The sequence below is a fragment of the Neofelis nebulosa genome, chromosome 11, assembly GCF_028018385.1.
Source record: "Neofelis nebulosa isolate mNeoNeb1 chromosome 11, mNeoNeb1.pri, whole genome shotgun sequence".
NCBI lineage: Eukaryota > Metazoa > Chordata > Mammalia > Carnivora > Felidae > Neofelis > Neofelis nebulosa.
Genome location: NC_080792.1, coordinates 87,049,328 through 87,263,266, shown reverse-complemented (window position 1 = coordinate 87,263,266; position 213,939 = coordinate 87,049,328). Strand labels below are relative to the sequence as shown.

At 42.5% G+C, this 213,939-nt stretch overlaps 8 protein-coding genes across 27 annotated transcripts; 3 read left to right on the top strand and 5 right to left on the bottom strand.

Annotated features, from left to right (window-relative positions):
- Positions 1-3,847: 3,847 nt before the first annotated feature.
- ARPC3 (actin related protein 2/3 complex subunit 3) lies at positions 3,848-13,527 on the bottom strand. Its single transcript, XM_058691275.1, has 7 exons — positions 13,372-13,527; positions 11,119-11,218; positions 7,944-8,020; positions 6,058-6,126; positions 5,085-5,211; positions 4,641-4,735; positions 3,848-4,164 (listed from the first exon to the last, which is right to left on the bottom strand). Exons 1-7 carry the CDS (start codon positions 13,375-13,377, stop codon positions 4,102-4,104), a joined length of 537 nt encoding a protein of 178 aa, XP_058547258.1. The 5' UTR covers positions 13,378-13,527; the 3' UTR covers positions 3,848-4,101.
- Positions 13,528-17,688: 4,161 nt separating this feature from the next.
- Positions 17,689-30,808, bottom strand: GPN3 (GPN-loop GTPase 3). Of its 4 annotated transcripts, none has more exons than XM_058691268.1 (9): positions 30,600-30,796; positions 27,265-27,373; positions 24,235-24,306; positions 22,372-22,539; positions 21,010-21,134; positions 20,193-20,308; positions 19,977-20,073; positions 18,879-19,007; positions 17,689-18,317 (listed from the first exon to the last, which is right to left on the bottom strand). In XM_058691268.1, exons 1-9 carry the CDS (start codon positions 30,645-30,647, stop codon positions 18,255-18,257), a joined length of 927 nt encoding a protein of 308 aa, XP_058547251.1. In that variant the 5' UTR covers positions 30,648-30,796; the 3' UTR covers positions 17,689-18,254. The 4 variants fall into 4 exon arrangements, with proteins under 4 accessions (XP_058547251.1, XP_058547254.1, XP_058547252.1 ...); XM_058691271.1 differs by lacking the exon at positions 30,600-30,796 and adding an exon at positions 30,124-30,487; XM_058691269.1 differs by lacking the exon at positions 24,235-24,306 and having other exon boundaries at positions 30,600-30,782.
- A 100-nt stretch (positions 30,809-30,908) lies between these two features.
- On the top strand, positions 30,909-42,272 carry FAM216A (family with sequence similarity 216 member A). Of its 3 annotated transcripts, none has more exons than XM_058691273.1 (7): positions 30,909-31,504; positions 33,088-33,128; positions 36,877-36,992; positions 38,452-38,578; positions 38,658-38,841; positions 39,401-39,483; positions 41,897-42,272. In XM_058691273.1, the coding sequence occupies exons 1-7, from the start codon at positions 31,413-31,415 to the stop codon at positions 42,010-42,012; spliced, it is 759 nt and encodes a 252-aa protein (XP_058547256.1). In that variant the 5' UTR covers positions 30,909-31,412; the 3' UTR covers positions 42,013-42,272. The 3 variants fall into 3 exon arrangements, with proteins under 3 accessions (XP_058547256.1, XP_058547257.1, XP_058547255.1); XM_058691274.1 differs by having other exon boundaries at positions 30,912-31,504; positions 33,088-33,122; positions 38,449-38,578; XM_058691272.1 differs by having other exon boundaries at positions 30,917-31,504; positions 38,449-38,578.
- Positions 42,273-43,835: 1,563 nt separating this feature from the next.
- On the bottom strand, positions 43,836-52,517 carry VPS29 (VPS29 retromer complex component). The gene is made up of 4 exons (XM_058691267.1): positions 52,403-52,517; positions 47,640-47,831; positions 44,557-44,792; positions 43,836-44,322 (listed from the first exon to the last, which is right to left on the bottom strand). Exons 1-4 carry the CDS (start codon positions 52,403-52,405, stop codon positions 44,205-44,207), a joined length of 549 nt encoding a protein of 182 aa, XP_058547250.1. The 5' UTR covers positions 52,406-52,517; the 3' UTR covers positions 43,836-44,204.
- A 101-nt stretch (positions 52,518-52,618) lies between these two features.
- Positions 52,619-83,707, top strand: RAD9B (RAD9 checkpoint clamp component B). 2 transcript variants are annotated; one of them, XM_058691254.1, is made up of 11 exons: positions 52,619-52,731; positions 54,581-54,651; positions 55,447-55,599; positions 55,806-55,920; positions 64,463-64,562; positions 66,245-66,351; positions 72,389-72,495; positions 72,579-72,643; positions 73,200-73,322; positions 74,926-75,166; positions 83,031-83,707. In XM_058691254.1, exons 1-11 carry the CDS (start codon positions 52,695-52,697, stop codon positions 83,157-83,159), a joined length of 1,248 nt encoding a protein of 415 aa, XP_058547237.1. In that variant the 5' UTR covers positions 52,619-52,694; the 3' UTR covers positions 83,160-83,707. The 2 variants fall into 2 exon arrangements, with proteins under 2 accessions (XP_058547237.1, XP_058547238.1); XM_058691255.1 differs by lacking the exon at positions 83,031-83,707 and adding an exon at positions 78,568-78,615 and having other exon boundaries at positions 52,620-52,731.
- A 1,302-nt stretch (positions 83,708-85,009) lies between these two features.
- Positions 85,010-122,827, bottom strand: PPTC7 (protein phosphatase targeting COQ7). Of its 2 annotated transcripts, none has more exons than XM_058691257.1 (6): positions 122,342-122,827; positions 101,433-101,612; positions 95,634-95,832; positions 91,841-91,964; positions 90,037-90,166; positions 85,010-88,918 (listed from the first exon to the last, which is right to left on the bottom strand). In XM_058691257.1, exons 1-6 carry the CDS (start codon positions 122,562-122,564, stop codon positions 88,860-88,862), a joined length of 915 nt encoding a protein of 304 aa, XP_058547240.1. In that variant the 5' UTR covers positions 122,565-122,827; the 3' UTR covers positions 85,010-88,859. The 2 variants fall into 2 exon arrangements, 1 of the variants encoding a protein (XP_058547240.1); XR_009250495.1 differs by lacking the exon at positions 85,010-88,918 and adding an exon at positions 90,628-90,716 and having other exon boundaries at positions 90,061-90,166.
- A 23,023-nt stretch (positions 122,828-145,850) lies between these two features.
- Positions 145,851-174,778, top strand: TCTN1 (tectonic family member 1). 5 transcript variants are annotated; one of them, XM_058691250.1, is made up of 15 exons: positions 145,851-146,151; positions 149,182-149,302; positions 156,278-156,408; positions 157,768-157,919; positions 159,623-159,710; positions 161,249-161,358; positions 163,128-163,154; positions 167,696-167,830; positions 168,368-168,493; positions 168,883-168,970; positions 169,512-169,650; positions 170,802-170,964; positions 172,958-173,083; positions 173,669-173,813; positions 174,690-174,778. In XM_058691250.1, exons 1-14 carry the CDS (start codon positions 145,932-145,934, stop codon positions 173,810-173,812), a joined length of 1,770 nt encoding a protein of 589 aa, XP_058547233.1. In that variant the 5' UTR covers positions 145,851-145,931; the 3' UTR covers position 173,813; positions 174,690-174,778. The 5 variants fall into 5 exon arrangements, with proteins under 5 accessions (XP_058547233.1, XP_058547234.1, XP_058547232.1 ...); XM_058691251.1 differs by lacking the exon at positions 173,669-173,813; XM_058691249.1 differs by having other exon boundaries at positions 173,669-174,778.
- HVCN1 (hydrogen voltage gated channel 1) lies at positions 174,746-211,167 on the bottom strand. Of its 9 annotated transcripts, XM_058691258.1 has the most exons (9): positions 211,011-211,167; positions 209,796-209,861; positions 204,567-204,606; positions 185,752-185,800; positions 185,142-185,423; positions 180,525-180,623; positions 177,896-178,127; positions 175,514-175,626; positions 174,746-175,161 (listed from the first exon to the last, which is right to left on the bottom strand). In XM_058691258.1, exons 4-9 carry the CDS (start codon positions 185,779-185,781, stop codon positions 175,096-175,098), a joined length of 822 nt encoding a protein of 273 aa, XP_058547241.1. In that variant the 5' UTR covers positions 185,782-185,800; positions 204,567-204,606; positions 209,796-209,861; positions 211,011-211,167; the 3' UTR covers positions 174,746-175,095. The 9 variants fall into 9 exon arrangements, with proteins under 9 accessions (XP_058547241.1, XP_058547242.1, XP_058547243.1 ...); XM_058691259.1 differs by lacking the exon at positions 185,752-185,800 and having other exon boundaries at positions 211,011-211,165; XM_058691260.1 differs by lacking the exons at positions 185,752-185,800; positions 211,011-211,167 and adding an exon at positions 210,415-210,488.
- Positions 211,168-213,939: the final 2,772 nt, after the last annotated feature.

Here is a 213,939-nt window from a genome sequence, read left to right as displayed (position 1 = left end):
ACCTTCTTTTAATGTTGGCATTACATTTTGATGAAAGCTGTATCTTAAAATCTACTGTGCTACACTTCATGTATAATTTATTTTGGATTCTTTGGAAACTGTTCTCTTAGATACATTAAAAAAAACAAAACCAAACTCCTATAATATAGCACCAATGGAAAGGTTTTAGAAGCCAAGTTTTAGTTCTTCTTGTCTCTGATCCCCCTGCTGACACTTACAGAACAGGCACCATAGTGATTTGTTGCTCGTACAAAGGTTCCATAATTTAAAAAACAAATCAAAAAACCCTCATCTGTTATAAACAACCCTTTAATCTTGATATGGATCACTGTGGCATTTTTTTTTCTCTTTCTTTCTTCCCCTTACCTCCCTCCCTCTCTCTTTCTGACATGTCTCTGAGTTCCTTATAGAAATTCCAACCCAAACACCCAGAATTTGATTTTAGAAACCCTCTTTTGGCTTTTGTAACTCATACATTACAATTATATATAACCCATAACAATGTGGGAGTTAGGGGCACTGACCTTCCCCCGCCCAAGTTGAAAATCTATATGTTAACTTTTGACTCCTGAAAAACTTAACTATTAATAGCCTACTGTTGACTGGAAGCCTCATCGATACCATAAACAGTCAATTGACATGTATTCTGCATAAATATTTTATACTGTATTCTTATATAAAGCTAAAGAAAACCATAAGGAAAATAACATTTACAGTACATTCTTGTAAAAAAAATCTGCATATAAGTGGACCCAAGCAGTTTAAACTCATGTTTGGGGTCAACTCTTCTCTAGTTGATCAAGTAACACCATAAAGCTCCAGTTTTAATACAATTTTAAACTGAGTTCTGCTTCTATGTAGCTTTCCCTCTGTCCTTAATAGCACAACACAAATAACCAGGGTAGCAACACCCTCAGCTAAAATTTTCCTCTTTCCAGACTCCCTTGTAGCTACGCATGAAGGAGATATAGTACAAGTCTCCAGGCAGGATTTCTGGGAAGGATATTCAAGGTGGCACTCAGCTGGTATGCTCTCATGCTGTCCCCACTTCTTCTTAAGCCCAGAGATGCAGGAGCACCTAGAGGTGCTCTACATGTGGCACGTAAAGAAACGTAGAGCAAGAAAACTGGAGGAGCCTGGATCTCCAATGACCTCTTTAAATGGCTGCCCCATTCAGGGACTACTTCTAGATTCAAAAGAAAAAACAAGACCCCCACCACCACCCAAGGCACTGTAAATTGGGTTTTCTGGGCTCGTGGCCAAATACAATCCCAACGTAGATACAGAAACAACTGCCTCTTAAAATAAAAGCCAAACACATATGGGCTCGATAGAGCTGGCAGTGCAATAACTTTATGTCCAAAGGACTCAAGGCCTTTTCTGAATCATCTAACTTATAACTTTAACATACCAGGAAATACATGGTCCCATAAGTATTTGTAATAACTCATGATGGCTACTTTTATCAGCCAAATAATGAAAACCTCTTAAATGCTAAAAAATTGGCCAAATAGAAAAGTGAATGTCACATGAGGATAGACAATAGAATCCAGAAATAAACCCATACATTTATGGTCATTTTTGACAAGAGAGCCAATTCAAAAGGAAAGGGATAGCCTTTTCCACAAATGTACTGTAACAAATAGCCATGTCCCAAAGAATAAAGCTGGGCCTCTACCTTACATCATATATAAAAGGAAACTCAAAAAGGATCAGAAACCCAAATGTAAGAGCTAAAAGTATAAAACACTTAGGAAATCATTACTTAGGTGAAAAATGATGTTTTGGAATATACAATAATTTTTTAATAAAAAACATTTTTTTAATGTTTATTTTTGAGAGAGAGAGAGAGAGATAGAGAGAGCACGATCTAGGGAGGGGAAGGAGGAGAGAGGGGGAGGGAGAGGGAGAGAGAGAGAGAGAGAGAGAGAGAGAGAATCTAAAGCAGGCTCCAGGCTCTGAGCTGTCAGCACAGAGCCCGACCGGGGGCTTGAACCCACAAACCACAAGATCATGACCTGAGCCGGACGCTTAACCAACTGAGCCACCCAGGCGCCCCTACAATAGTTTTTTAGATATGACACCAAAAGCACAAGCCACCAAAGGGAAAAAAAAAAAAAAAAGACTATAGACATAGGAGCAAGTTTCCACAAATCATATATCTGATAAGGGTCTAGAATTCAGAATATAAACAACTCCTGCAACTCAACAACTAAAAGATTAAAAAAAAAAAAAAGTAAAAACTGGGCAAAGAATTTGAATAAGCATTTCTCCAAAGAAGATATACAAATGGCCAATATCTACATGAAAAGATGCTCAACATCATTAGTTATTAGAGAAATACATACCGAAACCACAATGAGATAAAACAGTGCAGTTTTATGAGATACTGCTTCATGCCTATCCGGATAGTTATAAATAAGGCACAAGTGTTGGAGAGGACATAGAGAAATTAGAACTCTTACTCCTTGCTATTGGAAATGTAAACTGGTGCAGCCACTGTGGAAAAAGTCTCCCAGTTCTTCAGAAAGCTAAACATAGTGTGATTCAGTAATCCCACTGGTAGGTATATAACCAAGAGAAATGGAAACATATATCCACACAAAAATTTGTACAGGAATGTCCCTGGCAACATTGTTCCTAACAGCCCATAAGTGGAAACAACCCAGATGTCCATAAACTGATGCATGGAAAAACAAAATGGGATATACACACGCGCGCGCGCACACACACACACACACACACACACGCGCGCGCGCGATGGACATACAGTGGAGTATTATTCAGCCATAAAAAGGAATGAAGTATTGATATAGGTTAAAATATAGATGAATCTTGAAGACATTATGCTAAGTAAAAGAAGCCAGATACAAAAGGACAAATATTGTTTGATCCCTCTTATATGAGATGCCAGGATAGGCAAATTCAGAGATGGAGAGTAGATTAGAGATTATCAGGAGCTGGATATTACAGTCACTGGTGGTTTTAAGTGTTGCTGTTTGGAGTACCGAGAAAGTTTTGGAAATAAACAGTGGTGACGATTGCAAGTATTGTGAATGTAATCAGTACCAGTGAGCTACACACTTAAAAATGGTTGAAATGGGGCGCCTGGGTGGCTCAGTCAGTTAAGTGTCTAACTCTTGATTTCAGCTCAGGTCATGATCTCACGATTCATGGGATCAAGCCCCATGCCAGCCTCTGCGCTGGGAGCATGGCACCTGCTTGGGATTCTCTCTTCTCTCCCTCTCCTCCCCTGCTTGTACTTGCTCTCTTTCAAAATAAAGAACTAAACTTAAAGAAAATGGTTGACATGGTAACGTTATACGTTTTACCACAATAAAGAAAAAGAAAAAAGGAATGGAGTACTGTTACTGTAACATGGATGAACCTAGAAAATGTCAATTCTAAGAAGCCAGGACACAAAAGGCCACATGTTGTATGATCCCTTGTTGTGAAATATCCAGAAAAGGCAAATCCATAGACAGAAAGTACATCACTGGTTGCCAGGGAATGATGGGGTGGGGAGAGGAAAAGAATGGTTGGAGGGGTGACCACCACTGAATTGTACACTTTATTATTATTTTTTAATTATTATTTTTTAATGTTTATTTATTTTTGAGAGAGAAAGAGAGCATGAGCAGGGGAGGGGCAGAGAGAGAGCTGTCAGCACAGAGATGGACGCGGGGCTTGAACCCACAAACCATGAGATCATGACCTGAGTGGAAGTTGGACGTTTAACCGACTGAGCCACCCAGGCATGCCATGAATTGTACACTTTAAAAGAGTGAATATTAGCTCAAAAAAATTTTAAGTGAATGTCAAAGATAAGCAATAAAGTGTTTTGACATGGAATGTTAGAAATTTCTTTATTATTACCTATTCTTATTAAGCACCAGCTTAATAACACAGAAAATTTCAAATCACCCTTCGACAACCCATTCTTCTCCCCACCACCCTAATTCTTGATAAAGAGCTCTTCAAGTGAAGACATGCTCTCTTCTCTCTTCCGTATAAAACTTTATCAAATAAAGGCAAAGAACTGTGTACATCTTGCTGTAAAATGCTGCCCATGGCTGTGGGAAGTGTCTGCCCAGGCTCCTTTTACTGTCCAGGTCCTGAAAGACTCTTGTTCATGAACTGTCTCTTCACAAAGCAAGTCCACCACTAACAAGAGGGGATAAAACAGAATGGATAGTGGGTGTCAAATCACCATGCAAGTTTAAGATATGGTCAGAATATTAATTTATGTAATAACAAAATGTAATCTTGGCCTGACATCTCTTACGTTATAAACTTCTTGAAAACACATGTAAAAAAGGTTTTTTTGACTCACAAATCAGTCAAAATTATGATGACAAAAAAATGTAATACATTCAAGATATCTCACACAGAAAATCTGCCCTGTGGGTTTACAATGCCCTAATATAAGAACATACAACCAAAAATGTTTATTGTATGCAATTCATTATTCACTGTGACTCACTGAACCCCTACTATGTACTAGGCACATACTCAAAGTTAAGCAGCACTGCAATACACAGACTAAAATATTCTTGCAAGGGAAGACCTTAGTTTATTTAATAGTAGCTGCATGATAAAAGGTTATTTATCAACTAAGTAGGTAAAGAAGAGGGTCTTACCTTGCTAGGTTTATCATTCTGAGGGTCAAAAACTTTCTCACAAAGTCTCAGTCCAGTCTCTTGTCTCAGCTGCTGTAAGTAGGCCCTCATCACCTCTAAAATAAGGAGCCAGGAGAAAAATAAGAAAAATCCTGTCTGAGAATGCATCCCCAGTGTGTGCTGGTTGCTGGACAGTGACCTTGGTAATACATTTCTACACATTCAGACAAGATATGAAATAGAAATGACAGTCCAGTGGTTTTATAACTATTCTGGTTCAAAGGATTCTCTACATGTTATATTTGTTGCCAAGAATCTTTTGTGACAGTTACTGGTAAGATAGTATCTGTGCTAATGATTCTACTCTCAACCTGTACACCAATCAAGACAAAGAAAGGAGGGGGTAAATAATCAAATGGAGAAAATCTTGTGCCATAGAGAGGGAGGTGGAAACCCTGTTCTTACCATCTTCCTGTTTGTTTGCAGGTTTGGCATAAATTGCATTAAGTGGAAAACCAGGCTCTCCAGGAATGGGAAAATTAGTGATTCCCAGGGTATACATTTCTTTCTCACCTTGGCTTTTGGAATTGCACTAAAAAAAAAAAAAAAAAGAAAAAGAAAAAAAATTATACACACACACATATTTTACAGAGAAAAGGATAATAACATCCAATTTGTAATTTTTTAGTCTAAGTAGATGTGGCTGGGATTACTAATGTTTTTGGGTGCCTTCTGCATTCTGGGAAGCCTCTAGGCCCCTCCCCAGAATAATGTTTTAAATGACTAAAACATACAAAATTACAAAAGAAATCATTTATAGTCAAACACAATAATTACAATATTAAAAAGCCAAATTTATGACATACTCCTACAGGCACTTCTTTATTAATGCACTGCATGACAAGATCCAGGCAGGGGCCTAATAACTAAAATATGAAGTAGTAATGAGTGAAAATAAAATTTCAAAACATCTTCAACTCTGAATGTAATAGGAAAATGTTGTGATTTCTACTGAAGAAAAAGTCACAGGTACAGCTTATGCTACTGTGGGTTGTTGCCTACATTAATAATTACAGTAAATGCTAAATTTCAGTTACAAGTTAGTGAAAAGAAAGATGTAATCTTTTCCCCTCTCAAGCTCATGAACCTTTGAATTATATCCTTGGACCCCAGGTTGACAACCTCTGAGCCAAGAGTTTAAAAGAAAGATTTCTGTCTCGGGAAGATACACGCAATGCCTTAAAACACCACACCCTTATCTTCTCATTAGTCAACTAAATTATAGGTTTAGAATCCACATTCAGATTTTCCTCTTGGGTCCGGGCTGTAAGAGAAAGTACTACTTGTCCTGAAAGTCTCAACAAGTCCAGATGGCTAAGCAGGTGAACATGTGTTAGTACTGTGTTTTCCAGATAGACAATCATCCAAGCTTAATTACCTTTTGGAGTTTCTTCAGACACTCAGAAATATAGAGAGTTATATATATCAAGGTTCTATCAGCTTCATTCTGCAGGGGTGGGGCAGGGGTGGGAACACAGAAGTTAAAAACAGTCCTGATTAAAACATAACAATCACGTGCAATAAAAATTCAAGCTTTGTCTTTTGAGCATCAACTGAAAGCTGCAAGTATAGTTCCTACAGCACCAAAAGTTGCCATTCTCCAAATGCAGTCTTCTCGGGCCACTGGTGTGTCCGCTCCTAGGGAGGGAGCCGCCTGTTGCCATCCTGAGCTGTGTGGCTGTTTTTGTTCACCTTGGCTGCCCTCATCCCTGCATTCCCCTTGCCTCTCAGTCCCCGGGAAGCTGTGCCAACAGCACCTCCCTCCGTGTAGGAAGGAGAGTTACTAGAGCTGCCTGGAAAACCTGAGGTGCACCATATGGTCAGCTAATTTTTAAAGCTCTTTCACTTCAGAGTCTCTGCCGAGAACAAAAGCCTTTATGACTTTAAAGGAGGAACAGCTATTTCATGTGTGTCTTGTTTTTGTTTTTTTTTTATGTTTGTTTATTTTTGAGCAAGTGAGAGAGACAGAGCACAAGCAGGGGAGGGGCAGGGAGAGAAGGAGACACAGAATCTGAAGCAGACTCTAGGCTCCAGGCTGTCAGCAGAGAGCCCGACAGGGGACTTGAACTCCGGAACTGTGAGATCATGACCTGAGCTGAAGTTGGACGCTTAACCAACTGAGTCACCCAGGCACCCCTTCATGTGTCTTGTTCTTAAAGAGCTTCATGAGCCCACCTCTTGATCTAATTAAAAGGAAAATGTGAGGATTGGATGTTGAGCAAATGTGGCACATACTTCAGGTTAAATCTGGCACAGATCTACAGTCTAAAAAAAACCAAATTACACATGTCCTTTTTTTTTAAGATTATATGACTCAGAAGAACGAAATGTGGCAGAATTACATTTATTTACACCTATTACAAACATAACACTTAGACCGTATATTAAATACAGAATACGTTGAGAGTATCACAGGACAGTTAGATTACAATTTCTAGACCAAGAGTCTACAAACAAAGATTTTCACACCCTGATTCCAAAAGGTCAAAGTTTGGCAAGGAGAGGCTGAAGTTCCATATTCTAGAATGTTATCAATAAAAGTTGTTGACATTCCTGTAACTTGCTCATAGAAGGAACTCAGAAAAGTTCTTTTTTATTTTGTTTCCATCTCCCCCTCTCCTTTTCTGCCACCTTCCTTCTACCTTCCTCTTGACCCCGTTCCTCACAAGAACTAAGAGCAGAAAGGAGAAAAGGGTAGTCAAGGGAAGGACCAGGATCAGTGAAGTTTCTTTATTGCTCCATTTCAGGTCCAGGACACAGAAGTATATAAAAATACCGTATCATGTAGGATTTTTTAGTTTTGGACTGGCACACAGTAGGAGCTTTACTAATGCTGATAATAAATAAAAATGTCTAGATGATGGGTTGGCAGACTTCCTCTGTAAAGGACCAGATATTAAATATTTTAGGTTTTGCAGGCCAGGCTTTGTCACAACTGTGCAACCCAGCTGCTGTGGAGTGAATGCAGCCATAGACAATATCTTAAAAAATGTACGTGGCTGTGTTCTAATAAAACTTTATTTGTAAAAAGAGGCAGGGGGCCAGATTTGGCCCTCAGGCTGTAGTTTGCTGACACATGGTACAGACTTTGGAGGAAAAATGAGAAACTAATGTTGATATAGGGTCTAATATTAGGCATTATTCTGGGTTTTTAAAGTCATACAATCTCATTCAATTTTATTTACTCCTCAGAACCCTGACTGCCAGGTAGATTATTATCCCTACCAGAAAACCAAATTAAATATTAAAAGCTCTGTACTTTACCTTAATCTCATAGTTTTTGAAGAAAACATTGGCCTTGAAGTAATAGATGGCTTCATCCACAATATCTGTATCTTTTGCTAAGGAGGACACAAGGGGAAGAAGGCAGAGAACATTAGCCAAATGCGAAAATAACACTTAGAAAAAAACCCCCAGTTCAATGGCCAAAAGTCTTGGTGTCGAGGGGCGCCTGAGTAGCTCTGTCGGTTAAGCATGTGACATTGACTCAGGTCATGATTTCATGTTTCATGGAACATTTGGCTTGGTGCTGACAGCACGGAACCTGCTTGGGATATTCTCTCTCTCCCTTTCTCTCAAAACAAATAAACAAACTTAAAAATGGAGTTGAATAAAATGAGGCTGAGACATGAGGTCTTTAGAAACAATTTCTAGAAAAATCAGTATGTACATGGTTTATTATTTTTTTTAAAAAGCTTGCTATTTTTTTTTTAATTTTTTTTTCAACGTTTTTAATTTATTTTTGGGACAGAGAGAGACAGAGCATGAACGGGGGAGGGGCAGAGAGAGAGGGAGACACAGAATCGGAAACAGGCTCCAGGCTCCGAGCCATCAGCCCAGAGCCTGACGCGGGGCTCGAACTCACGGACCGCGAGATCGTGACCTGGCTGAAGTCGGACGCTTAACCGACTGCGCCACCCAGGTGCCCCAAAAAGCTTGCTATTTTTTAAAGGTTTATTTAAAACAGAGAGAGAGGGAGGGAGAGGGAGGGAGGGAGGGGCAGAGAGAGAGGGAGAGAGAGAGAATCTCAAGCAGCCTCTGCTGTCAGCACAGAGCCTGACCTAGGGCTTGATCTCAAGACCTGGACGCTTAACCGACTGAGCTGCCCAGGCACCCCCATGGTTTATTCTTATAGTTTTATTGTTTTTATAAAAAATATACTCATTAGAAACAAATTAATCAACACAGAAAAATATTTTACTGTCACCCTAAATCTCACTCCCTGGAAATAACTACTATTAACATTTGGTGAACATCATTCCAGACGTTTTTCTCAATGGGTTTATAAAAATAGACTGAGACACAGACTAACTTTGATAAAATGCTATTTAAAACTAAAAACTATTCAATGTAATTTCATTTGAATTTACATACTGCAGTTTCAGGGGAAAAAATCTCAATTGTCATTTAGGAACACACTGGGCTCATGTATATATCTTTCTATGAAAACGATGACTTAATATATACTTGTACAAGCTGTTTTAGGTGGTTAGAGACTGAGAAAAGCCAGAAACACTGTTGTGACAAAGACAGATCTCTTTATACAATTTCTTTGGCAGTTTTTTATTTTCCTTTTCTTATTTTAAGAAGGTCAAAATCCCAGGGTCTTGATATCCGGCAGCTGGTTGCAGAAATGCACAGACTGTTGTGTTTTTTTTTTTTCCCAGAGACAGTTATTTATATTTCTTGTCCATGACTGCTATCCCTCTCACACAGTAGAAATGCAAGGTAATCCTGAAGGTTGAATCCTGTGTGATTCAGCTGACTTTAATGCTGCTGTTCCCCTGCTAAAAAATTTCAACATAATTCTAACTCTAGACTCTGTGTTCTCTCAATCTATTTTCTTACCTAGAGAAAAGGAAACTTCCTCAAAAGATTCAATATTGTTTATAAAACCAGTTAGTTCTTCTAAATGTAAAACTGTGGGGGGTGGGGAACGGGTTACAAGATTTAGAAGCATGTCTGGCACAAAAAAGTGTTCAAAAGCTATCTGTTGAATGTCAAAAAAATTTTTTTGGTTCTGAAAGAGGGGTTGGGGGAGGCCATGCACAAGCGGAGGGGAGGAGCAGAGGTAGAGAAAGAGGATCTTAAATTTAAGTAGGCTCTACCCTTGGTGAAGAGCGTGACATGGGGCTCAATCCCATGACCTGGGATCACGACCTGAGCTGAAATCAAGAGTTGGTCGCTCAACCATCTGAGCCAGCCAGGTGCCCCATAAATAAATTAATTTGATTAATGCTACCTATTATTTAGCTCACAGCACAGGCTTGTACTCCTTCCTAATTCTCGTTCAGGTCTAATCCTGTCTCCTGAGGAAGAGTATCCCTGTCTACAGAAGTCACAAAGATCTGGTTTCTAGGGGCCCCCTTCTCCCTTAAGGGCCCAGGAAATGTTGCAAAGGTGGTAACTAGATACACTCCATCCCTGGTCAATTACATTTTCTAATCTGCTACATGTATTTTGTAACCATCTGAAAAGGCTGCTTCTCAAGGAATCTGGGCCAACATTGATTCTTATTCTTTCTTTGCACTGTAATTCTTTTCTTTTATGCTATTTTTCTTCTTTTTGGTCTTTTATTTTTTCCCATCTGTTCCTTTTTCTTCATCTCAGAATCAAGTAAAAACTATGGCAACTCACCAAATTTATTGAGTTTACTGAGTTTTCCACTGGTGTTGAAAACAAAATTAAGAAGAGGTCAAGTCAAATAGTCTGGCAGAGGAATGGAGACCAGGTCAGTACAAAATTGACAGTGAAAACTATGGTGTTAGAAACCCAAAATGGAAATCACTGCAGATGCTTTCTGGGTACAGGGAAACCCTGTCTAATACAATACAAATCACACTGTTGGCAGAACATCTCAGAATGTGTCAGAAGAGTCTAAAAGAATGGGGCTTTCTAAACAGTAAGAAATGGTTTAAAAAAAGAGAAAGTGAGTACCAAGAAAGAAAGCAAAGATCTAAAATTCAGAAAAACAAGAGAAAGAATGTGCAATGTTATAGAGGGCACGTAAGATTTAAGATCGAAGTACTACTGAAAATGAAGATACTGAAGAATGAATAAAGGAAGTAGGATTGAATGGGAGAAGGGGTTAAAACGGTTTTTTTTTTTGTTTTTTTTTTTTCCTCCCAGCCTTAAGACAGAGAAAGGATGGGGACATGTCATTCTACAGAAATAGCAGCATTAAATCACTTTGTAAGAACTGACAGTGGGATGACTGTCATCCTCTTCCCTCTCAACAAAATATCCTGGAGAACTCAGCAGCAATAATACACTTGATCTTGAAAGGCCTAGAATGCAACATCCACCAAGCATAGAGGAAATACAAGAGCAATCTGAGACCGAGGACCGAACTAAGACTTTGCCTGACTTGAAAACGTCCGAGGATTGCTAGTTGTTTCCTACTAAAATCTGAAAATAATGGAAAGAAGTTTCGACTTACTCTCTCTAGGGGCGGGTCCTTTGAACTGACTTCTGATAGGCAACAGTGCCATGTTTCCAATGAGTTTGGTATCGGGGTCCATGAGAGAAGAGTGGTAAGCCTGTTGTGGCAAGCCAGGTAAGAATACGGAAACAGAAAGAGAGCAAATGTCAGCGGGGCAGACAAGCAACATTTCTCCAGAGGAAACAAGAATAACCCACCCAAGACTAACTAGGGGAGGGGGAAAAAGGGATGGCAGCAGCAATGGTCTGGAGCTGGCTCTTACTGGCTCATGAAAACGGGATGTTATACATTTTGAGGAATTTTGACAAATTTGGAAGTAAGCTGGTTGTTAAACACAGCCGTTACTAAAAATTAAATTATATAAATTTGCAACTAAGTTATATTAAAAACAAAGGTAATAAGTACTCAAAATTCATTACTTTCTATTTTTAAAAATTATTTCACTATGGTCTATGGTCTTAAGGTTATTTATAACTTTTCTATCTTTGCAGTATAAATACTATGTAATGGTGTGCTATTGGGCATCTTCCAAGTTCATGTTCAGTGACATCACATTTGTAACCGGTGGAAGTCTTTATGCTACAAAGATAGGCAAACACGAAAAAATCAGGGGTACGCCCCCCCTTCCCCAAGCTATTGTTAAACCAGAACCCAAGCACTGGCTTTTCAGTTCTGCCACTTCCTGGCTGTGTGTTTGACCAAGACATCACTTTTCTTCTCTTAGCGTATTTCCAAATTTATAAAATGAAGAGTTATCTACTGCCTTCAGCGGGTAGGTGTAGGTTAAAGGAGCAGGGGAAACCACACTTATGAACGCAATTTGTATGCTGATTCCGAGTTCTGCTTTTTACAAGATGTCTGTCTTTCGGTAACTCAAGAAGGGCCCCATTCATATATTCACTCATTCACCGAATGATAACCAAACACCTTCTATGTGCAAGGCATGGTGATAAAATGGTAAGAAAGACCAGTGTGATCTCTGTCCTTGAAGAACTTTCAACCTAATGGGGGACAGGGAAGTCCAGGAACGAGCACAGGACTTTAAAGTCCTAGCTTAAAATCCAGCTTTACCATCAGTACACAACCTTGGGTAAGTTACTTAACTTCTCTGAGCCTCAATTTCCTCCTCTGCAAAATGGGAACAATGGGTTACTGTGAGGATTAAACGGGATAATTTACGTGCGGTGTGTAGCTCAGGGCCTGCCTGGCACACATCAGGAATCAAATGGTAGCTACAAGATTCATTAAATATGTAACTGTGGCTGGCTCTTTTTTGTCACAGGTATGCTTCATCTAAAGCAACCTCCACCCTCACCTCCACCAGCTGTCTTGTTACCCATCGATTTCCTTCCTCGCATTTGTCACTAAAACCGTCTTCTCTTTTTACATTTACATGTTTATCTGTCTCCCCGTTAGACTGTGACCTCGAGTGTAGGGGTTTGTTGGCCTTATTTACAGCTGTTAACAGTGCTTGGCAAGCAGCAGATGCTCAGTAATTTTTGTGTGTGAGTAATCACGTTATTGAACCTCCTTTTCCTCACCCGCAAAATGGAGACCATGATGGCGATAAATTTGCCCCACAAGACGGGCTGTCAGCAATGAAGGACAACCAGCCTACTATCAATTTTACTCCTACCCCGAGGCACACGAAAATAGAAACATCTGGTAACCAGGCGCCGACCCAGCGTCTGCTCTGGCGGCCCTACACCCAGCAGCCAAGTGTGGCCACCACAGCCGGAGCGACAGAGGGGGAGTCCGGGAAGTGGGGTATGACAGTGACAAGCAGCGGGAGTGATCCGCCCCCGGGGGCTGAAGAGGAAGTGGGCCTGTGGGGGGTAGAAAAAGAGAAACCAGACCCTAGACTTGGAGAATTGGGGGAGAAAAAAAGAAAAAAAAAAAAAAAAAAAGCACAGCCCTTGGCTTCTCGGCTCTAGTGAAGCTTTGGGGATCCTGCCGGAGTCCGGGGACACAGGAAGAACGAGAGAAGGGGTCGGCACTGGAACGAAAGGGGCGAAAGGGGCCGGGGCAGCCTCCTCTACACGCTCGGGGTCTCTGGCCCACTCTGCCGCGGCCCCGTCCCCGCTGACCGACCCAATCCTACAGCGACAGGCCCCCTCTCCTCGCCTCTCCCCTTCTCAGGGCCCGCTTCCTCTCTGCCCTCCTCGGCCCGCTTCTCTCAGCTCACGCACGACTTCTCGCCGCTCTCCCCAGTTCTCGCCATCTCTCCACACCGCGACTTCGCCCCCTTACCGGCATCTTGGCGGCACCCGGTTTCAAGCTAGACCAGGAGGTTGGGGTTAGAGCGCTACGCTTCCGGTCCGGCGGCCCGGGCGGGGTAGGCGGAAGTGAGCCGGAAGGGGAGGGTGAGGGGAGGACGCGGCACTTCCGGTCTTGCTATCCCTCTGCTGAGGCGGCCGAGGCTCCGCAGGGAGGAAGGGACACCAGAGGGCACCCGAGCACTAGGCAGGGGCTCTGAATGCCGCGCATGTGCGTAAAGTGTGCGCGAAATGGAGCTGGGTCTTGGGTTACAGAATCCTAAGGATCAATCCCCTAAAAACTTTGCTTTTCCTCAAAGGTCGTTTCAGTGAAGCGTTCCCTAGATCACACTATTTTAATTTTTTTAATGTTTATTTTTGAGAGAGAGCGCAAGTGGCGTAGGGGCGGGGGGGGGGGGGTGGTACAGAGGATCTGTATTGACTGTGCTGACAGCAGCGAACCCCATGGGGGGCTTGAACTCAGGAACCCCACGAGATCATGACCTGAGAGATCATGACCTGAGCCCAAGTCGGATGCTCAAGGGACCGAGCCCAAGGGTCACACTATTTTAAGTTCGACCCCAATCCACTCCGCTGTGTCATCCCTATTTCTTTTAGCCACAGTTATGATTCTTTGGTTATTTAGTTTACTTTTGGTATTTATTTCCCCATCCATGTGGACGTCAAAAAGGCAGGGATTTTGTCCATTTCGTACACCATTGTATCCTCTGTGCCTATGATAGAGATGTACATGGCAGGCATCAAGAAATATTTGTTGAGTGAATGAACCCAACTGGTCCTAACAGTGGAGAAAGGAGAGCACTCAGAGATGGGATTTATGCACTACCCTACTCCAATTTGTGTGTAAAAACTGCGAAAATGGACTCTGGGTTTGAATCCTAGCTCCAGCATTTACTAGCGGTGTAATTTTGGGCAAGTTAATTAACCTCTCTGTGCCTCAGTTTCCTCCCCCAAACTGGAGATAATATACTTACCTCATTGTTTTGTGAGGATGAAATGAATTACATGTAAAGTGTGTAGAACTTAAATGCCTGGAACATGCTAAAAGCTCAGGAGTTTTGTGTTTTTTTTTTTGTTTTTTTTTTACCTATTACTAGAAAGCACCTCATGTGTTAGTTTGCAAACTGGCCCTTGTATACAGGAGGCAAGAAGACTGAAAAGGAAGGCCAATCCAGATATGTAGGTGGTGGTTCTAATAAGCGAGGAAACTTACTTGTAAGGGTTATCTTTGGTGAGGCAAGAGTAGATGTCCCCACCTACATGCCAGACTAAGTTCATGTAGAGGTCATAATTGGGTTCAGTCACATCCAGATGGGCTCAACACCTTATTCTCAAGACCATGTCCTTGGAACATCTCCCACAGCGAGGGGTGGGAGGGATGAGGAACCTTGGACTGCCTGAGTCCAGTTTAAGGGTCAACCAGTGGTCACATCCTCTTGATTATCTTCTCCAACATCACCTCAAGTGCCACCTTATTGCTGCCTCAGGCTGTTTCTCCTGCCAGCCCTTCAGACTGGAACACTCTGCCCCATGTTCCCACAAATGATTTCTTACTCAGGTTTCTGGCCAAATAGCACCATTTAGGAGCATTCATTGACAATGAGCCCAAAGTAGCCCCTTACTCACTCTCCACTTCATTACTGCTTTCATTTCTTCCCATTCCTTATCAAGGTTTCCTTGTTTGTGGTCTCAAGGGCCCAGCATGTCAACTCCATGAGACTAAGGCCTTGTCTGCTCTGAGTGCTCCCATTTTATCCCCAGTGCCTGGCACCCACCAGTAAATTTTTCCACAGAATCATGTCAGGATCTTCAGCAAGATAATGAAATCCTTGAGGACTGGAATGGACATAGTCATCTTTAAAACCCATGTCTCGAGGGGAAGGAAATTCAATTTGGCCCTTCACTTCTTGCCTAGAGGCACATACCAGACTCCAGAAGCTAAACCAGGGCAAAATAGTTCAAGGAGCAATGAGGGCAAATGAAATTGCCTTTCCTTTCTTCCATGGCAATAAAATTTCTAAGAATTTGCAACATGGGGAGACCAGAGTGTTTTTACCCTTTCATACTCAGGGCCACAGGGAGAGTCCCCAAGCAGGACAGCACATTCCCATGATGCCCATTCATGTTCTCGCCTTATTGCCCTCCCATGACAATAGCTCATACCAATGCACCATGATGCAAATACCTGACTTGTACTCATAGCCTAAGCCCCCAGACACAAGTTACCACTGAAAGCTACAGCTTCTCAGTTTGCAAGTCTTTAGTTAAAATGGATCAAATGTGACACTACAGGTGTCTCTCCTGCTATCAAGGCCTAAGAGTGATTAAAATTTAACTGGAGTTGCGGGTTAAAGGGCTTAATTTGTATTGCTAGAAGATCCAGGACCAAATGACCAATGAAGCCTGGGCCCGTTATGAGGATATGAAAGTGAAAGAAACTATAAAATGTTTCTTTTTTACCTTTTTATTTTATTTAAAAAAAAATTTTTTTTTTACGTTTATTTATTTTTGAGACAGAGAGAGAGCATGAACGGGGGAGGGTCAGAGAGCGAGGGAGACACAGAATCCGAAACAGGCTCCAGGCTCTGAGCTGTCAGCACAGAGCCCGATGCAGGGCTCGAACTCACAGACTGTGAGATCATGACCTAAGCCGAAGTCGGTCACCCAACCGACTGAGCCACCCAGGCGCCCCCTTTTTTACCTTTTTAAAAAAGACTTGAGAGAGAGCGCACACATGCAAGAGAGAGCAGGGTAAGGGCAGAGGGAGAGAGGGAGAGACAGACTCCCAAGCAGGCTTTGTGCTGTCAGTGCAGAGCCTGACACGGGCTCCAACTCATGAACTATGACATTGTGACCTGAGCCAAGATCAAGAGTTGGACACTTAATTAACTGGGCCACCCAGGCACCCCAAGACTATGTAAGATATTTCTTAGCACAATGCCTGGCAGAACTCGGTGGGCTTTAGCAGGGCCTGGCCAATGGTAGATACTAGAAAAATATCTGTTGACTGACTAGCCAGCCATTCTCCATGCTTTCATACCCAACCCCACTGAACTTAAAAACACTGAAAAGAAACAATTCGACCAATGTGCACATTAGTTAAAAGAAAAAACTTTACGTCTTTTGCATTTTTGTGTGCATGTTACTCCAGGAAAGTATACATTTTTAAATGCTCAGAGACTAAAAACTGCATTTTTGGGGTGCCTGGGTGGCTCAGTTGGTTAAGTGTCTGACTCTTGATTTCAGCTCAGGTCATGATTTTACGGCTGAGTCTGAGCCCCGCATCAGGCTCTGCACTGACAGTGCGGAGCCTGCTTGAGATTCTTTCTCTCCCCTCTCTGCTCCTACCCTGCTTGCTCTCTCTCTCTTATAAAATGAAATATGAAATGAAATGAAATGAAATGAAATGAAAAAGTAAAAACTGCATTTAAAAAAAAATTTTTTTTTAATGTTTATTTATTTTTGAGACAGAGAGAGACAGAGCATGAACGGGGGAGGGTCAGAGAGAGGGAGACACAGAATCCGAAACAGGCTCCAGGCTCCGAGCTGTCAGCACAGAGCCCGACGCGGGGCTCGAACTCACGGACCGCGAGATCGTGACCTGAGCCGGTCGGCCGCTTAACCGACTGAGCCACCCAGGCGCCCCAAAACTGCATTTTTTTTTTTTAATTTTTTTTTTTCAACATTTTTTATTTATTTTTGGGACAGAGAGAGACAGAGCATGAACGGGGGAGGGGCAGAGAGAGAGGGAGACACAGAATCGGAAACAGGCTCCAGGCTCCGAGCCATCGGCCCAGAGCCTGACGCGGGGCTCGAACTCACGGACCGCGAGATCGTGACCTGGCTGAAGCCGGACGCTTAACTGACTGCGCCACCCAGGCGCCCCCCAAAACTGCATTTTTAAAGAAATCACTGACTATGTTTTGATGACTGGGCAAATTTATTCATTTAAAAATTTGCCCTGGCTGAGTATTTCATTTTTTTTTATTTTAGAGAGAGAGAGAGAGAGAGAGAGAGAGAGAGAGAAAGAGAGAGAGAGAGAGAGAGAATGAGAGAGAGCGCACATGTGAGTTGGGGAGGGGTAGAGGGAGAGAGAGAATCTCAAGCAGGTTCCACGCTCAGCATGGAGCCTGATGCCTGACGTGGGGCTCAATCCCATGACCCTGGGTTCCTGACTTTTGTTTTGATCCTGATATCAGAAGTTGGACGCTCAACTGACTGAGGCACCCAGGTGCCCCTGGCTGAGTATTTCAAATTCTGACTGGAAAACAAGAGTGTAATGAAAGGTTAGTGCTATTTTCTATTTATTTTATTTATATACATACATATATATTTTAAAAGTTACTTTTCATTTTTTAATTACACAAATAATACATTTTCAAAGTAGGAAAACTCAGAGATATAGGTAAGCAATGGGTCTTAACTATATCCTTCTAGATTTTTTTTCCTTTGGACACACATACATATGTTTTATTAAAATAATCCCTGCCTTTCCAAAAAAAAAAAACCTTTCAAAAATAACAAAAACCCAACAGTAGAAATAAAGGTAGACTGGGTCCTAAATGTACCACAAGTGCTCATTCATTCATACTATATACAAGTCTAGTGCATTCATTTCAACTTCAACATTTAAAATCTAAATTGATGCTGTTAAAATGATACTAAAAGATTCCACCTGAAACACCAGCCATTGAAGAATAACTAGAACTTGATTCAGGCATGCTGCTGCTAAAGAGCCAAGTATTATTTTTTTCATTAAAATAAGTAGCTTTCTAGTACTGCATCCTTTGAAGGGAACAATGTCTTGCTGGTTCAGCCACAGTGCTTCACGTATATGGTTACTATTTTAAAAATTCTTCATTCATTCTGGTGTCCTTGAAAATATTCATCAAACATAGAAGATGACTCATCTTCATGTTCCTGACACAAAGAACAAAATAGAAAATATTCATTTCCCCTAAGGTAGACCTAGTATGTGCTTATGTATTTTTCAGGTAATGCCCTACCAGGAGATAATGCCCAACTGCATTTTAGGTGTATTTTACAGTGACAAAAGGCATGAGTGATAGAATTTTTCCAGCTAAGTGGTAAATCAAAGTGCCTGTATCTCATTGGAAGCACTTCTCACTTGAGTTTACACCTGCCGATTCTCAGCTACTTTGCTGAGATAGTGGCCTACGATGACTACCACCAGGCTTCCCAGTGACATGTGAGGGGAGCCCAAGTTCAATTGGATTTCATCTCCTCTCTGCACATGCCCCCACGCCCTGAGAACAAAGAAACTTAATAATACTGTAGCCTCAATAACAGGGAGTAGAACTGATACTGCTTGTTGAGCAAAGATGTCAATTTCAGAGATCTCCCAGAAGAGCCCAGATTACCACTGCTGCTAAGACAAAATTTAAGGAGTTGCTGGGAATATGTTAAGAGGCCACTGAGTGCTGGCAAACATCGATACCAAAAGCCAATAATCAAAATTACCTTTGGTTCTTTGAATTCTAAGTCTTCTCCATACTGAATGGCAAAATCAATATGCTGTAACACAATGTTCATGCTTTCTTCATCTGACTGATCATAAGGTAAAAATCGAACCATGCTGTAGTCATCAATCTATAAGTTGGGAATTTCAGAAAGGGTCATTCTGAAGCTGTACAAGACTTAACTTTCAACTTACATTTTCGTTTATAACCATTTATACTTTCGATTTAAAACATCTGCATGTGGAAGGGGGGGAGGAGGGACAGACACAGAACAACAGCAAATCATCATTGATTTTTCTGGCCTCTGACCTCCCGGATACTCATTAACTTACTATTTAACTAGACACTTACTGTTTCATACGCATTTATCTGAATTCAACAACCACCAGGAATTTCAAAAGGGCACAGACAGTTCTGACCTCCCCAGAAAGCTTAGAATAGTAGACACATCAGTTAACTTATCAGCAAGTGCCAATAACTACTTCTAAATTAAACTCCTGAGGGGTGCCTGGGTGGCTCAGCTGGTTAAGTGTCTGACTCTTGATTTCGGCTCAGGTCACGATCCCTGTATCAGGCTATGTGCTGGGTGTGGGACCTGCTTAAGATTCTCTCTCTCCCTCTGCCCCTCCCCATGTGTGCATACACGTGTGCTCTCATAAATAAATAAGTAAGTAAGTAAGAAAGAAAGTAAATAATTTAAGCTACAGACTGGCCACAGCCTGCCCCTACCTTCCTCCCTTTTGCAAGGAATAGGGTTGGACTCTGCTTCCTGTAATAGTGGCCACTGACTAGCTATGGGTAAACAGCTAACCAGGTTATGGTCAGGTTATGGTCGGGTTTTTAAAAAAAAAAAAAAAACAAACTTGATGAGAGCCTGGGTGGCTCAGTGGGCTAAGCATCTGACTCTCGATTTAGGCTCAGGTCATAATGTCATTGGTTTGTGAGTTCAAGCCCCGCATCGGGATCTCTGCTGTGAGCACAGAGCCAGCTTCGGATCCTCTGTATCCCCCTCTCTCTGTCCCTCCCCACTGGTTCCCTCTCTCCTCTCTCTCAAAATAAATAAACTTAAAATAAAAGAAAACAAAACTTGAAAGCTTACCAGTCCACATATAGCTTTAGTCAATTTTTTGAATTTTTTGCTTCTTAAGTCACTTGCAGAATCGTCTAATAAAGAATACATGTCTGGATCTAGAAACCTTCGAAGGAGAGAAAAATGATGAATAAAACAGAGAATAAATCAGGAACGTTTTGTAGACTGACAGAATGTCACATCTCTGCAATTAAAATCTGATGATAATGGAAGAAGTGAACTCACTTTTCAATTTCCTTTTTAGCTTTCTTGCTCAGCAGATCCATTTTTGTCATGATGTTAACTTGTGGAATTTCTAGAGAGATCATGGCACTCAGGGCTGCCAAGATGCCAGAGATGAACTGAAGGAGGAAACAGAAAAGGGAAGATAAATTAATTGTTGCCAATAAAATTTGCTGGTCTCTGCATAAAAGAGAGGCTTTTACTCCTCAATGGAACAAAACTGGCCTAAGTAAAAGAAATGCTAATCCTAAAGAAAAGACAGTCCATTCATCAGATGGTTGACCCTTGGTTTCCAAAGGTGAGAATAAAGAAGAAAGAGGCAGATTTAATTTACAGTGATCGTAAATTACAATTGTAAATTACCAAGTCCGGCTGGCTTGGTCATCTGAGCACACAACTCTTGATCTTGGGGCTGTAAGTTCAAGCCCCACATGGGTGTAGGAATTACTTAAATATAAAATCTTAAAAAAAAATTTACAGTGATCACAAACCTCAATCTGGATGTTTAACTTCTTTTTCATCGAATATTCCTTAAGAGCGATTAATGGGAAATACAGTTCATAAGCTAGACCAAAGGCCCTCAGAGAATCAAAAATAGACTTATAAACTATGCACTTGCTTTATTTTTCTTGGTAAGTAGTTCCCCCAAATCTATATGATATCATATTTTGACTTAAAAATACATCATTATAATAACTGAATAAGGGGTACTAAATAATTCTGGAATACCGTTTTGGAATGTCCAGAATCACACAGTGATTAAAGAAGACTGTCACCTGCGTATACCCATGACTAAAAAATCGGTATGATTGATCTAAACCTTGAATGACTCCACCATGAACTGAGAGTCAACGAGAAAAACTCCACAGACTCGGAACTCCCACTGTTCCAGCTGCTGGACCAGTTGTTTCATCACAGGCAGGTGCGTATACAGCTCAATCTGACCTACATGAAGAATAATAACAAGACTATTATAAACAGGAAATATGTGAACTCATTAACTTACGTGAAAAAAAATTTTCTAAAAATGGTTAATAAAGGGAATCAAAAGCAAGTGCTCCAAAGGTGTGTGTTGTTTGGGAATATTCATCAAGCTGTATGCTTGGGATATATGCACTTTTCTGTAGGTTCAATTAAAAGCAAGGGAAAATAACGTGAGGGCACAAATGATCACATCTAGGTTAGACTCAAGTCTAAAATTCACAATTTTGGGGCAGCTTGGTGGCTCAGTCAAACACCTGACTCTTGATTTTTGGCTTGGGTCATGATCTAATGGTTCGTGAGATTTAGCCCCATGTCGGGAGCCTGCTTGGGATTCTCTCTCTGCCTCTCTCCTGCACGTGCTTGCTCGCTCTCTCTCTCTCAAAATAAATAAATAAATATTAAAAAAAATAGGGGCGCCTGGATGGCTCAGTTGGTTAAGCATCCAACTTTGGCTCAGGTCGTGATCTCACAGTTTGTGGGTTTGAGCCCCACATTGGGCTCTCTGCTGTCAGCACAGAGCCCGCTTTGGATCCTCTGTCCCCCCCACCTCCTGCCCCTCCCCAGCTCGTTCTCTCTTTCTCTCTCTTTCAAAATAAATAAGCATTAAAAGTAAAATAAAATAAAATTCACAATTTGGCTTAAGAAGTTGTGTGTGATTATGTGTCCCCCATCAGCCTCACCTCATGACATTTCCCTGGGTTTTCAGTACTCCAGCCACACCGGCCTTCTCAGTGCCCCAAACCCAACTCACTTTTTCCTGTCTCAAGGCTTTTGGCATGCTGTGCCCTCTGCCTGGACCATGGTTTCCCTCACCTTCACCTCACAGCCCAGCTTACGGGCCACTTGATCAGAAGATTCCTAATCTTGCTATGTGGGGGTCTGTACTACTCCTGTGGAGAACCTACCAAAAATGAATATTAAATAATAATTTGGGTGATTTTGTTCATTCTGTTTAGCACTTCCACTTGACTGAGGGCTCCGTGAGAGCAAAGGCCATGGCTTCCTGGCTCTGTATGGTATTCCCAGCATACAAAGTAAACCCTCAGTAAACTCATGAATGAGTTAGAGTCAATGAATAAGAGCTTTGTACTTCACTGCAATATGGTTTAGAGCTACAAAGGCTCAGTCCACTTTTTCTCACTGAGGATAGAGCCAGCACAACTTCAAGGAAAAGGTCATGTTCAAATTGTAGACTTACCTGGACAGTCAAAAAGGATATAGTCATCCTCTACGTGGCCAAGACAGTTCTCTAGCCAATCAAAATTATTGGCAAAGTATTCCATGCAAAATACCAATCCTCCATTGGGACCAAACCGCAGACAGTCATCCTCCATGACATCATCCACCTCGATCAGCTCTCGAATGTCTGCAAAAGATAGACAGGGCCCAGAATATAAGAACATCCATTCAAAAATTGTTATCCTCACTAGTGAGAGTTAATAATTATATAAAAAAATCACATATATGAAACTATTCCTGTACATGATTATTCACTTCTGATCAAGTAGCAGTATTTGTGGGAACTAATTAAATAAATTCCTATATAGCCAGATAATGGAATCCTATGTAGCCATAAAAAGGAGAAGTTCTTTTAAGTATGCATGTGATACAGTCTTCCAGGTCTACTTTTTTATTTTTATTTTTTAACGTTTATTTTAGAGAGAGAGAGAGAGAGAGCGAGGATGGACACAGAGACAGAGAGACAGATCGAGAGGGAGACACAGAATCTGAAGCAGGCCCTAGGCTCCCAGCTGTCAGCACAGAGCCCGATGTGGGGCTCCAACCTGCAGACCACGAGATCATGACCTAAGCTGAAGTTGGACGTTTAACCGTGAGCCACCTAGGCGGCCCTCCCAGGTATACCTTCAAGTGAAAAGTTTAAGGTACAGAACTCTGTGTAAAAATGCCATCATATGTGTCAACAACAACAACAAAAAGACAAAGATTCACTATATACATAATAATACACATATTTGATTTTATATGCGCAGACTCTATATGGAAAACCATCCTAGAAACTGGCAACACTGGATGCCTCCAGGTAGGGGAGCTGATTAATGAGACACAGAGCTGGGAGGGAGACGTTTTCCTGTATACTTACTCTTTGTACCTTTTGCATTTTGAACCATGTGAATATATACTACTTCCTCTAAAACAAGTACAACAAAACCAAACCAAGAAAACCAACTGCTATTTCTTAACATCATGACCTCAGGGAAGCTATGTAACCTCTCTGCATCTCACTTTCTTTATTTATAAAATGGCGGACAAATCATATATGCTGGGGTAGAAGGATGAAGACTCCATGGGATAATGTAGCTAAATCACCTATAGCGGGAGCTTAAAAATTCTGGTATATGTATAGTTCTTCTCTACTGCTAATTTTGGAAATTTATTCCTTATAACTTTCTACCACAGGTTTTTTATGTTTGTGCTCAAACCTACAATCTCTGGGGGCACCTGGGTGGCTAAGTCGGTTAGGCGTCCATCTTCGGACTAGGTCATGATCCTGAGTTCGAGCCCTGTGTCAGGCTCTGTGCTGACAGCTCAGAGCCTGGAGCCTGTTTTGGATTCTGTGTCTCTCTCTCTGCCCCTCCCCTGCTCACGTCCTGTCTCTCTCTCCCCAAAATAAATAAACATTAAAAAACAAAACCAAACAAAACTATAATCTCTGTTCACAGAGAAATGCCTCACTCATAGCCATGTTTATATGGATAATATCTTCCTATGCACTTCCTCTCCCTATCAAGGGGATAAACATCTGACCCAAGTTGAGACAATGAAATAGGTCTTCTAAAAGGATGACTCAAGGGGTCCCTGGGTGGCTCAGTCAGTTAAGCATTCGACTTTGGCTCAGGTCATGATCTCGCAGTTCATGGGTTGCTCTCTGTGCTGACAGCTCAGAGCTTACAGCCTGCTTCAGATTCTGTGTCTCTCTCTCTCTCTCTCTGCCCCTCCTCCATTCGTGTTCTATCTCTCAAAAATAAATAAATTAAAAAAAATTTTTTAATTAAAAAAATAAATAAATAAATAAAAGGACACAAGTCAGTCATTAAGACACCTGGACCAGAAAGGGATGTGAACCTGAAGTTGGAGGCACTTTGCTGGGCCACCTGAAGCGGAGAAAGCTGGTCTGTAAGAGAGAGAAAAAGGCAGAGAAAGACAGAAAGCCGGCTGTAGTTTCTGTTAGTTTTTGTGTTTTGGGTTCTAGTCTCTCATAAAGCCTTCCTCTTGGGTTTTGTAAGAGATTCCCTTATTCATTCTAAATAATCCTTTTATATAAGCTGGCTTGAGTGCTTTTTGTTGGGTGCAACGAAACAATCCCAAAGCAATGCAATGATGTTTTTTCAAGGAAGATGACTATTCAACCTGCCTCCTCCACCCCACTCGCACCCACTTCCAGCCACTCTAACGTCCTGATGGCACAAATATCATTAACAGAAATCAGAAGCCAACCAAAGAGAATTTCCCATATTCCCACCACCACTATTACATGGTGCCTTCCACCCTGCCTTCCCTCTGCTTACAAGGAAGAAGCACCCCACTCCAGGGACACCTGGTGGTTCAGTCAGTGGAGCATGCAATTCTTGATCGCGGTGTTATTAAGTTTGAGCCCCATGTTGATTCTATTTCTTAAAAATAGAAGAGATAATTTCTTTAAAAAAAAAAAGCCCCCCACTCCTAGTGAAGGCAAAACCCTCCACCTGTTTGGGATTTCCCCTCCCTTTCTCACTTGTGAAGTTATTCCCACCATCTGGCATTTTCAGTTTCTTTTTCTACTGGATCGTTCTCTTCAGCAATCAAGTCCGACCCAGTGTTCCAGTTAGCATCTCCAAGGTTAAAAGGAAACCTCCCTTGATCCTCCTATCCCCTCCAGTTCTCATCCCACTTCTCTGCTCCTTTCACAGTGAAACTTTGTCTCCTGTCTGCGTCACTGCATCACCTCCGGGCCACTCTTCAAACCGCTCTGCTGAAACTTCTAGGCACAGTTACCACCAACCACTTCCATGTCCCCACGTCTAACACCCACTTCTGTCCTCATCTTACATGAACTCCTAACCATCAAGAACATCACCAAGCACAAGCTCTTTCTTGAAACTGTCTCTCCTCCTGGCTTCTGTGATACAACATTTTTCTGGCTTTCCTATCTCACTGACTCCACTGCCTCCACCAGACTTCTGAAGATGAGACAACTTCAAGGCTTGGCCTTGGGTTCTCTTCTCTCACCATACTTCCTCCTGAGATGATCTCATCCAGGCCTGGAGGTTTATGTTCTGTCTATATGCTGCTGATTTGCCAACTTATATCTCTAGGCCAGACCTTGTCCCAGAGTCCCAGACTATTATATCCAATTGGTTCCCTGACGCTGCCTCTTAGATATGTCAGACATCTCCAGCTTAGTAAGTGCAAAGAGAACTGCCCTAACCTAAACAGACTTGTCCTCCTTCCTGGTAAATGGTACCACATGCTCTCTTCAGCAATTCAGGACACTCAAGTCAGAGATCTGAGAGTCACCCTTGATGATTCCTCCCTTTCTTACACCCTTCTGGTTCACTCTCCCACAGAATGCTAATTCCATTTGCAAAGTAGATACCAAATCCATCTACTTCTTTCCATCTGTACCATAACCACACTAGTCCAAGCCACCTAGACATTTTCAAGAGCCATACTGCTAGTCCCTGCTACTCCTGACCCCTAGAATCTCTGTTTTTCATCTGGGAGTCATTATCTTTAAAAATGTATATTGGGGCACCTGGGTGGCTCGGTGAGTTAAGCATCCAACTCTTGATTTTGGCTCAGGTCATGACCTCACAGTTCATGAGTTCGAGCCCCTTGTTGGGGCTGACTGTGCAGAGCCTGCTTGGGATTCTCTCTCTGCCCCCCTCCCCACTTGTGCTTGCTCTCTCTCTCAAAATTAATAAATAAACTTAAAAAAAAAAAAAAGATGACTGTATTTCTTTAAAAAAAAAAAAAAGTATATCGGATGTCAATCCCCTCCTCTGCTTTAAACCCTCCAATGGTATTCTACTGCTGACAGGTACTATAGATTGAATGTTTGTGTCCCTTGAAATTCCTATGTTGAATACCTAATGCCCAAGGTGATAATATTAGGAGCTGGAGCCTTTGGGAGGCACCTGGGTCATGAGGATGGTGTCTCATGAATGGGATTAGTGCTCTAATAAAAGAGGCCCCAGAGAGGTCCCTTGTCCCCTTCCATAATATGAGGACATGGGAGTCAGCAGTCTGCCACCTAGAAGATGTCTTTGACCAGAACCTGACTCTGCTGGCATCCTGATCTTGGACTTCCAGCCTCCAGAACCATGAGAAACACATTTCTGTTGTTTATAAGCTGCCCTGCCTGTGGGGTTTTGTTAAGGCAGCTCAAACGGACTAAGAACACAGGATAAAACCCAAACTTCTCATGTCCTACTGGCACTTCTTTGCTTCACTCATTATGTTCCAGCTCATTGACATACTTGCTTTTTCTGGAACACACCAAACCCCTTCCTGTCTCTAGGCTGTTTATTGCCCTGACATTCCCTCATCTTGGAAGGCATCTTCCCTGCTTGGTGAGCACATTACTATCATCATCAGGTCTGGGTCCAAATCTCCCTTCCTGAGACTTTTCCCCGACTACCCTTCCTAAATCAACTTCCCCACTTATTCCCTCTCATCAGCCTATTTGCAATCCTTAGGACAATCTGCAATGTTTATAAAGCATGTGCTCAACTGAATGAATAAATTAAAAGAATTTTAAAAAACAAAACAGGCTGCTTACTTATACTATGATCAGCAGTAAACCTGATTCACCACAGCAGGACTAAGCATGAAAGGGACAGAAGGGAAGTGTGACAAGGAAGGAGTCTACTCACTTAATTCTTAAACCAAAGACCAGGAAAGGATACTGTCACCTATGTCCACATGAGTGGATGTCACAAATGACATTCAGCCTCATGGTGTTCACTATAAAACAGGGAAGCAAACTGTAGTAATTAAAAATTTCAGCTTTTGTGCCAAGCAGCCTGCACTTATGGTTTCTCCACCCCCTTATTTTTCCTGAAGGAGGGGGAAGGCCCTGCTGAGGACTCACCAGCCATCACGGAGTAGTTGAAGTGTTCTGCTGCAGGATCTAGGTTCACAACTTGGACAGATCGATTGAGGGCTTCACAGTGCTGGACCATGGTGGCACAGTAGGTGCTCTGTAATGTCACAAGGCATGAGGGGTCAAAGCAATAGGCAGAGTAGTACAGCCCCCCTACACCCCCAGGAGGACTCTCCATATCCCTTGGTTAGTATCCACTAAGGGTAAAACTATGCCTTTATTGACCAAAAATCTGACTGAAAACAGGAAAGGTACTGGGCTGGGAGTCAGGGACACCAGACTGGGCTGCGGATCCAGACCTGGCTGGGACTCATGCATAACTTCAGGGAAATTGCTTCTCTACTTTGCTCATTTGTTTCCTTCCTTCCTTCCTTCCTTCCTTCCTTCCTCCCTCCCTCCCTCCCTCCCTCCCTCCCTTCCCTTCTTCTTCTTTTTTTTTTAAGGTTTTATGTTTGCTTATTTAATTTAAAAACTTTTTTTTAACCTTTATTCATTTTTGAGAGACAGAAACAGAGCATGAGTGGGGGAGGAGCAGAGAGAGAGAGGGAGACACAGAATCTGAAGCAGGCTCCAGGCTCCAAGCTGTCAGCAGAGAGCCCAACATGGGGCACAAATCCACGAACCATGAGAGCATGACCTGAGCCAAGGTCAGACACTTAACCGACTGAGCCACCCAAGTGCCCCTATTTATTTTTTGAGGGGGGCGGGGGCAGAGAGGAGAAACAGAATCCCAAGCAGACTCCACACCATTAGCACAGAGCCATATGCAGGGCTTGAATTCATGAACTGCGAGATCATAACCCGAGCGAAGAACAAGAGTTGGACGCTTAACCGACTAAGCCACCCAGGCGCCCCTTAAGATTTTAAGTTAATCTCTACACCCAACATGGGGCTTGAATTTATAACCCTGAGATCAAGAGATGCATGCTGTGCGGAATGAACCAGCCAGGTGCCCCCCTGCTCAGTTTTCTAATCTTTTAACTGGGATAGCCTCTACGATCACTAAGGCTCCCTGCTGCTCTAACATGCAAAAAGTGGAATTTAAAAAGAAGATTTCTGATCATACCACGCAGCACACACAATGTCTATGTAACACACAATATCCTTACCAGGATGATTACAGTCCAAACAAAGATTTAGGTAGGGTGGTCAGGGATGATGTCCCTGAGGGGGGGAATGTTTGAGCCAAGGGATGTGAATGTGCCTGCCAGCCAGGGGAAGAATATTTCAAGATGAGAGCACACTGAGGTCAATAAATAGCCTAGAGATAGGCTATCAGTTTGCAACTTTTGGTTTAGAGAATTCTTTATCCCTCATGTAATCCTTAACACACTATGTTAAAATCTCTAGGCTACTTGTCTGTCTTTCCAACTCTCTATTTAAGGGCAGGGATGTGTTGGGGCGCCTGGGTGACTCGGTCGAGTATATGACTCTCGATTTCGGCTCAGGTGGTGATCCCAGGGTTGTGGGATTGAGCCCTGTGTCAGGCTCCATGCCCAGTGTGGACCCTGCTTGAGATTTTTTTTTCCTCTCTCTCTCTCTCTCTCTGAGATTTTTTTCCCCTCTCTCTCTGTCCCTCTCTCCCACTTGTGTGCTCTCTAAAATTGAAAAAAAGAAGAAGAAAAAAGAAAAGAAAGAAAGAAAAAAAAAAAAAGGGCAAGGATGCATCTTATTCAGTTTTACAAGCCCAGAAACTAGCATGGCACCTGATACATAATAAATGCTTGATTACTGTTTCTAATTGGCTGACTTACTATGTTCAGATATAAACTCTACAAGGGCAGAAATGTGTGTATGTTTGTGTGTGTGTGTTTTATTCACGATACAACCCCTGGGGCCCAGAACAGTGCCTGGCAAAAAGAACATGCTCAGTGAGTACTTTGGATAGCAGGCATCAAAAATTTAGAGAAAGGTACTTGTCTAACACAGTCAGAAAATTCATCTGGGGCACCTGGGTGGCTCAGTCAGTTAAGCGTCCGACTTCAGCTCAGGTCATGGTCTCACAGTTTGTGAGTTCGAGCCCCGCATCAGGCTCTGTGCTGACAGCTCGGAGTCTGGAGCCTATTTCGGATTCTGTGTCTCCCTTGCTCTCTGCCCCTCCCGTGCTCATGCTCTGTCTCGCTTTGTCTCTCTCAAAAATGAATACACGTTAAAAAAGTTAAAAAAAAAAAAAAAGAAAAAGAAAAGAAAATTGATCTGGAATATAGAAGATAACTTCTATTAACCTTTCTCCTCAGTGACTTTTCACATACCATTCTCTCTAACAGGAGGCCCTCTCCATGCATCACACTATATTTTAATTAACAAGACACCTATCAGTCTTCCCAAATAGACTACAGGCACTGGGTAGGCAAGGGCTATATTACAGTCACATGTAGATCTCCTGCACCCAGAAGAGGTCAAGCCTTAGAACGGTGTCTTCAAGATTGAAGCCAGACAAGACTTCCAGACTCCAGAGCTTTTCACACTCCTGTTATTTGACCAGTATCTTCACCATTTCTGCAATATCTGAATGACCCTCATATCACTCTGCTAATACTTGCTTACAAGAAAAAAAATCATCTCTATTGTAAACAGGAAGCCAGGTATATTTATCATAACATGAAGGTAACCGTAAAATTAAATTAACCGTAAAATTAAAGGTACCTTAAAAGGTACCTTTAAAGGTCTATTTGTTCTAGCTAAATACAAATGTCTGTCAAAAGCTCTAAGATCCGACCGCGGAAGAGACCTGGGGATTAAAGAAGTGTTAGATATACAAGCACCAAACTGCCAATTTCACCTCAATGCAAACTGAAAGAGAATTGAAAAGGGAGTAACTTTCTCAATACATGATTCAATATTCACTAATGTTAGGTCCATGTACCTCCTAAAAGCGCCTCAAATACCAGAAGTCCACGTCTCAACCTCTAAGAAACAGTGATTAATGAGACCACACTTGAACCTTCTATGAGCGCGAGAGGGCGGGATTGTGGAGTTACACAAAACGATTCAAATTCCAGCCGTCACTTACTTACTAGCTGTGTGATCCTGGGCAAAGAACTTAACCTTTCTGTGTCTCGTTTTCTGTAAAATGAGAATAGGACTTCTCGCACAGTGTTTAAACGCAGTATCTGGGGTACAGGCACATTATAAACATTAGCAACCATCGTTAGTTACTCCACCTTCAAAACCACAACAAAAAGAGCACTGAAGCACAGACTGCAGAGGCGAGCTGCCCAGGGTCCCCAGTAAACGCATGCGCCGGTCCCGCCGTCAGGACCAGAACCTCCCTGCCTCCCACGAGCTCGGACTTTTCTCTTCTTCTCCCGCCAAATGCTCACCTTCCCGCTGCCTGCCGGGCCCATGACCAGCTGCGCATACCGAGGCATACCGGCACTCCAAGTCCCGGGTGCTGCTGGCGGCTCGACACAAGGTCCCACCGCCCCGCTCCCTTCAGCCTTCGCGCGGCGCTGACTGAATTCCGGGAACACGACTTGCGAACCAATCGCAATCCAAAGTCCTTCGGTACCTTCCGCTCTGCTACATCCCTGACTACGGAGCATCCCGCAGGTCACATCTCGTGTGAAACGCGTTCTCAGGAAACTTCGGGGAGGGCGGGAGGGCGGTTCGCGTGTGCGCAGAAGTAGTTGACGGAAATAGGCGGTTGGTAGGCTCGAGACGCTTGGTTGCCTTGGTGATAACGGTTAACGGACCACACTCAGCATCGCTGAGTTTGGGGCTTTGGTCCTTGGTTTGTGTACCGAGGTTTGACCTATATGGTGACTCTCAAGATTTTCAAATTTGTAAAGAAAGGGTCTGGAATACTAAGGTGCAAGGCACCTCCTGTTTTAGGGGACAGGTATATTTCCTTCTCGTGACTGATCCCTTCCACAAAAAAGATGCAAACGTGCAAGCGCGCAATCAACTAAAGAATCCTGCCCCTCCCCCAATTTAACTCCTGCGTCGCGCATCTGCCCTCCCCGCTCTCCCGAAGCTATTCGGGCAGTGTCCGGAGCGCATCGGAGGGGGCTAGAATACCGCGTCCTCCTCTTCACCCGCGATATCGCCCGGCCTGACGCACGCGTGCTGACGGGGGAGGGGAGAGGGGAAAGCCGCTTCCGCACGCCGCTCGAGGTCCGGGCACCCGGGAGGAGATGCCGGGCCAGGGTCCGGTGTCCGACTGGACAGAATGCAGCTCTTCTGCAGAGCCTCCCGCAGTGGCCAGAACCGAGGGTGGCGGCGGCGGGTGAGGCTGAGGGGCCCTGACGGGTTAGGGAGGACGGCGACCGACCCTGGGTCGTGATCCCTAGTGGAGGAGGGGGTGGGAGTTGACTGCTCCAATAGACTGGTCCCCAGTGCACTGAAGCGAGAGGAGGGAGAACCTTTGTTGTGGCCGGGGTGGAACAAATGGAAGCCGACTCACAGTTTAGGGGAAGGGCTTGTGAGATAAGGTTGAGTGTTGGTGCAATGACTAAACGCGGTGATTGCGACAATTGCCTGGGTGCATTTTTCTGCCCCGAGGGGGCGCTGCGAAACCTGCTGGAAAATATGCCGTCTGGTCACAGGATCTCTACAAAAAGAGGGGGTGGGGGATAGAGCAGAAAGGGAGGTTCAACGGAGGACTTTCAAGTCAATAAATCAGTGCCGTATGTGCGACATTAGCCACCTTCGTGTCCGAGGGATTCATAATGCCAATGAGACAGATAATTAGGGATATTAGAGGCACCTTGATCTTGATATTTTCTTCCCACATAAGTTTTTCTTCATAAATCCATTTTATTTTAAGCAGGGTGGGTTTTTTTGTTTGTTTTTTGTTTTTTCATTTTTTTGTTTTGTTTTTACTATTATTTACTGGATGCTGAAGACAATTAGTCTTCGGTACCTCCTCATCCCTTCCATCAGTTATTACCTAAAAGTGAGAGCTGCCAGGTGTTTCTCTCCAATTCAGCACACAGTCATGGCTCCTGCCATATAAAACAAAATGACCATAACGTACTGAAGACTTTTAAAGATGTGGTCTTGTCTTTCTTTTCCGTTCATTACAGTGCTTGACAAAGTGTGGGATCCTAAATGTATCAAGAGATAAATGAACACTTGGTCACTGAATAAACTGAAGGAAGAGACAAGGAAGGGAGTTTTGTCTTAATGTGAAAAAAGAAAAAAGAACTTGTACAAACATAGAAATATTCCAGACCAATTTATCAGTTCTAGTACACCTTAATTACATACAGTAAAGAACAAGATAGTCTTCTCCATAGCAAGTTACTTGATTAAAAATAAAGAGAGCAAGAAAATGCCACGGGTAACACAGAAGCCTAAACTACTTTATTGAGCTCAAAGTAGGAATTAGATTAAAAAGGCTATAAAAGTAAGACCAAATCTGGCTTAAAGTAAATCCTTTCTAGTATGGTAAAAACCTCAGATAACTCACTTTGAAAAAGCCTGGAGCCATTAGGATATAACCAGGATTAGAGGAGAACATTTACAAGATGTTCTGTCTGATGGAAACATGAAAAGTAAAAAGCATACTCGATACTGCCCTTTTTTCATTTAAAATACTTTTTAGAAATACGTTTATTTATTTATTTTTGAGGCAAAGTGTGCCTGTGCGCGAGTAGGGGAGGGGCAGACACGGAGACTGGAGACAGAAGATTCCAAACAGGCTGGGAGCTCAAACCCACCAACGAGGAGACCATCAGCTGAGCCTGAATTAAGAATGAGTTTCTCAACAGACTCAGCCACCCAGGCGTCCCTAAAATATGTGCTTTCTTTAATGTTTATAAAGCTGTCAGTTATTGCATATTATTTAAATCTTTTTTTCCCCAACAGATCACCTGGACTTTCTTATTATCAGAATTCCAAAGGTATTGGTGAGTAGAGCATATACAATAGATAATACCTATAAATAACACGGTTTAGAGATTTTGCTATAACTACAAACACAATGGAGTTTTAAAAATAGACTTTATTGGCATCCTGAACTTAAAATTTTGGGGGGTGCCTGGGTGGCTCAGTCAGTTGGGCATCGACTTCGGCTTAGGTCATGATCTCACGGTTCGTGGGCTCGAGCCCCCCGTCGGGCTCTGTGCTGACAGCTCGGAGCCTGGAGCCTCCTTCGGAGTCTGTGTCTCCCTCTCCCTCTGTCCCTCATGCTCTGTATCTCTCTCCTTCAGATATAAATAAACATTAAAAAGAACAATCCAGGTTTTTTCTCTTGTTAAGATATCTAATATCAAGTATTTATTTTTTTAAAAATTGTTTTTAAGGGTTTTTAAAAATTGTTTCTTTTGACAGGAGTGCGCATGCACATGGGGGAGGGGCAGAGAGAGGGGTACAGAGGATCTGAAGCGGGTTTTGTGCTCACAGCAGAGAGCCTGATGCAGGGCTCAAACTCAAGAACCTTGAGGTCAATGACTGGAGCTGAAGCGGATGCTTAGGATGCTTAACCGACTGAGCCACCCAGGCGCCCCCCACATCAAGCATTTTAAAAAGAGTACTTCAGGGGCGCCTGGGTGGCGCAGTCGGTTGAGCGTCCGACTTCAGCCAGGTCACGATCTCGCGGTCTGTGAGTTCGAGCCCCGCGTCGGGCTCTGGGCTGACGGCTCGGAGCCTGGAGCCTGTTTCCGATTCTGTGTCTCCCTCTCTCTCTGCCCCTCCCCCGTTCATGCTCTGTCTCTCTCTGTCCCAAAAATAAATAAAAAAACGTTGAAAAAAAAAAAATTTAAAAAGAGTACTTCAAAATAGCAATGAATCTGAAAAGAATTGTGTTTGTAACTGATGTTTGAAATGTCCCAGGTATGGCCTGGGGTTTATACACAAATTGAAGGGAAAAGTTCTGACTAGAATAACTTCAAAGGATGTAAAATATTTCTCATTGCTGCTGTTTTCCCTCTCACTTGAAATAAAGGATAAAACTGCTGGAATTAAGAGAGTAACACAGAACCCCAAAGGCCTCTCACTAATTTCTGGTTACGGTGAGGGGAGCAATTTCAATTCTATGATGTATAAACTTAGATTCACTTTATTTTTCCTTGGAAATTTTATAGTCCTTACAGTTACCTCAGAAAAACACAGACATATATCAATGTGTATATACATAAAAATGCATATGTACGTATAAATAAAGTAGTTGCTTTGAAATGAAATTGCTGGATCATATGGCAATTTTATATTTAATTTTTTGAGGAACCACCACACTGTTTCCACAGCCGCTGCACCATTTTACATTCTCACCAGCAATGCACAGGGTTCCAATTTCTCCACATGCTAGCTAACACTTGTTTTCGTTTAAAAAAATTTTTTTAATGTTTATTTTTAAGAGAGAAAGAGGGACGGAGCTCAAGCGGACAAGGGCAGAGAGGGAGGCACAGAATCGGAATCAGGCCCCAGGCTCCGAGCTGTCAGCTCAGAGCCCAACTTGGGCTCAAACTCACGAATTGTGAGATCATGACCTGAGCCGCTTAACTGACTCACCCAGGCGCTCCTGTTTTCATTTTTTCAAGTTTGTTTTTATTTATTTTGAGAGAAAGAGACAGAGAGCAAGCAGAGGAGGGGTAGAGAGAAAGGGAGACAGAATCCCAGGTGGGCTCTGTGCTGTTAGCAGAGAGCCCGATGCAGGGCTCAAACTCACGAACCATGAGATCATGACCTGAGCTGAAGTCAAGAGTTAGACACTTAACCAACTGAGCCACCCAGACACCTTCATTTTTTTTTTTTTTTTGTGATAATTACCCTTATGGGTATGAAATGATACTTCATTGTTACTTTGTGTTTCCCTAATAGTGAGCATCTTTTCTTGTGCTTATTGGCCTTTTGTGTGTCTTATTTGGAGACATCCAGTCTATTCAAGTCCTATGCTCATTTTTCAATTGGGTGTTTGTCACTGAGTTTAACTGTTATCTTTAAATGTTTAATTTTCTGTGAAGAAATGCTACCAAGCTTTTGACAAGTTAAATGTTAGTCCAGGCTATAATACGCATCTCAGAAATAATGAATAGCAGGGACACAAAAGATATAGTCTTAGATAATTAGCCCACATTTACCACTCGAAAAAGGATTTAAAAAAAAATAAGCTTTTATTACTATAGATTCCAAATTATATTTTAAGGGTCATAATGACATAATTTCCAGATAATTGTTTCTTTGTTGGCAAACTAGTTAGTCCTTTAGTATGCAAATATAACACTTACTTATCTGCATTAACTCTCCAATTTGTCAAAATCTTTTTCTTTTTTTAAATTTTTTACATGTTTATTTATTTTTGAGAGAGGGAGACAGAGTGCAAGCAGGGGAGGGGCAGAGTGAGAGGGAGACGCAGAATCCAAAGCCCGCTCTGGGCTCCAGGCTCTTGGCTATCAGCACAGAGCCCGACACCGGGCTTGAATCCATGAACTCTGAGATCATGACCTGAGCTGAAGTCGGATGCTTGACCAACTGAGTCACCCAGGCATCCCTGTCAAAATCCTGAAGAAATAAATAACTAAAATTTAATATGTAAAATTGTAATGGACTTTGTTGTCAATATTGAAACAAAAGTGTGGTTATTTAATTCAACTTACTGAATATAAACTTTTAACTTAAAAATCTGTTCTGCCAGCTTTATTTGTAATAGCCTAAAACTGGAAACAACCCAAATGTCACCGACAGGTAGATAGATATATATCAAGAATAAAAAGGAATGAACTATTGTTACACATCACACAGATGGATTTCAGTATAATTATGCTGAGTGAAAGAAGCCAGACACAAACAGAATATATGCTGTATGTTTACATTTATATCAAACTCACGAAAATGCAAACTACTCTATAGTGATACTAACTGTAGTGATAGAAAGCACATCACTGGTTGCCTGGAGCGGGAGAGTGTGTGGGGACTTGGGGAGTGTTTCAAAGTGTTATTTCCTGGTTAAATTTCACCAGATACTGTTTTCCCCCAAACTGTTAATGAAGTTTTTACCCTAGATTAAGTTACTGATCTCAATATGTCTGAAACTGAAAACTAGCTTCATTCTCCTAGATATGTCTCAAATTGCATTTTGTATTAAAAGACTATTAGTCTACCCACATCGGTATTAAAAACATGAAATAACAGAAATCATGTAAAAATAAGTTTTAGTAAATTTCTGCAAAGCCCTTTGTGTTTTAACACTGCCTCATTAAAGGTATAAAATTTGTGTTATTCTATCTTCTATCTTGAGTTTAATACTAACATACTAAAATCAAATGAATGATAAAATATTGTTGCAAATCTTTAAAGTGCAAGTCTTGCATGGATATTCTTGTCTAGTATAGTTTGACATACGATAAACTAAACAACATAGTTTGCATCTCACCTGAGTTCAAAATAATGTAGTCTATATATAATTATATATATGTATATATATATAGAGAGAGAGAGAGAGAGAGAGAGAGAGAGAGAAAATATTTGTAAATATCTTAGACTTTTGTATGCTCTAAAACCAAATGGCATATCATACAGCCTCTTGAACTTTAACAGAGTGACTCATATTCCTACTGCAGGGTAGTCAGGGACATGTGTAAATATATAGATATTAATAATTAATTTATTGAGTACATCTTTGCTCATGAAATTCACCTAATAATGTCCTGCCCACAGACAGAATCAAAGATGGACCCAACACACACATAGCCAAGCTGCAAGAGTTATGGAAAACTCCTCAAATTCAAGCAATTAGCATCCCTAAGTCAATGACAGATGCGTCTTTTCTAAAGGTATGCTAACTAAATACCAATGCTTTATTTAAATGCCAAATTCTTTGTATTCAGAGCTGAACTTTTTATTGGAGATCTGCTGCTTAGAGGGTAAGGCACTTGAGAAGACAAGGTACACCCAGCATATTGTCTAGGACTCCATAAATATCTGTGGAGTAAACTCAGGAATGTATGCAAGGATTTTATCATTATAGATTTCTCATCATAAGAGTTCATTTAGGGCTTCATGATACTTGACATCTAATGTACCTTCACTCAGAAAGCTTAATGGCCCTGAGGAAAGTTACATTCCAGAGATGGAAACCCAAACTCCTAGATTTCACTGAAGGACTGCAAAATTAGAGGCAAGCTAATAAAGAAAATGGCAATAAGCATTTTATAACTGTTGAACCTCTGTTACCTATTAAAGGTCATATCTGCCAGATGTGTTCCTGTTAGAGGAAAGCAAATTAAGGTTACAAAAGATCTGTGCAAATTGGTCAGATTTTTTTGACCAGCATTTTGAGTTTTCACTGAATTTATTACCTGTTCAGTTCAGTAAATCCCGTGTGTGTATACACACATACAGACACAGTGTAGCCTTGCATTTTAAGTGAGTGTTACCTTCTGAAATCAGCAAGTGAAAATCTTAAGTCAAAATTACTTTCATCAAAGACCGAGAGACTATTCCCCAGTTTGTTCAACACAGTTATTCTTCTGGTGCTAGAAAAGACTATTTCTTTAGTTAAGACTAAGTAGAGTAGTTGAGTAGGTGAGATAACCACATGATACCTCAAAAATATTTGGAAGGTAAGATGCCCACATTCACTGAGAGGCACACAGGAACTAAGTCTCACTGACAGAACAGCAAATCTCTACTCTCCTTTTTTTTTTTTTTTCCTTTTTAAACGTTTATTCATGTTTTGATAGAGACAGAGCATGAGTGGGGGAGGGGCAGAGAGGGAGGGAGACACAGAATCAAGAGGGAAGCTCCAGGCTCTGAACTGACAGCGGGGCTCGAGCTCACAGACTGTGAGATCAACCGGAGCCGAAGTCAGACACTTAACCAACTGAGCCACCCAGGTGCCCCAACTCTCCTTATTCTTCTAGATCACTGGTTCTCAAACTTCATTGGGCATTTGAATCACTTGAGTGCAAACAGGAGGCAGGGTCACTTGTACTGTTTAAATAGCCATTTCTTTCCTTTTCTTTTCTTTTCTTTTTTCTTTTCTTTTCTTTTTTCTTCTCTTCTCTTCTCTTTTCTCTTCTCTTCTCTTTTCTTTTCTTCCTTCCTCTCTTTCTCTCTCTCTCTCTCTTTCTTTCTTTTCTTTCTTTCTCTTTTTGGACAAATTAGGATAGTTGAATTGGAATAAATAAAAATACAGATGGTTCAGCTGTCCTGAACATTCAGCCTTTCAGATAAAGAATCTTGGCAACCTCTGTTCTACAATGCCTATAAACCTTGTTTGTATTTTAGCAGCCAGACCTCACCTTAGGCCAGAAGCGTTATCTGTGCAGCATTGCTAAGATCTATAATGCAAACTACCTGCAGATATTAATGAAGAAGCAGTATATGCATGTGATCCAGCGCAACTCACAAAAGCCAGGCAGGTGCACCTCATTCGTTTCTCACTAGTTCTGGCAAGAAACAAGAGGGCCTTCTAACAGAGCTGGTCTGTATGACAGGTATCTTCACTCATCACAGAAGCCGCCTCAGTTCTCGTTACTCACAAAAGCAGCATTACCCCTGCACCACATGGCGACACCAGTTGGAGAGAGTGGACTTGGGGCCTTCTAACATCGCAGCTGCACCTGCACCTGACATGATCCTGCAGCATTCACTCTGGCGACCAGTGAGAAACAAAGAAGGGTCTGTTTCTTACTGTTTAAAAGGAGGAAAATATATCCCAATTTTATCTGAAGGGTAGCTAAATGAGATAAAAGCTTGTTTCCTAATATGTTTATTTTGCTACATTCAGAGTAGGTTAGACAAAAAGCACAAAAGGATGTTATCTTATGGTCTCTTTACTGATCTGACTGGAATATGCCACTCCTTTTAGAACATCTTTTGTGGAATTGTAAAAATTTCTTGATCAGCTAGAAATATGGAAGACTGCCCTTTTTAGTAATTCCCACTCAAATTTAAAATAATACAAACACTTCCAAAAGGAGCATATGGTTGCTTCTGCACAGGGGACTACTATAAACAAAAAAGGAAAGAAAAAAGAAAATAAGCCTGATTATTCAACCTGTACTACAATAGTGAGCTTTGCATTTCAGGGTTAATAAGTCACAGGAGAATTCAGAGATTGAAAGAGTCTGTTTGGTGATACTGGCAGCTTAATAAAAAGAATTTGTATGGTCTTCTACATGCATTAGACAGTTGTTCATTTCACTGGCTCCAATTAAGATACTTCTCTTTCTTACAGTTTAAAAACTGGATATGCATCCAAAACAAGATGTAAGTCACTGAAGATTTTTAGAAAACCAGGCAGACTGTTCATGCAATCAGGTAAATGTGGATTTTTTTTTTTAATGTTTATTTTTGAGAGAGAAAGAGAGCATGAGTGGAGAAGGAGCAGAGAGAGGGAGACAGAACTCGGAGCAGGCTCCAGGCTCTGAGCTGTCAGCACAGAGCCTGACACAGGGCTCAAACTCACAGACCGCGAGATCATGACCTGAGCCAAAGTCAGACGCTTAATTGACTGAGCCACCCAGGTGCCCCCCGTGCCCCCCCTTTTTTATTTTTATTTTTTTATTTTTATTTTTTTATTTTTATTTTTTTATTTTTATTTTTAAAAAAATTTTTTTTAACGTTTATTTATTTTTGAGACAGAGAGAGACAGAGCATGAACGGGGGAGGGTCAGAGAGAGGGAGACACAGAATCCGAAACAGGCTCCAGGCTCCGAGCTGTCAGCACAGAGCCCGACGCGGGGCTCGAACTCACGGACAGCAAGATCCTGACCTGAGCCAAAGTCGGACGCTCAACCGACTGAGCCACCCAGGCGCCCCAACCCCCCCTTTTTTAAACACGGAATTAAAAAAAAATTTTTTTTTTTAACGTTTATTTATTTTTGAGACAGGGAGAGACAGCATGAATGGGGGAGGGTCTGAGAGAGAGGGAGACACAGAATCTGAAACAGGCTCCAGGCTCTGAGCAGTCAGCACAGAGCCCGACGTGGGGCTCGAACTCACATACCGTGAGATCGTGACCTGAGCTGAAGTCGGACGCTTAACCGACTGAGCCACCCAGGCGCCCCAAACACAGAATTTTATTTTATTTTTTTTTAAATTTTTTTTCAACGTTTTTTATTTATTTTTGGGACAGAGAGAGACAGAGCATGAACGGGGGAGGGGCAGAGAGAGAGGGAGACACAGAATCGGAAACAGGCTCCAGGCTCCGAGCCATCAGCCCAGAGCCTGACGCGGGGCTCGAACTCACGGACCGCGAGATCGTGACCTGGTTGAAGTCGGACGCTTAACCGACTGCGCCACCCAGGCGCCCCAAACACAGAATTTTAAAATAGCATTTTTAAAGATCTTATGTTAAAAAATACATTTTTTAAATGTTTATAAACTTTTGAGAGGGAGAGTGTGAGCAAGAGAGGGGCAGAGACAGACAGGGACAGAGGATCTGAAGCAGACTGCACCAACAGCAGAGAGCCAGATGCAGGACTTTAACTCATGAACCAGAGATCATGACCTGAGCCAAAATCAGATGCTCAACAGACTTAGCCACCCAGGTGCCCCATGCTTAAAAAATATTAACCCAATATAGTTTCATTTCTATTACAGAAGACAATTAAAAATATAGAATATTATTTGCTTTTAATTCTCCAAATAAAATAAATATGAAATATAGTTTCTGCGTTTATCTAAATGGACATGCTGCTGAGGGGAGTAAAATTCAAGGCACTTCTAATTCTAAACAAAGGTATTCATAATATCACGGTCGGAGACTTAACAGAGAATGAATTTCTGAGAACTCACAGCCACAAACATGAGTTTTTTAAGCCATAGCATTTTTATGAGATAGTGTCATTTTTGGATGGACAACATATTTTATATAGCATCATAGTTTACAAAGGGCTGTATCACCTATATCATTTTGTTTAATATTCAACAACCCAGTGGAAGCAAGCCAACCAAGTGACATTATCACAATTTTATGGGGCAACTCAGAAAAATCTAGACTTGGTAAGAATCAGCATAAAGGATCCTTCTATCACAAGTACAGAATACCACAAAATGAAAAAGGCAAAAGAGGAAGAAAGACGGAATGCTCAGAAGTATTCCTCAGAATTGATAACGTGGAGAGGACTAAGTGGAAGTTAAACAATTTCCTAGTTGCTACACAATGAGTAGAGAAGTGGGTAGGAAGGAAGTGGGGAAGTTAGGCCTTCTGAACTCCTGGCTCCTTGCTGTATGACAGTGCTGCTCAGCTCTGCTTAAATACCATAGTATACCTGTCCGAGAAATGAGGGAAATGGCAGGGGAAAAAGTAAGTCTGGGTCCAGAAAGAATAGCTGGATGAACTGCAGTGCAGATAGGGGGAAAGTGTCTGTGGTCACCAATGGAAGGGAGATGGGCAAGGACTTCAGGCTTACTGAGATGAGACTGCTGAAGCCGTAACTTTCGCATAACCAAGAGATTTTGAAAGCAAAGAGAAAACAAGACTCAGTAACAGAGAATTTGCTATAAGTTGGCCTGAATACAGTACTTACTACGACTCTTATTTTACAAAGTTAAGAGATTTGGGGGAAGGGAGAAGTGATTAAGTTTTGAAAATTGCAGGCCATTTATTTCTGCCAAAGGTTATTACTAAGGCCATTTTGAAGGTTGTTCTTATGTACAGATCTCAATATTCAGGATGAAATACAACTTTATTTCCAAAACAGATATTATAAACTTATTTTCCTTTCAGTTTCTACAAATGATTCTGAATCATACATGAATGAAGAAAAAAAGGAAGAAGATTTACTAAATAAGTATATGCAATCAATGTCAATTGAAGAACAAGAACATGTGATGTTAACTTGACAATCTTGTTTTGTGAGTCAATGAGGTGCCAAAGGTGGGGGTTGGGGTTGTGAATTGTGTCCTCTGTCTACATTTAGGTTAGTATTGTTATTCACCAGTAAGTCATTAAGTAATTTTAGTTTGTTCAGAAACTTTTACAACAGTGTAATTGGTTTGATGTAGTTCCATGTGCTAATTGATACTTGTGTAATAAAATTTATGTGTAATATTTGCTTGTATTTCTAGCTAGATACAATTAAAAATTTTCTTGTGGCTTAAAATTGAATTATTTTTCTTTAACCCTGAGAGGTAAATTGTATAATTATTTTTCTGCTTACAGTAAGTCCTAAAACAGCAACATTGGAATTCCCTACAAATTATTTTCTTGACTGGGCTAAGGAAAGCCCTGAAATATCCTGATACAGAACAGCACTTGATAGACATAGCACCCTGATTTGTAAAGAAGGTGCTTAATAAGTATTTGCTGCTTGAAAACAACTTAAAAATATCAATTTGCCCTATTTTATGAAAACTGCCACACAAACACTTGGCCTCTCAAGCTAGAGTTGGGAGTAACTGTACTAATCAGAGGATTCTTTACATTATGTATTCACTCTAGTGTGCTTCCGGAATTTCTAAACATTACTGTTTAAAAAAATACATATACACACATACACATAAACACACACAGTTAAAACTTGAAAAATAGGAATAGGGCAATTTAAAGCAACAGTTTGAGGAATTATTGCTGATTTAATATGTCAATATAGTATATTCTTTGGAAAATCAAATCTGAGCCCAACATTATGACCCAGAATGTTGTAAGAAATGAGAACACCCTGAAAGGTCACTCCATCTACCTCATCACTTTAATGCCTAGGTGCATTTAATTTCCTTTTATTTTTTATTTAAAATAATTTTTAACTTTATTTAAAAAAATTTTTTTTTTTAATTTTTTTTTTCAACGTTTTTTATTTATTTTTGGGACAGAGAGAGACAGAGCATGAACGGGGGAGGGGCAGAGAGAGAGGGAGACACAGAATTGGAAACAGGCTCCAGGCTCCGAGCCATCAGCCCAGAGCCTGATGCGGGGCTCGAACTCACGGACCGCGAGATCGTGACCCGGCCGAAGTCGGACACTTAACCGACTGCGCCACCCAGGCGCCCCTTTATTTATTATTTTTTAATGTTTTATTTATTTTTGACAGAGACAGAGCATGAGCAGGGGAGGGGCAGAGAGAGAGGGAGACATAGAATCCAAAGCAGGCTCCAGGCTCTGAGCGGTCAGCACAGAGCCCGATGCGGGGCTCGAACCCATGGACTGTGAGATCATGACCTGAGCTGAAGTCGGACGCTCAACTGACTGAGCCACCCAAGGCGCCCTAAGAATTTTTAACTTTAAAAAAAAATGTGTATTTATTTTTGAGAGAGAGAGAGAGCGGGGAAGGGGCAGAAAGAGAGAGACTGAGGAAGTGAAGTGGGTTCCACACGGACAGCAGAGAGCCCAATGCGGGGCTCAAACCCATGAACCACAAGATCATGATCTGAGCCAAAGTCGGATGCTTAACCGACTGAGCCACCCAGGAGCCTATTTTATTTCTTTTTTTTAAAGTTTATTTATTTTGAGAGAGAGAGAGCGCACGCACACAGGTGCAGGGGAGAGGTGGGCGGGGGGGGGGGGGGGCGGGGGGGGGGGGCAGGAATCCCAAACAGGCTCTGCCTTGTCAGCACAGATCTCACAAACTGTGAGATCATGACCCAAGCCAAAATTAAGAGTTGGATGCTTGACCAGCCAGTTACCCCTTTTATGATTTTAAAAAATTAAAACAAGTTTACCAAGAAAGTATAAATGAAAGGTTAATTGTTTATTAGTGAAGAGAAAAATGTATACAAGAAAGTCTAGATTCTTTTTCCTCATGCACTACTTTTGTAATAAAGTTCCAAATATCAACTTTGAAGATATTTACAAGGATAAATTTTTCTTAACACGTGACCATTTACTGGGTGGTGGACATTTTTTCATATAAATCATATACGGGAACGGAATATATTCTTAACAGTTTATAAGAAGCTTGGAACACTGTATTAACAGAAGATATTATATTTTACTGCAAAATATTATAAAAGTGATACAATTCTGTGGCTCATAAATGTTTAATTACTTGATTTGAACAGGGAATGAAAAAAAAAAACCAGCAAGATAGGCCTGGCTTTTAAGATTTTTTGTATTCAATTCGTTCTACTTTCACATCATCTCCAATTAGCTGATACACATAAGTGACAACTGTAGAAGCCTGGATATCCATCAACACAAATGAAGGAATAATGTTTCTGAAAGAAAATATAAATAATGTCAGTGTTTTGTACTAAAAAGCACCGCACTAAAAATTTCAATTTACAATGACAATTTGGATTCAAGGAGAATTCGAGTTGTTACGTATTAAAAAGAATAATCACCCAAAGAAGAATGCCACAAAGGCTATCACTGAAATGGCTGCATTTCTCCTTTATGAAACACGACACATGCAATTATTAACTTTAAAAAATCCCCAAATTCCTACTCACGTTTCCAAGGCATTATATGCTCCAGTGGCAGAACCTGGATTAATGTAAAATTTATTTTCATGCTCAAATGCTTCAAATTTGTGTGTGTGTCCCGAGATAAGAATGTCCACATCAAACTGCCTCTGCAACAGGGCTAAGCTGGCCATGTCTCCCCAAGGAATAACTTGATGCCCATGGATCAAACCAATTTTGAACTGCCCAACAGTCACAACTTTCTGTTCTGGATAATTCAGATTCTAAGATAAGAAACAGACATGAAAACATATATATATTTCAGAGATACTTATGTTTAAAAAACAACCTGCTTAAACATTGAATCCCATATGGATGTTTGGATACAGTGCTCCACAACCAATACATTTATTAAATATATACGTATTTAAAAAAATTTTTTTAATGTTTATTTTTGAGAGAGAAAGAGAGTGTGAGAAGGGGACGGTCAGAGAGAAAGGGAGACACAGAATCCAAAGCAGGCTCCAGGCTCTGAGCTGTCAGCACAGAGCCCAATATGGGGCTTGAACTCACGGACCACTAGATCATGACCTGAGCCAAAGTCAGACACCCAACCAACTGACCACCCAGGCACCCCTATTAAATATATATTTTTAAATGTTTATTTCTGAGAGAGAGAGCACAACCAGGGGAGGGACAGAGAGGAAGACACAGAATCCGAAGCAGGCTCCAGACTCTGAGCTGTCAGCACAGAGCCCTACGCAGGGCTCAAAGTCATGAGCTATGAGATCATAACCTGAGCCAAAGTTAGATGCTTAACCGACTGAGCCACCCAGGCACCCCCATTTGTTAAATACTTGATTTCTCCTCAGTCTCTAAGGCTACAACTATGCTCAAAACATAACTTACTCCAGGTAAACTGGAATTTACCATGCAATCCCTTTCTTGTGTTTTTTTTTTTTTTTTTGTAGAATATAGGTTCTTTGGGGCATGCTGTGGAAAATAATTACTCCCCCAAATTTGTGAGTTTCCTCTACCTAACAATTCTAGGCATACGACCTATAAGCTAGATGTGTTCATTATATCCCAGGCTTTAATAATTATATAGATGGTTTCAAGTAATAATGATAGTTAACACTTATTCAGTACTTAGTATGAAGCAGGCACTATCCCAAGGGCTTTATAAACATCAACCTATTTAATACTTACAAACAATCCCAAAAGGCAGCTTCTGTTATGACCCCCATTTTATGGATGAGGAAACTGAGGCACAGAGAGGTTAAAATAACTTGCTTAAGGTCACACCTTAGTAATAAGTGGTTGAGCCAAGATCTAAACCCTGGTAGTATGGCTCCAGGGTCTGTGAATTTAGCAATCAGAAGCAAAAAATTTTAATTCTTGCTACTGAAACTGTCTTTAGCATAACACAAGCAGAAACCCAAATATGTTTTTAACAAACCAAACCTATATTCTAATTATTGACAACAAGTCTGTGCCTTCCTTCTCATTTCCCTGTCTTTTGCTCTCAGGTGGAAAGTTACCCGAAATCTTTTTTTAATTTATTTTATTTTTTTAAGTTATTTATTTTGAGAGAGGAGGGAGAGAACGTGTGCAAAGGAGGGACGGAGGGAGACAGAATCCCAAACAGGCTCCTCACTGTCAGTGCAGAGCCTGATGCAGGGCTCAAACTCATGAACGACAAGATCATGACCTGAGCTGAAACCCAAGAGTCAGATGCTAAACTGACTGAACCACCCAGGTATCCCTGAACTTTTTTTTTTTAATCCACTAAAAAAAAGAAAAAGATACTATACTTACTCAGTTTGATATAAAGGAATCCCATTAAACAGCACCAATTAAGTTAATTTATGAAAAAGCTTATATTCCCAGAAATAAAAGGCAATTTTTTACACTAGAATCAGATTTATCATGCTAAATCAAACAGTGTTAGTATGAGTAGGGCCTTAAAAATCATCTATTCCAATCATTTACGTGAGAGGAAACTAAGAGGATGTAATTTGCCTAAAATCTCATTATTAACTAATGGGCAAAGCTGGAATCCCAGAACTTCTAACTTTTTTCCTTAAAGTCGGGTTTATTGAGGTATAATTCACATACAGTAAATTTACCCTTTTTAGTGTACAATTCAAGGGTTTTTGACAAATATAGTCATGTAAGCTCTGCCACAATCAAACCCAGAGCAGTTCTATCAAGTCCTCAAAACTTCCTCATGCCCCTTTATTGTCAACCCTGGAGTTAGGGAGCCACAGCAGGGTTTTCAGCATAGTGGTGATGTGATGTTACTTCGCCTAAAAAGGATCACACTGGTTGCTACTTAGAGAACAAATTGTGGAGGAAGGAAGGGTAGAATGAGAAAGCTGGAATATAAGAGTGATATGGTGGCTTGGAACAGGGTAGTAGAGGTGGTGGTGAGAAGTAATAAAAACTTTATAGGGCTCCTGGGTGTCTCAGTCAGTTAAGCATCTGACTTCATGATCTCACAGTTTGTGAATTCGAGCTCCTCCTCGGGTTCTGTGTTGACAGCTAGGAGCCTGGAGCCTGCTTCTCTCTCTCTCTGCCCCTCCTCTGCTCGCACTCTCTCTCAAAAATAATAAACATTAAAAAAATTAAAAAAAAACTTTATAAACTAAATGATATCACTACAAAAAATAGCAACACAATCACTTTTAGTCCATATCAATTTAGTCAGAACAAGTATTTAATATGCTTATTGAGTAATCTACTATCAGTGATTTGCAAAGAGTAAGAAACAAGTATGTGTAGGAAATTGGTATTTGGGGGGCACCTGCATGGCTTAGTTGGTTGAGCATCCAACGACTTGATTTCCGCTCAGGTCATGATCTTACTTACGGTAATGGGATCGAACCCAACATCAGGCTCGTTCAGAGTGTGGAGCCTCCTTGGGATTCTCTCCCCGCCGCTCCCCCCCCCCCCCCCCCCCCCCCGCCGCCTTGCTCAAAATAAATAAATAAGCTTAAAAAATTGCATTTGGGATGTTAACAACAACAAAAGACCTTCACAGTTGAAAAACTAAGGTGTAAAAAATAAAGCTTATATATGTAAGAATTAAGAAAAAGAAATAGTTGTGAATGGAAAGAGAAATACATCACCTCATCGAAGTCTCCTCTCACAATATGAACATCACCGGCCAGAGTCTTGAGATAGTCATAACTCTCTTTGGTGCAAAGGTTTCCAGTACAGAGAATGTGCTGAATCTTTCCTGGCACCAGCAGCTTTTTGAATTTAGCCGGCAAACTGTTGCACCGGTGTGGGATGTGCAGGTCTCCTAATACCAACACCAACTTTAAAGTGTCAAGGTGAGACAAGGTGTCATGTCAAACATGATGTCAAAACAAGATGTTCTCTGTTAACTCCCCTTTTAAATTAAATTAAGCAGAGATTCCAGAACCCATAAGAGCAGAAGTTATCCATACAGTTCTTAACATGACCATTTAAACAAACACGCATATGGTAACCTACTCTGTTCTAATCAACCTTATTTTGGTCATAAATAGGTGTGCATTCACAATACAGGTCATCATTCAATTTACCAAGAATAAAATTGGGCTTTCTAAAGCAATTCATTTAGAGACCTATAAATGACACTTAAAAAATTGCAAAATGAAAAATACACTACTGGGTCCTATGGGACTTGGCATTTTTGAGGTGTGATACGGTAATTCCTAGTTCTCCAGCTATAATGTAAAACCTAATATACTGATTCCAATGTTCCAGGAACTTTAATAAAGAGAATTGCTAAAAATGTAGTGATAGAGAAAAAAATTAATTCTGTAATTTATGTTTACTAGACTGTTTACTAAACTATATGGAGGAGCAGTAGCCAAAATTTATAATATTTTACCTAAAACAATTAGTTCTACAGTATATAGGAATAAAAACAGCCTATGCTTCAAAGAGTTTCGATAGGACAAACACGTGCTTTTGAATTATGATCTCTGTTATCTTCTTTCCTTATTAAAAATCCTGTCATATTTCTACTGTCTAGATTAAATTGCCTATGTACCCTCAGTTTGGTTCCCAAATTTAAAATAACATTTTCACAGTCTTTCATGTGCATTAGAGATTAAAACAAAACAAAACAAAAAAGAGATCAACTAAATAAGTCATGAATTTAGCAGGAGGTGGTTTAGAGTTGCAACATAGTCTCAGATGACAAAAATAAATTTTGCACTTAAGTATAAAAGAATAAATAAAAACCTCAATCCTGTAAAATTTTAATTTTGAAAATTCAAGATTTGAATATAAACATTATTTGATTCAGTTATTTAATGGAATATTGTCAAAAGGTCATTTTGAAGTAATATCTGCCCCCCAAAGGACAATAATCAATTTCTTATGTTGATTGGTATAAGCACCCTCATTCTGTAACAGGATGTTTTCCCACACAGACATTCCATCCATAAATGTACATGCCCTTTAACTGCTTTTAAAGAAGGCATGACTATTCCTTAATATTGAGAAAGAAAACATTAAATAAATACGATACAATCAGAAAATAGTTTTGCCACCATAGACTTTGTAAACTGAAATTAATCAAAAATGAAAATGTGTCAAACTAAAATTATTACTAAAACAAACTTGATTCATCTTGCAACAAATATCAACATGATTACAAAGGAAAGGAACTGTTATCAGGACACAGAGTAACTGAGGTAACACGAGGTTACACAATTAGCATACTTTAAAAGAAATTGTTAAATAAGTTTCTTCTTTTTAAAGTGTGGTTTCAGCTGGTTATTTGTTCAATGACTTAATTGTTTCAATCCAGATCTTAGTGGATAAAACATCTTACTGTAAAACTAAAGACCACTATGAAGTTTCCACCCTTACTGGTAATCAATGCAAAAGTACCTGGAGACAGAACAATCTTCATCTTTAGAGGGGGATCCCTTCAGATATGGATTGAAGTACATAGTTAATGTGGGAAGCTGGCATTTGAGAAAAAGGTAGAAAATAGATGTCTATATTAAAAAAAAAAACCCTCCAACTACTCGTAAAAGGGAATACGTCTATATATAGCAGGTTCAAAATCTTTGGGACTGATAATCAGCTGTTGAATCTGAATGTGCTAGAAAGAATATTAGTAAGACACGATACTTTATAATGACTGATGACCTAAATTCTATCACGTATTACGGATTATGCCTAAGTCTAAAGATATTAGCAGTCTAAAGCTATAACTATATGAATGACCAAACAAAAATTATCTCAAACTAGTAAAGATCCTTAGTAAGACTCTCATTTCATATAGGTGACTAAGTTATAGGGGAGATAGTGTCACATAACAAATGTCATACTCTGAGGAACGTCCTTGCCCAAATTCCACACTTTTGACAGTTCAGGTTAGGCAAAGTTTGTAGTCTTTTGAGACAGCAAAAGATCCTAGAAATGGCAGCTTTGTTAAATTTAAATAAAGAACCAACCCAATCAAAGCATAGGAATTTGGTTATTTCCTATTTGATAGATTGTAAAAGGGTGAAATCCCAGTAATCAGCCACCCGACCACCATTGTTAGTAGGAGCTAAGAGAAGAAACTTACTCTGTGCCCAGCCTTAGTGGAATGAAGAAGTTGATTGCAGACAGGGGAATGAAAAAAAAGGGTGAAACATGACCAATGTTAAAAGAAAGCAACGAAAAGAAACAAACCAAAAACAGAGCAACAAAAACTCATATCAAATGAATATGCAAACACTTGTTAATGATTTCTGAGTGTTATGAAAGAAAATGTTAAAAATTGGCTTTGCTCAAAACAATACCAAAAGAACCATTTGCTGTATTTTTAAACATGACACACACACGGACACACACACACACACACAAACACACTGTAAAAGAAATTTGCCTTGTCGATTTTTTCTACTTCTACTCTTCTCTACCATGATTCCAATCTCTTTTGTTTCCTGTTCTGTTTCAAATTTTGTAAAACAATTTGGAAAATTCACCAGTAACAATGTAAATGAAAGCTAACATTTTCTGGATGCGTAAGGACTAATTCCTCAAGTATACTGATTTTAATTCTCTTATGCTCAAAATTCTAGTAGTTGGAAAATTTATGCTGCAGCTAGATCATTATTTTGTATAGAAGATCTAACACAGCACTATGAATACATTATCAAGTGATGAAGCCACCAACGAAAGATGATACAAAACCAAACACATTCCTCCAGCTACAACTGGACCTTCTCCACACCTGAATTTGCTGCCCACAGACCCTGTATACCAGGTGTTGAATATTTCTAGTCTACTTTGCCAAATAAAACGTTTTTAATCATGAAAGAGTCCGCTAATGCTAAATTATGCCCAGTTCTATCTCACGTGACAAGTAATGTTCCAGTGTAACTCCCCTTAAAAAGTGTTCATTTCTCGGGGCGCCTGGGTGGCTCAGTCGGTTGGGCATCCGACTTCGGCTCAGGTCATGATCTCAGTCTGTGGGTTCGAGCCCCGCGTCGGGCTCTGTGCTGACAGCTCAGAGCCTGGAGCCTGTTTCCGATTCTGTGTCTCCCTCTTTCTCTGACCCTCCCCTGTTCATGCTCTCTCTCTCTGTCTCAAAAATAAATAAATGTTAAAAATTTTTTTTTTTTTTTTTTTTATAAAAAGTGTTCATTTCTCAAAAAACCCTTCAGGAACATGAGTATGGAATCATATGTCCTCTTCTCTCAGGAATAACTGCCTCAAAATTATTGTAAACCGATCACTCTAAACTGGAGTCTGCTTAGAAGCAAAAATCAAAAGACGGGGTTAAAAACCTTTCACATATACAAAGACGCACAGACCATAAATCTTTGGCTGTCACGTCTACAACCACCTCCAAGGCTATGCTTGTCACACAATCGTGGGAATCTTAAAACGTGCAATGGATGCCCATCAGAAATAGAAGTCCCTTTACAGTTACCCTCACCAACACAAACACCGAGATAATCAGAGCTCCTTCTGAACAGGTTAACTTTTCAGGGAGTGAAGGACACCTTTGAAAATCTGATCGTGGCTCGGAGTCCTCTCCAGCAGCAGCTCCCGAGTTTTTATATAAGACGGTCGCAGGGGCGGACACCTACTGGAGGCCAGCGGGTGGGGTTTGGCCTTGAAGCGGGCAGGGCAGTCCGATGAGTCTGACGAGGTAAAGCTCCACAAACTACCCCCCGCCGCCCCGGCACCCACACTGGCTCCTTACCCGGAAAAAATGTACATTCACAAATGTTTCCAATTTCAAGGAGCTCATAAACCATTAAGGAAACAACAGTTCCAGCCACTCTAAGAGCCACATCCAGTCCTTTGAGGACTGACTCACTACCAATTTTCAATGGCAGCTGCACTAAATTGCAGGGGCTAAGGGGATAGTTTGTATTCCCTTTTCTCGGACGGCAAACTAAAATGGATAGGGGATTCTGCTCGTTAGTTCCCATTTTGCATCCGAGAAGCCAGCTTTCCACGCAAGCGGCAGGCAACTGGTATACCCTCACCAGCGGGAGGTGCCTTTTAAGGGAAAGGAGTAGGGAAACGTCTGGAAACGGAGGGGACCATGCCCCTTTCTCAGGAGCTAGAGGACCAGGCCCAAAGGTCTTTCCCGGCTCGGGCGCGCGGGTCTCGTGACAGGACGAGTCGCTGAGGGGGGCCCTTTCCCCCCTCGGACGTCCTCTGGTCCCTGGGGCGGGGGTGCGAGCCGGCCGCACCCAGCGGTGGCTGCCCCTGATCCTCCCCTGCCCTCCCCCTGGGCCTTCTCCAGGCCCGGACCTGGGCTGCGCCCGCCACGCCCCCGAGATCGCCCATGCCCTCGCTCAGAGACTCCCAACGTCTCCCAACGATGCAGCACCGCGGCCGAGAGCTAGGCCTCGGCCGCCGCATCTGCACTCCTCACCATCCTGTCACAGGGCTGCGCTCAGTCACCACCGCCGCCGCCGCCTTCTTCCTCGGGCTCCGGGGCGACCCGCCCACCTCGCTCTCAACCAATGACAGAGGAGGTCGACGGGAGACGGCCTACGGAGGCCCGTACAGGCCCTTCCGCGACGTCAAACTTAGCTGCCCTTTGGGAAAGGGAGGGTGGCGGGAGGAGTAAGATCTCGAAGCTTCGGAGGGTGCGGCCGACATCCGGGCACCTGGTGCCGTCGAGCTGAGGCGCGCCTCGGGGCCCTGCTTGTAGGGCTGCGGCCATGCTGAAGTGCGGGATGAGCGGCAGTCAGGTGAAAGGTGGAGCGACCTTTTTTGCCTACCTTTGTAGAAAAAGGAAAACCAAAAAAAAAAAAAAAAAAAAAAAAAAAAAGTAAAAGAATAAGAAAAGAGAAAGCCGCAGATTCGGCCTCAGGGTCTTCTCCTTTGCTCTTATGCTCAATGACTGGCGACACAAGGCCTGGCCACCAACAGCCGCCGCCCACCCAAGCTTCTAGTAGCTTCTGAGGGAAGAAAGAGAGCCCATCTGCTTTTATTTATGCGTAGTATTTATTTTCTTGGGTGTCCATGAAATGAAGTTGCACATTGGAACAGAGATTGGGAGCACTGATAAGGACAGTGTTGGGTGGAGTTGGGAGAAAAAAATAATGTTTAGACCCTTGAAGTGTTTTAGTGCCACGAGAAAAGCATCAACCTGTTTTTTATTCCAAATGCTATTTTTTGACGTGTGACCTGGAACAAGCCACTGAATCACTTGGGGGGGAGAGGGGGCGCTGCTCAGTTTCTTCATCTATAAAATGAGAATAGTAACGTTTTCCTTATAGGCCTTGTAGGAATGAAACGGAGATGCATGTAAAGAGCTCAATAATAGATGGGAATGTATAGGAACTATTGCATGTTACAAATAGTACTTAAACAAGGATTTTCAGAAACTTCCTAAAGTTTCTATTTAGGAAAACAGTGGTTTCCTACATTTTGTAAGGTGTGAAGTGATCCTCGAAAGGCATCTTGTGTTGTGGCTGGCTTGCTCTGTGTTGAGGACAAATATGGAGTAGTAGTAATGAACAGGAAAGGGAAGCACAGGCCCTCAGCTGTTCCATGTTCTCAGAGTTCTAGGAAGTTCTCTTGCAGTATATAGCTCACTTCTCGATAAGCAATTATTTGTATGATTGTTTTTGCTTTTTCTCCTGGACTGTATGTACGGTGAGGGCAGAACCGTTCCTGTCCTGTTCACTGCTCTACTCCCATTGCCTTGGGTTGTACCCCAAACATAGTGGGTGCTCAAAACCTAGTCATTGGAGGAATGAAGGGTCTGCAACAGGCAGCTCTAGGAAAAAGTGTTGAATGTGAAGTGGTAAAAGGGAGAAATGCCTCTTCCCCCCCCCGCCCCCACCATTGGTCATCCCATCTCAGTTTGAGACTGGCACACCCAATTCACACACCCTTGATTCTTAATATTGTAACCTGATTTTATGTTCTGGAATTAATTTTTCTTTTTTCTATGTTCCATGGATTGCTGTGGCCATCCATTTTTATTGCAGCATAGTATTCCATATCCATTTGTCACATTTTGTACTTATTCATAATTCATAAGAATATGAACTGTGTCATAGCAGATTAGACCAATATGTCATTCATCCTGGCCTCTGTTACAGGGCATCTGAGTGTGTTTGGTGAGATCTGAGATCTGGCATTTTGCGTGCTACCTTCAAATTTCAGAGCTGCATCTTAAATGCCTCTGATTTCTTTCATGTGACTTGTTTTGACCTTGCCACCTGTGAAGTTATTGAATCCCTTCAACCTCTCCATGCTCTATTTTCACAGTTCTTTTTTTGGGCAGGGGTGGGGGGTGGTAAACCAAGTCTAAAAATACATTAGTATGGAAATTGGCTTGCTACAGTACAGAAAGGAAGAATGTTACTGCATTTTATCATTTTGCACACTCACTCTGTAAATTTATTGATCTCTTACTATGTGTCTAGCATTTTGTCAAGAGTATTCTGTATTTAAAGCAATTTGTAGCATTAGTCTATAAAAGACTGTTCTTTATGAATTTATCTTGAGTCCTGTGAATGCTGAAGTAGTCCTACAATTTGCTGTTATTGTTTGAGAGAAAAAATGTAAACCATACCTTTCTTTTGCTCCGTAGTATTTGGGAAAGCAATCCAAGCTCTATCACGAGTCAGTGACGAGCTGTGGTTAGACCCATCTGAAAAAGGTGTAAGTAAGAAAAGTGACCAATAGACCATCTATTAAGGCAAAAGAAGTTGTTTATAGATCCCAGTCCAGATTGAATGTTTACTATGAAATCCAGAAATTGTAATTATCCCTTTCATTGTTCATCTTTATTTTCCATATCTGAATACATTTAGAGCATATTAAACTTAAAAAGCATGCAGAGAACCACAAGAGATTTAAACCAGAAATTGCAAACTGGTGGTTGAGAAGCTAGATATTGCTTGCAGAAGTGTTTTGTGGGACTGCACTGTGTTTAAAAAAAAAAAAGAAATAATTTTCTAAACTTAAAAAATTGGGAGTCCACATAAAGATCGGAGTTTTCTGCTTCTCTTGAAAACTTAATATCTGACAGTTTGGGGCCAGCATTCCCAAGCGGAAATAGTTGGCTGGCGCTGATGGATGGTTTCTCCCTTTAGACAGGACAAGAGATTGCCGTTTTGCTGCAATCTTTTTACCCCCTTTTACGTTGCTTTCTGCCACTTTGAGCATTAAAGTTAAAAGGTGTTTACAACTTTACAGTTTCAACATGCAAGATATTAGAGTTAATACCTATACGTGTTCAATATAGATGTGTACCTGTGTGTGTAGGTATGCAAATTCAATGCATAGTGGATAATGCAACCTATTTAATGTCTATAATAATTCATATGTAAAATGTAGTCCATAGAATCCAGTTAACATCCTATATTTAATTGCAGTGTTACACATAATAGAATTTTTTGAATGAACCCTTTAAAGAACGTTGATTTTTTTCCTTGATAACTATTATTTTTCCAGCTTGCTTTAAGATCTGTGAATTCTTGTCGGTCAGCATACGGATGTGTTCTCTTCTCTCCTGTGTTTTTTCAACATTATCAATGGTCAACCTCAGTGAAAATGAATGATAATGATTCGACTTCATCAAACTTAAATTGCAAATTGGGAATGAAGGTAAATATAAGTGGCCCTGTTTTTCTCTCGTATTGCAGGAATATTTATTATATATGATATAACATCTACCTTGCATTTAATATATGGCTTAAAGGGCGTGGGGAACAAATCTATTCATTTATAAATATACATACTCTTGTTAGTTCTTTTAAACTAATCAAACAACCAAACACCAAACCATGTTCTATAACGTATTTGTGTTACAGTCAATTCTGCCCATCTTTAGATGCCTGAATTCCCTCGAAAGAAATGTAGAGAAGTGCAAAATATTCACCAGGTCTGATAAATGTAAAGTGGTTATTGAATTCCTCTGCAGACATGGTAGGTATAATTAAAGCTAAAGTATCATGTGTTTTTTGTTAATATTTTTCATGTTTAGAATATTGAAAGTGCATGTCAAGACTTCTCATTGCATTACTGCTTAGAATTTGTGTGGTTTTGTTGTAGGGCCATTGTAAATACTTGGAAAGTATTATCTTGTCTCTGTAGAAGTATTATGAAATGATTTGTATTCAGTTTTTCCTCTTTTGACTTATCAGTGGCACAAGCTTGGCCTGTATACAAACCAAAAATTTTTTTAAATGTCTTTTTGAATTCAAACAACTGGTGATTCTAAAATTAACTGGCTGCTTGATGATATTCTGTAAGAGTGCCTTGGTAACAGCGTTCTTTGGTAAGAACAGAAAAGAATCATGCCTACCTGTATTGAAAGTCCTCCAAGAGGCACATAGTATTATATCTGGGGCTGAAGGAAGCATGGTAACTGGCCCACAGTCACAAAATTAGTAAGTCACAGTAATAGGAGCCAAAACTTTTATACGTTCTCTCTGTTACACGAAGCTGTAAAACAGATTTTCTGCCTCCCAGCCTTGTGTGGTAGATATTCAAACGTACCCAGGGGACATTTACATGCTTTTAAGTATGTATAGCACGGTAGTTAAGAGCATGGACTCTGGAGGCCATAAGGTCTAGGGTGGAATCCTGCTCTGCCCTTTCTTTGCTGATACTTTGAGCAAATTATTTTCCATCTGTTTGCCTCATTTCCCCCCCAATGTAAAGTAGGGTCATGTTAGTACCAGCTTCCTTGGGTTTTAGGGAAGGATTTGATGAGTTAGAGGAAGTTATAGTTCTAAAGTGTTTAAAAGAACATTGGCCCATTCTCTGTTAGCTTGTTGTATTTATTATGATTGCTGCTATTTTATTTGACATTAGCATGTAGAATTGTATGCTTTAAAAAAGCTCATGCTGGGCGCTTGGGTGGCTCAGTCGGTTAAGCGTTCGACTTTGGCTCAGGTCATGATTTCACAGTTCATGGGTTTGAGCCCCACATCGGGCTCCGTGTGGACAGCTCAGAGCCTGAAACCTGTTTCAGATTCTGTGTCTCCCTCTCTCTCTGCCCCTACCCCACTCACACTCTGTCTCTGTCTCTATCAAAATAAATAAACATTAAAAAAAAAAAAAAAAGCTCATGCTTGTGATATTAGTCCACATCTTTTTTTGTAACGGAATGGTCTTCTGGAAGGTTATTGGAGTGTTACAGTTATCTTATATGTCTTACTTAAATTTCACCTCATATTTGTATTATAATCTTTAATTTTTCCCCTGCAAAATATCAATGATTTAACATGATTTCCCCCTTCTTTGAACTTTAGTTCATGTAATAGCAGAATCACGTAAAGAGCATGATTAAAAGCACAGCAGGCCTTGACATCACAGACTTGGGTATGGATTCTTCTGTTGTTGTTGTTGTTGTTGTTGTTGTTGTTCTTCTTCTTCTTCTTCTTCTTCTTCTTCTTCTTCTTCTTCTTCTTCCTCTTCTTCTTTGTTTTTAATTTTTTTTAACGTTTATTTATTTTTGAGACAGAGAGAGACAGGGCATGAACGGGGGAGGGTCAGAGAGAGGGAGACACAGAATCTGAAACAGGCTCCAGGCTCCGAGCCGTCAGCACAGAGCCCGACGCAGGGTTCTAACTCACGGACTGTGAGATCCTGACCTGAGCCGAAGTCGGACGCTTAACCGACTGAGCCACCCAGGCACCCCATCTTCTTTTTTTTTTTTTAAATGTTTATTTACTTTCGAGAGAGAGAGAGAGAGAGAGAGAGAGACAGAGCACATGTGGGGGAGGGGCAGAGAGAGAGGGAGACACAGAATCTGTGCTGTTAGCACAGAGCCTGACAGGGGGCTCGAACCCAGGAACCGTGAGATCATGACTTGAGTCAATGTCAGACACTTAATCGACGGACCCACCCAGGCGCCCCTTCTATGCTTCTTATTAGCTTTGTGAAAGTGCATAAGCTTTGTCAGCACAAATTGAACAAAGCTTTTAGAATCTCTGAAAGTAAGAGTTTATTCGAGCCCAAGTTAGGACAGCTGCCTGGGAAACACACTCTTCACGGGGGAGAAAGTGCTCTAGAGAATGAACAGTTCTTACAGCGTTATATACGTTTCTACATTTTGTAAAAGCTCGAAAGATGATAGATTAGCATATAGGCAGGAATCACCAGGAATGCAGGAGCAGGAGCATTGACAATGTGATTTTCATTAGGCTACTTGTTCTCAAAGCAGATGTACAACGTGTGCGTGGCAGGCCATTAATCAGCCTTTTGGTTTGAACAAAATTTATGAACAGTCATGCTAACTTAGAAATCTAACAGGGCTTCCTTTGTATATCTGGCCTTTGGAGAGTGTTTCTCTTATCAGCTCTCTGAACTTTCATTTTCTTTTCTGTAAAATGGGGATACTCTTACCCTTGCATTTGGAGGTTGTTGTGAATGTAAAGCGAGATCACTTGTGTGAAGCACATAGCGTGGTGTCTGACACAGAGGAAGTACTGGAGAGTCAATGACTGCTGTCATTACAATTACCCTCGACCCTTATTTCCAGCTAGATTTTAAACAACCAACTTTTCAGTTTCTTAAGAATCTCTCAAGCAGATTGATTAGATTACTGTCTAATACTTGTGATTGGTTGGTTTTTTTAAAGTTTATTCATTTATTTTGAGAGAGAGAAAGCACGAGCAAGGGAGGGGCAGAGAGAGAGAATCCCAAGCAGGCTCTGTACTAATAGCATGGATTCCAACGTAGGGCTCAAACTCATGAACCGTGAGATCATGACCTGGGCTGAAATCAAGGGTTGACACTTAACTGACTGAGCCACCCAGGCACTCCAATTGGTTGATTTCAGTAGCTTTTGTAGGAAAGCTATATGAGTTGGGATGCTTTAAGTTGCAAGTAACAGGAAAAAAAAAACCACAGAAAATCTAACTCAAACTAACTTTAACAATAAGGAGAAATATTGGCTCATGGAAATGAAAAGTTCAAAATTGGGTCACAGGTGTGGGTTTGGTTCAGGCTGCAGCAGCTGCTGCTTCTTTTCCTTCTCCTTTTATTTTATTTTTTGAGAGACAGAGCATGAGTGGGGGTGGTCAGAGAGAGAGAGGGAGACCGAGGATCCGAAGCAGGCTCTCCGCTGACAGCGGCAAGCCCTATGTGGGGTTTGAACTCACGACCCACGAGATTACGGCCTGAGCTGAAGTCAGACACTCAACTGACTGAGCCACCCAGGTGCCCCTCTCCTTTTTCTTTTTTTTTTTGTTAATTTTTAAAAATGTTTTTATTTATTTTTGAGACAGAGGGAGACAGAGCATGAGTAGGGGAGGGGCAGAGAGAGGGGGAGACACAGAATCCGAAGCAGGCTCCAGGCTCTGAGCCGTCAGCGCAGAGCCTGACACAAGGCTCGAACTCTTGGAGTGTGAGGTCACAACCTGAGCTGAAGTCAGACGCTCAACTGACTGAGCCACCCAGGTGCCCCTCCCTCTCCTTTTTCTTTTTAAAATTCACTCAGCTCTCCTTTCCTCCACGTGCCTTATCCGAAGGCTGGTTTCTCCGATAAACTTTCAATAATAAGGTGGCTTGCAGCAGCAGCTGAGGCTAGATGCTTCCTCTTTCACATCCAGTGGGGGCGAGAGCCTTACCTCATGTATCCATTAAACAAAAGCTCTTGCCTTTGCTCTGACTGGACCAACCTAAACTAATCTTCGTGGCCAGGAAATTCCCTCTTTAAGGATCATACCTGGTCCAAATTTAATTGTAGGGGGGGATAAAATTATACCAATTAATTTCTACCAATGAGGGCCCATCAGTCAATCCCACCCAAACCTCATGGCAGCTGCAAAATGGGGAAGGGACAGCTCAGGAAAGAAGGGGAACATAGGAGATAGATGCTGCTACTTAATTAGGTAAGTAGTTATACTTCCCCAAACTGTGTGTACCCAGAAAATAAAGCTTGCAACTTTATATTTATAATCTGGTAGAGAAACGTTCAAATTTAGTTGAGAAAAATCACCTGGGCAGGCAGGGATAGCCAATAAGCTGCTAGAAATACATATTTGGGATTTGGTAAGAAATTAAGGATAGTGATGTAAATCTGGCTCTCTTCACTGATAGAAAACACTTGAAAAAAAAAAACCGAGCTACTAAAAAGGACTGACTTCTCTAAGTCTAACCATGAAAAGTTTCTGTGACAGTGATTTCTTGAATTATTTAGCATCTGCAAATAGATAAAAAAGGATTTATACCACTGAGAAGCAAGATTTAGCTGAAATATTTATGTCATTAATAATTCCTCCAATTCTCCATACTTTTCTTTTGCACTGGCCCTAGAGTTTCTAAAAATGAGTCCATGAGTTCCTGAAGAACACACTCGGATATGAACCATCTGCTAATATGTTCTGTCCTGGCTCAAGGGGACAGGACTCCAGCAGAGGGGAGCTTCCATAAGAGGAGTGCACTGGGATACTGAATGAAAATAAGACTTTGAATCATACGCATACTTTAATGAAGTGATGTCAAGAAGGTTGGACTCCTTCAAGTTTTCAAGTTTTGGGCATTCTACAGATGTGCTAATGATTTTAAACTCAACGGTGAACTTACAGGGATTGAGGAATATTTGAATAACTTACAAGATTTTTGAAGTATCACTAGCCCCTAAAATTCTAAACTCTACAAATGTAACATCTCCAAACTAATGGTTCGTCCTTAGCTGTACCCCTTCAGGTTTGAAAGAGTTCTCTGGACCCATTGAGGGAAGTTTGAAATAGAGCTTATGAAGTGGCAGGTAGAATTCTTTCATAGCGCCAGGAATCCCATGGCAGGAGCAGATGGTATGAGACACCCACTACTCAGCGTGGTCCATCGACTGGCTCCTGGGCCCTAAATTGTTGTTACTGTTCTGTGAGAAGATAGCGAGCTTATGCCAGAATTTAGGCCAAATACATTACTAAGCATTTGCATTAATTCAGCTGTTGTTGTTGTTGTTGTTTATAGTACTATTTTATCAAAGAAGGCAGTCAGTTCCTCTTTTTTTTTTTTTTTTTTTAAGGTTTACTTATTGTGAGAGAGAGCACAAGTTGGGGAGGGGCAGAGAGAGGGAGAGAGAGAGAATCCCAAGCAGGCTTTGCACCGTCAGCCCAATGCAGGGCTCAGATTCACGAACCATGTGGTCATGACCTGAACCGAAATCCAGAGTCTGACGCTTAACCCACTGAGCCACCCAGGTGGCCGAGAAGTCAATTCTGATGAAAAATCCCTTGTCTCATTACAGTCCAGTGCTTTGTGCAGCATAAGATAAAGCCAATAAATGACCCAGGGGGGAAACAGGACTTCTAAATGTTTATGCCATTTGCATGCTACCAAGGGAGATCGTTATTGTTATTAAACTAGAAACTAGAAAAACCACAGCGAAGAGGTACATCAAGCCAAATTACTCGAACAAGGGACAGTGGATGTTCTTTGAGCCAGAGACTCGAAGGAGAGAAAGCTGAAGAGTAAAGGCTTTCTGGTTAGTGGCATCACATCTGGGTAAGTTTCCAGCAGGCAGAAATGGGAAGGCATTCTGTGATGAGGGAGCAGTGTGATCAAAGGCACAGGTTGAAAGTGTTTAGCACCTGTTCATAAGGTAAAAGGTGAAGGAAGCCGATGGCAAGAAAAGGAGCATCAGGAATGACAGATTAGACATTTCTCAGCCTGGACATCTTTGGCAATGCCAGTATTCGCTTGAGGGAAATATTTAGAGGTATGCTTGTGCTGTGTGTGCTGGGGCTGTTTGTGAACAGTACCTGCGAAACCGGTAACGGTAGTTGCCTCTGTGGAGGGTACAGGGCTGGCAGGAGTCAGGAGTGGAGGATGACTTACTTTTCACTGTCTCTCTGGTATCTTTTGAACTTTCTACCACCAGCATCTATCTATTACGTGTCCCTCCAAAAGTAACTCGAAAATATTTTTTAAAATAGGTAAGCTATGCCAACTTTTTAGATTTGTGTCTTCCCCAAATAGAAATCACAGCGATCCTTCACAATGCCATGCTCTTTGTAGTACATCTAAGATTTACGGACGAAAGCAAAGATGAAATAGGTCAGCTTATGTTACTCTAGCACTCAAAACTCTCTCTCTCTCTCAAAAAAAAAACCAAAAAAACAAAAAAACAAAAACCACCTTCCCCATTTTACATAGGGTATTAGCCAATGATCTTTCAATGGCCAGTGAGGTCCTACATGGGTTGGAAGCCCTCTGCCCAGTAAGCTCCTTCTCCCAGGTAGCATGTAACTTGCTGTTTCACTTCCTCCAAGTCTTCACTCAGATGGTGTCATTTCCATGAGGTCTTTCGTGACCTCTCTATTTGCAATTGCTACCTCCCACCACTGGCACTCCCTAGTCTTTCCTGCTTTGCTTTTCTGTGGTCTTTATCACCCTGTGACATATTAATTATTTACTTATTTATTTTCTTATTGTCTGTCTCCTCTCCCTAGAATGTAAACACTATGAGGATAGAGATTTTTGTCTGATTTGTTCTTTGCTAATCCCCAGCTCCTAAAATTGTTCTTGTGTAGTAGATTACCAAAAAAAAAGATCTCACAAATTATTTGCAACACCCCCCTCTTCAAAAGCTGGAGTCTGATTCCCGAGCTGGAATCATGGCTTGCCTTGGGCTTTATCAATTAGATGCAATAGAAGTGATATTCTGGGGGCGCCTGGGTGGCGCAGTCGGTTAAGCGTCCGACTTCAGCCAGGTCACGATCTCGCGGTCCGTGAGTTCGAGCCCCGCGTCAGGCTCTGGGCTGATGGCTCGGAGCCTGGAGCCTGTTTCCGATTCTGTGTCTCCCTCTCTCTCTGCCCCTCCCCCGTTCATGCTCTGTCTCTCTCTGTCCCAAAAATAAATTAAAAACGTTGAAAAAAAAAAAAAAAAAAGAAGTGATATTCTGTGAGTTCCAAGCCTAGGCCTTAAGAGGCCTGGCAGTTTCCCCTGTTAAAGTAGGAACTTTTCCTCAGCATGAGAATAAATGCAGCACAGTATAGACTTATGGAGGATGAGGGACCATGTGGTGAGAGGCCCCGCCATGCCTGTTGTCTACTGAGGCCTTAGACCTGAAAGTGAAGCCATCCAAAATGTCCAGCCACAGCTAAGCCAGCCTAAACCAGAAGGACTCAGTCAAATTGTGAGAAACAACAAATGTTTGTTATTTTGGTTTGTTATCCATAAAAAACTAACTAATGCAGCTTTGTACGTAGTAGGTGGTCAGTAAATACTTAAGAAATTAATAAATGTTGCTGTTATTAATTTGGTACCAAAAAATCCCAGTTAGTTGAGAAACATTGTTTCTAGTGAGCCCTTTTGATTCTCACTGCAACATTATTATGCTGTAGAAAGTTACAGCCCACTTGGGTTTTATTACATCAGCTCTGTATTCAAACTTAGATTCAAATTTTGACTATACATGTTAAAATAGCATAGCCTTGGAAAGTCAGTCTCTCTCAGCTACAGTTTCCTCTTCTGAGAGTAAGTGCTTACACCATAGGAATATTGTGAAGATCAGAGGTCATGTATGTAAAATGTGTACTACAGTTCCTGGCATCTGAGGTCATAGCCGTTACAGCTGTACACTCTTCCTCTCTTCCTCCTCTCGGAAGAAAAGAATCCACAGACCAGATGTTCATGTCTGACTTCCGAGAGTCCCAGAAATCTGGAAATAATAGACGTGGATAAAAGGTAGTGAAAGGGAATTGTAAGTACGTGAACTGTAATGGGCAATCACTGTTTTACACACAATTTAAGAATTCACCTGTATTTCAAAAGAACTTGGGAGCTCAACTGATGAATGGATAAAGAAATTGTGGTTTATATACACAATGGAATACTACGTGGCAATGAGAAAGAATGAAATATGGCCTTTTGTAGCAACGTGGATGGAACTGGAGAGTGTGATGCTAAGTGAAATAAGCCATACAGAGAAAGACAGATACCATATGGTTTCACTCTTATGTGGATCCTGAGAAACGTAACAGAAACCCATGGGGGAGGGGAAGGGAAAAAAAAAAAAAAGAGGTTAGAGTGGGAGAGAGCCAAAGCATAAGAGACTGTTAAAAACTGAGAACAAACTGAGGGTTGATGGGGGGTGGGAGGGAGGGCAGGGTGGGTGATGGGTATTGAGGAGGGCACCTTTTGGGATGAGCACTGGGTGTTGTATGGAAACCAATTTGACAGTAAATTTCATATATTAAAAAATAAATAAATAAATAAATAAATTAAAAAAAAATAAAAATAAAAAAAATAGTAAATTAAATAAAAAAAAAAAAAAAAGAACTTGGGAGCTCTGCTGATACTGTCCAAGGACCCGGCATGTTGCATAATGTCCACTAGGGGGCGATAAACACATTTATGGAGGAATAGTGTTCCTTCAAGCTATGTATGCACCTGCCTGATAGATAGTAAATGTTACTTTAATTTTGTTTGGCTGCGACGCTTAGACTTTTTAAATAGTTTGTTTTGCACTTAAAATTATTAAAAGGTTTATTTATTCTTTTTAAGGTATTAGAAGAACTCATAATGTATGTTTTCAAGAAAGTCAGCCCTTGCAAGTTATTTTTGAAAAGAATATGTGTTCTAATACACTAGTGATTCAACCAAGGTAATGAATTCTCTGGTATTTATTTTTCTTTTTCTGAATACGGGCACATAGTAAAGAATTAAGCTTTGTAATCAGTTATGTTTTTTAAAAAAGCTAATATTTAACTTGTAGAGATCACCTTACAAAGTGAAGAGGAAACCATGAAAAAGATAATAGTAGATAATATAACTGCTTAATGGTAGCAATGATGATTTAGTGGCAAGAAAGTTCTGAAAATATCCTATTACTGGATTTTTATATTAAGTGATACCAAGATAGAAATATATTACCTAATAATACTTTGCATTTATATATTGCCTTCTGAGTCTTTAAAAAAAAATTTTAATGTTTATTTACTTTTGAAGGGGGGGAGGGGCAGAGAGAGACAGAGACACAGAATCTGAAGCAGGCTCCAGGCTCTGAGCTGTCAGCACAGCTCAACCCACGAACCATGACATCATGACCTGAGCCGAAGATGGACGCAACCGGCTGAGCCATCCAGGCGCCCCTGTTGTCATTTTTTAACGTCAGGTTATTTGGTATCTTATAAAACACCTCCCCCCAACACTGGAAAAGTTGCTAGATGAATTTGGCAGGTGTTCCTGAAATTTTGGCATCAAGAAACACTGCTGAGCTAATGTCTAGCATCAGGTTAACATCAACATCACATAAATTCTAAGAATCTCATTTTTTCAACGTTTTTTTTTTTTTTTTTTTTTTATTTATTTTTGGGACAGACAGAGACAGAGCATGAACGGGGGAGGGGCAGAGAGAGAGGGAGACACAGAATCGGAAACAGGCTCCAGGCTCTGAGCCATCAGCCCAGAGCCTGACGCGGGGCTCGAACTCATGGACCGCGAGATCGTGACCTGGCTGAAGTCGGACGCTTAACCGACTGCGCCACCCAGGCGCCCCAAGAATCTCATTTTTTATCTAACAACACCTCAATTTAAAAAGTATCCCAGAAGTTGTCATGCAATAATAAAAAGATAACATAATTAAGAGCTGGCAAAGGATTTGAATAGATATTTTGCCAAAGAAGATATACAAATGGCTGAAAAGCACATGAAAAGGTGCTCACCATCATTAGTAGTTAGGGAAATACAAATTAAAACTTTAAATCTGTGAATTGTACAGTATGTGAATTCTGTATCAATAAAGCTGTTTTTAAAAAGGGAGCCCCAGGATAAAAGGGCATTTGGGATGTCAAGACAACCTTGAAAGTATAGGTATAATGTAGGACAAATAACAAAGGGAAAGAGAATATAGGCAGCAGGCTGTTTGTAAACCTCTACCCTCACCTGGGTCTCCAGCAGGTTCTATTTGAACAGCCCTGTTTTCTTATATCTCCCTTAGGCGTATGATTGCACACCATTAAAAATATATATTGATCATATAAAAACATAGAATTAAAAACATTGTCTTCCAGTGTCTGGTTTATCTTGCAGCTTTCACATGTCTTACTAAGAATATATTTTACTATTTTCTTGGCCTGTCAAATGAAGTTGCCGTTTTAAAATACACTGAAAATATTGCAGCTCACATAGAAAAAAGAAAATACGGGGTTTTTTTTGGTAAGTTTTTAAAAATCTAGCCTGACTAACCTGTTTATTTCCAGATTAAAGATTTGAGCCTTATTTAATAAGACTTTTTTTTCCTGCTTGTTTTTCAAATAACGTAGTAGTTTTCTTTACATTTTGTAGAGTGCTTGCTGAGGCGATTGTTCTTTTCACATCAAGTCAAGAAGAAGTTACTCTTGCTGTTACCCCACTCAGTGTTTGCCTTAAGAGTTCCAGTGACGAACCAGTGGGTAAGGACTACATCTGTCACGGCACTTGGATGGAATGTCACTTCCTGACTTTCTTGATCACTGACCACAGTAAACATTAGTGGCATGACATTTATTCTTGTCTAAAAAGCAGTAAGATGTAGAAAGATCATTAAAATTTTTGAGAGATCCAGGAAATGGAACATAACCAATAATTAAAATATTTGGCTTTGAAATTCAGGTTGTTTTATTTTTTATATTAGTTAATTGATTTATTTTTTAATTTATATCCAAGCTAGCATATAGTGCAACAATGATTTCAGGAGTAGATTCCTTAATGCCTCTTAACCCATTTAGCTTATCCCCCCTCTCACACCCCCTCTGGCAACTCTCTGTTTGTTTTCTATATTTAAGAGTCTTTTATGTTTTGTTCCCCTCCTTGTTTTTATATTATTTTTGCTTCCCTCCCCTTATGTTCATCTGTTTTGTATCTTAAATTCTTCATGTGAGTGAAATAATATGATATTTGTCTTTCTCTAATTTCGCTTAGCATGGTACCTTCTAGTTCCATCCACACAGTTTCAAATGACAAGATTCTTTTTGATTGCCGAGTAATACCCCATTGTATATATATACCACATCTTCTTTACCCATTCATCTATAGATGGACATTTGGGCTCTTTCCATACTTTGGCTATTGTTGATAGCGCTACTGTAAACATTGGGGTGCATGTGCCCCTTCGAAACAGCACAACTGCATCCCTTGGATAAATACCTAGTAGTGCAATTGCTGGGTCGTAGGGTAGTTCTGTTTTTAATTTTTTGAGGAACCTCCATATTGTTTTCCAGAGTGGCTGCACCAGTTTGCATTCCCACCAGCAGTGCAAAAGAGATCCTTTTTCTCTGCATCCTCGCCAACATCTGTCGTTGCCTGAGTTGTTAATGTTAGCCATTCTGACAGCTGTGAGGTGGTATCTCATTGTGGTTTTGATTTGTATTTCCCTGATGATGAGTGATGTTGAGCATTTTTTCATGTGTCAGTTGGCCATCTGGATGTCTTCTTTGGAGAAGTGTCTATTCATGTCTTTTGCACATTTCTTCACTTATTATTTGTTTTTTGGGGTGTTGAGTTTGATAAGTTCTTTATAGATTTTGCATACTAACCCTTTGTCTGATATGTCATTTGCAAATATCATCTTCCATTCTGTCGGTTGACTTTTGGTTGTGCTGATTGTTTCCTTCGCTGTGCAGAAGCTTTTTATTTTGATGAAGTCCCAATATTTCATTTTTGCTTTGGTTTCCCTTGCTTCTGGAGACCTGTTGAGTAAGAAGTTGCTGTGGCCAAGGTCAAAGAGGTTTTTGCCTGCTTTCTCCTCTAGGATTTTGATTGTTTCCTGTCTTACATTTAGGTCTTTCATCCATGTTGAGTTTGTTTTTGGAAATTCAGGTGTTTTAAAATTAGGAGAATGGTGGGGTGCCTGGGTGGCTTAGTTGGTTAAGTGTTTGACTTCAGCTCAGGTCATGATCTCATGGTTCATTAGTTAGACCCCTGCATCAGGCTCTGTGCTGCCAGCTCAGAGCCTGGAGCCTGGTTTGGATTCTGTGTCTCCCTCACTCTCTGCCCCTCCCCACAAGAGCATGGGCATGCATGTTCACTCTCTCTCTCTCAAAAATAAACATTAAAAAAGATTTAAAAATATACAATTAGGAGAATGGTTACTGAGAAAAGTATATCTTCAGTTAAGATTTTAAGATCTGTTTTTCATCTTTTTTTAAAGGTTTTTTTTGTTTTGTTTTGTTTTTAGTAATTTCTACATCCACTGTGGGGCTCAAACTCACAACCCCAAGATCAAGAGTTGCATGCTTTTCCAAAAAGCTAACCAGGTGCCCGTGTTTTTCATCTTTTATCACCCTTTGTGTTTGGCACAAAAAAAAAAAATTAAGAGGGAGCAATCCAATTGAGATTATCTTTGATCACCTAAGAAGAAAAAGTAGCTCCAAATTAGAGATGTAAGATGTTCCAGATGGCAAATACACACGGCAGAAAATGTGACTACGTCTTAAGTCAGCTCTTCCAAGAGTTACCTGGATTTAATGGAGAAACTAAGGCATGATTAAATTGGCAGTTTTGCTACCAAGAAAATTGACTAGGGTCTTTCAGACATAAGCCGTTTGAGACTCTTTAATTTTGGGTAATTGTGTGTGTGTGTGTGTGTGTGTGTGTGAGAGAGAGAGAGAGAGAGAGAGAGAGCGAGAGAGAGAGAGAGATAGCAGTAAAGAATATGAAGGGAGGGAATTGTATTGTTTGAAGTGAAAAACCAGTAGAACCAGGGCTAAAATTGGATCAGATGACTTTTGTGGTATTTAGTTGGTGCCATGTTCTTTTCTAAACGGTTTCCAGTTGTGAATTCATGTAATGTTTGTAACAACTCTGTGATGTGGGTACTATTATGCCCATTTTTCCATGTGAAGAATATGAAGCACAGAGAAACGAAGTGACTTGCCTGGTGTCACACAGTTAGTAGTGCTGGAATATTATCTGAATGTAGGCTTCAAGGCACAGGCTCAATACCACTGTGTTATTATTGTTTCTCTGAAGTCTTATCTAGCATTGTTTTTTTGACACTCAGAAGTGCATGATTTGGAAAATATATGCTTATTCTAGTAAAAGGGTCTGTTTTATATTCCGTAGTGCCATCTCTGAATAAAGATGGCCATTGTGTCTCACCAGGAGACACTGTCCCTTGTGAGAAGCTTTCTAATGACTAGTTATAGTTATGGTTGACTGGGGACTTATGGGCACAAGTAGCAATTGGAGACCCAATTATGCATTTTATTTTTTAAGGTTTTTGTTAACATTCATTCATTTTTGAGAGACAGAGACAGAGTGCAAGTGGGGGAGGGACAGAGAGAGTGGGAGACACAGAATCTGAAGCAGGCTCCAGGCTCCGAGTTGTCAGCACAGAGCCTGATGCGGGGCTCGAACCCATGAACTGTGAGATCATGACCTGAGCCAAAGTTGGATGCTTAACCCCGAGCCCCATCTGTTTATTACTGAACTTACTCTGTACTGGTACACTGGGAGTGACATGAGCGTTCTTGTTTGATAATAATGTATTTTTAGGGTAGTGTTTGATCCTTTTAAAAAGTATATCCTGTTTATCCTTTGTTCTTACATAATTCATGTTCATTGAAGAAAATAAAAAACACAAACACTAAAAAAAAAAAAAGTCACCTGAAATCCCACTATCCAGAGATAAGCAGTTTTAATAGTTTGGGACATCTCCTTGTATACTTTAGATTTAACGACAGAAGATTGGTTGAGTGAAAGTAATGAAATACTGTGAAGCTATTAAAAGTAATTCAATAAAAAAGGGGCAGAGGACCTAAATACCCATTTTTCCAAAGAATGCATACAGATGGGCACAGACATATGAAAAGATGCTCAGCATCACTCATCAGCAGGGAAATGCAAATCAAAACCACAATGAGGATGTGAGGGTGACCTGGCTGCAACATCTGTCACCCCATCCATTGCCAGGGTTGATTTGGCTAATCTGTCTGGCTAGGCAGGTGTCCCCTTCCTCCCTTACCGCTTGATGTGTGTCCCTCCAGAAGCTGTGTGCTCAGTTGAAGAGGATGACCTTCCCTGATAGAGGACTGTTCTTTGGTCAACGGTATACAAGTAGCTGCTCTCCCCTGCTACAACCTTCAAACAAGCTCTCACGGTCCTTTTGCAGGAGAACTTGGGTAGTCAAGCTTCCAAGACTTGAGGCACATACAAATGAGGTGCTGCATGTGGTAGTCTGTCTTCCTTTAAGGAAAAAAAACACAACACACAATGAGATAATCATCTTAAAGCTGTCAGAATGGCTAAAATAAAAAACACAGAACTGATAAGTGTTGGCGAGGATGTTGAGAAAAAAGAACTCTTGTGCACTGATGGTGGGAATATAAATTGGTGCAGCCTCTGTGTAAAATAGTATAGAGTTTCCTGAAAAAATTAAAAATTGGAATACTAGGGGCATGTGGGTGGCTCAGTTGGTTAAGCGTCTGACCCTTGATTTCAGCTCAGGTCATGGTCTCATGGTTTGTGAGATTGAGCCCTGTCTCGGGCTCTGTGCTTGGGATCTTCTCTCTACCTCTCTCTCTGCACCTTCGCTGCTTGTGCTTGCTGTCTCTCTCTCTCTTAAATAAACATAAAAAAAACCCCAAATACAATATGATCCAATAATTCCACTATTGGGTATTTACCCAAAGAAAATGTAAACATTGACTTGAAAAGATATATGCACCCCTGTGTTCACTGTAGCATTATTTAGAACAACCAAGATTTGGAAGCAACCCAAGTCCATCCATAGACGAATGGATAGAGAAGATGTGGTATGTATATAATGTAATATTACTCAGCCATAAAAAAGAATGAAAATTTTCCATTTAAAACAACCTGGGTGTACCTAAAGGATATAATGCTAAATGCAATAAATCAATCAGAGAAAGACAAATACTGTATGATTTCACTCATGTGGAATTTAAGAAACAAATGAATGAACAAAGAAGAGAAACAAACAAAAAGCATTCTCTTTTATATTTTTTAATGTTCATTTATTTTTGAAGGAGAGAGAGAGAGCACGAGCAGGGGTGGGGCAGAGAGAGAGGGAGACACAGAATCTGAAGCAGGCTCCAGGCAGAGCCCGATGCGGGGCTTGAACTCATGAGCTGTGATATCATGACCTGAGCCAAAGACTTAACTGACTGAGCCACCCAGGTGCCCCAGCATTCTCTCTCTTTTTAAAAAAAAAAAAATTTTTTTTACGTTTATTTCTGAGAGACAGAGACAGAGCACAAGTGGGGGAGGGGCAGAGAGAGAATGAGACACAGAATCCCAAGCAGGCTCCAGGCTCTGAGCTCTGAGCTGTCAGCACGGAGCCTGATGCGGGGCTTGAACCCGCAAACTGTGAGATCATGACCTGAACCGAAGTTGGACAATTAACCAACTGAGCCACCCAGGCGCCCCTTGCCCATTCTCGTCAGTATAGAGAACAAACCAGTGGTTGGCAGAGGGAAGGTAAGTAGGGGGATTGTTGATATAGATAAAGGGGATTAAGAATACACTTACATTGATGAATACTGAGGAATGTATAGAATTGTTGAATTATTATATATGTGAAACTAATATAACAGTGTATGTTAATTACACTTCAAGTAAGGTGTAAAAAGAAAATGGAAGAAAAGGTACTCGTGTGTGTGTATATATTTCTGAGCATTTATATCAAACATTTTTGCAGTGAAAAACAAAATAATTTATTCTTGTCACTTATGTTTCTGTGGGTTTATGAGGCTCAGCTAGACAGTTCTCACTTGGGGGTCTTTCATGCAATTGCAGTTAGATAGCAGCTGGGTCTGGAATCATCTGAAGACATCCAAGATGTCTGATAGTTGATCTTGGGAACACAGTTGGGCCGTTAACCAGAGTGACTGCATAGATATGGCCTCTCCATTAATTTGGACTTCATATAGCATGAACTCAGCATGGTGGCTGAGTTCCAAGAGTGAGTGTTACAGGATAGAGGAAGTGGATAGAGAATAGAGGAAGTAGAAGTTGCCAGTCTCTTCGGAAACCAGCACCAGGTCATTTCACCTATAGCGCCATATCCTATTGGTCGCAGTAGTCAGAGAGCCCTCCTACCCAAATTCAGAAGAGGGGGACATAGACATAGACCCCCATCTCTCAATGAAGGAATGTCAAAGGACTTGTGGCTATTTTTAATCTACCACTTACAGTTGAATTTTCATATTAAAATTTAACAAATGGGGTGCCTGGGTGGCTCAGTGGGTTAAGCATCCGACTCTTGATTTCAGCTCAGGTCATGATCTCACAGTTTGTGAGATCGAGCCCCACATTGGGCTCTGTGCTGACAGTGTGGAACCAGCTTGGGATTCTCTCTCTCCATCTCTCTGTGTCTCCATGCTCACACATGCTCTCTCTCTCTCTCAAAAAAAAAAAAAAAATTAAAAAAAATTTCACAAGTACCTCTGGAACTAATTTTATTCTTTATTTTCCTATAATATCGAACAGATTTGACCAGTTCTGTGTACAGTGAGATGTTTGTTGGCCCAGATGAGTTTGACTTCTTTCAAATTGGAGTTGATAGTGAAATAACATTTTGCTTCAAAGAATTGAAGGTAAACAAAAATTTGTGTCAAAATTTCACTGGTAATTTTTAAATAAAGATTTCAACTATTTTTCTTCTTATTTTTTTTTTCAGGGAATACTGACGTTTTCAGAAGCTATACATGCTCCTATAGCCATTCATTTTGATTTTCCTGGGAAGTAAGTCCTTGGGAAGTTTTCTGAGTTTTTTTTTTTTTTTTAATTGTTGTTATGTATCAATAATAAACCCCTTTGGATCGCTTTGCAGTTAATTCACACCTCAGGAATTGCTTACTTTATCAGCAACACTTATCAAACTAGAATTTTGAAGGATGCCATAACAGAGCATTTTTTAATTGGTAATTGAGAAAGATATATTCTGCAGAGTGAAAACACTTATAAATTTGACATGGTGCCGAATAAATTGCCTAATTAGAAAATTATACATGGCTTAAATAAGTCTAATCTCTATGAAGCTATGATATTTTATATGGTATTTCAGAACTAAAATTTCAAATGAGATTAGGTTAGGATAGATGTGTTTTATGAAATCAGATCTGATGATGTCTAAGGTCCCTTTCGGCTCTTAGGACTGCGTTAACTTTGTGAAAAGACAAAAAGGACTTCTACTTCTATGATCTCCTTTTACTCTTGAATTAAGTGTCATTTTTTAATGTTTTCCCAGTGTCCATCAGAAAATGTGTATGATGTTTGCTCTGACTTTGCCTTTTTTTAGACCTATGGCTTTAAGTATTGATGATATGTTATTGGAAGCTAACTTTATTTTGGCTACATTAGCTGATGAGCCAAGTAGAGCATCTTCTCCACAGTCACTGTGTCTTTCCCAAAAACAAAAAAGGTAAGGCCAATGTTTCAACGTCTTTATTGTTTGGGAAAAAGCCATTGCAATCTTATTCTGAAATAATTCATCGGCATTCATTTAGGAAACAGTCGAGGAACAAAACATTAGATCAGATTGACCGAATCAGGGAGCTATGAGATATCCTCAGTCATGTGTTAGAAATTTGCTTTTTCGGGGCGCCTGGGTGGCGCAGTCGGTTAAGCGTCCGACTTCAGCCAGGTCACGATCTCGCGGTCCGTGAGTTCGAGCCCCGCGTCAGGCTCTGGGCTGATGGCTCGGAGCCTGGAGCCTGTTTCCGATTCTTGTGTCTCCCACTCTCTCTGCCCCTCCCCCGTTCATGCTCTGTCTCTCTCTGTCCCAAAAATAAATAAAAAACATTGAAAAAAATTAAAAAAAAATTTGCTTTTTCTGTTCTGATCAGAATTTAATAGTTTTGGTTTATCTTTGTTACTACCCAAAACTCATTTCCATTTTTGGTAGTCATTTTTTAGGAGGGATATGGTGTTAAGCTTCACCGGACAGTTTTTTTTTTTTTTTTTTTTTTTTTTTTTTTTTTTTGATTTTTTTTTTTTTTTTCAACGTTTATTTATTTTTGGGACAGAGAGAGACAGAGCATGAATGGGGGAGGGACAGAGAGAGAGGGAGACACAGAATCAGAAACAGGCTCCAGGCTCCGAGCCATCAGCCCAGAGCCTGACGCGGGGCTCGAACTCACGGACCGTGAGATCGTGACCTGGCTGAAGTCGGACGCTTAACCGACTGCGCCACCCAGGCGCCCCTTCACCGGACATTTTTTATCACTGCCTAGAACTCTCTTTCTCAGACAAGGAGACAGCCATTGTTTTTCCTTCCCTTTTTTTTGTCTCTTAGTAACTTTTTTTTTTTTTTTTTTTTGGTGCAGGGTTCTTCACTGTAAAAGTAGCTTAAAGGTACTATGGGAAATTTGGAAAATACAGAAGAGTAGAAAGAAGATGATCAAAACTGCACTACCTAGAGATAGCTACTGCTAACATTTGCCTCACCTTTTTTTTCTCTTATTTTGCATATACTTGCATTTTAAAATAAGATCAGGATCATATAGCATATGTAGTTTTCTATCTTGTTTTTCCCCCACAGAATATAGTGTGAATATGTTCCAGTATCACTGATTATGATTCAGAAACATGGTTTTTCTTTAAGATTTTATTTCTAAGTAATTTCTGCATACAACATGGGGCCCGAACTCACAACCGTGAGATCAAGAGTCACATGCTCTACAGACTGAGTTGGCCAGGTGGCCCTGGAAACATGATTTTTATTGACTGTATAAACTATTATCATACAGATGTTTAGTATTTGACTTTTTTTCTAACTTTTGGTCCTGTTACTACATCACAGGTTTGTCTCATGCACACTGGGTTGCTTTACTGAAGAATTTGAATCTGTAGGGAGAATTTCTAAATAATCATATATGTAAATTTTAACTTTCAACAACTAGTTCCGTGTTGTTTCAATATATTCTCTAAACCAGTGTTATCACTGTCATCCCATATTGCTTCATCAGTTATATGAAAATATATATTTCCAGGCAAACAGTTCATTTAATCTCTTAATACCTCAGGTCAGAGCCGCTGAGTTCAAATTCAGAGGCTGGTAAAAATGTAACCAGCAAGGCCCCAGAATGTATCCTGAGAAAAGTAGCACCTAAAAGGCTTTATCCGAAGGAGACTCTCACAGATGTCTCTGCACTGGAAAACTGTGGCAGCCCCATAATGAAAAGAGCGAATGGAGACAGGAGTGAAGTGTCGGAAAGCAGCGTCAGCGACACGGAGGAGGTGCCAGGGTCTCCGTATCTGAGGAAGGTAAAGGGAAAGCGTTGAGACGCGACTGACCCGACCGTGTCTGTCAGGAATTCTCATCATCTGTCTCCTTTTGCAGTCTCCTTGCCCAAGCTCACCCCAATATCCTGAAATTAGTTCATCCTTACTTTTTGATAGGGCAGAGGTGAAACCAGTCCGAGATGGTGCAAAGACTGACTTACATAGACTGTCAGTACAAAAGAGTTAAAAATTGCTCATTGAGTAACAAAGTATATTCAAGTAGAGATTTGGGTCACTTGTTTAAAAGAATAAATTATGATTTCTTACAAGATACTTATCTGTGAGTACAAATACTTTGCTAAAGTCATACAATTTCTTTTCTAAAATAAGTGTCCTCATTTTAGTTTTCAAATTTGGCTGGGAAACCCTTTACTCATTGTAGTACAAATACAAATTTCATCCCAACAAACATCATAAATTTTTTCATAGTGGAGTCCCAGCTAATAACATTTGTACTACCAACATTTTACTAGGTGGATAATAAGCTTTATGGAGTGCTGTTGTGTTAAACCTTATTATATCTATTGAGCTGAAGATAAATAGGATTTATTAGAAAAGTGAAGTATCTGAAATACCAGTCCCAATTTAACATGTTTACATTAATGTTTTATTCAAGCTTCTTTTACTGGAAATATGAGTTTCTTAGAATTAGAAAATTGAAAGGAGAAAGAATATTTGTAAAAGTCACTATCTTTTATGCTGTATAAAAGATTTTTAGAATAGTAAAATTGGGTTGTAAACTCCATTTATTATTCAGTTTGATGCTATGAGTGTTTATTTTTTCTTTAAAAAATTAAAAAAAAATGTTAACATTTATTTATTTTTGAGAGACAGAACTTGAGCGGGGGAGGGGCACAGAGAGAGGAAGACACAGAGTCTGAGGCAGGCTCCAGGCTGTCAGCACAGAGCCCAACATGGGGCTCAAATCTACTGACCTTGAGATCATGACCTGAGCCGAAGTTGGACGCTTAACCAACTGAGCCACCCAGGCACCCCTCTTTAAAAATTTTTAATGTTTGGGGCGCCTGGGTGGCGCAGTCGGTTAAGCGTCCGACTTCAGCCAGGTCACGATCTCGCGGTCCGTGAGTTCGAGCCCCGCGTCAGGCTCTGGGCTGATGGCTCGGAGCCTGGAGCCTGTTTCCGATTCTGTGTCTCCCTCTCTCTCTGCCCCTCCCCCGTTCATGCTCTGTCTCTCTCTGTCCCAAAAATAAATAAAAAATGTTGAAAAAAAAATTAAAAAAAAAAATTTTAATGTTTATTTTATTTTTGAGAGAGAGAGAGAGAGAGAGAGAGAGAGCGTGAGCATGGGAGGGGCAGAGAGAGAGGGAAACACAAGATCCGAAGCAAGCTCCGAGTTCTGAGCTGTCAGCACAGAGCCCAATGCGGGGCTCGAACTCACAGACTGCGAGATCACGACCTGAGCTGAAGTCGGAGCTCAACCCATTGAGCCACGTAGGTGCCCCTATAAGGCTTACTGAATACCTGTTCCATTCCTAGCAGTTGACAGTTTTGTCTTCTGTATTCCTAGCTTGGCCATAAAGTGAAAACAGAAATTTGTCCTTTGATTATACGAAAGTGTTTTCCCCCTCCTCTTTTTTTTGGTCACACGTTATGTGCTTACTTTTTCACAGATAACAACACAAAAACATTTTCTGACTGCTTCACCTCCCTGAAATTCACTGAGATTGCCCGTTTCCTCAGTAGGGAAAGTGACATGTATAAAGAACTGTAAGCTCCATGAGCACCATTACAGGTAGTCTTCTTCAAATTTCCCATCATGTCACTTAAATTCTAAAAAGGAAATTCTATTTTTAAAGGGAAGTATTTACCGTAATGTGGCAAATTCCTGCAAAACTGAAATTGCAATATGGTTAAGTATGTATCCCCTTACCATCTTCCTCCCAAACTACTGTGAGCCTTCAGGTTGGCCTCCATGCCTCCATGCCTCCATTCCCCTGCACTCTGGTTCTCCTCAAAGACTTTTAGAAGATTTTGCGCAGGGGCGCCTGGGTGGCGCAGTCGGTTAAGCGTCCGACTTCAGCCAGGTCACGATCTCGCGGTCCGTGAGTTCGAGCCCTGCGTCGGGCTCTGGGCCGATGGCTCGGAGCCTGGAGCCTGTTTCCGATTCTGTGTCTCCCTCTCTCTCTGCCCCTCCCCCGTTCATGCTCTGTCTCTCTCTGTCCCAAAAATAAATTAAAAACGTTGAAAAAAAAAATTTAAAAAAATAAAAAAAAAATTAAAAAAAAAAAAAAGAAGATTTTGCGCAAACCTTCTAGCTGAGGATGGAGTACAGGGGTTCAGAGTGCTGGCTCCAGATTTAGAGCTCCTGGGTTCACATCCCTGCTTGCCACTTACTAGCTGTGTGACTAGGACAGGTTACTCCTCTTTGTCTTAGTTTTTTTTTTTTTTTTAAATCAGTAAAATGGAGATAATAATAATACTACCCATTAATTAGAACTGTGGAAACTAATGGAACCAATATATGGAGCTGGCACATGGTCGGTGCTCATTAAATGTTATTTTTACACGTCACTCTCCTGTCTTCAAAACTCTTGGATCATTCCTTTTTTCCCATGAGATTACACCTAAACTCCTCAGAATGGCATTCGGGGACCGTCCCTAAGATATTTACTATGCTCTTCACTGGGCCTCCTCCTTCCCTCCCTCTTGCCCCATTGCAGAACACACTCCACGCCGGGAATGGCAGATAGGTTTCCTCTCTAGTAACACCACCTGTCAGTCATTTGGTTGGGCAAGCTGAGAATGACTCAAGTTGTATCTCTAGTTGATTAGCAGTTATCTGCCGTGCACACTAGAGGGCCATCACCCGTGAACCAGACTAAAATTGTAGCCATTATGGTGCTGGTGGCATTCTTATGACAATATGGCCCATCCTGTTTGTTTCGTTTATTTTTAACTTTTCGTTTTAAAATAATTTCACTTCTAAAAAGTTGCAAAATTATTACAAAGAATTCCTACATACCCTTCTCGCAGACTCTCCAAATGCTAACATTTATGTGTAACAGTACAATTATCATTTCATCAGAGAAAAATCAGAAAGTACAAATGAGAGATTTTCAGAGATAATCACTATGAACACTTTTATTATTACTCTACCTGTTAAGACTTTTTCTGTGCATATGTACACACTCATACTTGTACACATGCTCATCAATTTTTTTTTAATTTTGAAATAAATTCAGACTCACAGAATTTAGTATATAATTCCGACATACCATTTACCCAGATTCCCTAAATGTTAACAGTCTCCTTTAGTCTGGAACATTTTCTAAATCTTGTTTTGCCTTTCTTTACCTTGACACTTCACTAGAATATCCCTGATTTTGAATTTTCCTCATGATTTCTTCATGGTTAAATTTCAGCTGTGTATTTTTAGTAAGAATACAACAGAATGACGCTGTGTTCTTCTACATCATATCTGGAGGCACATGATGGAGACTTGCCTTGGTAATCCTAATTTTTAGCATATAGTTAAGGTGTTATCTGCCAGATCTCTCCACTGTAAGGGTACTTTTTTCTGTTAGTAATTGAAGGTGTCGTGGTGGAAGATACTTTGAAACTACATGAATATCCTGTTTCTCATCCTACTTTTTGCCTACTAATTTTAGCATCCATTGATGCTTTTTTTGTCTAAAATAGTTATTACTGTGATGCTTGACAAATGGTAATTTTTTGGTGGGTAATTTTTCTATTATCTGATGAAATTGCACTTTAATAACTTTCCTTCCCCTCATCTGTTATTCAGTTATTTAGATCACAAAATACTCTTGGATATTAATATTACTTTCTGGGTAATGATCCATAACTATCATTTATTTTGTTGCTTGAACTCTCCATATTTGGCCACTGGGAGACTATCTCTTTGGCATGTCTCCAGCATTTTTTGAGCACTTACTTACTTTTGGGAAATTTAAAGTGTGCTAGGCTTAACTTGTATTTCTCTGACTCCAACCCAAATGGAATCAGCCATTCCTCCCAGAGTCCTGGTTCCTTTGATTGCGGATGGTAGACGAAAACAACTTGTGGGTAGTAGGTTTTGTGCTCCTTTGTACTTGGGTTTCCTTGCTTCTAGGGCCTCTCAGCAGACAGAACTAGGAAACATATGCATTTATTGACACATACACACATACTGATCGATTTTTGTATCTATTTGTGTACATACATACATAACTACACGAAAACCCATGCATTCACAATGATGCCTCCAGTTCCAGTCCAACACCACAGGGTTCATACTGGCCTCCCCCTTTTCTTTATAACTCCTTTGTCTGACGACGAGAAACTTGGCTGTTACTATCCACAACATGTTTACTTATTGCTCAGTCCAAGAACGCAGTTTCAGAATTGCTAACCCATACCCCTGGAAAAATGAATCTGCTAACAGAGGTATAATATTTGTGAACATTTTTGTGTCTTTAGCTATAAAGTGTATATTCAAAAGACCATTTTTCAAAGTTACTTAGGGTAGTTTCTTCCTTCACTCATATTTCACTATGGTTATATGAATCATCATATGGATACCTTTGTTTGCTTGTCTTCCATTCGGGTTCTCCCCAAATCCTTGTTGATTGGGTCTTTGAGTGCTGACCCGTGAGCAGCACTAGAAGTCAGAACTATGCAAGCGTCTCTGCAGAGACAAAGAAGGGATCATCACTCCCTTCTTTGTACCCTTTGTAGAGAATACATCTCATTAGTTTTTCATTGATCATTTGTGTTAGTTTTGCACAAATGAGCAGATGCATATATTTTATTTCTTCTCCTTTCTTATACTATACATGCTGTTTTCCGCTTGGCTTTTTGCACCTACTAGTATGTACTGCAAATCACTCCCTGTCACTTTCTATGTTCCCCCCCCGCCCAACAGTTGTGTAGTATTTCACCTGTGATGTACCATAATTAATTCAACCATTCTCTTATATGTGGGCATTTAGATAATCCCCCCTTATATTTTGCAGTTACAAAGCTGCAGCGAATAACTTTTACACATGTATTTTCATCTTGTCGAAAGTGTATCTTCAAGGCAAATTCCTAAAAGTGTGTTGTTTTTTCTGCTTAAATATTTATTTATTTTGAGAGAGAGAGACAGCACGGAAGCAGGTGTGAGGCAGAGAGAGGGAAAAAGAGAGAACCCAAGTAGGCTCTGCACTGTAAGCGTGGAGTCTGTTGTGGGGTTCAAACTCACGAACCATGAGATCACGACCTGAGCTGAAATCAAGAGTCGGAGGCTTAACCAGCTGAGTCACCCAGGTGCTCGAGTTTCATAAATTCTTTACATATTTTGGATACTACCCCTGTACTGGATAGGTCACTTGCAAACCACTTCCCCATTCTGTAGGTTGCCTTTTAGTTTTGTTGATCGTTTCCTGCACTGTGCAGCAGCTTTTTATTTTGATGTAGTCCCAATAGTTTATTTTTGCTTTTGTTTCCCTTGCCTCAGGAGACATGTCTATAAAGAAGTTGCTACTGCCTGTGTCAAAGAAGTTACTGCTTGTGTTTTCTTCTAGGATTTTTGTGATTTCAGGTCTCCCATTTAGATCTTTAATCCATTTTGAATTTATTTTTGTGTATGGTGTAAGTAAGTGGTCCAGTTTTCCCAACTCCATTTGTTGAAGAGACATTCTTTGTCCCATTGGATATTCTTTCATCGAAGATTAATTGGCCATGTAATTGTGGGTTTATTTCTGGATTTTCTATTCTCTTCCATTGATCTATGTGTCTGGTTTTGTGCCAGTACCGTACTGTTTTGATTACTACAGCTTTGTAATTTAATTTGAAGTCCGGAATTGTGATGCCTCCAGCTTTGCTTTTCTTTCAAGATTGCTTTGGCTATTTAGAGTCTTTTGTGGTTCCATACAAACTTTAGGATTGTGTGTTCTATTTTTGTAAAAATGCTGTTGGTGTTTTGGTAGGAACTGCTCTAAATGAGTAGATTACTTTGGGTAGTATAGACATTTTAACAATATTTATTCTTCCAATCCATGAGCATGGAATGCCTTTCCATTTCTTTGTGTCCTCTGCAATCTCTCAGTAGTGCTTTGCAGTTTTCAGAGTACACATCTTTCACCTCTTTGGTTAGGCTTATTTCTAGGTAGCTTATTATTTTGGGTGCAGTTTTACTGAGGCAAATTATTTATTTATTTTTAATTATTTTTATTTATTTTTTGAGAGAGAGGGAGGAAGAGAGGGTGTGCGTGTGCATGAGAGCCTCGGAGGGGCAGAAGAAGGAGAGAATCTTAAGCAGGCTCCATGTCTTTTTTTTTTTTTTTTTTTTAACGTTTACTTATTTTTGAGAGAGAGAGTATGCGAGTGTGGGGTAGGGGCAGAGAGAGAGGGACAGAGAATCCTAAGCAGGCTCTGCACTGTCAGCACAGAGCCCAACGTGGGACTTGATCTCACGCACCGTGAGCTCATAACCTGAGCTGAAACCAAGAGTCGGACGTTTAGCTGACTGAACCACCAAGGTGCCCCTAAAGCAGTGGTTCTTAACCTGGGCGGTTATGCTCCCCAGAAGACACAGAGCGATGTCTAGGGGCTTTTTGGATGTTGCGATTTGGTGGGGGGCGGGGAATGCTACTGGCATCTAGTGGATAGAGGCCATGGGTGCCGCTCAACATCCCCTGCTGCACAGCACCGTCCCCACAATGAAAAACCCTCAGCCCCAAAATGTCTGTAGTGCTGACTGCGAAACCCTAATTCAAAGGGCGAGCCAGCTGAAAATTCTAAAGGCAACCAGGAGAGTGTGGCAGGGGGAAGGTATGAGAAGAGTCAGTGAGTATCAAATGGGATGAAGACCCCAAATGGTCATTGACAAGGATGTGGTGATTTGGGGTGACCACAAGAACAGTTTGTGAAGTGATGGGGTCAGCAGCTTTTTCAGATAGGATTGAGGAATAGGAGAATGAGAAAATGGAGACAGTAAATGCAGACAACTCTACAGCAGAGGTCAGGCAACGGTTGGAAGTGGGGAATGGGATAAGGCTATTTTCCATTTTAAAGATGAGAGGGGCGCTTGGGTGGCTCCGTAGGTTAGGTGCCTGACTTCAACTCAGGTCATGGTCTCACGGTTGGAGAGTTGGAGCCTGGCATCAGGCTCTCTGCTGTCAGTGCAGAGCCTGCTTCAGATCCTCTGCCTCCCTCTCTCTGCCCCTCCCGTTTGCTCTGTCTCTCAAAAATAAATAAATATTAAGAAAAAAAGAGATAAGTGACATTTGATTACAGTGGTGACATTCCCATTCAAGAGAGGAGAGGCCTGGGAGGCAGAGACAGGGAGGGAAGGATTGGCCTTAGCTGGGAGTGGTAGCCTCTGCTGAAGCAGGAGGGAAAGGGAAGATGAATTAGTCAGGTAGCCCGCAGAAGGTCCCTTTGTCTCCCACTGCCTTGGTGTGAGTTTTAATGGCTCAGGCAGGGGGCACCTAGGTGGCTCAGTCGGTTAAGTGTCCCACTCTTGGTTTCAGCTCAGGTCTCATGGTTCGTGAATTTGAGCCCCACACTGGGCTCTGTGCTGACAGAGCTCTACACTCCCTCTCTCTCTGCCCCTCCTCCACTCTGTCTCTCAAAATAAATAAACTTAAAAAAAAAAATTTTTTTTTAATGGCTTAGAAGAGTCAGAAGCACATCACTTATCCCAAACTGTGCCTTGAAGTCAGGGAAAGGTTTTGTTTTAGGATGTGCTGGACCAGTCATGAAGGTTTGGGGTGTTCCATGAACCATCACCGTTAATGTTAGGGGACCGTATTGGCCAGGTTTCTGAAAAGGGGCTGGTACCTGGGGCATCTAACGAGCACTTTCACTTGAATAAACAGTGGAGTAACTTCTTTCCCTCCAGTTTTCTTGCATGTTCTTTGGAGCAGTTTCTTCTGACCAGCAAGAACGCTTCAACCACCCTTTTGACAGTCTGGCAACAGCAAGTGACAGTGAAGAGGACATGAATGATGGCAGTTTTTCCACATTCTAACACTTAATGATGGCTGAACTGGCCCTCAGCCCATTTGCTAGCTCACTTGCAACCTCAGACACGTTTTCACATTTAGTCAATAAAGATATTGTCTTGGCCTTCCTCGAAATGGGGGATGGGTTTCTGCTTTTCTCAACATCATCATCTGGTATAACAGCCATATCTAGAAATAGCTGCTTGTTAAGTGGACATATTTACTTTAAATCCATTATGCTACTTGGGAGGCAGAAGAGTTTTCCCGTGCAGGGAAAAAGCCCATTCGAGTTCTCCAATTCAGTGCACGTTCACACTATAGCTTTTAGCATTTTCTTTGCCAGTTTTTATAAAGGTATTTAGACTTTCTTCAGCAGCTCTTTGGAATGCGTCAATATGGCCTGTGGTCTTGTGACTAGTGGGTAGCTTTTGTATTTGATTGCAAACATTTGAGTTTGGGTGCTTTCAGACAGTTAAAAGTTATGCAATCTTTTCTCGTGTAATGCGTGACTTTTTTTGTTCATTGCTTTTTATACTTTAAGATTTTAAGTAAAACAATCTCTGGAAAAAAAAAAAGTCTGGAATAAAAATAATAGCTACCCCCCCTCACTTTGGAGTTTTTTTAGGTATTGTAAAATTTTATTTTGTAGCCTTAAATTGTTCTGATTTTCATATGTGGTTTTTACATTTTGCAGTGTGATGCAGAAAAGAATCTAATGGAACTGATGCCAAAAAATTACTTCTGTTATCTGACATAGATCAGCAGCCTCCACTGCCAGGGACCCTAGGTTTGGAGTAAAATGAGGTAGATTACAAATGTCTCTGTTCTTTGTCCGTCTGAGAATCAGCTTCCTACCTGAACAAACAGACTAAAAAATCTGGCACAAAACCATTGTTATGTAATTTTATGCCTGCCTCTCCCTCCCCCAAACCTGTTTAGAGTCCATTATAACCTGACAAACTCTTCTGTAACATCTTACTGTGGAGTCTTTGTGAACCAACACATCACAAGGAAATGTTTAACTGGCAAGCAGTTGTACGTTTTGTGAGGATTTCATACACAAAGGTGGCAGAGTGAATTAGTAAACTTCAGAACTGTGAACAGAGTTCTAACTAAAACCAGCATGAATTTGGCTCTTGTAGCTTAGTCAGTGAGTCAGAGCTACCCACAATAACCTAATAAAAACTCAAGTTCATCCCAAAATGTTCCTCAGTGAATGAAAATGGGCTTTCACCAAGCTTTTTGTGGAAATTGGCAATGCCCACATCATTTTAAGTCCTTTCACACTGTAGGCTAAAGATTTACATATCTTATGCTTACACTGATGATTAACACTGAAATTTCACAAATTCCTAACGACTGCGGATGACTACAAAGAGAGCAGGTGTACCCCAAGAGTAACCGGAGGTCCCCTTGCAGAGGATGAAGTTTGAAGGCACCCTCGCCAATAATTGCCTGGATGCAGCACAGGTCTGCAAGAGATAGTCACACTATTAAATTGTATGTAATTTGGGTCTTATAATTTGCATACAGAATGCTAAGTTTAAATGACACCAGATTTTTTTGTGGCTTCATTCCATACCATTTTTGGAAGATGCAAAAGCCTTCTCAGTTGGGAAAACATCTATATTTTACATTCAATTATCAGTCCATTTTGATGAATTTTTGAGGCAGCTAAACTGATGTAGTAAACCAGCTGGTGAAAAAGAGCTAAGTGGGATAAACTAGTAAAAGACAGAAAATGATAGCTACAAAGTAAGGAGTACTGCTGGAATGACTAAGAGCCTTGGAAATGAGGACTTGACAGAGATCCACAAAATGCCAAGGGCTGGTGTCTTACGTAGTTAAGGTTCAAATTAAGAGGAGTTAACGCAGGTTAGTATAAATACTATATTTATTAAATATCTTTACAGTTTATTTAAATGTATTTACAGAACTATTCCTGCATAAGTTATATTTCAGACATCCAATTCAGGTCATTGCCTCTTGGGTAAGACAAACAATGATAGTCTCAACAGAAAAAAGCAGCTCATTAGTATACACAAATTCAAATTTGCTTCATTATTTAGCCATCTTTGCCACAAACTACCTGCTAACAGTTAAAATTTTGCCATGGACACTGTTGATGTTTAGTTTGAGAAGTTCAATTTTGCAAAGAATTTTTTTTTAGCAAATAGAATCCAAATCCTTTTCTGCTTCACATTTTCAATTTTATACGTAGATTTTGCTTTGTTTTTCATATTGTAAAATTTTTTCACTGCAAAATGTGATAGTTTCCAGGGAAATCGGATGCTGTAGCTTCTACCAAAGATAGCTGGTATAAGGTGACAAGGAACCATGAACTTATTCCAGAGGACAAACATTTACAGTTCTAGCCAATCTTGTTTACAATCTCCAAAATGCTCAAAACCGACTCAGTGAATCCCAACAACTCCTGCCTCGTTACTCAAGGTGGTGGGTTGGTGGTACTGAAGGCTACTGTTCTATCCAGAACAAATGCAGCTGACAGGAGAGGACACACTCCTATCACGCAAAGCTAAAATCTAGTTTCTAATCTAGACACAGCCCGCCCCCCAGACATGCATACCTGGAATGGATTCTTTTGTGATTTAGTACCTATCAACCACATCAAGCCAGGACAGTAATTCAGGACAAATAACTTGTTTCCCCCACCCCCATTTCTTCTTTCAGTTTTGAAGAGCCTATGGATTCTACTGCATTATCCATTCAGTAAATTTTTTTGTGCGCAGGCAGCTTAAGTTCACAGGAAGAAATAAGGTTCTGATATGTTTAGAGTGCACATTTTAAAACAGAATAAAATAAAAATTTCAAGCATGTGATAAAAATATTGATTTTTATAATACAGTATTGCTTTATAAATATAGATGGAAAAGCTATAAACTTTACTGGTCTTTGGTGCATCCAGAGAGGGATAAATAATTTGCCATTTGTAAATTAGAAATCCAAATTCTCTTTTGTTATAAAAGTCCATTGGATGAGGCAAATTGTGTGTGTGTGTGTGTGTGTGTGTGTGTGTTTATACTGCTTGATTTAAAATACAACTAACACACACATCAAGTTCAGAATCAGACCCACCAAGTAGTATATCTCAGTCACACCCCCCAGAGACTTGGGTTCTGTGACCTGGAAAATTCCAGTATGGGTCCAGCAGAGCCTCTGATCGCTGGGAGTGGAAGGAGAGTTCCCTGTTAAGCAGCACTTCAACTGACCACTCCCCCCAAGCCCCAGTCACAAAATGAAGTGCTCAACACACAAAGGACAGGGCAAAAGAAAATAGAGAAAATACTGTGTCACTAATCTACAGGCCAGGTCCAAAGTCAGTTCCACTGTGAAACTCAATTCTTGTCCTGCTACTTTCAACATCACTGACACAAACGATGTCGGTTTCTAACAGTCATTTCTCAAAAAAAGTAAGTTGATTAAATAAATGTGTTGTGTAAACCACCACCAATCTAGCTTTATAAAGATTGTGTTTGAAGGGTTAAATGAGAGCAGAGGAAAGCCAGTGACTTGAACAGAACTGCTCTTACAAGGAATTAAATGTAGGCATTGGAAAATTAATGCAAAATATATCCAGATCATAAGGCTACATACCTCTGACCAGAAATAATTAAAAACCCAAACAAAAGAACTGAAATTGTCAGTCCAAGTATAACTGTATTCCTTCCAACAAAACCCTTCTGGATGCAACTTTCTTTACTTTTTAAATACACAGAGACTGCAAACAGTTTGTGCAAAATAAATACCCCACCACTTGCCACTCACGCTTCTGTGTTTTATCAAAGCACGATGGCTACTCATTATTTCAACAGTCTCCCCTCCATCCCCCTGCCCCGTCCCCTATCTCCTCTACCAAAGAATTTCTGTTTCGTCAAGTTAGGGTAGTTAAGGCATTCTGACATGTAATTAAAGGTGATTCAAAATAGATATCTAACATTATGCCAATTTAGGAATAGTAGATAAATTACTGAACGGCTTACAAATGAATAACTCATTCTTATTATAAATGAAATGCCTGTTACAAGCATGATGCATTGAAATATAGTAATGACATGTACATGGTACATGTTAAACAATTTTAAATAAAACAAAAGCTTGACAGTTACTCAAATATACAGTACAAATTCACAAAACAAAATCTTTTAAAACAAGTTGAGGTAACCTCAAACATAAGTTTTAATGCAATAAACCAGGGAATAAGTATCTCCTTTAGAGAAAGAGACTTTCTGTATTCTCCTCCAGTAGATTCTCATCAGGTTTAATTGCATTCTCATCTATACACCAATGTTACCTGACTTATATATAAAACATGGCTTTAATTTAAGAATTTCTAAATATATATATATATATATATATATATATATATATATATATATATATTTTCTACCACCAAGTTAATGAAGGAAAAAAAACTGACCCAAAAATATATATCTTTACAGCAGTCAACTTGTACACAAACCTTAAAAATAAGTCTGGGCTTGCAGATAAAGGGAAAACTGAATGCGGGGTAGTTTTATAAGGAAACTATACACTGCAAGATGGCTATTCGGAAACTGTAAACATTAAGCTTGATTCAGAAACCCCTAAATTTCTGTGTAGGGCAAATGCAAATGTCAGATCATCACCAGGAGTTTTCCCTGTGGACTCTTGTGCTGTTGCCATCGCCCAAGGTGCTCTTTCCACACAGACTCCCCGAATGTGGTGCACGCTCTACAGAGAGCAAGGCTACTAATGACAGGTCTGACAGGGAGACCAGGAGTAGCACGACTGTAAAAGCCAACAAAATTCAATGTTACAGCTGTCCACTGTGAGGCCTGTGGCCCCGGGACTCCCACACAGGGGCATCGTATCTGACAGCTGGGAGGAACTTCATCCACAACATTAAATTTCTAGGCTTTGAGGAGTTTACAATATTGAATAATATTTCCATTGAAAAATGTTGGTAGGGAGTCTCCCTCACCCCTCCTGCAGATCAGGCCACCAGCCTATGATTTGGACCACTCAATAAACTGCCGAAACTTTCCTTACAGGAGTACAATTAGGCATCTTTTAAAAACCACAGAACATTTGCATCCATAGAACTAAACTGAAGTTTTCTTCCAATTTGTAACAAAAAAGCTCCTGGGATAAAGACTTCATAATCCAGAGCAGTGTTTTAGAGCAGAATTATAAGCCCCTGAAAAAGAGGAGTTTATAATGAAAACATAAAGCCACACCCAATCATCATAACAAAGACTGTATAGTACGTGTGTAACGTTTCTTTTGATGATAATGTATGTTTCTAGTAGATGTACCATAACATACAATTTGTGTTAGACTTTAAAAATCCCTTTTACACACTGTAATTCTGAATTCACGTTACCAACATCATCATTTTCAATGCCTAAACCATTTTGGAAACGCAATAGCCATTTTGGCCTTGAAAACCTCCATCCCATCGGAGAAAGGACAGTAGGAAGTGAAGGCCTATCTTCAAATCTTGATTCTCTTCAAAGTTGCTGGCAGATAATGAGCTAGCGAACAAACGACAGTAGTGGTTCTCCACAAAGATCTCAACCGGGTCTCAAAAAGACAGGCAAAGGCTTACATCACCGGCCATCGAGATCAGTGGCAAAGAAACACGGTCCCGCCAGCAGGATCAGCACATGTGGCAGGGGAGAACTTGGGAAGATGAAAGGAAAGGCCGGAGTTGACACCTAGGCGGCTCAGTCTGTATACTCAGCCACTATTGAAAGAAGGACGGTGATGTCATCTGGCTTTCCACCTAAAATGAAAATGAAAATGAAAATGAAAATGTATTCAGAGATCTTAAAAGGAAAAGTCAATCAAAAATGTAAGCCTAAGCAGGTACTAGGAGATAAAAGTTTGCAAGTAAGGCAGGTTTGATGTGTCAACATGCTCTAGTAGAAAAGTATTTGATACGGAAAATATCTGATAAAGAGAAACAGTTTTAAAAAAATGACATGTAGTTTAACGGAGGTTTAAAAAAACCTTCGCTGCTTCTTTACCACAGGAGCTCTATCAAAATGGCTACCACATCCTCTGTCTACAGCAATCGCAGTAAACTAGACAAATCTGGTTGGGATAAATTCTGCCTGATGAGAAAGTTACAGGCTTTTACTCACAATCCTAATTTGGACAAACATATCTAATGTTTTGAAACTAGGAATAGTCTTGTATTCTAATCTGCCAAACAGCTATGGCATGTGCTTTTTTCTATTTTAGTACTTCCTGGAGGGCTAAGAAATGCTTTACATGTCACAATATTGTACCAGCAAGACACTGACCAACTCCACAAGTTCTGATACGACAGCACAACATGTCACCCCAGCTCTAAGACTGAGCTGCTGGCCTGCTCCCGAAGTTACATATCGTTCAGCAGATAGAAGGACTCTTGAGGCAAGGGCAGTTTAACATTGCTTTCCTCTTCAAAACCTGCTGTGGTAATCTGGCAGGCAAATATCGTCAACGAGTCCCACAAGGCCAGAGGAAGGGAGAAGTGAAATGTCAGACCCGTGAAGGGCAGAATGTTAAGCTGTTAGGAATGTCCAGGGCCTCTAGGCAGACTTAGAGGCCTTTTGGGCTCAGGTCCAAGCAGTGCAGTGGTGGCAATAAAGGGCTTCAGGTTCCACCTGCCTCTACAGCCAATGGAGTTCAGTTCTGGAGGGCATCCTCTGTGGGGAAGACACGATGACAGGTACTTGCTCTTTTCCTTCAGTGCTAGGGCCTGCTGACCAGGCTCAAAGCCACGGGCTCCCAACTGAAGAGGAGAGCTTACCGGTCTCACCCCAGTGCTCTAGTTTACCTCACCCCACAGCCCAGAATGCTCCCATCCGACTATGTCCCCAGTTAGTCCCTGTGACCTTCCTAAGGAATGCTTACCTCTCACATTCAATCCATTGTCACATGCAAACTGTGCAAAAGGTGACATATAATTTGGGTCATAGGCCAGCTCATGGGCTTGCTCAGCAATGCTTCTTGCCGTCTGTTGTATACTCTCATAATTTGAATTCTAAGACGAAAGGATGAGGGAGTTATTTTTACACAATGCCTCGTAGGATTTCTGCACACAAGTACATACGCTTTTTGTAAATACCACTTTTTGAGACAGTAACATTTATCTAGCCACAGTTTCCAGCATTTCAGTTTTTACTCTAGTTAGAGAAGACATTAAAACATTACACCTTCAGTAAAATGAACAAGGCCACCAGTGCTGCCTGCACAAGATGTCAGTCAGATGTCATTCTTTGCTCAGGTGGCCTTGGGCCCTGAAGGTTGGATTTCCGTTTCTGCTTTTTTTTCCCATTTGGAATTCTTAAGGTATTCTTGCTAAAACTGGACAGGACTGAAAAGGTGGATTTTGATAGCACTTCAGGGAGGACCTCAAAAGTTTCCTTGCTTAGGAATGCGACCCTGGCCAACCACACAGTTTGCTCTCCAAGTAAGAGCTGCCAGGTGTCCTATTGAAAATACCTTTAGAATTTTATATCATGATGAAAGATTCTTGTTTAGCTGTGTGATCTTGATCCATACCCTTATCCTTGCTGCTTCAACCTCCTCATCTGTAAAATGGGGATGGGAAACAAGGTCCACTTTAGCTCTAACATGCTAAGACTCGGAATAGTTTTAGTATAAATAAGTAACAGGCTTCTGCTTCAAGGTCGCTTCCTCAAAGAGGCCTTCCCCGGCCAATCTTTCTAAAACAGCAGCTTGTTTTATTCTCTGTTCCTTCACCCTGCTTTAGTTTCTTTCTAAGCCACCAACATTTATTATATATTTCTTTCTTTGTATTATCTTTCTCCACTAGAATGTCAGCTCCATATGCAAGGAATGTGTCATTTCTGCTTACCACCCTGTCACCACACAGAGCACAGGGCCAGCTCCATATAAGCACCTGACCTTTACTGTATCCCACAGATGGGGCATGACACTAAGGACCTCGTATATATGGTCTTAGTCTATAAATTATAATAGCATTGTGGTGAGGATTAACTAAGACCATGGTACTCACCCCCCCCCCCCATTTTAAAGGTGAGAAAAATATTGCTTAAAAAAAGTTCAGCAACTTACTTTAAGTCATAACTGCTTACTGGTAAGGACCTAGGAAAAGACTAATTTTCCCCAGAGTTAGTACTTTTACAAAGCCAGTAAAATATGGAAAAACTGGTTTTCACTTCCTTCCACTCTCTATATGGGCCAAGTCTGAACTTTTAGTTACTGGGACAGCTCAGATGACATCAAGGCCCCTAGCTGCCTGTTGCCCTTGGCCTGGCTGGCTCTAGTGTGGTGATTTCTTGTCTTTCCCGACCTCAACACCTGCCGAGTCTGTTAAGAAATAAAAGGAGAAAAAGACAACCAGGAACCAGCACCATTAAAATACAATTAAAAATACAAGAAATGTCTCATCTGGACTTTCCTACCTTTACCACTCTTTTTTTTTTTTTTTTTTTTTTTTTTTTACCTTTACCACTCTACTAAAAGGTGTAGGTGGGAAACCTCTTTTTTTCTCAAGTGCTCCAATTGTGACTATTTCCGTTTACAATTGCTTGAAAGACCAGAACTATTATTTCTTTCCTAAATTTACAAGAGTCCTTTCCTACAAAAAGAGATAATACAATTGTACCAATAAAACTTAGCTGCCCAGAGAGGGCCTCTCCTTCCACGAACTAACCTTTGAGTTAATTACCTTTAACTTTTTTAGCTCCTGAAGGATCATATAATCAGGCATGTTGTCAAAAAGTCCATCTGTTGCCGTCAGGATAATGTCTCCTAACTGGACATCAAAAGACGTGCTATCAGCAGCATCCGGGCTGTGACAAGGACAGGGTAGGGGCAAAGTTATAAGAGGCCTTCAGAGATATGGTGAAAGTTTCCAACAGGCACTATGTGATATTGTAATGAGGCTATAAGAAAAACTAATTTATAGTAACAGAATAAAAAATAAAAATAAAAAAAAAACCAGTCACAGGGCGCCTGGTGGCTCAGTAGGTTAAGTGTCGGACTTTGGCTCAGGTCATGATCTCACGGTTCACAAGTTCGAGCCCCGCGTCGGGCTCTGTGCTGACAGCTCAGAGCCTGGAGCCTGCTTTGGATTCTGTGTCTCCCTCTCTCTCTGCCCCTCCCCCGCTCGTGCTGGCTCGCTCTCTCTCTCAAAAAAAGAATAAAAAACATTAAAAAAAAAAACAACCCAGTTCTGAAATTCCTAACCTTGAAAAAAATTAATTGAAAAATCTGATATAAATGTTTCAAAAGCTTAACTGAAACTACCAAGTAAGACTGAATTTGATGATTAGTCACATATGGCTTAAAAGGAGGAAGGGTTCTCTTCTGAGTCAGAACTAACATGCCTCTAAAAGCCTAGTAGAAATGAGTCTTTATTTCCTAATTCTTTAGAGCCAAATTCCATCCTCTCTTATTCATTTTCTACTCATCAGTTTCCCTGCAGGCTTGACTGTGGCTCTCAGGAGGCTGCCTTAATAGTGTAACAAGAGAGCACCATGGAAGAGAGTATGCAAATCCTGTAAGAATTAATTCACATGAAATACCTACAATGGTATGTCTCACTATAGTGCCAGTAATCACTAGTATTATTACTACTAGATTAGTATTAGTATGGACTAGTAAGGCAGAGTAGGGACTGTGTGTCTCCAGGGCTTAAAGAGTGCTCATCATGTAAGTTTTTTTTTTTTTTTAACGTTTATTTATTGTTGAGAGAAAGAGAGAGAGAGAGAGAGAGAATGAATGCAAGCGGGGGAGGGGCAGAGAGAGAGAGGGAGACACAGAATCCCAAGCAGGCTCCATCCAGGCTCTGAGCCGTCAGCACAGAGCCTGACACGGGGCTCAAGCTCACAAACACAAGATCATGACCTGAGCTGAAGTCAGACACTTAACCAACTAAGCCACCCAGGCACCCTGTCATCACCTAAGTATTTAATTATTAGTATGCCTGGTGCAAAGTAGGTCTTCAAGAAATATCTAATAAGTGAAGAAACAAAGTAACCCTCCAAATTGGGAAAAACTGTTTAACACATTGTTAAGAGAGGAATGTACAGACATTGTGTGCATGTGTGTGTGTGTGTGTGTGTGTGTGTGTGTGTGTAGGGGGGGTAGATTCATAAGCACAGACACTTCCATATGCAGAGAATAAATCTGGAAGGACACAAAGAACAGACAACAGTGGCTGAGGAGAGAGAATGTATTGCTGGGGGATGGGACAGGAGGTAGATTTTTCACTGCATCTTTTTGTATGCAACTTTAAAAAAGATAGATGGGAGTGGTTTTTTGTTTGTTTTTCTGTGATAACACCTGATGAAAACAGATACAAGAAGTGGAGGGGGGCGGGAATCTCAGGTGGGGAGAAAAGATCATATACTCAAAGAGTCAATGGCCCTCTCCCAAAGGCTGGTTCTCAGCCATCTCCAAAGGCCAGCTTCACTGAATCCAAGCCTCCAAGGTGAAGGAAAGGTGAAATATCTAATAATCTGCCTTAACCTGTAATTAGGGAACAAATGCAAAGAAAAAAATTTATACACTGATCCAGAAAGGAGAAGCCAGAACCAAGTACCCTGAGCTTGACAGAAAAATCCCACAACTTGTTTGTGTAACTGATATGTTATAAAATATGTGAAGAGAAAACATAAAAACCCACCCACCCACGCCTGCTGGGGATTTATACAAAGTGCACCGAGAAAATTTCTGGTTCATCTACTCCTGACTGAGGAAAAGGAGTAGCACATTTCAAAGTTCTGTGATGGGCTTTGGCTTACACATATCACTTACACATTTATATCACAAATATTTTGTAAAGACAGCAAACCAAAAGGAAACTAAAGGAAACCTGTAAATTAAGGAAAAATTATACTTTATAGATACGAGGAACTGAGTAACAAAAGAAATGTCCTTCAGCAGGAGGAAAAAAGACTGTAAAACTGGTGGAAACCAGGTCGATTTCTTCTGTGGAATAAAGAGAAACAATGCAAGACACTTCACAGTTGCTCAGACTTTGGAAACGAATCAGATTCTAGAAGTTTAGATTAATGACCAGGTTGGCAGTGAAGCTCTATTTTATGCTGAGGTTTTTCTTCCCCAGGAGTGTCCTTTGCTATCCTGCCTGTGCGAGACTCGCTACCATTGGACGGTTTGTCCTCTTCTCCCAACACTCCCACCCATGAGCTTGGTGTTCCGCCAGCTGCAGTTTTGCCCGTTTTGATTGAACATACTGTGCTGCTGGAAACTTTTGACTGCACTGAAACACGAGCTGAAGTCACATGCTAGCAAGCTGTCTGTGGGCTCCAGGGGGAAGCAACCTCCACCTCGCTGGCAGGCCAGAGCGCTGCCCCGACCAGACTGTCCCAAAGATAGCGTGTGAGGTATGGCAGGGCAGCTCTAGCACTCAGATGCCAAAATAACAAGAATCAAATAAGGGAAAATTAAAACACTGCTCTCTGTAACTGTTAGCTGAGTTTGGTATCTACCACCCCCTGGGGTTCTGCTTTCTCCTCACTCCAATATGGCTAATATGAATATATGTTAGAGCCAACTGAAGAAGGGACTATAATGAAATATTCTTCCAATTATGGTAGCATACCTTAATCTGAAGGTAAAAAAATGCTTCCCTCTCTCTAGGAGTCAGCAACAGACCTAGATGGACAATCCTGAATACCTAATTATACAATATACTCATTCCAGTTTAAAAGATGGCAGTAATAATCATTCTATCTTAGTTTGCACTCAAAATCTGGCTTAATAAGAACTATTAAGTAGAGACAACAGAGCTTTGCAAGACTACTTCTATTTTTACAAAAGGTTCATTACCCATTTTACAACATTCATGAATCATAATCATAATCTGGCACAATCAAATATGTTTGTGCCAGGTCCCATAAGGTTGTTAAAGGAAGAGGAATCTGAGACTGTCTTAGCTTTATTCTGTACTCTGATCTTAGGAAAGATAAACTGTAAAAGTTGATTCAGAAAAGTAGTTATTGTCTTGAAAGGTCTTGACAATTTAAAAGTTCTATTTGATGCATATAATAGGAGGCCCTGAGAATCAGGAAGTTATTCTGATAAATAAAGCAGATGTCTGTTTGAACTCTTCCCTAACAACATATGCAAATTCTCATACGGGCAGTGGCATGCATAGACAATGATTCACTTCTCCAGCACGATTTAACAAATATAACCGTATATACCATGTTGGTCTTGGTATGAAAAACTGATATTCTGTAAGCTTGAAGAATATTTTCAGTCTTGTCAAATTATTGGGTGTTTGCTAGAATTCAACTTGGCTGTAATAGCCAGCAAAATATCTTTCAAAGTCAAACTAAAAGATCTTTTTGATGAGAACATTCTCAATGTGCCTTATGTCATACGAGAACTGAAAATGCCCATCTCCACTGTAGGTAAAGGGGGATGGGAGGAGGATGTGGGCGAGCCATGTCCTACTGGTTCTTAATGTAATGGCCAAGAGGGGAGATTACCTGTCACTCAGGACGACTCCCTCGGCTTCAGGTGGTGCAATTGAGAGCTGGAATGGAGTGTTGAAGTAATGCTGCTGCTCATCTGATCGGTGCACAACTTCACCACCCCTGACAACCAGGAAGCCCGAATCGCCCAGGTTTGCTGTGTGTAAGCGGTGGCTAGTTCTGTCCAGCACCACAATGCAGGCAGTACTGCTACCTAGAAACAAAAATGATCCCCGTTTATTTTTTCTTTCTACCTTCCTATCTTTGCATCCACATTTTTATCACATCACCCCAAAAAGCAATATGCCACAACTGGAACCTCCTTTGCCTATCTTAGTCGTGCTCCAAATCTCCGACAAGTGTCAATAGTAACCCGATCAGGGTCAACATAATAGGGAGAGAAATATTACACATAGTAAGCAGGCCCCTGAATCTGAATTCTTTCATTTGCAGAGACAGAAAACAATAAAAATGGCTGGTATCTAACCATACTTTTTTCATTTCAATAGCACTATAATCTGTGCCAAGTGCTCAAAACCATGTTGTTGAAATTTTAAGTTTTGGGGCGCCTGGGTGGCGCAGTCGGTTAAGCGTCCGACTTCAGCCAGGTCACGATCTCGCGGTCCGTGAGTTCGAGCCCCGCGTCAGGTTCTGGGCTGATGGCTCGGAGCCTGGAGCCTGTTTCCGATTCTGTGTCTCCCTCTCTCTCTGCCCCTCCCCCGTTCATGCTCTGTCTCTCTCTGTCCCAAAAATAAATAAAAAACGTTGAAAAAAAAAAATTAAAAAAAAAAAAAAAAAAAAGAAATTTTAAGTTTTAATACTTAAATGCCAGAATAAGGATGTTATGTTTTCCTGACATTTCTCATTAGTCATCAGCAGGAAGCCTTCTCCATGAAATTCACTAAAATTTAAGAGGGCACATAACTATAATAACCAGATTTCCATCTGTTGAGGTCATGAAGAACCTTCATCAAAGACTGACTTGCTATGAAGTGACAAGACCAATTTTTCTCAGGTAGCCTATGGGATCCACCTGTTGACCTTACAGAGACCATTAATGTTCAGAGAGAAGCGAGCATGTCCAAGCAGAGAGCAAAAGCTTCTGTGTAGCTTTGCAGCACACAGCTCACATGACCTTCTGCAGACTGAAAAGCTGATGTACCACCAGTACGACTGCTTTCAAGTACTAAAATTTAAACTTATACCTACAGAAAAAGTGGCAAAATAGAAAAACAGTTCACCAAGAAGAAAATGTAAATGGTCTTTAAATATATGAAAAAAATCATCATCACACTAGTAGCCATTTTGCCTATTAGTTTAACAAGAGTCCAAAAAAAAAAGAAAAAAAAAAATCCTGCGTGGTGTTGACAAGAGTGCAGGGAACATGGTCATTCTTATTTCATGATGGTGGGAGGGTAAAACTAAACAACCTTTCTGAAGGGCAATACAACATTGGGAAATGTGTGTATCACTTGATTTAGCAAATCCTAAGAAACAACTAGAGATGTAAACAAAGTAAGCACAAAAGCATTGTCCAAGAACTAGAAACAACCTCAACATTGACATTAAGAGACTGGTTAAATCAGTTACAGCACCTCCAGGAGGATGTAGCAGCAGGAGGCTGCACACTATCACAGAATACTTAGCAGTACAGACTCTGCGGTCAGCCTGGCCCCATCTGAATGCTGGCTCTGTCGCTTACTCACCTGGTGACCTGGGGCAACTTACTTAACCTCTTTGCACCTCAGTTTCCTAATCTACAAAACAGGGATAACAGTACCTACCTCTTAGTGTAGTTTGTGAGGATAAAGTTAGTTAAAGCATGTCAAACACTTACAACACAAAGTAAGTGTTAGCTATCTGATAGTCACTAAAATTGTTAAAAGAAATATATTTGCAAATGAAAGATAACTTAAGCGAAACAAGTAGATTACAAGTTGGCATTAAAGTTTCCTTAAATAGGGGCGCCTGGGGTGGCCCGGTCGGTTACGCATCATCCGACTTCAGCTCAGGTCATGATCTTGCGGTCCGTGAGTTTGAGCCCTGCCCCGGACTCTGTGCTGATAGCTCGGAGCTTGGAGCCTGCTTTGGATTCTGTGTCTCCCTCTCTCTCTGTCCCTCCCCCACTGGTTCTCTTGCTTGCTCTCTCTCAAAAATAAACATTAAAATTTTTTTTTTTTAAGTTTCCTTAAATAAAAAGTGTTCTCAAACTTAAATTGTAATTCAAAAAAGTAAAATTTAATGTAATTTAAAAAAGATAATAGTAGACAAAAGCTAAACTGTTAAGATGCCTGTTAAAAGCAAAATGAAAAAAAATAAACAGGCTGTGGAACCAGCTGCGTTAAATCCCAGGGCTCCATTATTTTCTAGCTGTGTGACTGTGGGCAAGTCACTTATTCTCTCTAGGCCTCGGTTTCTTCCTAACAAAATGAGAAACAGAAGTACCTATGAATCTATCTCATGGGGCTGCTGTAAGCACACGGTAGATGCACAACGCATATTACCGTTATTCTCTGCACAAACATACCCAAAAGAAAAATCAGGGAGCATAATCACTAAAATGTTAATAGTTTCCTTAGTGGGATTATGGGTAATTTATTAATTTTTCCTTAATAAAAATGTGTAAGTTAATATAAAAACACTTAAATTAAAATATTTATCTCATCATAATGTTCAGAAATTCCATTTCCTTGTTATCTAATCGGACACCCTAACGCTAAGCTATTTAGTCACTAGCCACTAAACATCAGAGAAAAACACAGCACTGTAACGAACTGGCAGTGCCACCAGATAATCTGCATAGCTTACGTTAAGATCACCAATTACCTTTCCTTCCTAATTCAATGCACAAAAACTCCAATCACTTTTCATTAATAGAATCACCACACAAAAGGTCTTCTGAAAGCTGATGGGATTAATCTGAGGACGAAAAATGACAGATGAGTAGCATAGCCTTGAAAAACCTGGGGCAGGAAGGACTCATGTTGACTCATTATTGAGTCATGTTGACTCACTGACAAACCCAGGCTATTGTTTTGCCACCCCTGTGGCCGTCATGGTCACCTGCTGAGTTGGAGTCAAAACGGTCCTTGTGAATGACAGAGCTTTAACATGCAAAGCAGCACAAATGAAGGTAAGCCCAGTGTTACGGAATCATCTGGATTTGGGAGTATGTACTCCTCCTCTGCCTCTTCAAATAACTGATGTGTGCACATGGCTCGGGCCCTGAGAGCCTAATCCTGGAATACATTATTCTTGTGTATTTGTTGAGGAACAAGCAGGAAATGAAGAAAAAAAGTGCTGAGGACAACAGGGTCAAGATGTTCAGACCACTGACAATCCACACAGGGACGCAAGCAAATCACTCATGCTAAAATGGAAATAATTTTTATCACTGGCCCCTAATTTTGTAAACTACTATGGAGCCTTTTGTGCAGTAAAGAAAGAACCTTATTATGACTCACCCCCTCAAATTCTTAAGATATGTTGGTTTTATAAGACCTAACTCCACTTATAGTTTTCTGAGAAATTATATATTGACAATTAGCCTGTGATGCCGACCTGGATATCAAAGCAGCTAGAAAGTCTTAAGAAATGAGTAGTTGACCTTTATATTGGAATTGTGTTATAGGCTTTTTAGCAATTCCTGGATTAAAAAAAAAAAAAAGATTTACCTAAAGTTATCATTATTTGCGGTTATATCAGAGGCTCAGTAAAATTCAGCAGGCTGTCTTCGCCAAAAGATGCTTGAGTTTAAACAGCTTAAAGGAGTGTAGATTAGGTGAAAGAAGCGTGTATGTATCAAACATGGTAATGAAGGATTATTTCAATATGTCTTTTAGGAGAAAAGAAGTGATTATAATATTCAATGTAAGAAAACTTCTAATATGTCCTTACATTTATTTTAAGACCTTCCAACTACATGAGGGTAAACAGGAAAGGAAGGAGGGATAAGAAAGAAACATAGCAAAAAACAAAGCTAAAGCTTTCAAAGTACAAAATCAGGATAGTTGGGGCGCCTGGGTGGCTCAGTCGGTTAAGCGGCCGACTTCGGCTCAGGTCATGATCTCGTGGTCCGTGAGTTCGAGCCCCGCGTCGGGCTCTGTGCTGACAGCTCAGAGCCTGGAGCCTGTTTCAGATTCTGCGTCTCCCTCTCTCTGACCCTCCCCTGTTCATGCTCTGTCTCTCTGTCTCAAAAATGAATAAACGTTAAAAAAAAAAAAAAAGATCTTTAAAAAAAAAAAAAACAAAATCAGGATAGTTGTTGCTTTGCAATTGCTCATTCCAAGTTGCAGTGAATTGATAGGGGGTGTCGGCAAAGGACTCATGGGAACAAGCAGGAGTTGGGACCTGGAATCTGTGTCTATAGGCTCTTTGTCAGATGTTAGACTTTTAGATAGTATTCTGCAATGCCCTCTTTCCCTCAACATGCTTCTGAGTATTGCATGAAGCTTTGAGTTGTTCCTTTTCACAGAAAAAGATCTCTCCATTGAACAAATGAAGCAAGGGGGTCAGAGGTTAAGTAGTTTTCCCAAAGTCATATGGAAAGTTGACAGAGGTGCTAGAAATAGAAATCTAGGGTGTTTCACTGTGCCAGGCAAGCTCCAGATTGCATGTCCAAAATAGCGGATTAAGACAAAGCGGTATATTGAAACCTCAAGACAAGGTTTCTCTTCAGTTAGAAGGAAAACAAGCTGATTAGTCACAGCACTAAGACAGAAGATGGCAGCATGATAAAAAGAACGCCTTCTTATAAAAGATTTAAATTGAAGGCAAAATTTTACAACATGGAAATCTCCATTAACACTGATCAGAGGCTGATTTTAAAAATGGATGGTGACTGGGAAGGAGGCTACTTCTACTAACCAGAAAGATGCTGGCAATTAGCAGAAACTTAATAACAGCCTTCTGAGAGCTTGCTCAGAAGGCTGGGTAAGTTGTTGGGTAAGTTCCCAGGAAACCATTTAACAAACAAATGTAGAAGCTTTGGCCAAAAGATGCTCTATTAGCACACCAGATAAACACACACTAGATATTTGGAAGTTTTCTAATACAAGATTAATGGGGATCTATTTTGTGTCATGCTAACTCACAGACTAATCAGCTACCTGCTAGCAGTCTAGGGTACCTAAATACAACTTGAACTCCCCACAGGTAATCAACTTAATTTTACATACCCGATCCCATTCCCTTTCTTCCTCCCCTGGAGAGGACCACTATCCTGAACTATACAACCACTTACTTTTCTTTCTTCTTTTATCACATTTTGGAAACCCTGAACAATATGGTTTTACTTATTTATGTTTCTGAATTTGAAATGTGGAATTAAACTGTTAGGTGATATTCCACAATGTTCTATTTTCCCTCAACATCATGTTCCTGAATATTGCGTGCAGCTTTAAGTTGTTCCTTTTCAAAATGCATTTTTCTACAGTAAATGGACTTTCTAGATTTGTTCTGAGTCTTCTGCTGTTATATGAGCATTCCTGTACCTATCTCTTGGTACACGGATATGCAAGAGCTTCTCTGGTCTAGGGTATAGACCTAGGAGTGGAACTGCTATGTCATACACTCTGTTTACATTTAACTTTATTCCATAATACCAAATTGTTTTCCAAAGTGGCCGCACCTATTTACATCCCCTCCAAGCAGTAGTACTTACGTATAGAGTGAGAGAAGCTCAGAGCTTTTCTATCAAACTCTGCTTAATAAAGAGCCTCAGAAAAAAAGGTGGGTTGCCAAGTGATTTTCTTGGTTTTGTTGACCATCTCCTGAGCTTCTTTACAGAGGAAAACACACAGCATAGCTACTTACCAAGCAAGGGTACTTTATTTTGCAGCAACTCACAGTAGCTCGTGGTGAGGATTCCAATGGGATTACTTGGGACGAACCGTCCTTCTTTTACTAACCGTTCACACGTCCGCATTAAAGTCCCTGAGAACTGAGATGGATCAACTCCATAGTCTCTCCATCCTCCTACACCATCTGCAACCCCTAAAAACAAAACAAAAAAATTACATTGAAAGGATGTTCTTACTGACCTCTCAGGAATTTTTATCCTGTCTCCTACTAACAGTTAATTTTACTACATACTAGTACATGTATTTACCCTGGAATTCAGAATGAAAAGTGCTCATATTTAATGTATTATACACTAAAGGGCACCTGGGTGGCTCAGATGGTTAAGCGTCTTGACTTCTGCTCAGGTCATGATATCATGGTTCGTGGGTTTGAGCCCCACATCAGGCTTGGTGCTTGCTGTCAATGCAGAGCCTGCTTCAAATCCTCTGTCCCCCTCTCTCTCTGCCTCTTCCGTGTGTGCTCTCTCTGTCTCTCTCTCAAAAATAATGTATTATACACTAATACTCCTAATTCACATTCTCTACTTAGAATTCGATCTTTCATAAATTGATGAATAAATATGTGTGTTACCACAGGGTGGCATTGCCTATTAGCCAAGAGTTCAACTTCAGCAGGATTATCGTCTTCGTATAGAAGTATTTATGTTATTACTGTGTTCTATTTTATAAGAATGAAAACTGATTTTTTTAAAAAATGCTGATGATAGTGATAATACAACTGAGCCAGAGCTGGCAATCATTCAGGATATCAAACACAGCAAACTCTAACTTCAAATTTTGGTCAATAACTATGAAATAAAGAAATAATTAAAAACATATCCCATCCTCTTTCCTCCTCCCTCAGAGACAGCCACTATTCTGCACAGGTCAGCACTGTCTAATACAACAGCCACTACCACAAGTGACTACTGAGCCTTTGAAATGGTGCTGATCCAAATTAAGAAGTCCTCTGAGTATAAAACACACATTGGATTTTGAAAACTTAGTATAAGAAAAGGGTAAAATATCTCACTAAATTTTTATATTGATTACATGTTGAAATAATATTTTGGATATAATGTGCTAAAGATTAAAATTAATTTCTCGTGTTTCTATTTGTTTTATTAATGTGAATACTAGGAAATTTAAAATGACATGTGTGGTTCACCTTTTTTTTTTTCCCCGAGAGAGAGAGAGAGGGTGAGAGAGAGTATGCAGAGGGGAGAGGGGCAGAGGGAGAGAAAGAATCTTAAGCAGGCTCCACACTTAATGTGGAGCCCAATCCCACAACCCTGGAATCATGACCTGAGCTGAAATCAAGAGTCAGACCCTCAACCAACTGAGCCACCCAGGGGCCCCTCACATTGTACTTCCATTGGATAGCAATGATATTGAGATTTGCATGGGTCCATAGAGCTGCTGATGAGTTCAGAGTGTACACAAGACTCCTTTATCAAAAGGAAACTAGTGTTTAAGAAAGTCAGTAAGACACCAAAGTCAACATCATACTACCTCCTATTCAACTCCTTACAAAACCCAAAGCTAGTTGTTCAACATTAAAATCAATTTCTGTCTGCTAAATTTAAATGAACTGAGGGAACTAAAAGATCAGATATATATATATACATTATTAAGGCTTTAAATGACCATATATCAACCTTTCTGGAAGGACCTATAAGAAGTATTAATAGTAGTTTTGGAAATAAGAGACTGAAAATGATCAGTGAACAAATGGTGAGACTTTAGCTTTTTAACTTCATACTGTTCTGAACTATTTAACATTTATTTTTATAATGATTATGTATTGATTTTATAATAAAAATATTAGGAATTTTATAATTTTTAAGGCTTGCTGAGCATTAAACATCCTCCCCACATACATATTTACATTTTTGTATGTTCAACTTTCACACACATTTTAAAGAACTTATTTGGTACAAAAGTAGGAGAGTGTCTGTCTATATATGCATCCTGAAAAAACTGGCTTAACATGAAATGGACCCAGAAAAACCAAACAAACAAATATGAAATGGACACATGAAACTCTGTTTTCTGGTAACTGCATTTCTCAACAGAAGTGGAATACATCCTGAAAAAAAATGAGAGGAAACATAATTGGAAGAGAGTATAAGGAAGGTGGCAAGCAACATCCCTCTTAGGACAGCGACGTTTCCTACCTTTATGACCAACCAGTAAGCAAAATTTCACTACGGGGCAGTTCCAAATTAGTTGATTAAATGATATGGTGTCTGGGATTTATTTCAAAACAATAGGGGGGAGCAGTGATGGAGGAATGGATGAAATAAGATTGGCCATGAGTGGAAAACTATAAAGTGGAATGAGAAGCACTCTCATTTCTCTACTTTGATATATATTTGAAATTTTCCGTTATACAAATTTTCCACTATACATTATTTAAAATTTCCATTATTATTATCAATGATAATAAGAAAGAAAAAAGATTCTTCTGCTGGCTGTGTGGAGAGCAAGAGCAGAAAAAGGGGACGACTCAGGAGTCTATCTTAGTAACTCAGTGGTGAAATGGTGGCAGTGCAGTCAGTGTACAGAGATTGGAGATCCAGTGAAACAGAAGGACTCATTGGGGTACTGGATGGAGGTATAGCAGTGGTGGAGAAAGACAAGTATCAAGGATGACTGAGGTCTACCCAACCAGGAAGAAGTATCACTTTTTTGTTTTTCAAGCAATTTTGAGGATATCTGGAAATTTCTCACAGAATTTAAGATAGTTTAATAGGAACTTCTTTTGAGGAATTCTTATTGGGGGTAAGATTTCACCATTATTTTATTTTTTAAAGATTTTATTTTTAAGTAATTTTTACACCCACCATTGGGCTTGAACTCACAACCTGAAGACCTACAGCCACATGTTCCACCGACTGAGCCAGCCAGGTACCCCTCACCATTATTTTAAATGCAATAATTTGTGTTAATTATAACCGTTGCAACTTCATCTGATGAATCATTTGTTCTTTTCAAATTACTGCCTGCTTGAGGAAAGAATTTCTTTTTAACCAGTCTCTAAGAGCCACAATTAATTTTAAATACAAAGTGGTTTCATCTGCAAATGCCCTTCACAAGAAAACCATTAAAATCTGAGATAACGTCGAGAGTTGATCCTGGCACTCACTAAATAATCTGTCAGCAGGTTATAGAGTCTGACCTGACACAGGTCTTCAACATTAATCAGATTTCTCCCAGAATAGAGTGTAACCTTTCAAGCACCTGTTTGCTTTTCTACAGGAAAAAATCCTAGGCAAAGCTCCATTGGAGAAATCTCTTTAGGGCAAGAAGGAGATTCAAAAAGCCTATAAACTGTTCAATAAAGCTGTGGGAAAAAAAACGCCTTAGTATACATAAATAATTTACTCACAAAGAACAAGTTATGTAATAGGAAGAGTCATATTTGGGATCAGAATCAGGCTAAAACCAGAATAACCTACCACATGTATATTTGAAACCTAGTTTAATTCCTATTAGGCAATTATTTCTACAAGGAAATGAGTATTTCCTCTCATGCACAAGCAAAAGCTTCCATCCACAAAGGAATAACACCTTTTAAACAGTGGAATTAATCCAGATATAAAGAGAAATTTCACTCAGAATACATTTCAAAGGTAACGAAAACAACTGTTAAAGGAGAGATTGCTCAAGATCCCAAAGATATGAAACGGCAAATAAGAACATACCTAAGAGCAAAGGGAGACCACAGCAAATACTAGAAACAGGGCTGAGGGAGACACATCCTACCTATGAGAAAGCAGTTCACATTCTTAGTGGGCAGCAACTACTCACACAGGAACTAGACACACAGCTCCCACAGATGCTGCTACAGGAGGGTCAAGAACAAATGGTTAATGCTCATGGTGCCCTGTGGGAATGGAGCAAGCCTTCGCTTATAACATTCAGATTAGGCCCTGGAAGGTAAGTCACTTCCACAGGCAAAGGAAAGTAATAACAGGAAAAGAATGGTAGACAATTAGGTGTGGCTGGGGTTTGGGTGCTGAGAAGTTAAGTTGAAAAATGCAGGGCAGGAGCTGAAGTTGTGGGCTCAGAGTTGTGATCCAAGAACTTTAGACTTTACGCTATAGACTTGAACTGATATGGGAGCTATTAGATACACGTGGCTACTGAGTTTGAAATGTGGCTAGTTTGAATTGAGATGTGCTGTTAAATGTAAAATAACACTGGATTCCAAAAATGTAGTACAAAAAAAACTATAAAATACTTCAGTAATAGTTTTATACTGAATAGGTTGAAATGTTTTAGATATTGTGGGTTAAATAAAATATATTAATTGAAATTAACTGCATCTGTTTCATTTTTACTCTTTTAAATGTGGCTACTACAAAATTTAAGATTACATTATGTAGTTTCCAGTATATATAGTACTGCTATAGACAATAAAGTCATCAAGTTTCCTGGGTAAAAGCGATATAATCTAATCTATATTTTATTTTTTTTTTCTAATCTATATTTTAGAAGAATAATACTGATAGCAGTGGAGAGAATGGGTTGGGAAGAGGATGGAGGTCAGGCATCAGCTGCAAGATTTTAGTTTAGACGTAACGAGAAAAATAGAATACTCACTAGAAATACAAAGGAATGAATACAGAAAGACACCTGGACTTGATATCAACGTATTTTATGTCAACAGGTTTCTGGATTTCAGGAATGAGTATTGATTAGATGACTCTCCAGTTGGGAAAGGAGTGGAAATGCCTCTAGAAAATATTGAATTGTCTTGGGTATGCTGAGTTTTAGGCACCAGGAGGACATTTTTAAGGAAATGTTATGTATGAAAAGTCAGGAACTGTAAGTCTGCAGCTGGGGAGGTAATCAGAGCCACATCTTTGACAAAGATTGGGAAGTAACGCCATTAGGGGTGGATTAGATGCTCAGGGAGAACACAGAGAGTAGTAAGTTCAAGGAGTCAAGTGGGGACTTTAGGAATGAGAATTCCTGGTCAAATAGCTCATTTGTGAATTGCATTTTACTCCAGGCATCAAATTACAATCACAGATATGATAACTGATTAAGTTTTTTACAACTGATTAAAGTTTAAGGAAACAGTCCAGTTTGGCAAAATGATATAATTTCTTTAGAGGAGAAAAGAGGTGAAGCTGAAAAGGTAGGCCTGAATTAATGACTGGGAATGCTTTGAATGCCACCAGAGAGTTTACACTGAATATAGAAGCTATTTCCTTTAATTCACTATAATCATCTTATGTCTCCATTAATAACATTCTGTCAGCATACATCTAGCTTAAGTGTTTCCTTTGACCCCCAAATCCAATTAAAACCATTATTAGAGTAAGATAATGGTTACATATCTGAAATAGCCAAGCAAAAGGCTGAGAGGAGACTACAGAACACAGAAAATTCACTTAGGTGTACTATTTACGTGGAAATGCCAGTTTTGTAAAGTGGAAGATAATCAACCAGAAAATATTTATGATGATTACAATTTTCCACATAATATTTTGGTAAGTTTCCTGTAGACTGTTTTTCTAAAGTGAAGAGTTAAGAGAAAAGAAGATAGGATAATTCTGGTGTGTTTCCCATCATTTAAGTGTATCTTTCTATAAAAAGAAAATTCCTAAAGTAACAGTCAATTTTCATTTATTAACACATTTTTGTCTTTTCCTTACTTATAATCATATAAAAACAAAATTTTGTGTACTTTAAAAAAATCATTTGGCTTTTTATTAAACTTAAATTTTTACTTAATAGCTTTGTTCTAGGCCAAAAGTTGAAGGAGAAAAGATTTTGTAAGCTGAAATTGTGGAAGCTTAACAATCCTATCTTTCCAATTACTTATGGTCACCTAGCTGCAAAAGGCTCACCTTGAAAAAGACTCTGAACTAAGCCAACATTAGTCTGTGTCTCTCTAGTATGGTCCATTATCAGCCATAAGCATGAGGTTGCCATTCTTAAGCCCTTCCTACTACACTCACCTTCAGACTGACATGCAATTAGTTACAAAGCAAACATTTTCCAGAAGAAAGTGACGGCTAGAGAATAAATTCTAAATTTCAATTTTTATGTAAGTATCAGTGAAAAAAGATTTGACAATTTTATCTAAAAATAGACTCTGGCAGAATTTCAGATATTTTCTAGTACCCAAAGGTAATAGCTTTATTCTTTGCATTTTTGATGATCTTGAGGCATTTTACATTGAGCCTCACACTCTAGTGAAGCAAGACAGTTCGACAGGGATTGTTTTTCCATCAGTGAAACACATCTCCTATCTACTAAGATGGGTACTTGATAGTGAATTGAAACTCCAGAAGAGAAACTGAGTAAGATTCTGGCTGGATCACAAGAGTTGAATAAGGAGGGATCAGGATATCTGTTTTTACACTTTCTGCAGCAAGTATTCATCTAATGAAGCCCTGGCTAGGCAGTATTTATTGCAGTGCTATGGCCAGCTCCTTTTCAGATGAAAAGGTTCTTTTTCAAATACTATCATCTAGCGTTTTCCGAGCTAATCTTATTTGTCTAGAGACATCACAACATGAAGCATTATAACTAAAGAAAAATGAGATCAGAGTATAAACTCAATTTCTATCAAATAGAATAGATCTTATTTGTATCAACATTGCTGAAGCCTCAACTATTTGGGCATTAAGAACACTCCCCTGTGATTCAGGACTGTGAAATGTTGTATCTGCAAATAATTATCCCAAAGGGAATAAAAAGCAGAATTACTGAAAAAAAAAATTCAACAGTTGAGTTATTCAGAAAAGTACAATTTGCTTTGACTAACAGTCCTTTCAGTTCTCTAGAGGTGAAATTATATAGATTATGATGTTCTTTCTGCTTTAACAAGCAAGTGATATATTCCCTTTGCAAAAAGTTTCCCCAAAGCAACCATTCTTCATTAATCACAACAAAACCTGCTTCTTCTGATTCTCCGGAGAAAAATCTACGTCAAGAATTCAAGATCTCTAAGCAGAACAGCAAACTCAGAGCTGAGGCCATGAAGCTGAAAGAATGGAAGGGAAGAAAAGTTCAACTCTGTGGTAAAATGTGTGAAAGTGGAACCTATAAACAAAACTCAAATTCTGCTAAAGAAAGGGAACTGTCTGAAGCACTTAAATAAGGATCCAAAGCAGAATGGTCCATTTTATGTCTTAGAATTCTGAACAATATAGCTGCTATTTCTTACTAGCTTAGTAAACACAAAATTACTTCGTGATTAATCAAATTAAAATGTACACACACACACACACACACACACACTCACCCCTACTGCCCAGAATACTTCATTATCTAGAGATGGTAATTTCCAGACAACTCTGGGCAGTTGCTTTGCCTTAAAAAAGTAGTGAAAAACGCTAAAAGGATTAGGAAATGATACTGTGAAGGCAAAATAAAATAAAATAAAAATTAAAATGTTCTTCCTCTAACTTTAGCTCTCCTGTTTAAATACCAACACTTAATGTGGAATGTCTGGCTCAGCGTGACTTGGGGAACTTGGTATCTTATAGACTTGGGTATGAATCACTACCTTCTCATCAAACTGAAGAGTTGAAGGTGAAGTCACAGAAAAGGTCACTTCACTCCTTTCTGAGCTGCAACGGTATCTTCCTCAAATGCTAAATGCTGTTAGCAGTGCTTTCTGAACCGAAGGAAGCAACAGGCAAATCATGGGCTCACACTTATTGTGAACTGTGAAGTGTATGGGCAGGGCCCTTAGTGTGTTATAGAATTAAGGGCTTCTATTAAAGCCAAGACTTCTGTTTCTAAATATTAGAAAATGTTATATAACACCTAATGATTTAATGTTTAAATAAGAAAACAACAGCAATTAAAGCCTAGTTAGTTATCTGATGTGTACCTACTTGTACTGGCCCTTTAGGCTAAAAAAGAATTTTTCCTTTTGCTTGTAATTTATAAGATTAGATCTAGAATTCTGGTCTTAAAGGTTAACATAATATTTATGACAATTAAGCTATATATCCTTGACCTAACCCCAAAGAGGATACTTATTTACCTCCCTGCTTTTCTCACCCATCTATAAAAATAAGAGCTGGCCTTTACTAAAATACCACCCTCTGGGAGAGGTCAAGAGTCACATGTAGCCCTGGCACAAACACTCTTTTTTTAAAAAATGAGAACATAATTCCTCTGAATAAGCCTGCCAAGTGGAGAACTGTCCCTTAATTTCTAAACACTAATTAACTTTTTTTCCTACACACTGTTTCACTAAGTAATGATATTTGAGTGGTAGGACCAATAATTGTTTTTTCTTCTTTCCATTTTCCACGATATTCCCATTTTTCAGTAATGAGTATATATGTTACCTTTATGGGAGGGATTACAAAACCTGTATAAATCCAGTCAGAACTATATTTTACACTTACATTCAATATTAAAGTTATTCAACACAGTTTACTGAACATTTTCTATATGCATGACATTGTAGTGAAAGGGAGCTAAAGGGATTTACATATAATAAAAGATTTCCTGCCCAGGGAGCTTAAAATCAAGTGGTAGTGACTGTGGCAGGGAAGAAGGGTTTGGAGAGGTTTATGATAAATGGCTCTAACAAAATAAACGTGCACCAATAAAAACTAAAGATCAGATCAGATTACATCTAGCTGAAGGAATCAAGAAAGTATTCATGGAGAAGAGAAGTGCCTGATCCGTGCCTTGAAGGATGAAAACATGAGTCATGGGGGAGGAGGTTGACAAGAGAGGCAATTTGGGCAGTTCCTTAAGATTCTGACTAATATGGATAAAGTGCAGTAATAAAGGTGAGGGTAGAACTCTTAAGAGCTGAGAAACCTGACCTCCAGGTAAATGCCTATTTATTACATTCCAGCCAGGAACCTCTGACCAGCAATCGGCCCAAACAATTCACTGCAGGAGTTCAGGCCTATAAAGGAGGTCTCCTGAAGGAAAGGACTGGCCTGAAACCACCAAAGTCCTTGAGGCCCACTGAACTAGTTAGTTCAACTGAGGCCTTTATTTGCTTTAATGAAGGGGCTTTGCTCAACTATTAGCCTAGGAATAGCTAATGTCAAGGTAGTATTCAGACTCAGCAAAGATCACCTTAGTAAAACAAAGTTTTAAATGATCATTTCTGACTTGAAAAGCAGTGTATATACACTAGGCAAGGGCACAGGCTTTGGAGTCAGATCTGGGTTCAAACTGCAGCTCCAGGACCAGGGTAATGTGTATCCAAGGGTGTCCCTTGGATAGCTCTTTGAGCCTTAGCATCTTCACCTGTAAATGGGTGCTCAGCTCATAGTCGACATGCAGTAAGAGAGACTTATGCCTCTCTAAGACCAAATAACAGCATACAGAACAGTCTATATCAAGCAATCTTTGATCAGTGTTTGTAGTTTACAAACACTGTTCTGTGGTCACAACCAAAAGACAATTCCCACTGACAGGTAATATATAAAAGATGAATGGAGTCCATTCAACTTTTCCCATCACACATCCACCACCATTCAGTATCTCATTAAACATTTAACAGGAATTAAGGAACAAACATATACGTCTCTACAAAATATACAAGGAAAAACAGATCCACCTACACTTTGAAGAAATTAGTTTTCCTTTTTCAGAAGTGATTCTGAAATAACCTTGGTGAACAAATATCTCTTCAGTGCCTGCTGTCTGCTAGGTGCCAGGGTTCATTAGATATTTAGATATTCCTTATTTTAAATGGAAAATCCTACATAACAACTGGTGATACATAAATTGGCCTAAACCATTCCTTTCAGTCACTACAATAATCACAGCACCTCTATCACAACTTTCCTGTCTCCTTTCTCTTTATATTGTGACTCCCCTTCAGGGCGGAGTCTCTTTCACATTGCTAACCAACCATCCTTTTCATGTCTGGGTGCTGGCCTAGTAGCTGGCATAACAGTTCTCAATTCTTGCTGCACAATGACATTACCTGTGGAATCCAAGTCCCACCTCCTGAGTCAGTATGCCCAGGATGGACCTGGACATCCTAGCAAAGTATACAGGTGATTCTCATGAGAATCACTACTGGAGCACTCAGAACTTAGTTAAGGCCGGCTGGACTTAAACATTCTATGAGCCAGATGATTCCACCTCTGAAATGCCCCTCCCAACAAGCAATTCCCTGTTTCCCATTCCCAAATTTGATCCTTCTCTTGCATTTCCTTCTCTTGCAGCCCAACCCACCCACACTTGTAGGCTAGAAACCTTAAGGAAGCTTCCAGATGCAAAACCTCAAAATCAACTTCCTCTTTTCTCTTTCATCCTCTTTGTCCAATTATCACTAAGGACTATTGGTTCTATGTCTGCAATGAGTCTGAAGCCCAACTACTTTCCACTGCCCTAGTTAAAGCCTTTTCTAACTCACACTATTTCAGTAGCTTCCTAACTGGTCTTTTGCTTCCTGTTCTCCCATTACACTCCCTGTATCATTTTCGTTTCTTTCTTTTTTGCTTTTTACAAGCTTACTATGTCCATGTTATTCTTCTAGTCAAATACCTTCCATGTATATACACTTTTTTACTTGTATATGTAAAAACATTCTCTAGAAGGATACATAAGAAACCGGTAACATTAGTTCCTTCTGGGAGAGGAACTTTGCAGCTAGAAGAACCAAGAGAGACATTTTACTCTGCACCTTTTTAAATTTATAGTATCTTTTGAATTTTGTACCATTTGAATGTGGTACCTCTTCAAAAATGACCAAACCAAACTCAAAACAAAAGTGAAAACATTTTCTATAGCTTCCTAACAACAACAAAAATGAAACACCCAATTACTTAACACAGCAATTGTGACCTTCCACAGTTTGGTCTCAACCTATTTTCTAACAATTCTCAACCACCCTCCCAAACCCACCCAGCTGGCCCAAATTACTCTTTAGCCACAAAACAGCTGTAGTTCAGAGAATCTCCAGAGTCTCTGCTGATCCCTCTATCTGGAGAGCTTCACCATTTTTCTCATTTGCCTCCATTTACTGAAAACCCATCTCTCGAGGCCTGACTCCAGGCTTCCATAACACCTGATGTGTATTCTTTATCCTGTTCCTGTGGCCTTCCCTGCCCCACTATGAAACTTCCAGGCTGAAGTCTGTTTTGTTCTTGGTCTTCTCCACCAAGGAAGCAACCTGTAAACAATGAATTCAGGTGACTGTACTGAAAAGTTACAATACCAACACTCTGGTATACAAACTTTCATCTGAGAACTCCAAAAAGAGAACGTACCCAATATTTTATCGTAGAGTTGCACAAGGTGTTGTGCTAGCTACAGGATGCTCCCGTCACAGACCATTATAAGAAAGTTTGATGGAAAGAATCCTAAAAGGGTTCTTTTAGGTGTTCAGGAGAGAACACCACTCCCAGCTTTCTTTGCCACTAACCTGCTGTAGGAAACTGGCCAAATCACTTCTCTAAGCTTTACTTTTCTTATCTGTGAAATAAGCGACAGGAAGGACAAATTCTCTCGAGTTCCTTTAAGAGCTAAGATTCTGGGATTCTAAATCACACTGCAAGAAAAGGGAACCTGATTTAGAAACTATAAAATAAAGGTTAACATACAGCTATGCTTTCTTTTTCACATACATTACATTTATTGCATGAGCTAGTTTTGAAGCAAAGGCTCCATTTTAACCTTCCCAAATTTTCCTTTCTTCTTTATTACACCATCACATGTATGTTTTCAGAGACGTTGCAATAATGATTCAGAGGGTAAGAATACTGCCCCATGTCCTTTTACTTTAGTTTTAACCACTTAAAAATGTTGGAAATGTTTCTTCTTTAAGTGTTACTACCTGACAAAAGTCTAATTAAGCCTAACAAAATGTCAGGCCAACCATTTTTCAATTTGAAACTCTGATAAAAAAAAGAAAAAAAAAAGAATAAAAGAGGGTTATCGATTAGTATTAATTTACTTCACTGAATTCATCTGATCTGTAAAGAAATTTATATGTATACATGGAATGTATTCACAAAACACACTTTGTTATCCAAAGACCACTAACTGTTGAGTGACTTCAGCATACATGAACAAGAAAAGCAATAAGATCAAAGTTGATGCTCAAGAACTAAGTGAATTTTTAAAAACAATGTATGCATAAGACATCTTTGTTTAGAGTTCCTCATTTCATAGAAACATTAATGACCATATTACCAATTAGTGGTTGACTTAAAGACCAGGAACAGTTTTCTAGCTCTTATGCAAATAGCTCACCTCTATTTTCTTATCCTAAACTGCTATCCAAACATTGATGTGAAAACAGAAGCACTTTTTGTTTGCTTCATTCAGCACAGCTAATCTTTTTCATAGACATCAAATGACAGCATGGACAAATTCTGATAAATCAAAAAACTTGCTGGGTAGCATCCTTGAAAGATCAAAATGTACAGTCATAGTGGCACACAGACTCGCAAAAAGAAATTCCTTTTCTTTTCAAAATAGTCTGTTAATGAGTAAAAGAAAAATCGGTACAAAAATGTGTTAGAATTGGCCTGAGTCAAAATAGTACTGGGTCTTTCAACAGAAAGCATTCTTTGTAGTAAGTCACTTTTGTAGTCTCTGGCAAAGTTTTTGCAGTCATTTTGTAGCCTGTGGGATTCATACCAACAATTCAATCAATTCTAGAACTATTCACCAAACTTATTCACCACAAAACAACTGTTTAAGAACCTGGTAAATTTATAAATTGTTAATTAAATGTGACAGACTCAAGATCAATAATCAGCTTACTAATGAGAGCAATTTCATAACAACTGGAAAAGGATAAATTACTATAACCTTTTTGAAGGGACCTATGCTAAAATTCATATCAGAGGCCTTGCAACTGTTTGTAGCCTTTGACACAAGAACTCTTCAAGGAATTTATTCTAAGGAAATATTCAGATGCAGATATTCATTCATTCTAATGTTACTCAAAACAGAAAATTGGCAATTGGGGCATCTGGCTGGCTCAGTCAGTAGAGCACGCGATTCTTGATTTTGGGGTGTGAGTTTGAGCCTCACATTGGGTGTAGAGATTACTTACATAGATAAAACTTAATAAATAAAATCTTTTAAAAAATGAAAGAAAACTGGCAATAATCTAAATAATGAAAAATAGATGACTGGTTAAATGAATTATGGACTATGCACACAGTAAAATGTGATGCAATTACGTAAGGAAATATGCTCAATTTACATTACAAAAAATAACATTACTGTTAACTCAATTTTATTTAATAATATATATATTGTTGTACATACACAAAAGCTAGAGGAAGCCACACTGACTACAGCTGAATTATGATGTACAGGTGTTTTATACTGTGCTTTTCTGAACATGGGTTACTTTTTAAAGCACAAAACAAAAGCATTTATTTAAAAGCACCAGATAACCAAGCAGGAAACTTAGGCCCAAGTCCCAGCTATGATACCAGCTGTTAACGACCTTATTGAGGAGTCAACTTCACAGATGAGGAAACAGATGCAGATTAAATGGAGATAAGAACAGCTATTCTAGTTAAAAGATTAAATAATGTTAAACACAAAAATGCACTGTAAAATCTAAAGCACTACATATAAAGCACTGATGAATCATATATTGTGTCAAGATACTGAATAAATGCTTAGGAAAAACTGAGTGAAGTGTTTTCACTCTTCAAGGAAAAGCTTTGTACCCCACCCCACAATCCATCCAAAATCCTGTTTGGGATCTTATTCAAAAGAACTGAACATCTTTTCTTCTTCAAAATTTTAAACTAAATTGAAAGAGCTGTGCCACTTGCCAACTCAAGTTTAAATGATTAAGTATGTTATCAGCCTAATGCCCTCTGCAATGAGTCAGCTTTTGCAAAAAATCTTGATTTATGATGCAATTCTGTCAATTGTGTGTATTGTTTAATAATAGAAAACAAATGACTTAGCTCTCAAGGAAATAGAAAAATACCAGATTTTTAAAATATTTGACAACTCCCAAACAAAATAGATCACTAAATTTTATTACTAATGACAAAAATTAGGATCCAGGGCATCACTTCTTAAAATGAGATCAAAAGTTAACACTAATTTTGAAAGGCAAACTCACAACGCACACTGTTTTTCAGCTAACTAGAACTTCTGGTTTGAAAAGTCTAATTTCTTTTTTTTCAAATTAAAAAAAAATGTTTATTTACTTATTTTTGAGAGAGCACGAGCAGGGGAGGGGCAGAGAGAGAGAGAGAGAGAGAGAGAGAGAGAGAGAGAGAGAGAGAGAGACACTGAGAATCCTAAGCAGACTCTGCACTGTCAGGGCAGAGCCCAAGGTGGGGCTAGAACCCACAGAGTGTAAGATCCTGACCTGAGCCGAAGTCAGATGCTTAACCAACCGAGCCACCCAGGTGCCCCTAAAAAGTCAAATTTCTTTAGAAAGAAAATACTGTTAACTTACTTTCCTAAAGCATTTTCCTGAAAATTCTGAACCTAAAGCCCCAAGTAAGGCCTCTCTAAAAGGCACGGGACTTACATAAAATGCATTTGACATTCAGCCTGAACTTGACATCAGCATTTACTCAAAGGACATGGTTGTAGGTCAAATACTGTGGCCCGGATATAATGCTTCGTGAGTCACACATGAGTACAAACTCCATTTGGATACTGTTGTTACTATTCAGGTTATGTATTGCCCAGTTTCATAAAGCAGTGCTAAAGTTCAGGGAACAGCCTCCTTAGATCCAGCCCCTTCTCCTCCACCCTCCGAAAAAACCCCACCACAACCAGCTAACTAACATATGCATCTTACCTTCTGCTACGATTTAAAACCTTTTAAAAAAAATGTATTTTCTAAAAAGTATAAACAGTCATGCTTTCAAAATTCAGTTACTTGCTCTATAAAAAAGATTCATCTAGAATCCTTTAAAAAGATTAACACATTGAGAGAGAAGCTGAGAGTTAGGAAAATTTAAAACTAAGCTTGAGAAATCTCTAGATTAAAGACTGAACAAAGGAAAAGTAGTTCTGACAGTATAACAAATGAGGACATGACTTTAAAAATAATGTGCCTTATAAGAATCTTAAGAAAAGTACAATATATCTGTATAACAAAATGAGAAAAATATCAGGGAGAAAGGGTTTAAAAAACAAACAGCAAAATTCCTCTACCCAGCAACCCTGTAATCTTATTTATTACACAATGAAAGAACACTCAGAAAAATCAGACAGCAACTAGTCAAATGCATGCCTTTTTTTTCTTTCTTTCCTTTTTTGGCCAGTGACTTCTTAAGCCCTGTTGCTTCTATGGGTCCTAGAAGGCTCTTTTACTAAACCCACAACTCTCATATTTCCTTAATATTCCACAATTTTCTCTTGAAAGTACATACATTATGAAATCAAGCATATTTAAAGTACTGATTAATCTTAGAACTTACATTTGATTTTTACCTTTTAAAAAAAATTTCCCTTGTATAATTATAAGTATGTAAAAATAATTATATAAAAAACAACTATATTCCTCATAAAGTTATAGTTATAATAAGACCCAATAATTCCATTTCTAGATATATACCCAAGAGAATGAAAAATATACGTTCATACAAAAGCCTGTACGTGAATGTGTCACAACAGCACTATTCACAACAGCTAAAAAGTAGAAACAACCCAATGTCCATTAATAGATGAATGGATAAACAAATGCGGGGTCCTTCCATATAACAGAATATTATTCAGCCATTAAAAGGAATGAAGCACTGATACAAACTATAATGTGAGCAGATTTTGAAAATATACTAAGTGAAAAAAGCTAGATACAAAAGGCCACATTTTGTATGATTCCATTTATATGAGATGTCCAGAATAGGCAAATCTATTGTCAGAATCTACTTTCTGTTGCCAGGGGTTGAGGGAGGGGAGACGGGGAGTGACTGCTAATGCACAGGGGGTTTTTTTTGTGTGGGGATGAACATGTTCTGGAACTAGTCAGTGGTGGCAGCTGAACAATCTTGTGAATGTACTAAATACTAAATTTAGTACTAAATGTACTAATTTTTTTTAAGTTTTATTTATTTATTTTTGAGAGACAGAGACAGCATGTGCAGGGGAGGGGCAGAGAGAGAGAGGGAGAGAGAGAGAGGGAGAGAGAGAATCCCAAGCAGGCTCCGAGCTGCCAGCACAGAGCCTGATGTGGGGCTCGACCCCAAAAAACCATGAGATCATGACCTGAGCCAAAACCAAGAGTGGGATACTTAACTGACTGAGCCACCCAGGTGCCCCCCAAATTTTTTAATTATAAAAGGCAAATGTTATGGCAGATGAATTCTATACCTCAATTTTTAAAAATTCAACCAAGGTCATGGCTGCTGTCAAGATGTAGATCAGGCTAAAATTTGGCTTTCAGAAAATTATGACTATATAGTAATAACACTAGTTTCCTGATACAGCGTAAATTTTAACTGAGGCAAGTTTCAAAGAGGTCTTCTTCAAAGGCTTAAATTAGCATACATACACACTCTCCCAGGGTGACTACTTTGCTATTAAAGGGATAACTCACTTTTGGGTACAGAAGTTCAACCAAATACATTAAAATTATCATGACTGTTGGAAAACATAAAATTCTACCTAGTGTATTCACTTCCTAAATACACTTTTAATGTTTATATTGTTCACATAATCCTTACACCTTAAAGACAACTACTTTTAAGGCTGCCATTACTTACAAAAACACTTCAGAAATCCTGGCCACGATCAAAATCATACCTAAAGGCTAGAATATGACATTGTTTTCATTTCTCTTTAAGGTTTCAAGTTAAGTCTAGCTTAAATAAACATCCTGCAGTTTTTTAAGAATTACATTACAAATACTCAATTTTCAGAGGTCAGATTTTAGATGGCAGAGACCATGCTGCCATTTGTAAAGAAGTGGTTTCAGTTAACTGTGCTTTAGTAGGCAGAGGAGTTTTTGTTGCATTTTAATTATGAGTCATAGTGTGAATGCAGAAGTTGTAAATACACACACACACACCCTTAAGCAGAAAAGCATTAAAAGGACAAACAGTACCTAAAGACAGACTGGTTTGGAAATCACCTATCTTTTCAAGAAAATCTAACTAGTGATGCAACGGAAAGAGGACAGGAATGGGGAGTCTGGGTGCTAGTCCTAGTGCTGCTATTAACTAGTGGAGTAACCTAAGCAAAATCATTTGACCCTCTGTAGGCGTCCATCTTCTCACTGGTCTCCAAGGTTTCTAAGTCTTACAACTCTCAACAGTCTTGGATTCTATTGTTAAGTAGCTTAGGGCTGTGGGAGGCCTAGCAGTCACACACTAGGCAGCTCTCATATTTTTGTGTACTTAGGCATCCATGCCACATAGAGTAATGAAAGAACTCAGGATTAGCCACAAGGAAGAAGAAAAAAAATAAGTGCACGTATAGCCCCTGCTGGTACTGGTTTCCTCCTGTTGGACCTAATAAAGAGAAAGCACCTTTGCCAATTTTCCAAGGGATAGGAGTGGTTCCTATGTCTCACCACACCCACCATAGTCGGTTTTTCCTAAATGAAATCCAGTGGGGACTCTACAAAATGTTGTAATGCACCAGGTACTTTTAGTCACTGCATGACTAATAGAACAGATCAATTCTAAATTAAAGAAAAACAACAGTTTTCTCTTTCTAATACAAAAAGAAACAAACAGCTTTTATTCCAGTCAAGGAGTTCTAAATGACCACAGTGAGGTGCACATATACTTAGCAACAAATGGTGTCAACCCAAAGAAAATGAATTATCTGTAGAACTAGAAGGTTTGAAGCACTGAGGTTCAACATAACATCATTCAACAGTCTTTTTTTTTTTTTTTTAATTTTTTTTTTTTCCAACGCTTTTTATTTATCTTTGGGACAGAGAGAGACAGAGCATGAACAGGGGAGGGGCAGAGAGAGAGGGAGACACGGAATCGGAAACAGGCTCCAGGCTCTGAGCTGTCAGCACAGAGCCTGACGCGGGGCTCGAACTCACAGGCCGTGAGATCGTGACCTGGCTGAAGTCGGACGCTTAACCGACTGCGCCACCCAGGCGCCCCCATTCAACAGTCTTTTAACACATTTCAGTTTAGAACTCCAACTTCTAGATAAAAAGCACTACTAAAGATGTGCTGAGATGCTTCGCCTCTCTCACAGCCAGAGATAACCAGAGCTGCCTGTGAGGGGATGGCGTCAATAAAATAGAAGTAACCATCACACAAAGTGGAAGCCAAAGAAAGGAGGCCAACTCAGTTGTTTCCGGTGGCTCCCAAGATGGCTCTCTGGAAGAGCTCCTCCAAAACAGGACAGTCCAAGAGAACCTGTCTTCCCTGATTTGTACGCCAAACACACACACACTCAGTCTCTCTCTCTCTTAAAATGGCTCTTTGTCAAATATGGCCAAAGACCACCCCTAGGTGACATAAGCAACACGTGTTTGGTTATGCCTGGCAGCCTCCCTTTTGGAAGGGTTACAGAGCTGCAGTTCCTAATCTGGTCCCCGTGCATGCACCTCTAGGTCGTACACAGATGGACTTCATGGGGTTAGTGAAGTCCTTGAATGCCTGTACAAAATTTTGCCTACATGCACATTGTTCTGGAGAGAGAGCCCTTGGGCACTCAAAAATCCTGAGACTGTGAAACAAGGATAGTTAAGAACCACTGCTTTAGCACCAAACATAAAACAGAAGAAATATACTGAAGGTACCCATGTGAGTAAGATAGGAAGTAATGCCAGTTACTTCAGATGCAAAATAGCAAAGGGTGCCGTCTTTTCAAAACAAAAAGAAAATATGATATGATGGTCAGAAGTCCCTAAGGGTCACGTAGTCCACTCTCTAGTGGTAGTCCATCCGCTAGTTTAGATGAGGAAAATGAGTCGAGAGGCTCTTGCCCAAAATCACAGATCACAGAGCCAGCCTGGCAAGGCTCAGCACCAAATTAGGCAGGGTTTCTGCCAAGATGATAGGTTTATCTTTCATTTTGAAAGATTTGGGTTTGACCAAAATTCCCCCATCCTTAGAAATACCCCCACTTCATTAAGAAAGTAGCCTTCAAAAAAAATTTTTTTTTTAATGTTTGTTTATTTTTGACAGACAGACACACACACACACACACACACACACACACACACACACACACACACACGGCATGAGTGGGGGAGGGGCAGAGAGAGAGGGAGACACAGAATCCGAAACAGGCTCCAGGCTCTGAGCTGTCAGCACAGAGCCCGACGCAGGGCTTTAACTCACAGACCCACGAGATCATGACCTGGGCCAAAGTCAGACACTCAACTGACTGAGACATCCAGGTGCCCCTTTCAAAAATTTTAAATCAAGCTTAAGTACAGGGATTTGGCTCATTAAAATGTCCCCAAATCATCAATCAAATTGCAAATATTTCACAAAAGCCACTACATAGATTTACAAGAGGGAACCTTAGTGGCTCATTGTCACCTATCCTGTTGCACTATGAGTGCAATTTGAAAAAGCAGCACAGGTCACAAGCTCATTAAATGAAGCTTCTAAATGTAATGGAAAAAGACAGCTCCTGACAGCCCTTTAAAAAAAATACACGGAATCAGGGTCAAGCCGACTTCAAAGTGGAGCTGTAGGATATCTACAAGCTCCTTCACCTAAGGAATCCTCTCCCACCCTCTTACAGTTAACATCAAGAGTGTTGCCTAAACACTAAATGATTTTTTCTACCCAGGTAATGGGGTCATTCATAAATTAAGATGAGAACAACCTTTCTATACCATGTTCACAAACACTACATGTAGTAGAAACAAAGATAATAAGCAGTTATTCTGAGATCAAATTAAAAAATAATTATTGTCATAAAAAGTTACAGGACCATTTGTTCCAACGCCAAACTCTGCCCCAGCATATGAAATTTAAAGTAATCAAAAACTCAATCTCACCTGGGAAGTGAAACCAAAGTGACATTTGAACCCAATTCAATGACAGCATGTCCTTCAATTTCAAAGGAAGTGCTTTACTCATGAAAGGAGATTCAATGGCATACGACTCTATAGCATACATTGTCTCCAAAGACGTACGTTATGACAAACTTTCTGATTGCTTGTGAATTATATCTAGCCCTTTCTGTAAGTTCTCACGCTAGTCTCCCGTCCCCAAAGGTGTAACTGGAACAGGCCCTTCGGAAGCACCTGTGGCCTGAAAAGGCTTGAACCAATTTCTCAAGGCTTTCTTGGCTGCAGTTTGAAGAAGGTTCAACCATTCTATTTTGGGTCAAGGAGATTCTCTTCCACCCCAAGTGACCTCAAGCGGGCAAGATCAGTTTGGGAGAAGGTACTGCGAGTGTTTTTTCACCAGGCCAGCGCCACCGCCACCGCCTGCGAGACTCCGAAAAGGATGGAGATCTGGTCACCATCGAGGCGGTCAAAGAATGCGGCCGGGCTGTCTGGGGCTCGCGACAGTCCGCTCTGGATCCCGCAGCCCGGGGACAGGCTGCGGCGTCAGGAGTACGCGAAGAATCAGAGATCTCCGGGGCACGCAGAGGGAGGAGGCAGGGAGGGAACAAGAGCGAGGTTAGGAGTCTGCAGGTGTCTCCGGGGGGAAGGGACGAGGTCGTCGGGACTAGCAGAGCCAAGTGACTAACAGTGCGGTTCTGGACTCGGACAAACTGGTCACATCTCAGGCTGGGTGACCTTGAGCCCAGAGCTCGACCGCTCTGCGGCTCAGTTTCCTCATCTCTAAAATGGGGGTTGTTCCAACGAAAACGCACCTTGGAGCGCTTGGCATCGCGCCTGGCACATAGTAAGCGCTCCCTCCCTGCAGCTACTACTGGCTCTCGGGCTCCTCTCACCGCCCGGAGAACTGGGGAAAGCCCGGAGCAGGGAAGTCCCCAGGAGGCGGATCCGGGGCTGAGACGGGGGCACCCGAGCCGGGGACTCACCGAGCACGTCTGCTGAGCGGTGCCGGGCCACGAAGCACGCGTCGTCCCCGTAGCACGCGCCCTTCTTGAGAAGGCCCTTACGGAAGTCTTTGCCGAAGCCGCAGCCGGCCGTCACCAGCCCGTAGTCACCGCCGCCGCCGCCACCGGCCCTGGGGTCGGTCTGCGAGAGGCCACCGAGGACGGCGCGGGCCACCAGCCGCCCGTACGAGAGGACCGAGAACATCGCCGCCGCCGCCCCCCCGAGGAGGCGGGGGGCCCGGGGAGCAGGAGGACGCGGAGGCCCGGAGCCGGCTCTCTCTTCAGCCGCAGCAGCGCCGCTGCCGGAGCGCTCCTCAGGGCGGCGCACAGCCGCCGGCACCGCCCCTGCCCGACGCGCGGGGCCTCGCACACGCTGCGCCGCGCGCACCGGAGCCAGAGCGAGGTCAGAGCCGGCGGCTCCTCCGCCTCAGCCCGACTGGGGTCCCGGCTGCAGCCACCGCTGCCGCCGCCATCTTCCGCTCCACTAGCGTGTTCCGGGCCGCGCCGGCAGCGCCGCCCCCCCCGTGGCCACGCCTATAGCCCCGCCTACGGCTCGCGGCTCGGGCCCAAGCCACGCCCTCTCGGGCCCCGTGCCTCAGGCTGCCTTTGAGGTCGAGCGTGCGCAGAGGGAGTGGACACAATGTCTCCTGGGAGTTGTAGTCTCTGTTTATTTCACTGCCTACCATCCAGGACGTTTGAAGATTCCCCAGACGCGGGACCTAAATTCATTTACTGAGAATTACAGATGGGCTGTTTGAAAGTTTCCCTTCTGTTTTAACCACGTATTTTAAAGGCTATTGTTTTAAATAACGCCACCATCCCTTAAAAGAAAAATCCAAAAGAAACTAGAGTCAGGTCACATAATACTACTCTAGTGACATCTCCAGAATTTATATATTGGAAGGGTTAAGAGGCAGAAATCTGGAAGTAAGAGCCATTTTGCATATTATTTAGGAAAATTCGGGGAGATGTTACTGTCCTTGTTAGACTAGGGGTTGAATGAGAAGATAGTGATGTAGATACAAAAATGGTCACTGTAGATATGGCTATATAGAAGTGTTTCAGACTTTGCAAATGGTTCTGCCAATTTGGTAATAAAAAAATTCCAAACCCCAAACTTCTTTGCCCCAAATCTTTTTTTTTTTAATTTTTTTTCAACGTTTTTTAATTTATTTTTGGGACAGAGAGAGACAGAGCATGAACGGGGGAGGGGCAGAGAGAGAGGGAGACACAGAATCAGAAACAGGCTCCAGGCTCCGAGCCATCAGCCCGGAGCCTGACGCGGGGCTCGAACTCACGGACCGCGAGATCGTGACCTGGCTGAAGTCGGACGCTTAACCGACTGCGCCACCCAGGCGCCCCTCAAATCTTAATTATCTTGAGGGTCCACCTGTATGAGCAGGTCTTCTGACCTCTAGCTTGAGTTGCCCAGAAGAGGTGCAGTGCCAAAGACTTGCAAAGATGAGGTCTCTTTTCTCTCCTTCTATGGCTGCTACCTCTTCTCTTCAGAAGGACAGCCCTTGGCAAGAAAGGCAGTTCTTTTACTTTTTCTATCAAGCTCTCAGCCCACCCCTAATAAAAACAGCACAGTAGCCTTCTCCAAAGTTTGACTATTAACACACTTCTTCTGAAATTATTTAGGTTAAATAACTAAATTTAACGGCGAGTTTGTAATCTAATGGAAAGGTTAGCTCACCCAATATGTGCAATATGTTTGTATGTGTGTATGCACGTACAGATTACATACCATGCCAGATTACATACCATACCATACATAATCTAGCCCTGGGTACCTCTCCATCCCATTTGGTGCCATGTCCCCTTCACTAGCTGGGCTCTAGCCATGCTCACAGCTGCTTCAGGACCTTTCCTCTTGCTCCTCCTTCTACTCACTAGAATGTAATTTTATTATCTCAGGGTCCTATGTTCTTTGTTGCTGTATGCCCAGAATGTATGCGCACACAGTGGATACTTCAGTAAATGAATGAAAGAATGAATGAATAGTTCTATTTGCTAAAATTTCAAGGGCAAGAATCATTTGCCATTGTATTATTAGAATCCAATGTAAAGCCTGGCACATGGTAGGGAGTTTGTAATTGCATGTTGAATAAAAGAGGAAATAATTGAATAGAAACCATAAATAATATAAAAAATAACATTGAATACAAGAATGATTGAAGGGTGGTTACAAAAGAAAATTGAGATTTGAGGCAAGTGATCCAATTTGGAATAATTTTTAATTTTATTAAAACATAAATATCACTCAGATGCATTGGTCTTCTTCCGATTCACTTTTGACAGAACTGCAGTTACTCTGGGGACTCCCATTTCATTCTTTAAGTGATTCTTTTTTATATATCTTTATATATATCTATCTTTATATATATATAAAAGATATACATATATATTTTATAAGATACATATATAAGATACATATATACATTATAAGATACATTATAAGATACATATATTATACATACATACATTATAATGTATAAGATACATTATAAGATACATATATATAAACATATATCTTTTATAAGATACATATATCATATAAGATATATGTATATCTTTTATATATCTTTAAGTGATTCTTAATATATCTAAAGTCCTGCCAAACATTCACTCAAAGCACATTATTGCATTATCCTAATTACTGTCATCATTAAACACTTCTGTGTTTCGGTGTGCCGAGTACTCTATATGTTTCTGTCCTTAAGGATTTTCATAAAAATTGGACTGAATAAATCACTTCACATAGCAAGGGCATTTTGTCAACTATGCAGACTAAATAAAAGTTCATTTACTGGATAAAAGATACGGCGATTCCAAGAACGCAGTCCCGCCTTACTATTCTTTATGGCCCACAAGAATTGGAGCACGTCCAGAAGAGGGGGTAGAGTCTTGTGGATCCTCTGCTTGGCATTTATGTCTATGCCAGCTGTGCTAAAGGTTGTTCTTTCAACCACACACACCACCACCAAATCCCAGCCGGGCTGTCAGGTAATTCTACCCCAAGGACAAACTTTTTAAAATAGCACGTCAACCCCTATTCCTTGCCTCGTCAAACTCCTTCAGACTGTCCTACCTTTCATTTTCAGAGCATATATTATCTAATTTCCGTGTCACTCACAAGAACCGGTTGGATGAGATGAGTGCCTCTGAAGCTGGTAACCTCTGCTCTGATGGGGCTGCTGTGTTCAGTTAAATGATATGGGTGCCTTGAGTTTCCTGCAAATGAGTTTCCTGCAAGTGAGTTGCTCACTGGAGCACAATGTGAACAGAATCCTTTCTCAAAACTCCTTTGCAGTTTTTAGAAAGGAGAGGAGACAAGGCCTCAGGTTCCCTTGAATCATTTATTCCAGAGATAGATCTGAAAAGTTTCACCATCATGGGGAAGCCAGAAGAAGATACTTCAAATTTTTTTAAATGTTTGTTTATTTTTGAGAGAGAGAGAGAGAGAGAGAGCGCGAGCGCAAGTGGGGAAGGAGCAGAGAGAGAGGGAGACACAGAATCTGAAACAGGTTCCAGGCTCTGAGCTATCAGAACAGAGCCCAGTGCGGGGCTCAAACTCACAGACCCCAAGATCATGACCTGAGCCAAAGTCAGATGCTTGACCGACTAAGCCACTCAGGCACCCCCAGAAGAGGATACTTTAAAAAAACACCTTCCTCTGCCCTCCCCCAGAAGTACTATTCACTTTTGACATTTTGATAGATTTAAAAATCCCTAAGAGTTTTCTTCCTTAACAGAATTACATTCCTAGCACTTCAAAGATTCCTGGGAGGTCAGTTGTCACTCTCAAAGGCGAACAAGTGGTGAAAATACCATCGGTGTTCCCAGGGCACCTACTATGGCATTAGGAAAGAGGTTTGCACTGGAGTTACCCTCAGCTCCTAAAAAAAGAAAAAAAAAATTCTTTAATAAGATTTTCTGCCAAAGTCATACACTGATCTCTCCTAACTTCTTTTTGCTAACCTATTCAAAAGGAGCATTAATTAGTTTGTGGCAATGTTTCTCAACTTTGCCACTATTGACATTTAAGGCCAGATAATTTTTTTGGTGTGTGTGTTAGGGGGGGAGGGGGGCGGTGCGTAGGGGACTACCCTGTGCATTGGAAGCTGCTTAGCAGCAACCCTGACCTCTATCTACTAGATGTCAGTAGCACACCTCACCTCCTAGTTAGGGCAACCAAAAAGCTCTCCAGATATTGCTAAATGTCCCCTGGGGAACAAAACTGTCCCCAGTTTAGAACCACTGGGTTATACCAATGCCATGCAAGTTAGCAAATATTTGATGAGCACTTGTTACATTTGAAGTTGTGGGAAAGGGATTTTAAAAAGTTAGTGCCTTCATGGCAATCACAGTGGAGTAGGAGGGTTAAAGTTAAGTAAATATATAGAAAAAATAAGCATCATCGGTTGAAATAAAAAAAGGAGCATGGGGAGGAAAAATGGGACCCTTTGTGGGGGGAGGGAGAACACTCAGGGCACTTTGTGAAGAGGTGACATTTGTGAGAGGTGTGAATGCACAGAGAAAGGTCTGAGGAGGGGCAGGAAATGAAACAAAAGGGGCGCCTGGGTGGCTCAGCTGGATGAGTGCCCTACTTCGCTCAGATCATGATCTCACAGTTTGTGGGTTCAAGCCGCGCATCAGGCTCTGTGCTGACAGCTTGGAGCCTGGAGCCTGCTTTGGATTCTGTGTCTCCCTCTCTCTCTGCCCCTCCCCGTCCCACTCCTCTGCTGGCGCTCTCTCTCTTAAAAATAAACATAAGAAACAAAGAAAGAAAGAGAGAAAGAAAGAAAGAGAAAAAAAGGAAGAAAGGAAACAAAAGCAGAGTATGGAGAAGGACAAGTAATCCAATGCAGCTCAACCTTAGGGTTTGAGTGAAGAAAAATGAGAAATGGGGCTAGGAAAGTAGTTTAGTAACCATTCAGCCATTAAAGGAGAGAAGCACTAATACATACCTCAACATGGATGACCCTTGAAAACATGATGAAACCAGTCCCCAAAGACCACATGTTGTAGGATTCTATTTATATGAAATATCCAGAGTAAGCAAACCCATAGAGACAGAAAGCAGATTAGTTAGTGGTTGCCATAGGCTAGGGTGTGGGAGAAATGGGAAGTGACTATTAATGGGTGTGGGGTTTCTTTTTGGGGTAATGAAAATGTTCTGGAATTAGATAGTGGTGATGGTTGTACAACCTTATGAATATACTAAAAAGCATTGAACCGTACACTTCAAACGGGGAATGTTATAGTATGTGAGTTACATCTCAATTTAAAAAATAGTTTAGGACCTGGGGAGCCTGGGTAGCTCAGTTGGTTAGGCATCTGACTCTTGGTTTCAGCTTAGGTCATGATCTTGCAGTTCATGAGTTCGAGCCCCACATAGGGGCTGCACTGTCAGCGCAGAGCCTGCTTAGGATTCTCTTCCCCCGCCCCCCTCTCACAATAAACAAATAAAGTAAAAAAAAAGTTTAGTAAAAAAATAGTTTAGGACCTATGGCAGAGGGCCTTATATCCTAAGCTGAGGGTTCTTTTTTTTTTTTTTAACTTTTTTTTAATGTTTATTTCTGAGAGAGAGAGAGAGAGAGAGACAGAGCACGAGTGGGGGAGGGGCAGAGAGAGAGGGAGACACAGAATCCGAAGCAGGCTCCAGGCTCTGAGCTGTCAGCACAGAGCCCGACGCGGGGCTCAAACTCACGAGCTGTGAGATCATGACCTGAGCCGAAGTCGGACGCTCAACCGACTGAGCCACCCAGGTGCCCCCTAAGCGGAGGGTTCTTAATGCTGGAGACACCAAGGGGTCACCCAATGCTTTTAATATGACAGTAGTAATAGTAAAGTAATAAATAATAATAGAATTATAATAAAATAATAAAAAACAAGAGTGATGAAAAGAATAATAGAGTGAAAATAATAGATACCATAGACTGAACACTTGCCATGTGCTTTACCTATACCATCTGCTGTGACTACGTCACCATGGGACGACCCAAGAGTCCCACCTGCAGTTTCCTTCATAGCACATAGGACTTAATTATTTTGTTTAATGTTTAGCTCCCCCACGGACTAAAATGTAAGTTCCAGCAAAGCAGGGGATTTTATCTATTTTTTTTTTTTACTCACATGTCCAGAACAGTGCCTGGCATGTATATAGATGCTAAATAAATCAAATTAGTGAATGCTGTTGAATAAAAGAACTTTAGAGATCACATTAAACAAGCAACTTATTTTACAGTTAAGGAAAGGGAGCAAGTGGCATGTTCATCCCATATGAAATTAATGGGTGGAGACGGGGTGAACAGGAGAGGTGTCCAGGAAACTCTTGGCGCCTGCCCTGCAAAGCCCTTTGAAGGAACTAGCCACAGGCTGTTCTTTTCATTGAGCTTACCCTGCTTTGTATTATGTGCGATGGTCATGTTTTTCCCACCTAGAATCCGTTCTCTGATAATGGTATTTTGATTTTCCTTGGAGGTGCACTCCAACACCCCCTTGGTTCGTGCAGACGGGGTGGACCTGGACCAGCGGTGGACGCATGGCCCAGGTATCATCAATCAGAACATTACATTCTCTTGGTCACAGTGATTCGTCCAGAGTGAAGGCAACGTAACCCAAGGTGGGTCAATGAAATTCCACTGTGGAATTTTGCTGGAAGTATTAAGAAGGAGAAATTCTTTTTGCCACTACCTAGGAGGAGCTAGCCTGAGAATAAAGGCAGTAATACAAAGAGAAGCAGAGCCTACAGATGGTAAGAGATGGAGGCCTGGGGACATTGAGCAAACCCCTGAATCCAGCTTTACCTGAAAAAGGAACTCGTGTTAATTCCCTGTTTTGCTTAAGTCACTTTGAGTTTAGCTTGCAATACGGTGAATCCTGACAAACACATCATGTGATCCAGGGACCATGGCTACATTGATTGGACTGAGAGTAAGTCCTCAACCCAAGACAACTGTGAGAAGAGAACTTATCCTCTGCTTATTTACATAGAGGAGGAGGAGCTCCCACTTCTCATTAGAAAAACTAGTGAAGGGGCGCCTGGGTGGCGCAGTCGGTTAAGCGTCCGACTTCAGCCAGGTCACGATCTCGCGGTCCGTGAGTTCGAGCCCCGCGTCAGGCTCTGGGCTGATGGCTCGGAGCCTGGAGCCTGTTTCCGATTCTGTGTCTCCCTCTCTCTCTGCCCCTCCCCCGTTCATGCTCTGTCTCTCTCTGTCCCAAAAATAAATAAAAAACATTAAAAAATAAAAAAAAAAAAAATAAAAAAAAACTAGTGAAGGAAAAGCTCCTTCCACGGGGTGAGGAGTGATTGGTCTGATCAGTGTGTTTGGGAGAAGATGCTGAGCATGTTGCCCAGTCCCTTTCTCTTTTTTTCTTTCTTGCTGTGGCCTGACTCTGGGGTACTCGTGTTTCCTCCTCCACCTTTGGGAGCCTGTCCCTCTGGAGGAGGCTTGCAGTAATCCAGCCCGGGATCAGGTGAATCAATGTAATCCGGAGGGGGAACTGAGTGCACAATGAAGCCACATTCTCCAATCAGCCTTATAAAGCTGATACTTTTGAGCCCCGGCAGCCTGATTGATACATCTCCTTCTTAGTGGGTTTAGAATTTGGAAAGGCTGAGAAGGGTATAACTAATTATCACCCCATAAACCCCCAACATGTTAGTTTTCCTTTCGGAAAACTTTGAGAGGCGGGCATGCCGACTGACACTTGGGGGGCTAAAATAGCACATGGAGATCAGGTTTCTGGTGCAGTCAGGGCCCTAGGCTTAAAGGTAATTGTGGGTCAAGTGGGTTTTTGACCTGGGCAGTTTGTGACAGCTACAGTTGTTTGGCAGGATTTTAACTGGCAGGGGCCTGAGTACAAGGGCCGCCGGGGCAGGCCTTGACCTAACCCATGTGAGCACAGCTTTGACCTCAGCAGGTGGCGGGGACAGGGATTAGGCCATTGGAAAAAAATCTTTTTGTCCCAGGAAAGGGTTACCTTAAAGAGGGCAGAACTTTAGTCTCCAAACATTTAGGCTCTGGTGGGCAGACAGTTTTTGCTTCTTGTATTATGTCTTTCAGCAAAGCTTTAAGCTAAACTTTAAAACAGCAGAGGCAGCTAAATTATACAGGGTCGGCAGAGCTCTTGTTTGTGTGATTGTAGCCTCCCGGCAGCACAAATGCAGGGTGTAGGTGGACACCACAAAGTTAATAGCCCCAAATCTGTTCTTCTGTAGGTTGTTCTGAGTTTCATTCAGGGCCATGAACAAGACCCACAGAGGGGCTGATTTCTTAACATTTGGCTTGTCACATGCTGGTAAGATTCATTTCACTACTGAGATCCCAGAATAGCTTTGCTTTGTTCATTACATAAACCTTGATCATGGCTTTGGCTTTAGGGAGCTCAGACTTCAACTTTACCCATAGAATGGGGGGTATATTTTATTAATGAAAACAAAGAAAAAGAACAGGGCCCCTATTAAACAGGAGATAATGTTTCTTTATGGGTTGAGGTAGAGAAAGCTAATGAAAACCTAACAGCTAAGAAGGCAGTTAATGAAGCTTATACCCAGAAGATTTTGTCTCTGGGAAACAGGTTTGCTGAGGAAATCAGGGAGGGATGAGGTTGTTGTTTTTTTTTTTTTTTTTTTTTTTTTTTTTCCAACGTTTTTTATTTATTTTTGGGACAGAGAGAGACAGAGCATGAACGGGGGAGGGGCAGAGAGAGAGGGAGACACAGAATCGGAAACAGGCTCCAGGCTCTGAGCCATCAGCCCAGAGCCTGACGCGGGGCTCGAACTCACGGACCGCGAGATCGTGACCTGGCTGAAGTCGGACGCTTAACCGACTGCGCCACCCAGGCGCCCCATGATGAGGTTGTTTTTAAAAATATGCTTCTGTCATACTACCGGAACAGAACCAGCGGAAGAGTGACAGACAAATAAAGGACTGGCTTACTAAACTGGATGGAGTAAGGCGGGGATTTTTTAAAGCTAGAACTGTGATCTTAGTAGACCAGATAGATATGAAAGGGAAATGAGTTTTTGAAGGCTCAGCTAGGCAGGTATTAAGAGGGAGAAGAGACTCATGCATATATGGAAACTTGAGAGGAAGCTGAGGTAATATTACAGATTAATGGGGGAAATGGTACTTATTATTTTTAAAGATTTTATTTTTAAGCAATCTCTAAACCCAACGTGGGACTCAAATCCACAACCCCAAGATCAAGAGTTGCATGCTCCACTGACTGAGTCAGCCAGGTGCCCCAGGAAAAAAATTATTTTTAAATGATGTGAGGACATTGGTTATCCCTTTGGAAAAATTAAAAAAAAACTAAACTGGACTCCTAACTCACACAGTATACAAGAGTAAATTCCAAGGGTCAAAAGCAAATCTTTAAAGCTTTTTAGAAGAAAATATAGAATATTGAGATAGGAAATGATGACTTCAATAATATATAAAAATACACACAGGGGCGCCTGGGTGGCGCAGTCGGTTAAGCGTCCGACTTCAGCCAGGTCACGATCTCGCGGTCCGTGAGGTCGAGCCCCGCATCAGGCTCTGGGCTGATGGCTCGGAGCCTGGAGCCTGTTTCCGATTCTGTGTCTCCCTCTCTCTCTGCCCCTCCCCCGTTCATGCTCTGTCTCTCTCTGTCCCAAAAATAAATAAAAAACATTAAAAAAAATAAATAAATAAATAAAAATTAAAAAAAAATACACACATTGTTAAGAAAAATTTTGATCAGTGGCACCTGGGTGGCTCAGTCGGTTAAGCATCTGACTCTTGGTTTCAGTTCATGTCATGATCTCATGGTCATGAGTTTGAGCCCCACATCAGGCTATGCGCTGGCAGTGCAGAGCCTGCTTGGGATTTCTCTCTCCCCCTCTCTCTGCCCCTTCCCTGCTTGTTCTCTCTCTCTCAAAATAAATAAAAATAACATTTTTAAAAATTAAAAAAAATTGACCAATTTGATTATGTTAAAAGTTAAAATTTCTTCAAAATGGATCAAAGACCTATACATGAGAGCTAAAACTCTAAAACTCTTAAAAGAAAATATGGAGGAAAGCTTCATGACATTGGATTTGGCGATGATTTCTTGGCTATGACTCCAAAAGCACAGGCAACAAAAGAAAAAAATAGATAAATTAGATTAAATCAAAATTTAAAACTTATGTTTATCAAAGATTGTAATCAACAGAGTGAAAAGGCAAGCATGGGATGGGAGAAAATATATGCAAGTAATATATCTGACAAGGAGTTAATATCCAGGATATAATATAATATAAATATATTTATATTATATATATTATTAATTAAATTATATAAATATATATTTATACTATATATATTTTAGATTATAATATAATACAATATAAAGAACTCTCACAACTAAACAACAACAACAACAAAAAGAAAAAAAGATTTAAAAATGGGCAAAGGACTTCAACAGACATTTCTCCAAAGAAATACAAAATGGTCAATAAGCACAGGCAAAAATGCTCAACATCACTAATCATTAAGGAAATAAACATCAAAACTGCAGAGATAGCACCTCACACACATTAGGATGGTTACTATAAAATAATAATAATTTTTATTATTATATTATTATCATTATTCTAATAAACCGGAAAGTAACAAATGTTACCAGGGATGTGGAGAATTGGGAACCCTTGTGCACTATTGGTGGCAATGTAAAATGGTATAGCTGCTGTGGAAATCAGTACGACAGTTCCTCAAAAATTAAACATAGAATTACCATATGATCCAGCAATTCCACTTGTGAGCATATACCCAAAAGAATTGAAAACTGAGACTTGAACAGTTATTTGCACATCCATGTTCATAGCTGTATTATTCACAATAGCCAAAAGATGGGGCCAACCCAAGTATTCATCAGTGGATGAACAGATAAACAAAATGTGGTCTTTCCATGCAGTGAAATACTAGTCAGCCTTAGAAAGGAAGGGAATTCTGATGCAGGCTCGAACATGGATGAATTTTGAAGACATTATGCTAATGAGACAAGCCACACACAGAAAGACAAATACTATATGATTCCACTTACATGAGGTACTCAGAGTAGCCAAATTTATAGAGGCAGAAAGTAGAATGGTGGTTGCTATGGACTGGAGGATGGAAGGCATGGGGAGTTATTTTTTCATGTAGATGGAGTCTCAGTTTTGCAAGATGAAAAGAGTTCTGAAGATGGGCAGTGGTGATGGTTGCAGAACAACGTGAATGTACTTAATGCCCTTGGACTGTATACTGTACACTTAATTTCATGTTATACATATTTTATGTTAACATAAATTAACATGAATTTTGTTATGCATATTTTACCCATTAACAGGAATTTCATGTCATGCATATTTTACCACAGATAACATTTTTTAAGCTTCTACACAACAGAAGACATCATTAAAATATTTCTCTTAAGTTTTTTATTTATTTAAGTAGTCTCTACACCCAATATGGGGCTTGAATTCATAACCCCAAGATCAAGAGTTGCATGTTCTTCCAACTGAGCCAGCCAACTACCCCCAAAATATTTTTAAATAAAAAGATAAGCCATAGACTGAGAGATATTTATAATGCATAAAGTCAAAAAGGATTAGTATCCAGAGTACATAAAGAACTTCTTCACATTAATAAAGAAAAAGAGCTCAATAACAAAGTAGAAAAATATGAAAAATGCCCAGTGGGGTGTTACATTAATTAAACAAAGAAGCCATTAGAGTGAGGTGGCTTAGTGCCGAGCAGCCTATATAAGTGAACCAAAAGCTAAGTTTGTAAATGCCTCAAGGTTAAGAAATTGAAACCTAGGCACAAACAGCCAACTGGGCTCTCTCACATAAGGCAATCACTTAAGGTACAGCCAATCAAGTAATTGCTTTGCTTTGCTTCCTGGTCTTCTCTTAGGAGTCTTGCTCCTAGCTCCTGTTGGTGGAGCTCTCCTAACCATTTCTGGTTTGGTGCTGCCTGATTCAAATGGATTTGTGTTCAAGTAACTTCTAAAACTTTTAATGTGACTCAGTTTATCTTTTAATGAGGAAAGGCATTTCTTTAAAAAAAATTTTTTTTTTTACATTTATTTATTTTTGAGAGACAGAGAGTGAGCAGGGGAGGGGCAGAGAGAGAGGGAGACACAGAATCCAAAGCAGGCTCCAGGCTCCAGGCTCTGAGCTGTTAGCACAGAGCCCAACACAGGGCTCGAATCCATGAACTGTGGGGTCATGACCTGAGCCAAAGCCGGACGCCCAACTTACTGAGCCAACCAGGAGCCCTGAGGAAGGGCATTTCTGAAGAGAAAAGCCAATTGTCCAATAGACATGCAAAGAGACGATCTCGTGATCAGGTAAATGACTACAGTGGGGAGGCTACATTAGGGTGAGCAGAGAAGGCTACTCTGAAAGGTATCATTTCATCTGAAACCTAAGTGAAAATTTGCGGAAAAACAGCCAATCATTCATAATTCTGGAAGAAGCGCATTCCAGGCAGGGGGAACAACAAGTGTAAATGTCCTGGGCTGGGAATACATTTGGTGATGTCTTAGCTTTGGCAGCCATAGCGAAATACCATAAACTGGGTGGCTTAAACAACAGACATTTATTTTCTCATAGTTCTGAAAGCCTGGGATCAGCGTGCCAGCATGGTTGGGTTCTAGTGAGGCCTCTCTTTGTGGCTTGCCTATGACCTCATCCATAATCACCATCCTTATGACTTCATTTAACTTTAATTACATCTTAAAAGCCCTGTTTCCAATTTCAGTAACATTGGGGATTAGGGCGTTAACATATGAATTTTGAGGGACATCAACATTTAGTTCATAACACCATGTTGAGGAGCTTGCTTTAAAAACTAGATTTGAGGGGTGCCTGGGTGGCTCAGTCGGTTAAGCAGCCGACTTCAGCTTAGGTCGTGATCTCGTGGTTCGTGAGTTTGAGCCCTGCACGGGGCTCTGTGATGAAAGCTCAGAACCCGGAACTGCTTCAGATTCTGTGTCTCCTTTTCTCTCTGTCCCTCCCCTGCTTGCTCTCTCTCTCTCAAAAATAAATAAAAAACATTTTTTAAGAAAGTAGATTTGCGGGAGCCAGGATTTCAGAACTAAAATGTGGAAGTGAAATCCTAGAGGTCAACGGAGGTTGGGTAAGATAGAATGAATCCTCCCATAGTCTATTTTTTGTTAATATAAAGAATTGTTCCGTATTCATGCCAAGGGGAATCGGGGGAAATGATACGGTCTTTTAAAAAAATTCCTTGCCAAAGACACAAAAAACTCTGCCCCTACCACAGGGGGTTTCTCTTCTCTGAGTTTGACAACAGATTAGGATGAAGTTCCTAAATTCTTTCTTTGCTACCCTCCATGATAATGAGGGAACAATAATTGCTAGGGAACAACAAGAGTATAACAAACAACAATGTCAAAAGTTACAACATGACTCATTCAAATACAGGATAAACGTCAAAAATTTATTTAACTTGTTAAAGAGGAGACAGTAATATAGTAAAGCTGGTTCAGAGAGCATTTTGAGAAGTAGGAAACTTAGATACAAAACTGGTTAATCTCCACAGGGTAATAGAAACTATAAATTTCAGAGTTTATTTTTTTGTACTGGTTAGAAATGATTTGAAATTTTCTACCAGACAAAAACCTGAGCCTTTAACCAATAGTAAATAGCTAGGCAAAAAAAGTTACATTCTTTGTCTTATATATATGACCAGAAGGCCAAATCTGGCCCTGCTGCTTACATTTGTAATAAAGTTTTATTGGAACGCAGCCATAGCCATTTTACATATTGTCTAAGGCTGCCTTTGCTGTACAATGAGAGTGCTAAGACACCAGAGTTGAATAGTTGAGAATATAGCCTGAAAGCCTAAAATATTTACTATTTAGACCTTTATAAGAAAAGTTTCCAGACCCCTGTTAGAGAATTCATCCTTGGGTGGGCTTGTTAAACAATGTCCCAGATAACATGGAAAGAACTATGCCGCCCTCTTTTGGTCTTAATTCCAAATTCTGGATAATGTTTTCTGCAAAAGGAGATGTCTGGCTTAAAAATTTGGGGGACACTTTGAGAGTTGTTATCTTTGGCCTGTAATTCCTAAATCCTCCCGTCCAGCTACTTCAACACTGCAACACCCCTTTCTGCATTGGTGACTATCTCAATGCCTCTTAGTCTCCCAACCCTTTCATTGGAGGGTGGGACTTAGGAAAGTCTTTAAGTGCAAGAAGGCCTGAGAAAGTACTGGTGTTAGGTAACGTCCTTTACAGCATCATTTTTGCTCCAGAGGACATTCTGTTTCTTAGTAGAACTCTAGTTAGGGCTTGCACACCCAAGCACATTCATATGGAAAGTTTTCTTGGAAGAGGGATGTGGGGGGAGGGAGGGTCCTCTCAGCTTCTTTGAAGTAAGTTCCAGGGCTATTGCAAACCATTAAGTTTGAGAAGGCAGTGCTGGTGTGTACTTGACCACTACTGTTTCCCTGGTTCCTGGCACACAGTAGGTACTCGGTAAATACTTACTGAGGAAATGATCAAACCAATGAAAGAATAAAGTTATAGGGTTTATTTCCCCCCTCAGGGTCAGCCCTAGCTGAGGAACTAAGTTTTGGTGACAAAGGTTGCCACCTGCAGGGAAAAAGTGAATCTGCAGGATTCAAAGCCACTAAAGCCCTAAGGTAAATACAGTCAACTTCACGACAAGATTTTCCAGAGAATTAATTGTTCTCCTTTAGCTTTTGGCAGAATTAATCAACATCATTTTGTCTTTCCTTTTTTTTTTTTTTTTTAAGGTAAGCTCTATGCGGAACGTGGGGTTTGAACTCATGACCCTGAGATCGAGAGTCACATGCTCTGTTGACTGAGCCAACCAGACATCCCATTTTGTCCTTTCCAATTAAGAAAACCTGTACCCTTTCTTTAATAACATTTGTAACCTTTTGGAGTTCTTAATAAACATCCATTACCATGCCACACACACCATTTTGAGACTGGTATCACTATTATTCCTATTTTATAGATGAGGAATCTGAGCATAGAAAGCATGCCCAAGACTACACAGCTAGCAAGTAGCAGAACTAGGGATCTGAACCCAAACACCGTGGGGCCATAATGTATACTTTTAATCATTTTTCTATGCTACCTCTCTACACCTGATATGGAAAATGTTTACATGAAACATACAGAAATACATGGACAGAACCCGGCCACTTATTTCCGTGCTCTCCTGAAACACTACTAACATGGTAAAAGAAGCATCAAAGAGGTCTAACCTTACCACACAGAATCGGAAAGCTGATGACTGCTCACGAGAGATATCAAATCCTTTTTGGAGGCTAGAGAGTGGATGGATGATTTGGCTGAGTGGAAAAACCCTAGGTTTTGCAGAAGGAGATGCCAATGAGGAGCAAGCCAGTTGCAGCTGTTGAGCCCCAGAAGGGCTCAGGGACTGAAGGTCCCAAGTACCTGGGGTGAGAGGTGGGAGTGAAAGCAGAGCATTAATTGTACCAGTAACATACACTAAGATTCCAATAACATAATCTCAGATTCCCCTCCCGTGACTCCTTGCACTGATCCTTGTAGAAGATTAGGTGTTTATTCTTTGGAGAACATCAAACAGAGCAGCTCTAAGTTCAGAGATAGCATTCAGAGAAAGGAGTGGAGACAACATGCTAAAAACAGAGGGATTAAATGAAAGCATGCAGCTAAAAAGAAATCTCCTGGGTTTTTAAAATATAAACAAACAAACAAACAAATAAATAATGTTTATTTATTTTAGAGAGATAGTGTGAGCTTGGGAGGGCAGAGAGAGAGAGAGAGAGAGTGGGACAGAGGATCTGAAGCGGGTTCTGCGTTGACAGCAGCAAGCCTAATGTGGGGCTTGAACTCATGAACTGTGAGATCATGACCTGAGCTGAAGTCAGATGCTTAACCAACTGAGCCACCCAGGTGCCCTTTCTCCTGTTTTTTCAATAACCATGTATTTAGCGATAATATTGACATTGTTATTCTGAGATTTAGCACTGTGCTAAGTGTATTTTTTGGGATAAATCAAATAATGAATTATATTGGAGCTATTGAGAACCAACCTTTATGGTATGGGAAAAAAGAAACACACATGCAAGATCAATGTGTTTAAGTAAAACCCCTCTAGTCTTGATTTTATTTATTTTTACTTTTTTTTTTTTTTTACTTTTTGGTTTTTTAAAGATTTTATTTTATTTTATTTTATTTTTTTTCAACGTTTTTTATTTATTTTCAGGACAGAGAGAGACAGAGCATGAACGGGGGAGGGGCAGAGAGAGAGGGAGACACAGAGTCGGAAACAGGCTCCAGGCTCCGAGCCATCAGCCCAGAGCCTGACGCGGGGCTCGAACTCACGGACCGCGAGATCGTGACCTGGCTGAAGTCGGACGCTTAACCGACTGCGCCACCCAGGCGCCCCTAAAGATTTTATTTTTAAGTAATCTCTACATTCAACATGGGGCTCGAACCTACAACCCAGAGATCAAAAATCACACACTTCACTGGCTGAGCCAGCCAAGCGCCTCATAGTCTTGATTTTAATTAGAAACATCAGCATGATGGATTTTATCGGAAAAGTTAAGTACCCAGTTAATAAGAGATGTAATTATGGGGCGCCTGGGTGGCTCAGTCGGTTAAGCGTCCGACTTCAGCTCAGGTCACGATCTCATGGTCCGTGAGTTTGAGCCCCGCGTCGGGCTCTGGGCTGATGGCTCAGAGCCTGGAGCCTGCTTCTGATTCTGTCTCCCTCTCTCTCTGCCCCTCCCCTGTTCATGCTCTGTCTCTCTCTGTCTCAAAAATAAATAAACGTTAAAAAAATGATAATAAGAGATGTAATTAGATTAACACAAACTGGTCTTGCTCCGAAATTTGTGAGGGTCTGTCTCCTTGGTGGGTCAGGGCAGGAGGGCCTCCTGGAGGAGGTGAGATTTGAGGGATAAGGCAGAACAATAAATGGACATCTCTTCTTCTGATCTCTGGAAGATCTGCTTACCATGACCCAGTAATGATGGGCTGATCTGAAAAGATTTTGTTTTTGAAATGTCAGAATGGAGGGCCAGCCTGCAGATCACGGTGACCAGTAACCATCAGAAGCTACTCATGTAGTGAACTGGTCTCCCTCTGTGCCATCCCTTTAAACAATTTTTAAGAAGAGTGACATATTTTCAATAATTCTAGAAAGTAAGCACTTCCTGTAGGACACGCCTACAGTATTTGTTTGAGTCTAATTTTATTTTAGACTTGAAAATGTTCAAACCTTTAAAAATTGCTTTCGAGTCTAGTTTAAGCAGTAGACACCGGGCAAAGCTGGCAGGAAGGAAGGATATTTGCCCTATTTTCCAATTGCTCCCCCTAATGGAACATAAGAATAGGTTAAGAGAGGGAACATAGGCTTTAAAATTTTGTTTTATCATTGTGTTCATTTAATTTAAAAATTAATTTCATTTTACTATTTTTTTAAAGTAAGCTCAGCGCCCAACATGGGGCTTAAACTCATGACCCTGAGATCAGGGGTCACATACTCCACCTGCTGAGCCAACCAGGCACCTTGAAAAAAAATGCAATTTGATTTTAACTGAGAAGTAATGCATGCACAATAGATTGAAGAGTGACTTCTCCTCAAGAAGAATTCACTAACAGGCTTCCAGTAAGGGGTGAATAAAAGCAGAACTACCTGTGGGTCCTGAGGGCAACGATGAAAACATGTTTACAGCACAGACATAGAAATAGAAGTGGGGGAGGAGAGAGCAGTGCCCCTCAGTTGCACCAAGAGGTCAGCTCACTTCCATTTTTCTTGCGGCTCTTCGCCTGCAGAAAAATAAAGAATTCATTTCTTCGTTTAGCATTTAACAAGTGCTCCTGGCAGCCCCAAGATTAAAATGTAATGGAATCTGTGCCATCACAAAATGACTGAGTTTATTAAAAGCCAACTAATAAAGCCACAGTGAGACACCACCACGCACTTATTAGAATAGCTAAAAACAAAAATGAAAACAAAACTGATGATATCAAGTTTTTACGAGCATGTGGAGCAGCTGGAAATCTCATACGCTACTGGTGAGAACGCAAAATGTGCAGCTGCTTTGGGAAAAAGTTGGGCAATTTCTTATAACATTAAACACACACCCACTATACAACACAGAAACCTGACTCCTAGGTATATGTTCCCAAGATAAATGAAAATAGATACTCGCACAAAATATGTATGTGAGTGTTTATAATGACTTAATTTGGAATCGCCCAAACTAGAAAGACCCAAGTACTTTCAACGGATGAATGAAGAAATGGTGGTATATCCATCATGGAATACTTGTCAGCAATAAAAAGGAGTGGATTGAAATAAACCTTTGCATCTATGGTCAAATGATTTTCAACCAGGGTGCCAAGACTACACAATGATATTGTAATACCGTTGTATGGTAACAGGTGTAGCTACACTTGTAAACACAACATAATATATAAACTTGTCCAGTCACTATGCTGTGCACCTGAAACTAAGGTAACATTGTGTGTCAACTACACTCAGATAATTTTTTAAAAAAAGAAGTGCGGTACATACCTGCAATGAAATATTATACAGGCTTAAAAAGAAGGAAATCCTGTCACAGGCTACAACCTGGATGAACTTCCAGGACATATGCTAAGTATAATAAGCCGGTCACAAAAGGACAAATACTGTGTGGTTCCACTTATATGAAGTATCTAAAGTAGAATCACAAAAACAGAAAAAGGAAAGGTGGTTATGAAGGGGTGTGGGGAGGGGAAGGGGAATTAGTAGAGTTTCAGTGTTGTAAGATGAAAAAGATCTAGAGATCTATTGCACAACAACGTGAAAACACTCAACATTACTGAACTTAAAATTTACTATGATGGTAAGTTTAATGTTACGTGTTTTTACATTGTTGATACAAACAACATGGATAAATCTCAAAGGCATTAGGCTAAGTGAAAGAAGCCAGGACCAAATGGCTGCATGCTGTATGAGTCCATTGATGTGACATTCTGGAGAAGGGAAAACCTTAGGGACAGAAAATAGATCACTGTTATGAAAGGCTGGGCCAGGGAGAGGGGTTGACTATAAAGGGGCATGAGGGAAACTTTTTTTTTTTTTTTAATTTTTTTTTTCAATGTTTTTTATTTATTTTTGGGACAGAGAGAGACAGAGCATGAACGGGGGAGGGGCAGAGAGAGAGGGAGACACAGAATCGGAAACAGGCTCCAAGCTCTGAGCCATCAGCCCAGAGCCCGACGCGGGGCTCGAACTCACGGACCGCGAGATCGTGACCTGGCTGAAGTCGGACGCTTAACCGACTGCGCCACCCAGGCGCCCCAAGGGAAACTTTGAGGGTGATAAAATTGTTCTGTATCTTAAAACTTTTTTCATGTTTATTTTCGAGAGAGAGAGAGAGAGAGAGAGAGGGAGAGCATGAGCAGGGTAGGGGCAGAGAGAGAGGGAGACACAGAATCTGAAGCAGGCTCCAGCCTCTGAGCTGTCAGCACAGAGCCCAATGCGGGCCCAAACCCACAGACTGCGAGATCATGACCTGAGCTGAAGTTGGACGCTTAACCAACGGAGCCACCAGGGCACCCCAAATTGTTCTACATCTTGATTGTAATTGTGGTCACATGACTGTATGTGTTTGCTAAAATTTATAACACTATGCCAAAAACCCCTGTACATTGATGCGTCAGAAAAACCTGTACATCAAAAATTGTATACGAAGAGATTTATACTGTATATAAATTATCCCTCTTAAAAATTACTAGAAAGAAATATGAGTACATATGTCAAAATGTCAAACCTGATCATGGTACACATCATGGTGTATGTGCTATTCTTTTTTGTAACCTTCATTGTGATTGAAGCGTTTCAATTCATAAATAATAACACTAAAAATGATTCTTAAAAAACCAACTGGTTTATTCCAACTACAGTATGGTCCATTAGTAGGAGGCAGGTTTAAAATTGTCTAGTAGGGGCGCCAGGGTGGCTCAGTCAGTTAAGCGTCCGACTTCGGCTCAGGTCATGATCTCGCGGTCCGTGAGTTTGAGCCCTGCGTCGGGCTCTGGGCTGACAGCTCAGAGCCTGGAGCCTCCTTCAGATTCTGTGTCTCCCTCTCTCTCTGCCCCTCCCCTTGCTCGTGCTCTGTCTCTCTCTCTCCAAACGAAATAAACATTTTTTTTAAAAGTGTCTGGTAAACAAGGAATTCTTATTTCATTCCTGTAAGTGTATGTCTGTGATCATATTTATTACGTCATTTTCAGGAAAGGTCAAACTTGTAAATTTGGGACCTTTCAAGAATGTGAAGTCTGCTCAAATAGTCCTCCTGTCCTCATAGTGTTCCAGAACAAGAATAGCACCTGGTGGTTGACTGGACACATGAGGAATGAGAGGAGGAGAGAAGCTGAGGATTATTTTTTTTCCCCCTGGGTGTTGATTTAGAAACCAATTACTGGTCTGTTCACTTCAGTCAAAATGGTAGAGTCAATCCTTTGTCCTCACATAGCCTTAACTCCTTGTGGTGCTAAGCAGTTCCTTTATAAAGCTTGATGGTTCTGCCTCCCTATTTGTAAAATATTTGTCTAAATTGAATAAAGATAGGAAAAACTGGATACGTAATTTTAGACAGGTTAGAAACCAATGTACCCCAAACCATACCAAAGGTCAAGAAAGAGTGGCTAACTCTGCCTTAAAAAGTCAGCCTTAGCTACTTTCCCACCTAGCCACTCCTGTCTTTGGTTTTTCAGCCTCCTCATATGAGGCAGCTTCCAAATTCAGAATTCCAAAAAGCTGAATTATCTTGATTCCTCCCAACGTTGGCACAGACTATAAGGAATTCTCAATGCCAGTAATCCTAGAGAAACAGATGGACATTTTTAATCACAAGCATTTATGCGCAACCCAAATGATGCAGTTTTGGATAAATATGGAAATTGATCTTAGCCTTCCTTGTGTCTTTCCATCCTAATGAAGGAACCTGCCAAAGGCAGGGGAGAAGGAAGGGAGAAAGGATCCTCTGGGTTGAAAGATGAAAAAAGCCTGGCAGAAATGGGTCACCTGTGAAATGAAAACTTTCAATGCTCCTAAGGTTTGCAAAATTGATTTGAGTTGATTGTAGCCCTCATTTCAACTTTGCAAGATGTCATAAAATTGCCTACTGAATGTTTGAAATTGGACAATAAGGGTGGGAAGATTATTTCCCAAACCATAAAATGAAATGTTAGAGCCAAAAGACACCTCATCAAAATTTAATCCAATAGCCTAAAATTTCAAAACAGAAAACAGGGCAAAGAGATTCACAGATATTAAGGAATAGAAAGGAAAGTAGTACCTGGGGGCTCTTGGGTGGCTCAGTTGGTTCAGCGTCTGACTCTTGATTTTGGCTCAGATCACAATCTCACGGTTAGTGAGTTCAAGCCCCTCATCAGGCTCTGCGGTGACAGTGTGGAGTCTGCTTGAGATTCTCTTTCTCTCTCTGCACCTATCACTCTCTCTCTTAAAAAAAGAAAGAAAGAAAGAAAGGAAGGAAGGAAGGAAGGAAGGAAGGAAGGAAGGAAGGAAGGAAGGAAGGAAATTAGTACCTGGAAGTAAAGAGAAGGTTTTATTTATTTTTTTAACATTTATTTATTTTTGGGACAGAGAGAGACAGAGCATGAATGGGGGAGGGGCAGAGAGAGAGGGAGACACAGAATCGGAAGCAGGCTCCAGGCTCTGAGCCATCAGCCCAGAGCCCGACACAGGGCTCGAACTCACGGACCGCGAGATCGTGACCAGAGCTGAAGTCGGACGCCCAACCGACTGAGCCACCCAGGCGCCCCTAAAGAGAAGGTTTTAAAAAACAACAGTAAGTCCTGGATTTAGAAGTTATGAAATAAAGGTTTGGAAAATACAGTTGTTTTTTTTTTTAAAGGGAAGCATTACACCAGTTATTAAAAGTGGTCCAGAATTTCAGTCAGATGTTAAAGTAATCCTTTGTAGAAAAAAAAAAAAGGAAATATCTGTAGTATACATTTGATCCAATTTTATCTTTCTACACTTTGTCCAGCATGCCAGACAAAGGTGCTACAGGTGCCACTTTGATGATTTAGTTTTGCTAAATTTAACAAACTAGATATATGTACTGTTTTGGCATTTTTCTGAATTGGTAAATGTGTCTCGTGAGTAAATACCATGAGATTTTAAGTATTTTGACATTTACTTCTGAATTGTAAGGAGATTAAGGGTCAATGATACAGCCAACATCCCTGGACTGGGGTATCTTTATAAATAAGCCAGTTTAGATTGTAGGGGCTTTCTTAAGTCTTGTGGTCTCCATCCCCTTTGGTAGAATTACATACAGATTTGTTTTCTTTCTTTTCTTTTAAAACTTGTAAATCATTCTGCTTAATTTTCATCAAATTTTTTTGTCTGTAAAAAAAGTGTTCATTTGTCCCCCTTATTACAACAGGGTGACTAGAAGTTATCTGGCGACCTCCTTAGATCTGGCCATCTAAAACAAAAAAGGCAAAGCAAGTGTCAACAGTGTATGACATGGAGAAAATTCAAGGGCTGTGATGTGTTCTCTGTGTTCCTTTAGTATTTATAGCTTTAGGGGCATCTGTGTAGCTTAGTCGTTTAAGCGACCAACTTCAGCTCAGGTCCAACTTCAGCTCAGGTGATGACCATACGCCCGTGGGTTCAAGCCCCTTGTCCAGCTGTGTGCTAACAGCTCAGAGGCTGGAACCTGCTTCTGATTCTGTGTCTCCCTCTCTCTTTGCCCCTCCCCCGCTCAGTCTCTCTCTTTCAAAATAATAAACATTAGAAATTAAAAAAAAATATTTAGTAGCTTTAGGGGATAGGTTCCCAAATTTCCCTCCTGTCACTGGTTGCGTCAGGACATTTGTTAAAAATATTGATTCCTGGAGGAGACTGGGTGGCTCAGTCAATTAAGGATTGGACTCTTGGTTTCGGCTCAGGTCACCTTCCCAGGATCATGGGATTGAGCCTCACGTGGGGTTCCTCGCTGAGTGCGCAGCCTGCTTAAGTTTTCTCTTTCTCTGTCTCTCTCTCTCCCCCTCCCTCTCCCCTGCTCATGCTCTCTCTAAAATGAAAAATAAAAAATAGAGTCTAGCAATATAATATAGCACAAAAATACCATAAAAAAATCACGTAATTAAAAAAATAGATATATACATATATATATACGTATATATATACGTATATATATACGTATATATATTCCTGGACGCTACTCCAGACTTACTGAGTCTGAATCCCGGGAAAGTACTTGGAAACACGCATTTTTTAAACAAGCCTGGAAGTTGGCTTGCAAACTGCTGCGGGAATTTACAAGCCCTTCACCCCTACTAGCTTTCACTAGCTTCACGCCACCCCAGGTCTTCACGCCTCGTCCCGCCCCTGTCCCCGCCCCTCGTGGCCGGCCGTACCCAGGCCCCGCCCACCGCGGTCTCGTGTGGCCTCGCGGGACCATTCCCATAATGCCCCGCGCCAGGCCGCGGTTGCCAGGCAACGCGCGGGGTCCCCGCTGCAGGTCGCGTGGGGTTCCGCGGGGCTATGGGTTCCCCCGGCCTTCGGCCGCTCCTTCTTGTGCTCCTGGATTGCTGCGCCTCCGTGAGCGCCCAGGCCGCTGCCACCCCGCCTGTGACGACGGAGGGCTTCAACTCTACGGAGGCAGCCTGGATGACTCTCCGACCCGCCTTGTCTCCTAGGCCCCCCGGAACCCCCAAGGCCCCCGGGCCCTTCTCTGGCCCCAGGCCCACTCCGGTCACGGACGGTGGGTACCAAGTGGCAGTTCCTGGGGATCCAGAGTGATCCAACCTGGAGCGGTTAGCCCGGGTGAGGATGTAATAATGATAGTTAACATTTATGGAACACGCAGCTGTGTGCAGGCATTTCTAAGTATTTCATAGGCTTTGAGTCTCTCAGCAGCCCTTAAGGGAAGATAGACCTCATTATTCCTCTCCTACACATGAGAAAATTGAGGCTCACAGAGCGTAAGTGTGACAGTATAAAATCTTTGCAATTACTTGCAGTGGTCCTGGACAACATTATGCTAGAGGTAATAATGAACGAATTGTTACACCTTTGCAGCCAAAGGTGAAATTATGTAAATCCAAAGTTTCTGGGCAGTTATGGAAGTTGAATGCGTAGGATGCGTTGAACTTTTGATTTATCAAAAAGAGACGCCAGATGTCTAGTTTACTAAATGTGACTAGGCCCTTATCTGTTGACTTCAGTTATGAAAACCTAGGATTCCTCCCATGTTGAGTTGGAGGTGGGAAGCGATGAGGTGAGGGGTGATGCCCACCTCTTAGGATTCATCCTGAGGGATAATTAACATATTTCTCAGAAAGTGACCTAATGCTGGAGTTACACATTAGTGAATATTGTAAGACATGGATGACTTAAGGGGATGGCTGTAACCCTGAGATGCTCAGAGTGCAAAATTTTGTGAATATGCTTTTTTCTGGGTGAGGGTTCTTAGCAGTGAGCAGTTTCTCAAAGGGGTTTGTGATCTCAAAAAACAAACCAGACCAAAACATCAAAACTGTAAGTCCTCTGACTGTAACCCCAATAGGCATGCAGTATTTTTTTTTTCCTTTGTGAGAGAAAAAGATCTTGAGTAAGGCTCAGTATTAGTTGAAAAGTTGTGATTGGCTGACACCATGTACTCTAGGACTTCAGTTCCTGAATCATCATTTTTCCAGAGGGCCTCCTTTATACATTGTGTGTAAGGAAACGTACAGAGAAATACATTTTTACATTTTCTGTTTCAGTATATATTAACCAAACTTCTATATTGAAACTGTCGATTTGGTGAATTAGGGGAGGTAAATAAATGATATACAGGAACAGAATTCAATATCCACAATTCTCTAAGGTTGGGACTGGGTTGTCCTTTATCCATCTAAGTATTCCATCTGTTTATGTACTTTCTCCCCACAATAAATCTATTCTTGAAGCATCATTATTCGGGCATGTGTTCAGGGCTGTTTTTCCAGTATGGGGGATGCATTTGCATTTCATCTTTTTAAAGGACCCCTCTCTAGATCTGTGACTGTAATGATAAGAAATGACAGTTGGCATTTATTAACTGCTTACTGTGTAGCAGCAGGCCCTGTGCTAAGCTTTTCATCTTAGTGTATCTCATTTAATTCCCAATGGTGTGGGTTATCCCCATTTTCTGGGTAGGTGAATTAGTTGCCTGATTAGGTCCCACCCCTGCCCTGAGTTGGAGCAGGGGCTGATGGAGTGGAGAACTGGACACCACGTGCAGAATGGGTTATAGGTAGAAGAGAAAAGTGATAACTTCATTCTTGGTCTGAGCTCTGTTCATTAATATCTTGCTCTAGAGCCAGGCATGTAGATGTTAAGAGGTCTAGAAGAGCAGCTGAGCGCTACTTAGACCTTGGGAGCGCTCAGCACATACTTGTTGGCTGATTAAGTGCACTCACATCCTGGATAGAGACTTTTTTTTTTTTTTTTTTCTTCCCTAAGTGGTGTTCTTAAGCACTATTGCTTTGTCCTTACTGGTCATATAGTTACTTACAAGGGTTTTGAGTTCTGAAAAACAAGTCAAGATTGTAATTTTAAGCACATAAGGCAGGGAGCCTAAACACTTTTTTTTTTTTTTTTTTTTTTACATTAGCTTGCACACGTTGCCTTTTCATTTCTCTAAGCACATAGGAGAGTCCTTGGCTAGAGGGAAGTATGTAAGCTTAAGGGGGAAAACTTTTGTGTCTCAGATGAAGAAAGGATTGTGTATTTATTGGCAAAACCTTCCTCTTACACTTCCTTCCAGAGGATGCTGTTGTACCTTTTTTGAGGCGTATTTTGTAAAGCTGATTTTTGTCGTGAAATAGTTCATTCATGCAAATCAGAATGTTGAATTGACTCTCTACCACCATTTGCTTAAGGTCCTTGTTTGTTTTGCATGAGATTTGTTTTTTTTTTTTTTTTGAAAAAGGAAACAAAACATTTTACGTAAGACTGAAGCATGATCTTATTCTCCTCTTCTCAGGAATAATTACTACCATGAATTCCCTGTTTATCATTCTTATGCTCTGCCATCTTTAAAAGGGTTATCTCTCCCCTGTTTGACAGAATAAAATAGAGATTTAAAAATCCAGATAGTCATTATTAAAAATTAAATGTTGTGAACTGGGGAGATTTCTACCCTTTCTATCCCCCCCCCATGTTTTATTGTCTAAATTACCAAAGATATTTCCAGAACCCCAGGTACAAAGCACCTGAGCCAGTTTGATTCTTGGTTAATAGTTTGAATGTGGGCTCTGTTTTAAAGCTGCAAGGTGACATCTGAGGAGAGAAATAAGATTGAGAACCCTGATTCCTGGTGGCCTTCATTGGGCTCTTCCTCTGAATCAGAGTCTCCAGAGGAGGGGCTTGGGAATCTGTACTATTACACCAGGTTCTTATGGTCCGGCAAGTGATTTAGCATGCTGGTTCTTAAATTATCAGCATCACCTGGATAGTTTTGAAAAACACAAATGTCTGGGTTTCATAGTCAGCTTACCAAATCAGAGTCTTTGTAGGTAAAGCACAAACAGAACTTTCCAAGTGAGTCAGATGATTAGCTATTTTGGGGAAACTTCAGATTGAGGAGTATTCAAACTGACTAATTTTCACTTCACAAATATCCCTCTCCGCCCCCAACCTGAAGTGCAGAGGGAAAAATCAAATGGACCTTTTGTATGATATGGACTTTTGGTACTTTGCAGTGGCAGGGGGCAGTCACTCCCTGCTGATTGTGAAGTTCTGCATCCCACCTCTTTTGTTTCTGTAGTTGCTGCTCTGTGTGTCTGTGACTTGTCTCCAGCACAGTGTGACGTCAACTGCTGTTGTGATCCTGATTGCAGCCCCGTGGATTTCAGTGTCTTTTCTGCCTGTTCAGTTCCAAGTGTCACGTAAGTTTGTGATGCATGCAGTTTTGATGGAATTGAACCAAGATTATAAAATTTGAGGACAGAAAGTGAAAAACTCTTCCAGGCTGAAAAACCCATACCCGGTTTCCTGAATTTTGCATCATTCAGAAGCCATGCTGTCCAAACCAATATGTTTGGAGTATGCCTTATTTGCATCCAGCCAGCTGATAGTGCAGGCCAAAGAGAAGAGAGAGTCTACTTGGTTGAGAGTATAAGGAAATCTTTGTTTCCAGAGACTGAATTACATTTCACTCTGATTTGTAAACAGATAATGTGCACGTTTTTGTATAGGTGAATTAGTCTCATGTATATAGCGTAGGGTGAAAAGTGCAGTTTAATTTTACAGCTTTTGTTGTGGATATAGTACTTGTAACAAAAAAATTAAACAGATAGGAAAGCTTTGTTTATACTTTTATGATGTGTAAATCTACTGGGGATTCTCACAGTTCACATTGTATAGGAGAATAATGGCAAATAACATTCCCAGTTGATTATCAGGTTAAGAAATAATCTCTTCTGAATGGTTTGTTTCTCGTAATTCAGATTTCAAAGCTCTTTGAAAAATATAGCACTTAAAAGAGGTTAATTTATTCAGGATGGGACCAATTTACTATTCAGAGATAGCTAACTTAAATTTAGCTATCTCTGTAGCTGAATTTGTAGTAAATTGTAGCAGTTGATACTTGACAGATTGAATGCTTTTTGGAAGTAGGATGTGTTTTTCCATGAAGAACTATTTTATTGATCAATGAGAAAGTGAATCTACTCCCAATATTGTAAAAATGTTTGGAGAATGGTATGTTGTAGTCAGATTACTTTTCTGGTTATCTGGGCTACATCATAGTTAAATCTTTGTTAGAAACCATTCTGCTTTTCTGCCTTAGTAAGTAACAGGAGCCTGGGAGAGATTTCAGCTCCAATTCGAGATGATTATTTAGAATCTTTTTTTTTTTTATTAGTCAATACTGAATTTTAGATATAGACTATTTAGAATATGGGTCAGCAAGCTTTTCCTGTGGAAGACCACATAGTAAATATTTTAAGCTTCACAGCCCAGGGGTGCCTGGGTGGCTTAGGCGGTTGAGCGACCAACTCTTGATTGCGGCTCAAGTCATGATTTCACGGTTCATGAGTTCGAGCCCCGCATCAGGCTCCACACCAAGATAATGTGGAGTATGCTTGGGCTTCTCTCTCTGTTCCTCTCTCTCCCCACCCTCCCTCCCTCCCTCTCTCTCTCTCTGCCCCTCCTGTGTGTACTCTTTTTCTCAAAATAAATAATAAACTTAAAAAAAAAGCTTCATAGACCAGTGGTCTCTGTTGCAACTTCCTCAACTCTACCATTGATGAGCAAAAGCAGCCATAGACAATGTGTAAATGAATGGGCATGACTGTGTTTCAATGAAGTTTTACAAAATTAGGTGTGGTTTGTGGACTCCTGGTATAGACATTAGAGCTGAATCCATAGTGCCCTCAGGAAAGGACCTCAGAATTTTTTTTGAGTTAGTTTTCTGCCCCCTTTACTTATTTATTTATTTACATTTAAAAAGTTACATTTATAAATATTCATTTTTTAAAATTTGTTTAATTTACATCCAAGTTAGTTAACATATAGTGCTGTAATGATTTCAGGAGTAGATTCAAGTGATTCATCCCCTATGTATAACACCCAGTGCTCATCCCAACAAGTGTCCTCCCTAATGCCCCTCACCCGTTTAGCCCATCTCCCTACCCACAAACCCTCCAACAACCCTCAGTTTGTTCTCTGTATTTAAGAGTATCTTATGTTTTTGTATCTCCTTGGTTTTTTTTTTTTTTTTTTTTATTTATTTTTGGGACAGAGAGAGACAGAGCATGAACGGGGGAGGGGCAGAGAGAGAGGGAGACACAGAATCGGAAACAGGCTCCAGGCTCCGAGCCATCAGCCCAGAGCCTGACGCGGGGCTCGAACTCACGGACCGCGAGATCGTGACCTGGCTGAAGCCGGACGCTTAACCGACTGCGCCACCCAGGCGCCCCTGTATCTCCTTGTTTTTATGTTATTTTTGCTTCCCTTCCCTTATGTTCATCGGTTTTGTATCTTAAATTCCTCATATGAGTGAAGTCGTATAATACTTGTCTTTCTCTGACTGGCTAATTTCACTTAACATAATACCCTCTAGTTCCATCTACGTAGTTGCAAATGGCAAGACTTCATTCTTTTTGATTGCCGAGTAATACTCCATTGTGTGTGTGTGTGTGTGTGTGTGTGTGTGTGTGTGTACGTACATATATATATATTCTCCATATCTTTTTTGTTTAAAAAATTTTTTTTAAGTTTATTTTTGAGAGAGAGATGTATGTATTTTCTCCACATCTTTTTATTTGTTTAAAAAACTTTTTTTTAAAGTGTATTTATTTTTGAGAGAGAGAGAGAGAGAGATAGCATGAGCAGGGAGGGGGCAGAGAGAGAGGGAGACACAGAATCTGAAGCAGGCTCCGGGCTCTGAGCTGTCAACACAGAGCCCCATGTGGGGCTTGAACTCATGAACTGTGAGATCATGACCTGAGCCGAAGTTGGACGCTTAACTGACTGAGCCACCCAGGTGCCCCCCACATCTTCTTTATCCATTCATCCATCAATGGATATTTGGGCTCTTGCCACACTTTGGCTATTGTTGATAGCACTGCTATAAACATGGAGGTGCATGTGCCCCTTTGAAATAGCATACCTGTATCCCATGGATAAATACCTAGTAGTGCAATTGCTGGGTCATAGGGTAGTTCTATTTTTAATTTTTTGAGGAGCCTCCATACTGTTTTCCAGAGTGGCTGCACCAGTTTGCATTCCCATGAGTTAGTTTTACTTACGACTTTCTCCTAAATACAAAGTGTAGAAATAATGAAATAAAAATTAATAATCCTAATTAATTATTTTCATTATGTAGGTTCTAATTCATAAAAGGTTTGTTTACATATGCTTAACTGTCAGCAGCTAATTAATGATTTGTAAATTTATTGTTAAGGTTATTAGGTGAATGTCTGTTTTCCTCACCAGATGTGAGGTTCATGAAAGCAAGATTAGTATCCCTCTTACATACTTTCTGTCACTAGTGCCTAGTCTAGCTCCTGCCACATAGTTGGCCCTCATTAGAAGTGAGTTGACTCTGTGGGTGAGTTTCCCCCCTCCACCCCTAACCGGCCCTCTGGTATTCTCTTTTGACTTCTCTACCACTGTCCTCTCAGGAAGACGGCCAGGTCAGAACCTGCAGGCTACCCTGACTCCTGCCTCTTCTTTGCCTTCTCCATCTAGCTGTCTTTCACACCTCGTGCTTCCATGAGCACCAGTGTAGAAGATGAGCTACATGCGGCCCTGCCCTCCAAGAGCTCACTGACAAAGGGAGACAGAGGAATGGTGGCAGTGCTGCCCCAGGCACTGAGACAACTGAGAAGAGTGGCATCTAACCTGGGCAGTTGGACTAAGGAAGTCTTTCTAGAAAAGACAATCTGAGCTGGGTCCTGAAGGATGTGAAGTTGGCCGGCGTGGAATTGGGGAGGGCGTTCCAGGCCGAGGGAGCCACGTGACAGAGTCCTGGGAGTGAGGGGGTATGGCCTGGCCTGTTGCCTTAACTGCAGGTAGCTGAGTGTGGCTGGAGAGCGGGACTGAGAGGAGTATGCTGCAGTGGCCGGGGTCAGATCCTGAGGGGCCTTGTGTGCACACTGAGGGTTTGGGTTTTGTCCTGAACTCTGCAGGATGCCAGGGGTGAGGGGATTAGATTCCCACCTTAAGCAGTTCTGTGGCAGCACGGATGATGATGGGTCACAGGGGCTAAGCCTGGTGGCAGGGAACCAAGTAAGAAACTGTTGGAGATACGGATGAACAGGTGCCCTCCTCCCCACGCTGAAGGTGGTGACTAGAGACATATGCAGAACCGATACCCCTCCACTGCACAGGATTTGAGAGCAGGCAGACTGGAAGGGGAAGAGTAAGGAGTTCCGTTCTACTGAATTCTTTACACTAGCCCTTGTGTCTGTCCATTCCTACTCCCTCTGTATAAGGTCACACCTCGTTTTGTCGCTTGCTATAAAAAAGCCTTCAGAAGCTCTCGTTACCTACATACTTCTTAGCCTGGATTCAGATCTATCCCGATTCAGATCTATCCCCAAACTCTTTCAGATCCTACTTCCTACTAACCCGTCTTGTCTCCTCCATGCATCCGAACTTTGGTACTCAAGAATTTTCTACACCCCATCAGTACATTACCCATCCTTGGCCAATGCCATTCTTGCACTCTCTAACTCCTGTACATCCTTTAAGACGCAGTAGGCCTTGTAAATTTTTTAGTGCTGGATCTTTTCTCATAAATGCTATTTATAGGTTCTTTATGCCCACAGTAATGACCAATGTGCCATTAGAATTATACAGAGCTTTTGGAAAAGCAGCCACTTATAAAATTGATAGCTTCCTTATACTTCAGCAATAACCATCAAAAAATATAATGAAAATGGGTCCTATTCATAACACCCCATAGAAATGTCACATAAAACGTAAGTACTTAGAATTTATGTGAAGAAAACTGAAATATGGTGTGAGACCTAAAACATTTGAATACGTGGAGAGATAATTTTTGTAGTGGGATGAGAAGAATCATTATGTAAACACTTTAACTTATAAAAACTTAATTCGTAGGGGTGCCTGGGTGGCTCACTTGGGCATCCGGCTCCTGATTTCGGCTCAGGTCATGATCTCATGGTTTGTGTGCTGGTACCACACAGCGTGCTTGGGATTCTGTCTCTCCCTCTTTCTCTGCCTGTCCCCTGCTCACTGTCTCTCAGATAATTAAATAAATAGATAAAAATAGTTAAAAAAAAAACCAAACACCTTAATTTGAAGTGTAATTCCATTGTCAGATGGGGGTGGGGTGGAGAATACATCAGCATGATTGAAAATTCATCTAGAAGAATAAACCTGAGAACAGCCAAGACATTATTGAATAAGAAGAGCAAACTATCAGCTTTCAAACATGTCGTAACATTATAGTAATGAAAGTAATGCATATTGCTTCAAGACAGATAGGTAGATCAGGATGAGAATAGTCCAAAAATCCGTTCTGTGTACTGATTTTAAAAAACCCACAAAATACTATGTATTTTTTTCCTGTTTAATATATAGTAAGTATGATTTTACAACAATGGAGTAAAGTTTGGATCACTCATTAAATGATGTAAGATGGTAACTATTGAAAAGTAAAAATGTTAGACTTCTGCGTCATAGTGTTATATCAGTAAATTACCAATAGATCAAAGAGTAAAATGTTAAAAAAATTAATGAAAAAATGAAAAATATAGGGGAAATTTGTTGTTCTTGGGTTAAGGAATATCTTTTAAGCATAAGCCCACAGGCAAACCATAAAAGATTGATAATTTTATTTAAAAAATCAAGGGGTACCTGGCTGGCTCAGTCCACGGAGCATGTGACTCTTGATGTCAAGGTTGTGAGTTCAAGCCCCATGTTGGGTGTAGAGATTACTTAAAAATAAAACTTTTGGGTTAAAAAAAATTTTTTTTAAGTAAGGCTTCATGCCCAACATGGAGCCCAACACCAGGCTTGAACTCATGACCTGAGCTGAGATCAAGAGTCTAATGCTTAACTGACTGAGCCACCCACATGCCCCAAAAATAAAATCTTAAAAAAAAAAAAGATTAAAACTTCTTTATGACAAAAAACACCATAAAATTGAAAGGTAGCAAACAGGGAAAAAATATTTATAACACATGACACTCGAGATTCTTAAAAAATGGATTCTTGCAAACCAACGAGAAGACAAATATCCTCATAAAAAATGTTGAATAGGTATGAAGAAGCACCTTCCCGAAGAAATACCGGTGAGCAATAACCATATGGAAAAATGTTTACACTCACTAGTAAATGAGAAAAGTCAAATTAAAACAATGAGATAGCAGATTTTTGCCTGTGAAATTGACAAAGTGTAGAAACTGAATAATGTGTATTCTTGGCAATAGTACAGGGACATAGGCACTCTTAACTGCAGTACTGGTGAGCACGCGTCTTCCCTTTCTGGAGGGAATCTGGCAGTATGTCTCAGAAGCCTTGAACAATACACCTACCTTTTGACCCAGCAATTCTACCTCAGGGAACACAGCCTGAGGAAATAGCTGGAGACGTTCGTAAATATGTGCAAGGGTGATGTTAAAGCATTATATGTAATCGGGGAAAGCGAGAAACAACCGAGACCAACAGTAGAGAATTGGCTAAAAAAAATTGGGGTAGCTTACTTAAATAAATTGGTATAGAATGAAGCCATTTCATATAGTATTGCAAAAACATATTGATGACATGAGAAATGTTGGGCAGTATATACTGAGAAAAGGTCTTAAAAGCAGCACATAGAATATGATCCCATTTTTGTTACCTTGCTATCTTCACACCATACCTGTATCAAAATGATTACACTTTGTCAAATCTGGGATTGGTTGAAGTCTTGACTGTACCCTAACTTCTAAGCCCCCAAACTTCCAGATGACTTCACAGTTTCTGATTTTCAGTCTGTTGAAGGCAGCTTTATTCTAAAGACAAGGAATTTTGGATCCATTCTGGGTACTTGTAAACAATCTGAAGTTCTGCAAAATTTTATAATTGATGGTGTCAGAGTTTTACAAGGTTCATTTACATCAAAATTATACCCTGATCTATATTCTGTACTTGATACGATTTCCTTAAAGGTTATTCTACTTGTCTTAATATTTTCTCTGTTAAAGGAAAAAGTTTCAAATGCCGAACATTTTAACACTGAATAAACCAAATAAAAATGGATTCAGTTCTAACATCACGCTTTCATAAATATCTTCCATGTAGTTGTTAACGTAGTACGGTACAAGCATCTGACAGTTTTAAAATAATCTTGCTAAGATTGTGTGCATATGCCTTAAAATTTTGTATTATTATTTTTTAATTTCCAGGGGTGATAGTCAGTTTTGTAGTCAAAAAGCAGCCATCTATTCATTGAATTTTACAGCAAACCCACCTCAAAGGATATTTAAACTTGTTGACCAGATTAATCCATCTATTTTCTGCATTCATATTACAAACTGTAAGTATTTGATGCTGATATACTTTGAGAAGCCCTGGAAATTTTTTCTTTAAAAAGTTCTTTTATGGAAAAAATGTCTCATTCAGTTAGATTTAAAGCATTCAGTTTATGGTTTGGCTCAGGTGTATCTTCTGAGGCCTTTTCACAGGCGACTGCAAAAACTTGATAGGCCTGTGGGCACGCATATTTTCATTAAAACTAATGTGCTTATGTAGTTGTCTTTTGAAGTTGCATACTTTATTTCACAGGTGTTTATAATATGTAGGCATGCGTAGGAATCTAGATTTATTTAGGTTGTGTGTATATTTATGTAGTTTTTTATTTTCTCCTGGTTTTTTAATGGTTGAAAATCAGGTTCAGCTTTGGTTTCAATTTCCTTTTTTCTCTTTTATTTTTACTAAGAATATTTGCATGAAAACAGGATCTTTATTTTTATCTGAGCATTGAGCTCAGATAGGGGTCTAGAGCCAAAAGTACATATAAGTGCAAAGTGTTATTAAGATATCCAAGATCAAAGACATATTTATGGTTTTATTGCTTAAACTTCATCATCTTTTCAGAACGTCTTTATATCTTGAGTTCGTTCCCTTGCAGTCGAAAACCAGGCGAATGCTCTGTGATTGGTAATCTAAAGTAATGACTGGTCAGTTATTGTAAGGTCCTATGACGTAAGACCAGGCAACTGAGCATACCAGCCCATTTCCTCCTCTCTTTTCCATACACAGCACATTGTTCTCCTGGGCGTTGGTTGGAGGTGGCTGCGTGATGGTAGAAACACAGTCTTTTGTCCCTGTCACCATCTGCAGAGAGCTGCACCTCAGAGGTTGATGCAGCCGGCTCCCCAGTCCGTGGGCTGCAGAAAGATTGATTATTATTGGCTTTTGCTGTGCTTTGCCTGCAGGCTTTACAAACCATTACTTCCACACTGTTAGAGAAACAGGCCGAACCTAGGGATCCTGTTTATTTGATAAGACTCGAGAAATTTTGGGTAAAGTAAATATGGAAAGAGACACTTTTTTTTTTTCATATCAGCCTTTAAAAAAAAAATTTAATGTTTATTTTTGAGAGAGAGCGAGCAAACGAGCACGAGCGGGGGAGGGGCAGAGAGTGAGGGAGATACAGAGTCTGAACCAGGCTCCAGGCTCTGAGCTGTCTGCACAGAGCCTGACAAGGGGCTTGAACTCACGAACTGCAAGATCACGACCTGAGCCGAAGTTGGACACTTAACTGGCTGAGCCACCCAGGCCCCCCTCACATCAGCCTTAATGCTACTTAAAAGCTGTTTCCAAAATATTATGTCTTATATATAATGCTCATATTATATTGTATGCTGACTTAAAATACTTTTTCTAAAAACAGATAAACCTGCGTTATCATTTATTAACCCAGAAGTGCCTGATGAAAATAATTTTGATAAATTGATGGAAACATCTGATGGTTTTTCCTTGAATTCAGAATCAGAGATTTCTTTCACAATCCAGTCAGATGCTCCAGATACTGCAAAATATGAGGTGAATCAAGAACTTGATTAAGTCCATTCATCTTGTTGCAAATATCCTGTCCTTGTGAGTTAATTTTTCAGTATGTTTTCAGCAAAACTGGTTTCCCTGAGACAGAATTCACATTACAGAGGGGAAAACTTCATGTTCATGCCTACAAATCAAAGATCACAAAGATTAAAATTGAGTAGTTGAATTCTAACGTAAGGTTTTTTTATTCTTTAGTAAGCCTGCATTTTTCTCTGCAGAAATCTTTGTGCTTCTCCACCTCAAAAGACGCGGCAGAGTGTGTGAGTCATGCTGTTGGGGACACAGAGTGGATTAGTTGTGTGCCTGGTCCACTTCTCAAAGCTGTATTTAGTTTTACAGATTTTAGAAAAATGTGTGCTATTTTATATGCTATCCATTAGTAAACTTTTCAATGTAATATACATTAACTTTGAATAAACTTCAGATTTTTTGGAAACATCTTAAAAGAGAAATATAAAAACATTCTGTGCTAATTCTAAAAGGTAAAAGCATCGAGGTACATATGATGGAAAGGCCATAGTGTCCATGAAAATGCACATTGGAAATCACTGTTAATAGATCAGCATATATTCCTGATTTTTAAGTGCATCTATAAAAATATACATGTATAGTATTGTATGGAAGTAGGATTTGTAGTTATCTACATTGTTATGTAAGCTTCCTTTTTTATTCAGTGATAAATTTTACGCATCTTCCCATATCAATATAAAAATTACCATTTCTTGATCATTTTCCACATGCCAGGCACTGTGCAAAGCTTTCCAGACATTACTTCACACAACCCTGAAATAATGTGTCTTGTCCCCATTAACCGATGAGAAAAAGAAACTTCAGTCTAGGAAAGTAACTTATCAGAGCTACTGTCGGAGCTACAGTTTACTGATACAAAGTATACCCTCTGTGTATGTATCATCATTTATTGTTGAACCATTCCACTATTAACAGACATTTGTTTCCGGTTTTTGCTATCATAAATAATCCATAAGGAACATTCTGATAGATAACGTATATCTTTGTCTGATTAAATCCTTAGGTTACATTCCTATAACTGGATTAACTTGGGCAAAATGAATGGAAGTTTAAAACCTCTGTCTCAGGTTGTCCTCCAGAAAGATTATAGGAGTTTAAACTCCCAGGTCCAGTGAAGGAGAGGGCTTGTTTCCCTAGATCCTTGTTGGCACCGAGATTCAAGAAAATTGGCTGTATGCCCAATAGCTGCAAATTCTGATTTGAATATTGGGGAAAAGTTTCACATGGTTTGGTTTTGGGAAAGAAGGCCTATCATTTTTATGATTTTGATGTATACCGTATCTGTTATTAAATAATTATTGCTAATAAAAAATAATTACCTGTCTCACTTCCGTTGCTGGCTACCCAGTTTCTGTCTGCATTGGGAGATGCTATGTCAACTTCTTATGTACCTCTCTGGAGGAATTCTGTAATAAAAAAACAAAACAAAAACCCTGCAAATACAATAATGTTCACACACAGAGACATACATCCTTAAAAGAAAGGGATGGGGCACATGGGTGTAAGCTCCGTGTGGGCAGGGACCATATCTGGTTTTTGTTCATCACTGTGTTCCTGATGCCTGTAACTCTGTCTGGCACATAGTAGGTGTCTCGTAAGTGTTGAATGAATGCTTTTAATAGCACCATAACAGCTATTGGTTGGTCTGTTCACAGTATGGGGTTCGTCTGCAGACTTCAGATTCATTCTTGAGATTTCCCTCTCCCCTTACGTCATCTCTCTGCACTGATGATAACCCTGCAGGTAAGACAATGGGCAATTTTTTCTTTCTCTCTATAAACAGAGTTTGGTCTTAGTTTAAATTTATAGTAGTCATAATGGAACAGGCTTCATAACTAGAAATAGTCTATCTTTGAAAGAGGTCTCAAAGGTTATGCAGTTTAGATTCCCAACCAGTGCCCAAATCTTTTCTACCATGTGACTGCATGAGCACTTGTAGTGATGGGGAACTCATTACCCAAAACCAGCCCACCATTGTTTAACCCTGCCAAGCTTGGGGGGAAGTTCTTTCTTCACTGGAGCTAAAGTTTGTCAATAGCTAATGTTTATTAAACACTTACTTTGTGCTGGGTATTGTATTAAGTGCTTCCACGTGTTTTTCCATGAGGAAACTGAGGAACATTCAGTTTCTTGCTCAGGCCCGCTCAGGCAGTGGCAGAGCAGGGATGCAGCCCATGCAGCTGCTTCCCATGGATCCTGCTTCTCCTTTCAGGAGCATCATAGACTCTGTGGAGTCACCGTCCTGGCAGTGGGAGGCAGCAGACATGGCTCTCCAATCCTTAAGGCAGCAGGCAGCATCACAGTGAAGAAGCTAGCTGAGTAGTGTATGGTCACATGTGGCCGAATGGAACATCATTTCGTACAGGAATGGAAGTGGATTCTGTTGAAAAGATGCTCAATCTTGCTCACAATAGGAACAGTGTAAATTAAAACCAAACTGAGATACCATTTCCATCCAATGGATTGGCAAAGCTTAAGAAATTTAAGACTCTGGAGAGTCTTGATCTCCAGGCATTGATCTTACATACCTGGTGGGACCATAAATTGGTACAGCCTCTGTGAAGAGCAATTTAGCAGTATGTGTCAAAATTGCAGGTGAATATGCCCTTTGACCCACTGTTCTGCTTCTAGGAGTTGGTCCTACAGAATGTCTGGCCCACATGCAAAATTGTAGATCGCAGCATTGTTGGTGATGGCAAAGCCAGAGATAACTTAAGCGTCCATTAATGTGGAACTGGTTGAATAAATTGTGGCAGATCTATGATAGAATACTGATTATCCCTAAAAAAAAAAGGAGAAATCTCTTCATATTCTGAGCTAGACTGAACTCCAGAATATATTGTTCAGTGAAAAAAAGTGAAGGGCAGAATATATTGCACATATTTGTTTCTAAAAGGGGAAAGGAATACTAAAAATACATATACCCACGCTTTTATTTGCGTAGAATATTTCCAGAAAGATACACAACAAACTTGACGCTGATTGTCTCTGGAGACAAGCAGTTGTTTCTGGTGGTGGCTGGGCCGGGGCGGGGATGGGGGGAAGGGGACAAGGGTTGGAGAGAGACTCTCAATATCCTTTTGTGCCTTTTGAATTGTGTGAATGTATAACCTATTCAAAACACAATTTCTTAAACCCTATGTGAAGCATGTTGTATATCTGTGTTATAACTTATTTTACGATTTTACTTAGATTACAAGTTTTTAGTTACCATTGGACAGTTGAAAAATTTCTTCTCTCTCTCTCTCTTTTTCCCCCCTTGGGAACGTTATGATTTCTAGCATTTCTGGTGAACCAAGCTGTTAAGTGCACCAGAAGGATAAATTTGGCACAGTGTGAAGAAATTGAAGCCCTGGGCATGGCTTATTACAGCAGCCCTAAAATTTTGAGGGTAAGAATTATTTTGAAGCAAAACTTATTCATCAGGTTTGTTTTCTGTTCTTTGCACTCTTTTTTTTTTTATAAAATTTTTTAAACATGTATTTATTATTGAGAGACAGACACAGAGCGTGAGCAGAGGAGGGGCAGAGAGAGGGGGAGACACAGAATTGGAAGCAGGCTCCAGGCTCCAAGGTGTCAGCACAGAGCCCGATGTGGGGCTCGAACCCACGAACCGTGCGATCATGACCTGAGCTGAAGTTGGCTGCCCAACCAACTGAGCCACCCAGGCGCCTCATGTTCTTTGCGCTCTTTTGAAATAATGACAAGTATAGAAAAATTTCAGTACCTGATTGACAATTCAAGTTTAAATTTGTCTTCTCTGGTTCTTCAGTATACTGTTACCAAAGATATTGAAATAATCACTTAAAATAATTTTTATTTTTACATAGCTCATATTTCGCTTTTAGTCATTGTGGGTTTTTTTTTTTTTTTGCGGGGGGGGGGGGGGGCTCTCGCTCATTTTCATGGTAACCGATAATGTCTGTCTCCTGAATAAAAAAAGACTTTAAGAACTGAAAACTTTAGAAATTATAAAAACATCTTAATGTCTGTGGCAGAAATAATCACATCAGCACCAAAAAGATACCTCTTTGAGAAGCAGGCTGGAAAAGAATAGAAAATCCACGTTCTGGTTCACTGATGAAATAAGCAGGAAAAGACAGGTAGGAGTTAGGGTTGCTGGAGAAGGGGAAGAGGTCACGGTGTTATCGAGGCCCCTTCTTTCTGGTTGCAGTGACCAAAGCCGGAAGGGAGTCAATAAGAGAGGCCACTGGCCCACTTGGTGGATGGCATGGAGGGTTATGAGAGGTAAAAGTTATTTTCAATAATGAAAAACCATATGATTGCTGTGAACCCTCACCTCCTGATTTCCTTATTTTGGGGGGAACGGGAAGGGAGGAGGCTGGTCCATGACATCAGTATTCATCTGGGCTGCAGTTTTCAGAACCAAGTTTAAGCTTTTCCTCTCCCATCCCTTTCCCTCTTCCCCTCTCCTCATAAGTCAGCCATGTAGATCTTTGAATTCTTGCAGGTATTTGACCTCTCATGGTGGTGCTCAAGTAGCCCCTCAAGCGTGCAGTCTCCGCGCTCTCAGCCCAGGCCTCCCCAAACATGTCTACTCAGCCCCCACCCCTGAGTTCCCTTTGGCCTGGTAGGGTGTCTTATGATGAAAAGTGAGGTTGGGGGAGACGGGGACGGAGAGTGAAGGGAGGCCGAGGCCTTCGGAAGAGTACTCTGCTGTGTTGGGGACGCAGGAGCTCGCCATTGAGTAGTTTGGGCTAAAGGCAGGAAGAGCAGTTAGGAGGCTGTGGAATCACCTGGGCCGGTGACAGTGGCCTTCCAGTGAGGACAGGTGCAGGAGGGTGACCTAGGAGGATAGGAGCCACATCTCCCCCACAGTACTATGTCACTGGTGACCATGTAGAAAGTACGTAAAGATTACAGTGAAGCATGGAGGCTTCCAGAGATCAGCTCTGTCAGGCTGTTCCATTAAGCTTCCAGTCTAAAAGAAATGAATATGGAAGGAAGACATAAAGTTACCTTTGGGTTAGGAGATAGATATAAAAATATGTAGGTGGCAAGTCTTGATTAAGGAAACTGTTTTCTTCTTTGTGAAGTCTGTGATAAGTTGAATATATCCTTTAACCTGCGGTCTGAAAAAGCAATAGAAATGTTTCTTTCCATTGTACTTAACAAAATTTGTTGTTTCTTTTTGTTTAGGTGCCTGGTTTAAGAACAAAGGCAGAGGTAAGAGTATTTCTTGGTGGAAGGTAAGATAGATTATAATATATGGTCTTATTTCTGAGCCCTTTGAAATGAATACACTTATGATTAGAAGGGTACCTTACTGCCAATAACAAAAACATTTGCCAAAAGGCAAACAGAAATGAAATAGGGAAACTCCTTAGTAGAGGACCTTTTTGTAATTACAGATTTTGAAAATTTGTAAAATTTTGAAAAATACAAAATTTTCAAAACCCATTTTCATAGTTTGCACTTTTTCATATTTAAATGGTTTAGCTATGTTATTGACAGTGGGTTCACACCCATTGGCTTCTGTGCTTTCCAGGCATCCCTTTAGATCTTCTTGGTCTCCTGTCAGGAGAGCTGGTTAGCTACCAGGATGCCTTCTGTCCATCTGTCTGGGGTAGAAGGTAGAAACAGTGAATGGTCCTGTGAATGTCCACACTTGTGTAGGAGCTGAACCCTCTTGGTATAGCTTCAGGGGTTGAGGTATGGGTGTCGATTCTGTCTGACCCCACTCCAGAGGCTCTGTCAGGCTGTGGTCGGGAGGCCAAGGTCTTCTCGTGGGTATGTTAGAGCAAAGGAAAATGGATCTACCCCTTATTTTTGGGTCTGCACCCTGTGCCTGTGAATACAGTCCCCAAGGAGGACCAAGTTGATGGCCTTGTCATGGTCTCCCACCAAAGCTCATGGAATTGGTTGACCTTGGTTCAAAATTCAACTTCACCATTATTTTCTCATATGACATATGCCTCACTCTCCCCAGTTGTTGAGCAGATGGTAAGTGTGTGCGCCAGAAAAGGTGTAAGGCTTGAGTGGGAGAATGCACTTAGGTACTCTGCACAGTGTCTGGTGCCCAGGGAGCACTTGGGACAGTGATACCTACTGTAATTGATTTCGTCAAGTCTCTAGACACAAATGTGTTTGAGGTAGACATTTGAAAGGAAATAGTCATGTGACTTTGGACTTCACACTTCTGTGTGTAGGCCTGGATTTCCTCATCTGTGAAGGTGTTTTCAAACTTGTTCAGAGTTTTTCAAATGTGATCTTAAGCAGAACTCTCCCTACTGTGTTAAGTTGGATTGAATCCAAAGCCCCTGGTTGGAGCAGGGGTGGGGCCCAGAGCTCTCCACCTGCCTGGCCTCCCCATCTCTCTCCTGTTTAGTCCTTCTGAGGAAGCTATGGCTCCCAGGAACCCAGTTTGAAAACCATACAATAGACTAGCTTTCAAATACCTCAAATCAAAGTGCTTTGATTCTACCATTCAAAACTTGAACGGTCTGTGGGGACAGCGATCCTGTCCATCTTGTTCATGACATATCCATAGTAGTAAGCTGGTGCCTAGTATGTACTGGGTACTCAGTGGGTTACGTGTTAATTGAATCAGTGCCTAGGGGATTGGTTCAATCAAGCAGGGAAGACCTAGTGTGAGGATGACGGGTGTTATGGGAAGGGGCGTGCTGCGTGCTGAACACTGTTCTCATTCCTATGCACGTCTGAAGTCCATTAGTCTGTTAGTCTCAGCAGTCCTGGGAGTAGGGCCTGTTGTCACTCCGTGGTACATGAGTTACAGAGCAGTTGAATTAGCTTGCTCAAGGCTGCCCAGTGGGGAAGTGGCAGAGCTGGGATAGGAAACTCCAAAGACCTAACTCTCAACCACAACACTGGACAAGCTATACTGTGTGCCAGGCCCCCAGTTACAAGCTTCACACACATTCCTTCTCTGCCTCCTATGGCCATGCAGTCAGGAAGTGGCACTGGGACTTAGAACTCAGATTTGTGTGATACCAAAGCTTGTGCTCTAAAGGACAAATATATCAACTAATACCAGAGATTGTTTATAAAGATTTTTAAAAAGCAACTTCCAAGATTTGTTAGAGGATCAGGAGTATAAAAATTGGATCTAGGCTCCCCGTTAAGTGCAGCCTGTTAGGCTCGCCTTGAATCGTTGTTAATATCTATTGAACCATCAATGAGAGATTAAGTTACGGCACTATATTTCCACTGTTACGTATGCTTTAGTTCTTGGCCACAGGGTAGCTTGGGGGTGGGATAGGACCGAATAGGACATTCAGGAAACCACAGTAGCCCCACCATTTTCATTCTGTGACTATTCCAGTGGCTGTTGCCAGACCAGTCTTTGCAAAGCTTGTCTAACCTGGGCCCTTCGGTTTTTGCCAACTACGTCTGTATACCACCGGAATGGCTCCATCACAGGCTGGTGTGGAGGGGTGTGCGCTTTCTTAGAACCCAGGATTCGTGCTGAACCAGGGATCAGTAGGTTCAGATAAAGAGATCCAGGGTTGTCTTTTGAGGATGTAAACTGAGGAGTTCATTAACTCATAGCAAGGGACTCCCTATGTAGGTCTTACGTGGATTGGTGGGCTTGTTATGCAGAGGGTGTTGTGGTGCTTGGTGGTGCCCTTTTGCCACTGTTGTCACATGACAGCTTGTCTTTGCTTCCAAACCCTGTCACGTTCCTAGAGGTTTGACTTATAAGGACAGTTACAGGTCCTCTTGGTCATGGGAGCAGATGTGTAACAACTACTTATTTATCTATAAAATGACAGCTTAAATACCTAGTAATTTTGAATTATAAACAGCATGGTACATGATTGAGGGCAAAGTTCAAAGCAATATAAACAACTAGATACAAGTTAGATTCCTTCCTAAACAGTGATTTCTGAGCACTGACATTTAAAGCAAACATCAGATTTGTCACATGGTATGAAGAGGCCCAACTCCCTAGAGGGTTGAGCCATTTAAAGGATTGCTTGCTGCTTGTTGTTCTGCTGGCTGTGGCCTTAAATGAAAAATGTCCTTTATTTTTTAAAACAATGTTATTTATTTTGAGGGAGGGAGAGAGAGAGGAGCACGCAAGCAGGGGAGGGGCAGAGAGAGAGGGAGAGAGAGAATCCCAAGCAGGTTCCATGCTGTCGGCGTCCAGAGCCCGACACGGGGTTTGAACCAACACATGGTGAGATCATGACCTGAACCAAAGTCAAGCGTTGGACACTCCACCGACTGAGCCACCCAAGTGCCCCATGAAAAATGTCCTTTAATAGCATTGGGTTAAGCAGAGCTTCCTGATTCTGCTTGAAAGATTTATCTGTCTCTGTTTTCTCTTACCATGATCCCACCACTGTGTGTGTGTGTGTGTGTGTGTGTGTAAGGGTGTGTGTAGAAGTTGGGTGTGAAGTGGGCCAAGGGTATATTCAGGGAAGGTGTGGGGGTATAGGGAGCTTTGTTCTGGGACTGTGCAGAATGTGCTCATGTGTACAGAATGAGGGCATTTATCGGTAGGAGCTGTGCTCTGGAGGTGAATATATGTGAATGTGAGATACAATTCACATACCATAAAACTCACCATTTTTAAGTGTGCGATTTGTGCAGTTTTTAGTATATTCACAAGGTTGTGTAACCATCACCACTACCTAATTCCAGAACATTTTTTAATTAATTAATTTAAAATGTTTATTTTTGGGGCGCCTGGGTGGCGCAGTCGGTTAAGCGTCCGACTTCAGCCAGGTCACGATCTCGCGGTCCGTGAGTTCGAGCCCCGCGTCAGGCTCTGGGCTGATGGCTCGGAGCCTGGAGCCTGTTTCCGATTCTGTGTCTCCCTCTCTCTCTGCCCCTCCCCCGTTCATGCTCTGTCTCTCTCTGTCCCAAAAATAAATAAAAAAACGTTGAAAAAAAAAATTAAAAAAAATAAAATAAAATAAAATGTTTATTTTTGAGAGCGAGAGAGAGCGAGCGAGTGTGCGCGCGCATGTTGGGGAGGGGCAAAGAGAGAGGAGACGGGATCCGAAGCAGGCTCCAGCAAGCCCGAAGTGGAGCTTGAACTCAAGAAATGTGAGATCGTGACATGAGCTGAAGTCAGACCTTCAACCAACCGAGCCACCCAGAACATTTTCATCACCTCAGAAAGAACCCCTGTGCTCATTAGCAGGCACTCCTCATTCTTCTCTAATCCTCTCCGTCAGCCCCTAGGCAACCACTAATCTACTTTCTGTCACTGTGGATTTGTCTGTTCTGGACATTTCCGATAAATGGGATCATGTAATATGTGACCTTTTGTGTCTGGCTTCTTTCACTTAGCATCACGTTTTCAAGATTCATCTATGTTGTGGAATGAATCAGCACTTCATTCCATTTTATGGATGAATAATATTCTTTTGTATGGCCATACTACATTTTTCCATTTATCAGTTGATGGATCATTGCATTGTTTTCAGTTTTTGGCTGTTAGGAATGCTGCTGTGAACATTTGTGTACAAGTTTTTGTGTGAACATAGATTTTCGGAGATAACCACTTTGAAAGATTTGGTAATATCCTTCTCTAGTATTTTCTGTGTAAATATATCTACATATAAGCAAATGTATCTTTGCAAGTGTGGAACTATAATATGCATACTGTTGTGTGGCATGCTTTTCCCTGCTTGGCAGTCTGTCGGCAGCGGAGTTTGTCTCCAGTTTTTCGTTACTGTAACCGATTCATCTCTATTGGACGGTGTCCTCAGTGAGCCATCTCCTTTACTTGGCAGATCCCTATCACTGTTCAGTCCATCCTCATGGAGTCTCTGAATAAAACGCTAGCCCGACTGGAGGACACAGATGTACTGAACCAGGCTCTTGTTGAGGCTGGGGACGTTAAAATCTGCACTAACGTTGTTCTTGAGGTAGGTGCCCAGTTTGGCTTTGAAAGCAGAGTCTGTGTGGCAAACTCAGGCTGCATGGCCCTGAGGGAGGAGCTGGACGCCCTTCAGAGGGGGCTCTGGCCCATTCTGATGTGTTGGTTTTCTTGGCTTGCCCTCCTGCTTGCCTTCATGCTCTGTCATTAGAGGATGCTTCTTTAGGGTCTCTGAAAGAATCACGTGTGATTTTTCTCCACAAACCTAGTGACTTTCAAGAATATACCAAAATTTGTTGTCGTTGCTGTTGTTTTACCACATTTCCCCTGCGGAGATTGACTGATCACGATCTGCTCAAACCTGCTGATTTGGAATACACGTAACTCGGTACAGAGAGGCTCAGATGACGCTGTCAGCTGGGGGTGGTGAGGCAACTCGTCCTGAAGTCTGATGAGCCGGGACAGAAAAGCTTCCATGAATAGAGAAATGGGAAAGGACTTGCCTTCTATATGTATTTTGAATTATTAATACAGCTACAGAAATGCAACAGGAACAGGTGGATTTGGAGTATCGTTTTGTTTTTAGGTCAAGTACAGCCTCACATATACAGATGCAGGGGAAATAACCAAAGCTGATCTCTCTCTCCTTCTGGGGACAGTGAGCAGTGCAATGCTTCCACTTGAGCAAAAGTTTGAAATTCGTTTCATTCAGGTAGGTTTAATCAATTTTGTACACATAATTAATTGCAAATAAAAAGAAATCATAACTTCTTAGGGGAAAAGGTATCCCAATTTAGAAGTATTACCATCTATACATTTGTACTAAACAAAGGGTTTATGTCGCATGTGTTTGTGAGGAAATCAGGCAGAGTCCTTGTATCTTATCCTTTCTGGGAGTAAGATTTTCTTCCATGTGAGCTTGTTCTTTTATAGAATGATCTACTCCTACACTCAGCAGATATATTTATAGTTCTGAGTAGGGGGGAGGAATTCTTTTATTGGTTGGAAATCCTAGATTTCACTGTGAAAAGCATTTTATTTTCACCCTGTTTCCTTATCAAATTAAGAATTATTTGGGGGCATTTCTTCTTTGTCTTTCAGCAAAATACAAAGCCGGTTCCTCTCAGTGGAAACCCTGGTTATGTTGTAGGGCTCCCATTAGCTGCTGGATTTCAGCCTCAGAAGGGATATCCTTTTTGGTTCTGTAGACAAGGTTGATTTCCCTGTCTACTTGTGTGTGTCGCTCTTCTCTTTATTGCTGAGAGTCCTGTGAGCTGGAGACTAGTTCTGGCCAGAACTTCTCTGGTTGGCTGTGGTGGGTGGTGGGTCTGGCCGCAGAGCACGTGAGGTACGTGGGGTGGTTGGGGGGTGAAACGGCGTGACCCTGGAAAACGTGTTTTATAGTGAAAATCTTAAGACAGAAAAGTTGACAGACTTTTAGATATATTTAATTGCATACTTAAACAGAGACTCTTAAACACATTTAGTGATTTTGAAAAATTGGAAATATTTTAAAGGAGGAACAGTTTCTGAGGATTTTCCTTCTGAGGATCTCCTAATCAGGGAGAATAGAACCGTTTTTTGCTCTGTCCCGGGAAATAACTGTCAAAATCGCAGATGCCTAGAGAAGGGATATTTGGGTTTCACTTCATGTCACACATGTGTCACTGTCTCCTGAAAATCAGACTGCTTTCGTACTGGGTGATTGTCCCTTAACTTTCTGTGAATATCTGGGATTATTCAGACCATGAACAGATATGGACAACTTACTATTCTTCGAAGCACAGCGGAGAAAGACTGCTTAGCACTCGAGGGGATCCGGACCCCAGTGTTATTTGGTTATGATATGCAATCTGGCTGTAAGCTAAGGTAAGAGAGAAACTTGTTTCTTTTGGAACTTGTGTTGATCAGAAAACAAGACATTCCTACTCTTCCCCCATCTCAGTCGAACCTCCCCATCAGCCTGCAAGTGCATGTGAAAGCCACAGTGTGACCTGTTGGCACTAGTGACAGTACCTTTGTTTTCTAATTTTAGTTTTCACAGCCATACACCATTTGTCATGATTCAAAAGAAAATTGTTTAGATCATTTTTCTTATCAGATGTGGCAGAGTAAAAATCTCAAGGCTTTTGGAGATTTGGTTTTAAGGTTGCATACATAGCATCTGAGTTCACAGCAAAAAAAAAAATAAAAAATAAAAAAAAAACTGTCCCTGAAAGTCCTTTCTATATTTCTGAAATTTAATATACATAGTGCAACAAGCCCATTGAGAGGAAGCCTGCATGTGATCTCTGTTTTTACCGTGTTAACATCAAACATACATAACGTAAAATGTCAGCTCCGCATGGCTTACCCTCATTTCCCCCACTCTGCAGGCAATCTCTTGCAGTTCCTATAGCTGAGTCTTTGGAAACTTACTCCCAAATCTGTGAATAACCTTTCTGTAATGCTGCTTCTTGATATTTTGGTCTTATGAATTATTGAGTCCCCACTATGGAAGACCAAGATTTGGCTCTTACCCCTTTCTTCTCCTACCCTACACTTCCCATCCCTACCTCCCCTCAGGGTAATTATAGCATTGTTTTGGTTAGACCAACACATTCCATTTCCATTATTGGTTCTGATCACTTTAGACCAGTATTTCTCTGAGGGAGTTTCAGGGACTATATTTCCACAAGAGTCGGTAGGGGTATGTCTGTGGTCCAATCAATATGTTTGAGCAACACCAAACTAAAGTTAAAAACATGATTCCTTACTGTAAGGAGAGCCTCTAATATGCCAGTGTGCTTCAGGAGGGATGTGGGCATGCAATATTTCCCAAACTTTTGGCCATGGAAACTCTGCTTGTACAGAGCTGACCGAGGTTTCTCAGAGTTAGAGACAGTTTGGCTTCTGTCAAATGATGGGTTTGGAGTGAGAAAATAAAGCAACTGGAGAGGGCACGTGTGTTGTTGAGCCGGTGAAAACTGTTGGAATGAACAACAGCCTCATTGCATCAACTTCTTTTTCCTTCCCATGAGACTGACCAAAGCCATCACGTGTCAGCTCGCAGTGCAGAAAGTGAAGAGCCTCCTGAAGGGCCATGGCTTCCCGGATTATGTGGCCCCTTTTGGAAATTCCCGGGCCCAGGATGTGCTGGACTGGGTACCCATCCACTTCATCACCCAGGCGCCCCACATGAAGGTAAAGGGAAAGCGGAAGGCTGCACCTGCGCGCGAGTGGTCTCTCCTATTCCCACTGCTCCCCCACCCCCGTGGGGAGGTAGGGGAGCTGTTGAGGAGATGGATGGCTCTGGGCCGGAGCCCGGGCTTTGCTGTCAGATGGGCCTGGGTCTTGAAAACTGTTTTTGCCCCTTGTTAGCGCTCTTGCCTTTGAGGGTTGGAGCCTGTTTCCTCATCTGTGAAATAGGGAGTGACGGCTACAGTGTCAGCCACACGGGGTGGTGGAGTTAAATGAGGGACATTCGTGGTGCCTAGTGGCCGCTCCAAACGTAGAAACTACCACCCATCACCATCCTGACCTTCGTACGATCACTGCTGGTGTGACATGAGGCATCGTGACAGGACAGGGGAGTATGAGGACTGTCACAAAAAGAGAGACTCCTCCTGTCCACATCGCTGTCCCATCTCTCGTTCCCTGGTCTATAAAGGCAGCCCACACGTGAGAGCTTTCAGTTCCAAAGTTCCCTGAAGAGTTTAATGGAACTTGACATGCTACAGAGAGGTTCCTGATCACATGTGATTGCTCTGCCCACCTTTTTCTTTTGTCTCAGCCGTCAGAGCGTGGGCTGGTCCCCATCACCGGAGGCGTGCTCTCCATCTTATCCTTTAATTGCCCAGCGTTTGCTTGTGGCAGCTTCTCGGGCCTCTCATTATCTGCTTAGCGAATTTATAGCATGGGGACAATGGGGCTGAGGACTAGCTCTCTGGCTCTGATCCGGCCCTCCTCCCGAGTCCCCGGCAGAGACCCATGATTACTCAGTCCCTGCTGTTCAGCTGCTATGTCTTGGCTCGGGTCTGCCACCTCGGAGCGAGGCAAATTGCTTCTGGCTTCTGGCAGTTGAGTTGAGACATCCAGTTATTAGGACCCCTCAGAGGGGAAAACAGGTTGGGAGGAGAGGCAGTGCAGACATTAGCGTTTTCAGGGGTTTGCTGGTCCAGGGAGCTCAGAGGGCCTGGAGTGGGTTTTGTACTCCCCTTCCAGGAAACTCCAGTAGCAGACATGAGAGCTTGTGCTAATAAGCTCAGTCTCTGCCAGTGGTGTATCGCATCTTCTAATAACAGGATAGTCACAGGGATTTTTTTGCCTGCAAACTTCTTAAAAGGCAGTTCCAAGCTAAGGAGTTCCACCAGTGCCTTTTTGGCAGGCACCAAATTTAGCAGGCTTGGTAGCTTTTCATGCCCTAAAGAGGCGTATTTTTAAAAACTTGTTATTGTGGGGAAAATGTCAAACACACACCCAGAAGTAGAGTATTACAATGGAATCCCTTCTACCGGTCAAGCAGCTTCAGTGGTTATCACATTTGCCAACAAACCAGATGTAAAGGCAGGAAAAAGGTTGGGAGGCTGCTGGCCTGTTCTGCCCGGGGGCAGAGGCCTCAGGAGGCGCAGCTGTGGGAGCAATGCTCTCAGTCCACAGGAGACTTAGTATCTTTGACAACTTACAGACTCATTTCTATATGCTCCTGTGTAACACCTTAATCGCCAACTGATGAGATTAAATAAATGGAAAGAGAGCAACTGCATTTCTTCCAGGTGTGTTTTAACGTGATCTGCAATTAGGTTTAATTTCTGTGAATAACCCCATCCTCTCTTCTCTCCCCACCCAATGCCAGTTTCTCCCCTAAAGAATCCCTGAGCTGAAGTTGGGGCATTTGAAGCCCCGTGTTCCAGTTTGGTGTTGGGATCTCCACAACTTCCCAATAATGGCTGGTCTTTCTAGAAACGGGAGAGCACGGAAAGATGATGCTTTAGGTGTTCAAATATTTTTGGAGCACTGAGTACTTTAAAATATGTGCTCTCAGCTGTTTTCGTCTGAACTTCTAGAGTCTATTCACTCTCTTGTTCAGAACATTTTGTGATATGCGAAACATTTTATAATTAAAACTGAACTGCAGATTAAGTTTGACATGAGGTTGTGTAATGTTCAGACTGGTGAATGGCATTTTGTTTTGCAGGATTCCTGCCAGCTCCCAGTGGCTTTGGTTATAGAAGTGAAGTGGACAAAGTACGGATCCTTACTGAACCCACAGGCTAAAATAGTGAATGTCACTGCAAATCTAATTGCATCCTCATTTCCTGAGGTACGTCTAACTTGAGTACAGAGGTATTGGTTAAGGGGCCCCTGGGTGGCTTGGATGGGCGTCAAGACTCTTGATTTCAGCTCAGGTCACGATCCCAGGGTCATGGGATTGAGCCCTGTGTTGGGCTCCACGCTGAGTATGGAGCCTGCTTAAGATTCTCTCTCCTTTTGCCCCTCCCACACTTTTCTCAAGATAAACAAACTTAAAAAAATCAAGGTATTGGTTAAGATGTAAGTCCAGACAAAACTCAAGTGTGATAATAAAATTTATTCTGTGAAAAAATTATTGAAATTTAAACACCTTAGCAGTCATTTAGTTAGAAAATTCTGACAACAGTTGAATTCACATTAGCGTTCTTGTTTAGATTTGATCCTTCAAATTCATTGAAAATTGAGTTGCGATGGACATTGATGGGTTAGGACAACCTGGGTAAAAGTGGTATCTTTCATCCAAGTTAGTGGCTGATGGGCCCTCCGCATACCTAGGAGACGCACTGACCATGGTCACGTGCGGAAAAGAACGCAACACGTCCCATCTTTGTTAGCACGCTGGAAGGCAGGGCTTGCATCGCTCTTTTTATTACAGACCAACTCAGGAAATGAAAGAACGGTTCTTATTTCCACTGCGGTTACTTTTGTGGATGTGTCTGCACCTGCAGAGGCGGGCTTCAGGGCTCGGCCAACCATCAATGCCAAGCTGCCGTTTAATTTCTTCTTCCCCTTTGTTTGACGTAAGTTTTTAATCAAGGCAATGCCACCACACCTCTAGAATCAAGTGCTGTGGGGCGTGGGCTCCCTTGGAGACCTCCTGTGGTGTTACACCTCTGACCTGTGGGGTTGCCCTCAAACCACACATCTCCTCTCTCCGCTCTCCGCTCACTTCCCTCCTTCTTCCTTTTGGAAATTCTACTTAGTGTGACCTTAGAATGGGGCACCGTCTGGTCTTGGTGATTTCCAGTACTGTCGGCACATAGGTCACGTGTGGAAAGCAAACTGCAGCTTTGGGAAGATGGTACAGGGGACAGACCCTGAAGTAGCTCAGGCATCGAGGCTTCATCCAGTGTATTCCTCCTCTGCTTCAACATGACTTGTTTTAAAAATACTTACTGTTTGTAGTCCAGGCTTTCTTTCCTTTACTGGTCCCGTGGAAACGAATACAAAAAGAGCAAAATTGTACAAAATCATGCAAGTAGAGCACAGGGCCTCATGAGGGGATCTTTCCCCGGTGTCACCTTCGTTACGTGGAGTCTTGGGTCTCATTGCTATTTCGGTGGCAGGCACTGGAGCTCTCCAACGGGTGGGTTGTACGGGATACCACAGAGCAGTTTCTAGCAGTTGATGCTGGAAAGAATAGAGTAGGAGGTCCCGAGGGAAGGAGCTGCTTTTATACATTAATTGCACAGTAATTGAGAAAAAAGTTGTCAGGTGGCGGAACTGGGTAGAGCCAGTTAGAAGCTAGACTCGGCAGAGGAGGGGCTGGGTACCCGAGGACGACCTCCCTGGAGGAATATGCACCAAGAGGAGCTGTTGAGAACAGCTTGGGAAGAGAAGACTTTCTAGAATGGGCTGGTAGCTAAGGTAGCTTTCTTTTTTCCTTTGTCTTTCAGAATGCCCATATGAAAGAATGCACTGGTTCCTCAATATACACGCGAAATGTGAAAAGTACACTGATGAGATAAAATTTTACATACAACTAGTAGTTGTCCAGCTTCGTTCATTTTCAAGCAAAAGTGTCAACATGAGAGAATATAGTTTATGATACACGGTGACGTGGAGTGAGGACGGGATGGGAAGCTCTTGGTCACGCCAAGAAAGGAAGGGCAAGCCTTTCCCCCGCCTTCCCCCCTCCCCCTACCACCTGCCCACCCCGGAATCCAAGCTGGGTGGAGGTGAGGCAAAGGCATCGAACCAAACCTCTCCCCGAAACGGGCCCAGGAGAGGCAGCTGTCTTGCTCTCAGAGACACAAGCCCGTGGAAGCAGGGTCTTCTCTTTGGGGTGGAGCGGGTGCGCATCTAGTTGACCTCACCAAGAAGTCCGTGCTGTCTCAAGAGCTTGTTAAGTCTTTCAATTTCTTGTTCCTGTCATTACAAAAGCAGACCAACAAGTCAGTTTACCTTCTGAGCCTCCCCAGAGATGTGGTGAGCATTCCGCGGGTCCCCCGGATGCACAGCCGAACGAATGCTACACTCCTACTGGAGTCTGCCAGTGGAGCCTGCCTCAGTCAGATGGGGTCCAGTGGGCGACTCCAGTGACAGGAGGTACTCAGAGGAGGGACACTTGACATAGCTCTGGGGAAGGAGGCGATGCCTAACCTGAGTCTGAAAGAACAAGGAAGACTTAGTCGAGGGCTGTGTCCGAGCAAGGGCCTGGCAGGGAGACGCGCAGAACTGAAGGCACACAGGTGGCATTTTCCCAAAACTGTGGTCTTACCTTCTCGGAGCAGCTGAATTCAAGGTGTTGGATCTTGGCGGCCAACTGTATATTCATCTGTTTTAACCTCAATAGTTGCCGTTCTGAACGTGTCTTAACAGAGATAATTATTCCTGTAAAATAATTAAGGGTCTCAGTGATACAGGGTTCTAGTTTAACCACTTGGAAAAAGCCCTGTATTATTTATAAATGTGTCCAGCTGGTGACAGCATGGTTAGTCCCTTAAAGACATCAGAACTAGGAGGGTCAGAGTTTATCTCTGAGCTACTCAGTACCCAGGTGCTCCCCAAAGGAATATTCTTAAGGAACTTTAATCAGACCTGAACTGGCTCCTAAAGATTTCCCTTTAGCCCACATGGGCTAAGAAGTCCTTAATAGTCCCTGACCACATGAGTGTTAAGCTCCTTGACACAGAGCGTGTTCATGACGGCGTGGCTTATTAGCACTCTACACAAAAGCCACGAAAGTACAAGGCTGGAAATGCTCAAGCTTGGCCTTGGAATGGTCACTGTCCTGACTTTCCGCCTCCCACAGCTATGGCCAGTTCAGCTATCAGGCCATCAACAAAGCCTTGGCTGACAGGGGGGTCATCGGCCTTATCTGGTGGCTCCCAAATGCCCGTGCCACAGTGGGGACATGACCTCAAAAGACTGTGCAGCAACTGGGGATGCTCTGTGCCTTCCAACTAAGAGTGACCATGTGTGGACTCGGTAGCCATAGGTCGGGGAGCACTGGCCCCCGGTCCCCAGCATCCTTGATTGTCTGAATCCAGTTGAAGCTTGTGTTGCTTTCTCAGACCTTTCACGTCCTGCCCCTAAATTTGATGGCGATGCAACAGTGCGCATTATTAGGCAGTCCTGTGCCTTGCTACCATTTGGACCAAGAAAATGAACAGAGCTCAGGCTTTTGGTTTTATCTGTAAAAGCACATCTCACAATGGTGTGATAGAGTAATGGGTAGTAACTATTCCGGAGTCGTTCATAGTTTGTAATGGTTGATCCATTTCAATTGTGCTAACCTTTGCATAGAGTATTTCTGTTTGATGAATGAAATAATCGGCATAAGCATATTCAGTAAAGTGGAAAGCTTCCTTCATTTCCTTTGACGGAGCCCAAATTATTATTATTTTTTTAATGTCTGTTTATTTTGTGAGAGAGAATGGGAGAGAGTCCCAAGGAAGTCTCCTTGCTGTCGGTGCAGAGCCCGACACAGGGCTCAATCTCACAAACCGTGAGATCATGACCTGAGCCGAAATCAAGAGTCGGATGTTTAACCCACTCAGCCCCCCAAGTGCCCCCCAAGTGGATATTCTTAATAAACTTTAATCAGATCTGAACTGGCTCCTAAAGCCTGTGGGAGCCTGCAGTGCCCACAGGCAGAGCCCCGCATCAGAGCAGATGTGACCCCTCACCGCCAGCAAGGAAGGCCGGGGTGGGACTCGTTGCTGCCCAGTGAAGGAGCTGCACATCCTAGGACGGGCCTGCCTCACTCTCCTGGCATTGACCTACAGTCTGTCGGGCTGGACGCTTGTCTAGGGATTCCCAAGCCTATCTGGACGCCCAGATCACCTGTTAGCACTTCAAAAACAGACACCCCACGAGGGTCCACCCAGACGTCGCATCAGACTCTCCAGTGAAAAAACAAGAGCCCTGAAGGGGAGTCTGGTGCGGTGGGTCTACAGACAGGCTTCAGAACAACCTGACTCGTTCAGGGAGAGCTGAACCAGCTGGTGGTCACTGGGTCCACCCAATAACAGCACAAACATGGCTTCTCTGAAACAGAGCCTCCCTGCACCAACAGGGTGTGTACGAGGACTATGGTAGAGCATTCTTTCCCCAAGCGTGTTCTCTAGGGCCAAAGTCTGCGTCATGTTAAGAGGTGTTGTATCTCCCCCCAAACTGTCCAGTCTGTCAGTTTGGGAAACAGTTCTCAAAGTCTTCCTCATGTTAACAAGTGCTGTGACTTCCTCAAAGGGCCAGAATCTAGTGTGCAGCATTTGTCAGTCTACTCGCACCCCTTTTGGATGGTACCCCTCCCAGTGGGTGGGGTGCGGTGGAACAATCTTCGGGAAAACACCGAACAACAAAGGTGCTCTGGGGACCAAGCTGTAGGGAGTAATGAGGCATTCGTCTGACCCCTTCTATAAATATCTTCTAATTATCATGAAAACAAGGCCTACAGGAGAAATGTGGTTCCTCTTTGAGCATGTGACGCCGTGTCGATTTGTAGCCACAGAGGCAGTGGTAGGAACCAACTCCGATCACCCCCTTTTTCCCTAGAAAATGCTAGCCAGAAGGAGGAGGAACCATGGCCTCTGGGTCCACACTCAGGCTGTGCCCACCCTCCAATTCCCTCTGCAGCCCGGGAGTGCAGGGAACATACCGTTGATGATCCGGGCCACCCGCCACAGCCGGAGCAGAATCAGTAGGCCAAGAGCCTCAAACTGGTGCTCATGGAACAGGAGGACAATGTCAAGGATGAAGGAAATCACCACCACGATGGTGTCCAGGATTTCAAACTTGTGGTGGAAGAACTCCAAGCGGAAGACATATAATTTTAGAAAAATCTCCATCATAAAGAAGGTCAAGATGGCAATGCTCATGCAGTGAAACACCTGGAGAGGACAGAGGCAGCACAGTGAGTGCAGATCCAGGGCTGGTCACAGGCTGGGGCAGGGCACACAGACGAGCTGGCCTTGAGTGCACCTGCCCGGGCACCGGAGAGTGAACTCATTGATTTGACCCCAAACTCCACGGGCGCAGTTCTTGGCCTGGGAATACGGCCGGAACACCACAGACCGGGGCTCTGCCCTGCCTGCCCTCTGACAGGCAGTTGGGCAATGGCAGGATTTGAAAACCATGTCCTTTGGCCCGGTGACTCCAATGCTAGGAATCTATCCTACAGCTAAGCTGACACGTGCACAAAGGCATGTTGTAGGGATATTCGCTGCAGCATCATTTACAGACAAAAGATCTTCTATATCCTTTGCAGCATAGAAATATTAGAGGGCATCTGGCAAATGCATTATGGCACCTCCATATGGAGCACTGCGCAAAGGACCAAGGCTGACTCCTACGTACTGACGAGAAATGATCTCCCAGGTAGGCGGTAATTGAAGAGGATTGCTAGATCTTTATTTATAAATACTACGTTTCCTTAAAGTAACCATTTCCATTCTAGGACAGGGAAAGTACAAACTCAGCTGGGACATCGTCTTGCGCCAGAGAGCAAGAAATGCTCAGAGCCTACGGAGCTATGTTAAAAAGATACAGTCAGTTTGAAGAGGCTCACAGTGACCAAATTTGGGACAATTTGAACAGTGAACAGAAGGACTATGATTATCATACACTGAATACACCCAAAAAAATCCAAGAGTCCCCCATAGTGATATGTATACACACATGAGGGGAAAAGGAAAGCTCTTCTTTATATATATAAAAAGATTACCACCTACTAGATGTAAAACGAATGATGGAAATCTGAGTTCGCATCCCCCAATGTATTCACCGACTCAGACAGTGACCATCAGGTGGACGCTAATTGGAGAAGAGGATTTTTGCATGGCAGTCAAGTGTCACTGCAGATTATCTATAACTGCAAAGGGAAAGTGTCCCTGGACAGTGGAACAGCTCAGCAATTACTGCCTTAAGTGGTCTCAGTGAGGATCACTGGTAGCGATGTGCTGTGCTATATAAAGAAAACACCCCACCAGCCAAGAACTCTTGCTAATTGTGCCTCCGGACCTCACCTATGGTGTACAGGGGATAGGGGAACAAGCTGGAAGGACCTCTGTGGAAACAGGCAGATCCAGAACACGGGACACTTAACAAGATGACTGGCTGCACTCCAAAAAGTCAGTGTCCTAAGGGGAAAAGATTAAAGGTGGGAGGACTCTTCTAGATTAAAAGAGCCTGTGGAGATATGACCGAGTATAATATCAGACGTCTGGATCCTAGTTTGAAAAAATAACAAAAACATTATAACAGATACTCTTGGGACAAATGAGGACATTTGAATATAAACTGGTTATTATAGAATCATTGATAACTTTTCAGGAATTGATAATATTGTGGTTCTGTAGGAGAAAGACCTTTTTTTAAAATTTTATTTAAAAAAATTTTTAATGTTTATTTTGAGAGAAAAAGAGAGAACAGGGTGGGGGCAGAGAGGGGCCAAATCAGAAGCAGGTTCCAGGCTCTGAACTGTCAGCACAGAGCCCGATGCAAGGCTTGAACTCACAAGCCGTAAAATCATGACCTGAGCCGAAGTTGGACACTCAACCGACTGAGCCACCCAGGTGCCCCAGAAGGACCTTATACTTAAGCAAGTTGAAATATTTGTGTCCTAATGTCTAACTTACTTTCAAATGGTCAAAAGTACATGGGTGTGTTTGTGGATATAGAGAAAGCAAATACAGCAAATGTTATTTGCCATTTTTCATAATAAAAAGTTGAAGAAAAAGGCACAAGAGAGTGAGTACAGCAGGTATGTCCGTGATTAAGTTTAGAGAGAGAGGAAAAATATTCCGGAAGGACTCGGGCTGGCCACAGAAGAAAAGCTAGCAGCTGCCTTGGGAAGGCTGGACAAACGTCTGGGGCAGGCTCAGGCAGCAGCTGTGAACTGGGGGATAAACAGTGGGCACATCTCCAACATGGGGACCGCATCAGAATGTTGACAGGCAGAGAAATAGCTTGTCTGCCCCTAAAGATGGGATAGTAGCCCTCTCTCGGTCAGATCCTCCCTCTAGAAGCAGCAGCAGGCTCCAGCTCCGCGGTCTAGCACCACTTGAGATTCGAGCCATCACACGGAATGAGAAGGTTTCTTGTTTGTAGTAAATGCTTGTTTACAGTTTGGAAAGAAAGACATTTTCTCTGCTCTTTGGTTAAAAGCACCCAGTCAACCTACTCCGTTAAGGACTTGCAACTCCCAGGCGGGTGCCGTCTGCCCCACTCTGCCCGCCTCAGGAAAGAGAACAGAACTGAGCCGTATTAAAGGGCTGCTGACACACTACCTTGACGGCGTTCTTGTCAGCCTTGATGATCTTCAGGTCCAGAATGAGCTCAGCGAGCACCAGGAGGGCATCCAGAATGACCAGGCAAATGATGATAACCTGCAGACCAAGGGAAGGCACAAGAAACATTAGGCCGGAAACATCTAGGGGAAACCGTCCTGGGTGAAGCTGCCAAGGATGGGAGGCCGCGGCCCACAGTCAAGCGCCTTCCAGGCCTGTTGCCTGCGCCCCCCCCCCCCCGCCCCTCCTTCCACCCGCTGGGAAGTGTCTGTCCCCCTGGAGCTTCTCTGTGTGGCTGAGTGACACTCCGTCACCACCAGTCTTCCTATTCATTCACTGTGTCTCAGCATCTCTCAAGCCAAACTGCCGATTCCTAGATGGCAAGAAAATGTTTTTTAAGTTTTAATTTTTCTGTTTCTGGAGATCTTCTTGCCAGGGTACGCCCAGAACAGATGTTCGGTAAATAATTAAAAAGATCTGTCTCACAGATCTGAGTCATGGAAGGCCTCCAGGGACTGCCTGCTTCAGGCAGTCGGAGTACAGTGATGTCCACGGGACACACGAAATAGCTTCCGTCCAGAGCCGCGAATATTTGCCCAGCTCACGCGTGCCCATTAGGGGGCCAAGGGCAGAGGGAGTCCTGGGTCTCCTGGGGACTGAAGAGAGTGGTGGGAGGAGGACCATCTTGCAGGCTCCGTGAGAGCGGGGTGCAGTGAGGGCGTGCTCTCACCAACGGGGGTGGGGGGGGGGCATGGTGACAGTGACGATGCTGGTGAGGCCTCTAATGGCAGGGTGGGGGTGACGGTGTCCGGTGGCGGAAATGGCAGCGATGGGAGGAGACCCAAAGGACGCCGTGTAACCCCTCTCTTCCCTCGGGAACTGTGGACCCTCCCTCGCCTCCCTCAGGGCCCTTCCTACGTCCAGCACTCCGGGGTAGATTCCGCAAGTTCATCTGCCATTTTCTTGGCAGTGCCCGCAGTTTCGGGCTGAAACCCAACAGGCCTGTGTGAGGATGGACTAGTAAACCCTTTGACCATTTCAGCCCGTAGCTAATTATTTCAGTAATTACAGTGTTCGGTGACATGGTTTACTGTGAAAATTGCATGCCAAATTGCTCTGTAATGAAGTTTTCACACATATTCAAATTCAGTAGCCCACTAAAGATTCCAGCCTCTGGCAGGTCGTTTTTCCTTTTCTTTCTTTCTTCATCCTTGGTTTTATTTTAGAGCTGAAGGGATGTGAGAGCTTGTCTGGTCTAAAACCAAGGCACAGAGACATTAAAAGCAGACTGAATATTCAGCCGTAAAACGGAAGCGGCTCTGGCACACTGCAGCATGAGTGACGGGGAAGACGTGACGCGGAGGAAGAAGCCGGGCATCCAGACCACGCGTTGTCTGATTCCATTCCTATGAAGTCCCGAACGGGCAAATCCGTACAGACAGAAAGCAGATTAGTGGTCCCCGGGGGCCCGAGGGTTATTATTTAATGGGTACTGGATCTCCTTTTGGGGTGACAAAAACATTCTGGAACTAGACCGTGGTGGGAGTGGCACAACACTGTGAATGTACAAAATGCCACTGAATTGTTCATTTTAAAATGATTAACTTTAGGGGCACCTGGCTGGTTCAGTCAAGTCAGTTAAGTGAATGACTCCTGATTTCGCCTCGGGTCACGATCTCACGGTTTGTAAGTTCGAGCCTCACATTGGGCTCTACACTGTGTCAGTGTGGAGCCTGCTCGGAAGTCTCTCGCTCCCTCTCTCTGTCCCTATCCCACGTGCACTCTCTCGCTCTCTCTTAAAATAAATAATTGTAATAAAATGATTATGTGAATTTCTCTTCAATTAAAAAAGGTGAGACAGACCGAAGGTCATAAAACTACAATGTCTGGGCTCCAATCCTGACCACTGTGAAAAAATCCCCAGACCCTGAAACTGCCACTTCACAAGGCAGTGCTATTTCTGAGGGGAGTCATGTCACAAAGAGAAAAGCTGAGAATTCAGGGAAGCCGGTTAATTCCAAACCCAGATGGGGCAAAGACGGCCATGGTGAGAGTGAAGGCTATGGGGCCGCCAGCCCCGGGGCTGGCTCCTGCGTTGGCCTAGACCTGGGGCACGTCTCTCAAGCGTTAACTCCAAGCTTCAGCGTACTCTTGGAGAAAACGCGGTTGACCACATTTTACACCCTAGAATGACACAGGGAGCATTACATGAGGTAATGTGTGAAGGGTGCTTATAAGGCACAGGGCCCGGCTGCAGTGAGCAGGTAATAAAGTGAAGCTCCTTGACCTTCACAATTGTCCTCCCCAGCTCAGCCACCCTGTCCACCCATGGATTCCACAGAGGCCCAACACGCCCTATATTCTTTCCCTTGCTTGTACCATCCTGTGTGAGAAGTGATGGCAACTAACTATATATCTGGTCACCTAGGCTGCCTCAAACCACGGGACCAGGTAGAGAACGCATCCAAGAAAGAGATTCCAGAATCCTCTCGCATGCTGATTCTGCCGGCAGAGATCAAACCCCTGCGCTGGTGTCCCCACTCCGCGGTGGCCTCCCCGAGCCTCTCCACAAATCCAGTTGTGTCACTCCCTCCCACCCACGCATTTAGACTTTCCATGGCTGCCCACTGCCCACAGATGACCTTCCAGCACCTCCTCTCTTGCCAAGCTATCCCTTTACTTGCTACACGGAAGCCGATGTGGACCCTTCTCAATTCCAGGAATATGACAGGTCCTTTCCTATTTCGGCCCTTTGCAAACACAGTCCCTCTGCCTGGAAAGCTCCTCCCCCCCCCATTCACAGAGCTCAGCCCTGCCTAAGCTTCAGGTGTCAGGTGAAATGTCACCTCCTCCACTACATGTCTTCTGACACCCAATCCCGGGTCAGGTGGCTCCCTGCCCCCAGGATCTCTCGGAGCCCCCTTCTGTTTTCTTACGGAGGGCTTCCCTTCACTCATAACCAGCATCAGTCTGGGTGATGGTTCCTGGAGTGCCTGCCTCTCCACAGACCGTGGGTCCTTCAAGAATAAGGACAGGGACACATCTGCCATGCTTGCTGCTGTACCCCTGGCACGCAGTGTGTGCTTGAGAAGTGACTGTCGAGTGAATGACTAAGCATCTCTACTTATGTTTCCACAGTCAGGCTTATCCAGTAGGAGTGTCCTTAGGGGTCCTGGCGCAGAGGGCCAGGCCTGTGCCCCCTCGGGAGGACCTCCCAGAGCTGGGAGGTCCAGGGTTTCCCTTGCAGCTGGAGGGAAACTGACGCCTTCCTTCTGCTCCTGAAATTGAGGGTTTGGGATTTCAACCCCAACAACTTAATACCACGTTTCCTTTCCTGTCACAGCCGCAGAGGAAAGTGCTGAGCTGCAAGGCTTGTTGGGCTGTTTGGCCTGCTTCGTTTCTCTAAGCTCCGCAAGAATGAGAAAAAGACCCAAATTTAAAAAAAAACAAAAATTTTTTTTTTCTGTTTTACCCTGGAACAAAGTCAGTGATGGGAGAGGCAAGGGCTGTTTCTGCTTCCAGAAGGGAAGTCAGCTTTGGGAGGCGCTGGTTTATTTTGCTTTAGGAGGACGCCAGCAACAGGGTCCCCAAAATGGCTCCATTACAGGACCTGGGGGTGCTGCATGCTTGCTTAGTATCCCTGGGCCTCGAATTCTCCTGGGGCTCTCAGAACACGTTTCCAGACACTGCTTGCCCACTTTGGGGCTGAGACGGGGCCAGCCAGACTCGACCTGCGCTTGTCTTTCGAAGTCAGAAGATGCCAACAGACACTTCGCTATTCTCTCAAGTCCACATCTCCCTCTCATGTTCTCCCCTAACTGCACCCCGAGGTCAGCCGTGGGGTACACTATGCAGATCGCTCTACAAAATTAGAGACTGAAGCCCCCAGGGTGATGTGTCTGGGACACGGGACCCATCTTGGCTTTGCTCAACTCAGGGCACGCACTCAGTGTTTGCTGAATGAACGCAGGAACATTTTTTTCTGGCTCCAGCGTTTACTCTTTAGTTTACTTTTTGTGCATCATAAAATCTGCATAACCTAAAATGTACCATAAAACATTTGAATCATTTTTAAGTTGGCTTATAGTTCAGGGGCATTTAGCACAATCATCACCACTATGTAGTTCTGGAGCGTTTTCATCACTCCAAATGGAAACCCGTATCCGGTAAGCAGCCCATTGCCATTCTACCCTCCCTCCAACTTGTTACCACCAACCTGGTGTCTGTCTCTACGGATTTGCCGATTGTGAACGTTTCACACAAATGGAATCATACGGTATGTGGTCTTTGTGTCTGGCTCCTTTCATGGAGCACCACGTTGTCAAGCCTCCTCCACTTTGTAGCAGGTGTCCGTGCCTCCTTCCTCCTCCTGGCCGAGCATGGACAGACTACATTTTGTTTATTCACTCATCAGGTGCTAGACCTTTCACGGACTTTGGATTGTGACTTACTTTATCCCTGACAACACGGGATCTGCCCAGTGCTGGACGGGGCACCTGACACATGGTTAGCATTCAGTAGGCATACAGTGGCAGAGACGGGTTCCCACCTTGGCCTCGTGACTCTTGGCTGACAGCTCTGCCCCACCCTGGGCATCTTGGGCCTCTGCCCACCTACCTGAAACCTGTGGGAGCTGAACAGCTTCCTCAATGTGGTCCTGAAGTCTAGGGGGGGCCTGGGCGCAGGGACAGGGGCCGCAGCCGGGTCGGCAGCTCTGCCCTCCTCACCGGAGGCAGGTGTTGGTGGCGGCTGCTCCTCCTCGTCCTCCTCATCCTCCTCATTCTCCCATTTCTTGTAGTTGATGTTCCAGGCATGGTAATCGTCCCCAACGACAGTGAAATGCTTCAAGAACTTGCTCATCCTCTCTGCCGGAGCCACTTTGGCCCTGCGGGAGCCAGCCTGAAGAGGGGGGACAGCGAGCAAGTGCTCAGGTGGGGGGGACGGCCCTCAGAGCCTGTCCAGGCCACTCAGACCCCACGTTGCTCGGGCAGGGAGCAGGGTCCAGGCCGGGCCAGGCCGTGCAGGGGAAAACAGCCCTGGCGTTCAGAGGACCGTGCAAGCAGAGACCGTGAGGTCACGGTGGTTTCTTGTGCTTTTATTTTTGGAATCCGGGGTCTCAGTGCCGATGAGGCAACAGGAAACCCCAGAACCCATCAGGCCTGTCACTATGGTCTGGTTGGCAATAACCAATGAAATTGGTACCACAGCTCAGTCACAAAATACCCACCACGTGTAAATACCGGAAGAGTGGCCCCATGGTTCAGAGACATCACAACCTGAAAAACCGGAGGTGAGAGTTGGCGGGGCAAGGGTGTGGAAAGTCAAAAGTAAAAGTACCCAGAGTTTCACGGAAAAGTGAGGCCCCTCTCTTTATGCCACAGATTAGTTCTTGATATGTGAGTGGCAAATAGCTTTTTCCCAAGTTCGGCCAGTGCTGTTTTAAGTACACTATGGACAGCTGTTTAAAGACAAATGACTTCAGAGCAAAAAACAAATAATCCTCCTCCCTTTGCCCAGCTTGCCCTGTCAGATAGCAAGTTTCTTATGAAGTTCAATAATGAAAACTTCTAGGCATGAGTCCAAGAATGGGCAATATGATCAGTGGATTAGGAAAAAAAAGCCCCAACCAGACCTATTCTCCTGTAGGAAATGTATGTGATGGTGGTGGCAATGCAGATCAGTGGGAAGAGGCTGGAGAGGTCAGAAGACCTGGCCTTCACAAGAGGAAGCAAACATAAAAGATCCCTACCTCACACCCTACACAGAATCTCCAATGCATTAACCATAACATTTATAATTAAAAAAAACCTTTTAAAGTCTTAGAAAAAAAATATTGGCAAGTGTTTTTATGACCTTCAAATAGGGAGAGGTTGATTAAATAAGACACAAAACAAAGCAAACACATTGATTTGATTCATCAAAACTCAAATCTATCTTGGGGTGCCTGGGTGTCTCAGTCAGTTGAGTGTCCAAATCTTGATTGCAGCTCAGTTCATGATCCCAGGGTGTGGGATCAAGCCCTGTGTCAGGCTCCATGCTGTGTGTGAAGCCTGCTTGGGATTGTCTCTCTCCCTCTGCCCCTCTTCCCTGCTGGTGCTCTCTCTAAAAACATCATCGACAAGAAAAGCAAAAAGCTTTTATATCACATACACACACATACCCACAACCCTACCAAGTTAAGACACACCACAGACTGGGTGTGACACACACATTATTTGCAATGTATTTAATAGAGGTTTAGTGTCCAGAATATATATAAAGAAATCATACAACTTAAAAAAGAAAAAAAAAGACAACTCCATTGAAAACTGCCTGATATTAACAGGCAGGTCACATGAAAGGAAACCCAAGTGGCAGAAACCCACCACCTCACTAGTACTCAGGAAAATGTGAGTGGCAAGAATTCTAAAGTCTGCAACAGCAAATGTTGGCAAAGATGTGGGCCATCTCTTGAACACTGAGCACAGGCATGGACTCTGGTACCACTGTTCTGGGAAACAATCTGGCATCGTTTTGTCAAGTTGAAGAGGTGCATATCTTCCTTAATAACTAGTGATTCCATCCCTAGAAAGACTCCAAAGAGAAACCCCCCACATGTGCTCAAATCAGTGATATGTTCAAGAACGTTCGCTGCAAATGTTCATGTAAATGGTGGGAGAGAGAGGAATGAGCCTTTTCTATTCACACGATGGCATACTATACAGCAGTTAACACAAACGGACCGCGTGGCTCTAGGTCTCTGATGACGTCCATATACCCACTTGGCGGCACTGAACACAATAGGTCACTCCTTCCCTCACACACTTGTTTCACTGGCTTCTGGGATTCCATATTCTCCTGGTTTTCCTCCCACCCCAATGATTACTTCTTACCAGTCTCTTCTGCTGGATTCCCTAAGAGGAAGACCTTACATTTAAGAATTGACATTCCCAGGGCTCAGGCCTATGATCACCTCTCTTCTCCATGCTCAGTTCCTAGGAATTCTCATTTGGTGGCACAGCATTAACAGCCATCTGTACACTGATTATACATAAACACCAGCTCCAATCCCGTTCTCAAGTAAGGGCATCACCCTTAGTTATCTGAGAGCTATCTTATACCTAGCAAGTTCAAGGCAGAATTATTCATTTGCCACCCAAACGTCCCCATCTCAGTTTGTGGCATTCCATTTGTCTAATTCCTTAGGCCAATACCATTGGCATCATTCTTTAAATGTCTTCTTCCTCATTCAGTACTTACCTAACAGCAAATTGTTGGCACTGCCTGTAAGCTAACTTCCCAAGGAAGACCACCTCTCCCCACCATTTCTTGCCATCTCCTGCCTAGATTACTGCAGCAGCCTCCCACCTCCTCCCCATATCCATTCTTCGCACAGCAGCGAGAAAGAACTTTCTCAAACATAAATGAGATCACTTCATGCCCTTCCTTAAAACTCTCAAATGCTTCTTTCATCACACTCAGGCCCTCTTCTGGGAACTGTCTTCCCCTAGACATCTGCATGGCTCACACCTTCACTTAGTCAGGCTTCTACTCAAATATCACCTCCACTGAGGCTTTGTCTGGTCGCTCTTGCCCACTCACACTGTGTCCACTTACTCTGCGTCACTTTCCTTTATTGTGTTTACTGGCGACATTATATGTGTACCTGGCTGTCTGTGTATTATCTTCCTACCTCCCCAGACTCTGAGCTCCACGGAAGTGGAACATTTCCATCTTGTGCAAATGACATACCCAGTGTCTTGCACTTAATACACACTTGAAAACACTCAAATGGTTAAGTGACTGAACAAATACACAAATGTGGACAGATCTTTAAAAGCATGTTGAGGGGTACCTGGGTGGCTCAGTCGGTTAAGCGTCCGACTTCGGCTCAGGTCATGATCTCACGGTCCGTGAGTTCGAGCCCCACGTCGGGCTCTGTGCTGACGGCTCGGAGCCTGGAGCCTGTTTCGGATTCTGTGTCTCCCTCTCTCTGCCCCTCCCCCGTTCATGCTCTGTCTCTCTCTGTCTCAAAAATAAATAAACGTTAAAAAAAAATTTTTTTAAATAAAAGCATGTTGAGTTTAAAAGAAAAATATAGAATGTGAATATAAACCACTTATATAAACATGTAAAAATAGGGGCGCCTGGGTGGCGCAGTCGGTTAAGCGTCCGACTTCAGCCAGGTCATGATCTCGCGGTCCGTGAGTTCGAGCCCCGCGTCAGGCTCTGGGCTGATGGCTCGGAGCCTGGAGCCTGTTTCCAATTCTGTGTCTCCCTCTCTCTCTGCCCCTCCCCCGTTCATGCTCTGTCTCTCTCTGTCCCAAAAATAAATAAAAAACGTTGAAAAAAAAATTAAAAAAAAAAAAAAAACATGTAAAAATATATGCAAAATATTACTATATGCGGTTTTGGGAGTGTGTAAAAATGGGAGTGTAGAGGCTTCTGGGTGGCTCAGTAGGTTAAGTGTCTGACTTGGGCTCAGGTCATGATCTTGCAATTCTTGGATCTGAGCCCTGCGTTGGGCTCTAAGCTGACAGCTCAGAGCCTGGAGCCTGCTTCAGATTGTCTGTCTCCCTCTCTCTCTGCCCCTCCCCTGTTCATACTCTGTCTCTCTCTCTCTCAAAAATAACCATTTAAAAAAATGGGAGTGTAAACATACAAAAGAATGGGATTTCTGCTTCGGGTCATGATACAGTAACTAGTACCAGATTAGGCCTCTTGCCATAAAAACAAACAAACAAACAAACAAAACTGTAAAACTGGATAAAACACATGAAATTTACTGTGATCCCTGAGAGAAGAGAAACAGATGAGGTGAACCCCACAATCACCTGGCTTTCTGCCTAGAATTACTTTCTGGACTGTGGCAGCAAAGATTATAGTTCAAGGCCTCTCCCCCTCTCCCCACCCCCCACCGCCTCAAGAATTTACATGGCAAAATACCCAAGGAAAGGAAGCTCTACAGAGAAGGAGCTCCAAAAATCCAACTTTGGCTGAATTCTAAACAGCTAAAAAGCTGCCAGAGATGATACAACGCTGGGCTGGGAGATGTGTGAGTTCCAAACATCCCTAGTACCAATCTTGCTGAACACCCTGGGGGCATTCAGTAGAAATTCCAGAAAAGCCATGCCTTATACGTAGTCATAATCTAGTTCTGTAGTAAGAACTACCTTAGACCTGTCCCAGATACACTTAAAAAGAAGCCTTGGAAAGATCAAGCAGATCCCCAGGTAAACTGACTGCCTATTGGAACAAAACTCAGATTCTATTAGGGAGGACAACAAAATACACTCAACAAGGCAGCATTTATAAATGGATAGCATACACTAAAAAATTATAGAAAAATGTGGCCCGTAACCAGTAGAAACATTAGATTAGCTCAAAATGGACAGAGATAATAGAACTGGCCAACAAAGACTTATAAATAGCTATTATAAATATGTTCAAGGATTTCAAAGAAAATAGGAGCTTAATGAAGAAATATAGAATCTTTTTTTTTTCCAGTTTATTTTGAGAGAGGAGGGAGAGAGAGAGCACGATCACACATGCAAGTGAGAGCAGGGAAGGGGGAGAGAGAGAGGGAGGGAGAGAGAATCCCAAGCAGGCTCCAAGCTGTCAGTACGGAGCCTGACACAGGGCTCTATCTCACGAACTACAAGATCATGACCTGAGCTGAAATCAAAAGTCAGACACTTAAGTGACTGAGCCACCCAGGCGCCCCCAAATATAGAATCTTAATAGAGAAATGGAAACTATTTTTAAAAAATTCAAATGGGCTCAAATCTGATTAGATAATACAGGGTGAAAGATTAGTGAATTTAAAGACAGAGCAATAGAAAATATCAAGCAGAAACGTGGTGAGAAAAAAGGCAGGGATAAAAACCCAGAGCCTCAGGGACAATATCAAGTGGTCTAATATGCATGTACCTACAGCCCCAAAAGAAGATGAGAGAGAGATTAGGGAAGAAAAATATTTGGAGAAAAAATGACTGAAAAAATTTCCAAATTTGACGGAAAAATATAAACATGTAGATCCAAGAAGCTTAACGAACACTTAGGAGGACAAACATAAAAATGAATGAACTAGAAGGAGATACCAAATTCATGATGGTGGCTGCCCTTGGGGAGTCATAAAGGTTAAAAACAGAAGGGTTCAAAAAGCACTTGAATGCTCTCTGAAAAACATCTTTTCATTATTTTACTTTAAATTTTTTTATTTTAGAAATTGAGCAAGCAGGGGAGAGGGGCAGAGGGAGGGGGAGAGGGAGAGGGAGGGGGAGAGGGAGAGGGAGGGGGAGAGGGAGGGGGGGAGGGAGAGGGAGAGGGGGGAGGGAGAGGGAGAGGGGGGAGGGGGAGTGGGAGGGGGAGAGGGAGAGAGGGAGAGAGGGAGAGGGGGGGAGGGAGAGGGAGGGGGGGGAGGGGGAGGGGAGAGGGGGAGGGGGAGGGGGGGGAGAGGGAGAGGGGGGGAGGGGGAGGGGGAGGGACAGACTTAAGCAGGCTCCATGCTTAGAGTGAAGCCTGATATGGGGATTGATCCCTGACCCCGGGATCATGACCAAAATCAAGAGTTAGATGCTCAACCGACTGAGTCACCAGGGGCCCTGGAACACCTTTTTAAATTACAAAAAAATTTGAGGAAAGTATGACAGAATGTTAACAGCTGTCAATTGAGGGTGATGATTATAGAAGTACTCGATAGTATTTTTATTCTTTTATATTTTTATACTTTTCAAAGTAAAATAAAATGATCTTTCTCCAACAGTACACCTTTGATGCATATTCAGACTTTTTTCATAAACGGTTTCACGAGCTCAGAAAAGGTTAGAGTCCAAAGGGATTAACTACGGTGATCTCCCCTCTCTGATTCCAGGTGGCCTCCTCTGCCCAGTCTCCCATATGGTTCGGGTGCCTTAGGAGCTCCCAGTTTGAGACTTCCTCAAACAGAAGAGGTACGAGATACGAAGAGGTCCAAGGAGAGCTTATGACCACCTGAGAGTAAACCTTCTGATTTTTTCCGCATCCACAATCCTGGAGCCTGTTTGGCTCTCATCTCCCCACATATGCTGTCCATTTCTTCCTCCTCCCCAGTCCAAGTCTTCATCCCAAAGATTGCAACTGTTTCCTTATAGATTTCTCTCCCTGGACTTGGTTCTTCCAGTGCATTTTCCAACCAGCAGCCCAAGCAGGCCTCATAAACCCTCACCTCTGATCATAGTATCTGATCCTATCACTGTCCCCTGTTTTTTGGATAAAAATCCAAGATCCTGGGGTGCCTGGATGGTTCACTTGGTTAGGTGTCTGACTCTTGATTTTGGCTCAGGTCATGATCTCACAGTTTGTGAGACTGAGCCTCACATATGGCTCTGTGCTGACAGTGTGGAGCCTGCTTGGTATTCTCTCTCTCTTTCTCTCTGCCCCTCCCTGGCTCACATTCTCTCTCAAAATAAACGCCAGGGGTGCCTGGGTGGCTCAGTCGGTTAAGCATTTGACTTCAACTCAGGTCTTTGGGCTCTGTGCTGACAGCTCAGAGTGTGGAGCCTGCTTCGGGTTCTGGGTCTCCCTCTCTCTCTGCCCCTCCCCCACTTGTGCTCCGTCTCTCAAAAATAAATAAAAAATGCACACAAAAAAATTTTTAAAACAGGGGTGCCTGGGTGGCTCAGTCAGTTAAGCATCTGACTTCAGCTCAGGTCATGATCTCATGGTTTGGGAGTTCAAGCCCCGCATCAGGCTCTGTGCTGACAGAGCCTGGAGCCTGCTTCAGATTCTGTGTCTCCCTCTCTCTGCCCCTCCCTGACTCATGCTCTGTCTCTCTTAATAAACATTAAAAATAAATGAAAAAAAAAGATAAAAGAATTTTTAAACAAAATTCAAGATCCTTCCTATTATATACACAGCCCTGTGGCCCTTCTGTCCCTCCAGCCCTCTGCATTCTCCCCACACCTGGTCTTCACATGGCATCTTCCCTCAACCTGGACTACTCTTCTTCCAACTCTGAGCTTGGCTCACTTTCACTCAAGCTTGGAGCCTCAGCTGAAATGTCCCTTCTTCAGAGAGGCCCTCCTTGACCCCTAAAACCTAAATCAGACCCCTTCTCAGGTTTGTAATCTGTGTATTCTTTTCTTTTGAGAGATCCTCATGACAGTTTCTAATCAGAATTTTGTGTGTATGGCCGTTTACTTATGACTTCTCTTTCCACACTAGCAGTTAAGCTCTGTGAACGCAAGGCCTGTGTCCCCAGAGTCTCATGTGACACCTGACCGGGAGCAGAAGCCCACCATCTGCTGGCTGAGGGCACTGGTACCGTCTTCCATGCTGGGCTGTAGCTAGTCTCAGGCTGGACCCTCCCTCCGTTGCCAAGGGCCAGCTCCATGGCTGTCCCAAAGCCCTCTGGGCAGCTACTGGCCATAATTCTCCCCTAAAACGCCTCACCTGGCAGACGGAAACCTCCTGGGCTGGTTTTCTCAGCATGATGGGAGCCTTGGGGTGCTTTGTAAAAACCGCATTTATATTTTACAGGAGAGGGAATTTTTCTTTCTGAAACCTTGCAACCAGTAAAAAGCAACTTTCTGTAACTTGGGATGAAAATATTTATGGCACCCAGCAGAGCAGAAAACAACTCTGGTTTTAAGTCAAAAATATGACATACCAAAAGCAGAGGAGTTTCAGAAAAGGTCAAAGATATAGCTGATCATGAAAATGCTGTGGGCTTCGGCAACTTTTCACCACCCACTCGGGGCTCTCAGCTTCCTCTTCCCTGCCCAGGCAAATGGGAGGACTGACTCAGTGAGCTGCTCGGAGCACCAGCCACAGGGCCGGGCCTGGAGCAGCCCTCCGTGAGCGCCTGCTATCCTTCCTCTTCAGCAGCGCAAACTCTCATTTCTGCTCCTCGGACATCATCCCCGGCCGGGGACAGTTCGCTTCTCTGCTCGCTGGCCCACTGCCTGCCCGTGCAACCCCCAGACTTCGCAGTCACACGAACTGACAGATTCCCTTTGAGGCTTACGCTAGACTGAGTTCTGTCACTGACAACGCCAGGAATCTAGACCAGAAGGGTCCCTGGCACTGGACACGCCCATCTCTACATCACCCGCATTAACCTTCACCGTCCCCTTATATCCTGATACTACTCTCTCCAGGGTCACCTGGAGCAAAGCCCACAACTGTGGTTGCCACCTGGACTGGACCGCATCCTCTCACACCGTTGACTCGGTTCTGTTTGACAATCTTGCCTCTTGATTTTTCTCCCATGTCCGGCCACCCTCCTCAGCCTCCATTGTCCCTGTCCCCGTGCCACCAGGTCCCCCAGACCCCAAAACTGACCCTGTGCTGGTACAGGGCCAGCCTCCTCCTTTGGCAGTCTCAGCACACCTGGGCTCTCAACACTGAGAACACGTGCAAATCAGTCTCATGTGCAAATCAGCCTCCAGCGTGATGTGTGGTATCCTGCCAGGTCATCTGTTTGCTGTGACCTGAACTGAATCCATTTATCTTCCCTGCCCCCCATCCACTACTCCTTCCATGTTCCCCTAAGGCATGGCATCATACCCACCCTGCTGCCCAAGCCAAGAGCCAAAAGATCGTCTTGGGCTCCTCTCTCTCCCTTGAGCCTTGGCAATCTGACCTCCTAAAAATGGCTCACGCCCCTTTTTTTTTTTTTTTTAACATTTATTTTATTTTTGAGACAGAGAGAGACAGAGCATGAATGGGGGAGGGTCAGAGAGAGGGAGACACAGAATCTGAAACAGGCTCCAGGCTCTGGGCTGTCAGCACAGAGCCCGACGCGGGGCTTGAACTCACGGACCGCGAGATCATGACCTGAGCCGAAGTCGGCCGCTTAACCGACTGAGCCACCCAGGCGCCCCTCACGCCCCTTTTTCTTCTCCCTCTTCCCCTCTCCAACTGCCATCACCTCTTGCCTAGACACCTGCACTGGCCTCCTTGCTCACTTGGCCTTCTGCCTGGTCCTTTCTCCACACAGCGGTGGCCAGGGTCCCCCTTCTGTGGCGACAACCTGGCTGTGTCCCTACCCTCACCTGCCTCCTCCGCCATGACCTTTAGTCCTCCACCCTACCTCCTGCCAACCACTGCCTTCAGAACAAAGGCACAAAGCTCTCTTGGTCTCCGCAGGTCCCCTGCCTCCGCCATACCCCAGCTGCACCCAATGCCTTGTGGTTCTAGAATAAACCTCTCTCTCTCTTGCTCTAGAACTCCACATGCCTGTGCCCGCTATCTGAATTATCTTTTGCCTGTCGCACACGATTTTACAGATGTGTCTAGATTGTACCACCCCAGGGAGGTCTTCCTTAGCCGCCACCTGCTGGGTGAGTGTCCCTCCTCTGTTTCCATGTCTTACCATTTGCTAACTTGTGCTGTGGCATCTCAGTATCGTCTGTGTCCTGCCCTGGTCTGTAAACTCTGGGAGGGCAGACTCTTCCCCGCTCTCACAGGGAGGGGTGTGAAAACTATTTAATAAACGAATTAAGAGCAAACCACAGGAGCTACCTCCTCAAAGGTAAATGTATCGCCTACTTATTTTCTACACGTGTCAAGTATCATACCAAAAAGATTGCTACCTGGGAGAGGGAGGAGAAATGAGAAAAACAGACCTAGAAGAGACAGAGAAAAAAAAAATGTTCTTGTGAACATTTAGTTTTACAGGTGTTGAAGCTGCCATCTATAGGAGGGGGAGTCCCTATTTCACGGTCATCCAACAATCACAGAAAAAGGCACTTTTAAAAAAAAAAAAGAAATTCAGGGGATTCCCAATGTCCCTTAAGCCCCCATTTCCCTGCTTCCTCCCAGAGTCTACTTTGGGGACCTGATTTGCATATTATTCAACATCTCCTGCCCCCAAACTCCAATAAGACACAATAGCAGTGACCATCTACTATTATGTTGTTTTATTGTATTAATATACCACTAAAGTTCCTTAAATGAACTATTGAATTTTATTCCTAGCAACCCTCTGAGGTTAAGACCATCATTTTGGGTCTTAGTGAAGAAGGCGGCTTGTCCCAAGTCACAACTTAGGAAATGGCAGAGCCACGATCTGCCCCTGGGCTGTTACGACTCGGAGCCCTTGTTTTAGAACACATGGCTGAGAAAAAGGCAGGCAGGCAGCCAATGAATGGAGATCTGCCTTCTAGGACCATGTACTGGGGTTGAACAGTGGCTGCCCCCAAATTCACGTCCACATGGAACCTCAGAACATAACCTTACTTGGACTATGGGTCTTTGCAGGTTTAACTAGTGAAGGGGCTTGAGATGAAATCATCCAGAATTTAGGGTGGGCCCTGCTGTCCTTACAAGAGGAGGAGGGGCCATGTGAGGGTGGAGGCAGAGACCGGAGGGCTGCATCTACCAGCCAAGGATGCCAGACAGCCAGCAACCACCAGCAGCTGGGAGAAAGGCATGAACAGACGCTCCCTCAACGCCTCCAGAAGGAACCGACCCTGCCAACACCTTGATTTTAGACTCGGAGCCTTCAGAACGGAGAGAAGGCATCTCTGCTGTGTTAAGCCAGCCGGTGTGTGGTTATCATCACAGCAGATCCAGGAAGCTAATGCAGAGCCTGTGCCCGGATCAGCCTACGACGGGTGGCCACGGACGGTGCGCCCCCTCCCTGTATCTTGTGGGCCACACCCCAACCCCGGACTCCAAGGAGAAAGCGGGAGAAAGCGGGCTCCTTCAGCCGTCACAAACCACTTGGAAAAGCCTGTTTCTGCAGCCAGTCCTGGCAGCAACGCCTTCCTTTTGCTCACAGCTTACAGGCCACCTCCATCCCCTTCGGCTCTTCATGCTTGTCACAATCCTGGGAGGGAGTCCGGGCAGGGAGGGGCAGGCTCTCCAATCCACAGAAGGGGACACTGAGGTGCGGGGAGGAGAGGCCAACTGCTCAGAGTCGCATGGCATGGCAGGATGACAGAGGCAAGGGACAGGGGCATGTAAACGGATACGCCCTTCTCAGGAGGGCAGCAGCAGGACAGTTCATCTTTCGAAAAGATGTTTGAGCGGCTCCAATATGCCAGGCATGGGAGCGAAGGAGGGGATCAGCCTTAACCGGTTTCTGTCAAAATTGAAAATGTCCCTATCCTTTGACATGACAAGGGACTCACACATAAGCACACGGATGCTTCCTAAAGTCCTGCTACAGCAGCCCAAACCTGGAAATGACCTCAAAGTCCATCATTAAACACGCTATGGGAGACCCACACTAAGACAATACTAGGCAGCCGTTAAGAAGGCAGCAAGCCCGTGTACCTGTAGGCGCTGACACAGAAAGGTGTTCTTGGTCTATATGAAATCTAGGTGAAAAGCAGCACATTGTGGACCAGATTGTACCATATACTGCCATCTTTGTTAAAAACAGACAAAATCAATACCCCAAACTAAACGGTTCCCCCTGGGAAAGGAGTTCAGTTGGGGTGGAGGGTGAAAAGAAACTTTCAAGTTTTATTCTATTAGATTTAATCATAAGAAATAGCCATTCTTGGAGGGAGATCCCGCCTACAGAGAATTGAATAGTGAATGAAGTATTGAGGGTAAGGCGGGGGGGGGGGGGGGGGGGGGGAGGATGATGCAAGACACACACACACACACACACACACACACACACACACTGCTGAAATCCCTGAATAAGAAAATCAAAACAGATGCCTGGGTGGCTCAGCTGGTTGAATGACTCGATTCAGGCTCAGGTCCTGATCCCAGGTGGTGGGATTGAGCTTTGCTTCAAGCTCCATGTTGAGCGTGGAGCCTGCTTAAGATGGTCTGTCTGTCTGTCTCTCCCTCCCTCCCCCCACCCCTTCTCTCCTACTCACTCTTAAAAAAAAAAAAAAAAGAATGGAACAAATACCTAAAAACAAACAGTGACTGGTAAAGCCGCCAATATGAACTCAAGTCTACCAGTTTTATTCCTTATAAAACAAGGGGAAAATATGGCAGAAAAAGCGGATTTTTTTTAAAGCAACAAAATGATGATTTTTCTAAGAGGGAGAAATCAGGTTCTGAGATGCTGTCTTCCCTCCCTTAGCAGATGGGGAAACTGAGGCCCTGCAACAAGGCAAACGCTACCAGTCAACGGATAGTCCTGGACAGGTACCTGGGTCTCTGGTTTTCGGGTCCAGAACACGGAAGACACACTCAGGGAAGATCAGAGAAGTTGTCCCCAGTGCCTACCTTCCTTCCCCCACCCCCAGGGCCCACTCGGCACTGGGCCCTCTGCCACCACCGTGGCCCCACCTCTACCTCTCACGTGGAGGATACGGCAGCTCTTCACTACTCTCTGGCACTCTATCTGTGGCCAGACAGCACTTCTCAGAACATAGTCCCGTCACTCTCTGTGCAGAACAGGCTTGAGGCTGCTGTTCTTAGAAAAGGCCTGCTTGGTCCCTGGCTGGCATCTGGAGGGCTCCACCATTTACTGGTATGAACAGCTCAGTGGGCCCAGACCGTGTGTATACACAATTCAGTTTATGTTGAACACTTGCTTTCCTTCAGGGAGCCTGGAATTTTCTAAGTGCTGTACAGAAGGTACCTCCTTGACCAGCCCCCAGCAGCAACCTTGAGCCCCGAGTCTCTAACAGGCTTCCCAGTGGACACGTCACTTCGCGCTGTCCCCACCGGAGGAACTGAGTCCTCTGTTAGAGACCGCCAGCCACCATGAGGGCCCTCCACGCTTGGCAGCTGGCAGTTCCCCACTGAACATACCTGGATGGTGGAATGAAGCCCTGAAGCAAACCTCTCCTCTGGCGGGAGGGAGGAGGGAGGGCCTCCAGGAGCACGGTCCCCTACCCCAGGGCCGCGCCCCCAGCCCCCGGGGATTGGTGTTCTGAGGAATGCCTATTTTTAAAATCAGGGAAGTCTTTAAATAAGCGTGGCAGCCTTTCCTTCTCTAGGGTGGGGAGGAAGTCTGAGGTTGGCAAAAACAACCACCACTGATGGCTGACCGGCTTGCGGGGGCCGCTGCTTATGGGCCAACGGGCCCGACCGGTGGCCCACGTCCCCCCAGAAATGCTGCAACACTTCTCTCCTTTTCCTGTGGGGTCAGGATCCCTCCCGTCTTGACAGAGTGGTCCACCAACCTGGCAAGATGAGGGTGAGGCTGGGTGGAGGTGACGCGGGCAATAACATCCGGCAGCAGGAGCCACAGTGAGCGTCAACTACCTCCCGGGCACCTGCCATTTCTGAGCTCTGTACAAAGTCCTCTAATAACGCACTGCAACAGCCTCGTGAGGCGGGGAATGGAGACATCTCCATCGACAGGCGAGGAAACTGGGAACGGAGAGGCCAACAACTTGTCCCAGGTCACACGGCCAGTGAGAGTGAGACGCAGGCTGCCTGGCCCAGAGCCCCTTCCTCTTGGACAACCTCTCTGAACGCCGCCCTGGACCAGGCTCACAGCTGTGAGGAGCTCAGGGCCGTGCAGGGAGCTCAGCCGAGTGTTACTCAGCGAGAAAAATACACTTTACATGCTGCCTTTTAGGACACTCTGACATACATACACGTGTTCCACAACCAACACTCAAGTTTCTAAGTGCGAGAAACTCTTGTATTTTCCGTTTTATTCTAGTTCATTGCTTAAACGACCGATTGCAGGAGTCACCAACTCCTGCAATTTTAAAGATGCAGATATGAGTTGAGTTTTAAAGATGCAGATATGGGAGGACGTGCCCAGTCTATTTCCCAGGGGTAAGGAAACGAGGATTGCCAGAGAGGAGACAGTCCCGTCTAAAGTGTGTGACGTCAGCCATGTTAACTGGGAAGCAGAAGTCAGGTTGTTTACAAAAACATAAGAAAATGAAAGCATAGAAAGAAAACAAACAAACAAACAAACAAACAAACCGTTTTTCAGCCAGAAATTAAGAGCTATCACCAATGTGAGACCGAGGCATCCAGGGAATTTCCGGCTCCAACATCTTAGCAATGCTTTGGCCCTGGAACAGAGCACGCTCTACCCCGCCTCACTGTGAAGTAGCCCATGGAGAGAGGCCCTACCCCGCCACAGTCTAACCAGTGGCTCTCAGCCCTGGCTGCACTTTGGAACCACCTGGAAGCTTTAAAAATCAAAACCAAAAAACCCAATACCTGGGTCTCAGGCCCCAAGATCGTGATTGGTCTGGGGGTGGCCTGGGTGTTGGGATCTCCCATCTGCAGCCAAAGTTGAGAACGTGCACCATGAATAAACCTGGTGCCTCCAGCTCATGAGAAATGAGCAAAGGGCTATAGCGATTTCTAAGCACACTGGCTCCCAGGTTCCCCGTGTGGCTGGCGACACGCAATCCTCCTCTGAGAGGAAGAGGAGGTCAGCTGCTGGTTGAAAACCCAGCTCGTCCTCATGACCCAGGGAACAGCTCCCGTGGGTTGAGTCTGTGCGGCCCTGCTCAGTGCTTCTCACGCACGAGCTTCTTTGAGCCCCACCACTGTAGACGGAGTGTTTCCGTTCCCATTTCACAGAAGAGGAACTCTGAGTTGCAGGGTGGTGGGAAGGGGCAGAGTCCACGGCCCCTCTCTCTGAACCAGGGCTGAAACCCCCGCCAGTTTCTCCTGCAACACCATGATCTTCCCCTCAAACACTAGGGCAGCCGGACAATAAAGCGCTGGTAAAAGCATTGCTATGACGACATTTTTTTAAAAACACAGTTGAGGGGTGGGTTAAATGGGTGACGGGCATTAAGGAGGGCACTTGTTGGGATGAGCACTGGGTGTCTCACTGGGACGAATCACTGGGTTCTACTCCTGAGGCCAAGACTACACTGTATGTTAACTAACTTGAAAATTAAAACAAAACAAAAAAACCCACAACTGAGGTGCCTGGCTGGCTCAGTCAGTGAAGTGTCCGACTTCAACTGAAGTCATGATCTCATGGTTTGTGGGTTCGAACCCCACACTGGGCTCTGTGCTGACAGTGCGGAGCCTGCTTGGGATTCTCCCTCTCTTCCCTCTCTTCCCCTCCCCCCACCTCTCTTTCTCTCTCAAAATAAACTCAAGAAAGAAAAACAAACCCGCACAATTAACTGCACAAGGATAAATTACTAACAGGAACTTGTTCTCTGAATCAACAGGGGCTCAGGTGCCTCAAGTGATCCTGGCCCAACCTTCTCCAGCTCCAGCCCTTGTACTGGCCTCTGTGGCAAAAAAGGCTCCTGTGTCCCCCCTCTCAGGGGTCATCCCCCCCCCCCCAAAAACTGGTGTCATCGCCCTCCCCCCAGCATGTCTCCTTGGTTCCTCAGCTCTATCCCGTGCTTCTGTGCCTTCGACCCTCACCCCACCAGCTCCCTGGTTTCATTCAGACTCCCCTGGACAATCCCCACCCCCACTTCACCTGCTGTCATTCACCCCAACAAACAGACCTTTATTCTAGATCTATTTCTTTCAGCATCGTGAAGACATGAGCAAAAGGAGGTAAATTCATGATACTCCTAATACAACAGACTTATCATCCACCTAAGGTCTCTTTTACAATTGTGATCAAAGACCACACACAATCTCATGTTATTTTTCCCACTAGATTTTTGGTCCCCCAACCCCCCCCCCCCCACTTTTTTTTAAAGGGACTGAGCGAGTGTGTGCAGGGCAGAGAAAGAGACCGACAGAGAATCTTAAGAAGGTACCACACCCAGCTAAAGCCTGACGCGGGGCTAGATCCCACAACTGTAAGATCGTGCGTGACCTGAGCTGAAGTCAAGAGCCAGTGGCTTAACTGACTGAGCCACCCGGGCGCCGCAGATGTATGTTTTAATGGCCAAGAAACTTCACCAAGAAGTTGATGCTCTCACTATTGCGTTTACTGATTGCTCATTTTTAGCACCTTCATCACCAATTCAAAGGCCACATTTCCTTATAGTTTGACCCTCTTGAAATCTGAATGTCTCACAACCGACCAGTGTTAACGTGATGCAACGTAAGGTCACAGTAAATGGCAGTTTTCTGTTCTTTGTGATAAATAAAATAATGGTAATGGCGCATCTATAATCAATGGCACCTCATGTGACAAGAAATACGGTGCTGTCAGTTTTCTTTTCATGGGTTATATCTCCTTTTAAGTGAGACGCCCACGTTTGATTAGGAACATTTTCATGATGCTCAACACACACTATTGAATTTTGTCCAGAACAATATGGGCTGGTTCCACTGCAAAATAACCAGCACTGAGCATTTCCACATGCTCTTTTGGTTTGCCCGACTTAATACGGAACTACGACTGAAGGAAAGTATGAATGGTTTCCAGGTGCAGGTACTAGGTATCCAGCACCTTATGAGGAACGGTCATAACTCTCTGTGGTGGTGGTTGTCAACCCCACTCATGACCGTGGACACAGAGGCTCAGGGTGGCTTGGAAGCTGGTCACACGGCCCACAAGGGGGAGATGTAGCACTGGAACCCAGGCTGTCCGGCCCTGAGCTGCTCTCCCTGGGGCTGACCCGCTGGAGCCCCAGAGCAACCCAAGGCCGGCTTGCACAGGGGGGAAACCAGCACCTCCCAGACCGGAAGGTAATCTGCTCCAGAACTAGGGTTCTCCATGGTCAAAGTGCAGATTCCTCAGCCGGGCATACAGGGACCTTCACCATCACCTCACCCTTCAACACCCCTCTGCTCTGTAGAACTTCACATGAGCCTGCCTCCGGGCCTTTCTCCATGCTGTTCCCTCTGCTGGAAATGCCCTTCTCTTGGATCCCGTAAGTTCAAATCCCAAGGCCCAGCTCAAAGGTTGCCTTTTCTGCGGAACCCTCCACGACCCTCCAAAGGAAAGGGGTCTTCCTCCTCTGAACATGAGCCCCACGTTCCGTGTCATCCTCCCCAGATTCTGGGCGCTGAACTCGTAAATCCCTCCCAACTGCTGGCTTCTCTCCAGTGCCAGTGCCTCGCTCCCTGCTCCCCTGCAGGAGGGCTCCCACCTTGCTTGTCCCCCATGTGCTTTCTGGCATTTCCACCCATCTCCACAGGACACCAGAGAGGCTTTTCGAAGTCCAGGCCTGATCGGGGGCTGCCCTGCCCACCAGGGGCCTGCCCACTGTTCCAAGCACCACCACCAGAACCTTCAGTGTCCCCTGGGCCCTGCCTGGCCTTGTCTCTTCGGATTGAGCACGTCCTGGCCCCCCACCACGCTGCCCTACCCTGGCCATCCGCCTTCTGGCCGTGGCATAGGTTGCTTCCTCTGCCAAGACTCACGGTCTTCATCCTCTACCTGGTTTCCTCCTCGGGCCCCACAGGTGTCAGGTCGGGGAGCCCTCTGATCTGATCAGAAGGTCTGAAGGTCTCAGTGGCCCTTGTGAGGGGCCCACATTAACCATGGCTTCTCCTTTACTGCTCACCCCACGTGCACCTTCACATATTCAGTTTTGTGACTTGAGACCGGTCTCGCAGCTACAGAGGAAGTCACTGGTGGGCAGAGACCAATGCCTTCAGTTTGGTAGCTATGGCCTGAGAGCTGTAGTTGGTTCCAGGACATGGCTGGTGTTGATATAAACATTTGTGGCTGAATGAATGAATGAGGGAAGGAATCCTCCCCAGAGAGCCGGGGCTGCCCCTGTGCTCCCCACTCCCGGCTCCCTTCCTGCCAGGGGTGAGCTCTTCCTTGGGCTCTTCCTTCTGGAGACCTAACCGGTCTTTGGGCTAGACTGTGTCTGAAAAGCAGACAGGGCACAATCACTAGTCAGTAATCAGGACATGGAAGCCAGGCAGCGTGGGTTTGAACCCCTTGCCAGCTGTGTGACCTTGAGCAAATTGCTAAACCTTGCTGGGCTTCAATTTCCCTACCTGGAAGATAAGGGAAAGAACAGTACTTAGTGCACAGGGCTGTTGTGAGCATTAAATAATCACATACACAGAAAGCCCTTAGCACATGCCTGGCACAGCAGTGAGTGCTCCAGAGACATTGCTTGTGTTATTATTACAACTTCTGCACCTTAGTTCATTAATTCAAAGACAAACATGTCCCCAGATTCTTCCCCAGATTTCAACATTTCTGAAATCGGAGTTGGTGGCATCCACTGGCCATTTACCCCATGACACTGTTAACAGACCTAAAATCCGAAGGACTCTTACAGTTAAAGGGGTCATCAATTTGATGAGATACAGGATGCTCATCATTATCATCCCATGGCCCTGCTTCTTGGACCCCGCCCTTCTCACCCTGCTGCCACCCTGAGCTTCTAACACTGCCCTGATGGCTCTACCTGGCCAGACCCCCCAGAACCTCCTAGTGAACAGGTGAAGCGGAAGCCAACGTTTCCCTTCTGCCTTGTCCTCACTATTCACAACTGATGTCCCCTCAAACCCAACAAACCTGCATCCAGATATCAAGAACGGGGTTTAACGGCTCTGCTTCGGATGGTCTCATGCCACAGGAAGCAAAGCATTCTCTCTGGAGAGAGGCCAGGGTAAAATCCTACTTCGGCCGCTTCCTACCTGTGTGATCTTGTCCAAGTGTCTTTATCTGTAAAATGGTAAAATGGGCAGTAGGGAAAAGCCCCGTATGGGCTCAGTATCAGCCTAGCATTCTGAGACCCCTGTCTCTTCAACTCCTCCCAACCTTCAGGAATAAGGGTAATTTTAGCTCCCTTTTCCAGATAAGGACACAGAGACTCAGGGAGGTGAAAGTCTTGGCCTATGACACATGGTTATTAAAAAGCAGAGGTGAGGGGTGTCTGGGTGGCTCAGTCAGTTAAGCGTCTGACTTCAGATCAGGTCACGATCTCACAGTTCGTGAGTTTGAGCCCCGTGTCGGGCTCTGTGCCAACAATGTGCATCCTGCTTGGGATCCTTCTCTCTTCCTCTCTCTCTCCGCCCCTCCCCTGCTTGCACACATGCGCTCTCTCAAAAACAAAGAAACATTTTAAAAAATGCAGAGGTGGTGTTTGAATGGTCTGATTCAGGTTATTAGGCCATCTTGAGGTTTGTGACTTCCTGCTACAGTTTTCACCTTTGTGACGAAACACTTTGGTAAGGCAGAAACACCCCAAACAGGTGTTTTCCTTTTATCTTGTTTGTAACACCAAGCAGAACTGTCTTCAATGCCAGAAGTCCTTTAATGCTGCTGGTCTGCCAGAATTAATTTACCTTTTCATCCCAGGTGGCCATTTTCCTGTCCTCTCTGGATCTGGAAAGTAAGAAAACATTTGTCTGGATCTGACATTCTGCTCTCCTTTATCTTAGTATGTGCTTTGCAACACTTTGTTACAAATTATTTTTAACTTGCTTACCGTTAACAGCCTCTGAAAATAGCATAAAGCTCAAAGTGTATGTGGAAGGATGCACATCCTTGGCATATACCCAAAGGAATTGAAAACAGGCACTCAAACAAATACATGTACACAGTCACTGCCAAAAGGTGGAAATAACTCAAGTATCCATTAAGGGATGAACAGATATATCAAAGATGTCATATCCATACAATGGAATGTTATCCAGTCATAAAAAGAAATCAAGTACTGATCCATGCTACAACATGAGTGATTTATACTAAATCAAATAAACCACACACAAAACATCACACATTACATGATTCCACTGATCTGTAATACCCAGAACACGCAAATCCACAGAGCAGAAAGATTGGTGGCTGCCGGGGAGTAAGGTGATGGGGGGCAGAGGGTGACTGTTTGGGATGCAGGGTTTCTTTTTGATTTGATGAAAATGTTCTGGAACTGGATAGAGGTGACGGTTGCATGATATTGGGAATGCACTAAATGTCATGGGATCCTTTGCTAAATGTTCACCAAATCGTAAAATGGTTAATTTCATGTTATGTGACTTTCACCTCAGTTTACACTTAAAAAAAAAAAAAAAAAAAGACACACAGACATACACTCCAGTGCTGGGAATGCCTTGGAAAGCAACAAAGTATCTATATGTCCACCAATGAGGTTCTGGTTAAGTCAGTTAGGGTACATCTGAGCAGTGGCAAATGCTAGTGTTGTTAAATCTTGATATGCAGATAAGGAAAGAGGTGAATAATATAGTAAGGTAAAAAAAAATTCAGGGGAGTCTGGGTGGCTCAGTTGGTTGAGCATTCAACTCTTAATCTCAGCTTAGGGCATGATCTCACCGTTTGTGGGATGGAGCCCCGAGTGGTCTCTGCTCTGCCAGATTCTCTCTCTCCCTCTCTCTCCTGCCCCTCTCATACTCTCACGTGCTCAAGTGTTGTCAAAATAAACACTGTTTAAAAATTCATATTACAGCATAGTGTATACAGTATGACTCCATCTACATGAAAAATTACATATGCATTTTTATTTTACTAAAATAAAAATATTTTTTATTATCTCTCTCTTATGAGAGAGAGAGAGAGAGAGAGCGCAAATGCAGGGGAGGAGCAGAGAGAGAGAGGGAGACAAAATCCCAAGCAGGTTCTGTGCTGTCAGCGCAGAGCCCAATGCAGGGCTTGATCCCATGAACCATGAGATCATGGCCTGAGCTGAAATCAAGAGTCAGACACTTAACTGCCTGAGCCACCCAGGTGCCCCTACGCATGCATTTTAAAAAATACATCTGCAAGAATACAGCCAAACTCTTTACAGTGGTTATTGCTGGACAAAAAGGGAGTGTGGGTATTTTCCTTCTACTGACTTCTAGAAGGTCTGAACTTTTACAGTGAGTTTGTGTTACTTCTTAAAATTTATTTCTGGGCATCTGGGTGGCTCAGGCAGTTAAGCTGACTTTTTGGCTCAGGTCATGATCTCACGGTTTGTTGAGTTCGAGCCCTATAGTGGGCTCTGTGCTGTAAGCACATTAGCCTGGAGCCTGCTTTGGATTCGGGGTCTCCTTCTCTCTCTGCTCCTCCCCCCCCCACCCCACCCCCACCCACGTGCACTTTCTCTCTCAAAATTAAACAAACATTAAAAATTTTTATTTTTAATGTAGGTGACATATGCACATACTAAAGGGAAATAGGAACGCCTGGACAGCTCAGTCGGTTGAGCATCCAACTCTTGATTTCTTGGGATTCTCTCTCTCGCTCTCCCTTGCTCGCCCTCTCAAAATAAACTTTAAAAAGCGAAAGAACACAAAAAAATATATGACAAAAAAAGCCTCCTTTCTACCCATTCTCCCCAGAAGCAGCCACTTTTATATATATATATATATATATATATATATATATATATATATATATATATATATATATATATATATATTGTGGGGAGAGCACAAGTAGGGGAGGGGCAGAGAGGGGGACAGAAGATCGGAAGCAGGCTCTGCGCTCACAGACTGAGCTGAAGTCAGACACTCAACTGACTAAACCATCCAGATGCCCCCAGAAGCAGCCACTCTTACCAGTCTCCTTTGTGGCCTTCAGTGGTGTTCTAGGCCTTCACCAACACACCCGTATTTACTCTTTTTCTCTTTTTTTAAAACTTAAACAAATGTGAGCCCACGCATACTGCGTGAATCTTGCTTATTTCCGTTTAGGGTGTGGCAGGCTCAGTGATGATCCACCCCCAAAGATATACATGTCCTAATCCCCAGAACCTGTGAATATGTCACTTTACATGGCAAAAGGGACTTTGCAGATATGATTACATTAAGGACCCCAAAACGGGGATTATCCATATCCAGGTGGGTCCGATGTAATCAGAAGGGTCTTTATGAATAGAGCAGAGCAGGAGAATCAGACACAGAAGGACAGGTGAGTACAGACCCAGAAGTTGGAGCCAGAGATTTGAGGATGTTATGCAACTGGCTTTGATGACAGAGGGAGGGGATTGCAATCCAAGGAATGCAGACAGCCTCTAGAAGTTGCAAAGAAACAGATCCTCCTTTAGAGCCTCCAAAAGGAATGCGGCCCCGCCAAGGCCTTGATTTGGACCCAGTGGATTGATTTTTGTACATCTGATGCCCTCAGCACTGCAAGGTAATAAATTTATGTTGTTTGAAGGCTCCCATGTGTGGTGACTTGTTACAGCAGCCACAGGAAAATGATACAGTGTTTCTGATTGTCCCAGATCGATGTGTGCTAAATCAAGTGCACTCCTTGGAATGACAGCCCAAGACTTCCCTGTAGGAATGTATGTAGTCCCACTAGCGACCAGTGTTTACATTGCTTCCCCCATCTTTTCCTGCCCCAATGTTCCAATAACACTGCACACTGTGTGATTTTATAAGTGGGGGACAAAATAATCATTCTGAGAAAAAAATATTCACAGAGACTTAGAAAAAAAAAGTTCTTCTCCTTAGTACCATGCTGGGGGCATAAGGGACTCTTGGAGAATTTCTTGCTGGTCGACTGACAGAACAGCTTCTGTAACCAGCAGAGTTCAGCTCAGTGTGTTCCTGTTCTAGCCCCTTGGGTCCCTCGACCTGCTCTCAGGAGATGGGCTGAAATGGAACCATTAGCACAAGCAAAGGTGAAGGGGGCAGTTAAGGCGCCTGGAGATTTCCTTCCTTCACAAGACAGGAAATAGAACCAGCACATATATATAAAAAAAAAAAATCCCAGGTTCACTAATTCAAGCAACAGAAAATTGCAACCTACCACGCACTGCCCATTAAAACAGACAAAAGTGATAAAACTCAGCGCTTGTGGGGCTGTAGGGAAACTTGCACACATTGCCAGGCATAGTTTTTCCTCAACAGCCATCTGGTGATAAGTGGCAAGTGCCTTCAAAATAATCATACTCTTGACTTGAACACAACAGTTTGGGAACTATTATCTCAAAGAAATAATTTGGTAGCAAAAAACATGTACAGTGTGGACAAGCTAAGCTGGATATGATGCCTAGAAGCTGGAAAGACCCCACAAGCCCCGCTTTTGAGAAAAGCCGAGAAAGGCTATGGCCTGACAGAAGCAATGACAACTCTGGGGTGTCATGTCGAAATACAGAAAGAATTCTGTTAAGTAATGAGAGAACCCTGAATGGTTGCACACACTTGCTTGCAATTGTACAATATAATTGGAACATTCACTATGTGCCAAGCGCTGTGCTGAGTTCCGGGGAATCCAAAGCCAAGAAGATAAAGGCCATGGCCCTGACAGACTGCTACTTTAGCTGGATGGACAGACAAGGAACCAGGGAAACACATAAGCAAGGTAACACCACCCAAGACTAAGCATGCGAAGAAGGAAAAACAGGAATGCAAGAAGGGACCAGGCCAGCGTGGCTCCTGCAGGTGGAGTAGTGGGGGAAGACTTGAGTAGGAGACTTGCATAGTGGTCCCTGAATTGCAGAGAGATTAAGTCACAAGAAGATGGCTGGAAGACCATGTGCACAGGCCCTCAGAGGGCAAAAAAAAAAAAAAACAACCCGCAGAAAAACACAAAAAAACCTTCAGCAAGTCCAAGGAAGAAAGAGGAGGTCAGTGTGGCTGCAGTAAGGGGGCGGTGGCAGGAGACAAGGGTCTGATCTCGTAGAGGGCGTGGTAAACAACTCTGAACATTTGGGGGTCAAGAGTGGTGGCAGGGGGGCCAAGAGGAGGCAAACGATACGGGGATGCAGAGCAATGGCCGGATTCAGAACATGCCGAGAAGCAGAACCTGCTGCCGACTTACATGCTGGAGAGGAGATGAAGACCAGGTTTTGGGGCAAGAACACTCTGGACTTCCTCCTTCACTCTAAACCAGGGATGGGATGGGGAGGGCTTGGGGCCTGCAGAGCAACTCTGGAACTGTGCGGGCCTCAGCCCAAAGATTTTCAAAACCCTGCCCCTACTTTCCCCCAGGTACTCGGAGGGTGAGAAGTTACCACTGCCAGCTTTTGTCTTATCAGAAGCTTCCAGCCGATGTTGGGCCTTTCCAGAAACACTGCAGGTCTCAGGTGGCCCTGACTGACCTTAGGTGAAAGGTGTCCAGGACAGAAGAGTGCTTTCAGAGGGGCGGGTGAGGCTGGAGGGGGACACAGCTCGGTAGCAACCTTGGGCCAGATGCCGGGCTAAGCTTGTATACCAGCCATCTCACTTAACTCTCAGCACTCCTGTGAGGGAAGTATCACGCTCAACCCCACGGAACGGTGGAGGGAACTGAGGCATGGAGAGGTGGAGTCCCATGGCTAAGCCTGCGGGAGCCCCTGCACTCAGCAGAGGCGCGGGGCTGCGGAGGGTGGGGGGTAAAGGTCTCTGAGTTCCTGCAGGGGGCTGGCTGTACCTCCGTGTCCTGGAGTTTAACCTGTCCCCAGCCTACCCTTCTTGTTCCTCAGCACACCCTGCCCCAAGAGGTGGGTGTTTCCAGTATTTCCAGGTGAAGGATTTGCTGCCCTGGAGGTTCGTTTACCACCCCTTCTCTCTCTCTGCAGTCTCCCTGGCGGGGCAGCGAGAGGCAAGGACGAGGAATGAAAGGATTTAGGGGTTCGCACGGACCTGGGTGTGAGTTCTGGCTCTGCCTCCTTTGGCAGGGTGGCTTGGCCCCAGTGTCGGTTTCTTCACCTGTGACAGGGAGACAAGGAGGGTACTCACCTCACCTGTTGCTGCGCTCAGCGTGTGATGAATGAAGGCACCTGTCCCCACGTTAAGCACGCCCGTGCAAAAGGGCAGTTCTTATCAAGGCTCCCGTTTTTCAAGGGGAGGTAACTGAGGCCAAGAGGGACTTCCCTCCCATGTCGCGTGGCATACTGTCTCCTGCCCCCCCCCCCCCCACCTGACTCTAGTACCCTCTGGACAAGGGCTGGGGGAGGGGTCCCCCGGGGAATGACCGTCCGCCCTGGTAAACGCTAGAACAGAGGGCAACTGGGGGCGGGGTCCCAGGCAGGCTGGCGGGGGAGCGGCGACGGGGATGAGGGTCCGCTCCTCGGAGGGCGCCGGCTGGGAGGGCTCGGAATGGGGGCCGCGCCCCCCCCCCCCCCCCGTCCCAGCGCCGGAGCACTTACCCTGCGCCCCTCCCGCCCGCGGCCACCGCAGCGACTGCGAGCTCTGCGCCCGCCGGGCCGCCCCGCCCGCCCCTTCCGACCCGCCCCTCCTCGCGACCCGCCCGCCCTCTCACCCCGTTCGCGTCTCGGTCCCTGGGTCCCGCCTGTGTCTCAGTCCCCTTGCCCTGGCCTGCCTGTCTCCCCTGTGGTCTCCGGCTTGTCCCCCACCCGGCCGCCTCCCGCCCCGCAGCTCCGAGCCTGGCCTGGGCCTCTCGCGGTCCCGTGGATGGACAAAGGTCCGCCCGTGGGAGCCAATCGCGAATCACGAGAATCCTGTCCCAGGCGAGCCTGAGGGAAGGGGTGGGAGGAGGGAACCACTTCCTTCCTCCTGCGGGATGGAGTGGGGGCGGAAACGCTCCCCTCCCCACCGCACACACTCGGGGAAGCTGGGCCTGACTTCTGGCAGCACCCCTGCCCTCATTACTTGGGGGTGGCTCCGAGCGGCTCTGCGGGTCCCCCGCATTGCATCTGCCACGTAGGGGTTGGAGAGTGGGCAGAATGCCCTCAGGGGATGGCCAACCTTGAGGCGGTCGGGACACCCCTGGGTGGGTGGGGGGGGTGCTGTGTCTGGCAGTGGCGAGGGGTCCTTGCTGGGGGCTGGTATTGGCAAGGAGGAGGGCGCCTTCCTGCCAGGAGGCTGAGCCCCCTGGCCAGGCTGACTCCTACTCACCTTCCCGCGCAGCTCCAAAGTCCCTCCCCGCCCAGGGCTTCCCCAGCACTCTGCACGCACTTCATTCTGGCACTGCTCTGGAATGGGTTTCTGTTAGTTTCCGTCTTCCAAAAAAGACCACTTGCCCCAAACGCCTCTAGGCAGAGGCTCTCTCCCACGCACCTCCCTGCTTCTGGTTTAATTGGGGGTGGGAGGAGTCTCAATCCTGGGAGTTCTGGGAGTTTCCCATTGCAGCTGTAACAGGTTACCACAAACCCAGTGGCTTAAAACAACACGAATTTGTTATCCTAACAGCTGTGGAGGTCAGTGGTCCAAATGGTCTTAATAGGGCTACAAGCAAGGTGTTGGGAGGGTTGTGTTTCTTTTGGAGGCTCTAGTGGGGAACTCATTCCTTGCCTTTTCCAGGTGGTGGCTTCACTTTGACCTGTGTTTTCATCATCCCATCTCCTCTAGATCTGACCTTTCTCCTTCCCTCCTAAAAAGACCCTCTTGATTACATGGGGCCCATCCTCAACACCCTTGACTTAATCACACCCTTTCAACAGGTACTGTATTCACAGGTCTTGGGGCTTAAAATGGGGACATCTCGGGGGGGAGGGGGGGGGCTGTAATCCCCAGGGGTATTGTTTCCATTGGCAAAATTTTTCTTTATTTTTTGAGAGACACAGAGATAGAAAGAGAGAGAGAGCGAGCGAGAGAGAGAGAGAATGAGTGGAAAAGGGGCAGAGAGAGAGGGAGACCCAGAATCCAAAGTAGGCTCCAGGCTCCTGTCAGCACAGAGCCCAACACGGGGCTCAAACTCACAGTGAGATCATGACCTGAACCGAAGTCGGACACTTAACCGACTGAGCCACCCAAGCACCCCTCAACCTTCTATTCTATTAAAAATGCCCCTCCCCTACCAGTGCCAGCTGGACAGAATGGAAAGGATGTGTGCACTAAACTGGTCTGTGCATTCACTCCCTCAGGGTCTGGGAAGGGAAGAGGTGGAGAGAACAGGTATCAGGTATCTCCCCACCTTACTGCCCACCTGGGAGCAGTCCTCTTTCCATAGGCTTTAACAATTGGTCCTGCCTATAGTTACAAGCAAAGTGCAGACAGGTGGTGGCCTCAACAGGCCCTAGGAAGCCAAGGCTCAAACCTCGCCCCAGGCTTGATCTTCTGGCTGACCCCTGCTGGAGACATCTCTCATTATCCCTCCATCCCTCCCGTGTGCTGCCTCCCGGCCCAGCTCTGCAGGGGGCCTGGGGAAGCCCGCAGCTGCCAGCCTTACCTAGGCTCTGGAGACTGGGACCACCAGCAGGGACTTATTTCCATACCTTTTAGGAATCAGGATCCTGAGACAGCAGGTCGGCAGGTCTGGAGAATTTAGTAATGTTCTCAAGATTTCTGTCCACAGAAATGCCTCTATTACTCAGTCTTCTCAGTTGGACAGAAAAAGATGTCAGTTTTGTTACATCTTTATCCCCAGCTCAGAGTTTGGCACATAGCTGGTGCTGTACATTTCTGCTGCATAAATTAATAAGTGAATACTGAGCATAGTAAGATAAGGGTGCCCACCATCAGTGCTTCTCTTCAACATTGTACCGGGACCCCAGCTAATGCAGCGAGACAAGAGAGGAGACGAGAAGGACAAAGACTGAAAACCTCTGGTCTGCAATCTATGTGATTGTCTACCTAGAAAATCCAAGGGACTCAACAGAGTAGTGTTGGATGCCCACCGTGTGGCAGGCAGTCCCTTTCTAGACACTTAATGTAAGATGAAGGAACAGCTTTGTCCTCGGAGAGCTCCCATTTGAGTTGGGGAGGCAAGAGTGGGGCACATTCCTCTATGGTCCAAAGGGTCTAAGAGGCTAGTATTCTAGGATGGGAAAAAGTTACTTTATTTTCAATAACCTCTAACTGAAATTGAGCAATTTCCTTCCATTATGAATATAGGTAACAGATCACACTTGTATGAGCAGTACCCACGATTTTGTCATCCATCGAGATCACAGATGTCTCCAAATCACAAGATAGTTAGACACCTTAAAATATAACTTACCCTTCACCACTACTGCAAAATTACTGAAGTAACTAAACCAGCTGTTAGTTCTCATAGTTTATTATGTTAGCAAATAACTTCATATATTTATCACATTTAAAAAAATAATTCAATAGCTGCATTTCAAGACAATGGGTCTTTTGTAATGGAATGTATTCTATACTATGCATTTAAAGACATTACCCTGAGGGGAGGACTCATGGCACAAAAAAGGACCAGGATCTCCAGCTTTAGAGGAAGGACTTGGCTTGGGCAACACTAACACAGTTCTCTTGCACAAGGGAGTCCCTGCCCCACCTTCACATTTCATTCCAAGCAGTAAGCCCAGCTTGCTCAAGTACGTGTCTGTCACCATCTCAGGAGCTTTCTGGGTGTCTGCCTTTTGATGTTCATGGGGCATTCTGAGGAAGGTCAAAACATGGCCCCTGGGTCTGGGTCTGCTTGTGCCCTGGGCTGGCTGGCACTGGGCCGAGGCATTGGCCAGTACCGGCTTTACCCAGTGGGAAGAGAGAGGGCTGGCTCGGCTGGTTTTGGTTCCTCCAGGCCAGTGTCTTCAGATGCTTCAGTTGACCACTTCCCTTCCTAGGGCAAAACCCAGGTCCCGACTCCAGGAGAACGTGAGAAAACAGAAAGGAGGAGAGAAAGGTCCATGAGACCTCAGCAGGGGCCCTGTTTGGATTTCCCAGAGCTACGTCTGCGTCTGGGTCCAGAGGCTGTCTTGCCAGCAGATAGGATTCATCTATAGCAGTGACAGCCACACAAGTCTTGCATTCCTAGACACGATAATGTAGCTACATTACAAGGTCAGGGCTAGGGACCCCCGGGTGCCTCAGTCAGGTAAGTGTCCGACTCCTGATTTTGGCTCAGGTCATGATCTCGGGGTTC

Excerpts from the sequence above, each read along its gene's own strand:
- HVCN1 (XM_058691258.1), bottom strand. The coding sequence starts at position 185,781 with ATGGGGCCACTCTTCCGGTATTTACACGTG. Across the intron at positions 180,624-185,141 it reads TCAGCTCCCACAGGTTTCAG|GTTATCATCATTTGCCTGGT; the intron begins GTAGGTGGGCAG and ends CTTGGTCTGCAG. Across the intron at positions 175,627-177,895 it reads GGTGGCCCGGATCATCAACG|GAATAATTATCTCTGTTAAG; the intron begins GTATGTTCCCTG and ends ATTATTTTACAG.
- RAD9B (XM_058691254.1), top strand. The coding sequence starts at position 52,695 with ATGCTGAAGTGCGGGATGAGCGGCAGTCAGGTGAAAG. Across the intron at positions 66,352-72,388 it reads TTCCAGTGACGAACCAGTGG|ATTTGACCAGTTCTGTGTAC; the intron begins GTAAGGACTACA and ends AATATCGAACAG. Across the intron at positions 75,167-83,030 it reads GGTCTCCGTATCTGAGGAAG|TTTTCTTGCATGTTCTTTGG; the intron begins GTAAAGGGAAAG and ends CTTTCCCTCCAG.
- TCTN1 (XM_058691250.1), top strand. The coding sequence starts at position 145,932 with ATGGGTTCCCCCGGCCTTCGGCCGCTCCTTCTTGTGCTCCTGGATTGC. Across the intron at positions 156,409-157,767 it reads CTGCATTCATATTACAAACT|ATAAACCTGCGTTATCATTT; the intron begins GTAAGTATTTGA and ends TTCTAAAAACAG. Across the intron at positions 161,359-163,127 it reads GCAGCCCTAAAATTTTGAGG|GTGCCTGGTTTAAGAACAAA; the intron begins GTAAGAATTATT and ends CTTTTTGTTTAG.
- FAM216A (XM_058691272.1), top strand. The coding sequence starts at position 31,413 with ATGCCGGGCCAGGGTCCGGTGTCCGACTGGACAGAATGCAGCTCTTCT. Across the intron at positions 38,842-39,400 it reads CCAGTGAGAAACAAAGAAGG|TTTAAAAACTGGATATGCAT; the intron begins GTCTGTTTCTTA and ends TCTTTCTTACAG. Across the intron at positions 39,484-41,896 it reads CAGACTGTTCATGCAATCAG|TTTCTACAAATGATTCTGAA; the intron begins GTAAATGTGGAT and ends TTTTCCTTTCAG.
- ARPC3 (XM_058691275.1), bottom strand. Across the intron at positions 8,021-11,118 it reads AGGACCCGCCCCTAGAGAGA|CAAAAGATACAGATATTGTG; the intron begins GTAAGTCGAAAC and ends TGTCCTCCTTAG. Across the intron at positions 4,165-4,640 it reads AGAATGATAAACCTAGCAAG|TGGTGGACTTGCTTTGTGAA; the intron begins GTAAGACCCTCT and ends CCCTCTTGTTAG.
- VPS29 (XM_058691267.1), bottom strand. Across the intron at positions 44,793-47,639 it reads TGAGAGGAGACTTCGATGAG|AATCTGAATTATCCAGAACA; the intron begins GTGATGTATTTC and ends TTCTTATCTTAG. Across the intron at positions 44,323-44,556 it reads GCATATAATGCCTTGGAAAC|AAACATTATTCCTTCATTTG; the intron begins GTGAGTAGGAAT and ends ATTTTCTTTCAG.
- GPN3 (XM_058691268.1), bottom strand. The coding sequence starts at position 30,647 with ATGCCTCGGTATGCGCAGCTGGTCATGGGCCCGGCAGGCAGCGGGAAG. Across the intron at positions 19,008-19,976 it reads CTAAAGCTATATGTGGACTG|ATTGATGACTACAGCATGGT; the intron begins GTAAGCTTTCAA and ends CCCAACTTATAG. Across the intron at positions 18,318-18,878 it reads TAGAATTCAAAGAACCAAAG|GAACATGAAGATGAGTCATC; the intron begins GTAATTTTGATT and ends TCTTTGTGTCAG.
- PPTC7 (XM_058691257.1), bottom strand. The coding sequence starts at position 122,564 with ATGTTCTCGGTCCTCTCGTACGGGCGGCTGGTGGCCCGCGCCGTCCTC. Across the intron at positions 101,613-122,341 it reads CCGCTCAGCAGACGTGCTCG|GGGTTGCAGATGGTGTAGGA; the intron begins GTGAGTCCCCGG and ends TTTTGTTTTTAG. Across the intron at positions 91,965-95,633 it reads GGAGTCGTCCTGAGTGACAG|CCCGGATGCTGCTGATAGCA; the intron begins GTAATCTCCCCT and ends TCCTTGTCACAG.